This window comes from Pinus tabuliformis, chromosome 3_2, assembly GCF_031772625.1.
Source record: "Pinus tabuliformis cultivar Carrire ecotype Pingquan chromosome 3_2, CPIR1, whole genome shotgun sequence".
NCBI lineage: Eukaryota > Viridiplantae > Streptophyta > Pinopsida > Pinales > Pinaceae > Pinus > Pinus tabuliformis.
Genome location: NC_142302.1, coordinates 891,699,882 through 891,988,239, shown reverse-complemented (window position 1 = coordinate 891,988,239; position 288,358 = coordinate 891,699,882). Strand labels below are relative to the sequence as shown.

General features: G+C 39.4%; 1 protein-coding gene across 3 annotated transcripts; it reads right to left on the bottom strand.

Annotated features, from left to right (window-relative positions):
- Positions 1–55,295: 55,295 nt before the first annotated feature.
- On the bottom strand, positions 55,296–269,229 carry SOL1 (carboxypeptidase D). Of its 3 annotated transcripts, none has more exons than XM_089417153.1 (15): positions 268,924–269,229; positions 207,732–207,795; positions 207,463–207,558; positions 206,943–206,973; positions 206,701–206,757; positions 118,467–118,562; positions 73,743–73,865; positions 73,432–73,536; positions 60,041–60,087; positions 59,775–59,900; positions 59,434–59,536; positions 57,507–57,569; positions 56,286–56,369; positions 56,016–56,079; positions 55,301–55,901 (listed from the first exon to the last, which is right to left on the bottom strand). In XM_089417153.1, exons 1-15 carry the CDS (start codon positions 269,054–269,056, stop codon positions 55,522–55,524), a joined length of 1,572 nt encoding a protein of 523 aa, XP_089273279.1. In that variant the 5' UTR covers positions 269,057–269,229; the 3' UTR covers positions 55,301–55,521. The 3 variants fall into 3 exon arrangements, with proteins under 3 accessions (XP_089273280.1, XP_089273279.1, XP_089273278.1); XM_089417152.1 differs by having other exon boundaries at positions 55,307–55,901; positions 207,463–207,567; positions 268,924–269,228; XM_089417154.1 differs by lacking the exons at positions 73,432–73,536; positions 73,743–73,865 and having other exon boundaries at positions 55,296–55,901; positions 207,463–207,567.
- Positions 269,230–288,358: the final 19,129 nt, after the last annotated feature.

The following is a 288,358-nucleotide window of genomic DNA, read 5'->3' as shown; positions in this document are numbered from 1 at the left end:
TAAAGGAGGTTGCCCCCTCGAAGAGGCTGAATTCTAAGGCATTGATCTATCTTTTCTATCTTTTCTTGAGCTGGTTTCATAACATTTGGTATCAGAGCTTTGGATTCTAGGGTTTCGCTGATCTAAACAGGTCATCGTGGCACTTTCGCTAGATATATATATATATATATATATATATATATATATATATATATAGATATATATATATATATATATATATATATATATATATATATATAGATATATATATATATATATATATATATATTATATTATATTATATTTTTTTTAATTTTAATTTTTTAATTTTTAATTTTTTATTCATTTCATATATATATATATATATATATATATATATTTGCGACGTTTCAGAAGCTAAAAAAAAACCCATTTGAGAAGAAATCGTGTTGAATCTCGGGTCCAAATTTTAGAGCTATTCGTGCTATATTTGCGGAGATATGATCTGAGGAAGTTGGTCTTCTTGCAGACTCCTGAATTTCATTCCAAACAGGTGACCTGGGGAAAATCGTCATAACTTTCTCTCTGAGCATCTGATTGAAATTTAAGAAGGTATAGAAAGAGGACGGACTGTAGTTTCTTGTATATATTTTTCAGGGCCAAAGGTCAAAACAGTGCACGTCGTACAAGTTCGCTCTACTGAACTAGTCTATAATCAGGTCACTGTGGGAGATTTTGCATAACTCTTCCTTGGAGAATCCAATTTGGATCAGATTGGTGGCATTGGAAAGAGGACACAGAGGGCTACTGCAGGTCGCAATTTCAGAACTGGATGATCTGAAAGTACAGAGATACATTAGAGGCAATATCGAGCTCCTACAAAGTGAAAAAAGGTGTGTAGATTCTTTTAAATTTTTGCTTAAGATTGGTTTGAAAATTTATTTTGAAGGAATTCAAAGGGCATAGTAGAGAATTATTATCAGTAACGGATGCCTCGAGGAAAGAAAATGCAAACACCTAGTAAGCAACCTGAAAGCCCTAGCATGACTCATGAAGAAGAGGAAGAAATGCTACATGATATATCAAAATTACAAGAACAAGTGCAACAAATGTCACGCTCACAAAAGCTAACAGAAGCTAAGATAAATGGCATGGAATCTAAGATAAAGGGCATGGAAGCTAAGATGGATGATTTGAAGATAGATTTGAAGACAGATTTGAAGAGAGACATGGCATATTTGAAGACAGATTTGACAAATTTTCTACAAGAAATACTTACTAATGGTGAAAAGGTTGTAAAGGAAACTCATGATGCGAACAAAAGAAATGTTAATCATGATTTCATAGACTCCAATGTGGGATCGAAGACCCACCATATTCCAAAAATCGATATGAGGAAGTTTGATGACAAGGATCCCGCAACATGGATATTACAGATGGAGCAATTTTTCAATCTCAATAATGTGCAAAACACACAAAAGGTACGTATTGCAACTTTATATTTGGAACCAAATCAGTTTGTATGGTATCAATGGCTTTTCTCTCGTAAACAAATTATCACTTGGGCAATTTTTATGAAAGAATTCCAGCACATTATGAAGATACAAAAAGCAACACTTTTTTTAGCCAATTGATAAGTCTCAAACAAAAGGGTTCAATAATGGAGCACATTGAGGAGTTCCAAAAATTGAACATAAGGGTAAAATATATTCCAGAGGAGCATAGGATTGATGTGTTCATAGGGTCTTTAAAGGATAATATCCAACATGATGTTCGCCTTTGGGAACCTGATTCATTAGAGAAGGCATTCAGGTTAGCAAGAAAAATAGAAAGCAAAATTATGGCAACCAGGAAGCATACCACTCACAACTATAAAGATGGAAGTGTTGTTGCCCCTAGTCTTCCACAACCTATAAGGTTGACACCACAACAATTGGAAGGAGAAAGAGCAAAAGGGCTTTGTTACAGTTGTGATAGCAAATACACTAAAGGTCATAAGTGTGCTGAGAAGAAATTATTCTACATAGATTGCGAAGAGGAAGAAGAAAAGGAGCAAGAAAGGTCAAAAGAAGAGGGTATACTCCAGGAACAAAGCCTAGATAAAGAATAAATGAATCCGACCATATCTTGTAATGCATTGGCTGGAATTACCACTCCTCAAACCATCAAGATAGAAGGACAAATCAAGAAGAAAAAGGTAATAGTGTTGATTGATTCAGGAAGTACCCACAATTTTATTGATTGTAAGGTAGCAAAAGAATTGAATTGCTTCTTATATCCAGCACCAGAGTGTCAAGTGATGGTTGCAAATGGAGGAACAATAAATTGCTCTGGAAAGTGCCATAATATCAAGCTATCGATGGGAGAATATGTATTGACTAGCCCAATGCTTTCCATTCCAATGGGAGGTGCTGATGTTGTACTAGGAGTCCAATGGCTACAATCCTTGGGTACAATAGCTTTTAATTTTCAAGAACTTTTCATGAAATTTTCTGTGGAAGGAAAGGAAGTTGAATTAAGGGGTATTGCAGGGAAACCAGGAAAGATAATCAGCTCTAACGGTATGACAAAGCTTCTAAAAAAGGAACAAAGGGGTGTAATTGCACAATTATGTTCGCTAGATGTTTCCACATTGGAATCATCTATTTCTCCAGATCTCCAAAAAGTCTTGAACAATCATTCCAAGGTATTTGAGACTCCCAAAGGTCTCCCACCTATTCGTGATCAAGATCATGCTATTCATCTAATTCCAGGAAGTGTTCCTCCAAACATCAGGCCGTACAGATATCCCTATGCCCAAAAGAGTGAAATTGAACGTATGGTTGCAGAAATGCTAGAGGCTGGTATAATTCAACCGAGTCAAAGTTCTTTCCCTGCTCCAGTAATATTAGTGCACAAGAAGGATGGATCATGGCGCATGTGTCCAGATTATAGGGAGCTCAACAAGCTCACTATTAAAGATAAGTTTCTGATTCCTGTCATTGATGAATTACTGGATGAATTGCATGGATCAATTTACTTCACCAAGTTGGATCTTCGTTCAGGATATCATCAAATCAGAATGAAGACTAAAGACATTCCGAAAACATCATTTAGAACTCATGAGGGTCATTATGAATTTTTGGTCATGCCTTTTGGCCTTACCAATGCACCTTCAACATTTCAAGGTTTGATGAATTCCATTTTCAAACCATTCCTTAGAAAATTTGTGTTAGTATTTTTTGATGATATACTAATCTACAACAAGTCTTGGAAGGATCATGTTGAACATGTTGACAGGGTGTTACAACTATTGGAGGAGAAACAATTATATGCAAAAAGATCCAAATGTTTCTTTGGAGTACAAGAGGTGAAATATCTGGGTCATATTGTATCTCATGAAGGAGTTAAGGTAGACCCTAGAAAAATTAAAGCCATTAAGGAATGGAAAATCCCCACATCCATAAAGCATCTACGAGGATTTCTCAGGTTGACAGGGTATTATCGCAAGTTTGTTTAGAATTATGGGAGAATAGCAGCACCTCTAACAACATTATTGAAGAAAGATGCATTTTCATGGACTCCAGAAGCAACAAAGGCCTTCGAACATCTTAAAGAGGCAATGTGCCAAGCACCGGTCTTAGCTACACCAGACTTCACAAAAACCTTTATTGTGGAATGTGATGCTTCAGGAAATGGAATTGGTGATGTTTTAATGCAAGATGAAAGACCCATTGCCTTTGAAAGTCGTCCAATCAAGGGAAAGTTTTTACATAAAGCTATTTATGAGAAGGAAATGTTGGCAATACTCCATGCACTTAAGAAATGGCGACCCTACCTAATGGGAAGACACTTCAAGGTAAAAACAGATCATGATAGCCTTAAATAATTTTTAGAACAAAGATTATCCTCTAAAGAGCAACAAAAGTGGGTCACAAAGATGTTGGGTTATGACTTTGAAATCATCTACAAAAAAGGGAAGCAAAATGTGGTGGCAGATGCACTCTCAAGAAAGGATGAGGACGTGGAAGCATTGTTGTGTGCCATTTCTATTATCCAACCAGATTGGATAAACGAAGCAAGGGAGGAATGGAAGAATGACGAAGAAGTGTGGGCACTTATTCGAAAGTTACAACAAGATTCTAGTACGTCTGATACATTTAGCTGGCAAAATGATTCTTTATGGTACAAAGATCGCTTATACCTCTGTAAGAATTCCCAACTAAAACAAAAGATTCTTATGGAATTGCACACTTCTACCTTAGGAGGGCACTCAGGATTTTTAAAAACTTACCACAGGGTTAAGAAGGAATTTGTTTGGGATGGCCTTAAATCGGATATTCAAAAGTTTGTGGCAGAATGTTTGGTTTGCCAACAAAATAAAGTTGAAACAATTAAGACCCCAGGTCTATTACAACCTTTATCCATTCCAAGCCAACGTTGGGAGGAGGTTTCAATGGATTTTATCACAAGTTTACCCAAGTCTGAGGGAAAGAGTGTCATCATGGTGGTAGTTGACAGACTTACCAAGTATGCACACTTTTGTACATTATCACATCCATTTAAAGCCAGTACAGTATCTACTGCATTTATGGAAACAATTCAAAAGCTACATGGAAACCCAAAGATTATTGTAAGTGACAGAGATCCCATTTTCAATGGAAATTTTTGGACAGAATTATTTTCTTGTCTTGGTACTCAGTTAGCTCATAGCTCATCTTATCATCCTCAATCTTATGGGCAAACTGAGATAGTAAACAAATGTTTGGAAGGATATCTTCGTTGTTTTGTATCTGATAAACAGACACAATGGATCAAATGGTTGCCTTTGGCTGAATGGTGGTATAACACTTCCTTCCATACAGCAACAAAAATGACCCCATTTATGGCACTTTATGGATATCAACCACCATCCATCACATCATATTTAAGAGAAAATTCTAAGGTTCAAGCAGTGGAACATCACATCGAACATCAACAACAAGTCCTCCAACTCTTAAAGGATAACCTCATGTTGGCACAGAATAGAATGAAACAACAGGCAAATCAACATCGCAGCAAAAGAAGTTTTGATGTAGGTGATTGCGTATTCCTACGGCTACAACCATATAAGCAAATGTCCCTCAAGCAAGCTAAGAAGGATAATAAATTATCACCAAAGTATTATGGTCGTACAAGGTGTTGCAAAAGATTGGTACTATGGCATACAAATTGGAGCTTCCTGCAGCTTCTCGATTGCACCCAGTTTTCCATGTTTCATGTTTAAAGAAGGTTATAAGCGACAAGCTCCCAGTTCAAACAATATTGCCAAAACTTGACGAGGAAGGAAAAATTATATTGGAACCGGAAGCAGTCACAGAAACAAGAACTCGACAGCTATGAAATCGATCAATTTCAGAGTATCTTATCAAGTGGAAGAACTTATCCGCTAAAGATTCCACATGGGAGGATGAGAATTTTATACAAAAGCATCCAAAACTACTCAAGCGTTGAGGACAACACTTTTTTGAAGGAGAGGGGCATGTTGGGTCCCTATAATACTAGTGATTACCCCATTAATATTGTAGTTGCATCCCTTATTAATATTGTTGTGCCCCTATTATCCCCATATGGTTATTACTGGCCCCATAGAATCCCTCTATTGTTATTTTTGTGGCTTTATATTATTATTGTTAGGTCGGCTGGGTTATATTGTGACTCCTTAGACTCCTATATATAGAAAGGAGGTTTTGTCATTTGAATCATCCAAGAATTGTTCATTTATGTAATGTAAAGGAGGTTGCCCCCTCGAAGAGGCTGAATTCTAAGGTGTTGATATATCTTTTCTATCTTTTCTTGAGCTGGTTTCATAACAAAAAATATGCCCCAACAAAGCTAAATTATCATGGCAAGGTTGACTTGGTGTTTGGAGGACACAATGACTCAAAAACCAATATTTTTATTTTGTTACAATGAGTCCGAATGGGACTTTAATGAATGAAAAATATTCTTCTTGACTCAAAAATCCCTAAAAGAATGAAGAAAATGCTTAACCTAGACTTTAGCATGAAACTCATGCTTGAACAAATAAAATTCTTTTTCTTTATTTATAAAATACAAATCAATAGCAAGACCGAACCTAGTTACTTTTCCAACACTCCCTCTTAACTAGGGAGATATTCATAATGACTCAACATGTCCATCTCAAGTTGAAATATTCTCAAAAGAAGGGATATAGATTGAGTATTTTTTTTTTTTAATTTTCCTGTGTGATTTCTACCGATTTTTTTTCTTAAGCATCAAAGTGATCATATCCAACATTGTCACATTATCAAGGTCTTGAAAGGTACACTCTATCTCTCACAAGATTAGAGCACAATGTTGGGAGGCATTCCATGGGACACCACACCGCCTCATCGATGTGCATACTCCACCTAGGGTACTCATAATAAATATTTCATTAAACCATTTCACTCAAGGAAATGTCTATCCATCAAACCATTCTTATCCAAGTCCATGTACTTGACTTAGGATCTCCATCCTAATCCATCACAATACATGACTCAAGAATATTTGTCCAAGATGCTTATCCAATCCACCATTCTCCTTATCCGTGTCTATGTACTTGACTTAGGATATTAGTCCTAATCCATCACAGTACTTGAAACAAAGAGAACCTTGCTCATTCTAACCATCATTCTCCCTGTCTGTGATGCATGCACTAGAATTATGACAGTTAGTCATGGCCTAGTACATGACACAGGGAGAACCAATGTCCAACCTTACTCCCTCTCAACCTGAGAGGAGAAATCCATGCTCACTCCCTCTCAAACATGGAGAATTCATCAAAAAGCCTCAACTTGTGTCAGAAGTACTCATACTTCTCTTACATCAACTATATGTTATAATTGTATCTTATTTAAGAAACCCTCTTATCACTTAGGTTTCCCATCTTGCAACTTCTTGAACTAGGGCTCCAAATATTCCTCCTAACAATCCATGATCTTGTACTTGAGGTCTTCACAAACTACATCCAAAACTATGTCCAACACTATGTGAAAATCCATAGATCTAACAATCTTAAGAATCCTACTGCAACTAGTTGAATCTACTTCACCTAGATTGTAATTACATTACAAGATTATTTAAGATTTCTTCTTGAAACATTGAAGTAAATTACTGAAGCAGCCTACACCAAATTAAATATGATTTTGAAACATAGAAACTAAGCAAGGAAAATACAAACACATAGGACACCATTGTTTTTGGACAAAAGTCTCTAGAAAAACCCAAAGCAGGAAAACTAGTGCAACAGCTCTGAGGGTTTTATTATTATGCAGGAGAAAATCTGAGTACAATTCTAGGATGCTCAACTGGAAATCTGATACAGAGAGAAAATTGAACAAAACACTGGTGAAATGATCTCACCATGTCACTGGAGAATCAGTGACTGATCCGACTGAATTGGAGGCTCTGCGTCACCCTCTGCATGGCCTATGCACAGAACTGCATCACTCTCGACAGTTTCTGCGTCACCACTCCTGGGTATTATGCTACCCCTCTTTCGGATCCCCTGCTAGCTGAGAAAATCAAACTTCTACATTCCGGACTCACACCTAGGCTCCCAACAACTAAAACTTGACTTCCCTTAGCAGGAAACTTGACTTCCCCTCAAGGACTGTGTTGCCTCTGTGTTGGCACTGCATGGGCTAGCGTTAGCCTCCCTCTAGACATCTTTTTGTTCTCCCTCTACTTCGTACTCTCTGAAAATTCCTTCTTCTGGATTCTCACTACCCATCTACTGCAAGGAATCTCCTCAATCGATTTTGCTTCCTGAGAACTTGTCACTTCAGAAAATTCAATTTCCTTAATCTCTCAGCATGTTTTCTAAATGACCCTCAGGATCCCTTAAATAATCTTCTTGTTGACATTTAGTGACCTAGATTAAAAGCTAATCAATGACTATGATCATTTTAACTCGATCCTCATCTTCTTCTAGAAGTTACACCCACAATTAAATTAATTCCCATTAATATTTTTAATTTCCTAAGTTTAGACTTAGGGTCCAATTAAAAAATATTAATTATTTTAATAAAAAAAAATTGGGTGGAATTTCCCAAAAAAATTTCTGGGTTCTTTGGAATACATGTGCCCAAGCCTCCCTACAAAATTTGAGGCCTAGAGTACATCTGATGCTACCCCAAATCAACATTCCCTCTTAGCGAGGAATGTGCTCTAACAACATATGCCGTTGCATATTGCTATGACTTTGAAGCATCATCCTTTGCGTTGTTGATGTTTGACATGTTTTCCACCAACTACTACGTTGTTGTTGTAACTGTACTACTACTGACACTACCATTGCCAACACTGCATTCGTACTACAATTCCCTCTCAAGTGTTGCATCTATGTTACTGTTAGCACTGCCACTACCAACTGCTACTGCAATGAAAATTGTTGCTACTACTCCATCAACAACAGAAAAACATCCCAAATTATTGAACTAACTATGTTTAGTATGATACACGTGAATGTTGAAGCTTGATTGCTGTTAGTCTCTGCACTAACCCTCTAAATATACTGCGTTGTTGTTGACCTCTTCTTTGTGCCATCTGCATTGTTGCCAACTCTGCTCTACATTGTTAAGTCTCTGGCGCTCCTAGCCACTACAACTGTCTCCGCGACACTCCTCGGTAACATCCGACACTAGTCCATCCTGCTATTGCAAAACCAGGCTCTTGTAGCAAGGTATTGATCCAAGAGGTGGACTCCTCAAGGATCCCGCCCATCTGTAGCTCTTTCGAACGACTCAAAATAAACCCACCTCCCTCCTAGTGGTATCTCGGTTGTCATGGTGAACTCCTCCTCTTCAATCTTCGTGGGCACAACCTTCAAATTGTTCTTCTCATCCTTGTCCTTCTTCTTGATAAGACACTGAGTAGCGTAGTGACCCATCTCACCACACTTGAAACACTTGATCTTCGATATGTCCTTCTTACGTCTCTGCTGCTCTTGTTGTCCCTTCGATGCAAGGGTTGCATTATCCTCCTCCTCCTTGGGCTTCAACCTACTGTTGCTGCTTCCATCAAGTTTAACCTTGACTAAATCTCTCCTCAGCTCCTATTGTTTTATAGTTTCCCACATCTCATCCCAATTTGGCAATGCTGCTCTACCCAGGATACTCTAGAAAAAGACTTGCCACTCATCTAAGATAGAATTGAGGTCCAATCTAACCAACTCTGAATCTTGAGGTGTGTACCCCGCAATAGACAATTCATCACAGGTCTCCTTAAGCTTCATGAAGAATGGATCCACATGCTCTCCCTTCTGCATCTGATCAAATCTTAGCTTCTGCTCCAAGTACATCTTCCATTGCTCGAAAGATCCTTGATATAGCGTTGCCAAGGCATCCCACATCTCCTTAGCAGTCCCTCTAATAGCGACATGACACACTACATGATCCTTTACGCCATCAAGGATCATCCTCTTGGCCTTCGCCATTTTCTATCGTCACTTCTTCAATGGATCTGCATCTGCAAGGATAACCACCATGTTGTTGACATATGTCTTGATGGCATGATCATCTAGAAGGAATGACATTCTTGCCTTCCAGATGACATAGTTGGATGCCCCATCCAACTTGTCCAGATCCATGAAGCCATTGGTTGCCATTTTTTGCCACAAATGTCGAAAATATCCTCTCTTTTTTGCTATTGTTGGGCTAGCCTACGCACTCCCTACTAGGGCTAGTAAAATTATTGCCCCTTGCTGCTGCTCAACTCTAGAGAATTCGAATTCCTTGGATAGGAATTCTTTGAGGAATAAATTCCCTCAATCGTGCTTCTCCTCTTTCTTCTGATGATTTTCTGCCCAACAAACTGCCTACAGAAAAATCTGCATCCCACCATCTCTCCTCATGCTGAGGCTTCAGCGCTGCTTCCTTTGCACTGGCAAAAATTTGATTTTCAAGCCCTTCTCTCCATCAACTCTCTTGAAGAGAGACTACCTTGAAGTTTTAGCCCTCTGTCTAAGAACTGCGAAAACTCTCTGGGGTTTCGAACTGTTGCCTCCTGCAACTTTTCGATTTCCCTTTTCTGCTCAGAGTTGGATCTACCGGCTATGCTCTTCTTGCTTCACCTTCACCTCTGATACCATGTGAAAATTCCTAGATCTAACAATCTCAGGAATCCTACTACAACCAGCTAAATCTACTTCCCATAAATTGTAAATTATATTACAAGCTTATTTCAGATTTATTCTTCAAACATTGAAGTAAATTACTGAAGCAAACTACACCAAATTAAATATGATTCTGAAACATAGAAACTGAGCAAGGAAAATACAAACACATAGGAAACAATTATTTTTGGACCAAAGTCACTGGAAAAAATGGTGCAACAGCCTTGAGGGTTTTATTATCATGCAGGAGAAAATCTAAGTACAATTCTAGGATGCTCAACTAGAAATATGGCATAGAGAGAATATTGAACAAAAGACTGGTGAAATTATCTCATCCTTTCACTGGAGAATTAGTGACTGATCCGGATGAACTGGAGGCTCTTCGTCATCCTCTTCGTGACCTCTACACAAAATTGCATCACTCTCGACAATTTCTGCATCATCACTCCTGGGTATTACATTGCCCCTCTTCTGGATCCCTTGATGGGTGAGAAAATTGAACTTCTACCTTCCGGACTCACACACCCCAGCTCCCGGAAACTGAAACTCGACTTCCCCTCAAGGACTGTGCTACCCCTGCATCAGCACTGCGTGGGCCAGCGTCAACCTCCCTCTGGACATATTTTTGTTCTCCCTCTGCCTTGTACTCTTCAGAAATTCCTTCTTTCGTATTCTCACTACCCCTCTACTGCAAGGAATCTCCTCAATTGATTTTCTTCCTGAGAAATTCTCACTTTAGAAAAATCGATTTCCTTGATCTCACTGTGTGTTTTCCAAATCACCCTCAGGCTCCCTTAAATAATATTCTTGTTGACATTCAACGACCCAGATTAAAAGCTAATCAATGGCTAAGATCATTTTAGCTTGATCCTCGTCTTCTTCTAGAAGTTACACCCACAATTAGATTAATACCCATTAATATTTTTAATTTCCTAAGTTTAGACTTAGGGTCCCCTTAAAAATTATTAATTATTTTAATAAAATTGTTTTTGGGTGGAAGTTCCCAAAACTAGTTTTGGGTTCTTTGGAATACAGGTGCCGAAGCCTCCTTGCAAAATTTTAGGCCTAGAGTCCGATGCTACTCGAAATCAACACACTACTTCATACACTGCACTGCTTCTTGCCTTACAGATAATCCATCACACAGTTCTGATCATCACAATACTAGGTCAACCAATCCATTGTTTAGTCAACTGGCTAACCTTTCCAATCAATCTTTATCAAACAATGTAACTTGAAAGTCTCAAATAATTCTACCCTCTAGTTGTTATTCTCATATTTCCAAAATAAAAAACTCTTAGGGTCTTCAAATAAACCTTCTAGTCAGTCTTGCCTCCAGGATGATTGTCCTTGGGGTTTCTATACACAACCATCAAATTGACAGTCCTTAGGGCACCAATCATAAGGTCTTCTAAACACAACCCACTTGACAATGAATTTCCATTACTTCACTTGTCCTTATACTTTTCACAAATCTATCCACACGATAGCTAAATCTAGCAAACATCCTTCAAACTTTATTGAAAGATTGCTTCTTAGTGCTTCTTCAAAAGTTAAATAATGTATAGCCCACTTGTTGTAACAAGTCTACCATTTGTCCGCAACACTTAGGCCTTACCAATCAACCACTTACGGTCCTCCAACCATTGTACACAGGATGCTTGTCCAAAATTAGATATTTCTTCCTTCACTATGCAAGTCCTACCTTGTTGCCCATATGCTCTTTCTATAATACATTCTCTGAGGATGAATATGGCCCACTTTAATATCAAGATTCCTTGAAAATAGTGTGGTTATAGCTCTCTTCATTTAGGGTCTCGACCTCTCATTCAATGCACTTGTTCACAGAGATTAGGACAACCCTTTAAGGACAATGCATCATTTGAATGAACCCTAAGCTAGGGCACAACATAGAAACATTCATGCTTCCCTTCTAACAACCTTAAGATACTCCACATTTTTCCTACACTAGGACACATCAACCACCGAGTAAAACACCAACTTAGAAAAACGCATACCTATGATTTGAAGCCACTTTCTTTTGCTTCTACTCACTATCTTGTGCACACTTCAGGTCATAAATTTTTAGCTTGGTTAGGGCAACAAACCATCCCTCAACCAACCCTCAAATTATCTCACTCTCCCTTCTACAAGCACCATCCACCTTCATTGTCCTTCTAGGTGTACTTTGACACCCTTCCAGCTATCAAAACCAATGTTTAATAACCAAAACAGGGATCGACTCTACCTGCAACAAATCAGAAGGATTTCGGCCTTGATCTCCAAGGAAGATCAACCTCCAACATGCCCATATCTAACATTATCTCATGCGGCTAACCTTCTGCTCATGCTCAGACCTACAATAGACAAAAAAAATATCCAAAATTTCATCCGAAATTAAACAGGAATGCAACAACTTACAAATATAATCATAAACACAAAGATGTAGCATAAAAACATTTCATTTCATTAACATAAAAATATTGAACTATGGTTACAAACAGAATGGAAATGAGATAGCTCGGGTGATGGTATCTTATCTCTAAGAAGAGATGTGGAGGCTACATGCCTCTGAACTATGTTATAATGAGGCTCAAGGGCCTATTTATTATTGGAAAACATGAGAACCCCGAGATATGTAACACCAAGAGTTTGTGGGCCCCATTGGGGTTAGTTGGGCAACCAACTTCCTAGGGTCATAACTTGGTCATATTATCTCCGTTTCGCCCGTACAATACCTTGTTGGAAAGGTCTCTCTAATTACTATAGGTTTCAATGCAGGCCCCTACCTTTGGTGACATGCCTACCGTAGACCCCAAAAAATGTTGTTTAGGGGGTCAAAACTGCTCCAAAAGTTAAGGACTTGAAAAACTTCTAAAAATAGTAAATGATTAAATGAACAAGGAAATAGATGAAACTGATTGCGAGGTTTAAGTGAAATAGGTGGGTGGCCACCAATATCCACTTGAATCATTCCTCCTCCCTTAGGAAGAAATGGTCCCCATTGCATGCAGAGCCTCCATGAGGTGAGGAAATTTCTGTTGAACTTGGTCCCTAGTGAACCACTTGCCCTGGTGAAGGAGTTGGCCTGCTTTGAAAACTCGATATAGCTATATACTCTGTTGGTGAGTGTTCTTGATTTGTGTGTCCATGATCTGATCAGTTGTGGCCTATTCCATGTAGTCCAAGTTGAGCTCTGTTGGTGTGAGTTGTTCTGCAATGTCAGATGTGTCCAACAATGGTGGAAAGTATGGTCGAAGGTGATCTACATTGAACACTGGGTGCAAACCAAGGAACAGTGGGATGCTGAGCTCGAAGGCATTGTCACTGACGGCCTTGGTGATGGTGTATGGCCCATATTGGAGCAAGCGAAGCTTGAAGTGGGCTACAACAAGGCACTCCTTCTGCAAATGTAGTCAAACTTTGTTGCACACCTGGAACTTATGTGACACTCAATGCTAATCATGGCACTTCTTGTACTTAGCATTAGTTTTTTCCAATATATCATGGACCTGTTGGAGGATGTGTTGAATGCACTCAATGAAGTTGTTAGCCCTTTCAACTTCAGACTGAACATGAGTCGAATATACCTGAGTGGTTGCGAATGGTATGGTCATATCAATGGGGCATACTGGCTGAAATCCCAACCCTACCTGAAAGGGGTTGTGGCCTGTTGAGCTGTGGAGAGCTTTGTTGTAGCTATGTTGGACATAGGGGAGACTTTCATCCCACGTGTGTGGATGCTTTGAGTTGTACATGCATATAATGTGTACGATCATCATGTTGACAACCTCTATTTGGCCATCAATTTGGGGATGGAAAGTCGTGGAATTAGTAAGTTTTGTATCCAGCATCGACCAGAGACTTGACCAAAATGCAATCAAGAATATGTTCTTTCGATCTGAGACAATGGATTATGGGATCCCAAAGTGTACCCATACTCACTCAAAGAAGAGCTTAGTAGTGGCCTTTGCTGTGATACTCTTCTTGCAGACCGCCATGATGGCCATCTTAGAGAATTTGTTGACAACCACGAAAATGCAATTGTTGTCGAGCTTAGTAGAAGGAAGGCTCGACATGTAATCCATGGAGACAGATTCCCAAGGCCATCGAGGAGTAGGTAGAGGATTATGCAGACCTTGCTTCTTTATGGTTGGTTTGGCAATGGAGCAGGCGGTGTAGGATCTAATGTACTTCCCAACATCCTGACGAAGTTTCGGCCAATAAAAATACTTCTGCAATACAACCATTGTTTTCTCTACTCCAAAATGTCCAGTGACCCGACTATAGTGCACCTCCCAAATCATCTTGGCACACTCACTTGAAGGAACACATATGTGTTCCAAGTGGTATAACAATGCATCCTGAAGGTGAAAATTTGGAACTTGCTTCCCTTCCAAGAGTTTCTGGTATATGTTGCCGAATTCTAGATTGCTCTTATAAATATGCGGCCACCCCGATGTATTGTGCCCACAAGAGTCGAGCACAGTGATCAATGCCATGACTAGTGGTCGACTGAGGCAATCAACAACATTATTGGTGCTACCCTTCTTATACTTAATGTTCAAATGGAACTGTTGAAAATAGGTGGACCATTTTTGATGGCGATCTTTCTACAACTTCCCTTGTGTTTGTGTGAATTATAGAGGTCGGTGGTCTGTGTGGATGATTTGTGCCTTCCTCGGGATGTAATGCTTCCATTGATGGAAGGTCTACACAATGGAATACATTTCTTGATAGTAAGTGGGGTACTTTCGGACTGTGTCTGAAAGTGTCTCACTGTGGTAAGCCACTGGATGCCCATGCTGAGTAAGAACCACACCAATAACACAGTCGAAGGCATCTATCTCAATCTCAAATGGTTGTTGCAGGTCTAGTAATGTGAGCAGTGGTGCAAAACAGAGGTGATTCTTCAACTCAGAGAACGCTTGTTGTTGGGCTTTCGACCAAAAAAAAATTATTTTTCTCTGCCCTTGGTGACTTGAGTTAAAGGCCAAGTGATATGAGAGAGCCCCAACACGAACCTACAATAGAAATTAGCAAGACCCAAAAAGCTGCAGAGCTCTGTTAGAGTGGATGGAGCTGGCCAATCCTGAATGACTTGTATCTTGGATGGGTCCACATGTACACCCTGCTCATCAATGATGTACACCATATATTGAACTTGGGTCATGCCAAAGGTGCATTTCTCCAAGTTAGCACACAACTTGTGTTGGCACAGGGTTTGAAGGACCTGTCGAGGGCTTCCTCAAGAAACATCTTGAAAGGATCTCCTACCTCCTTGTCTTTCTTTTCTTCTACCATGGGAGGTCATCAAGTTTTGCAAGGTTGATATTGCAATGGTTCAACTAGATCAAGCACTAACTCCTTATACCCTAACCTCATTGGGGACATGCAAAGAAAAACAGAGAGAGAGCAGACCGCTTTGATACCACTGGTTTGAACTTAAACAAGAACGCAACAACTTACATATATAATCACAAACACAGAGATGCAACAGAAAAACACTTCATTTCATTAATAGAAAAATATTGAACTATGCTTACAAACAAAACGGAAATAAGATAGCTCGAGCGATGGTAGCTTATCTATAAGAAGAGATGTGGTGGCTACATGCCTCTGAATTGTGTTACAATGAGGCTCAAGGGCCTATTTATTATTAGAAAACATGAGAAAACCCTAAATAATCAAAACCCTAACCCTAGGAGTTGTAACACCAAGAGTTTGTGGGCCCCATTGGGGTTAGTTGGGCAACCAACTTCCCGAGGTCGTAACTTGGTCATATTATCTCCGTTTGGCACGTACAATACCTTGTTGGAAATGTCTCTCTGAGTACTACAAGTTTTGCTGCAAGCCCCTACCAATGGATATGGCTTTCCGCGGACCCCAAAAAAATGCCGTTTAGGGGGTCAAAACTGCTCCAGAATTTCAGGACCCGAAAAACTGCTAAATATAGTAAATGCTTAAATGAACAAGGAAACAGATGAAACTGACTAGGGGGTCTAGGTGGAATAGGCGGGTGGCCACCAATATTCACCTCGATCAAAACTAGTCCACAATTTTTTTTCCCTTGGCCTCCTTCAGCTCAACCACTTCAAATGTTCTTCTCTATGATGATTTGCATTTGGTTGAAGTATTATATTATATTCTCCTTAGTAGCCCATCTCTTCAATCTTAACCCACATATCATTGTTATGGTATGGCTCAGAGAAATTAATTTGAATATTCCAATTTGAAGTAGCATAGACATGCATTGACTTAGACGCAACACATATCATCGTTTTAACTTTGCATCAGATTCCATGAATTAGTTTATATCATTGAATCTTCAGATTGCAGTAGTATGGAAAAATACCTTTGGCTTTGTATTATAACTTGGATCATCATAGTGTCATAGCTCTAATCTTCAAGCATTCTCATCTTCTTGTAATTGTTGTTTGTATCTCCGTCCAGAAGTCAACTTGTATCACCAAGAAACTCACTTCCATCCTTAATCTAGTAGCTCAAGGGAATTCACTTCTTGTCAAGTTGCAATCATATTGTCATAGATCATTGTAGTGGTTCTTTGTAATTCAGATTATGTTTGAAGAAGAAGGCTCAAATGATAAAAGTGTCTTGATGCCTTCGGTCTAGTAGTCCAATGAAGAATAATTCTCCAATGAAGTCTAGTAGTCTAATTAAGATTAGTTCTCATTTTATCATACTACAAGAAGAGCAAGGTATGCCAAAAATCCTAGGATGTAAATCAGAACTTTGAAATTTGATCCAAAAGTTCGTATTTCAATTGTATACTGGAGGAGGTGACTTTCTATACAAAAATATATTTTGATTTTTCTATTACATCTCTCTAGGAGAAAAATTCACAGTTCTTTGTATGGATGCTTTTCTTTTAGAACATCAAGTACCTCTTTCATTCACAAAACTTCATTTAACAAGCCTTCTAATTAGTAGTCTTTAGACAAGCCAACAATGTGTATCAGATCTCCTTGATGAATGACTTCAAAATTCTAGGACTAAGCCTACAGTAAGTGATCTAAACTCAGAATCCACAGGGATTTCAAAGAAGACTTGAAACGTAGTTACCAATAGAAATTGATCTTCTATTATCCTTATATTGACCTTAGCTCTAATAAGATGTTGGAAAATCAAGATATTTTTAGATTAAAGTTGATTTTCCTCTCATGATAATTACTTGTGATATTTGTTGGCATTATATTATTTAGTTTTACTTCTTCATCAAGAAATTACCAAAACATGAAGATCACAAAGAAAAAGAACACAAGATATAGGTTCCAAGCCAGGGCAAAACCCCACAAATGGGAAAACCCCGAACAATCCTCTTCTTATAGAATCAAATCAAAATGAGACCTCCAATACCCAAAGACCTAGACCTCTTCCAAGCCCCAAGTCAACCTTTCTAAAACTTTCTTTAATGAAGTCAACATTCACCAACTCAACCTTTCTAAAAGTTTATTTAATCAAGTCAATGTTCACCCAGTCAAATATGGTCAATCTGATCCAAGTCAAGATTTTGGTCCTACAATTATAGATCTGCAACTCTTCCTTCAATCTTTGGCCCTGCAACAACTGTAGAAACCCTAGCCTTTTCCCACGTGTGAGAAAAACAAGTCAACAATTCAAGTCTCTTCCTTCTTCCTCAAGTTTCACTTCTCTTCTAGGCCTTCGCTCTACTTTTCTTCTTTTCATATGCACAGATTGAACTTGCTTGTTTTCCTCCAAATGAGGACAAAGTCTACCCTATATATAGTCATCTAGGAGAGTGAAAATGTGCCCCAACAGAGCCGACTTGGTGTTTGGAGGACATAATGACTCAAAAATCAATATTTTTATTTTGTTACAAAGAGTCCAAATGGGACTTTAATGAATGATAAATATTCTTCTTGACTCAACAATCCCTAAAATCATGAAGAACATGCTTAACCTAGACTTGATCATGAAACGCATGGCTGAACAAACATAATTCTTTTTGTTTATTTATAAAATACAAATTAGTATGAAGACTGAACCTAGTTAGTTTTCCAACACTCCCTCTTAATTAGGGAGGTATTCGTAATGACTCAACAAGTCTATCTTGAGTTTAAATATTCTCATAAGAAGGGATCTAGATTGATAAGCATCAAAGTACCATCATAGCCAACATTTTCACATTACCAAGGCCTTGATAGGTACACTCTATATCTCACAATATTAGAGCACAATGCTGGCGGGCATTCCATGGGGCACCACACCACATCATTGAGGTACATACTCCACCTAGGATACTCAGAGTATATCTTTCACCAGACCATTTCCCTCAAGGAAATGTCTTTTCCTCAGACTATTCTTATCCAAGTCCATGTACTTGACTTAGGATCTCCATCCTAATGCATCACAGTACATTAATCAATAATGTCTATCCAAGATGCTTATCCAATCCACCATTCTCCTTATCCATGTCTATGTACTTGACTTAGGATATTAGTCCTAATCTATCACAGCAGCTGACACAAGGAGAACCATACTAATTCAAACCATCATTCTTCCTATTCGTGATGCATGCACTAGAATTACAATAGTTAGTCCTAGCCTAGTACATGACATACAGAGAACTAGTGTCCAACATTACTCCCTCTTAACCCAAGAGGAGAAATCCATGCTCACTCCCTCTCAAACAAGGATAATTCATCAACAAGCCTCAACATGTATCGAAAGTACTGATACATCCATTAAATAAACTATCTGTCATAATTGTAGCTTCTTTAACCAACCCTCTTATCATTGAGGTTGTTCATCTTGAAACTTCTTGAACTAGGGCTCCAAATATGCTTCCTAATAGTCGATGATCCTAAACTTCAAGTCTTCAACAACTGCATCCAGAACTATGTCCAACACTACTTCATGCACTGCATTGTTTCTTGTCTTGAAGATAATCCATCACATAATTCTAATCATGACAATACTAGGTCAACCAATCCATTGTTCAGTCAACCTGGCTAACCTTTCTAATCAGTATTTATCAGATAACGTAACTCTATAGTCTCAAATAATTGTTCCCTCTAGCTGCTATTTGTTAGAAATTAATTAACAGAGCAATGAAATACACAAAATATTACAAAAACACAAATACAGAAATGCATAGAATAAGAGAGACACAGATATACGTGGTTCACCCAATTTGGGCTACGTCCATGGAGAAACAACCAATCCTTCCTTTTATATTATCCAACAAAATGAAGAGATACAACCTACAACAGATCTGATGTAATTTCCTCTTCACTCTCACACGGTCTCCTCTCTCTTTCTCGCTCAGAATAATAATACACATCCACAATACAATTCCCTCATATAAACCGAGGGGTTTCCTTCTAGGGAAAAAAACCCTAAATTAAACATAATTTCTATCGTCAAATCATCCACCTAATGAACGACTTGAATTGACTACGAAATTACAATATTTTACAAGGCAATTTTTCATCTATTTTTAGCTTCGGGGGTACTGCCCCCGAACCCCCGCCGGGGGGGTTCCAAACATGCAATCGCCCCCCCTGGAGCCCCCAAGCAGCAATAGTGGGGGGGAAGCCCCCTCACACTCCCCCTGTCAGGGATTGGGATCCAAACTCTAGCACTAAACATCCTTCAGACTTTATTGAAAGACTGCTTCTTAGTGATTCTCCAAAAACTAATTAATGTATAGCCCACTTTTTGTGACAAGTATGCCACTTTTCCACAACATTTAGGCCTTACCAATCAACCGCTTACAAACCTCCAACCATTTTACGTAGGTTTCTTGTTCAAAATGAAATATTTATTCCTTCATTTTGCAAGTCCTACCTTGTTTCCCATCTGCTCTTAATACAAGACATTCTCTAAGGCTGAATATGGAACACTTGAAGATCAAGAATCCCTTAAAATAGTGTGATCATACCTCTCTTCATTTAGGGTCTTGACCTATCATTCAATGCACTTGTTCATAGAATTTAGGACAACCCTTTAAGGAAAACATGTCATTTGCATGAGTCCTAAACTAGGGCCCAACATAGACACCTTCTTGCTACCCTTCTAATAGCGTTAATATGCTCCACAGTTTGTCCTACACCAGGACACTTCAACCACGTAGAAAAACACCAACTTAGAGCAATAAATATCTGTGATTTGAAGCCACTTTCTTCTTCTACTGCTCGCTATCATGTGCACACTTTAGGTCTAAAATTTTCGGCTTGGTTAGGGAAACAGACCAACCCTCAACCAACCTTCAAATTAGTCTGCTCTCCCTTCTACAAGCATCATCCAGCTTCACTATCCTTCTAGGTGTACTCAATCGCCCTCCAACTATCAAAACCATTGTTCAATAACCAAAATAGGGCTTGACCCTACCTGTGACAAACCATAAGGATTTCAGCCCTATCCTCCAAGGAAGATCAACCACCAATGTGCTTGGATTTGACCTTATCTCATGTGACTACTCTTCTACTCATGCTTGGACCTACAATAGACAAAAACCATACCCAAAACTAGTCAAAAACCTTCTTCGTCCTTGTCCTCCTTGAGCTCGACTACTTCAGATGTTCTTCTCTATCATGATTTGCACTTGGTTGAAGGATTAGATTATATTCTCCTCAGTAACCCATCTCTTAAATCTTAACCCGCAGTTCACCGTTATTGTCTAGCTCATAGAAAGTAATTTGAATATTCCAATTTGAAGTAGCATAGACATGTATTTCCTTAGAAACAACACATATCATTGTTTTAAATTTGCATCAGACTTCAAGAATTAGTTTGTATCACTCAATCTTCAGATTGCAGTAGTATGGAAAAATACCTTTAGCTTCGTATTGTAACTTGGATAATCGTAGTGTTATAGCTCAGATCTTCAAGCATTCTCATCTTCTTGTAAGTTTTGTTCATATCTTTATCCAAAATTCAATTTGTATCACCAAGAAACTCACTTCCATCCTTATTCTAGTAGCTCAATGGAATTCACTTCTTGTCACGTTGTAGTCATATTGTCATAGATCATTGTAGTGGTTCTTTGCAATTTGGATTATGTTTGAAGAAGGCTCAGATGATAAAAGTGTCTTGTGTTGATTTGGGATAGCATCATATGTGCTCTAGGCCTCAAATTTTGTAGGGAGGCTTGGGCACATGCATTCCAAAGAACCCATAAATTGTTTTGGGAAATTCCACCTAGAGACAATTATATTAAAATAATTAATATTTTTAATGGGGTTCCTAAGTCTAAACTTAGGAAAATTAAAATATTAATGGGTATTAATCTAATTGTGGGTGAATATTCTAGATAAAGACGAAGATCATGTCAAAACGATCTGAGCCTTTGCGTAGGAGTAAATCTAGGTCATTGGTTATCCAACAGGAAGATATAAGAAGGGGCTTGAGGGTCTTTTGGAAAACACACCAGGCAGATACTCAGTTTCTCGAGTAAAATCGATTTTCTCACTGGTTGAAGTTCGGCAAGAGAAAATCGATTCAGAGGGAGAGTTGCAGGTGAAGGAGAGATAGAGAGGGTTCAACATCAGTCAGGAAGACAGGGACAAAGACACAAAGTAGTAAGAGGATAGTGTTGGGCAGATTGACGTTGGGAGAGGCAGCGCTGGCTTGGGCGACGCTGGCACTGCACAGGACAGTCCAGGAGCTAGAGAAAGTGATGCTGAGCAAGCAAGAGAGATGCTGAGGGTGGAGGAAATTCTCTCTCGGGTCAGATACTTGTTCAGGAATGTCTATAATTTTTTCTCAAAAAGTCGTGTTCTATATTGTTAGGTGTAATTTGTACATGAAGATTTTACTGAAGAATAATAAAATCGTCATTTGTTGCTCCGATTTTTCCACATTGGGTTTTTCCAGGGACAATTGTCCAAAAATAACTGTGTCATTGTGATTTTATTTGTGTCTGTATTTTAATTTCTGCAATGTTTTAATTGTGAAGGTTGCAGTAGAATATATTTCAATATTTTACGTAAGAAAAATGTAGATAACTTATTTCTAAGGTAATAAGTAGAAGAAATGATATTAATCACTGTAGTAGGATTTCTATTTAGAAATTTTCACATGGTATCAGAGCTACAGGGAAGCATAAAGAGAAGCCAGAGGATCCAACGTTGAGAAGAGAAGGGAATTTGAAATTCTTGCAGGGGCATAAATTCGAATCTCCCAGAGGATTGCGTAGTTCAAGCCAAGGAGATTGGATTTCATGGGAAAACTCTCTCTAAGTGAGTCGAAAGAGAGGTAAGTCTTTCCAATCGAAATTTATTAGTGGTAGAAGGGACAGTGCAACAGAAGATTCAACAAGGAGGATTATCTTAGGTGGGACACAATTTTTTTTTCTACAATAGTTGCTAGAATAGGTTAGCATAAGAAATTGGCACAATATGGATACTCAAAGTGTCTCATATTTATCTACCAGATTAGACGAAGAATTCACATGCCTAGCAAATTCAACATTAGTGGATGTTTGGTACATTGATAGCGGGGCTTCATCTCATATGATTGGAGTACGAGAACATTTCTCAAGCTATCAAGAAGAACAAATGGACTTCCAAATAACTATGGGAAACAGAACAAAATGTACTCTAGTAGGGAGAGGCACCATAGCTTTTTCAGACGAAAGCAGGGACCAACATCCAAGCCACCAATGTTCTACATGTGCCAGGATTAGGAATGAACTTAATTTCAATGTCCCAATTACAGGATAAAGGATATGATTTATACTTCATAGGAGGAAATTATACGTTAAGCATCCAAGCTAGAAGAAGAAAAAACAAATTGGGGTTCGAAGCAACAAGTTGTATAGGTTGCAACTCGAATTGCCAATGACACTGATAGGTAGCAACTGTAATGGTGAGAAGGAGTGAAATTAATTATGGCACAAGCGAATGGGTCACTTACACCATGGAGAAATGAGGATGCTCAGAGAGACTGTTACAGGGGTACTAGTCCTTGGTATTGAACATGATGACTTGTGTAGAGGATGTGTGCTAGGAAAGTACGCTAAAGCAACTTTTTCTAGAAGTAACAATAAAGCAGAATGTGTATTAGGATTAATACACTTAGATATCTGTGGTCCTATGTCTACAAGGGATCTTAGTGGTGGTGAATACTTCGTCACTTTTATCGATGATCACTCCAAAAAAACCTAGATCTATTTCTTAAAGACCAAGGATGAGGTCTTTGATCATTTCTGAGAGTTTAAGGCTCTTGTTGAAAATATGATAGGGAAAAAGATAAAGGTATTGTAATCAGATAATGGTGGAGAATATATAGACAAAGACTTCATAGATTTCTACGCAGATGATGGCTTCAAAGAGAGTGGACAACTCCATATAATCTAAAGCAGAATGGGGTGGCAAAACGGAAGAGCATAACTATTGTTGGGTAGCCAAAGCCGTGTTGTATGATCAAGATCTCCCTAGGTATCTATGGGCAGAAGCTTGCAACATGACAGTACATATCCAGAATAGAACTCCTCATAGAGCATTAGGGAAGAGAATGTCCGAAGGAGTTTTCACAGGGAAGAAGTAGGAAGTCAGTCATCTCAGGATATTCGGAAGTGTGGCTTATTGTCACATTCTAGACAAGAAGCGCAACAAACTGGATTAGACTACGGAGAAGGGATATCTCATAGGATACATCAAGACCTCAAAGGCATATAGAATCTAGATTCCTGGAAACAAGAAGATTTTAGTAAGTCAGGATGGAAAGTTCATGGAAGATAGAGATTTCGGGAAATCTCGTGAAATGCCTATTAAAGATCAGCCATGAAATGTTTAGTTAGTCCAAGGGCAACAGGGACAACAAGGATAGGCGGGAGAGCATACACCTGGGTTGAGTACAGTGACCAACACCATCTCCTCAAAAGGAGGAAATGCAAATGCTTCTCAACAGACTGAGCAACAAGATCAGGAGGAAGGGTTGGTTGAGCCTCCCACCACCAGTGGTAGAATGAGAAGAGAAGTGCGGAAAACACTAAGGGATGCAAAGGAGTTGTCGGATCTCCTAGAGCCGAGAAGAGGCAGCGTAGACAACTAGATAGATACCAAGAAGTGGTAGCTTAGGTTGAAGAACCCTGTAGATTTCAGGAAGTTGTTCAACACCAAGTATGGGTGGATGCCATGGTGGAAGAATACAACTCCATCATGATGAATGATGTATGGGAAGTAGTATCTAGACCAAAGGATAGATTAGTTGTAGGGCCATGATGGATCTACAAGATCAAGTATGTTGTAGATGGCAGCATAGAGAAGTACAGGGCAAGGCTCATAGCAAAGGGGTATGCATAGAAAGAAGGAATAGACTATGAAGAGACCTTTACCCCAGTTGCTCGATACACCTCTATTAGATCTGTTATATCCCTAACAACTCAAATGGGATGGGAGATTCACTAGATGGATGTCAAGACAACATTCTTGAATGGAGTGATAGAAGAGGAGGTGTATATAGAACATCCTGAAGGCTTTGAAACTCATGAGTAGAAAAATCATGTTTGCCGGTTAAAGAAATCCCTATACAGGCTCAAGCAGGCACCCAGAGCATGGTATGGTCAGATTGATAGTTACTTGTAGCAGTTGGGATTTGTCAAGAGTGATGTTGATCCCAATCTCTACTATTTTTTGGTAGAGAATGAGCCACTTATTCTCGTACTATATGTAGATGACTTGTTCCTAACTGGGTCATCTAGGCTCATCCAGGACTGCAAGAAGAATCTTGAAACTGAATTCAACATGAAGGACTTGGGAATGATGCATTATTTTCTGGGGTTGGAAGTTTGGCAGAAGAATGGGGAGATCTTCCTTGGACAAGGAAGGTGCACTACAGAAATTCTGAAGAGATTCAGAATGCAAGATTTCTGACCCATGGCTACTCCCATGATCACCAATTGGAAGAAAATAGATGCATCGGAGAAAAAAGAAGTAGATCCAACCTTGCATAGGAAACTCATTGGGTTGCTTGTGTATTTGGCCAACACTAGGCCAGACATTTTTTGTTGTTGTCAACACTCTTAGTCAGTTCATTGTGGAACCAAAAAGGGTGCATTGGGCAGTGGCAAGACACATTCTTAGGTATGTACGTGGAACAAACGGATATGGGTTAAAGTACTCTAGAGGTGAGGACGTCAGTTTGAATGGGTTCATTGATGCAGATTGGGCAAGTAATTCAGTAGACCAAAAAAGTACCTCGGGGTACTGCTTCGGTGTTGGATCAGGGATGATATCTTGGTGCAACAGGAAGCAGAAATTAGTAGCACTAAGGTCAATAGAAGCAGAATATATGGCAACCAACACATCTACGTGTGAAGCCATATGGCTCAAAACTTGCTTGTGAGCTTATTTAGAAAAAGGATGGAAGCGACCAAGGTTTACTGAGATAATCAGAGTTGTATCAAACTCTCTAAGAATCCAGTATTTCATGATCGGTTGAAACATATAGATATTCATTGTCACTTTATTAGAGGTTGTGTTCAGCGTCGGGAAATATGGCTACAGTATGTTGCCACAAGAGAGCATGTGGCCAATATACTCACAAAGGCTCTCAGAAGAGCTAAGTTCACTTAGTTCAGAGAGTAGATGGGTATGGTTGAAAATTCATTTCAGTAGTAGTAGCAATTTGCAATGTAGGGACAGTTGGCAGTGGCAGTGCCAGCAGCAACACAAATGCATAAATTCAGAGGGAGTTGTAGTACAAATGTAGCCATGGTAGTGGCAGTCTCAAAGACAACAATACAGTTACAGCAGTAGCACAGTAGTTGGTGGACAACATGTCAAACGTCAGTAGTGCAGAGGACGATGCTTCAGAGTCAGAGCAATGTGCAACAACAGTATATTGCTAGAGCACATTCCTCACTAAGAGGGAGCTTTGATTTGGGATAGCACCGGATGTGCTCGAGGCCTCAAATTTTGCAGGGAGGCTTGGGCACATGCATTCCAAAGAACCTAGAAACCATTTTTGAGAAATTCCACCCAGAGACGATTATATTAACATAATTAATATTTTTAATGGGGTTCCTAAGTCTAAACTTAGAAAAATTAAAATATTAATGGGTATTAATCTAATTGTGGGTGAATCTTCTAGATAAAAATGGAGATCAGGTCAAAACTATCTAAGCCTTTGATTAGGAGTTAATCTAGGCCGTTGGTTATCCAACAAGAAGATATAAGAAGGGGCTTGAGGGTAATTTGGAAAACACAATAGGTAGATACTCAGTTGCCCAAGAATAATCGATTTTCTCACTGGTCGAAGTTCGGCAAGAGAAAATCGATTCAAAGGGAGAGTTGCAGGTGAAGGAGAGACAAAGAGGGTTCAACATCAGTTAGGAAGATAGGGACAAAAACGTAGAGCAATAAGAGGACAGCGCTAGGCAGATTGACGTTGGGAGAGGCAGTGCCGGCTTGGGTGGCGCTGGTATTGTGAAAGTGAGTCCAGGAGCTAGAGAAAGTGATGTTGGGCAATCCAGAGAGACACTGAGGGTGGAGGAACTGCTCTCTCGGGTCAGATACTTATTCAGGAATGTCTATAAATTTTTCTCAGAAAGCCTTGTTCTATACTGCTGGTTGTAATTTGTACATGAATATTTTGCTGAAGAATAATAAAACCCTCATCTGCTACACCATTTTTCCCACATTGGGTTTTTCCAGGGACAATTGTCCGAAAATAACTGTCATTGTGATTGTACTTGTGCTAGTATTTTAATTTCTGCAATGTTTTAATTGTGAAAGACGTAGTAGAATATATTTTGATATTTGTCGTCAGACAACTGTAGATAACTTATTTCTAAGGTAATAAGTAGAAGAAATAATATTAGTCACTGCATTAGGATTTCTATTTAGAAATGTTCACATCTTGATGCTTTCAGTCTAGTATTCCAATGAAGAATAATTCTCCAAGGAAGTCTAGTAGTCCAATTAAGAATAGTTCTCATTTGATCACACTACAAGAAAAGCAAGGTATGTCATAGATCTTAGGATGTAAATCAGAACTTTGAATAGTTGATGAAGAACTTCATATTTCAGTTGTATTTTAGAGGAGGTGACTTGAAATACTTTTGCATTTGTTGTCATGTGATGAAGAAAGTTTTCCATAGAAAAATATATTTTGATTTTTCTATTATAAATGTCCAAGAGTAAAACTTACAGTTCTTCGTATGGATGCTTTTCTTTTAAAACACCAGGTACCCTCTTGAATTCACAAAACTTCATGTAACAGACCTTCAAATTAGTAGTCTTTAGACAAGCCAACAATTTTTATCAGATCTCCTTAACGGATGACTTCAAACTTCCAAGACTAAGCCAATAGTAAGTGATCTGAACTCAGACTCCACATGGATTTCAACGAAGACTTAAAACATAGCTTCCAACAGAAAGTGATATTCAATTCTCCTTTTACTGATCTTAGCTCTGATATGATGTTAGAAAATCAAGATATTTGTAGATTGAATTTGCTTCTCCTCTCGGGATAATTACTTGTGATATTTGTTGGCATTATATTATTTAGTTTTACATCTTCATCAAGCAATTACCAAAACATGAGGATCTAAAAGACACAAAGAACACAAGATATAGGCTCCAAGCTAGGGAAAAACCCCACAACTGGGGAGAACCCGAATAATCCTCTTCTTATAGAATCAGATCAAAATGAGACTTCCAAGACCCAAACACCTAGACCTCCTCCAAGCACCAAGTTGGCCCTTCCAAAACTTTCTTCGATCAAGTCAACGTTCACCAAGTCAAAGGTGGTCAATCTGCTCCAAGTCAAGATTTCGGTCCTGGAACTATAGATATGCAATTTGTCCTACATTATTTGGCCCTGCAACGGATACAAAAACACTATCCTTTTCCCACGCGTGAACAAAACAAGTCAACAATTCAAGTCCCTTAGCTCTTCCTTAAGTTTCACTTCTCTTCCGGGCCTCTGTTCTACTTTTCTTCTTGTCATATGCACAAATCAAACTTGCTTGTTCTCCTCCAAATGAGGACAAGGTCAACCTTATATATAGTCATCTAGGAGAGCGAAAATGTGCCCAAATAGATCCAACTTATAATGGCGGGGTTGACTTGGTGTTTGGAGAACACAATGACTCAAAAATCAATATTTTTATTTTGTTAGAAAGAGTCCAAATGGGACTTTAATGAATGATAAATATTATTCTTGACTCAACAATCCCTAAAAGCATGAAGAACATGCTTAACCTAGACTTGAGCATGAAACCCATGCTTGAACAAATAAAATTCTTTTTCTTTATTTATAAAATACAAATTAAGATGAATACTAAACCTAGTTAGTTTTCCAACAATACCTTCATAGATTAATTTGAAATAACCCTTAACTACCAAGTTTCATTATGTGTTCTCCCGAGAGAGGTGCTAACATTTGAGATGGAACGGTGAATGGATTGATTCAAAAGTGAAAAATAGTACCTTTTCATGTGACAAAATGCTCTTTGTTCAATCATACATTGTAAGATATAATATAATTACTTTTTATAGCAGTGTCCTAGAGAACATTACAATAATACCATATTTTATATTTTTCAAAACTTCTTCAAGGGAATTCAATATGTATCATTCTATAAACAATTCATTTACTTTTAATTTCGCTCTAATCACGTTGCAAATTTCAACTCAGATTTATCCTCCCATCCATATCCAATATATGGTTAGGATTATTCACTCTAAACAATGCACATTGCTAGACAAATACCTATGTCATTGTTGGGCGATTGATGCACTTGATTGAATTAAATTATTCAGTTTCCTCGATATGTTCAACACCGTGATTTCTATGGTAAATTTCATGAAGAATTAGAGATCAATAATTGTATTTGACTTAATTGTTAACTACTAGTTCCAACATAAAACAACAATATATGCACAATCCTTCCCTTAGTATGTGATACTTGCAATTAAAAATAATATTGAAACCATTTTCATGCTAAACGTGTAATGTAAACTAATTAGTTCTCATCCTCCAAGATATGGAGAAAATTTCATTGGTTAAGAGAGTTTCTATCAAAAACAATTTTGGTTGTAAATAGTTGAATAAGCATATACATTCTAGGTGTCAATATATTGAGTTAAGAAAACACTTGTTAGTAGTAGGTACTATATTGTTGTGTATTATTCTTGATATGAAGGGCCTTTTGGCTGCAACACCACCATTGGTTAATAACTGTTGAAAGTGTAACTAGTTTCTGTCTTCATAATTTTTGTTGTACTCTTTCAATATGTATCTTATGTAACAAACAAGAAAAAAAAATAAAAAGTTATTATTATTAAAGCATGGGTTTCATGCTCTTTATTGATGCTCTTCTAGGTAAAAGCATGTTCTTCACGCTTATAGGCTTTGTTAGGTCTTAGGATTTATTTTCATGAGTCAAAGGAGTCAACATCATGTTTATAATACCATTTCGAGCAAAATGTATTTATAAAAAGAATTATTTTGAGTCTAGAAAGTCTTGGAATCTCCTAAAGTGCAAGTCAGCCCTAGAAACATCAAGTCGGCCTAAAGGAGGGAATTTGACCTCATTCAACCAAGAAAAAATTTGGTAATCACATTTGAAGTTTCTACGAAAGCTACAAAATTGGGTGCCGAATAGGCTGAAGGTACAAAACCAAGTGCAAAACAAGTCGAAGGTACAGAACCAGGTGCAGAATAGGCTGAAGGTACATAATCGGGTGCAGAATAGGCTATAGGTATAGAACCAGGTGCGGAGCAGGACAAAGATACATAACCAGGTGTAGAATAGGTCGAAGGTACAAAACCAAGTGCATAACAGGACGAAGGTACAAAACTAGGTGCATAATAGGTTGAAGGCACAAAACTAGATGTAGAACTGTAGGAATTTATAGCGTAAGTTCCTTATATAGAACAGCAAGGGACACTGCTCACAAAAAGATCAGAGATCAGTACACTAGTATTCTTGATGTGGTTAAAACCCTCAAAGAGGGAGACAGTCCACGACCTGAGCCAATGCAGCCACTTCAGACAATTTATTAATGTAAACGAAATAAAATTTACATAAGCTTCTCTCATGAATGGTCACCTTACAAATGACCCTCCATGCTCTTTAAATAGAGATCATGGACCAATCGGGTGTTAATCCACAGCTCAAGTGTCGGTAATAACGGGGAGAGAATGAATCGTTAGATCACTTCATGTCTAGAACATATCATGATCGTTGGATTGTAAGTTACAAAAATACATAGTAAAGAAACACACTTTACCTAACTCTACACTAGACCAAGTTATACTTAACTATTTCCTATGTGTTGGAATATCCTAGCATCCCCCCTTAAGAACAACTTGGGATAAGATTGAAGGATGTACAAATATGACACAATAGGAGAAGGAAGGAGGCATTAGAGCCTATCCCCCCCTAGTGACAACTTCTTGAAGTCCAACCATAAATTGAAGTTTAGTAAACTTTGCCTTTGTGAGAGCCTTTGTAAAGATGTCTACAACTTGATCATTAATTGAACAATATTACACTTCAAGAACATGGTCATGAATGAGCTTCCTGATGAATTGCATGTGTAGTTCAATGTGTTTGTTGCGCTGATGTTGGACTGGATCTTTGCATATTTGAATGGCACTTTGATTATCACATCAAAGTGTAGTCGGAAGCTGCTGTTGAAAGCCAAACTCTGACAGGATCTGACGAAGCCACAGGGCTTCCTTACTAGCTTCTACGGCTCCACGATACTTTGCTTCTGTTGAAGAAAGAGAAATGGAACTTTTTTTCTTGCAAGCCCATGTAATAGGTCCAGAACCAAGAGTGAACACATAACTTGTAGTATACTTTTGATCGTCAGGGTCACTAGCCTAATCGAAATCAGTGAAACCAACCAATAGAGGAGATGCTTCTGCACTGTAATGAATCCCAAACTGAACTGTACCTCGAACATAACGAATTACTATTTTAGCTACTTTCCAATTACTTTCATGTGAGTTTTGCATAAACCAAGCAATAAGGCCAATAACAAAGGAAAGGTAAGGACGGGTATGGGTTAGATACAAAAGTTTTCCTACAAGATGATGGTATAAGGTAGCATCAACTTCAGGGGAAGTACAAGTGACCGAAAGGGAGAAGGGAGCGGCTTACAGTCTTTCATGTGAAAGTGGCATAGAAGATCACAGACATACTTGGACTAGGAAAGGGAAATACCTTCCTTGGATTGCAAGACTTGAAGACCAAGAAAATAATGCAAGTGTTTGATGATTTCAAACTGCTTTTTAAGGTTGGACTTCACATGGTTTATAAGGTTGGGATCACTACCAGTAAGGATAATATCATCAACATAAGAACAAGAATGATAAGAGACTTACCCACTTTCTTGATGTAAATGGTATTGTTAGAATGACACCTAGAAAAGCCAGTATCTAAATGAAAGCTATCCAATTTGGCATACCAAGACTGAGGGGCTTGCTTGAGACCATAAAGGGATTTCTTAAGCCGACATACAAGGCCGAAGTCTATTTGTATAAAGCCAGGATGTTGTTCCATATAGATTTCTTCATGCAAGTCCCCATGCAAGAAGGCATATTTGACATCCATCTGATGGACTTCCCATTTGAAAGAGGCAGCAAGGGAAAGAACAATGCAGATAGAGTTCATTTTGGAAACATGGGAGAAGGTTTCAGTATAGTCAATGAATTCAACTTGTGAAAAACCCTTAGCAACAAGACGAGCTTTATGTTTATCAACTTTTCCATCTGGTCCAAACTTGGTTCTATAAACCCATTTGCATCTAGCAAGTTTTCATCCCTTTAGAAGAGGAACAAGATCCCACGTATCATTTGCCAATAATGAACGATATTCTTCATTCATAGCTACATCCCAATCTAGTTGGCCTGAATCTTCTCCAAAGGTGTCAGGATCATAATTCGCTGAAGCTTGAGCCAGTAAAGAAGAGGCTCTATCGAAATGAGAACGTGTATGTCGTTGATTTGTAGGATCACCTGCAAGAGTAGCTGCTGCATCTTGAGTAGCACGGACCCATTTTGGAAGTTGAGGAGCTGAAGGAGGATCTTGAGAAGGTGGGGGAGGATTTTCATCCTCGATGTCATCATCTAAAGAAGAAATATTTTCAGAAGTAGAAGGGATAGAGAGAGGTGGCACATTCGTCGAACTAGGCTCGTAGGTCGATATATTTTCAGCAAGCTTTACATCTCTTCTAATGATAACATTTTTGGATTTAGGTGGAAGAAGTCTATATCCTTTGACATCTTCAGAATATCCAACAAAAATACATTTTTCACTCTTAGGTTCTAAGGCTTTATGTTTCTCATCTTGAATATGGGCCCATGCTTCACTTCCAAAAACACGAAAGTGACTTACATCTGGTTTAAATTGAGATTCATGCTTCTTCTCGAGTGATATTCTTTAAAACCTTAGTAGGAGTGCGATTTACTATGTAATTTGCACAGTTAATTGCTTCTGCCCAAAAATTAAGACTAAGTCTTTAGATTGAAGCATACAATTAACCATTTCCTTTAAGGTGCGATTCTTTCGTTCAGCTACACCATTTTGTTGTGTGAAGTATATGGAACAATATGTTGCATTTGAATTCCATGCTCAGTGAAAAAGTTAATGAATTTGTTGTTAACATATTCTCTACCATTATTAGATCTTAGATTAAAAATTTGATGTCCAAATTGTTTCTCCACAAAGACCGTAAAGGCCAAGAACATGTTAAATACTTCACTCTTGAGTTTTAAGAAGTATACCCAAGTGCATCTGGAGAAATCATCAAATGAAATTTAAGAAATACTTGTAGTCAGAGAATGAAACAACTGGAAGTGGACCACATAAATCACTATGCACAAGCTGTAAAGGGGTTGAGGTGTGCCAAGAGGCACGTTTTTCAAAACTATCCCAATGATGTTTTCCAAGTACACATCTGGAACAAACACCATCTCTGCAAGATACCATAGGAAGACCTGTCACCATGTTTTCTTTACATAGACTTTGAAGGGAGCGATAGTTTAAGTGACCAAATCGCTCATGCCAAAGTTTGCTCACTTCATCATTATGAGCAACAAATACCGAGGGAAGAGTTGATGACCCAAATTTGTTAAACATATACGACCTTGTAGAATCATCAGCAATTCTAGTGGCTAGGATATGTCTAGGATCTCTTAGGTCCTTAATTACAACATCGTGAGGTGAAAATTAAACGGTTTTACCTTCACCTGAATGAGTTATCTGATATACAGATAGAAGGTTGCAGGATAAGGTTGGAACACATAATACATCATTAAATTGACCATTGTCTAGATGAATAGTTCCAGTCCCTACAACGCTAAGAGATCTTCATCACCAACATATATATTTTTGGTGTTACAATCATTTAAAGAAGAAAACATGGCTTTGTTTTTGGCCATGTGATAAGAAGCTCCAGAATCAATGAGAAACTCATGAGAATTAGAAGAAGAAGATACATTTAGTGCATAACTAGACTGAGGTGCTTGACAACCACATGCAGAAAGTGATATTCCTAGAGATGAAGTTGAAGTTGAAGAGTGCTCCAAATGGATGTTATGCTTCTTCATTGCTGCTTCTAAGGCTTCCATCTTCTTAAAGCATTTGGTTTTTAAGTGGCCATCTCGATTACAAAAGTTGCAATGTCTATCAGTCTTATTCCCTTTGTTTTTATTTGCGTTATCATTTTGTTGAATTGATTTTTCATTTTGTTGAGATTGAAAGTGCTTAGGACCCTTGTTTGGTTTAGGACCATTCTTTTTAGGATATTTCTTCTTAGGATTCTTTGAATTTGGTTGTTGTTGGGCTGTTAAGGCTTTCTTAGAAGAGTTTATAGTATTAACAAGACCAAGATGTAAGAGTTTTTCTTGTTCCCTTATTAAAGAAGGGGGACTTGTAGGCTTGTCCTTGAGAAATAAAGGCTTCTCTAGTAGAATGGAAGGTGGAAACAAACACAGAGTAGGTTGTTACTAACTTAGTGAGAATGGAATAGATAAGACTACCATCTTCTTTCTTAACCTTAACACCTTCCAAGAGAAGTCTAAGGGTCTTGAACTTGGACAAAAAATATTCAATGGAAGAAAAATTATTGGGTTCCAACGTAAGCAACTCATTTTCGAGTTGATGGGCTCTAATTTAATTTTTAATTCCAAAAACTTTATTGAGTTGTTTCATTGCTTCATCAAAGGCATCAAGTTCTGCGATATGGAATCTAAGGTCTGGAGAAATAGACATCCCTATCATCCCACATGCTTGATCTTGCTTATTTTCCCATTTGACTGCCTTATCTTCATCTTTAGGTTTAGATTCTTGGTTTGAGGCTATTCTATAAAGACTTTTACTTCTAAGTAAATCCTCCATGTAGGACACCCATTGGAAATAGTTGGTGTTGTTAAGAATAACTTGGCATGGACTTTCCATTTTAACAGAAACTGAAATTGTAGATGTTGAAACTAGGTGTTCAAATGGAAAGATCTCAAAAAATTAGACCGATTAAAAATAAAACGGCTTTGAAAATGACTTCCGAATGAAGAAGTTATGGCTTTTTGAAGAAAAGTTGTTGAAGATGCCGACGAAGTAAGTGAATGTGTGGAAGTGAATGATAATGTTGTATTTAAAAAAAAAATCCCCCTCTTTCCAAACTTAATCTAATTAGCTCAATTTAAAAAAAAAAAAATATGTGGCCCACTTTTATAAATAAGTGAAAGTCACTTTTACAATGGTACTTTATGAACTACTCACTAAATTGTAACTTAAATAAAAGATAACGAGACTTTAGAATTATAAGTGACTCACTTTTTATAATGGGTGAGAACACCTTTACATAAAGTAAATTTAAATCATAAGTTACATGTGTTTTATGAAAAAATAAATCAATAAAAGGAAAGACTTGAACCCAAGACCTCTATTCCCATAAAGTAACTTTGGACCAAGTGAGCTAGTTTAAAAGGTTAGTAATTTTTTGAAAAAAGAGGGTTTTTTTTTTGCACTAAAGCTTTGGAGTGCGTGCTTACTTGAGAAAGTCATTTTTGCCTACAAAACAAAAGACCACACAACTCAAAATGAACATACAAAAAAAACCAAACCTTCAGGCTTGAAGTTAGATTTCGTCGGAAACTAAATATTTTCCTCAATGTTTATGATTTTCCGAGATCACACTAAGGCACGACGGAAAAGAGCATACGCATGAGAAAAATCATTTCTTTATGTTTTTTATTTGCCCAGATCGCACAGAGTTGCAAGGAAAAGAGCATACGCAGAAATGAAAGGTATAGATCTGATAATAAAAAACAGAGAGATAAATAAACTGAAATTAACAGAGAGATAAATAACTAAAACTGCAAATAAAAATTGTACATCTCTAGATCTTAAAAATGACGTAGCTAGGGCTACTGGAAACCTTCTCAGGTGAAACGTAACGGGTTCCTCACTGAAACAGATGCTCCTAACACAATAGAGCAGTCATCTCGGCCCGAAAGCGGTCAGAAATAGTAGATCTAAGAAACGATAGTCGGATGCAATTGTATAGGCTTTGGATTTGGATCAGCGACAGATGCGACCCTCAAATAGCTTTGGTACCATGTAGGAATTTAGAGGGTAAGTTCCTTAGATAGAACACCAAGGGACACCGCTCACAAACAAATCACAGATCAGTACACCAATATTCTTAATGTGGTTAAAACCCTCAAAGAGGGAAACAGTCCACAACCTGAGCCAACGCGGCCACTTCAAGCAATTTATTAATGTAACAGAATGAAAATTTATATAAGGTTCTCTCATGAACGGTCACCTTACAAATGACCCTCCATGCTCTTTAAATAGAGATCATGGACCAATCGGGTGTTAAGCCACGGATCAAGTGTCGGTAATACTGAGGAGAGAATGAACTATCAGATCACTTCATGTCTAGAACATATCGTGACCATTGGATTGTAAGTTACAAAAGTACATAGTAAAGAAACACACTTTACCTAACTCTACACTAGACTAAGTTATACTTAACTATTTCTTATGTGTTGGAATATCCAAACAAGATCAAGCCGAAGGTGCAAAACAAAGCAAAGGTGCAAAACTGAGGTAATAGATCGAAGGGTCAAAGTGGTTGTGAAAATTGCAAGGTTGAGGCTGGCAAGTCAAAGTTGCAGCTAGTTGGTGTAGGTTCAAGGAAGGACTTGTTGAAGGGCTGACTTGGTACTTGGAGAAGGACTTGGTCTAGGGTTGGGTCTTTGTATCTCATTTGAAGCATATTCTAAGAAGAGAAGAGTTTTTATGAGTTTTCCCCTTAGAAGGGTTTTGCCCTAACTAAGAAACTAATTTTTGTGTCCTCTATTGCTACTGTTTCATTCTTGATATTTGTTTGATGAAGAGATATAACTAAATAACATAAATAAGACTAATAAAATTCATAAGCAAATATTAAGGTTAAGGAAAATAAGAACTAAAAGTTGCCACTTTACATTTTCCGACATGGTATCAAAGTTAAGGTGAACAAGGAAGGCATGTGGAAGGACACTACAAGGATTTGTTTGTTAAGGGGAAGGAAAAAGGAAAACTCTCGAGGAGTGTCTCTCGAAGGAATATAGTTAAAGACTCATTGGTAGAATATCTACTGATCTAGGGTTTCTACATTAAAGAAGACCAAGGACTACATCAATCTCGCAAGAAGAAGTTTATTTGGAAGGCATCAATTTTGGAAGTTGTTGGTGAAAGAATCATAGGGAACATCTTTCAAGGAAGTCTCTTCAAGGATCTTGAAGGCATCAAGAAGGTTGAAGACATCATCAAGAAGAATCTTGGTTATCAAAGTATCATATTATTACATCATGTCTGAATCTATAGGTCATATAGGTTCTTTCTGCAAGGAGAGCAATAAGCTCAAATTATCTAGCATGGAAGAAAAGGGTTGATCTTATACTCACAAAACAAGAAGTAATGGAAAATGTTACTAGGGAAATCACTGAACCAAGCAAAGACAAGACATAAGAACTAAAAAAGTACAAGAAAGGGGAAGTAAGGGCTCAAAGGATCATAGTCAAATCTATTAAAATTCTCTTGTTCCATTTGTTGCAAACTTGAAAACTTCCAACGCTATGTATGATAAGCTAGTGAATTTGTACTCTGCAAGTACATCAGGGCAAAAGATGTCTTTGCAGAATAAGTTATATAGAATGAAGAAGTCAAAGGATGAGGATATGGCATCCTTTCTCATGAAAGTCTCTCAGCTAAGAGACCATCTGCAAGGACTTGGGGAAAGAATATCTTATTCCAAAGTGACCATCTGTGTTTTGAATGCAATGCCACTAGAATGGAGCAGTTTTGCAACAAGCATCTACTCCAAGAAAGATTCAACTCCTTTTGATGAGTTGCAGGCTTAATGCATTCTATAAGAATCAAGGATCAAGGTAAAAGATGACATTGGATCAGATGAGTAGTCTCAATCCTTCCTAACCCGAGTCAAGAAGTTGAAGAAGGGAAAGTTTGGAAATTCCAAGAAGAATGACATGTCCAAGGACCAATACTTTAAGTGTAATGAATATGGACAATTTAAGAGGGATTGTCCAATCCAACATAACAACAAGAGAAATGAAGAAGAGAGGCTCACGTAACTGAGGAAACAGGGGAACCTAAGAAGAAGCCGAAGAAGGAAGAAGTGAAGGATCGTTACTAATACAAAAGGCATCTTGGTTGGTTCTTAGTAAAATTGGCCTTTCCTTTCGGATAACATGCATTGTTTAGAAAAGTTTTGATTTTGCATAACATCATAGAGAGAATCCTGTGATAGTTGCATAAGTAGAGTCTACTTGGTTAAGTTGTTTTGTAATAATAATCTAGGAGATAGATAGACCATTTTGCATGTTAATCATCTTGGCGTTATCTAACATTATGTTAGAGGTAGTCATCTTGCTTAAGTGGATCATCATGATCCTAGAAGAACCATCATTATGGAAGGTTCTTGAGAAAAGCACTATGACAAGGTTAGTATTTATTCCATGTAATGTGGAGTCAATACTGGTAAAGGGATGAAGAAATGCAATGGGTTAGAATATAGGAAAGATAGCTAGATGAAGGGAAAAGAGGCCTAAGGATGAATATTGGAAGTGACTCTTGGCTAAGATTCATATGTATAGAATCTCATAAAATACTTGGTATGATTGTATGAGGCTTAAAAGGAAGAATTTGACTACTTAAGGATGTATAAAAGTTTAATACTTTCTCTAGAATATGTAAGATGATAATTAACATTCAATCTTCAGAAAAGAAAAAATTGTAACTTGGTAATCAAGTTCAATCCTAGGCACTCTGATGCGAGAAGGAAATTTCAAGTGGAGATGGTCGATGAGGATGTTGATGGGTTGAGAAGGTCAACATGGTAAGGTAAGTCTATTTTATTTATGGTTTGGTTATCTTGTTAACATAATATTTTGTTGCTTGGAAAAGATGTTCCAAGAATTCATGATTTCAGTTGAGGCAAGTTCAAGTTACTCCATGGATTGAAAATATTGAGAAAATCTCAATACCTGGTACCTAGAAACTATGAAGTCAAGATGTGTTCATCTTCGAATTAGAAGGTAACAATGCAAGATAATAACCTAAAGGTCAAAGGAGATCACTTTCATGAGGAAGCTATGATCCACTTGAATATTGGAATGGCTCAATACAATGCCTTTACTTGTGATGTTGAAGATGAAAGTGATGAGCAAGAAATATGACCTGAATCCTAGCACAATATTAAAGAGAGAATATGGATTCATGATACCTCAAAAGGAAGCAAGTTCGATGTGAAGGAAAGAGGGAGCCATGTAGCTATGGAGATCAAGTATTTTATACTCTCATGAAGACAAACCATAAGGATTGTGATATTGGCTTCCACTATTGAAAAGAAGTATGGAATCTCCTCTGGTTTTTAAGAGGGAGCAAAGGAGTATCCTTGAATAAGGAGCAATGTCTAATTCTCAATATTAAGGGAGAATAGGGATGTTGTCTCAGTTTGAGAGGGAGTGATGTTAAACATCACATAGACATTTTCTTCTTCATGTGTCATGCACTTGATCGGGACTAACAATAGTAAGTCTAAGTGAAGGTCATGAAGAGAGAATGGTGGAGGATTGGATAAGCATCTATGGTTTCCTTCAGCATATAACATCCAAGAAAGGACAGGTACCGACACTCTTTGAGAATGGGACAGGAATTCAAGAGAAGAGTAGTCGAAGAGGACCAATATTTTTTGAGGACTCGGGATTGGGGATCCAAGATAAGAATAGTCCTAAAAGGACATACCTTGTGGACATCCAGATGGTGGATGTATCTTGTAGAGGTAGTGCGGTATCACACGTAAAGCGTCCCAGCATAATGCTCTTAATTAAAGAAGAGCTTGTCTAATTAGGCCTCAGAGATAACGTTGGTCATGATGATGATGCTTATAGTGTGGCTTATCAATCCAACTCTTCTTATGAGAACTCTTCAGTTTCAGATATGATGTTGTACTAGTTGTATAATTATGAATACCTCCCTGGTTAAGAGGGAGTGTTGAAAAAGTAACTAGTTTCGCTCTACATAATTGTTGTTGTACACATTTCAATATATATCCTATGTAACAAACAAGAAAACAAAAGAAAAGTTATTATTATTAAAGCATGGGTTTCATCCTCTTTATTGATGGTCTTTTAGGTAAAAGCATGTTCTTGATGCTTATAGGCTTTGTTAGCGCTTGAATTTGGCCTCAGGCTGAAAAAGACAAAATCCAAGGCAACATCAAACCACTTAGCCTCGTAGCTAGCCCTACGGGGCAGGAGAGGGGTCTCTACGGGTCTATCTCGACAAAAGATCTTGAAAGGGCGGAGATGACCAATAAGAACACTGATTTTAGGCTAGTAAACTGATTGAGAAGGTTTGATTTCAGATTTTTAGGGTTTTGGTGGAAAACAGGGGGAGAGCAATTTTGGGTGCGGGGATGGGACACAGCTTTTGCAGAGGTCTTTTTGGGGCAAGGTAGGAGATTGTCTTGATGCCTTTGATTTAAGTGAATGGATAGGAATGACCGGTGAGGAGCTAAAGAGAGCAAGAAACCATCGAGAGTTCTCTTTAGACAGAGGAAAACATAGATATTAAGCAAACTTAAAGGCAGAGCATATAAATTATGAATTCTACCTTAACACTTCATTTACTTAATGTGCAGAAAAGAGAAATAGGAAATTGATACACATAACAAATCTTACAAGTACATGAGAGAACACACCATCAACACAAATAACCACAGGAATCCCAAATAGTGCTGCAAAACCCTGGTCTTTCCTTTGCCAAAATTGCAGAGATACAAAGTGTAATACAATAGAAGCTAATCCCTCCAGAGTCCAACCATGAAAATGACTAAGAAAATACATAATATAGGCAAGCTAACACCTTTCCTTGCCTCTAGGGGTCGAGCTCATCATCCTAGGAGTTGTTTCAACCAATTTATTAACTGAGCACTACAATCTAGGCAATCAAAACAACTTGCCTCTATAAGCTAGGAAACCAATTCATTCATTAAATTTTTGAATTTTTATGAATGAATCTTCTAGAAGAGATAAATAAGTGCCATGACATCATAAAATTACATCAATTACATCAAGGAGGATGAAAAACCACTCCAAAAAGTCAAAACTAGTCAAATCTGCGTTTTGCTGAGCTGTAGGTGAAAATCTGGCAAACTTCCCTGATGTGTAGCGCCCCAATCCTCAACGCGTAGCGCGCCTTTGAGCCAACTTTTGAGGCACTTCCCGGCATCCAAATGAGGCAAAATTAGGCTTGTTGGAAAGGTCTGGATGTCTACTTTCCAGCCCAAGTGGAATTTCTCAATTTGGTGGTCATTTGCCCCTCCAAAATTTCAATCTCCCAAGACTGCTCCCTGTGTGTCCAAAAAGTGGCAGAAAGTCATTTTTTGCATGTTTTTTGACCTTCTGAGGGCTCAAAACCTGATGAAATGTCTTGGTAATTGTTGAGCAAGTGTAATTTGTCATGACAAATCCAAAAATGCTGATTTTTTGAGGAATGGACTTGCCCATCTTCAGGGTAGCGCGCGGCGCGCTACGCGTTGAGAGCAAAAACGTGTGTGTGGCACAAAAAAGTCAAAATTGACCAAAATTGCTCAAAATTTCCTGAAATTTGTGTTGGAAGTGCATCATTGAGCACCATGCTCCTTCAAGGTAGCCTCAGCCAAAATATGAAGGGGATCGGGCCTTTTCCTCCGTTTTAGTGCCTTGGCCAACCGTCCTTTGAGCACCTTCATTCTTGCTTTACACACATGCATTCGAGCCCAATAGTGATTCTTCATGTGTCAGAGCATGTCTTTGTCCCTGTTTGCCTTTACTATCAACCTCTCTATATGTGTGTTCACCTGAATGAGCATAGAGCTTTGCTCCTTAGGTGTCAAATCACCGGGTCTCTTGCGAGCCAATTTCCGGTCTTCTCGGATCCTCCGCAACTCATCAAGAGAGTGTTCATCCTCTCATTGCTTGTTGCGCTGCTCCAAATAAGTAATTGTCCAATTTGTCATCTCCAATTTTTGGTGCAACAAGTCATTTTCAGCTCTTAGCTGCTGGATGATCTCCTCTGACTCTAGGCTAGGAGAAATGATATCAAGATCACCAACATCTATGCCTGGAACACCTGATGGCCCCTCATCAATCTTGGGCTGCTTGCCTCTCTCTGGTACCTGTGCTGCTGTCGAAAGCGAGGCCCCTTCCACTTGATGTGGAGATAACACTCGTTGTGCTGATGAAGAAGGCGAGACCCCTTCCACCTGATGTGGAGATAATACTCGCCGTGCAGATGCAAAAAAGACCCTGTGGCCTCTCTGATATGTAACATAAGGAAGAGTGCTGACATGCTCGGGCTCTGGAATATCAAACTGATGTGAAGGCCCTCCCTCATCACGGACAACCTCAGGAGGTGGCTGTGGCACTGTGAACAAGTCACGAGAAATGAAATCCTCCCATGGAATACCCTGTTGTGCCAACTGATGCATGACCACAATCTTGATCAGTGCATAATGATAGATGCTCTTGTGTTGCTGTGCTGGGCTCTTTCTTTGCACTAAGGGCACCATCCTCTCTATATTTCGGCACATGAAGAATGGAATGTTCATCATTCGTACCCGTGTGAAATGCATCAAAAAACGGATATGGTACGAATACAAACGTGAAAATCTGCCCTCACAAGTGAAATAGCGAATGATGATCCTCATCAAAGGTGCATACTCGTCTCTTAAGAATCTGAAGGGAAAAACACCAGTTAGGTACCTCATATATGCAGGTTTGATATATGGATCATAATGAAATCTGTCCAACTGTTGGCGCTTGTTCCATTCTTCTCCAATATTGGGTATCCCTGTTGCTTGAGCAACAATCTCAGGTGACAATGTGAAGTCCACTCCTGCAAGATTCACATGCCCATTGTGCAAATGTAGGACAAACAAGCGGGCCAATTCCTTGTGGTGTTGAATTTGGGAGATTCTCTCACAATATTCATAGCATGATAGATATCGGAAACATGACACTGCAAGTGGACAAGCTTGTAGATAAGCCAAAGAGGTGGGTTCCTCCCTGACATGCTGACCACCCTTACCACCCCTGTGATGCCTCCTTGGCACCTCTACCTCTGGTGTTGATTCACGGTCATCACTTTGCTCATAATCTATTTCGGTTTCTGACATGGTTTTGGAGGCAAGTGACTGAAAAATAATGTTGACTGTGCACCCAATGAACTGTGTTTTGATTTGTTTAAATGTTGTTACCAAGGGGACAAACACACATGGGAAATGTTAGGGAAAAGGGAAAATTGAGGGGATTAGGTAAAACAAATGTGAAAGGAAATTTTAGGAAAGGAACATGGAACATATACAATCATAATTTGTAGGATTGTAATGGGAAGTGGAGTTTAGGAAATTTACATAGGATTTTAGGAAATAGTAGGGTTTGGGGATTTTAATGATTTTTAGTAGGGAAATTATATGATTTGCATGGAAAATGTCAAGGAAAATGGTGAGGAAAATATGGGGAAAGAGGAATGGGAAAATGGGTAACCTTGGGCAGAAAATTTCAATGAAACCTAGCACATTTGCAATTTTAATATTTGATACAACAAGGTAGGGTCTTACTCCATATTAGCATGGCATTTTTGCATTTTCATTGCTCATTCATCTTAGCCAAACCAAAACCACCATGGATTAGAGGCCTACCTGAAAAAATTTGGAGAGAGAAGCAGCTTTGATGGCTTGCTGGCGATTTCCTGAGCAAGAAACCCAACGCGTAGCGCACCCAACCTGATGCGTAGCGCGCCTTCAACGCGTAGCGCCTGAGTTAATTTGAACTGGAAAATGCGCGCTGATGCGTAGCGCGCCTCCTCTGACGCGTAGCGCACTGCTGCAACTGCTCAATTCGCCCAATGAACTTTGAAATCGACTTGACAACTATTCTCTTGGAGTGTTGAGAGGCAAATGAATTACCAATGAGGGATGGCATGCTTTTATAGGCTTCCTTTTAATTTTTTACTTGCCCAAAACCCACTTTGTAATGTTTGAATGTTGACACTTTTTGCTTTAATTGGCTCTGACCTTTAATTTCATTTCTTTGAAAAATTGGTTGAAATGATGATTTCTTCTGAAAATTTTTGCAGGGATAGCTTCTGGGATGCTTTGGCAAAGGAGACCAAGGCTGCACTTCGACATTTGAAGAATTTGAAATTTTGATAATTTTTACAAAAATGAGATAATGACCTTGTTTTCAAAAACAGAGTTTTTGAGAACAAGGTAAAAATTTAGTTGTACAATGATGAGAAATGTTTAATGAAGGACATCCCTCTAGCCTGCTGGTCCTTGATGACCTCTCAAGACAAAATTAGACTCAACCCTAGACCTAAAACCTAAAAACTTAAAGCAAAATGAATGACCCTTTGAGGACTTTATTTATTTGAACAAACCTGAACCGGCAGTGCCAAACAAGAGGGGAATAACGACATAAACTCCTTCCACCGAGATTATGGCATGCCTAACGGAATGCAACATGATCACACTAATGAGACACCTAACTATGAAATGCAAAGAGCTTTTGATCTCTGGTGGAGGGATACTAGACCGACTCTAACAGGCTTTATTAGGTCTTAGGATTTATTGTCATGAGTCAAAGTCAACATCATGTTTATAAGACACTTCCGGGAAAAATGTATTTATAAAAATAATTACTTTGAGTCTAAAAAGTCTTGGAATCTCCTAAAGTACAAGTCAACCCTGAAAACGTCAAGTTAGCCTAAAGGAGGGAATTCGACCCCTTGAGAAGGCTATATAAAGGAGCAGTTTGATCTCATTCAACCAAGAAAAGATTCGGTAATCGCATCTGAAGTTTCTACCGAAGGTAGAAAACCGGGTGACAAATAGGTCAAAGGTACAGAACCAAGTGCAAAATAGGCTGAAGGTACATAACCAAGTGCGGAACAGGCCAAAGATACAAAACCAGGTGTGGAAGAGGTCAATGGTATAGAACCGGGTGCGAAACATGCCAAAGGTACAAAACAGGTCGAAGGTGCAGAACTAAGGTAATAGACCAAAGGGTCAAAGTAGCTGTGCAAATTGTAGGGTTGACGCTGACAGGTCAAAGTTGCAGTTCGTTGGTGCAGGTTTAAGGAAATACTTGTTGGAAGGGTTGGCTTAGTACTTGGAGAAGGACTTGGTCTAGGGTTGGGTCTTTGTATCTAATTTGAAGCAAATTCTAAGAAGAGAAGACTTTTTCTGGGTTTTCCCCTTGGAGGGGTTTTTCCATGGCTAAGAGTCTAATTTATGTGTCCTCTATTGTCACTATTTCGTTCTTGATATTTGTTTGATAAAGAGATCTAACTAAAGAACATAAAAGAAAACTAATAAAATTCACAGGGAAATATCAAGGTTAAGGAAAATAAGAACTACAAGATGCCACTTTACATTTTCCAACAATAAAGGACCTTATCTTCTATTGCCAAGTTTCTACAATTGCACTTGGTGTGTTAGCCATATATTTGAAATGAATTCATTAATATATCAAAGAGTTAACTCTAGTAAGCTTTTTAAGAAAATGTTGGTAGCTATTAAACCGAATATATCAATCAACATGATGAAATTTTATTCAAATAAATGATGTAAATAATAATATAATCCATAGGAACCCGGATGCGGGTGACTCTACCAGCAATCAATGAAAGACTTCGCGGGAGGCGGAAGGATTGTATGGTACACGCCGTAGGTTGGTATATCAGGTTCAGGGCAGAGGAATTAACTACCGCGCTGCCTCGAATTTGGTTTGAATTCATTGCAAGCATGGTTGCTCTGCATATGGCTTGGTTCACTGATATGGATCCGCGTACCGCAGTTAATGACTGTGTTTATTATGAAGCAAAGCCGCTGCAGACTCGCGGCATAGTCATTCGGGTCTGGTTGTTAGAAAGGGTGTGGAATCGCTCTGAATTTCTCAGCACTTCTGGTTGGCTCTGTTTCAAACGCTCTCCCAGTTCTTTAGTCTCTGGAACCATGCCTCGAAGACGAGGAATCTCGCGCAGAGGCAGTCATTCAGGGAACAGAGGCGGCCTTCTTCGAAATGCCCCTCAGAATGTGGCTCCCATTGCTTTGGCTCCTCCTTCTTCTCTGCCTTCGGACCGAGATAGGCCACTCCCGAATACTTCTTATCAGACCTCCAGGTTTATCTTCCAAAGTCGGCTCAACAGGCCCATGGTGACCGTTAATTTTACCATCTTTGTCTCGGACGAGGAGGGCAACCAGTTCAGTTCATCTCCATCCGCTCCTTCTCTTTCTCAGGATGATAGTGTTCTGCTAGGGGATCTGACGGGGAGAGTGTTTCATGTGGACCACATGCAAGAGGATGCCCCTATTTCGGAAGCGCCTCAGCAGCCTGGTCCAATACAGGAAGATGATTTAGCTTGCAGGACATCTCAACGAGAAGCTGGGGTTCTACATTTGGTTATTAATCCTGATGATGGTGAGCCGGTTCTGGACGAAGACGGTCTAGTGACCTGGGTAGCTTCTACTAGCCAGGCAAAGGAGGATACGCCAGCTTCACCAAGTCATGCAGATTGATCACAGCTCCTTCTTGCCGGGTCGCTTTCTTGCTTATATGCTTTGCAATCTTGGTCTTATGTTTTTGAGTTTGAAGTCAGAGGTCTATGTATGGTTTATTCTCATGCTACAGGTAGTAACAACAACCAATACAGGCTTTAAATTTTGTCTTAAATATGCCTATGTTAGTTGCTACTCTGTTTTTTTGGTCAATATAGGCAATGAAGATGGTAGGTCTGGTCAGTTGGGTCAGTATGTCTGGAACCAAAGCAAAATTTTTGAAATCTGTATTGTAAATCTGTTTGAAGGGCTGAACTGTAATGTCCCTGATTTTTTGGCTGAGGAAAGGTTGCGGCATCCTCTGAGGTCTTGACCTCATTGTATATATTTTTTCACTTTTTTAATAGAATTAGTATTTACGGAGAAAAAAATTAATATAATCCATAGAAGCAATGTAGGTTAAAACTATGAAATCCACAACATAATTAATCATATATAATGGTAAAAATCAGCCAAGAGAATTGCACATATAATAAGAATTAATCATGTGTAATGATAAAATTTAACTAGGAAAATTGCATATATAATAAGAGTGTTTAGGACCTATGGTTGTAATTAATATTGAAACAATGTAGCTTAATAAACAAGGGTAAACTTTCCAAAATGTGTTAACGCAATATGGAAAAAAATTTAATGTTACGTTTATAAAATTACAACTGGAATTTAAATATGAAGTGTTCATTGGGATTTTTTTCTAGCTTCTCTTATTTTAGAAAATTATTGGTTCATTTCTTTTTTGTAAATTACATCAAAGACTTTCTATTAATAAAAAAGGAGGCATATCACACATACATATTGCCAATACCGACATCATTATAAATAGAAGAGTCAATTGGACCCTAAAGGACAACATTACACAACAAAATCCACCATTTATAGTCTTATCATGCCACAAGAAGCCCACCATTGGCTAAGGTGAATATAAACACAACAGGGAGTAACCACAAGTGTGTCCCAAAACCATAAACAACTCTGTGAACTACCTAGGGCTGCAAATACCAACCTTACATCTTGATCAAGCTCGCATTCATGTCATAAGAAAAATGAGCACAAGACAAGGTCAAAGATTAAAATACCAACCCATATCAAGTTGGCGCCTAAAGACAACACGACCAGAACTCCAAAGAGGGGCCAAGATGTATCATTGCTTTGTGCCATGCAAACCAAAATGTAAGTCCATCTGAAATGAAAACATCATCGAACACGACATAACTACAAAATGTTGCATCAGCTTCCATCACGACCAAAGAAAACATTGTGAAATCATTAAAAGCCAAACAAGAATCCAAGAGGTCCAACAACAACATTGTAATGACAATGGAAAAAGTGACCAAAAACATGAGTTCTCAGAGCTTAATCCTGATCAGATGAGATAATGGTGAGGTCCTAAACATTGTCCACCAGAGGGTCAATGTAATCACTAGGATCAACAGGAGGGTTAGTCGGATCACCAGAGCCAAAATCAGATACAAGAAAACCCTCCACATGAGCTAGTCTATAATCCACACTATTAAGACAAAAACATAGATTGCGCATCATGCACTTGACATCTTCCAATCCAAAGAAAAAATTATAGCTTTCAACCTACTTACCTTTGAAAATAAAATGAAGTCGAGTATCCATTTGCTGGTGCAAAGCAAGAAAATACAAGAAATGTAACTTTTTTTATGAAATCTGCTTGGGTCTAGGACCTTTTTTAGATCCAAGCTTGACAACTGAATCTCAAAATCATAATGATAGGATCTCTCCTCAACCTCCTTTGCCTCCAAGAGAAACATTTCTCTTCTGACTTCAAGAGGAACCACATCAAAGAACATTTTGATAGAATAAAAAGCAAAAGGGTGAGTGCATTTAAAGCCAACATAACTCATACCACCCCTCTGACTCAATGCTCTCTGATGAGGAGGCATGAAGCCAAAAATAGGATAACATACCAAACAAGTACAAAATCCATGACCAACAAAACAAGAGGACAAACAAATGACTGAACCTTTCTTTCCTGAACACTGAACTAGCAAACCATCCCCCCAATGCCACAATAAGGGGCCAAATTCAAGTAAATAACCCAATTCCAAACAACTAAAGGACATAAAACTCACAAACCCCTAAAGCCTAACCAGACTGAGAAGAAAAGCAATACCCAACTTCACATTCAGAGCAAGTACCTCCCTCGCAACAGAAAGTGACTTTCTCAGATCAAGGACAAAACAAAATAACAGGAGCAACCCTAAAATAAACACTAAGGGTTCCCAAAGGAAAGACTAGCAACCACCCGACAAAAACAACACTATGCCTAGCCAAACAATATCCCTACGAAAAACATAGACCCAAACAAAAAGTGATAGATTAAGACCCAAATGCACGAAAAGAATGCACCAATTACAACCATAATAACCATCACAAAGATAATAGCACATGTGAAATTCTACAAAAATCCAACCATCAATAATGTGACACTGAAGGAGATACAAGCGCAAAGCCAAATTCATAGTACAATGAAAACATTGATGAAGAAAGAACCACAATACCTCACCACACCAAAGCACCCAACCCAGCATAGACGTAATTGATATCATAAAGCCAAACACTTGAGAGAGACCAACCTCATCCACACTCCACAGAGGCACAAGGAACAACAATGACACCCAAGCCAAGGAAGAGGAGGGTGAGTATAAACCAGCCTCACCTCCTTTCTCACAAGTTACATACTCTTACCACCCCAGAGACACAAACCTGCATTTATGACGAGACTTGCAGTACAACTTCCAATGCCCTCCACCAATTCTCTTCCACGCCATAACGAATTTGTGTCATCTGTTGAGAGGCACACCTCACAAGGAGTCTACATTAACAAGAGTGGTATCATCCCCATCGAGGAGGAAATTATTGGTCCATTACTATATATATATATATATATATATATATATATATATATATATATATATATATATATATATATATATATATATATTATATTGATTTAATTGTTTTAAATTTATATTTATTATTAATATTATAATTATTATAAGGTAAGTATTAAACCTTAGTCAATTTGAGTGATAGAATGTAAATTTAATATAATTGTGTAAGTTATACATGATTGTACTTTAATACAATTATGATTATGTCAATTAATGAAATTATAAATAAAATAATTATCAATATCAATCATTGTTACGAATCAAATAGATATAAATCTTTTAAATTGGTATTTTTCATTCTTACTAATGGATAGGATTTAATATTGAATAGTTATTAAATGTTATCATTTTATTTTTGAATAAAAATGTGTAATAATTCTTATTTTTTTCGCCATAGTAAAAATCATAACTTTTTTTATTATTAGCAAAAATTTACATTGTGTAGATGCACCCTTGTGCATTCCAAAATTGTCCCCCATACATAGGGCGAAAAATAAAAAAAACTATGCATGTAAAGGCTACCCATTTAGTTGGAATATCATCAAAAATTACATCAGAATAAATATATTTGTCCATATCCATATAAACCTAAGAATATATATCCTGCAAATATACAAGTGTTGAGTAAAATCATATATAACTGTAGTTGTCCAAAACTAGGTAGTCATGGCTAATAAAGGAACTGATCAAAATATAGACTAAGGGTCCAAAAAGGACTAATGATGATACTCCTGAACAACACCATTTATATGTTTCAATCACTGCCAAAAGCCCAAATCCTTTCGAGTGCCTTCTTTAGACAATAAGTCTGCAACAACTTTCCTTTCCCTGTAAATGTGATAGCACGATATAGAGTTAAAAACATGTTTTAACTGTTGAATGTCCTCCAAACTAGGCAGTAGTGTGTGGTTGACATCTTTGTGTGGTGTTGAACCAATTTAAAACATTCAATGAATCTCCAAAGACCTGAGAGTGTAACATTCATGTTCCAGAGCCCAACATAATAGAAGTTTTAGTGTGAGAAGCTATAAATAGTTGTTGGAGCCTCTCCCCATACAAACTGTAGATTTTAAAAAGTGTAGCTCATTTATTTAAAGTATGAAACCACCTCCACAAGTCCCCTCCTTCGTTGAAGCTCCATCAAAATAAGACCAAGGTGTGCCTTCGTCTATCACTTCTTCTGAAATATTTCTCAGAACGTGGACAATATCCTTTGTGGGGAGAAGAGAGACAATAACTCCAACTTGAGTGGATATGATATCAAGAGCAAATGAATCTTCATTAAAAATTGCTTTGTTCCTAGCTAACCAAAGCCCCCAACAGATAAGAGGTGGGATACATCTAAAAGCCTGTAGAATCCCACCAAGACTTCCAAGCATTTGAAAATTTGTCTCCCTGCCAAACTAAGTTGCATCCCAATAGTTGTTTGACCATTGCCCATACGCCTTGAGAGAAGGGGTAGTGAATAAATAAATGTGACATAGTTTCCTTTGCATCTTTGCACAATACACACCAACTGGGACCCCCCTTATGTCTCATTTGCAAATTGTCCCATGTTGGAATTTTGTTCCAAATGAGACAACAAAAAAAGTCTAGCCTTCGCTGAACAATTAAGCTTCCAAATATTTTATATCGCTAGTCTGAATCATCTCTAATTCTGGATGCAAGTTGGAATGAGTGGCCTACTTTGGGGTGTATTAGCCTGAGGGTGCATGAACCCAACATAGGGTATCCTCCTTGTCCCTTATTCGAACATGGGATTTGTTGAGGGAATGTGTGTAAAGGGCCCATGTAGCTGCACTGTCCCCCTAAAGGTTCAATTGAGTAGCATCCCTCCAATCTTGAGCCCACATCGTAGTTCTGCCCTCATCCATAATCTGAGAGAGGAAAACAAACCCACGTTCATTCAAAACTATAACCAGATCCCTCAGGAGTCTAAATTTTCTTTACAACCTACCCAGGGGTCAACCCCAATTCTCATTTTTCCCCATTTCCAACATTCCAGGCCAGAGCTCTTCCCACCATCGGAAATGATGAGATGACTTCTTTCCAAATAATCGAGGGATTTATTGTCTTTTTATTAGGTTTCCTAATCCAATACACTATGGATAGGGGGGAAATGTATTTACAGCAGACTACCAAAGTCTAGAGACTGTTGGTGGAGATAGCCTCCGCCCCACCTTTGCAGCCAAGGATTTTGAGAAAAGTGGGAGGTCTTTTAGACCCCATCCACCACAAGCTTTTAGGGAGAGTGATCTTCTCCTAGCTAACCCATGGAAGTACCACTTCCTCTTTAAAGCTAGCCCATAGAAATATGTTGCATAACTTCCTAAGAGCTTCCAAAATGCCTTTGGGGACCCATGTTAGTGTCATCCAATAAATTAGGATGGCCTCTAAGACAGATTTTATTAGGACCAATCTCCCCACGCAAGATAGCCATTTGTAGCTCCAATGTTTTAGCATTTTCTCTACTTTGGAAAATAACCACATCCAGTCAACATTCCCGCATGTATTTGGCTTTAGCTGGAACCCCATATACTTTAGACAATCTTGGAGTGTTTTAATCTCAAAAGGAAAATGATCCTGGGCTCTTATGATTTCTCCTTGGGGCAAACCAAAATAAGTAAGAGTAGGATTTTGTGAACTGATTATCATACCTGTGACTTTTTAAAATAAAGTTAGAGCCTCCTTGATAGTGTCTAGAGTCATTGCTGAAAAGCATAATGTCGTTTACAAATAAGCTAAATATATAAGTTAATTTATAATTTATTAAATTGATAAGCTAATAATATTTGAAAGGCATTTTGTTAATTAAATCAACAACGTCATAGAGATTATCTAGGTGGATAGTAGAACACTGTGACTAGGCCAAACCTAGGCCTAGGCCAACCCATTTATTGGATGGAAGAATGATCTAGCTACTAATGGCATGCTTATTTGATGGAAGAAAGAATAATCTATCCACTAGTGTGATACTATCACCAGGAATGTGTGAAGCTTAGTCACCCCTTGTAATAGTTTAATTCACCTAAAAGTGGCTTCCATCCTCAACCCGTCCCCATGAGGTTTGAACTTGAAACTTGGTGGGCACTAAATCCCACTCAAACCAATTAGTATACACCTCATAGTTGTGTGTGTCTATATATATAAACATAATCTATACTCTTACTTGAACTTGACCGATTGTTATCGAATGAGAATTTAGATTATGATAAGAATTTGTTAGCATAATTTTAACACTAGATGAATAAGACTTGAATAATTACTTTAAACTTAGGTATCATAAAATCCCTTCTTCCAAAAGCAAAAGCAAAAAGTATAAAACGACAAAAAAAAGTATGTGATATTTAAGGTTATCATGTGAGTGTTACAAGTTGTTACAAAATTGCTAATGAATGTTTAACTTCCAGAGAAATCCCTTCTTCAAAAGCAAAAAGAATAAAACGAAAAAAAAAGTATGTGATATTTAAGGTTATCATGTGAGTGTTACAAGTTGTTACAAAATTGCTAATGAATGTTTAACTTCCAGCGAAAATTTCAAATGTTGATAATAAAGTTATATATTACTATTATATACTTGTGATTTACTTTAAAAAAAATGAACTTAGAAAAATTATAAGAATGAAATAACTAATATTCTTATCATGTATACATTTCACAAATAACATACATTTAACAAGATACAAAATTAAAAAAAAAAATGAACTTAGAAAAATTATAAGAATGAAATAACTAATATTCTTATTATGTATACATTTCACAAATAACATACATTTAACAAGATACAAAATAAGAAATAAAAAAGTACTGTAATCACGTGAATAATAATTAGATTTTACATTGTGGAATTTGTAAACCATTCTAATATATCATTTTCACGTAATGGTATATATTAATTGAAAAAAATATTTCAATAAATGCAATATATTATTAGATGGCATTATTTTACAAAAGATTGAAACTTAATAATTTAATAGAGATTATCTTAAGCAGCAAGATAATAAATACATGTATGTCTGTTAATATATCATGCGTACATATAATAACTATAGATCGAGTGTTGTAACATTATTGTTTGCACAATTCTAACTAAAAAGTTTCTTCACAAAACATAATTAATTTAAATTATTTAATAAATGTACCACCACAATATGTTGGGTGTGCATGTAGAAAGGGACTTGGGTATAGTGAGGTAAATATCAAAAGGATTGTCCATGTCATGATTGCATTCTTTATAAATAACATAGTGGGTCCCATAGATAAGATCTTATCGTTCAATTGTAAGTTTATGATCCACAAAGTCACAAAATATCCCTGCAACAAAGACGATCAGTAGAGGCTAACAGGCTGTAAACAAGCAACTCATGCGTAGCCTATGGACATCCACAGTGCTATGGATGTCCTATTTCTCCACATTATTTTCATTGTACAGACAATAAGTTTATCAACACATCAATGAATCCCTCAAGAAAGGATAGGCAGCTTATGCCATATATCTTCATTTCTATCTCTTGGTAGATGGTGTCATATTCCTTTCCTCCCACCCAAAAGGTCTTCAATAGGAAACTGAAGGCTGTAGACCATTTTGTGACAACAGACAAATGGTTGTGAACTACAAAGACAATGGCATTTGATCCATAATGATTTCGAGCACATGTTGTCTCAACTAGTATTGTTAATTTCTTTGATTGATGAGATATGAGGGGGATCATTTTTGTGAACTCAGGAGGAGATGTACTCTTGTAGAGAAATCTACAACCAAACGACTTTTAAAAACTTAGGATACCAACAATAGCTATAAACGGGTAGCTCAGTGGTCATCAAATTATGTGAAAATAAAAGAATTGAATATTGTTTTGGCTCTATATGAAGTTGCGCTAGTCATTCAACCTGTGTAACTAGCATATTCAGAAAAATGGTCTTTAAAACAAAGGGGGTGTGCATCGAATGTAGCCAACACTAAACATTAAGGGCTTTTCTGCTCATAGCTTAGACCCTGCACTTTCTGAATTTATGCCTATTTGATATTTGTCCAAAGATTTCAATACCTAATCCTCAAATCCAAATAGCACTACGGGTTCCACGATAACATCATAAAAATGGAATTAAAAGAATTCTCTCTCTACGAGGGACACAAAAACATTTTTCTACCCAACATTGGGACATATGTTTTATGTTTACATCGATAGTGCACGAAGGCAATAAATAAACAAGCTACCCCATTAAGGTGACCTAAAGAACTGAAGGTATCTCTTGCTGGATGGAAAGCTACGACATTAGATTATAGCTTGTCTTCATAAAAGGATGTAGGGAAGAAACTTAGAAAGTTGTCTTTGTAGTCTAGTTCGGGTGGAAGGTAAGAAGACATTATCAAGACCTATAATAGGGGGCAACTCTAAACCGCATAAGTGGCCTCTTACAAGGTGATGCTCTGTCCGATCTATATGCATACAAATCCAGAGCATGTAAATGCAACAGCACTTGCACTGAATCCCAGTGCTTTAAATGTCTCCAAAAACATCACTTATGCAACTTGTCAGTCTCACAAAGCTTGACAAGTGCTATAAGAATAATCCTCAGGACACTTAACTGTGCAAAGCCTCAAAAGATGACAATTGGGACCAAGTCAGTTTCTCAACATCTACAAAAATAATAGGCTTTTGATGATTGTTACCTAGCCTCATAACTGCCTGTCAGAGTGAAGAGGTAACCCACAATATAATCGTCTAGAAGAAATCCCACCTATCATTTAGGTTCACACTCTACATCATTTAACCACTAATAGATAACTTTCGAAGGACTGCAGCATAAAGATTTTCCAGAATGTGACCAGTCATAGTTGTCATATAGTCTCACGGAATTGATGCAGTACGCCTTTATACACGTGACCAATGATATACGATCCAAAGATGAAGGAAAGCCAGAGCATATTGCTTTATTTACTAGTTCAGCAATAGAATAGGCAAGAGAACCCATACAATACTTTCAAATTCAAAATGAAATACCTCAATGTCGGTGACTTCACTAGTATGGAATATATAGATGTTATTGAAGATGAGGCTAGAATTGGAGAATTCCCATGAAATGTGTTCGAACTTAGAACTAATACCTATATAAATGTATTACTTGATCTAATTAAGGATCTTGTACTTGTAGAGAGAGAAGAGATGAGTGGACCAAAAATCACGTTCATGGATAAGTTTTCCTCAGACATGGCAGGTTTGTAGAGTGATGGCTTGAGACTGGGACAAAATTTTATCCATGCTCTAAAATTTAGGAAATTTTAGCAATTTCTCAAGCTGGATTTAATTAAAATATTAAAAATGAAAACAGTACAAAAGAGTTGATGCACAGTTATGGAAGTTTATTTATGAATAAGGACTTAGTACCTTTGCCTTAGTCTCTGAGTCTTGGACCTTACCTTCCATCTAAAGAGAACATAGAAAATTACTAAAATGACTACAATGCTGAGGAAGAACATTGCTACTTTCAAATGAGAAAATACAATTGCACCATCACCATTGGATCTGAGATATTTCCTCTGTAAGAAATCACCCCATTTTGATTCTTTTTCCATATTGCAGCTGCAGTTACAATCATTGTCATGTAGAGAACCTTCTTTAAGAAATGCTTGTGATTGTCTCTCTTGTAATTTCATTGCTGGACCTGATGGGTCTAAGATGAAATCAGCGTATGTAGCTTTCTCTTCTACTAGCATGATATGGGTAGTCCTTGAAGAATACCCAGGTATACTGGCCGTGACTGTGTTCAACCCACCATAAGAGTCACGTCAACTGATGAAACCAGAACCAGAAAAAAAAATTGTAAATGATAATTGGAATCCTAAAGCATGCAAATAAATATGAAAGGCCCCACCTTCGTAAGCACGACCTGGAAAAAGTAGCCGGTGATAATCACCAAAGCGATCCCCTGCAATAACCTATGAATAATGGACACAATGAGAGAGAGAACATTATTTGGTTTCAAAGAATACCCTAGGACTTGCAACTTGTGAAGAGAAAGCACCAAATTGTGATATCCCAGACCAACTTAAACTTGGAAGCCACCAAAATACAAATCATCAAACAAGCCATCATAAATTTCCTTGTCATGTTTGATTACAAACTATTAGAAATGGAAACTCACAGTATGGTTAATGCCAGCAATCTGAACAGATGCAGGTAACGACTGGCCCAAATATGATGATATGACTCTTCCATGTACTCCTGTCTGCATAACAAACAGAGTCATGAATTGAATTTGAATAAAACATATTTGGTCAGTAATGCAGGTGGAATAATCATATGTTATTTCATTATGCCGATGAAAAATTGAAAGACAAACAAATCAATGCCGCAATTTAAAAGTGGTAGAAACAACTATGATACTGATTCAAATGGTATCACTGGCACATCAAGTTTTGATGGCTAAATCCAAACTATAACTTCGTAGCAATATAGCCTGATCAGACCATGCCTGATGATAATTGTGCATCCTAGTCACTGCTTACATGCAAGGCTTTTGTTCTTATGACTTTTGAAATTTTTCAAGGACTGAAAGTTCAGCTTTTGAATCTTCCTTTGAAGTGATTGCAATAATATTTTTTGGTTCTCGAAAATTTCAATGTTTCAGTTAGAGGAAATTATATGATGCTTTTCCTATATTAACCCTTGAACCTTGGCTATCAAAATAGCTTGGTCGTTTAAGTAACTTAGGAATGAAATCCAAACCAATTGCATGTTTAGTTATAGAGATTAAAGCAACTTTGGAATGAAGCCCAAACCAATTGCATGTTTAGACGTTAAGCTATTATATTACGGAACCACTGAAAACAGTACTAAGATTGCAATTAAGTTATTCATAGGAAATACCTATGATAGGTATCACAAATTTTCACTCCCTAGAAGATGGCTGACTCTTCCCAATTGACCTTATTTCTCAGACATGTAATGCAGTTGCAGTCTATAACCATGTCACATCTAGACATCTGTAATTTATCTACCTACTAGATTAAGATTGTTAAGGATTTGGCCTGTTTTTGGTAGATATGCCTTTTGCATTCCTTTTGAGATACAATAATTATATATTTCTTTTATCTTACAATTTTGGAAAATGTTAAAAAAAATCAATTTGTTATGTGTAGCAGATTTGTAACTGCTAATTTCATAAGTTTCTCTATATTCACCAGCAGAGGGCATTATAGATGTTTTTTTCCCTTTCTTACTTTCTCCTACCATATGAGTAAGTCAGACCAGCAGCAAACCACCTATATCTAAATATAAGGAAATAGGTTAATGCACCTTCATAGGCAAATATCATATTAAGAAGGAAATTAAACCGAAGCAAGGATGATAAGAAAAGACAGACCTTTACAAGGCTTGCTACCAGCTGCAACATGCTCATTCGATTATGTTCCCAAAGTAAAGGAATCTGCAAAAGTTTTAAGATCAACCAAAAAGTAATCTCATTAGAAGAAAGTAAAAATTGTAGCCCTAAATTATGTTGACATTGACTACTTAATTTACAACTTAAAACATTTTTCTTAGAAGCATTAACCCATTAGTTTGATCATTCGATGCAGTCACATATTTATACCTATTATTCTCCTATTCTTTCTGTTTGTAGTGGAGATATAGTATTTAGATCACCATTACGATATTCTTACTTTGTATTCTCCACATTTCAAATTCAATCCTATTTGGGCTACTCGGTACTTTTAAAATAACCTACCAGGGTTATTTCCACCTATTGTATTTCCAAACTTTTCCCCACATAAATTTTGTTGCAACTCAGCCTAGAATATTTCTACTATGAGCCTTTGCAATCAACAACGGTAATCTACTATTTTGTAAGAGATTCTGCCTGTTGAGGACAAACTAACCATCTAATTCTTGATCTGCTGTACTGAACAATGTAAATAAAACTCAAATTTTCTTCAGGATAGTATAATTTGCTGACACTTTGATAAAAATCATCTAGAACCATTATATAATAGTGTGTCTAAAATCTACTGTTCAATTTGTGGTACCCTGAGTTTGACACTCACCATATCATTCATATTTTGTCTTATTATTCATAGGAATTAATGATACTTAACAGAATTACATGGTTTCTATGTTTAGGTCTTGCATGCTATGGTTTCAGTAAAGATTGATTCCCAGGCCGTTTCTAAAAAGGTTGCATCGATTCCAGAATATAGGAGGCTGCAAAGTATGAGTATTTAACATATTGCAATCCCCATTGTTAGTTTTTGTAGCATCGGAGGTGTTCTAGTCTTGAAACTTTGTGGAGAGGTTAAAACACAGGAGTTCTCCATAACCCAGAAATCGTTTCTATAAATTCCACCTAAAAGTGTCTCAATTAAATTATTAACCTATTTTTAAATATTTCCTAAGTCTAAACTTAAGAAAAAAGGTTAATTAATCAGTATTAATTTATGAAAGGTGTGCATCATCTAGAAACTCAAACGGACTTGTAGTTGTTTGATGAAGAACACTAATAACTTAAGAAAAGAAGATCCTAATCTAAAGTTGTAAAAAGCACTCACAAGCAATTACTAATGGAAGAGAAAACACCTAACACTTGATGCCCTAGATTTCTCAACACCCATATCCTCAACAGAGTACATAGGGTACTGGGTATGTTAGTTCACCACAATAAAGAACCTTACTAAAAGGTACGTCACGTAGTGGACCCTTGTGAAATCAGATATATAACGACTCTATACAATGACTTTCAATTCACCACAATAAATAATCACACAAGATTTTAAGGTGTCACTTTGCAGAAAACCCTAGGACATTCACAAGCCAAGAGAAAATGTCATCAAGTCCATGGAAGGAATTCCAACGAATCAATGAATAAACAACCATTAGCAATGCTACTTGGCATTCATTAGAAATGGGCCTGAAACGAAATAGTACATCTAAGAGCACTAACTTTGATCATTCCAATGCTTGGACTTAAGGAACAACCCAGTGTACAAAGCTTAAAATCTTAACGAAGAAATCACTATTGCTCAAATTTCAATGCCAACTATCTTCCGTTATTCTTTCCCCTTATCACTTGTTCTTTGAGACAAACATATGAATCGATTGCAAAACAAGGAAGACAGCCAATAATCAACATAAAAAAGAAAATTATTTTGTGAAGAATATTGAATTTTAATCTCCTGGTATTTAAGGAAAAATTCATAACTAATGCCATAATAAAACTGCTTTCATGTGCAAAACTAGCAACAAATTAGAAAGTATAGCCAGGAAAGAGATTATATAATGCAAATATAGCCAGAAACCTCTTTTGCTGCAGGCCATTTCTCATCACTAATCTCCAGTGTCAGTTCAAGGCAGCCTCCATGTATATAGTTCCAATCTTGCATCCCTCCATATAGAGGATACCTAACAAGGCATAAGATTGAATGTCGAAGCAAAAATTGCATTCATGTCTGATGGTTCAAAAGCTATGAAAATATGTAACAAATTTCACCACAGCTGATGCCTATAAACCAAATCACATCATAACCATTTTATCTCTCTTTTGTTTAGCTAGATAAAAAATAGATCTTGCAGAAGATCTCTATTGAAAAACAGAAAATCATCATTTTTGAGATTAATACAATTGTTTGGTTGTAAATACCACAGTGCTCCATTTGTAATCCCTCCATGGAACTCTTTACTTTTAGACATATTATAATGGTGGTCACTATAAATAGTTGCCATGTAGCGAAATGCCTCATCATCTGGACATGGAGAATATCCCCCCCTGCAAATGTCATCGGTAATCACAAAAAAGACAGTGAATACAAGCTATATAAACTGAAAACTGTGAATGCCAATGCAATTTTACCTTTTATCATATATAAATGATCTAAATAAGAATGATCGTGCATTTATTTATATTACCTGCCATCGGTAGTGCCATCCCAAGGATAATTTGCAACTAGTGCACCCTGAGGATGAAACGAAAAACAAGAATGTCAATCAAAATCATTCAAATAGCCCATTATAGCCATATATGTTAGATGTGATATGTGATATGTGACATTGTGACCAAATGCAAAACATGATGTGAGAAAGTCATTGTACAATTAGTAATTCCGAATATCACTAAATTACTCAAGCCTCTCATTTTGATAGCCTTAATTGCTAATGTTTACGTTACCACAAGATGAAAAACTCGACCCCATTAACAACAGACTTTAAAAAAATTGTCACTCGATAAGAAAGACCTAAATGAGAAGTGAACTCTGAAATATGAACTTCACAAGAAATTTTAAGGAACCATGAAACACAGAATACTCAATTTACACTTGCAAAAACTTGTGATATTAAAGCTCCTCTTCTAGAAGCAACAAAATGAAAAAACCAGCATGAATGCAATCTTTTAACTTTTTACATACTGAATATTTCTATGTCGGAAAGGTAAAGGATAGAAATCACCTAAAGTCAATAAATTGTCGAATACTGATGATCTTTGATAGGTGAAGGATGTAACCAATGCATGATGCATGGAAAATATCGAAAAAACTGCAGGATACTTCAGATACGAGATGGATTTGTATCTCAAAAACTCGTTTTTCTTTATAAATTCTGTAAAGGTGGACTCAATCTCTGATCATCTCTTGAAATTTGAGGGTAACAAAGATCAGTTGGCTGTAAATAGTAAGGTCGATGAGAAGGAAAAAAGTAGTCACTATACTCGGTAGTTTGTTGTAGTTCTTAGTACTTTGCCAGAAGCAACGTTGGCTCTGAATCTACAACAACTACATTTGATCAACTGTGCATTTATCTGTTACAGGAGGGTTCTAGAAAGCACATTGGTGGCGGTGCTGAAACTTCCAAAGTGCCTTTGCAGACGAGTCTGAAGGCAGAGGCAAGCAACTGCAATAAGACGGAGGAACAAGCAGCTTGGGTAATACAAGCTCCACAGGTAATGTTAGCTCAGATTTCAAAAAGAGAGATGTTGAGGTGGAAAGCTGGGGCATTTATAGAGGTTTGCAGGAAGTTATTGTAGCATCTAAAATACAAGGAAAATCACCAAGTGAAAAACATACCAATGTCATAGAGCACCATGGAGAAGAGTTTATATTTGTTGCTTCTTAGAAGGGTGGAAAGTTGATTCGCACAATTTGAAGCATATGACTAAGAGGAGACACTAATTTATTTGCTCTGTTGTAAATAGATCCATATCAGAGTCTAGAGATAGTTGCAACTTGCTCCAAGCAATGTTGCGATAATCACGATCAGGTTAAATCGGTGAGGGTCCAAAATCAGAAAAAAAGAAGAAGTAAAAATCGGGATAAAATCAGTAAAAATCGGTAAAAAATCGGCAAAATTAAAAAAATACAAAAAAATCACATTTTTTCAATTTTTTTAGTATCTAAAGCATCCACAATATAAAATAAATGCATCGGCACATAAATATGAAAAGAGAACTAATATATATAAGATGTGTAATATCATAATATGTCTAGTGCTACCTCACACATAACAATGAATCATGTCTTGAATCTTGAGTCCTGACTCAGCCTCAAAATATCAGCAAAAAATATAATAATGTATCTTATATCATGAGTCAATTACCATATACAATGAAATGAACCAACTAACTAATGATTTCAATTGCCCCTTTGCGAGAAATTGTAACAACTTTCCCTCTAGATGAATAAGGCCCTGACGTTGGCATTGGACTCTGATATCCTCTAGAAGCTGAAGAACTAGGAGCCATAGAAGGTAGACCACGTCCTCTACTAGTGGCCATGGTAGGTGGTGTCACCTCCTCCTCCTCTGCAGCTGCTACCCCCTCCACTACCTCCTCCTCTAACCAATCAGGGGTTGTTTCCATGATAGGCCTCCTGGCATCAACCCTCCATGCAAAAGTGGTGTCAATCCCATCCAATGAGATGGCCTCCACGTCAGGTGTCCTCTCAAGTTGTCTCACCCACAATCAAAAATTGTAGTAGACATAGACCATGTCGTTAAGCCGTTGGGACTCCAACCTATACAAGGATCATAAATTAATAATTAATAATTATAGAAATAATAAATTATATTTTTTATTATTTAATGAATTCAAAAAATTAATTGGAAAATTTTTACCTTGTTGCACTTCTTGGTGTGTATATTTTCAAATATACTCCAGTTGCGCTCGCATTTGGAGGAGCTACATTTTTGGTTGAGCACTCAAATGGCAAGCTTTTGGAGATTGGGTACTCTACCACCATAGCTTCTCCACCATGCATCTACAACAAATAAGAGAAACATAAGAAAAAAATTGAAATTTGAAAGTTGAAGCAAAGTATGAAGAGAATGAAATTTGAAAATTGAAACAAACTAAAGCTTACCTGGCATTTTGGTTTTCCTATCATTAATAGCCATGTCAAAGCTAAATGTGCCACTTGCCATCCTATATATCTCCATTTCTTTAGAGATTTCAGCACATTCTGTTGGAAATGACACCATCTTCTGAACACAAGTGAAGAATCCATCCATGACCTCAACATCAAACATGGAACCACGGGAGTAAGAAAATGTGGGGTTCAGTTATATCCCTGAAGCATGAATGGGACGATGGAGTGTATTGTTCCATTGCTCATCAATCACTGCCCATATGAGTTGTTGTTTCTCAAACCCCTCATCCCCCTTATCATCATAATAGTTGTGAATGGATTCTTTGGCCCTATCCATGGCCTCATACAAGTAGCCCATTGTGGGCTTGTCTCCATCAACTAATCAAAAAACCTTTACCGAAAGTTCAATAATGCTACACACCTCTTGCACTCCTTCCCAGAAGCTTTCCTGGTATGAAACTAGCCTGCATATGGCCTCTCCATCTAGTTCGTGGTTATATGACAAAGCACACCACTCCTTTGAAAGAAACATTCTCTTCACAACCCACATAGAATTCAAGATGGATTGAAGAGATATGAAACTAGTGGCAAACCATGTAATGGCAAGGTGCACCAACTCCTTGTTGTTGGTGAATGTTCTCATCAAATGAAGCATAGATGCATTTTGTAATGCTTTTTGATGATTCCACAATATCCTTGACAAAAGGAATTTTTCCTATGTCCTCCAACATCAAGTCAATGCAGTGTGCAGCACAAGGTATCCAAAATAAGTTAGGAAGCCTCTCCATAAGCATCCTTCCAGCAACAACATAATTTGCAAGCTTGCAAAATTGTCCGTTATGACTTGGACAACATGTTGTGGACCCACCTCCTGAATGAACACGTCCAACAAATCACATAATAACCACGCATCTTTGATATGTGCAGATGCATCAACAGATTTCATAAATAGTGTCCCCTTGGGACAATTAACCAAGAAGTTAAAAAGGGTTCTATCCTTTTGATTAGTCCAACCATCTGACATCACAGTGCATCATGTCTATGCCCATGAGCTTGTTGAAGAATCTAGGGCAATTAGGTTAATAAGATTCTTCTCACGATGATAACTATTTGTGAGGTACTTTTTCACTTTTTCTTATTAGCACAATCTTCTCTTGTTATTATTAGAGTGTGTTTTCTTGCTTCATCAAATAGTTACCAAAACAAAAGAGACAAGAACACAAGATGTTGGCTCTCTGCCAGGGTCAAAACCTCTCACTCTTTGAGAGGAAAACCCGCACAAATTCTTCTTATAGAGATTCTAATTGATGAATACCAAGACCAAGACCCTTGACCTAGTAGCCACTCCAAGATCAAGACACACGTTCTCTTGACAGTCCTCTTCGAGATCTTCATCATTGTCTGGATACTGAGATCTGCCTTGACACTGAGATCCTTCATTCTTGATACCGAGATCTTCATTGTTGCCTTGACACTGAGATCTTCACCACAGAGATAATACAAATTGTAGTTACAACGAATCAATGAGACCTTACTGCACCGAGACAGAGGTATACTTCACAGTTCCATCACCAAGTCTCTTTTCTTTGATGACTGTAATAGAGATCGAACCACAGAATCTCCACAGCTATTGTTCTTACGAAATCACAGAGAGGCTTCCGAATTACTTACTGCAATGATACCAAAGCTAGAGATCTGAATTGCTTGATGACTGTGCTAAATGTTATGCTCTTAACCTGCAAAGTAATACCCAAACACAGAATATGCGAAGAAAAGATACCCAGAACACAGAATATGCGAAGAAAAGATACCCAGAACACAGAATAGCAATGATTTTATTATTCAGAGAGAAATGTTCACAGGCCTCTTCGAGGGGGCAACCTCCAATAGAGTAGAGCTCGATTACAAAAACAAGACACGATACTCCTCGCAGGGAGTCTCTATCCTTTATATATGACTCATACATGCAATACCACGGGCCAATACCGTGGGTTTTATTAATACCATCTATCTAATACTACCGCCCATTTGCAACTAACTGTGGTCCCGTCATTAATTGCGGGTTAACCACTTACAAATATTAATATGGGCTTTATTGACTCTTGACTATGACGTGATCCCATGACATAAATAAGGGGGTTAGGGTGGGACCCTAACATGCCCTCCCCCTTAAGACTAGCCTTGTCCTCAAGGCTGAAGCTGCGGAAACTGCTGAAGAATAGTGGCTGGTTCCCAAGTTGCATCTTCCGGAGAGGTGTCTTTCCATTTGACGAGGACCTCCTTAATCATGCGGCCGCACAGGTGCTTGTCTCGTGTGTCTAGAACCTGTTCAGGTTGAAGCCAGATTGACCCTTCTTCGTCCAATTCAGGTAGACTGGTTTGAACTCGGCAATTGTTCCCAATCACTTTCTTGAGGCACGATACATGGAAAACTGGGTGGATTTTTGCTGTAGGTGGCAAAGCCAACTTGTAAGCCACTTCTCCAATGCGCTGAAGTACTTGGTAAGGTCCGTAGAATTTTGGAGAGAGCTTTTGACAACCCTTGTCTTTGAGTGATGTTTGCTTATATGGTTGCAGCCTCAAAAAGACCTGATCCCCTTCTTGAAATTGGCGCTCTGAGCGATGTTGGTCGGCCTGTTGCTTCATACGGTTCTGAGCTTGATGAAGATTCTCGCGCAGATGGGCGAGCATGGTTGCGCGGTGTTGTAGGAGTTGATCCACGACTTGTACTTTGGAGCACCCCGTGAGATAAGAAGTAGGGGAAGGCGGAAGTTGACCATAGACTGCTTCATAGGGAGTCATTTTGGTGGTGGCATGATAGTTGGTGTTATACCACCATTCAGCCAGAGGTAACCACTGTACCCAAAGGTGTTGCTTTTCTGAAGTGAAACACCTAAGGTAGGTTTCCAGACATTTGTTGACGGCTTCGGTTTGACCATCTGTTTGCGGATGATATGAAGTATTGAGTTTGAGTTGAGTGCCTTGTATTCTGAAGAGTTCCTGCCAAAAATTACTGGTGAAGATCGGGTCGCGGTCGGACACAATAGAAGTGGGCATGCCATGCAATTTGAAGATCTGATCCATGAAAGTTTGAGCAACCAAAGTTGGTGTAAACGGTTGGGGTAGGGCGCAGAAATGAGCATACTTCGACAGTCGGTCCACAACCACCATGATGACTGACTTGTTCCCAGACTTTGGAAGACCTGTAATGAAATCCATGGAGACCTCCGTCCAAATTGACGCCGGAATGGGCAATGGTTGTAATGTGCCTGGTGTGTTGACGGTTTCCCCTTTGTGGCGTTGACAGACGTCACATTCTGCTACGAAAGTAAGGATGTCCTGTTTCATGCCGGTCCAAAAAAATGATCTTCTGGTGCGAGCATACGTCTTCTGAAAGCCCGAATGTCCTGCAATGGGAGATGAGTGCAATTCTGCCAAAATGCGACTTTTGAGGGTGGATGTTGGTGATATTACGACTTTGTCCTTGTAGCGAAGAATATCATTCTGCCACAAGTAGCCCTTGCTGGAATTAGGATCTACCTGCAATTGAGAAATGAGTTGGGAGAGCCCGGGATGTGAAAACCATTCTCTGCGAGCCTCTTCAATCCAGTCTGGAATGGGGAGGGAAATTGCGAGCAGAGTACTTTCCTCCTCAAATTGGCGCGACAATGCATCTGCTACACTGTTGTCTTTCCCTTTCTTGTAAATGATCTCATAATCATATCCCAGCATTTTGGCTAACCATTTATTTTGTTGTGGGGAAGATAGGCGTTGCTCCAAAAAATATTTAAGACTGTGATGATCTGTGCGGATTTGGAAACGTCGCCCCAACAAGTAAGGTCGCCAGGTCTCGACTGCATGTAAGATGGCCATCATTTCCTTCTCGTAGGTAGATTGGCCCAGATTCCTCCCACTTAGTTGTTGGCTGGTGAAGGCCAATGGTCGCCCTTCCTGCATTAAGACCGCTCCAATACCTGTACCCGAAGCATCACATTCAATGACAAAGGATTTGGTGAAGTCGGGTAGTGCTAAGACGGGAGTGGAACACATGGCAGTTTTGAGAGCGGTAAATGCCTGTTGTGCTTCCTCGTTCCAGAAGAAGGAATTTTTCTTTAGGAGTTGAGTTAGGGGCTTCGCTATGCGGCCATAGTTGCGGACAAATTTACGATAATAGCCTGTGAGACCCAAAAAATCCTCTCAAGCTTTTCAAGGTCTTAGGTTGAGGCCATTCTTGCATTGCCTGGATCTTTTTGGGGTCCACCTTGACACCTTCACGCCCCACAATGTGGCCCAAATACTCAACTTCTTCCATGCCAAACGAACACTTAGACATCTTGACAAATAATTTATGCGTGCGGAGCAGTTGCAATAGTAGATCTACATGCTGAAGATGTGCCGCCCAAGTGCCACTATAGATGAGGATGTCATCGAAGAAGACAAGGACAAATTTTCTGAGATATGGTTTGAGGAGGTGATTCATAAGGCTCTGAAAAGTAGAGGGGGCATTACAGAGACCAAATGGCATGACCAGGAACTCATAATGGCCTTCATGAGTTCTGAAAGCCGTCTTGGGAATGTCGACTTCCTTCATGCGAATTTGGTGGTAGCCTGAGCGAAGATCCAACTTAGTGAAGAATTGAGCCCCATTGAGTTCGTCCAGCAAATCGTCAACCACCGGGATGGGAAATTTATCTTTGACTGTCAACTTATTGAGGGCCCTGAAGTCGGGACACATCCGCCACTCCCAATCTTTCTTGAGGACCATGACCACTGGGGATGAATAAGGACTAATGCTGGGACGAATGACACCTGCTTCCAACAATTCCTTGATGATTTTTTCTATTTCATTCTTTTGGGTGAACGGATATCTGTATGGCCGCACATTTGGGGGTTGGGCCCCTGGAACCAATGTGATGCTATGATCATGTTCCCCTCGCGAGGGTGGAAGCTCATGAGGCTTGTCAAAGACCGTCCGATGTTTATTTAAAATCTGTTGCATCTCAGGATGAATTGGCAGAGACATGGTGTCGACTACCTGGATGGCATTAAATTGAGCTACCACTCCATGATGGCCCTTTTTTAACAATTTTTCCATCCTATGCGAGCTGATGATAGAGGGGGCTCCCGCCTGTAGTCCACGGAGGGTATGTGTGGAGTTGTTCTGCTTAAAACTCATATATAACTCCTGGAAATCCATTGTGATTGGCCCAAGAGTGCGGAGCCATTCCGCGCCTAGGACAATGTCGCAACCCCCCATGTGTATTGCAAACATGTGGGTTTTCAATTGATAATCCCCCATTTGAAGTTTGACATTTTCACAGCGACCTTCACATTTCATTGTGCCCCCATCTGCAATCTAGACTTGGAAGTTAGAAACTGCCCGGACAAAACAATGTGCTGCTTCAGCGATCTTTTGATGGATGAAATTATGGGTACTTCCACTATCAATCAAGACTACTACTGGGCGATGTTTAAGAAAACCCCTGATTTTGAGAGTTTGAGGGGAAGAAATTCCTGCCAATGCATTTAGCGAAATAATTGGTTCACCAGATACAATCTCCTTTTGGTTATCTTCTTCGATCGCCTCCGGTTCCTCAAGTGGTGGATCTTCCTCGGTGGAGCTGTAGTCAGTGGCATCTATTTGAAAAAACTTGGGCTCTTTGCATTTATGACCCGGGGAATATTTTTCATCACAGTAGTAACATAGTCCTTGCTTCCTTCTTTCGGCCATTTCCGCAGGTGACACCTTTTGAATCTTAAGTGTCTGAGTCGTGTTGGGAGCCTGTGAGGGACGACCTTTAGCGGGGAAGTTGGGGCGGCTGGATTGGGCTGTTAATGCACGTTCCACCTTACGAGCTACCTGGCAAGCCTCTGTCCATGTGGGAGGGTGGTGGAGTAGAACCTGAGCTTTGATGGCTTCTTTAAGACCGCTGATAAAGCATTCCATGTAGAACTCATCTGTGAGACCCTTAGTGCGGAAGGCTAAGGCTTCAAAAGCAGTAATATATTCCTCCACTGTACCCGTCTGTCGGAGCTTAGTGAGACGCCCCAAAAAAGAGTCTTCATGTTCAAAGCGATTTCGAAGAGCTTTGGCAAATTGGGCCCAATTCTGAAAATGTCCATTGCAAAGCTGATGCCATTCCTTCCATTGCCATCGTTCATTGTCCAAGTACATGGTACCCACCATAACCTTAGTCCCCTCATCTATGATATGATTCAATTGGAAATACTGCTCCATTTGTGCTAGCCATGCGGACGTGTGAGAACCGTCAAATTTATGCATATCCAACTTGGGAGGTCGCTGACTGGGTGGTGGGTGGGTGTGCCAGACGTGGGGAGAGTGGCTAGACTCACCCTCATGGTATTCATGACCATTATTCGCCTCCTCGTGGGCTGGCTCCTTGCCCTTCAGTGCGTTCTGTATCTGGATACTTATTCCTTTAATCTCATGTTGTATTTCGTTCACCGAAAATTGGATGGAGTTCACCTGGTCTTCAATTTTGTCCATCCTTTCATTGGCCATTGCTTGAGCGCGAGTTTCTACCATACACCAACCTGATGAAAAATTGGGACCGCCAAAAAATTTTTACTAAGAAATTGAATGGTACCACCTTGCTCAGCTCGTCGTCCTGATTCTGATGGGCTAGGTCACCAATAAGCGCCCCGAAAGATCTCAGACTCTATTTATTTTTAATTTTTTTTGGAAAACTCCTAACGGAGTTTTACTCCTTCCTGATCAATATTGCAGTCGCCAAATCCTCAAAATGTCAATGCCGCCAAAAGTCCTGCGAAAATTATATCCAGGTACAGGAACCCTTCACAACTACTCCGATCTGGTGGATCTGAGAGATCTGAATGGTGGAACAACTGCTGCTGCTGATCTGATGGAGCTGCGGGACTAATGTCTGCTGCTGCTGCACTTGCTGATCTGGAATAGATGATGTGTGATCCCCCGATAGAAAGGGAACTATGGTCTTGAGGAGTGTCAGGTGCTACAGATCGCAATATACATAAGAGTCTGACAGTAGTACTCGGCCCAATGTTTCAGGGCTCTAACTAAGGAGGATCGACCATACCCTTAGCCGTACAACCCGACTACCCTATCGTACGGGCGAGTAATCTCTCCGAGTGCTGTTCTCGGTGTACTGTAGCCACAAGACGGCCGAAGGTTTATCTATGGCGAGGTTTCAAGGGAGCTAGGGGGCTTCCTATATACCCAGAGGGTACGTGGAAGACAGTCCGTGCGCGGTTCTGTCTAATGCGCTACTACTCGAAGGGGTACCCACAGGGGTTACAAGGGAGTCCAACAGACGTGACCACCTCTTGTATTTCCTGTGTGCATGCCTCCCCAAATCCGCAGGTTTATGCGCTTAACGACAGATCCTGTGGTTTAAAGACGCCGGAACACGTCTCTAGCCAAAAAAAAAAAATTGCTAAAATTTGGAGATCCCACCGAGCCCTGGAAAGTGCTCTGATACCACTTGTTATGCTCTTAACCTGTAAAGTAATACCCAAACACAAAATATGCGAAGAAAAGATACCCAGAACACAGAATAGCAATGATTTTATTATTCAGAGAGAAATGTTCACAGGCCTCTTCGAGGGGGCAACCTCCAATAGAGCAGAGCTCGATTACAAAAACAAGACACGATACTCCTCGCAGGGAGTCTCTATCCTTTATATATGACTCATACATGCAATACCACGGGCCAATACCGTGGGTTTTATTAATACCATCTATCTAATACTACCGCCCATTTACCATCTATCTAATACTACCGCCCATTTGCAACTAACTGTGGTCCCGTCATTAATTGCGGGTTAACCACTTACAAATATTAATATGGGCTTTATTGACTCTTGACTATGACGTGATCCCATGACATAAATAAGGGGGTTAGGGTGGGACCCTAACACTAAAGGTCTGAGCCCATCACTATTCTTCATTCGAAAAGATATCTGAGTAGTTGACAGTGATCATCCTTCGAAAATCAATCCGAGCTATCTTATTGTGTCACAAATCCGACTTTTATCTCTGATATACCCATACAAAAACACAGAGATATCACCGAATTGTTCTCTATATCTCATCATCAAAACTTCAGAAGAAAATCTGAACCTGTCTTCTCCACCGAAAGACCCAGATCTGCGAAGTTTATTCACTGTAATTACCCATCCGAAATTTCAGAGATATCGAATCCTGAACCTGTCATTATGCGAAAATCTTAGTTGGGTATTTATAGTAGTTTGTCCTCCATAAATGATCCGACATGTCCAACCGAATAGTTGTGTCTATTTGAGGTGAGCCGACATGAATGTTTCATACAATTTGCAGGCCGACTTCAAGAGAGGATTGTGCTTGTCTTTTTGGAGGGATTTTCTAGACACTAGGTTGACTCATATACATTTTATATATGCTCAAGAAGAGCTCTTCATACATGACATTGACTCTTTGACTCAATAATAAATCCTAAGGCTCTCAATGGGAGCCACTAACAAATAAAATCACTTGCTCATGAAACCCATGAAGCAAGGCTTACAATAATAATTTTATTTTCTTCATTACATCATTTACAATAGTCACAATTACATGTCATTATGAAGACCGAACCTAGTTACATTTTACAACAAAGCCCCTAAACTCCTCCAATCTCTTAGTGCATTTGGCCTTTTTATTCTGAAGAATACACCCTCTAAAGTCATCATAGGAAGGGGTTTTGTACCCCAAGCCAATAATAGCAATAGCATCAATCACAGGCTAGAAAAATGGATTGTTCCTGGCAATGTTGAAGGGAACATCACTCTAAAGAAGACACCTTCCCAATAGCTTGTCAGCTTCTTCCTTCTCCCTTTTTTTAAGAGCTGACGTGATAGATGGTTATGCACCAGGTGTGGTTCTAGGAATAAAAAATGATGAGGCAACTGTGGGGTTGACTGTAGAAACTAATGTTGAAGAAGAACCAGTACCACTCTCACGATCACCTCCCAGTCCCACCACTCCACCCCCTGCCATTTGACTCTTCAGAGTTGCCTTGGTCAATTTGGTTGTCTCTATTTCTTCCAATGATTTGAGGGCTCTACGGATGATTTCTGGATTTGTATTTGTGCAAAGCCCTACTTCATGTCCAAGAATTTGTGCAAGGTGGAATTTCAATTAGTATACTCCCCCTGTCATATGCTGCCCACATAACTTGCAAGTCAAATTTGATCTGTCAAACCCCCCATCGGGTTCACCAAATTCCCACATAGGGTCCAATTTTCTTGGCATGTTTGTAACTTTGTTGAACTCTTGAGTCTTAATGTAAGATTGAAGTTTGAACCTAGGGCACAAGAAGAATTTCAAGTTAAACAAATGAAATTAACATACAACATTTTGAATTTTTTGACAAAAAAAAAAACCTCTCCACTCAATGCAACAATAATGGCAAAAAAAACACACTCAAACCCAAGCAAAAATCATGAAAAAAACTAGGGCACAAGAAGAATTTAAACAAATAAAACTAACAATCAAGATTTTGAATTTTTAACAACAAAAAAACTCTCCACTAAATGCAACAAAAATGGCAAATAAACACACTCAAACTCAAGCAAAAATCATGGGAAATATATGGGTCACTGAAACCCAAGGAAAAACAAGGAAAAAACAAAAAATAGGGCCAAATTTGATGCTCATACCTGAGATCTACGCCCTAGAAACTTGGTCCAATCCATTTTTTTTTTGTTGGGATCCTAAATTCCTTCAGTTTTCTCCTCCCTCGCCCTTGTAGATGAGTTATCCTCCGCCTTAGCTCTCACCCTTGCCCTCTAATTGCTAAATGAGACAGAAAATTAAAAAATTAAAAAAAAAAAAATGCTTTCAAAAACTCGCTGTTTCCGCCGTCCATGATTTTTTGGCATCGGATCGCGATTTTTTTCAAATCAAAAAATCGCCGATTTAATCGGGTGATTAAATTGTCTTGGCAAAAAAATCGCGATTTTCACAACACTAGTTTCAGGTGATGGCAGGGCCCACACTCTTAAAGGGCATGGTGATGTTCAGATCAAGATGGTGGTAAGAAGTCACAATTTGAATAAGTTTATATTTGTTGCTTCTTAGAAGGGCGGCAAGTCACCAGATGAATAGATTTTTTGATTCATGCAGTTTGAAGCATATGACTAAGAGGAGAGACTAATTTATTTCCTCTGTTGAAAACAAATCCATATCAGATACAGTTGTTTCAGGTGATGGCAGGACCCACATTCTTAAAGGGCATGGTGATGTTCAGATCAAGGTGGCTGATGGTGAGAAGTTCACAATTTTAATAAGTTTGAATACAGTTGTTTCAGGTGATGGCAGGACCCACATTCTTAAAGGGCATGGTGATGTTCAGATCAAGGTGGCTGATGGTGAGAAGTTCACAATTTTAATAAGTTTGAATAAATATTTGCATTTTGTTTCAGCTCACTTTGGCAGTAGAGGCATTGGCATCTTAGCTTCCAGTACATTTCTCTTCTAATTAAATCAAGGGTGGTTGTCGATTTTCCTTCAATTCAGGAAGAAGAGGTGTGTGCAGCATGTTTGACAGGGGGAAAACACGGGAAGTTGATGACATAGGGAAAGGTAAGAACAGATAAGACCCATAAAAGATGAGAACTATTCTATGGAAATTAGCTGAAAGGGAGATTGAAGTACTGAGGAAAACAGTGAATTGCACGAAGAAGATCTCACCCGACTAACATTCGTCGAGTACTACCTAGTCCTGATGAGAAAGATCATTTAACAACAAACTCTTCATAGGGCAATCTATGTAACTAGTTATTCCCAAAATTAATGCATTCCAGAATTTATATCAATTGAGCCATTCTGAATACTGGCTACCATAGGTTGAAAATGCTAACTATTACAGATCCATTTCTCTTGGACTGTCAGTAACTAAATGTTTAGAAGGAAATCAGTTGTGTTACCCCATGTAAACTGGCAGAAGCAGTAAATCGTTTGTCTTTTATCCACTTCATGATTGCTTTTGTTTCTGGTTGCCGCAAGTTCTCATCATTATTCTGAGGAAAAAACTGTACAGTGCTCCTTATGTTAGGCACCATTCACTGCCTCATACAAATGTCCTGAACTGAATTTGAAAAAGAACAGCACCAAAGAATGTCTCAGGACTGTAGATATGCTACCTTACATAATGTGCCTTTCCTACAATACTCCTAAATGATTATATACAATCACAGGAGCATTTAGAGAAAATATTTTACTTAATTCAGGTACTCACTTGATCTGGGAAGTCCCTATTCAAATCAACATTGTTTGCATTGCCACGTTGCCTAAGAGCAAAGCCATCAGGATTCATCGATGGAAGCAGATGAAGATGAACCTTTTCAACAATCAGGGATACCTGTAAATAATAGCAGTTAGCCATTTTTTTGCAAACTAAAGAAAAAAGAGGATCTGCATCAAGAAAAGGAAACGGAACAATACTGTATACTTTAATTATCCCTGTCACCTAAAATATTTTTAAAGTATACAACATGCTTCTTTCCTATTGAAATAACAAAAGAAATCTAAAATTATTTTGTTCCCGTGTCTTCAAATGTATGGCTTAAGTATACAACTGCCTTCAGCTACTGGCTTAAAGGGTTTTATTTTGTGTTTCTGAACTAGTTTCTTATGCACAATTATATTCCTTTTTCCAGTCTACATACCTAGAATCAGATTAACTTCAGAGAAGTTTATCTAACAATTCTACTGCTGGACTGGAATCTCAAACAAACATATAGAAGAAGGCAGGCTAAACCCCTTAACCATAAGACTCCCTCTCCAGCTATTGTACATGGGTCATTTTCATAATCTGTAATGTGGTTCTGCAGCCAGTATATTATTGTGAGACTATAGTTCCCATGAGCTTGCAACGTGGGTTCTATACCCTTGCAATGTTAAGTTACATGTCCTCTAATTCCTCCAACTTGATCTCCTTTCAAACGTGAGTGGAAGGCCTTCTTTCCTGCAACCTTCTATAGCTTCCCAGAGGATAAAACCCAGGAAGTAGATCACACAGAAAAGCATGTACAAGCTATGAAATAAAAATTGTATTATAGCTCCAGTTAAGACAGGTGGAGGGGCATTGCCAAGGAAAACCATGACTAAAGCCCTTAACCCTTGTTGCAACTCAAACTCTCACCTAAAGGTAAAATTCCTAATCCTAGCAGGAGAGCCAAAGGAGCAACTATCAGGCAAGCCACATGTTACCCTTCATTTCAGCAGTGGTACCTATATCCATTTTTTCATTTGGTAACACCATCATAAGCCCAAAGAATGAAAGTCAAAGCCTTATAGGCCATATGATGCTATGTGTCATGATATCCTAGGCTTATTATGGTGGGCCATGACCAGTCCTCTTTGTTGAAGTTTCTAAGTTTACTTAGTTTAGAAACCCTTCATGCACTTTTTCTGATTTATTCCTACCTACTTGTTATTTTTCTTTAACAAGTTATTTACAAAGTAAATACTGAAAATAAACACCAGTGCATGCTCAACATATTACAGATCAGTAACTAAAAGAAACAAGAACAAACACACCACATGACACCATTATTTTTGGACCAATGTCCCTGGAAAAACCCAATACGGGAAAACCGGTGCAGCGATCCGAGGGTTTTCTTATTAAGCAATATCAAAGTACAATCTGGGTGCCAAAACTGGCCTACCCAACATTAGCAGCTATACATCACAGTTTGAGAGAAATCTCTTGGCTGAAACCCCGGAAAATCCTTCCGGCAGCTCCTCAGCGCAAAACTGCTTTGCAACCCCAGCGTCTGCCCAATCTGGACTGCATCAGCCCCTCTCTGTCTCACGTTGGCCCTACGTCAGCCCTTCTTGGCCTACGTCAGCCCCAGGAGGCCCTGCGTCAGCTTTCTTGGCCTCTGCGTCAAACATGCTGACCTCTCTGGTGCTCTATGCAACACTTGGCTGCCTCTGCGTGGCCCTGCGTGAGCCCTTGCTGGCTCTGCGTCACTCTCCTTGCTGCTGCGTTGCTCTCCCGGCACAATCTCTGCCTTCTCTGTTTCTCTGTACTTAATGCCCCTCAGTTGCTCTCCCAATCGTTGATTCTATCTCTCTTAGCAAACCACGCTCTAGAGAATAGAATGATTGATCACTCTGAACTTTGAAGTGTTCTCCAAGTGACCCTCAAGCCTCCTCTTGTACTTTTCCTGTTGACATCTCAACGGCCGAAATCAAGTCCTTAATCAATGGCTAAGATTAGATCTGGCTTGATCCATGTTTTTTGGACCATTCTAACACAGATTCATATTAATACACATTAATATTTTATTTTCCCTACGTTTAGACTTAGGGACTCCATTAAAAATATTAATTATTTTAATATCTCCTGATCTGTTTAGAATCTGCCCAAACGCTTTCTGGGTATTGGAGATCTCATGTGCCCCAACCTCTCCACCAAATTTTGTGGCTAGAGCACATTCGATGCTACCTCAAATCAACACTCTCTCTTAGCGAGGATTGTGCTCTAGCAATACTCCTCACTAAGTATTACTCTGATCATCTGGCATCGGTACATGTGTTGATGTTAGGCCTTCCTGCCCAACATCCTCTACACTGTTGCATCCTGTACTGCTGCCCATGGTTCTGCCACTGCTGCATCTGTACAACAGCTCCCTCTGCATCCGTGCTAGTGTTGGTCCTTTCTCCCAGCACTGCATCTGCACTGCACCTCCTCTCATCATGCTGCATCGTGCTGCCCACTACTGCACTGCAACTCAGTTACTGAGAAGTAAGTAATTGATCTTCCAACTGACCTCCCTGTTGGGCTAGAAAAACCCACTGATGCTGAAGCTCCCTCTGCTGCTGACAAGTGCTCCCTCTCTCTGACCTCTGCCCTGCTACAACAACTCCCTGCACCTCGCACCGTTGCACACCTCGCTATGCCTTCCTGCACTAGTGCAACACTCCTGTGCCTCTCGCACTGCTACAGCCTGATAGCTCTGCGATGTCTTGGGACTCCTGCACTATAGCTCTTTCTGCCACTCCATCCGCATCCATCTCTACCCACATCAGCCAGTCCTACTACTCCTCGTCGGGGCTCCCGTAGCAAGGTCTAATCCAAGAGGTTTGGTACCTCAAGGATCCTGCCCCTCATCACCTGTAGTCCGCCTGACTATAGCTCGATGTCTCCCCACTTCCGCTCAAGTGGCGTGTGTGCACTCATGGCATAGTCATCATGTGTCAAAACTTCCTTCATTGTCCGTGCTGGTACTGCCTTAGTCTCGAAAGACTCTCCCTTACTCTTCTTCCTTGGGCAGTGGTCGCATAATGACCCATCTCCCCACAGTGGAAACACTTGATCTTGGAGAGATCTTTCTTCTTCTGCTTCTCCTGCTTTCCCTCGGATGCTAGAGCCACATCCTCCTCCTCCTGCTTGACCTTGATCCCTTTGCTGTTGCTACCTGTCTTCGACTGCCATCTGATCTCTTCCTGGTGAAGAGCTACCCGCATCTCGTCCCAAGGTGGGAGAGTCCCTCTGCCCAGGATACTCTGGACAAACATTTCCCAATCTTCTGAGACAACATTCAGGGTTGTCCTCACCATAAGCTCTTGATCTGGTATCACTCCTATAGCAGTCAACTGGTCTCGGATCTCATTCAGTCCTCCGAGGAAGGTGTCAATCGATTGACCCTTCTTCATCTGATACGACCTCATCTGGTTCTCGAGCAGCGTTCTTCTTTGCACATAAGTATGCTAGTACAGGTTCTTGAGAGCCTCCCACATCTCAACTGTCGTTTCCTTCTTAAAACTCGGCTATATGTGGTACCACATGATCCTTCACCCGCGTCAAGGATAATGCACTTGGCCCTCGCCATCGCCTCTTCGTACTTGTCGTTATCATTAGGGTCGACTAGAATAGCTATAAACTTCAAGGCGAAGTTTTTTATACAATTCCTGTCATGCACTGATAAGATTCTGGCCTTCCAGACTGCTAAGTTCGATGCTCCATTCAGTCTATCCTGGTCTCTTACCCCATGTAGTGCCATGACGATACTGTACTTCCCTCCTGGAAGTTCTCTGTTCAACTCCTCTAAGTCTCTACTTCCCGTCTGGAAGTTCTCTTCTGGACTCCCTCTGAGTCCTGATTTCCCTTCTGGAAATCCTTCTGCACTGCTGATCCAAGTTCCTTGGCTAGAAACCCTCGGTAATAACTCCTCTGCCCTTGCTCTATCAGGTATTGTTTTGACTACAGTACCTCACCAGCTCCACTCTGCAATATTTCTGCCGCCTTCTAGACTCCAGCAACTGCCTCTTTGTGAACTGCGTCAGCCCCTCTCTGCCTCACACTGGCTTTGCGTCACTCCAGATGTGTCTGCGTCAGCCCTGGGATGCCATGTGTCAGCCCTCTGGCCCTTTGCGTCATCAACGCTGGCCTCTTTGAGGCTCTGCGCAGCTCCCGACTTCTTCTGCGTGGCTCTAGCTGGCTCTGCATCACACTTATTGGCTTCTGCACTGCTAGAAACAACTTATGTCACCTCGAGACAGCTGTTTTCTGCTGCTATTGCTCCGCTCGGCTTATGTCTTTTAGTCCTCCTATGATCTGCAATCACGCTCTGATACCATGTTGAAGTTTCTAAGTTTACTTAGTTTAGAAACCCTTCACGCACTTTTTCTGATTTATTCCTACCTACTTGTTATTTTTCTTTAACAAGTTATTTACAAAGTAAATACTGAAAATAAACACCAGTGCATGCTCAACATATTACGGATCAACAACTAAAAGAAACAAGAACAAACACACCACATGACACCATTATTTTTGGACCAATGTCCTCGGAAAAACCCAATGCGGAAAAACCAGTGCAGCTATCTGAGGGTTTTCTTATTAAGCAATATCAAAGTACAATCTGAGTGTCGAAACTGGCCTACCCAACAGAGAATTTCCTTAGCAGCTATACCTCACAGTTGAGAAAAATCTCCTAGCTGAAACCCCGAAAATCCTTCCGGCAACTCCTCAGCACAAAATTGCTCTGCGACCCCAGCATCTGCCCAATCTGGACTACATCAACCCCTCTCTGTGTCACGTTGGCCCTACATCAACCCCAAGAGGCCCTGCGTCAGCTTTCTGGGCCTCTACGTCAGACACGCTGGCCTCTCTGGTGCTCTATGCAACACTTGGCTGCCTCTGCGTGGCCCTGCGTGAGCCCTTGCTGGCTCTGCGTCACTCTCCTTGCTACTATGCTACTCTCCCGGCACAATCTCTGCCTTCTCTGTTTCTCTGTACTCAATGCCCCTCAGTTGCTCTCCCAATCGCTGATTCTATTTCTCTTAGCAAACCCCGCTCTAGAGAATAGAATCACTGATCACTCTGGTGTGTTCTCCAAGTGACCATCAAGCCTCCTCTTATACTTTTCCTGTTGACATCTCAACGGCCGAGATTAAGTCCCTAATCAACGGCTAAGATTATATCTGGCTTGACCCATGTTTTTTGGACCATTCTAACACAGATCCATATTAATACACATTAATATTTTATTTTCCCTAAGTTAGACTTGGGGACTCCATTAAAAATATTAATTGTTTTAATATCTCCTTATCTGTTTAAAATCTGCCCAAACGCTTTCTGGGTATTGGAGATCTCATGTGCCCTAACCTCTCCACCAAATTTCGTGGCTAGAGCACATTCGATGCTACCCCAAATCAACACTCTTAGACTCCATTCTTAGGTCCTTTCATCTTGTATAGGATTGGAGAGACTAGGATGGACCTACTTGGACACATGGTTTAGAGAAGCCATTGGTTTCGTATGGTTGATCGCACTATGTAGGGCCATGTCTTGAGTGCACCTATCTTATCCATGTGGTCATGTGTCATAGAATCTGTATGCATTCTTTGGCCTTGGTACATTATTCATCTTCAGCTCTCAACATGGCAGTTTCAAAATTCACAGCATTTGACAATTCCCAAGGCAGTTCATGGATCCCAATGCATAGGATCCCAAGGGTCAACAGTCAACAAAGGCTCAGATTACTCAACATAATGTGTAGTTGCCATGCCATGTGGAAATTTTGTCAAAATGTGAAGGCATTAAAGAGATATTCCCAGTCAAAAGTGTGCTGGAAAATGTAACTAGGTTCAGTGTTCATAATTTGTATCATTATGTATTTTATGTAAAAAAAAAAAAAGAAAAAGAGAAAAAATAAAATGTTATTATTGTTTCATTAGTTAAGCATGTTCTTCATGCTTCTAGGATTTGTTGATTCAAAGTCCTATTTGGACTTCTTGTAAAGAAAAAGAGAAAATAAATTTTTGGGTTAATCTACCTCAAGAAGCCAAGTCAGCCCTCCTGGATGACAAGTCGGCTCATCCAACAGATGTGTTTTTCGCATGTTAGAACAACTATATATTGGCATATGTCCTTCATCCAAATGGAAAGCAAATTTGATGGTTTTTCAGTGATGTGTTCTGTGGCAGATATATGTGAAATTCTGAAGATCTGTTACTATGAAGATTTGCATATGCTTAAGGCTGTATATTTGAAAAAGGAGTGCAAACTTCCTGGGCTAGATATGCGACCTTCTCTATGGCAGAAGATCTGATATGCATATGCAAGTTTCTTGAGATAGAAGGTCTGAAACATATGCGAGTTTTCTGTAGTATACGAATTACTGTGGCTAAGATTGGTGTGATCTCCTACGAATGAAATTGATGCATTACATCATATTGAAGCAGAATTTGGAGGTCTTGACTTGGCTTCTTGGAGGTTGGATTTGGTTCTTGGATTTCTCACTTTGATCTGATTCTATAAGAAGAGGAGATTTTCTGGGCTTTCCCCCTTGTGGGATTTTAGCCTTGGCTTGGAGCCTATATCTTATGTCTCTTGTTCATGTTTTTGCATTTTGGTAATTGCTTGATGAATGGAAGAATACAAACATAATAAAAAATGCCAATAGTAAATTCACAAGTAATTATCAAGTAAGAGAAATCGTCAATTTTACTTGCCTTTTGATTTCTCAACATGGTATCAGAGCAAGTTTATGGAAAGGCACTCTTGTTGGCACATATCTAAAGCAATTTCGATGATCCACTGAGCTATTTATGCGAGCTATCTGAGGTAATTCCTGTGGCATATCTTCTCTGTTGATGCTAATCTGAAATACTTCTATTACCCCTTTGTTCAATAAATTGAGATGACTCTGCCCAAATGTTGTTCTATGATTCTTTTAATGAAGTCCGAAACCTACTTCTGTGGGTTCGAATTCTCCTTTGGTATGATGAAGCAGCCTGAGACACTCTTCTGAGGTATCGATGACTGCAATACGAGTTTCATTGGGCTATACTCCAACTATAATGCGAGATGGTGATCCAAGTTTTTCTACAATCTGAGTTCCTCTTTTTGTGGCTCTCATTTGTGTGAAAATTTCAAGTCTGAAATCCTATTGCAGCAATTGGAATTAATTTTTCTAATTGTTAATTAATTAACAATTTATTTGCTACAGCAAATATCGAATAAATCACACTACAACCTTCGTCCGCTTGGGGTAGCTCAATTGGCAATGGCCGTGGAAATGAAGTCTCACCAAACCGAAAGTCTTGGGTTCAAATCTACTGCTATCCCCCCCCGATCAGGGTGAGAAGTTGGACATGATGAAGATGTAGTCCTACCAAGCTGACAAAAAAAAAATCACACTGCAACCTTCACAAATTAAACTGCGGAAAATACTAGCACTGGAAACTGAGAAACATGCTAGCACACACACATAAAAATTGACACAGTTATTTTTGCACTAAAGTCCTCGGAAAAACCAAATGTGGGAAAACCAGTGAAGCAGCGAAGGATTTTATATTATTAAGTAGCAATGAAATAATATGAGTACAATATGGATGCCAAATATTGGCTATCCTACAGAGAAAATACTGGCAAAAATCTAGTGAGGAATTTTCCTCACCCCACAAGCAATCCGACACTGAAAACTGGCATCTGAAACCCATCCACGAATTACCCTACGTCACCTTATGCATAGGCTCTACATAGGCACAAATCCGTATAGCCTGGATCTCACACTGAGCTGCCTCTTCAGCTTGCCACTAACTGTGGAAACATTTCTCTTGGCCTAAGCGAAATTCTGTTGCCTCCGAAATTCTGAACGACTTCCCGAATCTGCAAATCGAACTGCCTCTTAGAGGCTTCTGCGTAGCCCATCTGTGGGTATCTCTACCTCTTTGCAATGTACTCTCTACATCTGGAAAATCTTCCTCTGGATCACCATCCATGTCCCTCTCTGTCTTTGTTTCCTTCTCTAAATCAAACTCTTCCGCAACTGATGTTGTTCTTGGAAAATCGAACTGCCCAAGGAAATTGATCTTTAGTGTATGTGTGTTCTCCATCTGCCCATGGTCGACTTCTTATAATCCTATGTTGGACCCCCAATGACAAAGATTAAAACTTAATCAAGGGCTAAGATCATATTGGAGTCGATCTGTGTGAGTTTCTAGATGATTCACACCTTATCTCAATTAATTATGATTAATTAACACCTTTTCCTAAGTTTAAACTTAGGAAATAATTAAAAATAGGCTAATAATCTAATTGAGACAATTCTAGGTGGAATTTCCATAAACGATTTTTCAATTATGGAGAACTCATGTGTTTCAGTCTCTCCACAAAGTTTCAATACTAGCACACCTTCGATGCTACAAAAACTAACACTCCCTCTTAGCAAAGAAGGTGTTCTAGTCTTGCACCACTGCTACAACACTTTGTCTCTGTATCACCCTCTATCACGCGGCTGATGTCTAGCCACTGTGACAACCTATCACTACCCACCAGCCACTGTGACAACCTGTCACTACCCACCAACCACTGCACAACTCTATGTTGATTTAGGATAGTATCGGATGTGTTCTAGCCATGAAAATTGGTGGAGAGGCTAAAGCACATGAGATCTCCAAGACCCAGATGGTTTGGGGAAATTCTACCCGGTGAGGGAGATATTAAAATAATTAATATTTTTAATGGGTTCCTAAGTTTAAACTAAGGAAAATAAAAATATTAATGGGTATTAATATAAAACTGGGTTAGAAGGTTCTAAATGACATGGATGAAGCCAAATCTAATCTTAATCGTTGATTAGAGATGTAATCTCGGCTGTTGAAGACTCAATAGAAAAATTATAAGAAGAGGCTTGAGGATCAGTTGGAGATACACCAAGATTGATCAGTCAGTTCGATTTTCTGGAGCGGGGTTTGCTGAGAGAAATCAAACAAGTGATCTGAATTGCAGCGAGGGGCAGTGAGTGCATAACAGAGAGGCAGAGATAGCGTCGAAGGACCAGCGCAGAGGCAGAGGAGGCTACGCAGAGCCAGCAGGAGCCACGCAAAGGGCCAGAGTGACTACGCAAAGGCTAGCAAGGCCTGCGTGGGTGACACATAAGGCGAAAGAACCAACACAGAGCAGCACAAGGCTGACGCGGGGGCTTCTGAGTGACGCAGAGGCCAGGAGGGCTGACGCAAAGCTTCAGAGAAGCGTCAGAGAGATTTTCGTGGAGCAGACTTGCTGAATATCTGCTTCCAAAGAAAGGTATTACTGTCAAATAGAAATCTTTGTTGGGTGAGCCAGTTTGGCACCCTAGTTGTACTCAAGAAAGCTACTTAATAATAAAACCTTCAGAACTGTTGCACTGGTTTTCCCAAGTTGGGTTTTTCCGAGGATGATTGTCCAAAAATAACGTTGTCCCTTGTGTGTTTGTCTATTATTTCAGTTGATGATCTGTAGATGAGTTGAGACTACATTTGTGTTTATTTTGAGTATTTATATGGTTAAATAACTTGTTAAGGAATAAACAAGTAGGTGAAATAAACCAGGTAATGCAGGAAGAATTTCTAGCATGTTAGACTTAGAAATTTCAACATGGTATCAAAGGATTGCAGATCACAGGAGAGTTGAAGTCACCAGCTGAATCAGAGAATTTGCAGCAAAAACAGTTGTCCCGAGTGACGGAGGTTGTTCCTAAGCAGAAAGCAGCAGAGAAGGGGTGACGTGGAGGGCCTGCGTCATTAGTTCGAACCAGAGAAGGGGCCAGCACAGAAGCAGTGAGAGGCAAAAGAGGCTAACGAAGAGCCACGTCATCCTGCTCAGCCAAGTAGGAGTGACGTAGTTGGCTAGTGGAGCGATTTAGCCATTGCTGGGATTGCGTAGAGCCTAAAGGCTCAGTTCTTCAGTTGCTATGGCATAGGAAGCTGTGCGCAGATTGTGGAGTGTGACATTGGTGGGGTGTTGTTGGTGTTGAGGCAAAACAATACCTAACGGGATAGAACCAAGGTAGAAGGGAATCACTACCTAGGCGGATTTCTAGCCAAGAAATCCAAATCAGTGTTGCAAGAGCAAAGGAGATCAGAAAGGTACGATTCGACTTTTGGTAGAAGGATTTCCAGGAGGGAAATCGAAACTCAGAGGAGTCGAAAAGAAGAGCAAAGATGGCAATGAACGGACTGAGGGATCAGGACAAGCTGGACGGGGCGTCCAACTTTGTCATCTGGAAGGCCAGGATCCTGTCTGTTCTGGATAGACATCGCATCAAGGCCTTCACCTTGAGAACCGTGGCTATCCCAGTCGACCTAGTTGATAACGAAAGGTATGAGGATGCGATGGCCAAGGCGAAATGCATAATCCTTGATGGGGTCAAGGATCATGTAGACCAGCATATTGTCAAGAAGAATACAGCAAAGGAAATGTGGGATACCTTGACGACATTGTATCAAGGCACTTTCGTGCAGAGGAAGATGCTACTAGAGAATCAGCTGCAGTCGTATCAGATGCAGAAAGGGGAGCAGATAGATTACTTCCTTAGCAGGTTGCAAGAGATCCGGAACCAACTGACTTCCATATGGGCCACGCCGGATCAAGAGTTAATGGTGAGGACCGCCCTGAACGCAGTCTCTAATGAGTGGGAGACGTTCGTCCAAAGCATTTTGGGCAAAGCGAATCTTCCAAGATGGGAAGAATTTCGGGCAGCTCTTCGCCAAGAAGAGATCATACCACTGACCAAGGTGGGAAGTAGCGGCAAAAGAGCCCGGGTCAAGAAAGAGGAGGAAGAGGATGTGGCTCTAGCATCTGCGAGGAAGCAAGGGAAGAGGAAGGAAAAGGACCTCTCCAAGATTAAGTGCTTCAACTATGGGGAGTTGGGCCATTATGCAAGCTAGTGTCCCAGAAAGAAGTATAAGGGAGAGGCGTTTGACTCCAAGGCAGCGCCAGTTAAGGCGGAAAAGGAGGTAGAGGATGATGACGATTGTGCCATGAGTGCTCATGTACCTATACAGAAGAGGTGGGTAGACATCGAGCTGTCGTTAGGAGGACTACAAGAGATGTCGGGCAGGATCCTTGAGGTACCCAAACTCTTGGATCATATCCGGCTACGAGAGCCCCGAGAGACAGTAGTAGGATGGCGGATGTTGGTAGAAGCGAATGCAGATGAAGCGACAGAGATTGCTAGAGAGCAGGGATCTAGACCAGCGCAGTGGGGGTTGCAGCAGTGCGAGAGGCACAGAGGAGGTTGTAGCAGTACAAGAAGGCACAAAGGAGTTTGTAGCGGTGCGAGAGGCACTGAGTTGTTGCAGCAACGCAGAGGCACCAGAGGGAGCACAAGATAGCAGCAGAGACAGCTTCAGCGTCAGGAGGGTTTCTAGGCTGACAAGGATGTCAATAGTTGGGTAGATCAGTTACCATCGTCTCAGTAATTGAGTTGCAGTAGCAATGGTAGTGCTATGGGCAGCACGATGCAGCACGAGGAGAGAGGGATGCAGTGCAGATGCAGTGTTGGGAGGAAGGACCAGCAGCAACACAAATGCAGAGGAGTTGTCGTATAGATGTAGCAGTGGCAGTGGTAGAGCCATGGGCAGCAATACAAGATGCAACAGTGTAGAGGATGTTGGGCAGCAAGGCCAAACATCAGCACAGGTACTGGTGTCGGATGATCAGGGTGATGCTCAGTGGTGGAGTATTACTAGAGCACATTCCTCGCTAAGAGGGAGTGTTGATTTGGGGTAGCATCGAATGTGCTCTAGCCATGAAAATTGGTGGAGAGGCTAAAGCACATGAGATCTCCAAGACCCAGAAATGGTTTGGGGAAATTCTACCCAGTGAAAGAGATATTAAAATAATTAATATTTTTAATGGGTTCCTAAGTTTAAACTTAGGAAAATAAAAATATTAATGGATATTAATATAACGTTGGGTTAGAAGGTTCTAAATGACATGGATCAGGACAAATCTAATCTTAGCCGTTGATTAGAGATGTAATCTCGACCGTTGAAGTCTCAACAGAAAAAGTATAAGAGGAGGCTTGAGGGTCAGTTGGAGATACACCAAGATTGATCAGTCAGTTCGATTTTCTGGAGTGCAGTTTCCTGAAAGAAATCGAACAAGTGATCTGAGTTACAGCGAGGGGCAGTGAGTGCATAGCAGAGAGGCAGAGATAGTGTCGAAGGACCAGCGCAAAGGCAAAGGAGGCTACGCAGAGCCAGCAGGAGCCACGCAGAGGGCCAGAGTGACTACGCAGAGGCTAGCAGGGCCTGCGTGGGTGACGCAGAAGGCCAGAGAGCCAGCACAGAGCAGCAGAAGGCTGACGCAGGGGGCTTCTAAGTGATGCAGAGGCCAAGAGGGCTGACGCAGAGCTTCAGAGAAGCGTCGGAGAGATTTTCGTGGAGCAGACTTGCTGAATATCTGCTTCCAAAGAGAGGTATTACTACCAGAAAGAAATATCTGTTGGGTGAGCCAGTTTGGCACCCTAGTTGTACTCAAGAAAGCTGCTTAATAATAAAATCCTCAAAACTGCTGCACCGATTTTCCAAAGTTGGGTTTTTCCATGGACGATTGTCCAAAAATAACGGTGTCCCCTGTGTGTTTGTCTATTATTTCAGTTGATGATCTGTAGATGAGTTGATACTGCATTTGCATTTATTTTCAGTATTTATATGGTTAAATAACTTGTTAAGGAATCAAGTACGTGAAATAAACCAGATAATGCAGGAAGAATTTCTGATGTGTTAAACTTAGAAATTTCAACACTCTAATGTTGCATCTGTGCTGCTACTGACACTGTTGTACAGCTGCCAACTCTTCATCTACACTACAAATCCCTCTCATTTGTTGTTGTTGCAACCGCAACAACTGCAACTAAGAAGCATCCTAAATACCGAATCAGCTGTGTTGGTTACATCTGTCTCCTGTGTCCTGATTGCTACTAGCTACTGCACTATCCACTGAAGAATCTGCATTGTTGCTGACTCTACACTATGCCACTTTGCACTGCTACCAACACTGCACTGCGCTCCTCAGCACCTGACTACTACTAATCTGCAACTGTCACTCTGGAATCTGACTGCATCTCTGACACTGATCCATCCTACTACTAAATATTCTGGGCCCCCGTAGCAAGGTAATGATCCATGAGGAGGACACCTCAAGGATCTTGCCCATGTCTGCGTTGCTCTAGGACTATAATTCTAGATCACCCCACCTCTCTCCTGGAGGTATAGCTGCAAACATAGCGAAGTCTTCCTCCAACCTGGAGGACAATTTGTCTATCTTTGTGAATGTTGTCACCTAGTCTTGTTACCCCTACGTGTCCTTCTTCCTGAGAGGACAATGCGTACTGTAGTGGTCGAGCTCACCACACCTGAAGCACTTGACCTTAGATAGGTCCTTTTTCTTCTTATTTTCCCCCTATCCTTGACTGGGACCCTTTGATGCTAGCGCCACATTCTCCTATTAACCCTTCGGTCCCTTGTTGCTATTGTCGTTGAAGTTACTCTTTAATAGAGCCTGCCTCAACTCCTACTGTAGGTCAGACCACATCCTGTCCCATTTAGGCAATGTGTCTCTGCCCAAGATACTTTGGACAAATATCTACCATTCCTCTGAGACACTATTTAGTGCCAACCGTACAAGCTCTGTGGGTTGGGGTGCTTCCCCAAGGACTGCAAGCTAATCTCGAGCTTCCTGTATCCTGGTGAGGAAGTCGTCTATGCTTTTTCCCTTCCGCATCTTGATGCTCTCAGCTTCTCCTGTAGGAACATCTTCCTCTGGCCAGAAGTACTCTAGTATAGCTTAGAGAGAACATCCCACATTTCCTTGGTCGTACCTTTGTCTTCCACATGTGAGACTAAATGATCTCGAACTCCATCCAAGATCATTCGCTATGCCTTTTCCATCTCCTTCTTGTACTCCTTAAGTTGATCGACATCCTAGGGTACTGCTACCACATTGTCCACGTAGGGTTCAGGCCATATTCATCTAAAAGGAATGACATCCTAGCCTTCCAGATGACATAGTTGGAGGCTCCCTCCAACCTATCCTGATCTCTAAGCCCAACTGTGGCCATCTCTAAATCTGGTCAAAAATATCCCTCTTTCCCTATGCCCAGCTGCTAAATCTGTATTCGCACTCCTTGTGGAGTGAGAAGATCTGCTCAGCTACTACCACTCTACAACTAGAAAAATTAGATCTTTGAAACTCAAGATCCCCTAAGAGAAATTTTCCCTTTATATGTGTTATTTCCCTTCCATCTGGCGTTGATTCTACTACTGCAAAACCCCCTGCACCCAAACAAGGAATCTGCGCAGTGAAAATCTGTGTTGTTGTTGCTCCCTCTACCTTCTAGAACCACTATTCCAGACAATTCAAATTTTTTGCCACCCAAAAACTGAAAATCGAACCCTTGCCCAGCAATTTGTACTGCCTGCCTAGCCATTGTGCAACACCAAAAATTTCAGCCTGTTGCTCCCCCTAAACAGCAAGATTCTCTTTTTCCGTCTCTGAGCTTCTCATCTATCAAACTCGTCTTGATACCATGTGAAAATTTCAAGTCTGAAATCCTATTGCAACAACTGGAATTTATTCTTCCAATTGTTAATTAATTAACAATTTATTTGCTCCAGTAAATATTGAATAAATCACACAGCTACCTTCACAAATAAAACTGCAGAAAATAATAATGCTGGAAACTGAGAGATATGCTAGCACACACACATCAAAATTGACACAATTATTTTTGGACTAAAGTCCTCGAAAAAACCCAATGTGGGAAAACAGATGCGGCAACTAAGGGTTTTATATTATTAAGCAGCATTGAAATAATGAGTACAATCTAGATGTCAAATATTGGCCATCCTACAGAGAAAATACTGGCAAAAATCTAGTGAGGAATTTTCCTCACCCCACAACCAATCCGACATTGAAAACTCACCACTGAAATGTTGATTTGGGGTAGCATCGGATGCGCTCTAGCCATGAAAATTGGTGGAGAGGCTAAAGCACATGAGATCTCCAAGACCCAGAAATGGTTTGGAAAGATTGTACATGGTTTGGGAGATATTAAAATAATTAATATTTTTAATGGAGTTCCTAAGTCTAAACTTAGGAAAAATAAAATATTAATGGGTATTAATATAAAATTGGGTTAGAAGGTTCCAAAAGTCATGGATCAAGCCAAATATAATCTTAGCCATTGATTAGAGATTTAATCTCGGTCGTTCAAGGACAACCGAGAAAAGTATAAGAGGATTGAAGGTCAGTTGGACAACACACCAGAGTGATCAGTCGTTCATTTTGCTAGAGCAGGGTTGCTAAGCAAAGTTGAATCAGTGATCAGCAGGGAGGGGCAGTGAGTACTAGACTGAAAAGTTTTGTAGATGTTCTATGCTAAGAGCAATTTCACTTTTCTCACAGCAATCATACAAGTAGATAAGCAAAATGCAGATAGAACATATAAGCAGATCTTACAGAAGACAAATCAGAAACAAGAAAAATGTATGTGATTGTTTCGGCGGTCAACAGGATGCTTCAACCAGCAAAGTCTCCTTTGGTCAGCCAGCCCAGCATGTGTCACAACAACCCTCCAACCAGTAGATGAGTCAACCCAAGTCAGTTCTACAAAAGTCAACGCTGTCCTGAAAAGTCAACGCAGGGGCAGCAAGCTAAAAGTCAACGCAGCAGCAAAACGGTCAACCCTTTGACCTCGATTTTTGTGCCAGGTAGTATGGCCTTCAAAAATCGAACCTCCCACAAGTTTTCAGCTTGTTTGGACCAAGCGTTGACCAAAGTCAACGCTGGTCAAACTTCTGCGAAACCCTAGCAGCAGAAACATCCTCTTCGTCCTTCCCACGTGTGGCTGAAATTCGTCCTCCAGGTAGCTCGTACTTTTTAGGATGAGAGAGGAAGATGTGAGTTGTGTTGTGTTTCAATTCTCTCCAACTTTTCCTGTATATATATATCCATCAATGAGGGTGTGTGACACATCTATTGGGCATGTGAGCCTACATTACAAAACTGGCTGACCTTTGCACATATAATTTATTAAGAATAATAAATTCAAAATATAAGTTCTGCTCATCGGATTAAGACTATTTTTATATGGATTTTACACCTCTCAGAAAGAGGAATCCAACAAAAATATTAGCCTCTTAATCTGAGCATCAGAACATGGAGTTTGGACCTAGTTGTCCAAATTTAACATAGACAGAGAGGCAGAGATAGTACTGAGAGACCAGCATAGAAGCAGAGAGAGCAAGAGCAATAGCCAGTTCAGGCCATGCAGAGCCCAGCGGAGACAGCGCAGTGGCCAGAGGGACTGCGTCATCCACACAGAGGCTACTGGAGTGACGTAGAGGGTCCCAGAGGCTGCGCAATGCCTCAAAGGGCTGACGCAGAGGGTCCTCGGGGCTGACGCAAGTCAGCAGGAGGCTGACGCAGAGGCCAGAAGGGCTAACGCTGAGCTTCAGAGTTGCTCGAGAGGGTTTCGTGGGACAGGTTTTCTGAATACCTGTTTTCTAATATAGAGGTATTATTGTCGTGTAATTTTTCTCTGTCGGGTGAGCCGGTTAGGCACCCAGTTGTACTCAAGGAAATACTACATAATAATAAACCCTCATAATAGCTGCATCGGTTTTCCCGCGTTGGGTTTTCCTGGAGACATTTGTCCAAAAATAACAATGTCACTTGTGTGTTTGTTTTCTTACATCTGATGATCTGTAGATGTTGTGACTATATTGTGTTTATTTCGGTATTTAAATATTTTAAATAACTTGTTCAGAATTTACAAGTAGAAGAAATAAACCAGCATAATACAGATTAATTTTCTAACGGATAGACTTAGAAAATTCAACATGGTATCAGAGTGTGGTTGCAAATCACAGGAGAGATGAAGGCATCCGCCGAGCAGAGCATTTGCAGCAAAATCAGTTGTCCTAAGTGACAGTAGCTGATCCTTGCAGAAGCAACAGAGGAAGGGTTTATGCAGAGGGACTGCATCATCAATCTGGGCCTAAGAGAGGCAAGCACAGAGGCTGAGGAGGGCAGAAACAGGCTCATGCAGAGCCACGCAGAGGCCAGGAGGGTTGACGCAATTGGATGAGGGAGTTGTTTTGCCAGTGCTAGGATTATGCAGAGCCAAGAGGCTTAATCCTTCAATTGTTGGGGCAAAGGAAGTTGTGGGCAGTTTGCGAGAGCGAAGCTGGTGGGGTACTGTGGTTAGAACAGTACCTAACAGGGCAAAACCAAGGTAGAGGGAGTTTTTGCTGAGGCGGATTTCTAGCTAAGGAATCTGGATCAGTGTTGCAGTTGCACAGACGATCGAAGAGGGGCAACTTGAAGGTTGGCAGAAGGATTTCCAAGAGGGAGGGAGTCCAAAAGAGAACTTCCAGACGGGAAGTAGAGAGACTCGGAGGAGTCAAACCGAGAACTTCCAAATGGGAAGTAGAGAGACTCAGCAGGAGTCGAACCAAGAACTTCCAAGCAGGAAGTAGAGAGACTCGGAGGAGTCGATAGAGAAGAGCAGAGAGATGGTCGTGAATGGGCTGAGAGATCAGGACAGGTTGGACGAAGCATCCAACTTTGTGGTCTGGAAGGCCAAGATCTTGTCCATTCTAAACAGACATCGTATCAAGGGCTTTGCTTTGAGAGTAATGGCTATCCCAGTTGACCCAGTAGCCAATGAAAGGTACGAGGAGGCAATGGCTAAGGCAAAGTGCATCATCCTTGATGGGGTCAAGGATCATGTGGTCCCACATATTGCCGAGAAGGAAATGGCAAAGGAGATGTGGGACACTTTGAAGACATTGTACCAGCATACTTCCGTGCAGAGGAAGATGTTCTTGGAGAATCAGCTAAGATCATACCAGATGCAGAAGGGAGAGCAGATAGATGTTTTCCTCGGTCGGTTGAAGGAGATTCATGACCAACTGACTTCCATAGGGGCCACGTCGGATCAGGAGTTGATGCTGAGGACCGCATTTAGCATAATCTCTGAGGAGTGGGAGACATTTGTCCAGAGCATATTGGGCAGGGCGAGTCTTCCAAATTGGGAAGAACTGTGGGCCGCTCTTCAAGATAGGGAGTAGCAACAAAGCGGTCGGGATCAAGAAGGAAGAGGAAGAGGATGCGGCTCTAGCATCTGCGGGAAAGTAGGAGAAGAGGAAGAAGGACCTCTCCAAGGTCAAGTGCTTCCATTGTGGGGAATTGGATCACTATGCGAACCAGTGTCCGAGGAAGAAGAGTAAGGGAGAGGCTTTTAACTCGAAGGCAACGCCAGCGAGGACGGAGAAAGAATTCGAGGAGGATGACGATTGTGCCATGAGTGCTCATGTGCCACTCGAGAAGAAGTGGGGAGGCATCGAGCTGTAGTCAAAAGGACTACAGGCGATGAGGGGCGTGATCCTTGAGGTACCCAACCTCTTAGATTATACCTTGCTACAGGAGCCTTGAAGAGGAGTAGCAGGATTGCGGATGTCGGTAGAGACGGATGCGGATGAAGCGGTAGAGAGTGCTACAGTGCAATAGTCCCCGGGCAGTGCGAGGCTAGCAGGCTACAATAGTGCGAGAGGCACGGGAGTGTTGCACCAATGCAAGATGGCACGGAAAGGTGTGCAATGGTGCGAGATGCAAGGAGTTGTTGCAGCAGCACAGAGGTCAGTAGAGGGAGCATTTGTTAGCAACAAAGAGAGCTTCAGCATCAGGAGTATTTTTAGCCTGACAGGGATGTCAGTAGTTGGGTGGATCAGTTACTTACTTCTCAGTAACTGAGTTGCAATGCAGTAGCACGATGCAGCATGATGAGAGGGGGCTGCAATGCAGATGCAGTGTTGGGAGAAAGAACCAGCAACAGCACGGATGCAGAGGGAATTGCTTTACGGATGCAACAGTGGCAGTGGTAGGTCCATGGGCAACAGTACAGGATGCAGCAGTGCAGAGGATGTTGGGCGAGGAGGCCTAGCATCAGCACAGGTACCGTGCTGAATAATCAGAGTGATGCTCAGTGTGGAGTATTGCTAGAGCACATTCCTCGCTAAGAGAGAGTGTTGATTTGGGGTAGCATCAGATGTGCTCTAGCCATGAAAATTGGTGGAGAGGCTAAAGCACATGAGATCTCCAAGACCCAAAATGGTTTGGACAGATTGTACCCGGTTTGGGAGATATTAAAATAATTAATATTTTTAATGGAATTCCTAAGTCTAAACTTAGGAAAAATAAAATATTAATGGGTATTAATGTAAAATTGGGTTAGAAGGTTCCAAAAGTCATGGATCAAGCCAAATCTAATATTAGTCATTGATTAGAGATTTAATCTCGATCGTTAAAGGACCAACGAGAAAAGTATAAGAAGAGGCTTGAGGGTCAATTGGAGAACACACCAGAGTGATCAGTGATTCATTTTGCTAGAGCGGAGTTGCTAAGCAAAGTTGAATCAGTGATCAGCAGCGAGGGGTAGTGAGTACTGGACAGAGAGGCAGAGACAGTACTGAGAGACCAGCGCAGAAGCAGAGAGAGCGAGAGCAGTAACCAGTTCAGGCCACGCAGAGCCCAGCAGAGATAGTGCAAAGGCCAGAGGGACTGCGTCATCCACGCAGAGGCTGCTGGAGTGACGCAGAGGGTCCCAGAGGCTGCGCAGTGCCTCAGAGGGCTGACGCAGAGGGTCCTGGGGCTGACGCAGAGGCCAAAAGGGCCAGCGCTGAGCTTCAGAGTTGCTGGAGAGAGTTTCTTGGGACAAATTTTTTGAATACTTGTTTCCGAATATAGAGGTATTATTGCCGTGTAATTTTTCTCTGTTGGGTGAGCCGATTAGGCACCCAGTTGTACTCAAGGAAATACTGCATAATAATAAACCTTCATAATAGCTGCATTGGTTTTCCTGCATTGATCTTTTCCAGGGACATTTGCCCAAAAATAACGGTGTCACTTGTGTGTTTGTTTTCTTTCAACTGATGATCTGTAGATGTTGACTGTATTGTGTTTATTTCGGTATTTAAATATTTTAAATAACTTGTTCAGAATTTACAAGTAGAAAAAATAAACCAGCAAAATATAGATTAATTTTCTAACGGATAGACTTAGAAAATTCAACATGAAACCCCTCCACAAATTGCCCTGTGTTACCCACTACAAAGCCTCTGTGCAGGCACAAATCTGTATGGCCTAGATCTCACACTAAGCTGCCTCTTCAACTTGCCACTAACTTTGGAAACGTTTCTCCCAATCTCTACAAAATTCTTTTGCCTCTGAAACTCTGAAACGACTTCCTGAATCTACAAATCAAACTGCTTCTTAGAGGCTTCTGCGCAACCCCTCTATGGCTATCTCTGCCTCTCTGCAATGTACTCTCCAGATCTAGAAAATTGTCCTCCGGATCACTGTCCTTGCCCCTCTCTGTCTCTATTTCCTTCTCGGGATCAAACTCTTCCAGCAACTATTGTTGTTCTATGGAAAATCGAACTGCCCAAGGAAATTGATCTCTAGTGTATGTGTTTTTTCCATTTACCCATCGACGAATACTTATAATCCTCTGTTTGACATCCAACAACCAAGATTAGAACTTAATCAAGGGCTAAGATCATATCGAAGTCCATCCGTGTGATTTTCTAGATGATTCACACCTTCTCTCAATTAATTCTAATTAATTAACCCCTTTAGTTTAGACTTAGGAAATAATTAAAAATAGGCTAATAATCTAATTGAGACACTTGTAAGTGGAATTTCCAGAAACGATTTTCGGGTTATGGAGAACTCTTGTGTTTTAGCCTCTCCACAAAGTTTTGAGACTAACACGCCTCCGATGCTACAAAAACTAACACTCCTTAGCGAGGAAGGTGTTCTAGTGATGCACCACTGCTACAACACCCTGTCTCAACTCTCTATATCACCCTCTGTCATGCTGCCGATATCTGGCCACTGTGACAAACTGTCACTGCCCACCAACCGTTGCACAACTCTGATGTTGCATCGGTGTTGTTGCTGACACTGTTGTAATGCTGCCAACTATGCATCTGCACTGCAACTCCCTCTCATTTGTTGTTGCTACAACTGCAATTGAGAAGCATCCTAAATATTGAATCAATTGTTTGTTGCATCTATCTCCTGTGTCCTGACTATTACTAGCTATTGCCTTATCCACTGAAGAATCTGCGCTACTGTTGACTCTACACTATGCCACTTTGCACTACTGCCAACACTGCACTGCGCTCCACAACACCTGACTGCTACTAGTCTGCAACTATCACTCTGGAATCTGACTGCAGCTCTGAAACTGATGCATCCTACTACTAAATACTATGGGCCCCCGTAACAAGGTAATGATCCATGAGGAGGACACCTCAAGGATCTTGCCCATGTTTGCGCTACTCTAGGACTATAGCTCTAGATCACCCCACCTCTCTCCCGAAGGTATAACCACAAACATAGTGACGTCTTCCTCCAACCTGGAGGACAATTTGTCTATCTTTGCAAACACTACCGCCTAGTCCTGCTTGTCCTTCTTCCTGAGAGGACACTACGTACTGTAGTGACCAAGCTCACCACACTTGAAGTACATGACCATAGATAGGTCCTTTTTCTTCTTCTTTTCCACCTGTCCCTAAGTGGGACCCTCTGAGGCTAGCGCCACATTCTCCTCTTCACCCTTAGGTCCCTTACTGTCATTTTCGCTAATGGTACTCTTTACTAGATCGTTCCTCAACTCCTACTGCTGTAGGTCGGACCATATCCTGTCCCATTTAGGTAATGTGTCTCTACTCAAGATAATTTGGGAAAACACCTACCATTCCTCTAAGACACTATTTAGTGCCAACCATACAAGCTTTGTGGTTTGGGGTGCTTCCCCAACGGCTGCAAGTTGATCTCAGACTTCCTGAATCCTAATGAGGAAGTCGTTTATGCTTTCACCCTTCTGCATCCCGATGCTCCTCAGCTTCTCCTGTAGGAACATCTTCCTCTGGTCGGAAGTACTCTAGTATAGCTCGAAGAGAGCATCCCACATTTCCTTGGTCGTGCCTTTGTTTGCCACGTGAGAATAAATGATCTCGAACTCCATCCAAGATCATCCGATTCTCCTTTGCCATCTCCTTCCTGTACTCCTTGAGTTGATCGACATCCTGGGGTACCGCTACCACATTGTCCACGTAGGCTTTCGGGCCATATTCATCTAGAAGGAATGACATCCTAGCCTTCCAGATGACATAGTTGGAGGCTCCCTCCAACCTATCATGATCTCTAAGCCCAGTTGTGGCCATCTCTAAATTTGGTCAAAAATATCCTTCTTTCCCTCTGCTCAACTATTGGATCTGCTATTCACACCCCCTCTAGAGTGAGAAGATTTTCTCACAACTCCTACCAATTTGCAGCTGGAAAAATTATCTCTAAAACTCGAAATCCCCCGAGGTAAATTTTCCCTCTGTGTGTGCTATTTCTCTTCCACCCAACGTTGATTCTGCTACTGCAAACTTCTGCAAAACCCCATGCGCCCAAACAAGGAATCTACACAACGAAAATCTGAGTTGCTACTGCTCCCTCTACCTACTGGAATTACTATTCCGAACAATTCAGATTTTCTACCACCCAGCAACAGAAAATCGAACCCTTGCCCAGCAATTCGTACTGCCTGGCTAGGCATTGCGCAGCCCCATAAAATTCTAGCCTACTGCTCCCCATGAACAGCGAAATTCTCTTCTTCCACCTCTGAGCTTCCTGTTTGTCAAACTCGTTTTGATACCATGTGAAAATTCCAAGTCTGAAATCCTATTGCAACGACTAGAACTAATTCTTCCAATTGTTAATTAATTAACAATTTATTTGTTATGGAAAATATCGAATAAATCACACTGCAACCTTCACAAATAAAACTACGGAAAAATAATAACGCTAAAAACTGAGAAAAATGCTAGAACACACATAAAAATTGACACAGTTATTTTTGGACTAAAGTCCATAGAAAAACTAAATGTCGGAAAATCGGTCCAGTAACTGAGGGTTTTATAATATTAAGCAGCAGTGGAATAATTTTAGTACAATCTGGATACCAAACACTGGCTATCCTACAGAGAAAATGCTAGCAAAAATCTAGTGAGGAATTTGTTGAGAAATCTAGGGCATTCAAAGTTAACAATTTCTCTGCTTGATAATTGCTTGTGATGTACTTTTACTTCTTAGCTTATGATCTTTTCTTTGTTAGCTTATTAATGTGTTCTCTTCGTCAAGGCAATTACCAACATGCACAATAAAAAACAAGTGACACAGTATGTAGGCTTCTCAGCGAGGGCCAAAACCTCTCACCTCTTGAGAAGAAAACCCGATCAAAATTCTTCTTCTAGATCTTCAATTGATAAGTACCAAGGCCATGACACAAACCCTTGACTCTAGTATCATCTCAAGAACCTTGTCACTAACCTTGATGCTCTGCCTCTTCCTTTCCTTGCCTTCCTTCTTGATCTTGAACTGCTCTCCTCAGTTTCTACTTAGAGAAACTTGGTCTCTAGCTCTGCTCTAGAGAAACTCGGTCTCTAGCTTTCTTGGCCTCCCCTTAGAGAATCTCACTCTCTAGGTCTTCTACTTCAACCTTCCCAGAAGAATCCTTTCTGATCCAGAAGAAACCCCCTTTTGCTTGCCCAGAAGAAAACTTTGTTGCCCCAGAAGAAACTTCGATCTCCTAACTTCGCACTGCCTAGAAGAGACTTCGTTGCCCCAGAAGAAAGTCCATTTCGCTAGCCCAAAAGGAAGTCTCCCAAAAGATACTTTCGCACTTCTTTTTGCTTCTCCTCCTTCGCACTTCTTGTTACAGTTTCTTCACACTTCTTTCTAGACCGAATTCAAGTCGAGTTACTTGTCTAGAATGGAGGTCGAGTTCTTTTATTTATACCCTTCTTCACATGACCTTTAGGCCGACTTGACAGCTAGAGTTAGGCCGACTTTATCTAGAAGCTTCTTCATTGTTTGTAGGCCGACTTGAAGAGGTTAGGTGACAAGTTCTTTGTAGGATACTTTACATAGACAAGATGACATTTTACAAATTGTGACATGACTTCATTTACATGACAATGACTCTTACATTTTATGACTAGATGACAAATAAATCCTAAAGAGTCTAATGGGAGTCTTGACTTAAAAACAAAATCCCTTGCTCATGCAACCCATGAAGCAAGTCAATAATAATTTTATTTTTCTTATTTACATGCTATTACATAAAATCATAATTACATGTCATTATGAAGACTGAACCTAGTTACACTTTTCTTCATTGTTTGTAGGCCGACTAGGGAGGTATTCATAATGGTAACTTGGACTTTCTCAATCTGAAGAATCTCTCATAAGAAGAATTCGGATTTGTAACTGATTTGTATAGCATCATATCAACCAGTGTTGTTATATATAGCAAGGCTATGTTGCAGGAAACGTGGGGTAGGAGGGCGTTTCCGTATGGAAACGAGTACGAAATGCTGAAACGTGTTTGGTACGGCCCTGAAACGTGTTTCAGGCCGTACTGCCACGTCTCACGAAACTAAAACGTGGCCAGTACGGCCTGAAACGCGTTCAGGGCCGTATGACCCACGTTTTAGCTTTTACTTGTGTTTTTTTAATTTTTTTTTTTTATTTATTTGTTTTCTAATCTATTCTTACGTTAGCCTAGTGACTTCTAGTTGCTTCCAGATGCCTGTCTAAAGTTATAAAAGTGAACTTTTGCCCTAGTGTTGATATGCAGTTCATGGTAATGTTAAATTCTTAAAGTAAAAGTGATATTCTCCTTTATTTTTCATTTTCATCCTTTTACTTAAATTTTTAACATTACCATGAAATGACTCAGAATGTTTGAGTGGTTTCGCCCTCATTGGATTTCATATGGAGAAAGTAGAATTTTAGATCTCACTCAAAATCCAGCAGACTTATCTGTTTTTCAGGATTTCAGGATTGGGGGGATTGCAATGTTTCCATTGGATTTTATCATGTACTAGGGTATGGAACTTGTATTTAATCGAGAGAACAAAGCCCTCTATGCAGGGGAGACTCCCAATAATCAAAAGAATGTAGGGTACTAGGGTATGAAACTTGTATTTAATCAAGAGCACTTAGGTCATTCGACTATGTAGGAGGAGACTCCCAATCAAGCACGAGACAAAAAATTAGAAATTTCTCGTGGCTGATTTTGGATATTTCTATTTTCATTATGTGATTATTCATGAGTAAATGTGATGTAAATTTAGATACTTATAGTTTATGCATTGACAATTGACAATTTTATCATAATGTAATAAATTAGAATGTATCATATATGCTTTATGATTGCACATATTTCTTAAATGTTAAATGTCCTAATATATATATATATATATATATATATATATATATATATATTCACGTTTCCCCGTTTCCAAAATTTGGGGAGGTCGCATTTCGTATCGCTTCCCGTTTCGGAAACTCGTACCCGTTTCCCCGTTTCGTGCAACCTTGTAGCAAGGCCTTGACTAACAGCTCTATCTCTCCACAAGATCATAGCACAATGCTAGTGAGACCAATGATTTATAGACATTCTCATCATTGTCTCTCTAGGAACATACCCCACCCGGGTTCACTCAAGATATGCTCCATAAGGTCTATTCTTTTCTTGGACTCCTCAGTCCCAAAAGAATATCAGTCCTCCACGACTACTCTTTCATGGGATTCCCTATCCCATCCCCTAAGAGCATCGGATGCAAAATGATTACACAATCCTTCATTCTATCTTCCCAAGTGAAGATCAGAACAACATGTCTACCACTCCTTTTTATACCAAGAGGTTTTATTCCATCAAAGGAATGTACCTAAGCTTCCAGCTTAGGAATTTCCAAGTTTCTTCCAAGTAAGAAACTTCTTCTCAAGCTCCCTCTTTACCAGGGACCTATTGCAACTTTTCATGTGGAGATCCTAAAACAACCAGCTGCATGAAGAGCTCCTTCCTTTGATGTCATGAATTTCTTCTTCGCTAAGGAGTCTTCATCCTTTGGGAACTTCTATATATAGAGGGCACAGATCATACATCACTTTTATTCATGAGTCAGTCATGTCCTCAACTCATCAGAAAGTGATCCATCAAATTCCATCTAGATTTACTTCATGTCATTCTACTTTCATGCCATATTTCGGAAGGACATTACATCCTTCTATATGATCTGCTTGGAAGTCATTTACAGATCTTCCCTTTGACAGTCCTACATAAGCCCAACCAGATGTTAGTTCAAACATAATCAATCATTTCAAATCAGAATTACCTTCGTGATGATCTTTCACCATGACATCTTCCTGTAAGTATCAACATCCTACATGTAGATTGACACATCTCCCACATATATTCAGTGTCAAGGGTCTTCTATCTTTCTCCGACTTCCATCAGAATCTACACATCCTTTCGGGAGATCTTCTAGTCAAATCTTCTTGGACTTCGGGTGTTGAATGCCTTCTTCCTTCATTGCATATTATTCCAATCTCTTCCCTTCTTTTTATCACACATTTTATTCCTAGGAGCTTCCAATCATAGTTCCTTCATTGTAGTCAGCTTCCTCATGATTCATATGAGAATATGTATTATGTTGATTTCATCTAGTGCGACTTGTGCTTTCGCGGCAATCTTTCGGAGGAGGAAATCCTTTCTTTTCTTGATCATATTTCCCATGATGGAAATAGTGATACATATTATCTGCAACCATATGACATGACTTTCATAATAATCTATGCAAGCATACATACCTCATCTTTCTTTCAGTCATCCAAACTTCCTATAGCAGCTTCATTCGAAAGGACTTTATCTTGCTTTCCTGTTATGTCATTATACCATCATCTCTTGAATCCTGAATAAAACCTTGCTTCCTTTCTAGATCGGTAAATCCTTTGATAAGGATTCCATTAGAGAGACTCAAGGATGTTTCATATCCTCACTCAGCAGATGTTTTCTTTATTGACTATGATGGTCCCAGTCGATGATGACCTCTACTTTTATAAGTATTAATGAGGTTTCCTAAGAGCTTCCTATTCGTTGTAATTTGTACCAGACATACTTTATGCTTTCTATGTCATGTGCTCTTCTAATGCTTCTATCACGGTGCTTCTTTCTAACTTTGATGCATCCTATCTTATTTACATTGCTTCCTATCTAGAACTTTACAAGTGAAAAGAACCTTCTAATGAAGAAGATCAACCCAGTCATCTTCTTTCTTCTTCCTTCTTATGCTTCTTTGTCTTTGGTTCTTTCATTTCATCAGTAGAATAGTCTTCTTTCCTGTCCCTCTTGCGATTAGGACAGTCCTTTCTGTAGTGCCCAAAATTATTATGACCATAGCATCTTTCTTTAGTCGTGTTCTTCTTTTTCTTCTTTGGATTACTAAACTTTCCAAATTTTTCCTTTCGTCTTGACACTGTTTGTTCCCTTCCATCTGATCTTTCGTTACTTTCATTCTTCATCTTGTCTTCCTCTGCCTTGCAGAGAAACCATAACCTGATGAATGGGATAGCTTCCTCTTCCTTAGTGGCAATAAGGTTACCTTGTTCATCAGTTAATGCATGTAGAATAAAGGAGGTTATTTCGTTATCAGATAATATCTCTCCTAGGTCCTTTAATTGACCTTTTATTTGAAATGCCTTAGAGAAACGTGACAATATCCCTTCATCCTTTGACACCTTCAATTTATGAAGGTCAGATCTAAGTGATAAGATCTTTTCTATCGTGCTTCTAAAGAAAAGTTCTCCCAACTTATCATATATTTCTTTAGATGTCTCCAACTTGGCTACATAGGAAATGAGTGAATCTTTGATGGACTCCTTGAGAATCTTTTGAGCCTTGAGATCCCTTTCCATGTATTCAGACAATGCTTGTTCTTCGAATGGCTTGGAGACCTTCCCATGGACATGATCAATGACTTCATTTACTTCGAGGACAATGCCTATCCTTCTTTTCCAAACAAGGAAGTTTGATATCCCAACCAGCTTTTGGTCTTCCTTAAAACATGAAGTCATTTTTACTAGATTGTATTATAATAAGAGGTACTTACTTGAGAAGATCAAATCTTCAACTTGATGATGAACTTGTTGCTTCTTACTTCAAATCTTTTGGTGAGGGAGGACTGCCTTCTATAAGATCTTTGCTTCAATAGAGAGAGGATTGACTTTTGATTCAATCTTTCTTTAGATTTGAAGAGCTTCCACTTTCTTTGAAGTGCTTCTAGGGTTTCGGTCTTAATTCATGCTTCCTTCTTCGATCTATGGTTGCTTTGATGTAGATCTTGATCGTGTTGATAACCTTTCGACTTGATTTGATGCCTTCTATGAAGATCGATTCTTGTGTGTCAACTTGCTTTGACGGCCCCTTCTTGTCTTTTAGCACCTAAGCTCCGATACCATGTTGAGAAATCTAGGGCATTCAAAGTTAACAATTTCTCTGCTTGATAATTGCTTGTGATGTACTTTTACTTCTTAGCTTATGATCTTTACTTTGTTAGCTTATTAATGTGTTCTCTTCATCAAGAAAATTACCAACATGCACAATAAAAGACAAGTGACACAATATGTAGGCTTCTCAGCCAGAGCCAAAACCTCTCACCACTTGAGAGGAAAACCCGATCAAAATTCTTCTACTAGATCTTCAATTGATAAGTACCAAGACCATGACACAAATCATTGTTTATAATATTATGCTTTGTAGGGGCCACAAGGTCGTGATGAGAGGGGAACGAAGGGCAAGGGAAGGAACGGGTGCAACAAATAGGTTGTTCAAGATGATGGACACATTGGAGAGGGGAGGTCATGGAGTGATCAAAACCCTAAGGGTGTGTCCAAGGAGATAAAGTATAGTCAATGAGGGGCTCTTCCTTGACACTATACTCGGAAAGGGAAAAAGGCTCACTGTCACTTGAAGTCATATGACAATGGGTGAGGGAATCACTTGATGAAGACTCAAGATGATGAATAATGGGAAAAAGCAAAAGGGATGGTGAAGTATTGTATTCAACGGGTTTCTCTTCCCCAAAATCATAATCTAAAGGCTCAAGTGATTTGAATATAGAATCATACTGAGGATAGGTGGGAGCCTTATCGATTTCCTTAGTATCAAAGATTGGGTCTCTCATAAAAGGAGAATCGATCACTTCCAACTGCCCCTCTTCATGCAAGGGAAAATAATAATTCTCCTTCCCAAGGGTATCAATGGATATGTCATCATAAATAATGCCTGAGAGAAAGGGAATACCAATCTCAGCCTCATCCTCTTTGTCGGTGTCATAAATGGGAGCACAATCAAATTGAGGACCAACAATTTCCCATTTCTCCTTTTTTATGTGGAAATAATCTCCAATGTCATCTTCCAAGGGGCTAATGGGATCACCTTCCTCAAGGTTCTCAAAAGGAGCGTCATCAGGAGTAGTATCCTTGAGAAAGGTAAGGTTAGCCTCAACTTCACCTTCCATAGCCTCATCCTTCCCAACACATGTTCTCAAAATCATCCTTTTCATCATGTGGACCGAAGGAAGACTCATCTTCCTACTCATTACTTAGATTCTCAATGTCTTGATGATGCTCGATGAAGGCTTCCTCTTGGATGCTTAATGCAAGGTATTCTTGAAAATGTCCAAGAAAGCCATCAATGAACTCCTCAATGGATGAGATGCTCTTAGGTTCGTGATTATGCAACCATGAGTTATGACAACAGAGAGATCCCATGAACAACAACATAAGGACATCCTAGTGAACCACTTTCTATTTTGAAGCATGTGCATTAAATCTTTCTACATGGTCAATTGCGGAGATTGGATCACCATCAAACACAGGCACCCCACGTACCATCCTTCATGTGACACAATTAGGGTGGCCAAGGACACTAGCGATGTCCAAAGTGGGAAAATCATCAAAGAAAGACAAAATATTTGAGATATACATGTAAATTATTTAGGAGTCGCCAAGGTGAATTTAAAGATGCCCAAAAAATGCTTGCTTCACCCTACAAGCATTGACCTTAAAGTTCAATGAAGAACTAGGGCTTCGTTTTTCCAATGGAGTCGCCAATAATGATATGTCAATATGTTGTATGGGGAACGAAACACACGTCTCGTGTCCCCGACAATAGTGCAAAAATGTTACCACTCAAACTAGCAAGGGTCTTAGGAGGGGACCCTAGAAGAGCAACTACTAGGTCAACGGCAACAATGGAGCGATAGCCCACTGTCACCTCAACTATGGCTACCTGCTCCTTACAAACTTTCACCGATGGGAGGAGACCCGATATGAAGGGAATCACCTAGATGAATTGGTCAATAGAGGGAAAAGAGTTATTCCTAAAGAGGCCTATTCATAAGAGAGGCTCAATATATGGCTTGTTTGCCCAAGAGGCAAGATGAAAGGCTCTCTAAGAAGGGCCAAGAGGGTCCTAGGGGCTAGGTTTTGAAGATGAGACTCCTTAAAAAGGAACTTAGTCCTAAAAACCCTTGTGAAGACTTGGTTTCCAAATGGTCTTTGAAGAATTACCTTCTAGAAGTTCTAGGACCACACAAGACCAAGTGGACCATGAATTAGGTCAAAGGGATGGAATTGATCAACCAAGGGTGTGTTGGACCTAATTGAGGGGGAGAAAGGGATTAAAGGAGAAATTTTCTTTGAATTTGATGCAATAATCCCAATGAGGTCACCTGCCAAGGGAAACCTAGGGCAAGAAATGGTCCTCAAGCTAGGGCTTGCAATATCTTGAGATCCCACCGTCGAATTTGCTTCAAATTTGGAGGGCCTCTAGAGCAAACTCTAGTGTAGTTGTGGACCAAAATCGAAGTATTTGGATGGCTAGATTGTGAGATAAGTGATGCCCTAGGTGACCTATGTATACTAGGCCTCGAAAGAAAGGAAGAAGGTGAGAAAAATATTCTTTAAGGTGATCACCTATGGAAGACCAATGCATATTCCTTTGGGAGAAATGGAGTCAAGGAGATTCCAATGATTAGGATGGTTTCATTCAATCAAGGAGGCCTCTAGAACAATTTCGCATGATAATTAGGGCATGAAGAAAATTGCTTCAAAGTCTCTATACTTCAATGTGCAATATGTGATGACTTATCAAGATAAATTTCAATGAAATATCTCTAGGAACATTCACTTATTCAAACTTGGCCTATAACATGATGCAATGCTAATAAAAGACAAATTTATACCCTTTCGCCAAAGACAAAATTTCAGCCTAGTATAGTGAAAATACCAGCATCATTTATGTGACATAGAAAAGAATGACAAAATAGCATTAAAAGAGCACTTACATGTGAGAACAAGTATATCCAATCATCATCATATGCCAATATAGAAGCTCCAAGACAAAAATGAAGATATCCAAACATCAAAATTCATCCATCCATCCAATTTCGTCCTCCAAAAAGAATAGCGAAAATCTCTTAAGAGAGAATGATCAATCCAAGTGATGATGAGAGAATGAATCAACTCATCATCTATTTATACAATGTCTAATAAATTTGATTTAGCTTATTTTTGCCTAATTTAGCCCCTAGAATAAAATAATGTGCAAAATAACAAGTACTTTTGGTGGCAAGCCCACCAAACTAGCTCAATAACAAAGGAGTAAGCCTCTCAAGAGGGTCGAATGATCAATAACATGTGTCGTTGGGCCTTAGAGGAGGCCTAATGAAGTCCATAGGTGCGATAATGTGAAATAGGACTCCAAAAACAGTGGACAAGGGGTTGGCCCCTTGTTTTCCAAGTAATAAACCTGTGGTGCTCCCAAATGGATGTGGGGGCACACAAACGTCCTCATGGGTCTCCAAATAGATCAAAGATGCATGTAGATCATCTGCAAGGGCTAGGATGATGATATAAGTGATGCCACATCATCGTATAGATGTTGGACCATCTGCCAAGTTTATGGTGCAATTGTGGAGCCCACTGGGCATGGTGAACCAGGTGCATCTTCTTTGCAGAATAAGTGAACCACGAGCAATATATGAATGACTCTGGAGATCCATGGAATGTTTTCTATTGTTGTGGAGGCCCATAGCTCTCTACACACGCCCTACATGTGCCAATGTAGCCCTCTAGAGGGTTAGGACCCCGTCTAGGGAGACCAAACCCAAAATGGAGACCATTTGTACTCCTACCTAAGATCCAATGCATCCTCTTCCCCTCTAGTCCACCAATTGTTGAAGTTTCTAAGTCTACCAGTTAGAAACCCTTCATGCACTTTACTGATTTATTCCTACCTACTTGTTTCGTTACTTCACAAGTTATTTACAATGTAAATACTGGAAATAAACAATAGTGCATGCTCAACATATTACAGATCATCAACTGAAGGAAACAGAAACAAGCACACAAAATGACACCATTATTTTTGGACCAATGTCCTCGGAAAAACCCAATGTGGGAAAATCGGTGCAGCTATCTGAGGGTTTTCTTATTAAGCAATTTCAGAGTACAATATGGGTGCCTAATCTGGCTTACCCAACAGAGAATGCCCTTGGCAGTAGTACCTCTCAGTCTGAGACAAATGTCCCTGCTGAAACCCCTGATAAACCCTCCGACAGCTCCTCAGCTCCAATCTACCCCAAAAACCCCAAAGTTTGCCCTTCTGGACTGCGTCAGCCTCTCTCTGCCCAGCGCTAGCCCTGCGTCACCCTGAATGGGTCTGCGTCAGCCTCAGGAGGCCCTGCGTCAGCCTTCTGGCCCTCTATGTCAGCAACATTGGCCTCTCTGAAGCACTGCGCAGCTCCTGGCTGCCTCTGCATGGCCCTACGTGAGCCTTGGCTGCTATGTGTCTCTCTCTGGCTCCTGCGCTGATCTCCCGGCACTATCTCTACCTCTCTGTCTCTCTGTACTCACTGCCCCTCAGCTGCAACTCCGATCACTGATTCTATCTCTCTTAGCAAACCCCGCTCTAGAGAATAGAATGACTGATCATCTGGTGTACTCTCCAAGTGACCCTCAAGCCTCCTCTTATATTTTTCTTGTTGACATATCAACGATCGAGATTAAGTCCCTAATCGACGGCTAAGATTAGATTTGGCTTGATCCATGTCTTTTGGACCATTCTAACACAGTTTTATATTAATCCACATTAATATTTTAATTTCCCTAAGTTTAGACTTAGGGACTCCATTAAAAATATTAATTATTTTAATATTTCTCAAATTGTTTAAAATCTGCCCAAACCCTTTTTGGGTATTGGAGATCTCATGTGCCCCAACCTCTCCACCAAATTTCGTGGCTAGAGCACATCCGATGCTACCACAAATCCACACCAATTCATTAAAGAAATCAAGTAACAAAGTTTACAAACCATGGAAAATAGGTGGGTACTTCATAATGGCATGCCCTTCCATAGTGGGCTTTGGCATGTGCAAATGTCTCCAAGCTCAAAGGGGGGTTAACTAAGCACCCTATTAGGTGGTTTCTGCTTCTAAAGGGGGTGGTATGTCCATGGTACATCCTTCAAATGGTGGTGGCATGTGATAAAGTGATGGAACAGAGTAGAGGATTGAAGGGGAAAACCTGGGTCACATGCCATGATACAATGGTAGCTAATGAAAGGGAAGCTCATACTTGGGTGAATGATGTGTAGGAGGAAGCAATCGTGGTACATGAGTTACCCCAACCTTGATTTTTCCAACCTTCTTCATATGCCTTTTTCCTTTTATGATTTTTCTTCGGTTAACTGCTCGCAGCTCAAGGGAATGAGAACATGATGTGTAAAGTATAGTAGTGGATACCCCCTTTAAGGTGGGGCAGTTCATCGCCCACCAGGGGTTGGGACAATCATGGGTTCCTGAATGATAAAGGAGGCTCATCTATGTCCTATAGGAACTAGGGTGATGGCCATGGAAGGGGGTACAGCTCATGTATTGGCTTTTGCCGACTTTCTAAATGTGTTTGTCTCGGGCATCTTTTGCATTTTGTGGTACAATTTCCTGTTGAATGTGGTTAATTATGCTTTTTCTTTTCTTTTCTTTTCTTTTGCATCAACCTTCAGGCATCATTCCAGGCCCGACCCAAGGTGTGGTTAAAGGGAAGGGGGTGGCTGACCCTTTGTGGACCCAGTGGAAGAATATGGACCCAAGTGGGAGGAGTGATGAATGGGATTATAATGAGTGGAAGGAGAGTGATATATGTGGTGTTGATTTGGGGTAGCATCGGATGTGCTCTAGCCTTGAAAATCGTTGGAGAGGCTAAAGCACATGAGATCTCCAAGACCCAGAAATGGTTTGGGCAGATTCTAATCGGTTTAGGAGATATTAAAATAATTAATATTTTTAATGGAGTTTCTAAGTCTAAACTTAGGAAAAATAAAATATTAATGGGTATTAATATAAAACTAGGTTAGAAGGTTCCAAAAGTCATAGATCAAGCCAAATCTAATCTTAGCCGTTGATTAGAGATTTAATCTCGGTCGTTGAAGGACCAATAGGAAAAGTATAAGAAGAGGCTTGAGGGTCAATTGGAGAACACACTGAGGGAGACCAGTCAGTTCGATTTCTGGAGCGGGGTTAGCTGAGAAATTCGAACTAGTGGTCTGGAGAGCAGCAGGAGGCAGCAAGTACAAAACAGAGAGTCGGGAACAACACCAAGGGAACAGCGCAGAGGTTGGAGAGGCAGACACAGAGCCTCTCATGTAGACGCAGAAGCAGCAGACTGCGCAGTCACTAGAGGGCCTGCGTGGGTGACGCAAAGAGGCCCAGTGATGACGCAAAGAGGCAGGGGCTGACGCAGAGGGTCTCGCAGCTACACAGAGGTCAGCCAGGCTGACACTGAGACTGGGATAAGTGCTGAAGAATTTTCTCTGTTGGGTACGCTAGTTTGGCACCCAGTTGTACTAAAGAATTGTTGAATAATAAAATCCTCCCTTGCTGCACCGGTTTTCCCACATTGGGTTTTTCTGGGGACTGATTGTCCAAAATATTTGTGTCAATGTGTTAATTCTTGTGCATGTGTTTGTTTCTGTATTATGATGTGATATCTGCAGCAGAATTTATTTTAATGTTTACTGAAGGATTTTCATAAATAACTTATTGGGAAATAAGTAGGTAAAATAAATCAGTTGTTGCAGTGATAAAATTTTCACATGTGGATCGGGGAGTTGGACCACGCAACCAAAATCAGGGTTTCCCATGTAGTACCATTCCTAAATCCCAAAGGTCAGTAAAAAAGATCCCACGAGACTATGGTCCAAGGTTAAAACCCAAAAGAGACCTAGGGCACAAGAGCACAGACCTAGTCCACTCTTTCTGCCAAATCCCCCCATTAATCCATGCCCAAGAGTTTCCATGATAAGTAAACTAAAATACTCAATCACCAAATGACAAGGCATACCTTTAGGTTTGGGAGGCCCACCTTCAAACATACGATCATGATAGATGGGTGAGGGACCACATGGTTGGCTCAAGTGACGGAGAAATGGCACAATGAACTTAGTCGATGGCTGCAAGGGGCTACTGGCGGCAGGCTGAGGACCATCATGGAGAAAAAAAATCTCCTAGGGATATCACCCACAAAATGGTGGGTAACAGAGACCATAGGACATTTCAAGATCAACGCATGTTTTTAGTTTAAATGGGTAAAAACAGTTTGAGATTTCATCAAGATAGCATAGTTTACAAGAGGTGCCTTATTCTATTGACCTATTTTCTTCACTCACAAACATTAATATAACTTCATTTCATTTCTAGCTTTAAAAGTTTCCATGCAATCCTTGTCATTATATTTGGTAGTGTGATGGATGCATTTCCTTACATTGACTGGGATAGAAGATCTACCCACTCCTAAGTTATTCCTCTGGAAAAAAAAACTCACCTTCTATCCACAGCGATTACCATATCTTTGTGCCTCTAAATTTTATGATCGTGTGTTCCATGATTCGTACTTTCATTATGTCATTTTGAAAGTATTAATTAAGATAAATTAAATCAATGTAGCAATGTCAACTTGTAAAGAACAAGGTTCGTATACTTAGAGGAATGCTCTGACACAAATGTTACGGACAAGGTACGTATAATTAGAGGAATGCTTTAATACCAATGTTACGAACAAAGTTTGTATACGCAGTAGAATACTCAGAAGATCTGGTATATAAAAATATCCATTATAGGACAAATACATTATATTATAGGAAAAATACATTATATAAGAAAATGTACAAAAGATATGATATATTTGTCCTATAATAGATATTTTTATATACCAGATCTTCTAAGTATTCTACTGTGTATATGAACTTTGTTCGTAATATTGGTATCAGAGCATTCCTCAGAGTATACGAACCTTGTTCATAACATTGGTATCAGAGCATTCCTCTAAGTATATGAACCTTGTTTGTTACATTGGTATCAGAGGGTTTACAAACTTTGTTCGTCACATTGGCATCAGAGCATTTATGAACTTTGTTCATAACATTGGTATTAGAGCATTCCTCTGAGTATATGAACCTTGTTCGTTATATTGGTGTCAGAGAGTTTACGAACTTTGTTCATTACACAAATATAAATAAATCTTGCTAACAAAAAAATCTACTATCACACAAGAAACAATGAAAATATACATCAGCTTTGTATGTGAAGCCCAACCATAAGAATACCACCATCCATTAGGTTGCTAGTTGATTGGTTCCTAATCATCAAATTTCCAGACACATAAAAGTATCACCAGCGTCCAGAAGGATTGCAAAAAGCTATTCCTATATCCAAAAGTACTTAAAAGTTATCAAGATGCTCATGTACAAAAGATATGATATATTTGTCCTATAATGGATATTTTTATATACTAGATCTGAGTATTCTACTACGTATACGAACTTTGTTCGTAACATTGGTATCAGAGCATTTGATCCAGGTGGATATTGGTGGCCACCTGCCAAGTCCACCTGGACCCCCACCATTGTTTCTCTCAGCATTTTCAGTTCCTTAATTGTAGCACAACTTACTATTTTTAGCAGTTTTTCGGGTCCTGTACTTCCGGAGCCGTTTTGAGGACCTAAACGACGTTTTTTGGGAAATCTGGGGGCAACATGGGTCCATGGATTGATGTTGCCCCTCCCAAAGTGATAGTGCTCGGATAGATCTTTCTAACGAGCTATTGTACACGTCAAACGGAGATCGTATGCCAAAGTTACGACCACGGGAAGTTGATGTACCAATTTACCCAAACGAGGCCCACAGTTTGGCGTTTCATCTTCTAGGGTTAGGTTTTGGAATGTTAAGGGTTTTCCATTGTTTCTCAACAATAAATAGGCCTTCGAGCCTCATTGTAACACAGTTCAGAGGCATTTAGCCACCACATCTCTTCTCAGAGATAAGCTACCATCGCCCTAGCTAATTTATTTCCATTACTGTCTGTAAGCATATTTCAGTATTTTACATTAATGAAATGAAGTATTATTTCCGTTGCATATCTATGTTTATGGTTGTCTCTGTAGTTTGTTGCGTTCCTGTTTAAGTCCGGATCAGTGGTATCAAAGCGGTCTGTTTTTTCTCTGTTTTTCTTTGCATGTCCCCAACGAGGTCGGGATATAAGGAGTTAGGGCTTGAACTGGTCGAACCTTTGCGAGACCAGCCTCGCAAATCCCGACGGCCTCCCATGGCGGATGAGAAGAAAGACGAGGGGGCAGGAGATCCTATTAAAATCTTGCTCGAAGAAGCCCTCGAGCAACAACGGAACTCGATGATGGACAGCGTTGCCCAGATCCTTCAGTGGCTACCCAGAAGCGACGCATCAGCTTCCAGCAGCTACTCTGGAAAAGCCACGCCCTTTAAGGTACAAATTAATTTTGAAATCCCCATATTCGAGGGTCAGATAGACGCAGATGTCGTAGATAAATGGTTAAATCTACTAGAGGGTTATTTTTCTGTTCATGAATTTTCGAGTCGGGAAAAGATTGTTTTCGCCCTTCTCAAAGTAGCCCCCCACGTCAAGGACTGGTAGGAAACCTACTGCAAGCAGAAGGATGAAAATACTGGCTCACTATTTTCAGCCGCACCCACCTGGAATTCATTCCGGGATGCCATCAAGGAGCAGTACTACCCTGTTAGAAGCTATGAGGATGAATACATAAAGTGGACCACGCTGCGGCAGGGAAGGGACCAAGACATGCCGGAGTTCACCAATCTTTTCCATACCCTTCGCACAAAGTTGGGTATCAAGGATACGAAGCAACATTTGATACTCAAATACCGCGGTTGCCTGCACAAGTACATCCAAGAAGAAATAGAATTCCTGAACAGCTCCTCGCTCGGCACAGCATACCGATATGCCGTCAAGGTCGAGCAGAATTTTAAACAAAAGAAGCAAGACTTTGGATCTGTGAATCTGAAGCAAGGGAAAGGTGCCCCTAAACCACAGAACAAAGGACAAAGCCAAGGCGGGGCAGCCCAAGACAACTCGCCAAAGCTGCAAGCAAAGAACAGCGCCGCGAAGCCGAAAAAGGACACGGGAAAATGGTGTGAATTCCATAAGAGCTCCACTCACAACACAAGTGAGTGTCGGGCCAAGCAGTCACTGGTGGTTGAGCTAAAGGTTTCAGAATCAGATGCATGTTCCGACTTTGAGTCAGAACCCGACAAGGGGAATGACAAAGGGAAGCAGATCATTGATGCGGATCCCAACGCCACTGTTGCTACTGCCAAGATCCAGAAAAATGAACCCGAAGATCCAGAGGAGGAGGAGCGTCTCTTCCACTCCCAGATGTGGGTAAAGGGCTCCCCGCTACAGTTCATTGTCGATAGCGGGAGCCAAAAGAACCTCATTTCGGCAAAGGTCGTGAAGCGGTTGGGCCTACCGACCACAACACATCCACAACCGTACACCATCGGGTGGCTTCACCAAGGACGGGATCTTCGCGTGAGCCAGCAGTGTTGCCTTCCATACAACATCAAGCCCTTCACGGATGAGGTATTGTGTGACATTGCTCCCCTTGAAGTTTGTGATGTATTATTAGGACAACCATACTTGTGGAAGCGACATGCTGTGTATGAATCAAGGCCCCGTGCTGTTATTATTACATTGGGAAATAAGTTGTACAGGATACCAGAGGTAGCACCACCTACCGCCATCTCTTTGATTACTGCAAAACAATGCAGTAAGCTCATTTCCAAAACCGGGAAATTTGTTTTTCTGATGATACGCCCTCAAGGAAAGAAGAAGACAGTGGCCACGGCCTCCAGACAGGGCCCTTCTGCACGACAACTACAGATGGACAAGGTTGTGGAGGAGTACGAGGACATCTTCACCTCCCCCGCAGGGGTTCCTCTGCACTGTCAGGTCAAGCACTCCATTGATCTGACCCCAGGTGTGCCGCTACCCAACGGACCAATTTATCGGCGCTCCATTCTGGAGAACGATGAAATCAAGAGGCAAATTCAGGAGCTACTGCACAAAGGTCACATCCGTCCAAGTTCATCACCTTATGGGAGCCCGATTGTGTTGGTACAGAAGAAGGATGGGACTTGGAGACTTTGTATTGACTATCGGGCGCTGAACAAGATCACTGTCCGTAATAGGTACCCGATCCCGCGGATTGATGACCTCCTGGACCAACTAAAGGGGGCAAAATATTTCAGCAAGATCGATCTGAAGTCAGGATATCACCAGGTACCAATCGAACCCTCTGATGTGTGAAAAACTGCCTTCAAAGCCAAGGAGGGCCTTTTCGAATGGTTGGTTATGCCTTTCGGATTGACGAATGCCCCTACAACCTTCATGAGGCTAATGGATGACATCTTGCGGCCATTCACCAACTCATTTGTAGTGGTATACTTGGATGACATTTTGATCTTCAGCCAGAGTTGGGAAGAGCACCTCCACCACATCCGACAGGTTCTCCAAACACTGCGGCAACACAAGCTATGTGCCAATTTGGAGAAATGCACTTTTGGCATGACCCAGGTTCAGTATCTAGGATACATTATTGATGAACAGGGGGTGCATGTGGATCCAGCCAAGATCCAAGTCATTCAGGATTGGCCATCTCCAACCACTCTGATAGAGCTCCGCAGCTTTCTAGGTCTTGCCAACTTCTACCGCAGGTTCGTGTTGGGGTTTTCTCATATCACTTGGCCCTTGAGTCAAGTCACCAAGGGAGAAGCAAAAGCAAAATTCTTTTGGTCTGAATCTCAACAGAAGGCATTCATAGAGTTGAAAGATCACCTCTGCACAGCACCAGTGCTCGCGTTACCAGATTTACAACAACCATTTGAGGTCGAGACAGATGCCTCTGACTATGCTATTGGGGCAGTCCTTACTCAACACGGGCATCCAGTGGCATATCATAGTGAAACACTTTCAGACACAGTCCAGAAGTATCCCACTTATGATAAAGAGATGTATTCCATTGTGTAGGCCTGCCGACAATGGAAGCATTACATTTTGGGGAAGGAAACGATCATCCACACTGACCACCGACCCTTGCAGTTCATACAGACCCAAGGGAAATTGCAAAATGATCGCCATCAGAAGTGGTCTACATACCTGCAACAGTTCCATTTGAATATCAAATATAAGAAGGGCAACACCAATAATGTTGCAGATTGCCTCAGTCAACCACCGATCATGGCGTTAACCACCGTGCTCAACTCTTGTGGGCACAAGACTTCTGATTGGCCACTTCTCTACAAAAGCGACCCAGAATTCGACCACACATACCAAACACTCTTGGAGGGTCGACATGTTCCAGATTTTCACCTCCAGGATGCCCTGTTATGCCACCTAGGTCACCTTTGTGTTCCTTCAAGCGAGCGTGCCAAGATGATTTGGGAAGCACACTACAGTCGGGCTGTTGGGCATTTCGGGGTTGAGAAAACGGTGGCAGTACTGCAAAAGTATTTCTATTGGTCGAATCTTCGACAGGATGTCGGGAAGTACATCAAATCATGTACTACTTGTGCCATTGCCAAACCGACCATCAAGAAGCAAGGCCTCTATACCCCGCTGCCTACCCCTAATCGACCTTGGGAATCCATCTCCATGGATTACATGTCAGGCCTTCCTTCCACTAAGCATAGAAATGACTGTGTTTTTGTGGTCGTCGACAGGTTCTCGAAGATGGCCATTATGGTGGCCTGCAAGAAGAATATCACAGCAGAAGCCACTGCTAAACTCTTCTTTGAACGAGTGTGGGTGCACTTTGGGATCCCACAGTCTATCATCTCAGATCGGGACAGTCGGTTCCTCATTACATTTTGGTCCAGTCTCTGGTCAATGCTGGACACAAAACTCACTAAGTCCACAGCCTTCCATCCTCAAACTGATGGCCAAACAGAGGTCGTCAATAGGATGATTGTATACATTCTGCGCATGTACAACTCAAAGCATCCACGCACATGAGACGAGAGCCTCCCCTATGTTCAGCACAGCTACAACCGAGCTCTTCATAGCTCGACTGGCCACAGCCCTTTTCAGGTGGGCTTGGGATTCCAGCCACTATGCCCCATTGATGTGGCCATGCCACTTGCAGCGACTCACACAGATTCGGCTCATGTCCAGTCCGAAACAGACAAGGCAACCAGCTTCATTGAGCACATCCAACATATTCACCAGCAGGTCCATGACATTCTGGAGAAATCGAATGCCAAGTACAAGCAGCAACATGATCGACATCGAGTGCCACACAAGTTTCAGGTGGGCGACAAAGTCTGGTTGCATTTGCAAAAGGAACGCCTTTCTGGAGCCTATCGGAAACTAAGACCACTCCGATATGGTCCTTACACCATTACTAAGGTTGTGGGAGACAATGCATTTGAGCTCAGCATTCCCCCATTCCTTGACCTGCACCCAGTGTTCAATGTGGACCGCCTTTGGCCATACTTTCCACCATTGCTAGACACATCCGCCATTGCAGAACAGCTCACACCCACAGAATTAAATCCAGATTGCATGGAACAAGCTGCAACTGATCGGATCATGGACACACAGATCAAGAACACTCGCCAACAGAATATTCAACTATATCGAGTTGTCAAAGCAGGCCAACTCCTTCACCAGGGCAAGTGGCTCACCAGGGACCAAGTTCAGCAAAAGTTTCCTCATCTCATGGAGGAACTCAACGCAATGGGGACCATTGCTTCCTAAGGGGGGAGGAATGATCTAGGTGGATATTGGTGGCCACCTGCCAAGTCCACTTGGACCCCCACATTGTTTCTCTTAGCATTTTCAGTTCCTTAATTGTAGCACAGCTTACTATTTTTAGCAGTTTTTCGGGTCCTAAACTTCCGGAGCCGTTTTGAAGCCCTAAACGACGTTTTTTGGGAAATCTGGGGGCAACATGGGTCCATGGACTGATATTGCCCCTCCTAAAGTGATAGTGCTCGGATAGATCTTTCTAACGAGCTATTGTACGCGTCAAACGGAGATCGTATGCCAAAGTTACGACCCCGGGAAGTTGATGTACCAATTTACCCAAACGAGGCCCACAGTTTGGCGTTTCATCTTCTAGGGTTAGTTTTTGGAATGTTAAGGGTTTTCCATTGTTTCTCAACAATAAATAGACCTTCGAGCCTCATTGTAACACAATTGAGAAGCATGTAGCCACCACATCTCTTCTCAGAGATAAGCTACCATCGCCCTAGCTGGTTTATTTCCATTACTATCTGTAAGCATATTTCAGTATTTTACATTAATGAAATGAAGTATTATTTTCGCTGCATATCTGTGTTTATGGTTATCTCTGTAATTTGTTGCGTTCCTGTTTAAGTCCGGATCAGCATTCCTCCGAGTATACAAACCTTGTTCGTAACGTTGGTATCAGAGCATTCCTCTGAGTATATGAATCTTGTTCATTATATTGGTATCAAAGTGTTTACGAACTTTGTTCTTTACATTAATATTAGAACACTTACGAACTTTGTTTGTAACATTGGTATCAGAGCATTCCTCTAAGTATACGAACCTTGTTCGTTACATTGGTGTCAAAGCTTTTACAAACTTTGTTCGTTACACAAATATAAATAAAACTTGCTAATAGAAAAACCTACTATCACACTGGAAACCAAGAAAATATACATCAGCTTTGTATATGAAGCCCTATCATGAGAATACCAACATCCGTTAGGTTACTAGTTGATTGGTTCCTGATTATCAAATTTACAGACACATAAAAGTATCACCAGCATCTAGAAGGATTGCAAATAGCTATTCCTAAATCCAAATGTGCATAAAAGTTATCAAGGTTCATTTTCAGAAAATATGATATATTTGTCCTATAATGGATATTTTTATATACCAAATCTTCTGAGTATTCTACTGCGTATACAATTTTTGTTCATAACATTGGTATCAAAGCATTCCTCTGAGTATACGAACCTTGTTCGTTACATTGGTATCAGAGCATTTACGAACTTTGTTCGTTACACAAATATAAATAAATCTTGCTAACAGAAAATTCGACTATCGCACTGGAAATAGAGAAAATATACATAAGCTTTGTATGTGAAGCCCTGTCATGAGAATACCACCTTCCATTAGGTTACTAGTTGCTTGGTTCTTGATCATCAAATTGCCAGACTCAGACAAGTATCACCAGCATCCAGAAGGATTGCAAATAGTTATTCCTAAACCCAGAAGTACTTAAAAGTTATCAAGGTTCAATTTGTAGGTTCAGTATCCACTCACTTTATGCATAGCTTTTATGCATGATGAACAGATATAAATCATTGACTGTGTGTGAAGTTTATCTCGGTTTCCTTTATCCGCTCAGATTGTTGGCATTTATGTTCCACCTTGGATTTTGAGTCTCCAGGTTTTTGTCTTTCCCAATTATGTCGACATTTTATTCTTTGAATCTTCAACTGTAATTGTTTCTCTTTACTTTCACAAGGAATTTTCTGATTGGCATAAATGATAAAGACCCAGCAAACTTGTTTCCCACATGCTACTTCAAAGTTCTGCAAGACAGTTCCTAACACAATAAAACTTATGTAATCTGTTGTAATATGTTGAAGGTATAAAGCAAGTGGCCTTGATGATGTTTGTTCCTTGGGTATTGAATATATCAATAATCTGTGTTTACCTACTTCAATTTCTGCTTCTCATTAGATCCTTTTTCCAGATTAGTTTACTCCTTTCTCTTTTGTTCTTGTTTGCGTACTGTCATTATGATAGAATTTGTTTATAGCTTTTCTTTCTTCTAATACCAGAATAAGGCTGGCAATGTTTTGCATAGAAATAATTCCTGCTGATAAACTTAGTTTTCTCAAGCCCTCTCTTTGTTAAATTTATTCTACAGAGTATATCCTTTCATACCCTCACCTCTTATGGTGACCTTTATCAGTACTTTTAAGCCCACACCATGAACATTGATACAACATTTCACAAGATGAATCTGAGAAAATAGAAGTATCGTTTAAACTTTAAAATGACATGTAAATATATAACTTCAATCGAGTACACATGTTACAGAGCTACAGCAATTCGACAAAAACTATTCCCAAATTCTCTTAAGATTACCATCATTGGTCCGTTTAATAAAATACTGATTCATTTATATTTAGATGGGAAAAAATTTACACTTTCAAATTTCAAGCTCGTCCTGACTCCTTATAACCAGAATTGAAGCCTTATCCATTACTATTATTTAGCAATGTCTTGATCAATGCAAAAGAAAAGAAAAAAGAAAAAGAAAAAAAAAAAAAAAAAAAATATATATATATATATATATATCTGTGTGTGTGTGTTAATAACTTTGGTTATACATACCAAAGGATCCTTCAAGTACTTTGCGCATAACCAATCTGCAAGATATAAAAGTAATTCGCGTCCCACAGGTTCATCTCCATGCATATTTCCTATAAACTGCACCATATCTCAAGAAATTAAAATTCTTATTAATGTAAAAGATGGGAATTACAATATGATACGGTTGTGCATAAATAAGCCCAATACATTCGCTGAATGCTATCTACAAAATCAAATACCATACGAGTCCTTGTTAGATGCAATGTTATCAGAACCAAACTGATGATCGAAACGAAAAACCTTGTGGACCTTGTGGACCAAAAACACATAAAATATTCATATTTTAAAGAAAAACATATATATCCATGTGCAGCCATATGAATCCAAACCATTTATACACAAATATGCAAAAGTTCTCATTTACATAGCATGTAAGGGTGCACATAACCAAAAGAGCATCGAGTGCAATCCATCTCTGAACTGAAAATACACGAACAAATAAGCTCTAGATGGCCTCTAACATCCAAAAAAAATCGTGCTACAACAAACGCCTACATATCATCAAAATCATTGCCTATATTGGGGTCTTCGTCATCAATATAACAATTTAGGCATTAAAATAAGATTAAAAAAGCATGGCATGTCATGTCAAGATTTTGTTTGAGTGATGGGTACATTTTTAGTAGAGTCATGATAGAGGAGTTCGACAACCAATGTCACTAACATCAAAGTACATAAAGGGCTTGGTGCTCTTTATTATATACTAGTTCCATACCCTCGTACATGACAAATCCAATGGAAACATTGCAATCCCCCAAATCCTGAAATCCTAAAAAAACTACTAAGTCTGTTGGATTTTGAGTGAAATCTAAAATTCTACTTTCTCCGTATGAAATCCAATGAGGTTGGAACCACTCTCAAACATCTTGAGTCATTTTCATCATTTTACTTTAAGAACTTAACATTACCATAAATTGCATAGCAATACTAGGGCCATAAGCTTGATTATTAGGTTGAGGGTCGTAGGCTTGAATATTAGGCTAGCCTAGGGGAGAATTAGAAGTGGGCCAACCAACTGAAAAAAAAACAAAAAATAAAAAAAGAAGGCAATTTTTTACGCTGGCCTGCATAGGTACAACATGCACGCAATCGGTCCTAAGCCGGCTTATTCCAGTTTGGACTGGTTTTGCGCCAAAAACGGTCGGACCGGCCGGTGCCACCAATTCATGTCTGGTTCTGATAACACTGGTTAAATGCCCTTGGACTTGCAAAAAGGTCTCCATGGTAAGTAGATATTGTATTAGGGCTAAGTACTATATAACATGGTCTAAATGACCGTTAGAGTGCCTAATATGGTCAATATAGGGCTAAATATGCCTAAGGCCCAAATACAACTTGATCAGAGTTCTAGGTTCCAATTATGGAGCACCTTGCTAATTATGGCTTAAACACCAACATGATTAAATAATAAATGGCCATAATGACTTATAAGGCTGTAATTGGAAGCTACTACTAGTTTAAGACTAAATAGGTACAAGTAGGTAAAAGAAGTGCACTACATAAGTGAGATGTCAATAGAACTAGTGCAGCCCCTTTATGGCTAAAATCGTGTCATTTTTACCACTTTTGATGCATTGTTAAAGTTGTCAACGAGATGATCAAGATGACAAAGGCCCACTTTGTAATGCTCCAAATATCACAATAACAAAAAGAAAAACAGAATTTAATCTAAACAATTGTAAAATCACAAATTATATTAGAAAGCAGTAAAAAACATTAAGAAAATTGTAAAACATAATGAATTATATGTGAGACATGGAAACATCAGGGAAAGGACATTACTTCCAAGTGATGGGCAGCACATTTCTTTCCCTAACAAGATCAACGGAAGCACCCTACCACCAAAATACGGGGGGGGCACCTCATATGCAAAATTAAACAGATATAAAGACATAATTGTCCAATGATGATCTAATTTCAAAGAAATGCTGACCTGTGTGGTGCTTAGCAAATGGCCAACCGCATAAAATGACTTTAACTAATCACTAATAAGAATTATATAATTTAAGTAACCCTAACGAGTCGGCACATACAGATCCCCATAGGTAGGTAAAAGAAGTGTCTTGCATAAGTGAATGTCAACAGAACTAGCATAGGGGTTATTGCTAAAATCATGTCCATTTTACCACTTTTGATGCATTGTTCAAGTTTTCAACAAGATGATCAAGATGACAAAGGCCCACTTTATAGTGCTCCAAATATCACAAAAAGAAAAAGTAAAACAGAATTTAATCTAAACAATAGTAAAATCACAAATTATATAGAAAGCAGACAAAAACATCAAGAAAAATGTAAAACATAATGAATTATATGAGAGACACGGAAACTATTGAGTAATGTTGTCATTGATGTCAAAGCCCTAATCTTAGGGTTGATCCCCTAGTTTTGGGGTGATCAAAGAATGTGATAGTAGTCAAGAAGCCATAAAGAGTAAAAGGGTTTAAGCCCTCAAATGCAAAACTAACAGTGAAAATAAAATCAAGGAAAAGGTGGTCAAAGCCAAAGCAAATTCTAACTACTCACGGTTGAAGAGAAATGATTTTTGGAGTTTTGATGCCCCATTTGGATTCCCTATATTTGAATGCATTTCTACTCCATTTACCTAGCACAAATGGAAGTATAACATATATGGTTGGAAAGCTTATTCCAAGACCTTTCCAATGGTATATGGAACTGTCTCTAACTCCTCACAGTTGAGAAGAAATGATTTTTTGAATATCCACTATACATTCTACGAGTTGCACAAGTCAGTCTAGCCAATGGAAAAGTTGGCTCAGCCGATGGACAAGTCAACCCAGTCTAGAGCCCGAATGCACTATATATAGGCGTGAGGAGGAGACATTTTAGAATTTTCTCAAGAAAAATTCGGATTATTGAAACAGGCAAAGAAAAGAAGGGTTTTTGGGATTCATATCTCATGAACCAAAAGTGAAGAGAGGCTAGATTGGGGATGCTATCTATGGAAGGACTTTTGGCACATTTTTAAAGGGTTTTGGCACAGTTTTTGAAGTTATTTTTGGCACATTTTTAAAATGGGTTTTAGCACACTTTTTGAAGGTTTATACTTTTGGTTAAAAGGCTATTACAAGCCTACACCTTGGACAGCAAGTACTACTGTAGCTTTTTCTTTTGTGCAGTGTATGTGAGAGGGCCAATATCCCTAGTACAGGAGTCCTTATTTCTCTTTATTAAAGCAAGGGTGGTAGGGTGGACAAGGTAAGGCAAGGCAAGGGAGCATGTAAATTAGGGGGTTGGTGCCTCCTTCCGTAGGTGTTGGTAAACTAGGGGGTTGTTGCTGTAATATCCCAATTTATTTATTTTCTAAAATTTCGATAAATTTTCCCTTTTTAGCATTGTTCAAAAAATTTCATAAATAATTTGCCACAAAATTTATATCATGGCACTTTGCAACAACTCAACAAGAACTACACAGGCAATAGTGATGACAAAACCCGCCTTATTTTATTTATTGGGATAAGATATTACATGCCAAATCTGGATCAAAACCTGAGAAACAACAACAAATATATGAGATGGTTGATAATGGCTAAAGATCTGCTCCAAAATAGACAATACGACGCCCAAGAGTTGATGCTGCAATGTTGATCTTGGCCTCCAAAACTACTACTGGAAAGAACACCCAAATTGGAGATTTGTGTGATCCCCACTCCAACCAGTTGATAACTCTGAAGCTCCGTGAGATTTATGGATGAAATCTCCTCAACGGTGTTGAGAAATGTAACTAGTAACAGTGTTCATAATTGTATTTGTGTCATGATGTAATGTATTTGTCAAAAAAAAAATATATATATATATATATATATATTGTAAAAGAAAATTATTTATAAGCATGGGTTTCATGCTCACTTTATTTTTGTTCTAGGCCAAGCCTCCACTAAATGCCTCTAGGGTTGTGTCAAAAGTCATAGTCATAGTCAAAAGACCCTTCTTGGGCTCCTTATGTCAAAGAAGAAAATATGTTTTTTCTGTCAATATGTATAATAAGCCTCCATCCATTAAGTCGGCTCCATCTTCTATTAGTCAACCTCATTGAAGGGACTCATCCTTACACAAAAAGCAATATATATACAAGTGCATTCGGCCTATTGAGAGGAGCATGCATGCAATATATTCGATTTACAATTCTAAAGCAAAAAGAAGAGCGACAAAGGAATAGAAGTAGGGACGTTTGATTTGTAGATGAAGGAGAGTCCATTCGAAGATGAAGGAAGACCAAAACTCCTCCTGCAGCGGTCTACACATGCAAAGATTCCTGAAGCATACAAATGAAGTTACAGGGTCAAAGGTACAGACTAAAGGAAAGAGTCAAGACCTTCTTGAAGTATGTGATTTGGGTTGATCATGAAGAATCTTGTCTAGAAAGTTGACTTGCTGGATGGAGGAAGGTTTGTGTGAAAATTCCTAATCCTCAAGGAACCCCTACTGCAGCAAATCTGAATCTACTTCACCTACTTGATTTTAATTACATTCATCAAGTTATTCTTCTGAATATTGAAGCAAATTACTTCTGCAACCTACACTACTTAAATTTGATTTGCATGAAACAAGGAAACTGAGCAAAGAACAAGATACATAGGACACAGTTATTTTTGGACAAAATAGTCCCTGGAAAAACCCAATGCGGGAAAACCGGTGCAGCAGCTCTGAGGGTTTATTATTATGCAGGAGAAAATTCTGAATACAAATCTAGGATGTTCAACTAGCAATCCTTTACAAAGAAAATACTAGAAAAAAGACTGGTGAAATGATCTCACCCTGTCACTAGAGAATCAGTGACTGATCCTCAGCTCTGGGAGGCTCTACGTCACCTTCTGATGGCCTCTGCGTCAAACTGCGTCACCCTAGGCAGCTTCTACGTCACCCCTCCTGGGTATTATGTTGCCTCTCTGCTCTGGATCTTCTGATGGCTGAGAATTCGACTTTCTTGCATCCAATCTCACACCCTAGCTTCCGACACCTAAACTTCGAATTCCCTCTACAGAAACTCGACTTCTCCTCACTAACCGCACTGCCTCTGCGTCAGCACTGCGTAGGCCAGCATCAGCCCTCCTCTGGACGTCTTCTATCCTTTCTCTGCCTTGTATTCTCTGGAAAGTCCTTCTCCCGGAATCTCACTGCCCCTCAGCTGCAAGATCTCCCCAATCGATTTTCCTCCTGAGAACTTCTCACCTCAGAAAATCGATTTCCTCAATCTCTCTGTGTATTTCTAAATGAAACCCAAGCCTCTTTCTTATATTTTTCTTGTTGAGACTTCAACGGCCGAGATTAAGTCTCTAATCAACGGCTAAGATTAAAACATGACTTGATCCGCCTTCTAAATCATTCTCACCCATATTTTGATTAATACCCATTAATATTTTAATTTCCCTAAGTTTAGATTAGGAACCCCATTAAAAATATTAATTATTTTAATAAAATACAATCCTAGTGGAATTTCACCAAACGGTTTCCGGATTCTTTAGAACTCGTGTGCGTTAGCCTCTCCACCAATTTTCAAGGCTAGAGCACTTCCGATGCTACCAAAAACTAACAGTTTGGTGTTGGTCTAGATGTCTTGGTTGTCTCATTTGATTTGATTCTTGAAGAAGAGAAGAAGTTTTTGGGTTTTCCCCTAAGAGAGTGATTTTTCCATAGTTGAGTGCCTACATCTAGTGTCCATTTGTCTTTGATGATCTTCATGTTTTTGGTAGTTGTTTGATGATAAAGTACCAAAAACTAACAGTTTGGTTTTGGTCTAGAAGTCTTGGTCGTCTCATTTGATTTGATTCTTGAAGAAGAGAAGATGTTTTTGGGTTTTCCCCTAGGAGAGTGGTTTTTCCATGGTTGAGTGCCTACATCTGGTGTCCATTTGTCTTTGATGATCTTCATGTTTTTGGTAGTTGTTTGATGATAAAGTACATAATAATAATAAGCAGAAGAAGAATCTAATTAAAGAAGTAAAAGAACATCACAAGCACCTATCAAGTTAAGAGAAATCATTTTAATTAGCTGCCCTAAGGATTTCTCAACATGGTATTAGAGCTATGGTGAAGAGGGAAAAGGAAACTTCAAGATCTTTTGGATCTCGTCATCCTTTCTTTTTAAAGGTAAATAAGTCTTGGTTTCAAGAAGATCGAGACCTCATCCATGGTGGCATCAAAAGAAATCAAGGTCTACCATTTTGAAGGAGGATCAGAAGTATAACAAAAAGGGTTTGCTCCTTAAGTTTTCTTCATACCACAGTCATCTAACCTCAAGTAGAGACACCCGAAGTTGCAGTCAACTAAGAGACACCCAAAAGTTGCAGACCTAGGCTTGTAGGTCTAATTAATTAAAGGAGCAAGATTTTGGGCATAAAATTCTAAGGTCTAAAATCATCTAAGATAATCTAAATTTACCAATAGAGATTTGAATTCGTAATGTTTTGTGCATAAGTTACAAAGGTGACCAAATCACGAGATTGAAGTATCTCTTGTGGAATAGAATTAGTCTTATCAATCGTCAAAGAAAAGATCGAGCTATATAAAGGTTGTCTAGACCTAATTTAAAGCTACAGTCATCACAATCTTTGAAAAGAAACAGAGATACTTGTGGAAGAGGATTGATTCCAGTACATACATACATATATATATATATATAGAGGATCGAGTCTATACAGAGGAAAATAAGTCGACCTAAAGCATAAAGTGAAATTATTGTTGTATAAGGCATACTAGGCCTGTTTTAAGCAGTTTACTATAGTGGTTATTGAAGCCCTAGTCAAAGGATCATACTCAGAATAAGGAGTTGTCTACACTCTTTTGAAGGAGGGACCAGCCCTATTGTTGAAGATAGTCATCAAACATCTTAGGACCGGCTTTGTTGTCAAAAGCCAACATAAGCAGATCATGGCATCTTGAAGGAACTCTTGAAGCAGATCTTGGAAAACCAAGTAGTGCTTGAGATATGTATAATTACTTTATTCATTCAAGATCTAACTTAAATTAGGTTAGGATTTTAGAATTTCTTTTAGGGTTTGTAATCTTCATATTATTGAAGGTTGTTGGCATATAAAGCTTTTGTAAACCCTTGTTAGTATTTGAAAACCCTAAAGAGAAACCCTAACCCTATTTTATTCCCTCATAGAAACCCTAGTTTTGGTCTCTAGGGTTTGCAGATAGTCTAGGGTGAAATGAAGGTAGAATTTGAAATTCAAACTCTAGAGTTGATGTTTCGAAAGGTAACATCCTAAGACTTAAGGTTTGGAATTCTCCCTCTATAGACTCCATATCATAATTATGCTCTTGTACTTGTGTATTTTGGTAGTACTTGTCAATAAATGTTGCAGGTACATAATGAAGAAAGCAAAAGTTTAGAAATATATGTTGATCTTATGAAGAGCATGATGTATAGAAGGAATGGTAACTTGGTAATCAAGTTGGATCCTTGTGCACTATGATGGATCTTAAAAATGTTGAGAGGGAGACTCTACAAAAGATAAGTATTTTGTTCTTTGTTTCTTTCATTACATTGTTAATGGTTTCCTCTATAGATCTAGCTCCATTTCTATATTTGACTATAACCCTTTCTTTTATGCTTCCATTGAAAAAGGAAGGTTTGCAAGAATATTCTAAAAGAAAGGTTTGTGGCTAGATTAAGAGGGAGCCTTCAAAGGAAGTTTTGAGTCTCGAAAGAAGCATTGTTGGAGAAGGAGCCTTTCAAGGTTTGTAGAAAGAAGCAACTCAAGGTATGTTTAAGATCATAAGACTTGTAACAAGTCTTCATCATAAAAGGTCCGACCATTTTGCTTACTACTAACTTTCATGTCTATGGTTGTGCTATAAAGATTATTATGTTGTTGAGGATGATTGATCTTCAGATAAAATCAGTCCTTGTTGTACTATCTATCCTTTGTTAACTTTGGTAAAACCCTAATCTTTAGGGTTCACTATAAAACCCTATCCTGCTTAGGGTTTGTTGATAAAGTCTAGAACATAATCTCTTGATGAAATGAAACCTTAGCTTTTTATGGTTTGTTGTTGATGTGTAGGTTATATGATGAAACCCTAGATTTTTAGCATTTGATGAATTAGGGTTTATAACAAAAACTCTTGTAACAATTAATGAAAAGATCCTAGGAAAGAAACCCTAGGTGTATGTGCTTATGTATGATTGAAACCCTAGCTTGGTCAAAATTGTTGAATATATAACATTGAGTTTTGATGTTTGTATCTAGGGTTTACAACAAAAACCCTAGTAGAGATTGATATGAGATTCTACGACATGATAATGAAATCTTAGATTTAAAATGCTTTCGCTATGACTAAAGTCCTAACTTGATTTAGTTGTTTAGTCTTGATGATGGAATCTAGGGTATGTGACAAAAGCCTCGCAAAGTTTGTTATAAGAAGTCTAGGGCATAAAAGGTATAACCCTTGTTGATTGTAAATCTTACTAGGTTTAGGTTTTGAATGTCTAAAGTTTGATTTCCTTTTCCAAGATGCTCCCATTGTGATGACACGCTAACCATATATTGATAAAGTTAATTTCATGCTCTTGTACATATATATTTGTGCTTGGTTGTCCCTGTTACCACTCAAACTAGCATGCCGTATGGGTGTCCTAGAGGGGCACATGTTAGGTCAAAAGCAACAATGAAGACAAAGCCCATTGTCACCACAGCTAAAGCTTCCTACTTTTTACGGACTTTCACCGATGGGAGGAGACCCGATATATAGAGAATCACTTATGAAGGATAGATCAACTAAGACGGATGTGAAGTGATCTCGAGGGACATTTCCTAGGGGAGGCTCAAGAATGGGACTTGCTTGCCTTTTAAGCAAGGTACAATGCTTTCTAGGAGAAGGGGATGAGGATTCAAGGGCTAGGTTTGAGGAGTGTGAATTGTAAAGGAGCTTCCAAAACCCTAAAATCCTTGTTGAACTTGGTTTCCCAAGTGGTTTTTGAAGAGTTGACTTTTCAAAGGTATGGGACCACACGGGACCAAGTGGACCCAGGTTAGGTCAAGAGGAAGGAGTTTAGCAACCAATGATAGACTTGACCTAAACAAGGAGGAGAAGGGGATCAAAGAATTGATTTTCAATTGAAGGTGCAAAATGATCCCTATGAGGAACTAGCCTAGGGAAACTTAGGGCAAAAACCAATCTCGAGGCTAGGGCTTGGGATATCTCACAACCCCACCATCAGAATTTCCTCAAATTTGGAGGAGGCCTAGGAGAGACACTAGCACAATTGAGGCCAAGAGATTGAAGTTTTTCTATGGGTGGTTTGTCGGGAAAATGATGCCTTAGGAGCCCTAATGTGGCTAGACCTAGGATAAAGAAGGAGAGGTGAACATAAATGTTTCTTTAAGTGATCACCTTATGGTAGACCAGTGCCTAATGCTTTTGGAAGATTGGATTCAAGAAGAATATGAACATAGACTTCGTTTCTAGGTCAAGGAGGCCTTAAGATCAACTTCACTTATCACTAGGGAAAAAGAGAGTGACCTTACAAGCTTTCATACTTCGTTTTGCAAGGTGAAGTGGCTTATCAAGATAAATTCAACCATAGAATTATCCCTAGGAGAATTCGTTCAACATACATGGCCCATACATAGAGATATGTTATATAGAAACATAATTCCACAATTTCGCAGTAAATGCATGCAGCAACTAGCCCTAGTATAGCAAAAATCTCATTATCAATGCATGTGACAAAGTAAAAGAATAATAGCATTAAATTTGCACTTACATGTAAGAGAATATATCCAACCACCAATAGACTTGCCAATCATGAAGCTCCAAGATAAGAAAAGACAATCCATACATCAAAATTCATCCATGCTCCAAAATTTCATCCACCAAGAAGGAATAGCGAAATTCTCAAGAGATATACAAGTCCAAACCAAGTGATGATGAGAACTGAACTCTCATCATTTGTATTTATACACCTCTAAGGAGTTCAATTTAACTATTTGAGCCTACATTAGCCCCTAAAATAGAAATAATGTGCAAATAACTAACTTTTGGTGACAAGCCACCTAACAAGCCTCTCAAGAGGTCAAGTGATCAATAATACATATCGTTCAGCTCTCTAACAAGCTTGATGAAGTCCATAAGTGCCATAATGATGAATAGGACTTCCAAAAGTAATGGACAAGGGGTTGGCCACTTGTTCTCCACATAATAAACCTGTGGTGCTCCCAATGGGTGTGAGGGCACATAAGTGACCTCATGGATCTCCATGTAAGTCGAAGATGCTTGTAGATTATCTATAAGGGCTCAGATGATTGTGTAAGTGATGCCACATCAGCATACAAGTCCTAGGTCATCCGTCAAGTGCACAGTACAACTGTGGGGTTGTCTGGGCAAAGGTGAACCAAGTGCATCTTCCTTGTCCAACAGGTGAATCTCGAGCAATCTGAAAATCTTTGGGGATCCATCGAGTGTTGTCTACTGTTGTGGCGGCCTATGGCTCTCAACACACACCCTACATATGCCAATGTAGCCCTCTAGAGGGTTAGGACCCCGTATAGGGAGACCAAACCCAAGATGGAGACCACCTGCAATCCTGTAATGCATCCCCTAGCCTTCGAGTACAACAGGTCATCAAGGAAATTGAGTAAAGGAGCTTACAAACCATGGACAACAGGTGGGGACTTCATAATGGCATGCCCTTCCATAATGGGCTTTAGCATGTGCTAATGTCTCCAAGCTCCAAGTGGGGTTAACCAAGTATCATATTAGGTGGTTTCTACTTCTAAAGGGGATAGTATGTCCAAGGTACATCCTTTAAAAGGGTGGTGGCATGTGATGGAGAGATTAATCGAGTAGGGAATGAAAGGCGCAGCCCTAGGTCACATGCTGAGATACAAGGATAGCTAATACAAGGGAAGCCCACACTTGGGTATATAATGTATAGGAGGGAGCAATCGTGGTACATGAGGTGCCTCGACCTTGATTTTTCCACTCTTCTTTATGTGCCTTTTTCCTTTTATGATTTTTCTTTCATTAACTGCTCGGGGCTCAAGGGATAAGAGCATGATCTGTGAGATATAGCATTGGATACCCCCTTTAAGGTAGGGCGGTTCATTGCCCACCAAGGGTTGGGACAACCATGAGTTCCTAAATGATAAAAGAGGCTCATCTAAGGCCTGTAGGAACCAGGGTGATGGCCATGATGATGGGGTAGAGCTCATGTATTGGCTTTTTCCCACGTGCTAAATGTGTGTCCCGACCATCTTTTGCATTTTGTGGTACATTTTTTGTTGGATGTGGCCAATTATGCTTTTACATTTCTTTTCAGCTGCATCAACCTCTGAGACATCATTCTAGGCCCGACCCAAGGTGTGAGCAAGGGGAAGGGGAAGGTTAACCGTATGTGGACCTAGTGGAGGAATGTGGACCCACGTGGGAGAAATGATGAATAGGGTTATAATGAGTGAAAGGGGAGTAATATATATGTATGAGGGAGCGGGACCACGCAACCAAAATCAGGGCTTCCCATGTAGTACAATCCCTAAAGCCCAAGGGTCAATAAAAGAGATCCCACAGGATTAGGGTCCAAGGTTAACATCCAAAAGAGGTCTAGGGGACAAGAGCACAGACCTAACCCACTCTTTCCGCTGAACCCCCCATTAATCCATGCCCAGAAGTATCCATGATAAGCAAACTACAATACTCAATTACCAAATGACAAGGCATACCTTTAGGTTCCGGAGGCCCACCTTCAAACATACGATCATGGCAAACGGGTGAGGGACCACATGGCTGGCCCAGGTGTCGAAGAAATGGCATGACGAGCTAGTTGGTCGCTGCAAGGGGCTGATGACTGCCGATTGAGGACCATCTTGGAGAAAAAAATTCTCTTAAGGATATCACCCACAAAATGGTGGGTAAGAGTACCTGCTGTTGAAGATTTGCAAGTACATAGGCTTCAAGATGTTAAAGATGCTTACCTACCTCATATTTGATGATAACTTGATAATGATGTTGAGCATGAAGGAAAGAGGGAGTTGATGTGTTAATTTTAGGCAACAATGGTATGTTCTATGCTTTATATAAGATAAGATAAGATAATTTTATTAATGTCCAACAAATGACCATAATAGATCAATGGCACTGTTGGTTACAATGATTACATCATGCCAAGCCGGTGGACCAAACGTTCCCCTTTAACATTTCTTTTAAAAAGCAAAAAATACATCTATAATCTAAGTAAATGTAAATGTAGAAGCTAGAAGCTCTCAGCTTTGAAACAAAGCACTGCGATGAAGCAGAGAAGGAGAAGATGAAGGAGCGATGAAGAAGGGAAGGAGTCCCCTGCCCAGTCCCTACTCATAACATCTGAGGTCGAGAGAAGAAAATTGAGAGAAGCTGAAGTGTGTCTCTGTCTCTATCTCCTGTAAGTGACAAAGCTGGCAAATCCAATCTGCCCTATCGATCTGGTGATCTGTCTCCACCCGGAGCCTGTGAGACCAAACTCTGAGCTGCCCGAGGGGGATTCTAAGGGCATGCATCCAATGCTAGAACGTGTACTGCAGTCTGATGATGAGCCCATCCCTAATCTTTACTTCAATTTCTTTATTAGCCCAGTATCAATATTTAGATTAGCAATCACGTCAACATGATAGTAAAACGCAGATAGAAAATAAACATAAACAGTAAAAGACAAGCCAAGACAAGAGGACACAAGATATGGCACCAGCGAGGGACAAACCCCAATGTGGGGAAACCCTTGATCAAATCTTCTTTTAGTATTCAATAGTTCAGCAGAGAGAGATAGTACAATTTACAAATCTAATCATTTATAACAAGAGCAAAAGAGCCCTAACCAGAAAAGTCAACGATGGTCAACATGGCAGATTTGACCCTCAGCAAATCAATTAACTTCAGTCAACTTCAGCCTCTAAACAACAAGATAAAACAGCCCTCAAAACAGTCAAAGTCAGTCCAGTCAAATTCTAGTCAAACAGCGCACCTGGGGTCAGCGTTAGCTGCAGTCAACGCTCGTCAACAATCAATGTTTAGCCTCGATTTTCGTCCCCATAAATGAGGCATGCCCCGACAGAGATTTCCCTAACAAAAACACAGTCAAAGGAGGTCAACGCATGCTGGTCAACGCGTGGTCAAACGGTACAGAAATTCGGTCTCTAGAAATTTCGGCCTCCTGAAATCTCACTCTCTTGAAATTTCGGCCTCTTGAAATTTCGGACATGTGGAGAGAGAGAGGCCTAGAAATCCGTACCCAATCAATGAGGAGAGAGAGAAAGAAGTGTGAAGATGAGTGTGTCCAAATGAGGCTAAGTCACCTTCAATTTATATGCAACGTTGAGGATGAATAGACGTGACTGTTGAGCTTTTGAGCCTACATAAGTTTGTTGGCCGACCTTGACAATTTGACCATAATCAAAATAAATTCATAACTTTATTTGTACATGTCAGAATCGAATGATCTTTAAATCAATCCTACACGTCTCGGAGAGAGGAATCCAAGAAAAATATCAATTGTCATAAATGTTAGGCCAAGAGGTAACTCCTCAAATGAGATTATGTTTATTCATTTGGGCTATCCATGGTTATATACATGAGGGAGCGACTATTGAGTTTCATCTCCCGATGACTCTTCATTTTCTCTTATTAATTATTTACATTATTTACAATTTGTTCACCCAATCCCTATGATTAGGTGTCAACATTCCCCCCATAATCTAAAGGGATGTTGGTGAGTCCAAGCATCATTCTGAATCTTTCATGCTTTTCTCTTCCAAGCGCTTTGGTGAAGATGTCTGCAATTTGCTCATTAGTGGAACAATGGCGAAGATGGATTGTTTTGGCCTTAACATGATGTCGAATTAGATGATATTTTGTATTCATGTGTTTTGTTCGATCATGGAACTTTGGGTTCTTGGCCAACTTTATTGCAGAGGTATTGTCAATCATGAGTGGAGTCGAATGTACTTGTTTTACTTGCAAATCTTCCAAAATTTTCCTAAGCCACACAATTTCTTTTGTTGCCTCAGTTGTTGCCACATATTCTGCCTCTGTTATGGAATCTGCTAGAATTGATTGTTTGCGTGATCTCCAGGAAACAGCTCCTGATCCAAGACTCATAACATAACTAGAAGTAGATACCCTAGTTTCTTTCTCTCCATCGAAGTCTAAATCAAAGTATCCAATCAAGCCGAAGTTGCCCACCTGTGTATACTTGAGTCCAAAGTCTTGAGTTCCCTTCAAGTACTTTAGAACTCTTTTTGCAGCAAACCAATGTCCCTCAAAAGGCTTTTGCATAAACCTGGAGAGGATTCCAACAGTGAACAAAATGTCTGGTCTAGTAGTAGTCAGTAGTTGAGACTTCCTACAAGTTGTCTATACTTTGTTGCATCCTCAAATTATTTTCCTTCAATGGATGTGAGCTTTAAGTTTTGTTCCATTGGAGTAGTTAGAGGATTGCATTCAGCCATGCCAAACCTGTTCAACAGATCTCCAATGTACTTCTTTTGAGAAAGGAATATGGACTTCGGATGTTGAGTTACATCAATAACAAGACAGTAATGAACATAGCCCAAATCAGTCATTTCAAAACCTTTCCTCAATTCCTTCTCTATGGATGCAATGTAGCTCTCATTGTTCCCTGTCATCAAAAGATCATCTACATATACCACAAGATATACAACCGTTTTGCCAACTTTCTTGACAAACAAAGTTGCATCATCAAGATCATAATGTTTGAAATTGAGTTTCAGAAGATGCTCAGTTAGTTTTTCATACTAGGCTCGCGGTGCTTGTTTGAGGCCATACAAGGATTTCACAAGTTTGCATACTTTATGTTCATGTCCTTTCATAGCAAATCCTTCAGGCTAGGACATAAAAACATTCTCTTTTAGATCTCCATTCAAGAAAACAGTTTTTACATCCATTTGATGGACTTTCCAACCGTTTTGAGCTGCTAGGGCAAAGAGTATCCGGATGGTAGCCCATTTTGTTGTGGGGGCAAACGTCTCTTCATAATCGACCCCTTCCTTCTGTGCAAAAACTTTTGCCACAAGCCTAGCTTTGTGCTTGTCAAGTGAGCCATCAGCTTTATACTTGTTCTTGTAGACCCACTTGCAGCCAATTGGTTTGGTTCCCAATGGAGGATCAACCAGCGTCCAACTATCATTCTTTACCAAGGCATCATACTACTTTTGCATCGCTTCTTTCCATTCATCATGAGAAGCGGCTTCTTTGAAGGAAGTTAGTTCAAAATCTGTAGACAAATTCAATTCACAATCATAAGACATCCATATCAACAGGTGAATCAGAGTCATCTACATCACCTCCATCTTGTCGAGTTGAATTTCTAGTTCTTGTCTTTCCAACCTCATCAGGATGAACACTTTCAAGTGTCTTTGTCAGCCACTTTGGGGGACCTTTTTGAGATGGTCCAGGCTGCTCAGTTGATTGAGTTGGGACTGAATCAAGATTGAGTCTCCCAATTCTATCAATCACATCACTCAAAGTATCATCAGTGGTTGGAGTTTCATGCGGGGGAGAGAGTGCTTCAGAAGAAGATTCCACAGGTTGATCCAGTATAGGAATCCCCCCTTCAAGATGTGGAATCTAATTATCAAATTCTTGAAATGATTTTGCATTTTCGAATCTATCCAAGCGATCAAGTTGCCACTCAACAACATTGTCAGTTTTGGAGGATTCAAGAAAGATTACATCTCTAGATACAACAACGTTTTATTGACTTCATCATAGAGACAGTATGCTTTGGAGGTGTTTGAATACCCCAGGAAGATACACTTATGACTCCTTGCACCAAGTTTGTTTCTATGTACCTTTGGTATCAAGGCATAACAAGTGGAACCAAAGACCCTGAGATGCTTTACCGAAGGAATGTACCCATACCACATTTCATTAGGAGTCTTGTTTCTAATAGCATTAGATGGACGTCTATTCTTTACATATACAGCACATAGAACTACATTAGCCCAAAACATCAATTTTACATTCTTGAAAAGCATCATGGAGCATACCATATTTAAGATTGTCCTATTCATTCTTTCAGCCACTCCGTTCTGTTGGAGATTATAAGGAACAGTTGTTTGATGTTTTTTCCCATGTTGACGAAGATAGTTTTCAAATTCATTTGAAGTGTATTCTTTTCCATTATCAGTGCGAATAGAGCCAATATGAGATTGTGCATCATTTTCAATCCATGTATGAAAGTTCTTGAATGTTTGAAAAGTATCAGATTTGTTCTTCAATAAATAAACCCAACGCATTCTGGTGTAGTCATCAATAAATGTCATCATATATTTATTTCCATTTGCAGAAGGAACAGGCATTGGACCACATAAATCTGAATGAATGAGTTTTTTTCTATGTGCTCTGAAATGTGAATCATGAAAAGACTGTTTGCTATGCTTTCCTAGAATGCAAGCATCACATTGCTTAAGTTTCCGAGGAATTGTAGGCAAACCAGTAACACCATTTTTCTTCAACAAGCGGAGGCTGTCATAGTTCAAGTGTCCAATCTAGCATGCCATAATAAACTTGATGGAAATGTACCTTCATCATAATGAGAATTGTATGAGAAATTTGGTGCACGAGCAAAGGTACCCTACAGCTTGAGAAGCCTTTCTTCTTCAATCCCCATCATGACAAGTGAGTGGTATGATACTTTTCTCACCTCAATCTTGCCATCAAACATGTGAATGGAGTGTCCTTGTTGGCGGGATGTGGACCAAGGACAGCAAGTTTCTCCTCCGTTGTGGGAGATATAAAACATGATGCAGAAGAAAGTCTGGAAGACCAGGCAATTTAAGCCTGATTGTGCCAAGCCCTGATGGCTTGAGTTTTCATTTGTTTGCAAAGTATACTACTCCATCAACATTGTCAATAAATTCTTCAAAAAATCTCTTCTAAAAGTCATGTGGCAAGTTTCTCCTAAATCAAGCAACCAATCATTTTCCCAAGAAGCAAGTGAAGCATTAAATAAGTCTTCATTTACTCCAATATTACAGTGTGCCACAACAAAGTGAGCGGATTCGGGTGCTTTACCTTTCTCTTTGTCATTAGTTTTACCTTTGGGTTGGTTTCTTTCCTGCTCAATTCTATCCCAAGGCAACTTGCATGTGGATGCATCATGTGATCCATCTCTATTGCAACGTATGCAATGCAAATCTGACTTTTCTCCTTGAGAGTGTCTGCCCCCCCTGCCTCTGAAATTTCTTCTTCCTCTTCCTCTTTGACCACCTCTTCCTCTAGAAGAATCTTGAGCAAGATTCTTCTCTCTATGTGCAAGACACACAGTCTCTTCAGAAGACTAAGGAGTTGTCTTCTTCCCAAAAGCTCTCTCTTTCAGCAATGTTTTTCACAAGGTAGTCAAAGGTAATTTCTTTGAGGTTTCCATTTTCTTGTGATGACTCAAGATAATTTGAGTAAGTGGGATAAAGTGCCTTGACAAAAGCTATCAGAGGAATGTCCAATTCAAAATTAATGACTTTGATATCATGCATAATAGATTTTACTTTTGATGCAAGAGCAAGAGGATCATCATTTTGTAATTCAAGGCTGAACAATTTAATCATGAGTTGAACAACTTCAAGTGTAGAGTGTGAGTCATAGAGTTCCTTCAGTTTTTGTAAGACTTCGAAAGCATTTGAAAATGGCGAAATATGACGACTCACCTCTTCATTTACTGATGCTACAATCAAGGCATAATCTTTGTTGTTCTTATTTTCCCAAATGGCGAATTCCTTGTCTGAGGTAGGTTGTTCTAGTTCTTTGTCTCTGTCTCCAACACACAACCCTTTCCACAGCTCATTAAAAATGAGTGTGTTTGATTTTCCACGACTATTCTGGATAGTTCTCCTTTTCGGTGAGAACCACTCCCACAATAGATATCAATGAATGCATTTTAAAAATCTTTGTACTGTAAAAAAAATACTTCTACTGCCAAGAAATAGGACTTCCAGTGGTAGTTTTGTAAAAAATTACAATTCAGATATAAATATATATCAGAGGTTTTATATGAGGGAGGTTTTTGATACAATGCATTATGAAGAGCGTTTATGCAGCGTGCCACTATTATATAGTGTGGGATTGATATATATATATAGCAACATTGTATTAAATTGCAAAACACATAGTATAACATGCCCAGATAACGCACAATAAAACGATGTATGAGAGGTGTATGAGCAGAAATAGCAGCGATATTTGAGGTGTTGGGAGGTGTTGTCGGCATGGGAGGTGCATTAGAGAAGAGATGGTTCGTTTCGTGCCCCACAGTGGGTGCCTATGGTATGGAGTTAACGCAGAGCGATGGGACCTGTGGACAACATATAAGCGGAGAGCGGATTTGTATAAGCAAATTGTCTATGAGGAGAGTGGATTTGTATGAGCTGAGACAGCAAGGAGCGGATTTGTATGAGCCCAGACAACAGAGAACGAATTTGTATGAGCCGAGACAGCATTTGTATTGGCCAACTGTGTAGCGAAGAGTGGATTTAAAACTAGTATAGGGAGAGCAAATTTAAAACTAAGAGCGGATTGAGATTTAATACACAAGACCGGGAGGATAGAGACAACGTTTGTTGCGTTTGGGCGTTGGAGAGGTATTAACTATGCCTAACGCATACACCAGGTAAGAATCTATAATAACGCAATACAATAACATTCACGATGTTTTAAAAAACATTCCAGATATACCAGACCGCATACTAACACTTGAAACTGTTGTGTCGAGGTAAGGTGCTGAAACTCGCCACACCAACCACATCATCTCTCAGAAAATCCCACATTGTTTCATTCCTTTCAGACCAAAGGTAGCAAACTCAATCTCCACACTGATCTTCAAATACGCCATCGTAGAACTAGTGGTCATATGCATCAAGGAGCTGGGGAGCAAGAATCACTCCAAGGTTGAAGATGACAGGAATTTGGCCATTTGGGAAAAGATGACCCATGTGGAGTATGGCCCTAGTTGCCATTTTTAACACTCCCTCTCAACTAGGGAGAACTGCATCTGCCAATCTGTACTATCTCTGCCATCAATGCACTGCTCTGCTCTATTGAACTATGAAGAAGAAGAAGTGATCGAGAATGTATCATACCATTCTCTACTGACCCGAAGTCAGTCCCAATCAAAGGAGAGTGTGTCATACCACTCTTACTGACCCGAAGTCAATTCCAATCAAAAGAGAGTGTCTCATACCACTCTTACTGACCCAAAGTCAGTTCCAATTGATCCCAGATCAATATCGGTCATCCTAGCATAGGGAGTACGGTAGTACACGATGCGTCCATCAGTAGTACTATGGTCCCTATCCTCATTTCCCTACTCATTGGCCAGATGAGAGGTACTTCCCATGAGTCCTAGATTCCATGGGTAGGATGTCTCAACAAGAGAAGGATGAACCACTCATCCTGCCTACATGTCGCCAAGGGGTATCGCAAGGGAAGGTTGAACCACTCACCCTATACAAAGCAAACCACTAGGGGAAGGTTGAACCACACACCTTGTACACAGCAAACCACCAGGGGAAGGTTGAACCATTCACCCTATGGTTGCTCATCGATCCAAGAAGTACCCCAAGCCCCCCGAAGCTCCTAGAGCTCAATGTCCATCTCATACAGGACCCTCATAAGAGGGTCTCTCCATGACTCCAAGTCGTTCTCGAAAGGCCAAGAACTTGACCTTCTCCAAGGGCTTTGTCAGAATATCGGCGACCTGCTCATCAGTCCCAATGTGATGGAGCCTTATTGCTCCTCGTTGTACCATATCCCGAATAAAGTGGTACCTGATATCTATATGCTTGGAACGATCATGAAACACGGGATTCTCTGATAATCGGATCCCACTCTGGTTGTCGCAGAGGATCATGGTGGTATCCAACACATGTCCAAACAACTCACTGAAGAGCTTCCTCAACCAGACAGCTTCACAGGAGGCCATACTAGCAGCTATGTATTCGGCCTCCAGGATATCGAAGCAAAACCCAAAAAAAACAACATCCATAAGTGCTCTTGCGATCCACCACACTGCCAGCCCAATCAACATCAGAATAACCATGCAGCCTCACATCTCCGGCAGTGTATCTCATTCCATGAGTGATTGTGCCCCGAAGATATCTCAAAAGATTCTTGGCACCAATCCAATGCATATGATGAGGCTCAACCATATATTGGTTCAATCTATTAACTGCAAAATGTTGATTTGGTAGCATCAGATGTGCTCTAGCCATGAAAATTGGTGGAGAGGCTAAGGCACATGAGATCTCCAAGTCCCAGAAATCATTTGGGGAAATTCCAACTGGATGGAGAGATATTAAAATAATTAATATTTTTAATGAGACCCTAAGTCTAAACTTACGAAAATTAAAATATTAATGTGTATTAATATAAAATGGGTGAGAAAGTTCTAAATAACGAGGATCAAGCCAAATCTAATCTTAGCCGTTGATTAGGGACTTAATCTCGGTCGTTGAATAGTCAACAAGAAAAGTATAAAAGGAGGCTTGAGGGTCAGTTGGAGATACACCAAGCTGATCAATCAATTCGATTTTCTGGGGCAAAGTTTGCTAAGAAATCGAGTTAGTGATCTGTTGCAGCGAGGGGAAGTTCGGCAGAAGGCCGAGAATACATAGCAGAGAGGCAGAGATAGTGCCGGATAGACAGCACAAAGGCAGCCTGCGCTGACGCAGAGACAGCCAGAGCTGACGCAGATTCTTGGAGGGCCAGCGCTGAGGACGCAGGAGGCCGAGAAGCTGACATAGGTAGACGCAGAGACTAACAGAGCTGACGATGGGCAAAAAGAGCTGCGTTGTGGTGTTTTCATGGGCCAAACTGAGAACTGAGAGGCAGACGCAGAGCCGTAGAGGATGACGCAGTTCCAAAGAGAAGCTTGGAGCAGCTTTCGCTATCCAACTAAGGAACAATCGAAGTCACTGTGGGAATCATCATCCGGTCGCTGATCAGTGGGAATATCTGTCTCCGGAGCAAGGTACTTCTGCCAAGGAAAATCTCTGAAGGGTGAGCCATTTCTAGCACCCTAGTTGTATTCAGAAAACTGCATAATAATAAAACCCTCATATTTGTTGCACCGGTTTTCCCGCATTGGGTTTTTCCAGGGACAATTTTCTAAAAATTACGGTGTCACTTGTGTTGTCTCAGTTCATTTCAGTTGCTGATCTGTATATGTGTGAATGTTGCATTTGTGTTTATTTCGGTATTTATATTAATAAATAACTTGTTAATGGAATGAACAAGTAGGAGATAATAAACCAGATAATGTAGTAGGGATTTCTGATGTGTCAGACTTAGAAGTTTCCACACGGTAGTACCGTGACAGTACTAGAGCATTGCAGATCACAGGAGGACTGAAGACACCAGCAGAAATCTGAAAATTTGCAGCAGAAGCAGCTGTCCTGAGGAACAGCGTTGTTCTAGAGCATAAGAAGCAAGAGAAGAAGTGACACAGAGCCTGCATCATCATTTCGAGCCAAGGGAAAGGCCAGCACAGAGGCAGAGTGAGGCAGAAGAGGCTCACGAAGAGGCACGTCATCTTGCTCAGCCAGGTAGGATTGACACAGTTGGTTGGAGGAGCAAATTCAGCCTTTCTCGGGATTGCGCAGAGCTTGAAAGGCTCAGTTTCTTCAGTTGCCAGGGCTTGGGGCATTGTGGGCAGACTGTGATTTGAGGAGTTGGTGGGACGTTGTTTCTGTCAATACAGAACAGTGTCTAAGGAGACGGACTCAAGGTAGAGGGAATCACTACCTCAACGGATTTCTAGCCAAGGAATCCAGATCCGAGTTGCAGTTGCAAGGAGAATTGTAGAGGAGCGGTTCGACAACTGGCCAGAGGATTTCCAGAAGGGAAATCAAGACTCAGAGGGAGTCCAGAAGAGGAGTTGAAATGGAAGTGAACGAACAGAGGGATCATGACAGGTTGGACGGAGCTTTCAACTTTGTCATCTGGAAGGCCAGGATCCTGGCAGTCCTGGATCGACATCGCATCAAAGACTTTGCCTTGAAAGTAGTGGCTATACCAATTGACCCAGCTGAGAATGAGAAGTATGAGGAAGCGATGGCGAGGGCGAAGTGCATGATCCTAAACGGGGTCAAAGATCATGTCATACCACATATTGCTGAGAAGAACACAGCAAAGGAGATGTGGGACGCCCTGACCACCTTATACTAGGGCTTTCGTGCAGCGGAAGATGCTATTGGAGAATCAGTTGAGGTCACATCAGATGCATAAGGGAGAGCAGATAGATCCATTCCTTCTCCAGTTGCAGGAGATTCGCGACCAGCTTACTTTCGTGGGGTCTACACTAGATCCAGAGTTTATGGTCAGGATTGCCCTGAATGCAGTCTCCGAGGAGTGGGAGATATATGTCCAAAGTATTTTGGGTAGGGCTACTCTTCCTGGTTGGGAGGAGATGTGGGCAGCTCTTCGACAAGAAGAGATCAGGAGGATGACCAAGGCGGGGAGTACTGGTAAGGGAGCTCGAATGAAGAAAGAAGAGGAGGATGTGGCACTTGTTGAAGATAGCAACAAGAAATGCTAAAAATAGCACTGCTATAAATAGCAGTTTGGGTACTAGTGCTGGATTGAGCAACAGGGAATGAAAAATGGAAGTGTTAAAAATAGAATTGCTATTTTTAGCAGTTCAGGATGGATTCCTATTTTAGTCAGTCCTTAGACTAAAAATAGGAAGTAAAATTCGAATTTGATTTTAACAGCAATTTGTAAATTAATTAATTAATTCATCTTGAGTTAATTTGTTAAGGAAAATCAAACTTGAAGCCTATATGGGGACATGCAACAGTTTCTCCATTAATTGAGGAATTTATCCATCAGTTAAAGAGATAAGGATGAGTTCTAGTTTGAGTTGTAATTAGTTGGCTCAGTTAACTGAGTCAAGTCTAGTTAGATTGATTTAAACAGTTTGTTTAAATTAATGTGAGTTCAGTTAGTTAATGCATGCTTGCATATAACTGTTGCACTTCAGATAACTAAAGATTCTCTCATGAATAACTCATGCATGTCAGTTCAGACAGAGACCCAGTTGAGATCAAAGAAGAGACAGTGTACTATCAGTTGGATGAATATTTTTCCTATAAAGGAAGCTCATCCATGATGAGGATTTATCTCCTTCAGGACTACGTAGTTGGATCAGAGGTTAGTGTGTGAAGTGGCCAATTCACAAAAGTGGTTGCACTGGACCCCAATCAGAATTGTGCAAAGAAATAGGAGGCTTGGAGGGAAGACTAGAGGTTAGATAGAGGCCTTTGACTGTCTATGAGCAGCAGAGGTATAGCAAAGAGAGCAAGATAGCTTTTGAGCTGATTCTTTTTGTAATATTGCCTATATTTCCACTTGTATGATAATACAGAGTTGGGGTTTTAGGCTGAGGCTTTCCCCTGGTTATATCTTCTGTGTTATGTGTGATTGATTCCATCTTATCAGTTATATGTGTTCTTATTGATGTTGCTCAATTCCATTAAGCTTCCGCATAATTGTTTGTAGAAGTAGATCAAGTATTTTGCTTTAGTATATTGCATTATCAGGTGATCTATAGGTGGGAATTTCTACATGGTATCAGAGCAAAGGTGATCAAGGAAGAATAGTATACAAGAAGGGAGAAGTTTGAAGTTTGTGATTCCTGAATATAGAAATCGAGTTCTTATCACATCTCTATTTCACCTATGGCGTTCAATGGTTTAAGACTCGAATATGCCCTTGATGGCAGTTCGAATTATATAGCCTGGAAGGATCGCATGGAAGCAGTACTAGAGGATAACGGTCTAAAGGACTTCATTGATCAAGAAGTCCCCAAGTCGACTGGTGCTGCTGAATTCGCTGAATGGAAGAAATGTGTGGCTAGAGCAAGGAGAATCCTTTTGGAGGGAGTTCGAGATCACATAGTCTCGAGTCTCCATGGGAAGGAGACACCGTTTTCAATGTGGAAAACATTGAAAGATCTATATCAGAATAGCAGTGATCAGAGGAAGCTGGCACTGAAAGACAAGCTTCGGAAGATCAAGTGTGAAAAGGGCGACACAATCTCTACGTATCTGAACAAGCTCACCACATGTAGTGATGAGCTTGGAAGTGTAGGGATTGCAACAGCGGATGATGACATGGTGAGTCTTGCACTCCTCAGTCTTCCTAAGAGCTGGCATAGCTACCAAGACTCGGTTAATGGAAGAGAGAAACTGCCAGATTGGGAACGACTTTGGTCGAATTTGATGCAGGAGGAGATAAGAAGAAGCACCAAAGATGGTTCTTCATCCATGGAGGATGAAGAAAATTGTGCCTTAGCGAGTAAGGCGAAGAAGGGGAACAAGAAGGTTTCTCATTCCGAATCCAATTCTTCCCATGGTGGGAAGAAGTTTGACAAATCGAAAGTGTGATGCTTTCGTTGTCATGAGGTGGGCCATTTTGCTACAAATTGTCCACTGAGAAAATCCAAGAAGGGATCTGTGGAAGGATCAGAAGCTGAGGCACTGGCCTCACAGTTTGAATTGGATTTCACACTATTTGCATGCATGGTTTCATCCATGGTGGGAAGTGGTTGGTTTCTTGACAGTGGAGCTTCTTTCCACATGACCGGCGACAAGAGTTTGTTCAGTACTTTGGAGGAGAAAGATCTCCAGATACTCATAGCGATGGGTAATGATGAAAAGTATAGTGTCTCAGGTGTAGGCACAATTATTTTTCAGAGGGAGCATGGAGCTTGCCTTACCTTGACCGATGTCAAGTATGTACCAGGACTGAAGAGAAACTTGGTGTCGATTGGGATGCTGGCTGACAGAGGCTATGATGTAGTCTTCAGTAAGGGAAAGGTTTTCCTTAAACACATCATCACTAGACAAGTGAAGCAGATCGGTTCACGGGTCAAGAACTTGTATGCTCTTGAGGTTCAAGATGCATGCAAAGCCTTGAGCAGCAAGGCAAATGATGGAGACTTGGTGGTTGAGAGGGAGAGTATATTACCTCTCAACATGCAACGCCAGAAGAAGTCTCAAACAGTTGTGGAGCAGCCACAACAGGGGAAGCTGAGAGGAGATCGAGTAGAGACATCTACTCATGCAGAGACCTCCAGTAGGGGGAAACTTCGAGCCAAGTGGGCAGAGGGATCACATGCAGCCATACCTCCAGGTAGGAGGTGGGGCGATGTGGAGTGATCGTCCCAAGGAGGAGGGGCGGGATCCTTGAGGTACCCAACCTCTTTGATTCGACTTTGCTACAGGAGCCCCGATGAGGAGTAGCAAGACTGACTAATTGGGTAGGGACAAATGCGGATGGAGCAGCAAAGAGAGCTACAGTGCAGGAGTCCAAAGACTGTGTACAGCTAGCAGGCTGCAACAATGCGAGAGGCACAGGAGTGTTGCACCAGTGCAGGATGGCACAGAGAGGTGTGCAACGGTGCGAGATGCATGGAGTGTTGCAGCAGCTCAGAGGTCAGAGAGGGAGCACTTGTTAGCAGCAGGTAGAGCTTCAGCATCAGAGTATGTTTCTAGCCCAACAAAGAGGTCAGTGGGGAGTTTTTTTGTTCCGAGAGTTGCTGGAGCAACCACACTTGGTAGAAGTGTTGCATGCAGAACATTCTAGAGGTACAGGATCAGTTTCGAGTTGAAGCCTTTCTTGTTGAGAGGGAGTGTTGAAAATAGCAACAAGAAATGCTAAAAATAGCACTGCTATAAATAGCAGTTTGGGTATCAGTGCTGGATTGAGCAACAGGGAATGAAAAATGGAAGTGCTAAAAATAGAATTGCTATTTTTAGCAATTCATGATGGATTCCTATTTGAGTCAGTCCCTGGACTAAAAATAGGAAGTAAAATTCGAATTTGATATTAACAGCAGTTTGTAAATTAATTAATTAATTACTCTTGAGTTAATTAGTTAAGAAAAATCAAACTTGAAGTCTATGTGGGGACATGCAACAATTTCTCCATTAATTGAGGAATTTATCCATCAGTTAAAGAGATAAGGATGAGTTCTGGTTTGAGTTGTAATTAGTTGACTCAGTTGACTGAGTCAAGTCCAGTTAGATTGATTTAAACAGTTTGTTTAAATTAATGTGAGTTCAGTTAGTTAATGCATGCTTGCATATCACTGTTGCACTTCAGATGACTAAAGATTCTCTCATGAATAACTCATGCATGTCAGTTCAGACAGAGACCCAGGTGAGATCAAAGAAGGGGTAGTGTACTATCAGTTGGATGAATATTTTTCCTATAAAGGAAGCTCATCCATGATGAGGATTTATCTCCTTCAGGACTGCGTAGTTGGATCAGAGGTTAGTGAGTGTGTGAAATGGCCAATTCACACAAGTGGCTACACTGGACCCCAATCAGAATTGCGCAAAGAAATAGGAGACTTGGAGGGCAGACTAGAGGTTAGATAGAGGCCTTTGACTGTCTATGAGCAGCAGAGGTATAGCAGAGAGAGCAGGATAGCTTTTGAGTTGATTCTTTTTGTAATACTGGCTATATTCCACTTGTATGTTAATACAGAGTTTGGGTTTTAGGCTGAGGCTTTCCTCTGGTTATATCTTCTGTGTTATGTGTGATTGATTTCTCCATATTAGTTATATGTGTTCTTATTGATGTTGCCCATGTTCGATTAAGCTTCCACTAAATTGGTTGTAGAAGTAGATCAAGTATTTTGCTTTAGTCTATTGCATTATCAGGTGATCTACAGGTGGGAATTTCTACAGCTCTAGCATCTGCGTGACAACAAGGAAAAAGGAAGAAGGATAGCTCCAAGGTCAAGTGCTCAATTGTGGGGAGTTGGGTCATTATGCATCCCAGTGTCTCAGGAAGAAAGGCAAGGGAGAAGCTTTTGATTCAAAGTCAGCGCCAGCTAAGGCGAAGAAAGAGGTCGAGACCGATGACGATTGTGCCATGAGTGCTCATGCACCTCTAAAGAAGAGGTGGGGAGACATCGAGTTGTAGTCAGGAGGACTACATACTAGGGGCAGGATCCTTGAGGTGCCCAAACTCTTGGATCACATACGGCTACGGGAGCCCTTAAAGACAATAGCATGATGACAAGTGTCGAGTGGAGCAAAGTGTGGTGGAGCGGCAAGGCAGGGCTAGAGTGCAGAAGTTTGTAGCAGCGCAGCAGAGGTTGCAGTAGTGCAAGACGCACAGAGGTGTTTGCAACAGTGCAATGGCCATAGAGGGAGTACAGGATGACAGCTGAGGTAGCTTTAGCATCATGAGGCTTCCAGACTGACTAGATGTCAATGTTTGGGTGAAGTCAGTTATTTGCTTCTCGGTAACTGAGTTGCAGTGTAGCAGTTAGCAGTGGCAGTGCTATGAGCAGCATGATGCAGCATTTTGAGAGGGAGCTACAATACAGAAGTAGCAGTGTCATGGGCAGCAGTACAAGAAGCAGCAGTGTAGGGGATGTGAGGCAGCAGGCCAAGCATTAGCACAGGTACCGATGCAGAGGATCAGTGTGATGTTTCCATGGTGAAGCATTACTAGAGCACATTCCTCGCTATGAGGGACTGTTCACTTTTAGTAGCATCAGATGTGCTCTAGCCATGAAAATTGGTGGAGATGCTAAGGCACATGAGATCTCCAAGGCCCGGAAATCGTTTGAGGAAATTCCACCTAGATGGAGAGATAATAAAATAATTAATATATTTAATGAGACTCTAAGTCTAAACTTACGAAAATTAAAATATTAATCTGTATTAATATAAAATTGGAGAGAAAGTTATAAATAACGAGGATCAAAACAAATCTAATCTTAGTCGTTGATTAGGGACTTAATCTCAGTCGTTGAATCGTCAACGGGAAAAGTATAAGAGGAGGCTTGAGGGTCAGCTGGAGATACACCAAGTTGATCAGTAAATTCGATTTTCTGGGGCAGGGTTTGTTGAGAAATCAAGTTAGTGATTTGTTGCAGTGAGGGGCAGTTCGATAGAACACCGAGAATACATAGCAGAGAGGCAGAGATAGTGCCGGAAAGACAGCGCAGAGGGAGCCTGGGCTGACGCAAAGACAGCCAAATCTGACGCAGAGGCTTGGAGGGCCAGTGCTAAGGACGCAGGAGGCCAAGAAGCTGACGCAGGCAGACACAAAGGCTAGCAGAGCTGACACTGAGCAGAAAGAGCTGTGTTGTGGTGTTTTCGTGGGGCAGACTAAGAGCTGAGAGGCAAACGCAGAGCCGTAGTGGGTGACGCAGTCCCTAGAGGGTGACACAGTTCCAGAGAGAAGCTTGGAGTAGCTTTCGTTGTCCAGCTGAGGAACAATCGAAGTCACTGTGGGAATCATCATCCGGTCGCTGATCAGCCGGAATATCTGTCTCCGGAGCAAGGTACTTTTGCCAAGGAAAATCTTTGAAGGGTGAGCCATTTCTAACACCCTAGTTGTATTTAGAAAACTGCATAATAATAAAACCCTCATATCTATTGCATCGATTTTCCCGCATTGGGCTTTTCTGAGGACGATTGTCCAAAAATAACGGTGTCCCTTGTGTTGTCTCAGTTCATTTCAGTGGTTGATTTGTATATGTGTGAAGGCTGCATTTTTGTTTATTTTGGTATTTATATTAATAAATAACTTGTTAATGGAAAGAACAAGTAGGAGATAATAAACCAAATAATGCAGTAGGGATTTCTGATGTGTCAGACTTAGAAATTTCCACACAAAACATATGTCCAGACAGGAGTTCACCAAGAACATCAGTGCTCCTATGACTTGACGATACTCAGAAGCATTTCCCAATTCAGGACCAGAAGCACTACCACGTAACTTCTTAAAGTTAAGTTCCATCAAAGTAGTCACAGGCTTGCAGTCCACCATCCCAAATCTTTCCAATATCTTCACAACATATTTTCCTTGAGAGAGGAAAATTTCACCTGGCTTTTGCCAGACCTCCAACCCTAGGAAATAGTGCATCGGTCCTAGGTCCTTATCTCAAATTCAGAAGCCAATTCTCTCTTACATTTGTGAATGAGAGGGTCTGCACCTATCAAAAAGAGGTCGTCCACATAAAGTACCACAATGAGAGGTTTATCATTTTCAACCTTAAAGTAAAGGTTCGCATCGCTTCACTTCTAGTGAATCCCAGCTTTCATCAGATAGCTATCGATCCTCTCATACCAAGCCCGAGGTGCTTGCTTCAATCCATAGAGAGCTTTCTTCAACCTGCATACATGAAATTCCCAATCATGAACCTCAAACCCCTCGGGTTGTTCCACATAGACTTCCTCTTTGATTGAACCATGCAAGAAACTGGTCTTGACATCCATCTGATGTAGGTTCCATCCTTGCGAGGCAGCAAGGGCTATGATCGAGTGGATGGTGGTGTATCAGGAAACAGGTGCAAATATCTCATCGTAATCTACACCTTCCTTTTGAGAGAAGCCTCGAGCAACAAAGCAAGCCTTGAACTTTTCTGCACTTCCATCAGCTCCATGCTTGATTTTGTAAAGCCACTTAGAGGTGACAACCGATTTTTCCTGGGGTCTAGGGACCACATCCCGGACATCATTCTTCATAATTGACTCATATTCTTCATTCATAGCATCCTTCCATACATGATGCTTCACGGCTTCTTCGAATGATGAAGGCTCATTTTGAATGATAGTGCTCATGGCGATAAATATCCTTGATACCTGTTCGGTTTCTTGCTTTCACGGAAAGTCCCCCTTGGTGCAATGTGTCTCTCGGGATATACGAGAGTCTCCCTAAGCCATGAGTGTCTCCTTTTGGAGGAGGGCTCATAAGGAGGAGGATCAATAGGATCGATAGGTTCATCAACATCAAGCATCGTTTCGCCTTCTTTTGCACCCTGATTTCCAATGTCAGCTTCTTTGTCCTTCCTTGGGATAGGAAGGTTATTGATCTTCCTAAGAGCCATATCTTCATCGAAGGTGACATCATGACTTATCCCAACTTCCTTTTGATTAGCCACATGAATTCTATATCCCTTAGAATTTTCACTATAGCCCACAAAGATTCCTTTCTTCCCAGATGCACCCAATTTGCTTCTTTTCTCTTTCGGCACATGAAAATATACGGGACTTCCAAAAATTCTAAAATGAGAGACATCGGGTTTCTTAACAGTGAACATTTGTATGGGAAACTTGGAGTCCAATGCTTGATGAGGGCATGGGTTTTGAACATACACGGCGGTATTTGCAGCTTCAGTCCACAGAAACTTCGAAAGGCCTTGATCATGAGCATGGCACGAACTGCTTCTACAATAGAGCGATTCTTCCTTTCAGTCACACCATTCTGCTCAGGAGTGTATGGCGTTGTAGTCTCCCTCTTAATGCCAGCTTCTCTACAATAATTTTGGAATTCATTGGATTCGTACTTGGTCCCATTATCAGTCCTCAATATCTTGATTTTCTTCTTGGATTGGTTTTCGATCAAGGCTTTGAAGTGTCAGAACCAAGTGAACACTTCATCCTTCTTCTTCAAGAAGTAGATCGAGGTCTTGTGAGAATAATCATCCGTACAAGTGAGATAATATAAGTATCCTCCCAAAGAGTTTACGGGTATCATACCAGATATGTCGGAGTGGATCAATTGCAAGATATCTGTGGTCTTACTATTACTTGAGGGGAATGGTCCCCTTGTAAGTTTTCCTTTGGCACATCCCGAACATACACCTTCATGCTCTACTTTGAACTCGAGCATACCTGTCGCCATTTGTCTCACATCGGGTAGGGCCTTATAATGAAGATGGGCAAACCTCCAGTGCCATAGTTCAGATTGTAGAGATGTGTCGCAAGACATGGCTCCCAATGGACTTCTTCCAACTTGATACAAAGTGTCAACCCTGAACCCAAGAGTAAAAGTATTTCCTTGATTTCTTGGAGGGTCAGCCATTTCCTTGATGTACCGCATTCCTTTTTCCTTTGCATTGTTCCTGCCATTCCTTTGATCGTTGTTGTTGAAGTTGCCCCTGGAGTTGTTATGATAGTCATCATCTCGAGGTGTATCCCTTCTATTAGGACACTCCCTTGCATAGTTTCCAAACTTATTGCAAACAAAGCATCTTCCCTTCCTTCCATTTTTGAATCTCCTCTTCCTTGACTTTGCTTCTTTGAACCTGCATTGTTCTTCCTCTTGGCATGAGCGGAGAATGCAGTGGGGTTGCTTCTATTAGAAGGCATTTCTTGCTCCACCATTCTTGTTTCTTCTTGAATGCATCTCGGCATCAATTCTTCAAAACCTGGAATTCGATCATTGTTGAGTATAGTGGTTCTAAATACATACCACTCAAGTGGGAGTCCTCCAAGGGTGGTGAGAGTAAGTTCCCTGTCAGGAATGACTTCTCCAATCGAGAGTAGATCATTCTTGATCTCTGTAATCCTCAAGAAATAGGATTGAATGTCATCGTCCTTAACTTTCTTAATATCTTTCAACTTATTTTTAAGAAAGAGAATTTGATTAGCATTACTAACCTTGAACATGCTCACCAACCTGTCATAGATCTCCTTGGAGGTCTTCAATTCGGAGATATAGGCCACCAGATGCTTGTCAATGGAATCCTTGATAATCTTCTTCGCTTTGACTTCAACCCTATTGTACTTGGTCTTCACAGCCGTCGGTGCATTTGAAGGAGGTTCAGGGATTTTACCCTGCACGTAGTCCATCACTTCTTTTTCTTCCAAGGTCAAATCAAGAGACATCTTCCATCCATGATAGTCAGATTTATCATGGATCTTGTCTTCAGCCCAGAAGTAGGATGAGGAACCCATTGAGTCTTTTGTCCTTGTCCCACTCTTTGGTGATTGCTCTTTCACTCTTGCTTGGGCTTTGTCTTCATCTCAGCTCTAATACCATGTTAATTTTAGGCAACAATGGTATGTTCTATGCTTTATAGCAATGTTACTTCAATTTCTTTATTAGCCCAGTATCAATATTCAGATTAGCAATCACATCAACATGATAGTAAAATGCAGATAGAAAATAAACATAAACAATAGAAGACAAGCCAAGACAAGAGGACACAAGATGTGGCACCAACCAAGGACAAACCCTAATGTCGAGAAACGCTTGATCAAATCTTCTTTTAGTCTTCAATAGTTCAATAGAGAGAGATAGTACAATTTACAAATCTGATAATTTATAACAACAGCAAAAGAGACCTAACCAGAAAAGTCAACGCTGGTCAACAGGGCAGATTTGACCCCCAGCAAATCGGTTAACTTTAATCAACTTTGGCCTCCAAACAGCGAGATAAAACAGCACTCAAAACAGTCAAATTTAGTCGAGTCAAAGTCTAGTCAAACAGCCCACCTGTGGTCAAACCTAGTTGTAGTCAACGCTGGTCAACAATCAATGTTTAGCCTCGATTTCTGTGCCCAGAAATGTGGCCTGCCCCAATAGAGATAGCCCTCGCAAAACACAGTCAAAGGAGGTCAACACATGCTAGTCAACGTGTGGTCAAACAATCCAGAAATTCGGTCCCCTGAAATTTTGACCTGAAATTTCGCTCTCCTGAAATTTCAACCTCCTGAAATTTCGCTCTCCTAAAATTTCGAGCATGTGGAGAGAGAGAGGCCCAAAAACCTGTACCCAATCAATGAGGAGAGAGAGAGAAGTGTGAAGATGAGTGTGTCCAAATGAGGCTAAGTCCCCTTCTATTTATATGCAACGTTGACGATGAATAGACGTGACCGTTGGGCTTCTGAGCCTACATAAGTTTGTTGGCCAACCTTGACAATCTAACCATAATCAAAATAAATTCATAACTTCATTTTTACATGTCAAAATCGAATGATCTATAGATCAATCCTACACCTCTCAGAGAGAGGAATCCAAGAAAAATATGAGTTCTCATAAATAAGATGACCCATGTGGAGTTTGGCCCTGGTTGCCAATTTTAACATGATGACATCGACGACCTTGTAAACATAAAAGGAATGAAGTTTTAGAAGGTCAAGGTTTCTCCAATGATATCAACAATGATCGAATTCCAGGGTTTGAAGAATTAATGTCAAGATCCTCTGATACCATGTTAATTTTAGGCAACATTGGTATGTTCTATGCTTTAGAGCAATTTTACTTCAATTTCTTTATTAGCCCAGTATCAATATTCAGATTAGCAATCACATCAACATGATAGTAAAATACAGATAGAACATAAACATAAACAGTAGAAGACAAGACAAGACAAGAGGACACAAGATGTGGCACTAGCCAGGGACAAACCCCAATGTGGGGAAACCCTTGATCAAATCTTCTTTTAGTCTTCAACAGTTCAGGAGAGAGAGAGAGTACAATTTACAAATCTAATAATTTATAACAGCAGTAAAAGAGCCCTAACCATAGAAGTCAATGCTGGTCAACAAGGCATATTTGACCCTCAACAATTTGGTCAACTATAGTCAACTTCGGCCTCCAAACAGCTAGATGAATCAGCTCTCAAAATAGTATGAAATCATCCCAGTGAAAATCTGATCAAACAGTCAACCTGCATCAGCTCTAGCTACAGCCAACGCTAATCAAAGTCAATGGATTGCATCAATTTTGTGCCCAGAAATGCGGCCTACCTAAACAAAAATAACCCTCACAAAAACGCAGTCAAACAGGGCAACGCTGGTCAATGCCCAAAGCGGAAAATGATTGTCCTTTCCTTCGCACATGTGGAGAGAGAAGTTGCCCAGAAATTTGTACCCAATCAGTTGAGGAGAGAGATGTGTGAAGATGAATGATGTCCAAATGAGGATGAGGCATCATGTATTTATAGGCAAACATTGAGGATGAATAGATGTGACTGTTGGGCTTCTAAGCCTACATAAGTTTGCTAGCCGACCTTGAAAATTTGTCCATAATCAAAATAAATTCATAACTTCATTTGTACATGTCAGAATCGGATGATCTTTAGATCAATCCTACACCTCTTGAAGAGAGGAATCCAAGAAAAATCAGCTGCCATAAATAAGATGACCCATGTGGAGTTTGGCCCTAGTTTCCAATTTTAACACTCCCTCTCAACTAGGGAGAACTCCATCTACTAATCCATCTGCCAATTTGTACCATTTCTGCCATCAATGCACTGCTCTGCTCTGTTGAACTATGAAGAAGAAGAAGTGATCGAGAATGTATCATACCATTCTCTACTGACCCGAAGTCGGTCCCAATCAAAGGAGAGTTTGTCATACCACTCTTACTGACCCGAAGTCGATTCCAATCAAAAGAGAGTGTCTCATACCACTCTTACTGACCCAAAGTCAGTTCCAATTGATCCCAGATCAATATCGGTCATCCTAGCATAGGGAGTACGGTAGTACACGATGCGTCCATTAGTAGTGCTATGGTCCCTATCCTCATTTCCCTACTCATTGGCCAGATGAGAGGTACTTCCCATGAGTCCTAGATTCCATGGGTAGGATGTCTCAGCAAGAGAAGGATGAACCACTCATCCTGCCTACATGTCGCCAAAGGCTATCAGAGGAGAAGTCTAAACCACTCACCCTGTACACAGCAAACCACTAGTGGAAGGCTAAACCACTCACCCTATGGTTGCTCATCGCTCCAAGAAGTACCCCAAGCCCCTCTAAGCTCCCAGAGCTCAATGTCCATCTCATACAGGACCCTCATAAGAGGGCCTCTCCACGACTCCAAGACGTTCTCGGAAGGCCAAGAATTTGACCTTCCCTAGGGGCTTTGTCAGAATATCAGCAACCTGCTCATCAGTCCCAATGTGATTGAGCCTTATTGCTCCTCGTTGTACCATGTCCCGTATAAAGTGGTACTTGATATCTATATGCTTGGAGCAATCACGAAACATGGGATCCTTGTTAAATTGGCAACTAGGGCCAAACTTAATGTGGGTCATCTTATTCATGGCTAATAATATTTTTATTAGATTCCTCTCGTCGAGAGGTGCAGGATTGACCTAAAGATCATCTGATTCCGATAAGTATTTATGGAGATATGAATTTATTTTGATTATGGAATTATTATCAAGCTGACCTACAACTCATGTAGGCTCAGAAGCCCAACAGTGGCATCTATTCAAACATCATCAGTGGTGTACAAATACAAGAGGACTTTTCCTCATTTGCACTCACTCATCTCATCACATCTCTCTCTCTCTCCTGCGTAGAAAAGAGGGTCTTCTCTACTGCGCAGAAAAGGGTCTCTCTCTCACACATGTGAAGCCAGAAGCTGCTGAAACTAAAGCTGCAACTGTAGATCCAAACTTTGACCAGCGTGGACCATCAAACCTCCTCTTCTGATCTGCGTTGTAGGTTCATCTGAACCTCCTCTGAAGGCTGCAACTTTTGGTGGTGGAATCAAGTCGATCTGACGGACAGTTTGCGAAATATCAACTGCCCTATTTTGAAGGAAGCTGCTGAAACTGACGCTGCAACTGCAGAAGTGAAGTTTGACCTGCGTGGACCAGAAGATCTCCTCATATGAACTACGTTGTAGGTTCATCTGAACCTCCTCTGAAGGCTGCAACTTTTGGTGGTGGAATCAAGTCGATCCGACGGACGGTTTGCGAGATATCGACTGCCCTAGTTTGAAGGAAGCTGTTGAAACTGAAGCTGCAACTGCAGAAGTAAAGTTTGACCTGTGTGGACCAGAATATCTCCTCATCTGAACTGCGCTGTAGGTTCATCTGAACCTCCTTTGAAGGCCGCAACTTTTGGTGGTCGAATCAAGCCGATCCAACTGTCAGTTTGTGAGATATCGACTGCCCTAGTTTTGATGATGACGCCACTAATGCTGATGCTGCTGATCTAGGGTTTGCTACTGCCGATATAAATCAGATTTATTGTACTATTTCTCTCTGCTGAATTATTGAAGATAAAAGAAGATTTGATCAAAGAGTTTCCCCACACATTGTGGGGTTTGTCCCTGGCTAGCCGCCACATCTTGTGTCTCTTGTCTTGGCTTGTTTTCTGTCGATCGTTTAATGTTCTATCTGCACTTTACTTTATGTACATGTGATTGCTAATCTATGGAATATAATAAGAAAAAGAAGTACGTTGTTATAAGCATAAAACATACCATATTTTAACAATCCTCTAATAATCGGATCCCACTCTGGTTGTCGCAGAGAATCACGGTGGTATCCAACACATGTCCAAACAACTCACTAAAGAGCCCTAACCAGAAAAGCCAACGCTGGTCAACAAGGAAAATTTGACCCTCAACAAATCGGTCAACTTTAGTCAACTTCAGCCTCCAAACAGCAAGATAAAACAGTCAAATTCAGCCTAGTCAAAGACTAGTCAAACAGCACACCTACGATAGCCCTAGCTACAGTCAACAGTCAACGTTTAGCCTCGATTTCTGTGCCCAAAAATGCGGCCTGCCCAATCAGAGATAACTCTCACAAAACGTAGTCAAACAGGTCAATGCTTGGTCAATGCAACCCAAAACAACAATCTGGAAAGTTGGTCAAACCTGGTCAACGTCCAAAACAGAGATTTAGTTGTCCTTTCCTTCACACGTGTGGAGAGATAAGTTGCCCAGTAATCCGTACCCAATCAGATGAGAGAGAGATGTGTGAATATGAGTGTGTCCAAATGAGGCTAAGTCACCTTCTATTTATATGCAACGTTGAGGATGAATAGACGTGATTGTTGGGCTTTTGAGCCTACATAAGTTTGTTGGCCGACCTTGACAATTTGACCATAATCAAAATAAATTCATAACTTCATTTGTACATGTCAAAATCAGATGATCTTTATATCAATCCTAACCCTCTCGGAGATAGGAATCCAAGAAAAATATCAGTTGTCATAAATAAGATGACCCATGTGGAGTTTGGCCCTAGTTGCCAATTTTAACACTCCCTCTCAACTAGGGAGAACTCCATTTGTTGATCCAACTGCCAATCTGTACTATCTTTGCCATGAATGCACTGCTCTATTGAACTATGAAGAAGAAGAAGTGATCAAGAATGTATCATACCATTCTCTACTGACCCAAAGTCAATCCTAATCAAAGGAGAGTGTGTCATACCACTCTTACTGACCCGAAGTCAGTTCCAATCAAAAGAGAGTGTCTCATACCACTCTTACTGACTCGAAATCAATTTCAATTGATCCCAGATCAATATCGGTCATCCTAGCATAGGGAGTACGGTAGTACACAATGCATCCATCAGTAGTACTATGGTCCCTATCCTCATTTCCCTACTCATTGGCCAGATGAGAGGTACTTCCCATGAGTCCCAAACTGCATAGGTAGGATGTCTCAGCAGGAGAAGGATGAACCACTTGTCCTGCCTACATGTCGCCAAGGGGTATCACAGGAGAAGGCTGAAGCACTCACCCTGTACACAACAAACCATTAGGAGAAGGCTAAACCACTCACCCTATGGTTGCTCATAGCTCCAAAAAGTACCCCAAGCCCCCCAGAGCTCCCAAAGCTCAATGTCCATCTCATACAGGACCCTCATAAGAGGGCCTCTCCACGACTCCAAGTCATTCTCGGAAGGCCAAAAATTTGACCTTCCCCAGGGGCTTTGTCAGAATATCGGCAACCTACTCATCAGTCTCAATGTGATGGAGCCTTATTGCTCCTCGTTGTACCATGTCCCGGATAAAGTGGTACCTGATATCTATATGCTTGGAGCAATCATGAAACATGGGATTCTCTGATAATCGGATCCCACTCTGGTTGTCGCAAAGGATCACGGTGGTATCCAACACATGTCCAAACAACTCACTAAAGAGCCCTAACCAAAAAAGTCAACGTTGGTCAACAGGGCACATTTGACCCTCAACAAATTGGTCAACTTCACCCTCCAAACAACAAGATAAAATAGCCCTCAAAACAATCAAAGACTGGTCAAATAGCCCACCTGCGGTAGCCCTAGCTGCAGTCAACGTCTTTGGACATTGGATAAGCAACGCTCCCCGTGTGTTTCACGACATGGCTAATCGCCTCTCATGGATCTTTATCTTTGGCGATGCGATCGTTGACTAACACCTGCAGGGTTTGGTCTAACGGCAATCGTGATTCCCAACAAGTGGTATCAAAGCTTGGTTCCTTCAGTAACAGCTTAACCGCTGGAAGTCAATTTTCAAAGCATAGAGATGGGAAAGTCAAAGAAGTAGGTTACAAAGATTTTAAAGGAAGGTACATGTACAACAAAATCTTAAGAAAGTGAGTATTATGTACCAACCCCTGATTTTGATGTTGATAATTACTGGATATGGGAATCCAAGATGGAAGTACATTTGCAGGCACATGGAGTATGGGAATCAATTGTTTCTGGAGACACATCTACCGACGAAGCTAAAAGGTACAATTCAAAGGCCATGAATGTAATTTTGAATGTTTTTCCAAATTCTGTGAAAACAAAAGTTGGTCAATGTTCAACAGCTAAAGCTCTTTGGGAAAAGCTTCATAATCTCTATTCAACAAAGCAATCAAGTCAAGATGTTATTGAAAATTTGGATCCTTCTGATTATGATGAAGAAATGGGAGAAATGAGTAAAACAGAGTTTCAAAATCAAGTGATCAAGGTGATAAAGGAACTCAAAAGTCAAAAGGAAAAGACAAGACTTTTGGAAGCAAAATTGAAGACAGCAAAAGAACTCATCAAAGAAAATGAAGAGTCTGAGAAGATGATTAGTAGTCTTAGAACTCAATTGGAAGAAATCAAGAATACAGCGACACGAGACCTCAAGAGAGAAGTCCAACAGAAGCAACAAGAACTTGACACAGTGTTTGCAGAGATTAGCAGGATCACACAACAGATGTAGGAAGCAGAAATTGAAAGGAAGGAATCTAATCAAAGATACATATCCGTTGTTGACCAAAAGCAAAAGGAATTAGAAACATCTTCAGTAGAAATAAGCAGGGTCAGGATTGAAAATGAGAAGTAGAAGGAACAAATACAGGTTCTCAACAGAGAAGTAGAGAAGACCACTCTTCTCAAGCTAAGGTTGAGTAGGCAGAAAAAAGAAGGAAGACCTTGAAAAGATGGTTTCAAGAATATCTTGCTCAAAAGCAAGAACTTGATGCAACCCGTGATGAGACAAACAAACTCAAGGGATCACAAAAAGAAAACATACAAGATAAGACAGATGAAGAAGCAAAAATGAAGGCAATTAAAGATGGTAAAGCTCCAGTTGATGAAGGTACAAGCTCCACATCTTCGCAGGATGATTCTAAGAAGGAAGTTGATCAAAGTGAAAAGCCAAAGAAGAATGTTGCAACTCCAAAGAACAAGACCAAAGCAATCAAGAACAAAGGACCACAACAAACTACAACACCGCCTCCAAAGAAGAATGAAAAATCTTCCAGGTATGTTTGTTTATTTAATGGTTATTGTTTTTCATGCACTAACTATGGACATATGGCCAAGGATTGTAAAGTTATTGACAGGTACAACTATCAAGGACCATCGCATCTGAATGAACCATTCAGGTACGCACATTTATTTAATGGTTATTGCTTTTTATGTGCTAACTATGGACATATGGCTAGGGATTGTGAAGTTTTTGACAGGTACAATCATTATCTGCAAAACCCTAGAAGCAAGTTTGTAGGATCACGAGACAGGTTCCACGATGATTTTGTCAGAAGAGAATACGTGCTAGATGGGCCAAACATTGAATGTTTCAAATGCCATAACTATGGCCATAGCGCTCGCGGTTGTAGATATCAAATGGAATCACCTATGGACAACATTGAATGCTTCAAGTGTCATAACTATGGGCACATGGCTCGAGATTGCAGGAATAAGAAGGTCTAGAAAAGGAAACAGGTACAGGAAGACAAAGCAGATAACAAGGTTTCAACAGTTATGCTTTCAAGATTTGTAAAAGCAAAAGGTCACAATGAATTAGCAGTTGCTTCAGATAATGACTCAAGTCAAGATGGCCCGTTAGGTGACTCACTATTTTGAACAATCTGGCTTGTTGACTCCTTAATGTTTGTAGAGGAGGAGTCTATGCAGCAGTATATGGCACAAGTCTACGATTGACAGGAAGGTAGTTTGAACAAGATGGCAGTTTCATTATAGGTTCAGGGGGAGAAAAACAGTTGAAGGATTACAGGTTACCAAGAACAAGGCAAGATTAGTCTGCAAAAGATATGCACAGATTGAAGGAATCGATTTTGAAGAAACATTTGCTCCTATTGCCAGAGTGGACGCTATCAGGATGTTTCTCGCATATGCTTGCGCGAGAAAAATCAAGGTCTACCAAATGGATGTTAAGTTAGCTTTTCTAAATGGTGAATTGGAGGAAGAAGTTTACATTGAACAACCCGAAGGTTTTCTACTCTATGACAAAGAAGACTACGTCTGCAAATTAACGAAGGCTCTATATGGTCTCAAGCAATGTTGTTAAAAGCGCGATCGGGATTTAATCGGCGCCGGGAAAAAATCGGAAAAATCGTTAAAATCGGGAAAAAATCGGAAAAAATCGTTTGGCACAAAAATATTCATTTTTTTTCATTTTTTTTCAATTTTTTTAATATCTAAACCATCTACAACATAAAATAAATACATTGACACATAAATATGATAAAAAAACTAATATATAAGATGTTTAATATCATTTCTAGCGCTAAAATCACACATAACATTGAATCATGTCCTGAATAGTAAGTCCTGAGTCCCAACTCAGCCTCAAAATATCAACAAAAAATATGATAATGTATCTCATCATGTCATAATGTCATATACAATAAAATGAAAGTCTAAGACTCTAATCCTATTGATTTCCTCTGCCCCTCTTGCGAGAAAATGTCACTGCTTTCCCTTTCCCCCTAGATGAAGATGCTGGTGCCTGTGGTGGTGGAAATGGCAGTGGAGTCTGACGTGCTCTAGAAGCTGAAGAAGTAGTTGTAGAAGTAGCAGCTACTGTAGGTAGACAGAGACCACGTCCTCTAGTGGTAGCCCGGGTAGGCGGTGTCACCTCCTCCTCCTGCTCCTCCAACTCCTCCTCCTCCTGCTCCTGCTCCTGCTCCTCCTCCTCCTCCTCCTCCCCCTCCTCCTCCTCCCCCTCATCCTGCACTAACCAATCCTCAGTGGGATCCATGAGAGGCCTCTCGGTCTCAACCCTCCATTCAGCAGTGGTGTCAATCTCATCCAATGAGATGGCTTCCATATCAGGTGTCTTGTCTAGTTGCCTCACCCACAATCGAAGATTGTAGTAGACATAGACCATGTCATTAAGTCTACGGGACTCCAACCTGTACAAAGTTCATGAAATAATAATTAATAATTAATATTATAAAAAAAAATATTGTTTAATGAATTCAAAAATTTATTTGGAAATTTGCAATATTTTAAATGTTTAAGTGTTAAGTTGTTAACCTATTGCGCTTCTTGTTGTGTATTTTTTCAAATACACTCCAATTGCGCTCACATCCCGAGGAGCTACATGTTTGGCTGAGGATGCGTATGGCAAGCTTTTGCAAAAGGGGTACTCTGCCACCATACATCTTCCACCATGCGGCTACAACAAAATTACAAATAAACATAAGAAAAAAATGGAATTTGAAGAGACAATGAAATTTGAAACAAAGTTACAAACTAAAAAATACCTGGCATTTTGGCCGTCCTATCAAAGATAGCCATATCAAAGCCAAATGTGCCACCTGACATCTGATACGTCTCAATTTGTTTAGAGATCTCCATACGTTGTTCTGGAGTTCTCACCATCTTCTGGACACAGGTTAATAATCCATCCATGATCTCAGCATCAAAATCAAACCCACATGCATAAGAAAATGTAGGGTTCAGGAAAAGCCCAGCAGCATGAATGGGACGATGGAGTGTGTTGTTCCATCGCTCATCAATGACCTTCCATAGAAGGAGTTGTCTCTGGAACCCATCATCTCCCTTGTCATCATAGTAGGACCGAATGGCTTCTTTGGCCCTGTCCATGGCTTCATACAAATAGCCCATTGTGGGCTTCTCACCATCTACCAACCGAAGAACCTTTACCAAAGGTTCAGTGACAGCGCACACCTCCTGCACTCTCGCCCAGAAGTCTTCTTGGTATGAAACAAGTCTGCAGACGGCCTCTCCTTCTGGTTTGCGGCTCATTGGCGAAGAACGCCACTCCTCTGAAAGAAACATTCTCTTCAAATCCCACATAGATTTCAAGAGGGATTGAAGAGATATGAAACTCGTCGCAAACCGTGTAATGGCGGGGCGCACCAACTCTTTGTTGTTGGTGCATTTTCTCATCAAGCTAAGCACAGATGTGTGATTGTAAATAAATTTTGTGATGCTTTTTGATGAGTCAACAGTCTCTTTGACAAAGGGAATTTTCCCTATGTCCTCTAACATCAAATCAATACAATGGGCAGCACAAGGTGTCCAAAATAAAGTAGGATGCCTGTCCATAAGCATTCTACCAGCAGCAACATAATTTGCAGCGTTGTCCGTTATGACTTGGACAACATTTTCTGCACCCACCTCCAAAATAAACACATCCAGCAAATCACATAAATTTTTTGCATCTTTGATTTGATGAGTTGCATCAATAGATTTGATAAACATAGTCCCCCTGGGACAACTAACCAAGAAGTTTATAAGGGTTCTCCCCTTTTGGTCAGTCCAACCATCTGACATAACAGTGCATCCTGTTTGTGCCCAGGATTCCCTAAAATCCTCCAATCTTTGGGTGCAGTCACGCTTTTCATCTTGAAGAAGCCGGCCTCTGAAATCATGAAGAGAAGGGATTTTGTACCCCGAGCCAACACTGGCAATAGCATCAACAGTAGGTTGGAAAAATGGATTATTCCTTACAATGCTGAAAGGAATATCACTCCAGAGGAGAAATTTTGTCATCAACTTGTCAGCTTGTTCTTTTTCAGTTCTTTTCATCATTGAACCGATAGTTGGTTGTGCACCAGGTGTGGTTCGAGGAACAAAAAATGATGATGCAGCTACCGGATTGACTGACGCTGCAGTAGAACCAGTGCCACTTGGCCCACTTCCTTCAACTGACCTTTTTAGTTGCCTTTTGAGTTCTTCTTTGGCCTCTTTAGAGTGCTCTAATTCTCCCAATGCTCTCATGGCTTTTCGGATAATTTCAGCATTTGTATTAGGACAGGGCACCACATCACGTCCAGGGATTTGTGCAAGGTGGAACTTCAACCTGTACACCCCCCCGAATATCTCCTTTCCACACAACTTGCAATACAAGTTTTGTCTATCATTCGGAGTTTTAGGGTCACCATATTCCCAGAAATGATCCAATTTCCTTGGCATGTTTGTTTTTGAATTTTGAATTTGCAAACCTATGGAAAAAATTAAAAATAAGGATTAGGAAATAGGAATTTAGGATTACATAATACAAATTACAATTTAGCATTTGCAAAATTACAAGTTAATTATTTCCAAAATCCCAATTTCTAAACCCAAGTTACCCAACCAAATGCCAATGGCAAATGCAAAAAAACAATGAAAATTCAAAAAAAATAAACAATGTTTAAAGAAAATGAGAAAATAAAAATAAAAAATTGGTTCTCATAGTCATAACAAATAACCCATCCCAAATCAATGAAAATTTTCCAAAAATTCTTTAAAAACAATGAAAAACAAAGTTTTTATAGAAGCAAAACAAAAAAAAATTAATCTACATACCTGGTTTATGGACAAATTGGTGATCTTGGCTTGGATTCCTCCTAAAATCGCTTGGATTCGCTCCCAAATCCGACGGCAACCCTCTCCCTCACTTCTTCTCCTCCTCCTCCGCGCGCACTGCTCAATGAAATAAAATAAAAATCGATTTTCCATATAAAACGCCCGCTGCCCGCGCCTCTGGCGATTTTTTCGGTAAAAATCGCGATTTTTTCGAAAAAATCGCGATTTTTTTAAAAACTCCTATAAAAAAAAGTGCCGATTTTTATCGATAAAAATCGCGATAAAATCGGATTTGCGAAAAAATCGCGATTTTAACAACACTGGTCTCAAGCAAGCTCCTAGGGCTTGGTATGCTCAAATTGACGGATATCTATATCGACAGGGATTCAAGAAAAGGAAGCACTGACAGCAATCTTTATGTGAAAGTGGATCGAGATAACCTAACAATTATCAAAGTATGTATGGATGATATAATCTTTGGAAGCAGTGATGACAAATTAAGTAAAGACTTTGCCACAAAAATGCAAAGTAAGTTTGAAATGTCTATGATTGGCGAACTGAAATACTTTTTAGGCCTCAAATTTCTCAGTAGGATAAAGGAATATTCATATATCAAACCAAGTACATCAAAGAAATGCTCAAGAAATTCCAAATGGAAGATTGCAAGCCAATCTTTATCCCCATGGTAACATGTTGCAAGTTAAGCTTAGAAAATTCAAAGGATGTGGACCAAAGGTTGTATAGATTCATGATTGGTAATCTCTTATATGTGACAGCCTCCCGGCTTGATGTGATGTAGGCAGTTGGACAAATAACAAGATTCCAAGCAGCACCAAAAGAATCTCATATTATTGTCATCAAAAGAATTCTTCGGTATCTTAAAGACACAGCGGAATATGGTCTATGTTATCCCAAAGGAAATGATTTGGTCATCCAAGCTTATATAGATGCAGATTGGGCAGGAAGTGTTGATGATCGTAAGAGTACCAGTGGAGCAATATTCTATCTAGGTGGTTGTCTTGTTTCATGGTTAAGTTAAAAGCAGTCTTGAATCTTGTTATCCACAACAGAAGTAGAATATGTCGCGGCAGCAGCTTGTTGTACTCAAGTTCTTAGGATGAAGCAAACTATGGAAGATCTTCAAGTCAAGTTCAATGAGCCTATTCCCATCTTTTGCGATAACACCAGCGCCATCAGTATCTCCAAGAATCCTATGATGCATTCCAAAACGAAGCACATTCTGATTAAATATCATTTCTTTAGAGAGCAGGTCATTGAAAAGACTATCAAGCTTGAATCTGTTGGCACAAAGGACCAAATTGCTAACATCTTTACCAAACCATTACCTCGTGAAGCATTTGAGTATCTTCGCCAAAAGCTTGGGATTCTCCCAAGTTTTCATTAGATTCTTTCTCTTATCTACTCGAGTAGAAAGGGGGAGTGGAGGTGTGTACAGGTCCGCGAGATGGATGTTTGTCAAGGGGAGTTACCCTTTGCCATTGATGACAAAGGGGGAGAGAAGGCAGTGGGAAGAGGTGTCATGATCGCAGGGGGAGTACTTGTGTTGCCATCAATGCCAAAGGGAGAGATTGTTGATCAGTGGTTGTCATTGATGTCAACCCAAGCAACACCAGGGGAAACCCCGATCTTGCATGGGCATTTTGATTTGACAACTTACTCTATTTTGAGTCAAGCGTCTTCTAGATGGATTCTACTCGTCGAGATGTTTCCGTTCATATATGGCATGCCACGTAATTCTTCACAAATTGAAAAATATTCATGTTTGAAGTTAGTAACCCCAGTTAGTGGGCTAAAACCCTATGGGGTTGTGGCATGGCACTCATACTTGGTTGTGGTCATTGAATAGTCAATAATTAATAAAAAACAAATTGCTCCTAAAACCCCTCCAACGTTCACTTGTTGAGGACCCTCTCAACTCAAGACATTCATATAAATAATGACCCTCATATCCTCTTCTCGTAGGGATTTTGTGGCTTCAAACAGGTCATTGTAGCATTTTCTCTCTAACTTTTTTTCTGTGAAGCTTCAGAAGCTGAAATTAAAGCCCATTTGAGCCGAAATCTTGATGAACCTCATGACTGAATTTCAGATCTCGGTTCGCTATATTTTCAGAGATATGATCCGAGGAAGTTAGGGTTTTTGCAAGCTCCCGAATTCCATGTTAAACAGGTGACATTGGGAAATCGTCATAACTTTCTCTCTGAGCATTGGATTCGAATTCCGTAAATAGTCAAAGAAAGAGGACAGACTGCAGTTTGTTGAGTAGTGTTTTCAGGGCCGAAGGTCGCCATAGTGACACGTGGCACTCCGTACAAGTTCGCTCTACTGAACCGGTCTATAATCAGGTCATCGTGGGAGATTGGGCATAACTCTTTCTTGAATAATCCAATCTTGATCAGACCTGTGGAGTTGGAAAGAGGACTCAGATGACTACCACAGGACAAAATTTCAAACCCTGGAGATCTGAAATTACATAGATACAACAGATTCAATATCGAGCTCCTAGAAGGCAAGAAAAAGCATGCATTCAAGGATCACTGCAGTAAGGACCACACATCAACAGTCAAGGGTAAGTCTCCTACAGCAAGGTATGTATGATTAGTGTTTACATTTGAAATATGAGTATCATCTCTGACATATGTTTTTGCAGGACAACGTAAGTACATACAGGGTCTCAGTTATATCTTTATGTCTCTATATGTCACAGTTAGTTTTGATACCACATTTCGGATGTCTTATTCTTGATACTACACATTTGATGCTACATATTCTTGATGCTACACCAAGTCTTCTAAATCTATATGATGTTGTAAGTTCATGTTACTTGTCTTGTCATAGTTGATAGAATGGTCTTTGTTGTTGTACTTAGAACTTGGTCCATCACAATTCTAGGGTCTGTCATCAGTTTTTATTGTATATATCTTTAGGTCAGTTTTGGATATAGTCTTGCATAGAGTCCAGGCCTATATCAAGAGTGGGAGTCTTTGTCTACTGCTGCAACAAGTCAACAACAAAAGTGACAAGCACACTTCAGGTACGCATTGTAATTTTAATTTGTATTTATTCATTATTATGCACTTACATGTGTTTTGCAGGCAGAGGTAAGTTGAAGGGTATTTTGTTTTGTTTTGGGATTGGTTTTGCTGGGCAAATTTTTCATGTAGGTAGAAGAAGATTCAAGTACAACTTCAAGCAAGAATTCAAGAGCAGAAGTATCAAATCAAAGAAAGCATTGCAGCGAGACATCCTTTGAAGACATGACAACCATATGTTTATTGTGAAGAAGTGTCAAGGCATTAAGAGTCATCATTGTAAAGTTGTGAGTCATTTGTAAAAGTGTCATCATTGGAAGAGTCATTATTGTAAAAGAGTCAATCTTCCTAGAGTCGAAAAGGCATTATTGGGAGGTATAGGAGTCTCTATTGGGATGATGTCATGGTTGGGTTGCAGGTCATAGTGTGATTGGGTGTTCGGTCAAAATCATTGTAAATCATATTGTATCATGGATCGTTGTCCTTGGTACGGGAATCCACACTCTTGTCTCATTTCAGTCATTATAGGGTGGCAGGGAGGTGCTAGGCTGGTGCATGAAGTCGCCTACAGGTTGGAGCTTGTGAACACTTCAGGGTGGTAGGTTGGTCTAGGATGTTGGGGCATCCATTCAATTGACTACTGAAGAAACCAGGGCGTTGGGGCGTCCTTCCAGTGGGAGCTAGAGAAGAATGCTTTTCTAGAATTCTAGGAAGTTGTTGCTTTCATTTCAGTTGGGGCTGAAGATTAAAGAATTTATTATAAAAATGTTCGGTGGTTTTTGACCCGGAGGGGGTTTTCCACCTAAAATTCTTGTGTCTACTGTGTTCTTTTATTTACTATTATTACTGCATAAACATTAATAATAAATGAAGATTAACTAATGCTCTAAAAAGATTTAAAAGTGCTAATTACTAAGGAATATTGATTCACCCCCCCTCTCAGTATCTCCAACAAGTGGTATCAGAGCCTAGGTCACGAGTTCGATACACAGCCGACTCACATTGGGGGGAAGATTGTTGGACATTAGATAAGCCAATGCTCCCCGTGTGTTTCGCGACATGGACTACTCGCCTCTCGTGGATCCTTATCTCTGGCGATCCAATCGTTAACTAACAAAAGCGGGTTTTGGTCTAACGGCAATCGTGATTCCCAACAAACATTGGTCAACAGTCAACGTTTAGCCTCGATTTCTGTGCCCAAAAATGCGGCCTGCCCAAACAGAGATAGCCTCACAAAAACGCAGTCAAAGGAGGTCAACACATGCTGGTCAACGCGTGGGCAAACTGTCCAAAAATTTGCTCTCCTGAAATTTCGGACGTGTGGAGAGAGAGAGGCCCAAAAATCCATACCCAATCAATGAGGAGAGAGAGAAAAGTGTGAAGATGAGTGTGTCCAAATGAGGCTAAGTCACCTTCTAATTATATGCAACGTTGAGGATGAATAGACGTGACTGTTGGGCTTTTGAGCCTACATAAGTTTGTTGACCGACCTTGACAATTTGACCATAATCAAAATAAAGTCATAAATTCATTTGTACATGTCAGAATCAGATGATCTTTAGATCAATCCTACACCTCTCGGAGAGAGGAATCCAAGAAAAATATCAATTGTCATAAATAGGATGACCCATGTGGAGTTTGGCCCTAGTTGCCAATTTTAACATGATGACATTGAAATTTACATTGATCGATGACCTTGTAAAGATAAAAGGAATGAAGTTTTAGAAGGTCAAGGTTTCTCCAATGACATGATGATATGAATAAAAGAACTTGTGTGGCTAGAAGAAAGAGGTTTATGTTGGACTTGTCCCCTAGTTAAGAAGAAGCTTAGATAAAGAAAGGGTATATCTCCCCAGTTGAGAGGGAGGGCATATTGTGACAGCTATAGTGAAGACCTTAAAGAAAGAATGAGATTGGAGAATGGCTAAAGCACTACAGATGATTATTCGTGACTGATGAAGTTGTAAACAAGACTTGGATGTGCTGGAAAGTGTTGAGGCTGAGTTTAGTGTTGCTGGAGAAATTGATGAAGGAAGCTTCCGCCGATATGTGTTGACCTAAACAGCATCAAAATAGTTGAAGACCCCAGAGTTTTGTGCTAGCATATAAGAACATATATATTGAAAGTTTATTGATTGGGGTTGTGATTGTACAAGTAGTTGTTGTGCGAATCTCTCAATAAAAAGTTTGAATATTTTAGAAGCATGCTCGGATTGGTGGATATTTCTGATTTGGTTGAGAGGGAGAGATGAAGTACCATAAAATTCCCTGTATGATGGTACTTGGGAGGACATCATGGCCTAGTTAATATTGAGATCTCTATTGATTTCTAGATCCGAGAGGGAGGGTATCAATTGGAGCTCCAGTTTAGTGTTGATACTTGGATCCCTGTAAGGGTTGGTGTCAGGGCATGGAGGCCTAGCTAGTATGTATATCTTGTTGGATTGATACCAAGGTTGTAGCCTAATGGTACCTATAGTGGCAAATGCTTAAATGGCACTTTAGTCCTTGTTGGGAGGATACCGGCAGTGAGGGTATCCCAAGCATTGCGTATGTTATTCTACTCTTCTTAAGAACATTTAAAATTGTGGTCAACCTTGTACTAGTTGAACAATTATGAAATCCTCCCTAGTTAAGAGGGAGTGTTGAGAAATGTAACTAGTATCAGCCTTCATAATTGTATTTGAGTCATGATGTAATCTATTTGTCAAAAAGAAAGAAAAGAAAATTTATTGTAAAAGAAAATTATTTATAAGCATGGGTTTCATGCTCATTTTATTTTCGTTCTAGGTCAAGTCTCCATTAAAGGCCTCTAAGGTTGTGTCAAAATTCAGAGTCATAGTCAAAAGATCCTTCTTGGACTCCTTATGTCAAAGAAGAAAATATGCTTTTGTGTCAAAATGTATAATAAACCTCCATCCATCAAGTCGGCTCCATCTTCTACTAGTCAGTTTCATTGAAAGGACTCCTCCTCTCACAAAAAGGTTATATATATACAACTGCATTTGGCCTATTGAGAGGAGCATGCATGCAATATATTCGATTTGCAATTCTAAGGCAAAAAGAAGAGCGAAAAAGGAATAGAAGTAGGGACAATTGATTTGTAGATGAAGGAGAGTCCAATCAAAGATGAAGGAAGACCAAAATTCCTCCTGCAGTAGTCCACACATGTGAAGATTCCCGAAGCATACAAATGAAGTTGCAAGGTCGAAGGTACAGACTGAAGGGTCGAAGGTACAGACTGAAGGAAAGAGCTGAGACCTTTTTAAAGTATGTGATTTGGGTTTATCATGAAGAATCTTGTCTAGAAAGATGACTTGATGGATGGAGGAAGGTTTGGTGTTGATCTAGAAGTCTTGGTTGTCTCATTTGTTTGATTCTTGAAGAAGAGAAGTTTTTAGGTTTTACCCTAGGAGAGGGGTTTTGCCCTAGCAGAGTGCCTACATCTAATGTCAATTTCTCTTTGATGATCTTCATGTTTTTGGTAGTTGTTTGATGATAAAGTACATAATAATAATAAGCAGAAGAAGAATCTAATTAAAGAAGTAAAAGAACATCACAAGCTCCTAACAAGCTAAGAGAAATAATGTTAATTAGTTGCCCTAAGGATTCTCAACAAAATGTGAGTTGGGGTTTCGCCCAACACACAAAAGGAAAACTAAGGGTTTTCGTCCTAGGGCTTATTGAAGCTGAGAACCTTGCTCCCAAACCTCGTCAACAAGAAAATATCACCGAACCAAGATGTCCCAAATGATCTCATACCCCTCCTTTTAAAGGCTCGATAGATAGCTCTCCAATCTTCTAGAAGTATTTCATTTTGATTATTTTAGTATTACTCTAGAAGCTCCCCCCTTGACTTCATCTAGGTGACTTTTAATTTTATTTTATTTTACTCAAGTCACTTCTGGCCTATCTTCCTTCAATTAATCATTTTCCCCTTCTTTTACTTAATTGACTAATTAAAGTCACTTTTAATCCGGTAAAATGGTAAATCCCCCCCCCCATACTTTCTGTGTCCGCTGGAAGTCACTTCTCATCGTCCCCTCCTATAAATCTTCCTGCTCCAATTTCTACAAGTTATTACACTAAGGTGTTACATCAAATATTCCTCTCGAAATGCCACCTTAGTGTAATTAATTAAGTTAGGCTCAACAATAATCTCGTTTTACAGAAATTATTAGAATGCAATAGAACCAAAAGCAAGTTGTGCAGAACTGACCCTAATGATGGAATATGCCAAGCAACCATTGTCGGACCCCATAAAACTCCTCAAAACCCCTCCAGGACCTCTAATGATGTAATCCTACTCCTATGACCTGGCCATCACATACCTTGGAAATCCATCTTGGTTGTACTATAGAGGAAACTGAAAATGGGGACATTACAAGTCCTCCCGCCCCAAGATTGCTTGCCCTCAAGCAATCTACATCTATCCACTGTAGAGGCATTTGTACACTGATACCAGGATCCCATACAAACCATTGTGCTACACCATGCCTTTGTGCCATCAAAGTATAAACAAATCCCTCAATACCTGGATCCCAATGTAACGACCTATTTATAGAAATAATATCAAATAAATTTTAATAAATAAATTATATTAATCAAATTAATAAAATTAATAAAATAATAAAAATAAAGTAATAATAAAGTAATTTAATATTAGTCTAATCATTATATTAAAATAAAAATCAGAAAAAGGAAAGTTAATTAAAATCAATATATTTTGACACGACATGGGAAGGGTGTCGTGAGGAAAGGAAGCGGTGGGTGCTGGAGGAAGGACGGCCACCACTAAGAATTAGTTTATAAACCAAGAATGAGAGGAAGAAAAAAAGGAGGAGGGGAGAACTGAAGGAGGAAGAGGAGCAGAATCTGAAATTATCCACAGGAAGGAAGAGTGCGGATTGTTCTGAGGTTTTGGACACGGGGGAACAGTCTGCTTTGATTCAGAAGCTTACTGGACTGAGCAGTGAAGTTCTGCTCAGTTTGGCTGGGTGGTTTCGGTCTTTTGGTAACCATAAGAGAGCTCCAAAAGACATCAGCAACTGCAAGTACACAAAGAGCTGCAGAAGACATCAACAACTACAAGTACACAGGTAAGTACCTTCATTAAATTTTGCTAGTTAATTCTGTAAATAGAAGAAATTAGTTACAGGTTCATGAATCTACTTTAATGGCCCTTACAATCTGAAACTTTACATTTCTGGTTAAATATTTAAGAGCCTTACATTTGGTATCAGAGCCCAGTTTTCAAACCCTTGGAATCCTAAAGGCCCATTAAACAATACTCCCTGTCGTTGCCCTACTAATGAGAAAAGATATATATATTATAATTATATACAGTATTGATGACAGATGCACATGCATACTGTTTTATTTCGGGAAATAAAGCATACTGTTTTAAAGCTCAAGTCCCTAGCACAGTAATATGTTCAAGTAAGTAGGCATGCAAGAATAACACTGTCAATAATAGTCAAATTAAGGGTTGTGTATTGTAAATTAGATTATGATATTTTTCAGAATTCAAACTTCTGTCCTTATATTGTCCAGATAAGAAGCCTATCTCTCCTTTCTCTAGGAGTACCACGAACTTAATTCATGTAATGCTTTCTATACTCACTGAAATGAAATGAAATACTCAATGTGCAAAATGAAAAGGTTTGAAAGTGATATATAGAAAACATTAAATGGTAGCACATTCCTGTAATATGTAATGTCATATAGCTTCGTCTTGCAAAAGACAACCTGCATCCTATTGTAAAAGCAGAAGAATGATGCTTAGGTAGATACGGTATCAATATTTAATTGTCCAACTAGAAGCATGCTCAAGCTGGGAACAGACAAGAAAATCAAAGTCCAAGTAGTGTGTATGAAGAGAAACTTTAGAAGGTTGATTCAAAAAAAAAAAAAAAAATTCATATTATGTTAGTTTAAATTGATTTTATATTACCTATATAGCCTTCTTCAAGAGCAGTTCCACCATCCAAACTTAAGTTCCAGTCCTCTGACCTGCTGCTACCCCTTGGAATGTGTTCCAATTTGTTATGTCCAACAGCCTTGACATTGAAGTGGCCCGTCCTGGTAACAGATGACCACCCGAACCGGAGCGTCGCAAATTGGTTCCAAGTGAGGGAGCCTAAGCTCCACCGCTTCCTGGGAGCGGTTATTAGGTGGACGTGGCCATAGGTGTAGCAGCAGGGGGTAGAAACTCGTGCTTTAGGTGCAAACGCCGTGGATTTCATGATCCCATGATGAAATGGACTCCATACCTCTAAAGCCACAGCCAGATATACCGCCCTTTTTGCAGTAGAAAATCGACCTCTCATCTCTGCGCTTTTTGCAGTAGAAAATCGACCTCTCATCTCTGCGCATAAATTCAAAGGATCTATACTGGACACCCGCTCAGTTAATCAGCTGCGTGTTAAGATATGGGTTGAGAATTGTAGTTTATCCACGCGTCATGCATACTCCGTGGGCAAGTATCATAAGGATAAAAATCCGTATTGATATGTGAAGGGTTAGCAATCTGATGTGCGTAACTTCTATGTGATAAAAGTGGTTTGCAAACGGATTGTGGTTTGAACCCACGACTTCATATCCACCAGCGCTATGTCTTAGCAATACTCCACGGTGGCCATCGGACTTGTGGTAACCTATGAAAATGCCGCAGGTTATGTCGTGAGTTCGAGTTGGAACAACTGCAGGCTGGTCCTCATCACCGTTGTGGCAGTTCATGTGAATACCCACAGATATGTGTGAGTTCGAGTAGTGGCCAGGTAAAGAATAAAAAAAAAGAAGTATTTGGGTGCTATGAAGCACCGCATATAAAATGGTTAATGTATTATGTGATTAAAAAGAAAAAAATTGATACATGTTATATGTCGAAGTTTCCATTCAACGCTAGCCATATATGTTATCAAAGGTCACAAACCAAGGCAACGTTTAATACAAAATCACGAAGCCGCAGGGAGGAGCCCATAAGGAGCTTTACAAATTATGTTATATAGTAACGATACAAATATTAAATAAATGAAAAAAAAAAAACTTTAATAAAAGTAATTCCAGAATTTAAAGGATACACTTTTCTAAATGAAACCAAATGAAAGATAAGGGTGGTTCAGAGGTATTTTATGATTAGCTTTATATATCAATATAGTTGCTACTATAGATAACCCTTGATTTATTATACCATATTTCTTTCCATATTAAAACTAAAAATTATATATATATAATAATAAATTGCATTAAAATAAGTAAGTATTGTTACGCATTAGGATAGAATACCTTGCATTAGGACAAGGAGGTCGCGAGACCACCCTCCTTGACCTCGGTACCAGTAAGATCTGCCTAGCAAATAAAAATAGCAAAACTATACCCGTTTAGAAATGTTAAATCTGAATAAATACTTTAAATTTTTACAAATTTCCTTTATATACACAGGAATCATTACGATGGTAAGGACATATGAACGACGACGACGTGACCGGGCAGCATCACCATCATTAATGCCACCACCATCGTCATCACCATCTCCATCACCACCACCACCATCAACACCAACCGCTCCAGCACCAGAGTTGACCGTAATAATGAACTCATTGGAAGCTTTATTGGAAACATTAAAAGGGTCAACCATGGCTAAGACCAAAGAAGAACTGCAACCCTTAACAACCAATTCAGCGGAACCAAAGAATTTTGGATATAAAAGATCAAAGGAAGATATTTCTAGGGAGCTTCAGAAAATTAAACTCCCAGAATTTTCAGGAGGTCGAGCTAGAGAACGTGCTGAGGCATGGTTAGAAGAAATGAACAGATGCTTTAAATTAAGAGAATATTCTTCTTTTGCAAAAACAAAAATTGTTGTATTTCAATTAAAAGAAAGTGCCTTGATTTGGTGGGGAAAAATTCCGCGCAAAGTATTTACCTCCATATTTTCAACAACAACAAACCAGAGCCTTTCATACATTAGTTCAAGGTAATAAAACACTCGAGGAATACGAGATAAGGTTTATGGAACTTGTGAAATAAATTCACTAAGATTCTAATGAACGTCAGGCTGAACGCTTCATATTTGGATTAAATCCTCGCGTCAAGGCCTTGGTGAACATGTGGAAACCATCATCAGTAGCTGAGGTGGTAGAATGTGGCCGTTACGCAAAAGAACATCTAGGAATCCAAAAGGATGTCGGGCCAGCAGAACCTGTACAATCAGGGTTTTCTGGAAAGGCTCCCCGAAATTCATTCAGAGGAGGCAGCTCAAGGCCACCTTATGGTAATAGATTTACCCCAAGAAATGTAGGAACAAGAGCTCCCATGGCAATTAATACTATAGCCGCTGAATCATCCAACACCAGTCCATGGACATCTCGTGGAACTACTAATAGAGGAAGAAATTCGAGAGGAAACAGCATGAGAGGACGAAGCTCTTCATCTAGAAATTCACGTCCTGATTCAAGAGGACCAACGCAAGTTAACTGTTGGGGATGTGGAGGACCGCATTTTCAACGTGATTGTCCAGAAGCTTCATCAAGTGTATTGCATAGGACTAGAAAGGAACCAATGTCAAATAATCAAGGTAATCATAGAATTCATGCCGTAGTCAACGACGACCAAGCAGCACATCAATCCACCGTAGTAGAATCTTCAGGTATTATTAATGGTATAAAACTCAAAATCTTATTTGATACTGGTGCCACAGATAGTTTCATTTCATCATATGCATTAAACAAATGTGGGTTGGCAGCTCGCAGACAAAATGATTTCAGACAGGTAGAAATGGCCTCAGGAGAACTCCAATCCGTAGACTTAAGTGTGGATCAATGTAAAATTGACCTAGGGGTCTGTACGACTAAATTGAAAGTTTATGTCACGGCCTTAGGAACTTATGATCTTGTCATAGGTATGGACTGGCTAGAAGCTCATCAAGCTTGGGTAGACTGTTATGGGAAAAGAATTCTAGGTATAAATGATGAAGGAGAAGCGATCCAAATTCAAGGAATCAAGAGAAAAGTATCTTTACGCTACATATCAGCAATGAAAATGAAGCGTTGCTTAAGAAAAGGTTGTCAGGCATATGTAATTCAAGAAGTAAAGAAAAAAGACCATCCTTAGAACAATATCCGGTGTTAGCCGAATTTCCAGATGTATTTCCAAAGGAACTACCAGGATTACCCCCTGTAAGAGAGCTAGATCTCACTATTGAATTGAAACCTGGTACTCAACCAATCTCTAAAACACCTTATAGAATGACAGCTCCAGAACTTCAAGAATTGCAAATTCAATTGAAGGAACTATTGGATATAGGACATATTCAACCCAATATATCACCTTGGGGTGCTCCTGTAATTTTTGTCAAGAAGAAAGATGGATCCTTAAGATTATGCATAGATTATCGAGACTTGAATCGAGCTACAGTAAAGAATCGATATCCTATGCCTCGAATCGATGATCTTTTCGATCAAATGAAAGGAGCTGCTGTCTTTTCAAAAATTGATCTTCGATCAGGCTATCATCAGTTAAGGATTTCTGAAAGCGATATTTCTAACACTGCATTCCGGACACGTTTTGGACATTATGAATTCATTGTGGTACCATTTGGATTAACAAATGCTCCAGCAGTATTCATGAATCTTATGAACAGTGTTTTCCGCGAATATCTTGATCAATTTGTACAAGTCTTTTTAGATGATATTCTCATCTATTCCAAGAATAAGAAAGAGCATGAAGATCATTTACGAATAGTATTGTCCTGCCTTAGAAAACATCAGTTGTATGGAAAATTATCCAAGTGTTCATTCTTTCAGGAAAAGATTCATTACTTAGGTCATATCATATCAGGTGAAGGGATTTCAGTAGACCCTGAGAAGGTAAAAGCAATCATGGAATGGCCAATACCGAAAAATGCACATGAAGTACGAAGCTTTATGGGTTTAGCCGGTTACTACCGAAGATTTGTGGAGGGATTCTCCAAAATTGCAAAGTCGATTACAACCCTTCAGCGTAAAGGTGTTAAGTATGAATGGACTGAGGAATGTAATAAAGCATTCTCTGAACTCAAAAGACCACTGACCAATGCACCAATCTTAAGAGTCCTTGATATGGACAAATATTTTACGGTATGTATTGATGCATCCAAACAAGGGTTGGGTGCAGTATTGATGCAGGATAGAGGTGTAATAGCATATGCCTCCAGGAAGTTAAAACCTCATGAAGAACTCTATGCTACTCACGATTTAGAGTTAGTCGTTGTAGTACTAGCTCTAAAGATCTGGAGACATTATCTGGTGGGACGAAGTTTTACACTTAAAAGCGACCATCAAAGTCTACAATATTTGTTCACCCAAAGAGACTTAAATGCTAGACAAAGACGATGGAGTGAATTCCTAAGTGAATATGACTTTGAAATATCATATATTAAGGGAAAAGAAAATGTAGTAGCAGATGCTTTAAGCAGAGGACCACGATATTCTCTCTCATACCTATCAAAGTAGATTTAAGGCAGCGAGTACTAGAATATCTTATAAAAGATAGTTGGTATTTAAGGGTGAGATCTAGTCTTGAAGGTAAGAAGCCGAAAGAATCTAAGTTTGAAGGATATGAACTAGAAGATGATGGAATCTTACGATTCCATGGAAGGATGTATATTCCAGATAATAAGGATCTTCGAGACACTATCCTTAAGGAATCCCACAGAGCAGTGTATTGTGCACATCCTGGAGTAAGGAAAATGTATGCAAATACCAAGAAACTCTTTTTCCGGTCATGCATGAAACGTGATATCGTTCAATTTGTTGCAAAATGTTTGGAATGTCAACAAGTAAAAGCAGATCATTGTCATCCTGCGGGACTCTTACAACCTCACGACATTCCTATGACCAAATGGGAAATCATTTCTATGGATTTCATCACTAGACTACCTCTTACTTCTCAAAGACACAATGCCATTCTGGTAGTAGTAAATAAATTAACGAAAAGCGCACATTTCATTCCCATAAGAGATACTTACGAAGTTGCTGACGTAGCTCTAGTATTCATAAATGAAATTATCAGATTTCATGGAGTACCTAAAAAGATTATATCCGATAGAGACTCACGATTCACTTCAAGATTCTGGACTTGCATGCAGTCAGCCTTAGGAACTCAACTAAATTTAAGCACAGCTTATCACCCCGAAACCGATGGGCAAACAAAAAGGGTAAATCAAGTACTTGAAGATATGTTGAGAATGTATGTTATGGATCAGCAATCACACTGGGAAAAGTATTTATACTTAGTCGAATTCGCATACAATAACAGTTACCACAGTTCGATTGGAATGCCTCCATTTGAAGCATTATACGGCAGACCTTGCAGAACACTGTTAAGTTGGGACAGGTTAGAAGATCAAGTGATAATAGGACCAGAATTAATCCAAGAAATGGAAGAGCAGGTAAGATGGATTAGACAACGGTTAAAGGAAGCACAGGATAGACAAAAGAGTTATGCTGATGCTCACAGGACTGATAGGAAGTATGAAGTAGGGGATCAGCTTTTCATTCGCATCAGACCAAATAAGAGTTCTATTCGATTCGAAAAAGGGACAAAGTTGTCACCCGATTTATTGGACCATTTAAAGTCATAGAAAGAGTTGGACCTGTCGCCTATCGTCTTGCACTGCCACCTCACTTGCATAAAATTCATAATGTATTTCATGTATCTGTATTAAGACACTATATAGCTAATCAATCTCATAACCTTCAATGGAAGGAACTGCAGGTTTCAGACGAAGGAATAATATCGGTCGAACCATTACATATACTGGAATGTAGAGTTCGACAACTCAGAAATCGTTTAATAGACCAAGTTAAGGTCCAGTGGGACAAGTATAGCCCTGGATCAGCTACTTGGGAAGATACAGAGAACATATGTCAAAGATACCCTAATCTGTGTCAATTTTGAAGAACTTTAAACTATGTTTTGTATATATTTACTTTACTGTAAATCAGAGGTTCAGAACCATTTTGAATGATCATATATAAACGTAAATTTTTATGACATGATATCTGTTTAAATTCTGCTGGTATAGGGATACCAAGACGAAATATGATATTGATCTTACTAAATTATAGTTGTCATAGTAAAGTTTAAAATATTTAAGTGATTTTGCTTCTGATGGGAATTAAGATATGATAATTATGTTTTATTATGCGTATCAATATGATTGATGAGATAGAAATCAAAGAATAATTACATTTTAATATGAAAGTCAATGACATGAATAGAATATGACAAGGTATGTTCTACTGTATTTGACATGTGTAAATTATACATAAGCTAATTGTTTTTGAATATGTTAATGCACATTTTATAAATGTATGGACAAGTGTTTATGATTGCAGATAATATCCGTTACCAAAATAACCACATGATGACAGAACCTCATAACAATTAAGGCTCAAAAAGATTCTATGACAGGGTATCAACCCTAATTCTATTGAGAGGGGTGGAGGTGTTGCCCACCGTTTATCCTCCGAACCTTGGAGTCATGGGAGGACTGTGCGAGTCACGCTCCCCTAGACGTGTGATGATGACTGTCGGATGCCTACAGGGAATCAGGTCGGTATAACTGACGTTGTCATCCTTAGAGTTTATGAATGGTTAGGTCAGTATAACTGACGCCATGGCATACTTCAATAGAGGACGGATAGGATGGGAGTGGAAGAGATTAGGAAGGATAGGATGATTCTGTAATAGCTGAGAGACCTAATGAAATAAAACATGATCATTAAAGTCATAAACCTAAAGTATTCAAACCACCAAAATTTATAGTGCTCTTACATTAAGTGAGAATTTAACCTCAATACATAATCCTAAGCACTATCATGAATATTCATATAAGATAAAATTCTAACTTTGGGACGAAGTTTTCTGAAGAGGGGTGTATGTAACAACTTATTTATAGAAATAATATCAAATAAATTCTAATAAATAAATTATATAATCAAATTGTATATCAAGTAATAAATGAATAAATTAATATAAATAACGGACATTAATAAAATAAATTAAAAAAAAAAAAAATCAAATTAATAAAATAATAAAAATAAACTAATAATAAAGTAATTTAACATAAGTCTAATCTTTATATTAAAATAAAAATCAGAAAAAGGAAAGTTAATTAAAATCAATATATTTTGACACGACATGGGAAGGGTGTCGTGAGGAAAGGAAGCAGTGGGTGCTGGAGGAAGGACGGCCACCGCTAAGAATTAGTTTATAAACCAAGAATGAGAGGAAGAAAAAAGGAGGGGAGAACTGAAGGAGGAAGAGGAGCAGAATCTGAAATTATCCACAGGAAGGAAGAGCGCGGATTGTTCTGAGGTTCTGGGCATGGGGGAATAGTCTGCTTCGACTCAGAAGCTTACTGGACTGAGCAGCGAGGTTCTGCTCAGTTTGGCTGGGTGGTTTCGGTCTTTTGGTAACCATAAGAGAGCTGCAGAAGACATCAGCAACTGCAAGTACACAGAGAGCTGCAGAAGACATCAGCAACTGCAAGTACACAGGTAAGTACCTTCATTAAATTCTGCTAGTTAATTTTGTAAATAAAAGACATTAGTTACAGGTTCATGAATCTACTTTAATGGCCCTTACAATCTGAAGCTTTACATTTCTAGTTAAATATTTAAGAGCCTTACACCCAAACAAACATCCAACCAATCCTTCCATCAATAGATCCACCTGGATCCCAAACAAACCTCCAACCAATCCTGCCATCAATAGATCCACCTGGATCCCAACGCCACCTAGGCCCTAGGACCTATGGGTTTTGATACCACCTTGGCCCTCCATCATTATCCGTGCCCAAGGGCTCATGCTATGTTATGACCCTAACTAAGAATATCCTCCTAAGAATCATCCCATCAATAGAGTACCAACTCATAATCTCCCGCCAATCCATCCTGTGAGAAGGATCGAATGCATGAATACCTGCACATGGAGGAAGTCCACTATGCCAATGTTGATATTGCTCTGCCTAAACAACCAATAAAATCCATCTTGAAGTCTTTTCCCTTCTCCCTCCAATGGATAGAGTGTGTTGGTAGTGTTGTAAGCCCTATCGATGTACTCCTAAAGAGGACTGCTTTGAAACTCCCAACTATACTCCTCTTGCTACCTCGCTAAGAACCTCACTCGTCCCTCAATGCTAGACAGTTTATCTGTTGACTTGACACACTTGATTCTAAGCTCCTCAATTTTACTATTCTGCTGCAAGATGTTGTCTCACACTGTTTGGATCTTTTGCTTCAACATTGTAAGATCTGTCTTACAATGCTCAATCTTATCCTAGCAACTATTGTCTGAAAGCATTGCAACCCTGTCAATTGCCTCTGCATATATTTGCACCTCATCAACGGGTGGACCCAAACATCGATGCTCAACCACCTCCACCACGTCTTGAACTTGAGCCTCCAATTGGCTCTCCAAGGATGTCCCATCATGCACATTGTGTGTATCACCCTACTCATGCCCATGCACCTCTCTGTGATCTTCATGTTGGTTCATCAAGGGCATCTCGTCCCATATGTCTCCCTGAATGTCTTCTTCTTGACACCCTTATTCAATTTGTTGCTCACCATCATCAATCATCACACCTGGAAGTGTAATTGGGTTTCCATCAACATCTTCACACGAAGCCTCATACTCAACACCAATAGTAAAACCCATCTCACTCTCATCAGGAGTCTCCCCTTGTTCTATCTCCATTATCTCCTCTGTATCACTCAAGCATGAGTGGTTAGGCCCCCAAGGTCCCTTGCAGATAAAGCAAAGACCTTTCCTCCTTAGCTCATTGTTGTTGTCGGTTTGAATCTTCTCATCCTTGTCTTCACTACATACTCACATCCTCCTTAGCTCCTCCTTGGTCAACTACCCTTTGAATCGTCTCATATTTCGCTCAGTCAACCTTTTTGTTAATTCAAGAGCAGCAAGTGTGACAATTTACTCCTTCCTGCAAATGACCAATAACATAGACTGCAGCGAGTTGTAGATGGCCCCATGATCACCCATAACTCTAACCATAATTTCTAAAATCTTGAGCCTCTTTCCAAAGGTGGGACTCACAATGTAATGCAATCCTTGGAGACTTTCTTCTATCAGCTGGAAAACATCCCTCATAATGTTAACATTGTAAGGGAGAATAGTTGAAGTTATTCTCATAATCTCACTATGACAAGAGGTGACTGTAAGTCCGACGCCTTCACAAGCGTGCTCTAAGAATCTCTGTGGGATCAAGGCAAGCATTGTTTATTTGAGTGCCCAATTTAGGACACTCAACTCTAATTGCCTCACTTTAGAAAATTGTCAATCCAATTTCTCCAAATGAGGGAGGGCTTTTTCAGTCACCCTCATATTCTTCAAGTCTGATCCAAGTGCATAAAGCCAATTTCTTACTTCTAGTTCTTTCTGCAAATCCCTTATTTGCTCCAACAGTAGGATAGTGTGTAACCCTTTTGAAAAGGGTTTGTTTTTCTGCGTTTTCCTCAGGTCCATATTGCAATCCACTAAGGTATTGTTGTGTTGAATTAGGACGTGTCTTACAAACTCCATTACTAGCATAACCTCATCAAAATGTCATCACTTGTGGCACATACAAACATTAGCTTCAGCAATACATAATGATGTTAATTTTAGACTTTGGATATATGACAATCTCTCATAATAGACTCTAACCCAAATCATTGTGCTTCACCATTAAGCCCTCACTCAATGACAGTATGCTCCCACTACAAATTGTCCTCTGCCTTTCTGAAAATACATTAGCTCACACAACTGACACACTCACATGACAAGACTCCAAAAGCATCTCTGACACACAAAATTTCATTTTCAAACTCATATACAAAAGACAACTCTGTCAAACCCTCTTATTGTCAGCTTCACTAGCAATACACTAATGATTTGACTCAATACAAAACGCGACAATAGGCTTTGCTTACATGGCCATCTAACCTCTCACATCAAGACACACTCATCTTTTCATGACAAGATACATACAACCTCTCTACAACTCCAACTTTTCAAGACAAGACACATGCAACCTCTCTGCAACTCAACTTTGTCACAATAGTTCTGCTCAACAATAATATTATTAAACCCTAGCAACAACTCTCACATACGCTGCTCAAACATTAATAAAATGCTTGTGACAATATGTGCACTCAACAGTTGTGACTCAATACAAGGCTCATGTTAGGGTATACATAACATGAAGACTCATCATCATATACTTTGTATGACATGCCCAAATACAATGAATGTGACAAAACCAGGTTTCTCTACAACATACAAGACTTATTCATTAAATACAACATAAACATGACAACGATGGACATCAACATGTGCCCTCTCAACATATGCTCAGTTACTCCCTACAAGTACCCTGTTAGCAATAAAAATATAACACTTACTGAAAGCAAAAACTACAACAATTAAAGCATACCAAAACATGTCTCTGTCATCAGTAATATAAGCAGCACATAACCAACTCCAGGGAACTCTGTCACTCGTCACATCCACTTGATCTTTGATCCAACACGGGCAACTATGTATACCTTATTGGTCTGATGCAGTTAACCATAATCAGAACATCCCATCACTCCATGTTGATGCATAGATCTCTTACATTGATCTAAACATTCAAATCACAATATAACGAGCGCATTAACCCACAGGTACACAAAAAAAAAGATTTAGCTCTTAATCACACAGCTCATAAACTCAATTCCAGAACAGATATTTCCCATTACATCTATACTGTCAAAGGCAATATGACTCAAACATGATTACACTAGCACACACTATTTCAGGACTCCAGATTGATCACCGAATCATTATTATTTTCACCAGAATGCGACTGCAGATTTGTAGTAGAATGATGCTCTGCCCACAAACTTAACTCATGAGGATAAAATTTGGCCCTTGCAATTGTGCAACTCAGCCCAGGAATAAGTGAACTCGTCCGTTAGACTGATCTTGAGTGTTGTATGCCGCCCAAAAAAAATATCGCTCAGTCACTTCCCTCAGGCAATTAATATCAGCTCCCTGAATCAATTGTATTTGGAATATGAATTTTGCTGGCTATAAGACTACAACTCCCGATCTGCAATCTTACGCTCATCCCCAATGTGACTCCGCCCAATCAACAACAATAAACTCAACCCCAAGTGGTCTTGGAGTGGCACTAAGAGCTCAATGGAAATCTGGACTGGCTCAATTTAATTAGTAGAACTTAATCTCAGTTCTCCACCTTAGGTGACAATACAAATTACACAATTTCAGACTTGGCCTTTTGGTGATTAGAGAATTTGACCCTTGGTTTGGCCCCACCAAATGGATCACAATAAAAATAATGCGTCCACCAGCACAGTCAACGTTCTGCTAGTGATATACACCCTGTCAAACACACATGTAAACAACATTTATCACTCCCAGCCTCTACGCATAGTATCTCCATACGACATGCCTTCATCGCACCCTTACACTATAGGGTTTGTATTTTGGTTTGTTCATGAGTGTTCAGTTCGCTATACAAATTGTTGTGTGTCTATTAAAGACAAATCCATGGCATACACCACTTCATATATGAATGTGTATCGCTTCTAATATGTTGTTCGCTCCATAAAATAGCTACAACCAAAGCGCACCACACTCACACTATTGAACTAGAGATTGATACATAAATATTTAAGAGTCGACAAATGCACCAGATCAGTGCACACTTGATGGATCATGTTTACGTAGGCACTAATTCAACTTGCACTCAGCGCAGTGCTCAGGTAACACACACTGCCATACTCGACCCATCATCCTCAGTTCTTGAAGCGTTTTCACCATTCGTAGGCCTTGGTCATTTGTTTGCGGATTTATGCATTCGGATCTTCGTCAAGTTACAATTTCTTCGCAACAATCTGGCCTACGCCTATAACTCTTGATAGCACTATCACTATATTATGTGGAATGCCCCACAACTATGTTTCTCAGATTGCCCTTAGCCTTCCTAAGGAATTAATTTGGTCCTCCTTGCAAAATTCATGAGTAGGTCCACTGATTTGAGGGTTGTAATTGCAAAAGGAAATTTGAACTTGAGGAGAACTTCGGCCCTCACAATAAATATTTTGTCTTCTCAAGACAATCAACTCCATGAGTTTTATACAATAACATTGACCCAATAGTTACGCTATAGTTTCAACCTTGAAAATAACTTGTTTACTTCAAGCAATTTCGCCCCTCACATAAACTCGACAACATTTGATTTTAACCCACAGCTAACCAAAACCATGCTTTGATATCACTGTAATATATCGACTTATTTATTTTCTAAAATTTCGATAAATTCTCCTTTAGCATTCTTTAAAAAAATTCATAAATAATTTGCCACAAAATTTATATCATGGCACTTTGCAACAACTCAGCAAGAACTCCACAGACAATATTGAGCAAAAAATCAGCCTTATTTTATTTATTGGTATAAGATATTACCTGCGAAATATGGATCAAAACCTAAGAAAAAATAGCAAATATCAAAGATGGTTGATAATGGCTGGAGATTTGGTCCAAAATTGAAAATATGGCCTCCAAGAGACGATGCTACAATGTTGATCATGGCCTCCAAAACTGCTGCTAGAAATAACGCCCAAATTGGAGATTTGTGTGATCCCCACTCCAACCTGTTGATAACATTGAAGCTCTGTGAGATATTTGGATGAAATCTCCTCCAAGGTGAGCTGGGGTTTCCTCCAACACACAAAAGGAAACTTGTGGTCTTCGTCTCGGGCTTATTGAAGCTGAGAACCTTGCTCCCAAACCTCGTCAACAAGAAAATATCACCAAACCAAGATGTTTGAAATGATATCATCCTCTTTGCAAAGGCTTAATAGATAGACATCCAATCTTCTAGAAGTATTTTATTTTGATTATTTTAGTATTATTCTAAAAGCTCCCCCCTTGACTTCATCTAAGTGACTTTTGATTTTATTTTATTTTACTTAAGTATAGAAGAGGCATGTCTCTAAGGACATGACCAATCATGAAAGGGTACCTGCCTAGGTATATATTCAGGATCCTCAATTGTAATCACATAATTTCACTTGTATTAAAACATTCTTAAATATATAATTATTTGTCCTACAATGGATGTCTTTGTCTTCGAAGTATTTTGAAGATTATTGCAGCAGTAAGAACTTTGTTCTATTGAAAATTGGCAGCTCGGGATGAATTTATAAAAATAGAATTTCTACAAATAGAAAGTCTCAAGTATGACTTTCCAAAAATAGTAAATCACCTTGCATCAATTGATAATGAAGCATTGTTGATGGAAAATCCCTTTTGATCATAAATCAATCCTAATAGTTCAATTTCAACTTAATCATCAATATTTTTATTATTATTATTATTAAAAAGAAATTCTAGTCTCTCAATCACGAGACTCAATCACGTCATATGTAACTCCCTCAATTAATGCATATGTTACTCTCTCTCTCACTTATAATGGATTCATTGCTCTCTCTCTTTAATTCTCTTATGCATCTCTTACACACTTTAATGACCTGTCATAAAAAGATTCCTCTTACACCTCTTTAATGCATAAGTTACACTTCTCTCCTAAATGCATAAGTTACACTCCTCTCCTTTATGGCATAAGTTACAATCCTATTTTGGCATACATAACTCCTCCTCAAGGCATGTGTATTGCTCCTCCTTTATGTCAATAATTCATTGCCCCTCCTATATATAAGTGTCTCATATCACTTCACCTCACTTGTGCATTGTGAATTCTAACTTGAGAGAGAGTTGGAGAGACTTGAATGAGATTGTGAGAGAGAGAGAGACTTGGAGAGTAAGAGCAGATCTTGGAGAGCCAAAGTGATTCAATGTTTGCATCAACTACTGCTATCAGAGATATTCTTCAGATTTGGGTGAACTTCTTCATTCTCTCATTGTACTTTGTATCTCTGTTGAACAATTGATTTCTAATAGAAGAAGAATCTGGTTGGGTTTTCCCCTTGTGGGTTTTGCCCTAGTCATTGACCTAACTTCTCTGTGTCTCATTGAGTTCTTGGTTGTCTTTCATTGTGCATATGGTTTATATGGTTTATGTTCTATCTACAATTACTTAACTTATTTTGCAGCATAAAGAAGTTTTGGATTTAAGTGATTGTAACAACATAGAACATTAAAATTTCAACATGGTATCAAAGCTTTGGTGAAGACAAACTCAAGAAAACAAGCTCCATTTGTAGCTCTCTTTCTGCTAGAATATCTCTTCTGTCCGCTCCATTTGCAACTCTCTTTCTGTTGAAATATCTCTTGTTGTTAGCGTTTTTTCTGCTGAAATACCTCTTGTTGTCTGCTCCATTTGCAGCTCTTTTTTTTGCTGAAATATCTCTTGTTGTTCCTTCTACTTGTTGTTCCTTCTACTTGTTGTTCATTTTCTACTGAAATATTTCCTATTTTATTGCTGAATTTTATTGCTGAATTTTATAGCTGAAATCTACTGCTGAAATTTATTGTTGAAATTTTACTGCTACTGTTCTTCCAAGATTTCAAGGAACTCAAGATATGATAGTAATTTTGGAGATAGTAATTAAGGTGTTGCATGTGTTTAATAGTTGTCATTGTGGTACTTGTTAATGCATGCAAAACTAAAGAGTAATTTTATTTTTGTTTATGCATATGCCAGAAATTGTTGTCTTGAAAGAAGTATAATGCTTAAAAGATTATGAAAGAATAACTGATAGAAATTAAATGTTGAAGATAGGGGGATTTTCACTCTCTCACATTATATGAGAATGGTCATAATCTTATGTGTTTTGGTAATTTTGATATTAAAGTTTACTAACAATAGTGGTTGTAGATAAGAATCGTGACTTCTGCAAAAGATGGAATGATAGTTTTCTAAATTAACCTATTTTGCAATAATCAAAGATAGATTATAACTAATATCATTGAAAACAATGAAGTCAATATGTATAATTATTATTACATGTCTTCACTCTGGGATCAAGATTTGAAGATCTATATAAAATCAATGGAAGACCTATCCATGCATTGATTCATGATAAGTAATTATCAATATAAATTGTGGCACCAAAAATTCACTCATCTTCATTATAAAGCATTACCTCATGTGAGAAAGATGGTTTCTGAAATACCTGAGATTAGAGTGGATCATGATGGAGTTTTCCAAGTGGTGATCAAGAAGATGCATTTCTTCTGCCAATGACATATGACTTATGGACAGTGGTAACCTATAGAGGCCGGATCAAGAGGGAGGTAAGAACTTCCTTCAATCCCAAAGTATTTTCAAGTCTTGCGTTGTTTCTTTGTATCACCGTTCTTGTTTAGATTTATCTTTATAGATCATTAGTTATTTTTCTTTCATGAGTATTTGAATGATTCTTTCACTTACTTCTTGATGAAAATGCGATTAAGAAAAACAGATCCTAAAGATCATCAAGGTGCAGAATAGTGCAGGAAGAGTAAACTCCAAGAAGAAGTTGGTGCAAGGATAATGAAAGAGCCACTCTCACTTCTAGAAAAGAAAGAAATACATGCCTCATCACCAGGTAGAATTTCATTATGTTTGTTTACTTTGTTACTATTGCTCTTACTCTTGTTATGGGATCAACAGGTACATTTGATGAATGTGAGAACCAAGTCCTTTGTATCAAGATTGAGGAAGGTGTCGAGCCATCCCATGAATTGAGTGGACATGAAGTGGACAAGAGCTCAAGACTTCCGCAAATAAGTTGGAATTAGGAAACAGACCACCGTACTGCACAACCCAAAACAAAATGGGCACTTAAGGATCTTTGATTGCCCTGTCTACTTTCATGTGCCAAAGGAAAAGAGTACCAAGCTGGAAGCTTCAGGTAAGAAAGGTATGATTGTTGGTTATTGTAAAAATTCTAAAGCTTATAAAATATATGTACTTGGACAAAGAAATATAGAGTTTAGCAAAGATATAACATTTCATGAAGATACAACTCTTTGAGAAGCCATAGACACTCATCCTCCTATTAATGTTGAAAAACAGGATGATGTCTTGGATCTACAAGAAGATCCCAAGCCTGAGTTTGATCTTGTTGATGAACCCATGGATCCCATGGACTCCTTGGATCCTTCTCCATGTGCTAGAAAAATATGATTATGGTTTCGTGACACTTTACAGGATGTTGATAGACATGTTTCTCCCAGAGGAACCTTCAGAGAAAGTAAGAAACCATGCTGATTCTAGGGATATGTTGTAGCCATGAGCAACATTATTCAAGTTGAACCATGCACTTTTGAAGAAGTTGTGAAGGCTCAAGTGTGGAAAGATGCAATGGCTGAAGAATATGAGTCCATCATTCATAATGATGTATGGAAAGTGGTTCCAAGACCCAAGGTAAATCTGTTGTGTTTTCTAAATGGTTGTATAAAATTAAACATGCTGTTGATGGCAGTATTGAAAAATTTAAAGCTAGATCTATGGCTAGAGTGTTCTCTCAAAAATAAGGAATAGACTATGACGAAATCTTTGCACCCGTTGTCCATTATACAACCATCTGATCTATTGTAGCTCTAGTTGCTAGCCAAGGATGGTCCCTATTGACCACTACGTGTCAACGACCCATAGCAATACACCCCCTTTTCGCAAAAGGGATAGCGCCTGATCGATATGTTCGTGTCGTCCAGCTATCATCATCAGCCTGATTGTCATGTTATAATGTAAACCCATTCTACATATATGTGATGTAAATAATCTCAGCAGATCTGTGTCATGTATGTAATCGCCTAGGTAAACCTATTTTTCTGGTAACGATCTACATTCCGGGAGGTTTTTTGTCTCACCGATCCATTCTCGGATGGTCGACAGAGTTTTCCTTCAGCCTTACCCCAAAGCCGGGATGAATTTTGTCACCAGGATCTTAGGCGAGTCCTAATGTTATAAATCGAGTCTGTGTAAAAGGGATTTGGGGATAATCCTGACTATTTGGTTAGGTTATTTTATTACAAATTACTTAGTCTGTTGGATTATATTTGTGTCGCAAAAATGGGTAGTCTGTGAGAGTCTATTTCAGATGGGTTTTCCTCCTTGAGATGTAAAAAATGTAAAAATCATGATGTAAAGTGTCTTGAGGGTTAGAAAAATAGTTTATCCCCTCATAGGTTAATTAATTAAATTTTCTGGACAAAATTAATTAAGATCCTAAGCCAAAAATTTAATTAATTGGAGGTCCTAGGTAGATTTAAATTTTCCAAAGGCAAAATTCGTAGGTCCTTTAAAAAATTAAATTTTAAGAGGTCCAGAGACTAAGGTTAATTGATTATTTTGCTAAATTTTATGCCTTTGGTCCCTGGGGTTAAGTTAAAGTCAAAATCTTGGGGAAATTAATTCAAAAATTTTAATTTTTGAATTAATTAAAATGCATTTAATTGGAAATTTTGAAATTTCCTCAATATTTAAAATTTCGACGGATGAGATTAAAAGAAATTTTGATCCTCATCAACGGTCAAGATCACTTTGACAAGGATCACTCGAACTAGCCGTTGGAAGATTTATCTTTAAATAGAAGGTCAGTTGTCAGTTGAGATCATTCGATCTTTGAGTCGTGTGCTAAGTGAAAGCTCTCTTGTAATCTTTTTATGAGCAATAAAGAAAGACTTTGGGGTTAATTTCTGCTGGTGCAATGTTACTTGGGAGCGGGAGCGGGAGCGGGGAGCGGGAGCGGAAGCGGGAGCGGGAGCGGGAGCGACCATTTTCAGAAGCTCCCGGTTTGGGAGCGAATCGGGGAGCGATTTTTTAAAAATATATATATTTTTATATTTTTTAATTTTTGATACATATATGTCAACAAAAACATGTAGAATGATGAAATAGACATAAAAAACATAAAAAAACATAGATTGAACCATATAACAACAATCATCTAGAAGTTATAATCTTCATCAACCACGTCCGCAAGTTAGTAACATAGTAACATACAACATATTGAGTCTCATGATTCATCAATCTTAAAGTTTCAAGCTTTTAAAATTCAATATATAACATTTATCATCATTGATCACCAAAGTTGTACTTGTAAGCTAAGTGTAACCATTACAACAAATAATATCTAACATGAAATGAAATGTTATAAAATGAAATGAAATGAAACAACTTTCAACTTTCATGAAGCATCATATTCATAATTCATTACTAATGAGTTATAATTGCCAACTTCAAACTTAAATTGTCATATATTGTTAAAAAAATATCATAATAAATATGAAAGAGTCAATAGTTATAAAAGCTACTAGAAACTAGAAAAGAGAAGTAAATCTATTATCTATTTCTTATGCTTGGGCCTCTTGCCACCACGAAAAATGTCTAATTTTTTAGTCTTGTTGCAAAATCAGGATCTTTGTCATTAATATCACCCTCCAAGCATTAATATCCAGAGGTATCTTTGTCATTACCTTTGTATCTGTATAGGGATCTTTGTCATTAATATCACCCTCTAAGCATTAACATAAGATAGAAAAAGCATAGCATGTCAAGTCAAGATTTTGTTTGAGTGATGCGTACATTTTTAGAAGGGTCATGATAGAGGAGTTCGACAACCAATGTCACTAACATCAAGGTACATAGAGGGATTGGTACTCTTGATTAAATATGAGTTCCATACCCTAATACATGACAAAATTCAATGGAAACATTGCAATCCCCCAATCCTGAAATCCTGAAAAACTGATAAGTCTGCTGGATTTTGAATGAAATCTAAAATTCTACTTTCTCCATATGAAATCCAATGAGGACGAAACCACTCTCAAACATCCTGAGTCATTTCATGGTAATGTTAAAAATTTAAGTAAAAGGATGAAAATGAAAATTAAAGAAAATGTCACTTTTACTTTAAGAATTTAACATTACCATGAATAGCATATCAATACTAGGGCCTAGACTTGATCATTAAGTTGCCCCACTCAAAAACTATTTGTTTCTTTCAAAAAAAATTGCATTTCGAACATTACTACAAAAAAAAAAATGCAAAAAAGGCAAAACGCTCCCGAAAACGCTCCCGAAAAGGCAGGGAGCGAAATTTTTTTTAGGGAGCGCGCTCCCGAAATCGCTCCCTTTTCGGGAGCGATTTCGGGAGCGCGCTCCCGACCCGCTCCCGAGTCGCTCCGCCCGGAGCGCGGATCGGGAGCGGGAGCGAGGGGGGGGGGCGCTCCCCCGCAACACTGTGCTGGTGTTACTCTTCGTGGAAATGCTATAAGATGTGTTATTTTCATGTATAGATTTCCTTTTAGCCATTGATGGTAGCTTTTTGAAAAGTGATTCGAGCACAGATATCTTGCTCAATCACTGGGGTTTGAATGGTAATTTAAGTTTTGAATATAATAGCAGGTATCTCTATTAGATCTGAATTTTATTATCGTTTTCTCGCTCTAGGTTAATGGTTGAATTGAGTTGTGCAGGGAATTCTTATTTTTTAGATCATCGGGCGTTCGGGGAAGTTTTCAGTTGAACCAGCGAACTCCCGATTAGTATTTTCTGAAGAGCCCAGCTTGATTGGATCCCGAGCTTATCATAAGAAATTTTATTGTTGATGCATGAAGGGTTTTGGGCAAAGCACCTCCATTTAAATTAAAATTTTCAAAAATTTTCTATGCTAAATTGATAAATCTAACTTTAAAGAGTCTTAGAATATCAGATCTGGGAGCGGAGTTGGTCTCACACTCGCCAGATCTAATAGATCTATTGTTCCTGTGCATAGATTTGTAAAAAAAAAAAATTGACTTGGGTTTCTGGGGTTTCATTTATTTTTGCATATCCGGGTTCTGGGTGTTTGTGTTTTCAAGCACAGGTTGCAGATCTGAAGGTGAAGTTTGATTTCGAAGCCAGATCTAGGCCCTGGAGGGTAAAATTTGGCCTCAAAACCAACTTTTGCATGGGCATTACTGTGCGACAAGAGTTTCTTAAATTTAAATTTAGATCTGGAAATTTAGAGAGGACCTCAGGGTTAAATCTGAAGCAAGTTGATTCAAAGTTTTAAATTAAGAGTTCTAGAAAATTTCTAAAGAGGTCCTGGTAAATTTTAAGGGGTTTCTGGGCCACCAGTTTGATGATTAGTTTCTTTGGTTCGCGGCCTGATTTGTGGAGTTCATTGTGCAATTTCGAAAAGAAAAAAAATTAGGCCCCAGCCTTGCTACCTTCTCTCATTTTGCAAACAATGTCTGTTGTCTAATCTTCCTACAGCCTTCTCCAAATCCTCAAAACCTCGCTGGCAGCATTTCGAAATCTCTTCCATCTTGACGCAGTCCTTCAACTCGTTGTTCGTCCACCTACAAACACTGCGCATCAATTTCTATTTCCTAGCATGCTTCCCTTTTGCGTTTTGCTCTCATCAACCCCCTCACGCATTCATTCTTCACCCCATCAGGCCTCACTCTCCACGCTGCTACCGCAAACCCGCAGCTCCATTTCCTGTACGTGGCATTCACCTCCTTCGCAAACCCTTCTTCCCTCCTCGCTGCTCCATTCTCCCTTGTCATCCTCATGCAGCTCCTTCCTTCCTCCAGAGTTGCGCTATAAAATCCATCCACGCTGCCCCATTCGACCTGTCCGCTGCTCCACCTCTCCACGTTGCCTTAACCTTTCCGCCGTCGAATTTGCTCTGCCTCCTCGACTGCTGCCAAACCTGCACGCAGTCCTCATCCACCTCTCCAGAGTCCACGCAACCTCTCACTCTGTCCATGTTGAGATCCCCTCTTCATTCTGCCGTCGAAAAACTGTCGAACCTGCACTCATAAAAGAATCGTGACTTCATTTTTCGCTTTTGCTTATGTGTTAGTAGGGTTAGATAGCGTAGATTAGTTCTTCTTTTTTTTACTTTTCGTTTTCATTTTTAGATTCATTAAATTTTGAAAAGCATCAGATTTGTGTTTTTTTTATATTCTTTCATTCTACTTTATTTTTATTTTTAATTTTTATGATTTTAAATATTGGTTAAAAAGTTAATAAAAAATCATAAAATAAAAAATTCTAAAACTAAAAAAAAAAATTATAATAATAATATCCATTTTTAAGGTCACAGCCAAGCCAGACACCAAATTGGTGTATGAGACCCCCTTGTTTGTGGGACAAGGGACCCACCTTCGCGTAGCGATTTGACTGCTAAGTCTACGAAGGCATACATACTCTACCCCCCTCTGGTTTTGAACCTGTGACCTCTTAGGAGGAAACACACCCACTCAAGCTGTATAAAAGACTCCAAAACCCTAAAAAAATAAAAATAAAAAATAAAGGAAGGGGTTTCATATTCATTTTTAATGTGACTTTGAGATATCCTAAAGTTTTAAATCGAAATAAATTTCACATTTAAAGGTTTTAAATTTTTTTATGTGGCCTCTGGCCCATTAAAAAATTTTAAAAAATTATTAAACCTTTTTCGATTTATTTTAGTCACATTAAGTCTTGCTTAGCATATTGAGAAAAAAAGATTTCCTAAAGGACTAACTAAATTTGTCAAATTTTTAATTCGTTCTTGGTGTCTTTTGTGCTAAGGATAAAATCTAAAGGTGAACTTGTGTGGTATCGAAATTTTTCCTTAAGTTAAATGTGCTTAAAATTTTTATCCTAAGTTTAACTAAAGGAAGGTGGTTAATTTCCTAGATTTGGGTCATTAAGTATAAATCTTTCAATTCTGGGATCTAAATTGGTTAGCATTTAAATTTTGTGGTTGTTTAAAATATTTGGATCTCTTGAAATTTAATCGCTAGAACATTGCACATGTATTGAAATTGATCGTCATTGCTTGGATTATTTAATGCTCATTTTGCAAATGTTTTCAAGCAATTGTTAAAGAATTTTGGCGTGGAACTATAATAGATCGCATACCTCTATTTCCTAAGCTGAATATTTGTGAAAATTTTTGGACATTGATATCAAATTGCAAAGTTGTTTTTTGTTCTCTTTGAGCTAAATTATATCAAGAAGACTTGAAATAAGCTGGTGTTTTAATTATAATATCTTCAGGAGTTTATCTTTTAAATCTTCATCTAACAAAGTGAACATTTCATTTGGATAGTTGAGGGCTTTGAGACATAAGTATTTTCCCATTCTCGAGTCTAAAATCATCCCATCATCTAGTGCATTTCATATAAGATAGTCATTCATCTAAGCAGCAGTTGCTAATCGATTACTTGGTCTTAATTTCCCTAGCAAGATCATTGACTCCATAAGGCACTGGTATCAATCGTTTAAAATCTAATCAAATCCTATAAATCTTGCTAAATCTTAATCAAGTACTTGATCGCTTCACTGTGTCTCCCGAACGGGTTGGTTCCCAACTAGTTCTTCTTCATTCCACTTTTCCATAGGGTCTACCCCCCTTACCCTGTTGTAGGGAGACAGCTTCAACAGAGAGATTGGGGATCAGGGCGACAGCGTCCGATTTGAGTCGTTGTCGCGATGCCTAGACATTATGTGCGACAACAGTCCCTTCACCAAAAGAATGAGAAGATTGTTTTTCTGCATGGCTTCCTCAAGGAAGAAGTATTTGTGAAGCAACCACAATGCTTTAAAGTACATGACCAGAAAACTCGTGTTCAGACTAAAAAAAAATTAAAAATTACAAATTAAAAAAATTAAAAAAAAACAAAACCCTCTATGGTTTGAAGAAAGATACAAGAGCTTGGTATGTCCGCATTGGTAGCTTCGTGATGAAGCTTGGTTTTACTAGAAGTAATGTTGATCCAAATCTTTACTTTAAGACAGTCCAAGGTATGCCTTTTGATTTTGGTATTATATGTTTAAGATTTATTTCTGACTGGTGGTGAACCACTTATCCTCCGGTGTAAGATGGAGTTAGCTTCTGAATATGAAATGAACGATATTCATTTGATGCACTACTTTCTGGGCCTTGAAGTATGGCAGAGACCTGGTGAGATTTTCCTTATTCAAGGAAAACATGTTGTCAAGATACTCAAATGATTTGGTATGACATAATGCAAGTCCATGAATTCTCCAATGGAAATGAATTTCAAGAAGCTATGTGGTGAAGTTGCAGGTCTTGATTTGACAAATCTTTCTAAGTATCGTCAACTGATTGGGGAACTGATGTTCTTACCGAACACTAACTAGACATACATTATGCAGTCAATAATTTGAGCCAATATACGATTAAGCGATCACGTGCACACTGGATTGTTGCAAAGCATGTGTTGATATACTTGCATGGGACCATCAATCTTGGATTGAGATATACTACTAAAAATGTAAGACTTCATGGATATACTGATGTTGATTGGGTTGGTAACTCTGCTGATAGAAAAAGCACTTCTAGGTGCTTCTTTAGCTTGGGATTTGCCAAGATCTCTTGGATGAGTAGAAAGTAAGTCTATTGCATTGAGTATAGCTGAAGCTGAGTACATTGTTGCTAGCATGGCTAGCTGTGAGGCAGTATGGATGAGGAAGCTCTTTGGAGAGCTATTTGAGCAAGTTCCAAACACAACAGTTATATATTGTGACAATAAGAGTGGGATTCGTCTTATGTTCCATGACAAGTCCAAGCACATTGAGATCAAATATCACTATATCCAGGGTATGGTGCAGAGAGGAGCAGTGAGGCTCCATCATATTGTGACTGATGATCAAATAGTTGACATTCTTACCAAGCCTTTACCGAAAGGAAAGTTCTTGGTTTTTAGAGAGCAACTTGGACTTATGGACGTGACCCTTCTGGGAAGCTATCACAACTAATCAAGAACATTGAGTTGCCTTTCCCCCTTGTCAGAGCTCACAGGATTAGGGAATGATGTCAGAAACCTCCTAAGGCTGAGGGCCTCTTGTGTAGTGTGTGCCACAAGAGTAGGCCTTAGTATGCATCCGACCCACAGTCTGGGACGTGGGAAGAGCCACCTATCTAGCCAATAGGTGTAGTGAGACTTGTCTGTGTGAAGTGTCCCACCACTTGACATTTAATGAGACTTGGATGTGCGAGATCCTTGTCATGTGTTGACAAGTGGATCCCCCCAAGTAGTGATGAGCCTTGGATGTGTGAGATCCTTGTCATGTGTTGACAAGTGGATCCCCCCAAGCAAAGATGAGACTTGGTTGTGCGAGATCCTTGTCATATGTTGGCAAGTGGCATAGCCCCCAAGTGAATATAGGGTGATGGATGAATCTCCCCTATGATGATTCTTCTTCATTAGAGTGGGACATCATTGTTCTAGATGATACAAAGAAAAGATGAACGGAGATGAGCAAAGAAAGCAAAGATCATTTTTTGCAAAAAGAAATTCCTCTCTAGCTAAGAGGGAGTGTTGAAAATTGGCACCTCAGGGATGAATTTATAAAAATAGAAAGTCTCAAGTATGACATTCCAAAAATAGTAATCTACCTTGCATCAATTGGTAATGAAGAATTGTTGATGGAAAATCCCTTTTGATCATCAATCAATCCTCATAGTTCAATTTCGACTTAATCATCAATATTATTATTATTATTAAAAATAAATTCTATTCTCTCAATCATGAGACTCAATCATGTTATATGTAACTCCCCTCAATTAATGCAGATGTTACTCTCTCTCTCTCTCTTAATGGATTCATTTATCTCTCTCTTTAATGCTCTTACACACCTCTTACACTCTCTTACACACTTTAATGACTTGTCATAAAAAGATTCCTCTTACACCTCTTAAATGCATAAGTTACACTTCTCTCTTAAGTGCATAAGTTACACTCCTCTCCTTTATGGTATAAGTTACAATCCTATTTTGGCATATGTAACTCCTCCTCAAGGCATGTGTATTGCTCCTCCTTTATGTCAATAATTCATTGCCCCTCCCATATATATGTGTCTCATATCACCTCACCTCACTTACTTGTGCATTGTGAATTCGAACTCGAGAGAGAGTTGGAGAGACTTGAAGGAGATTGTGAGAGAGACTTGGAGAGTAAGAGCAGATCTGTTACGAACAAAAAATTGTATAAAATAAACATAAACAGAAAAAAATGAATAATCAAAATGATGATTATTTAAATAGTCATTAGTTAACTGAAAAGGCATGTCTTTTCATGAAGGGACACCTTCCTAGTATATAATCATGAAGGGATATATGCGTGTCCTCATTGTAACATTCAACATCAGTTGTACAATTTTATATATAATAATTTTGTATTACAATACTTCTGTGTATTTTAACATTTAAGTCAACAAGCTTTAAGTTTTGTTGCTTCAGTGGTATCGGAGCCATGCCGCACAAGATAACCATGCGAGTCCTTGAACGTTGTTTGTCGCACAATATGTCGTTAAGTTTTCGCCCTGAATACATTGAGTAGTTTACTAAAATTCAAGAAGTATTGCAGCGATTACAAAAATCATGTGCAGAAGTTAAAGCATGTCTAAAGGAAATCAATAATAAGAACATGATAGCGACAGTGAAGAAAAGGAACAAGGTGAAGCAGGAGAAGCAAATTTTAATCAGAGTAATGATGAAAGTGAAGATGTAATAGATAAGGATGAATATGAAAATGATATCAATCAAGATGGTGAAGAAGATGAAGCAGTAGATGATTATAATGTTGAAGATGAAGATGTTGCAGAAAATGGTAATGAAATTGATATTGATCATGATAATCAGAATGAAGAAAATAATGATAAAAATGAAGACAATGATATATTTGATGAAGATAAAGATGATAATCATTTGCAGAGTTGTTTGCTCCTTCCAAATGTTGATGCGGACCTTACACAAATAGACAAGTATTTCAGTAGCAATGATAATCATGCGATGGGTTGTAGATGTAAATTTTGGGGCTTGCAGTTTGTAAGAATCTACAGTAGTACAAGCAGTCTTAGGGGCAGTAAAACAAAAGTAAGAATCAAGGAAAGTGAATTTTTTGTAATTCCTTGGATTCAGAATGCTCAGGAAGCATCTTATGTATGGCAAACTGCCTTCTTTTTTCAGTTTAATACATAGCAACCGAACTTTGTCTAAAAAAAATGATAATCATGCGATGGTTGGAGCTTTGCTTGCAGTTGGTATTATAAATTGTGGCATCCAAAATGAATGTGATCCTGCATATGCACTTCTTGCAAAGTACGTCAGTAAGGATGAGTCAAACATTCGAATTGGGGCAATTATGGGCCTTGGGTTAGCATATGCTAGTTCTCAAAAGGAGGATGTGCTTAAACTTCTTTCTCCTATTTTAGTAGACTTGAAGGTTCCTATAGATGTAATTGCCTTCACTGCTATACCTCTTGGATTGATCTATGTTGGATCTTGCAACGATGAAGTGGCTCAGTCAATTATTATTGCCTTGATGGAGAGAAGTGATTCTGATACTGCTGTGAAAACAACAGAAAACATACAAAGGCATCTAGTCAAGGACCTCATGGTTAAATATGACGAGACTGTAAGGAATTCATTAGGGGATATCATTCAATTTCTCTATGGCAAAGATGGGGTAGATGTTGTCTAGATTGAGTCATAGAAGGTCGATCCTTTGAAGATGAAGAAGAAAGAGTTTGATAATACTTATAAATATGAAATGGGTGAAGAGGGTTGGAATCCTCCTTATATGTTAACAGAGTATGTACAAGAATTGAAAACCGTCAGGGAATTCCAGCATGTCCTTGACAAAGAATACTAGGAACCGGAAAAAGATTGGAAGTTGCTAGTCACAAAGATTATTCCCGGTATTGAAAACTCCTGGCCTCTCCTTGTAAAGCTGAAGAGAATTATCTGGAATGCCCAGAAATTATTCAAAATTGGCATGAGAAAACCTCCAAAACAAAACAGACTCATTCACTGTCATATCTGCGACCATATTTTCTTGGACCTCTCAGAGGGCTGCACCTTCCAAGACAATTCAAATCGACAACGACCTTGCATGCAGTTTCCAAAAAATTTTGCAATCGTTCAATGGCAACCGCATTATTGTAAGTTCAACATGGAGGCCACTTGCAAGGAATATGTACATAAAAACAAAACAATACACACAAATCTTCCACGTACACTTTCATCTAGTCACTGTGCCAACGATGGTTTTCTGGTTGTTTCAAATATCATTCACTTTTGTGTCCTCTCGGCTCTCAATGACCCGCTATCCTCCATGCAGAGAGCGCACAATTTAGTTCTGAAAGGGGGAACGGATTCAAAGTCGTTGATTTTCCTTTGTATGAAAAAGTTGCAGAGAAGCCGAAGCTATATCGACTTTATGCTTCCCCTCATTACAGAGCAACCATGTAAGTAGCAATCCCGTCCATCCGCACTAATACAGTCTAACTTTTTTATCGTGCCACCGATGTGGTCGGCTTGTCGACCCTTCCCCGATGTTGTCCATTGACATTTGCGCTATCAAGCGTGGCTCGAAATTAACGTGTCTCTAGTCAAACGTTGTGTGCGGTCAATTGTTGTGGTCACCGTTCGATTCTCAATACACAGGTTCGATTAAAATGTCAAAACTATATAATATATATATATTATATAGTTTCAATTAAATTATATAATTTAATTATTAAAATATATATATATATATATATATTATTTAAAATATATATATATATATATATAGATATATATTATTTAAAATATATATATATATATTAAAAAAATTATTAAAAAAACCAAAATAAAATAAAATAAATAAATTATTAAAAAAAAAGTATCAAAAAAAATCCAAGGGAATATTACTGATGAGCTACATGATGAGACGATTGCCAGATTATATACATCAAGATGGCAGACACTAAGTGCAGAAAATCGACAACATTAAAGCTTTGAGGACAAAGCTTTTTGAAGGAAGAGGCAATGTTACGAACATAAAATTGTATAAAATTAAATAAGCATAAATAAATGAATAATCAAAATGATAATTATTTAAATAGTCATTAGTTAACTGAAAAGGCATGTCTAAAAGACATGCCCAATCGTGAAGGAATACCTGCCTGGTATATATGTGTGTCCTCATTGTAACATTCAACATCACTTGTACAATTTTATATATAATAAATGTTTATTACAATACTTCTGTGTATTTTAACATTTAAGTCAACAAGCTTTAAGTTTTGTTGCTTCAAGATCTTGGAGAGCCAAAGTGATTCAGTGTTTGCATCGACTACTTCTATGAGAGATATTCTTCAAATTTGGGTGAACTTCTTCATTCTCTCATTGTACTTTGTATCTCTGTTGAACAATTGATTTCAAATAGAAGAATAATCTAGTTGGGTTTTTCCCTCGTCATTGACCTAACTTCTCTGTGTCTCATTGAGTTCTTGGTTGTCTTTCATTGTGCATATGGTTTATATAGTTTATGTTCTATCTACAATTACTTAACTTATTTTGCAGCATAAAGAAGTTCTGGATTTAAGTGATTGTAACAACATAGAACATTAAAATTTCAACATGTTCATTACATTGGTATATGTTGGACACCTAATCCTCTATGGGTTGGTGTAGAATGTGAACAGCCATGAGAGTCCAAGAGACCTTGGGATGTGGAACCCAAGGGTCACACAAATGTACTATAAATGCATATCATGTCAATAATAATGTATGCAATGTTTATCATCCACCTTTGTTGTTTACATTCCATGTGACTTTAACATGGTATCAAAGCAGACAATATCCTGCTCTGCTCATATTTGAGCCACTATTTTCTTGTGGCCTTTCTCTGTGTGTCTGTTAGACCTGAGCATTGTCTAAAATATTCCAAAATCTATCTGCACAGGTCATAGCGTCAGAGCACAGGTCTCAAATTAGTTTTGTGTAGTGTAATTCCTGTCAGATTTCTCTGCCATATTCTCTGTCCTCTGCGTTAGTTTTATTGAATGGTGTCTTTAATAATCAGTCGCATTGGTTGAATGGTGGCTCCCTACACACAGTTGGCTTGTTGGCCCCAATACGTTGCTCTCTAAAATCTGCGGCTTAACACCCATAAACCATGCTCCCAGTTCACCATAGTCATACCACCATTGGTATCGAAAAATCCGCTGCAAACGTTGTGTTCTTCACTCAAATCACTCCCATTTGAAAGTTGTAATCTCACACGAAGTGGTGCATTCCTCTGCGTTGATGATGGTCGTGGAGTCTGTGGAATACCAAATGTCGGATTACATATGCGATAATGTTGTTATGTTGAAACAATGAATGAAGAATTGGTCTCTATGTATAATTCAATGTGGGATGCAACATTGTGAGCAACCTTAAATACTGGGCATTCATTTCCAGTGCATTGAACAGTTCATTGTCTTGGCTAATATATATGCATGTTGGTCATTGTCCTATTTAAATACACAGTGAAGTCTGTGCGTTGGTTCATATATGAACTCTCATACCTCATTCATTATAAGGACGTGATTGCATCTAAAATATTGGCCTTTTGCTACTATTAATGAAAGTTGTGTTTTATGTGGTATAAAGAAATTGGGTTCCAAAATCACAAAAAAACACTGCCAAATAGTCCATGAATATCTGCTTTAATAAAAGCAATTGGAGGTTTATGATCATGGCAGAAGTCATTGTATTGAATTGCTTTTTCAAGAGTTATGTTTGTGAAGACAACTACTTGAAAAGAAGAGAGATCTTATTCAATTATCTCCGAAGTCAAAGTAGACACTGTAACAACAGCATTTAATTCTTGTAGCTTATTACAACAAGCAACGGCTCAATTTTTGCCATTATCATCTTTGGTCAAATAGAAATTGCCAGATAAACCCCACATTTCAACATTTGACTGGTCATGCAAAGTGACTGATTTTACTCCCGCTAGTATAACATTCTTTGCAACTTCAACCCCAAGGCCTTGAAGGCTAGAGATAAGAACATTTGCCCCAAATAGACGACGCATAGCCTCCCTCCCATAAACTTCCAGTTGTAACTTGTCTGCTATGTAAATCTTCATCTATATCTACATCAGGCCGGTTACCATCACCAGCCATGTTCACGTCTTGATTTACCACCTCAATAGTGCTCTCAGGACGTGGCCTCTTCACTGAATTCCCTATGGTTTCACTCCTAGCAGCTCTCTATTCGGGTAGCATATAGTGCAACTAATTGGTCAAAAGTGGGCCAAATTGCACCAATAAGGCATCGATTAGAAGAACCTGATCTGCAAATCTTGAAATTTAGACAAATTCGGGCTTCGAATCGGCCAATTCAGAGAGCCTTTACGTGTATATACCCAGCTGAGGATTCGATCATCTACTGCCATTGGAGACCACTGGAGACCAAACTTCCTCATACCTAGCTGCCAGAAACAATACTGCACTGCTCGACCCGACCTCGCTTTCAGAAATTTATGTGTGTTGATAACGAAGCCACGCGAGGGCATTCAAAGATTCGATCAGGGGCCGAGGCTAATTTAGCTCGAGCTTTATCTTCTTCTTCCTTATCGTCCATTCCCCTGGAGTCCAGCATTGAAAACCCACATGATAGCGAAGGAGTTAGTAATGCTTCTCCAGATCTCCGTCTGCATGCATATGATGAATATTTATCCGACCCCTGCCTTTCTCCTTCACTAAGATCGCAGGTATTGAGGGCTAAGTCCGTCGTTCAGAGATTGCACAAAAACTACGCCAGGATAGTAGCAGTTGGAGGAATTGCAGCAAACCCCTCTTCAACATACTTACCCTAGGTGTATGCAGGTTTTATGGTGAGAGTCAGATTTTCTGCTTTCTTAATTGTGTTGACTACAATGGCACGGCGAAAGTGAAATGCTCGTTGCAAAATTTCCAATGCTGTCATTTAATTATCAAGTTCTATTTTCCAATCTGCTCATTGTACAGTTAAGTTTTTGAATGAGAAATGTCCATTCTGTAGGAGGGGTCACTTAATGGCTATTGAATTTAATTTCTGAAGTTGCTATTGAAAACTACAAGTTTATTTGGAGACTGTGAGTGCATGTGGAAGCCTTAAAAGCATTGTACAGTGAATAAACTTTTGAAAATCACCCATAGTGGAGAACATTGTAAAAAAAAAAAAAATCATTTGCATCGCAGGGTTTATCTATTGAGACAATGGCCAAACTTGAAGATGCATTAAATTTATTGAATATCCTAATACATTCCATCGTAGATGAGATGGTAAACATCAGCAAGGGAAATATTTCCGACATTAAAATATGTCTGCAAAATGTAAAGGAAAAAAATTATTTTTTGCAACTAGAGTCTCAATTCCAACGAGATGAGTTACAGTAGAAAATGCATCATTCTGAACTTGTTTTTGTTCAGAAAAATCTCCTATCTGACTTTGAAACAGGATCCTATCAGCAGCCAGCATGTCATCAAGTCAATAATGTTAATTCAGATCAAGTGCTCATTTCATAAGCACATTTGTAGGTAGATATAGAAGTTCAGTCTGCACTTCCCAAGACAATCATCAGACCTTGGGAAGAACTTGTCCATAACAAGCACAGAACAAGTCTTGGATATGAAAAGGATGTGTCCTTTCATATTCCAGATTACTCAAAACCCATCAAATTTCAGAGTGTTGGGTTTCTTCATGACAGTTCACCTTCAACTGTTCCAAATTCTACTCCTCTTCCACAACAACAACAACAGATTGTGAAATGCCAACACTGTGACTGAGTTGGCCATCTGAAAGGTCACTGTTTTGATCTTCATCCATGTAAGCATTGTCATAAAACCAGTCATTCTTCAAACAAATGCTTCAGAAACAAACCTCATGCAAGAACAAAGATTCATCTTGGATGGATCGCTTCTTGGCAATGGGATTCAACAGCCAAGAAGATACTTTGCTCATACAACAGGATTTGTTCTCGAATATTGAAAAGTCTTACAGTTGAGATCTCTTCGTCTTCTCACCTTGCATCTGAGAGGGGGGAAAGTGATGGTCATCTACAAGCTTTAAAGCCACATCAAGAGAGCCTGAGCCACAACCTGCCAATACCAAATTCAGAGTTGTAGCCAAAAACAAAGATGCCTTTGAGCATGGCTTCAGTCGATGATACCTATTTAAAGAATTAGGGACACTTCCTCTATCATAAGACTTCAGCTTCTTGCCAGTTTTGGAAGAGTTCCAGGAATTGCATTAAGCATTCCAGAGTTGTTAGTCATCCTTAAACCATCACAGGTTGAGACCTCCCTTTTCAGGTTGAGGTTCGCCCTTTTATGCGGGATGAGACCTCCCTTTCATGGTTGAAGGCTTCCCTCTTCAAAACATCAGGAGCACTTCCTCTAGCAGAAGCCCTGAGCTTCATGTCAGACTTGGAAGAAATCTGGGAACTGCACAAAGCGTTCCAGTGTTGGTGGTCATCCTTAAACCACCCCCCTTATACCAACATTTTAGAGAGCACATTCAGCCTAGTGCTGCCATGCATTTTTGCACATTTTGTATTACATCTATCTTCTTGGACTCATACATACCCCTTCGGATTAAGGGGGGAATGTTGGACACCTAATCCTCTATGGGTTGGTGTAGAATGTGAACAACCATGAGAGTCCAAGACACCTTGGGATGTGGAACCCAAGGGTCACACAAATGTACTATAAATGCATATCATGTCAATAATAATGTATTCAATGTTTATCATCCACCTTGTTGTTTACATTCCATGTGACTTTAACAGTATCAAAGTTGTTCGAAACTTTGATCCTCTGGTCGTTGCACAGAGCCAGTCTGATTCGGCCCATGGCCATCAGAAATTTTGTCAACTTTGTTGCCCTCATGATTGTTTCCTTTGGCCATCAGAGTTGCATTAAGCTCTATGAAAATCCAGTGTTTCATGATAGGTCCAAGCATATAGAGATTAGATACCATTTCATCAGAGATAGGGTCTAGAGAGGTGTTGCGAGATTGCAATACATCTCCACAGAGGAGAAGGTAGTAGATATTCTCACCAAGTATCTAGTGAAAAGGAAGTTTGTGTTTTACAAAGACAAGTTGGGGGTGGTGGACAATTCCTTCCTTGCTAGGAGGGAGTGTTGATTTTTTTAGTCTCAGAAGGTCTTCTACATTGGCTTGGTGTCTTAGCGCGTAGAAAATAATTGATTGTCTCTTTAGGTGTTTGCTTGGTTGACTAAGGTGATTTTATGATTTTTTTCCCTAACGTTAACTTAGAAAAGTACAATAATTAATTTAATTAATTATTGTGGACTATTAGACAAATTTCTAAGGATAAATAATAAAATTATTTAAATGACTTAGATATAATCTCAACCATTGATTTCAAGTGAGGCTTGGGATTTAATCCTAGCCATTGATCACTTAGTATATTAGGGTTAGGGATTTTGGCATAATGAAATTACAAAATAATCCTAAGGGAGAGGTGCATACATTATGTTGGCGAAGTGATTTTCTCAAGAGCAAGAGGCTCAATTAAAGAGAAGTGAGAAAAATTGCAGCAGGGAATTTTGGAAGAAATTCCAAGGAAGTCAAAGCAAGGAGAGAGAGAAATGTCAAGTCAGCTAAAGAGGGGCAAATTACTGGAGGAGGGCTGAAATATGCAGAGGCTGAATTTCTCAAGTGCGCACAAGTCGTAGGAAGAGGAAAAGAGGGGTTGAATTTCTAGTCAGGGAGGCTAAATTTTCCAAAGGTCGAGTTTCTTCAGTAGTGTCGATTTCTTTGAGGCTGATTTCTCCCAGTGGGGCTAATTTTCAGGTTCCCACTAGTTGTATTTTTCTGTGTATTCTAAGTGGGTCTAGGCAAAAATTTTCCTGAGAAATTTTATATGAAGGAAGATTGTGTTGGGCATAAATTTGTTGCTGTAGTATGATTGATTTCCCATCTTTACTTCTGCTGCATTTTATTCTCCAAGTTAGTATACCAGTGTGAATATTTTATCGGCAATTTCGGAAATATTTGAGATAACTATTTTCTGGGTTGTTAATAAATTTTTGAAGTAAATCAGATCTGATATAAAATATTTTAACACAACATTATCATAATTGGACCAGTCATCGTACCCATCAACCTAAAAACCGAGAACCAAAAGGAAAAAAAACAAACAAACCAAAAAACCAATCGACCAAAATATACATAAATATTCAAATTTAAGAAAAGAACAAAACATTAATATTCATGTGCATCCATATGAATCCAAACCGTTGTACACAACTACTCAAAGTTTCTCATATATATAGCAAGGGTGCATATAACAAAAATAGCACCGAGTGCAATCCATCAACAAAGAGGCTCTAGATGGCTTCTATAGTGCAAAAGAAAATCATGCTACAATAAATGCCTACATATCATCAAAAATCATGGCCTATATTGGGATCCTCATCATCAATGTCACCCTTTGAGCATTAAAATAAGATGGAAAAAGCTTAACATGTCAAATCAAGATTTTGTTTGAGTGATGGGTACATTTTTATTAGAGTCGTGACAAAGGAGTTCAACAATCAATGCCACCAACATCGAGGTACATAGAGGGCTTGGTGCTCTTGGTTAAATGCTAGTTCCATACCCTCATACATGATAGAATCCAATGGAAATGATGCAATCCCCCCAATCTTGAAATCCCGAAAACTAGTAAGTCTGCTGCATTTTGACTGGAATCTAAAATTCTACATTTTCCATATGAAATCCAATAAGGTTGGAACCGCTCCCAAACATCCTAAAACAAGAAATGTTAATGCTAAAATTTTAAGTAAAAGTGACATTTTCCTTTATCTTTCATTTTCATCCTAGTGCTGGACCTCCTAGTACCTACTAAGTACTATTTTAGAATTTGCTTGCTTAAATTGATTGCTGTCACAGCTGAATCATGCTGTTATTGCTAACTTTGTTGCTGTTACTGCTGAATCTGCACCTGTTATTACTAAACTGCTGTTTTTCTTATACTAAATATTTTGTCACAATGATATCAGTTCATTGTTGGCACAGCCTTGGATCTATAACAGTTTTAGGTTAATAACATTATAGCATGGCAACGTAAAACAATGTATAGCCAGTATGGAATCCAGCACAGATCTTTTTTGTCCAAGAAGGATCCCTGATTCATCGGAATTATTACCAGACCCTGATAACTATGGGATAGCAGCACCATCCTGTATCTATGTACAGCTCTGCATATTTATATAAGTCTCATTTTTTTAACCAAAAAAACAAATGAAATCATAAGCCATATACCATAAAATTGATCTTCGTTACCATGACTCCTTACTCTCCACTTAAAGCAGTATTGCATTATGATGTACAGCACATACACCACCTGATAAGATCATGGTAAAATGGCATTGGACAATAACTCCCAAAGAGAGTTTTGAAACACTCTAAAGACGTTATTTAATGGTAACCTCATTCAACCAATGACTTGACATTAATATGATGTAACCACTACTCAATTTTTTGTCTAACAGGCGTGCCGCGTAACAAAACACGTCTGAAAGAAAATATATGTTATATTTATGCAAGAGGGCTTTTGATTATAACACAAAAAGAGAATATGAAACAGCAGCTCTTCTTTCCACAATCAAACAGTCATATTTTAAGCCACCAGGAAGAAGTATCACCATTCAAGTTTTACATTGTAAATTATAAACGAGAACCAAGAATTTACAAGTTAGGAATGAACAAAAAAAATTGCCCACTGTAGCAAGTAGAAACACTAGTTTAAAAGACATTCACCTTAAATGCGGGTTCTGGTTCCTCTTGATCAGGTTTATCAGAAAACTCCAGCACCCACTGGAGACAAGACACAGATGAAGCTAATGAAATATCTACAGGCAACCATTCATATACTTTTCATATAAAATTCAAAAAAAATATCACTTAAATATTTTAAAATATGAATTTGCTGTAATTGACAGAAATCATTTTACTTCTTATACTACATTGAAGTTCATGCTCATGAAAGGAATTAAATTTACCAGTGGAGTGCCGTTCACGCTCTTCCCAATGCTGAGTCATTCAGCAATGTCAACATCAAGACATGGTAACAAATGAAACATATCTTATTCTGACTAGTTATTTTGTATTGCTAGTACACAATGAGAGCAACTAAAAGAAGATTAAGAATATCTATTATCAATACTTGATCCCCCAAATTTACAAAGCAGCAACCTTAAGAGATGAATAATTTATACTAGTGAACTATATGTAATCATAGTTGACATTGTGACATATATTATAAATATGGTAGAGAAAGATAAAGTTTGTTTAGCTAATTGATAGGAATCAGTTATAGACTTCAAAGACTAGTCCCACAACGAATTGTGGGTGTCAGGCTGGAAAAATTCATTATCAGTTGATTCAGTTCGAATATCTAACAAAGTTCGCTGCTACAGATTTCAGTGGAAGATGATGCCAAGTGAAATATTTTCAGTTCAAGCTTCAATTTATGCATCTAGTAACCACTATGTGTGAAATAGCCAATTAAATGACAGATACCTGTAAAGCCTGGAAATGTTGCTGCATTTCCTTGCCAACTTCTTCATTGCTCTTTCAAGTTCCAAATTAGTTCTATAATGATATCCCAGTTCTAATCTGGAAATACTGGAAATACTGTTAATGAATAAAAAGATATTCTAGGGTTTGTTTCACACAAGCTGCTAATAAGCCATTATGAGAGCATCAATAAAGGTGGGAAACCAAAGTGCTAGACTGTATTTTCCCAGTTCCTCATTCAACATTTTATTTTTCAAAAGAAAAAAGGATACGTATTTAGATGCTGGCTTATCATGTTACTCAACAAAAAGCGCCCATGGTAAGCTTCTATACTGTCTGCAATAATTACATCAAAATTGTCATTTCAAATGATACATCAGAATTACTACAATACCTACAAAATAGCTGCAATTAGAATTATTTACAAGCATGCAATAGATTCAGGGATTTATACCACCAAAGTCCTCATTAAATTAATTCAAGTCCATCTCAAAAGGTTTCATCCATAACCACATATCATGCAAATTGGTTTAAGTCCAAAGTCATATATTATAGATCTTAATCAATTGTGCAGTTTCTTTAGTAACCAGCAATTTTGAATAGTTTAATTTTTTTACCACAGGCTGTTTCAAACAGCAATCTGCTTAGGTCATTCCAAATAATGTTTAACATATGCCAGACTCAGTTTAGTTTTATTAGAAAGCATAAAGTATATCAAAAAGTTTAAAAGCATACAGCACATGACAAAGTACTTTTAAGAAATACAGAAAAGCCAGTTAGCACTTTGTTTCTGGACAACCAAAAATAAAGACGTGCAGTCTTGTGACAACTTTTGTTTTTGATCATTTGGTAGCCATGTGTGCCTAAGATGGAAGAATGTGTGAAGCATATATTCCTGAATCTTCTAGGTGAGCATAAAGCCACCAAGTTTGCTCAAAAAAGCACACTCTGATACCAACCAATAGGGACCACAGATGGAGCAAAGTGAGAAAGGTCAACTGAATTTCCTGGTGAGCAGAAGGATTTCAAACATACTCAAAGAAGCAGAGTCTGATACCAACTGATGTCTGCACAAGGTGAAGGCAGCAAAAGAAGAAAACTGTTAATTTTTAGATAACAATGGTATGTTCTATGCTTAAGAGCAATTTACTTCAATTTTTCTTATTAGCCCAATATCAATTTCCAGATTAGCAATCACATTAACATCAATAGTAAATGTAGATAGAACATAAACAATAACCAGAAGATAAGCCAAGATAAGAGAACACAGTATTTGGTAGATGCCAAGGAAAAACCCCAATGTGGGGAAAACCCTTTGATCAAATATTCTTATTATTCTTCAAAAGTTCAGCAGAGAGAGAGTACAATATACAAAATTTACTTGCCCAAACACAGTCAAATCTGTTCAGTCAAACTACAGTCAACAGGATGCCCTAACCAGAAAGTCAACGCTGGTCAAATCAGCAGAATTACTCCTCCAAATCAGCTTGGTCAAACCCAGTCAATTCGGCCTCCAAAAACAGTCCAAATCAGCCCAAAACAGTCCTGAAGAAATCAGTCAAACTTGGTCAATGCACAGTCATCTCTGTGGTCAGCGCTGGTCAACCTGCCCAGAAATCCTTGAAATCTGTGTCAGAGAATGCAGCCTACCCAAACAGAAATTCTCCCAAGAAAAATGCAGTCAAATAAGGTCAAATACTACACGGTCAACGCTGGTCAAACTTGTTCCATCTTGGTCAACGCTGGAAAACAAAAAACGCAGTCAACTCTTCGCACGTGTGGAGGAGAAGAAGGCTGCCTGAAATTCGTACGACCCAATCAGATGAGAAGAGAGAGAGATATGTGTGAGATGATAAATGTCCAAATGAGGTAGATGCTCCTATTTAGCTGCAACGTTTGGGCTTCTTGAGTCTACATTAGATTGTTGGCCAACCTTGACAATTTGTCCATAGAAGAAATAAATTAATAATTCCATCTATACATGTCCGAATGAGATGATCTTTAGATCAATCCTACACCTCTCGGAAAGAGGAATCCAACAAAAATATCATCTCCATCATATGAGTTGTCCAAGGTGGAGTTTGGCCCTAGTTGCCAAATTTAACACTCGCTCTCAACTAGGGATAAATCCACCTACCAAACCATCTGTCAATCTATACCATCTCTAACATCCCTGCTCTGCTAAACCATGAAGAAATAATGAAGAAGAAATGATCGAGAGTGTATCATAGCACTCTCCACTGACCCGAAGTCAGTCTCCATTGATCCCAGATCAATATCAAACATCCTAGCATAGGGAGTACGATAGTACACAATGCGTCCATTGGTAGTACTATGGTCTCTGTCCTCATTTCCCTACTCATTGGGCAGATGAGAGGTACTTCCCATGAGTCCCGGACTACATGGGTAGGATGTATCGGCAGGAGAAGGTGAACCACTCATCCTACTCATATGCCATAGGAGAAGGTGAACCACTCATCTTATGCATATTTCAACCATCATGTGGTATCACATGGGAAGGTGAACCACTCACCCTGTACACAACGCACCATTAGGGAAAGGTGAACCACTCACCCTGTACACAACGCACCATTAGGGGAAGGTGAACCACTCACCCTAAGGTCACTCATCGCTCCAAGAAGTACCCCAAGCCCCCCGGAGCTCCTAGAGCTCAATATCCAACTCAAACGTGACCCTCATAAGAGGGTCTCTCCACGACTCCAAGTCATTCACAGAAGGTTAAGAATTTGACCTTCCCCAGGGGCTTCGTAAGAATATTTGCGACTTGATCATCAGTCCCAATGTGATGGAGCCTTATTGCTCCCCGTTGTACCATATCCCGGATAAAGTGGTACCTGATATCAATATGCTTGTAGCAGTCATGAAACACGAGATTCTCAGAAAAGGAATCCCACTTTGATTGTCGCAGTAGATCACGGTGGTATCCAACACATGTCCAAACAACTCACTAAAGAACTTCCTCAACCAAATAGCTTCACAGGAGGCCATACTAGCAGCAATATATTCAACCTCAGCGGTGCTCAAAGCAACTGATTTCTGCTTTCTGCTCATCCAGGATATCAAAGCAGAACCTAATGAGAAGCAACATCCAAATGTGCTCTTACGATCCACCACACTGCCAGCCCAGTCAGCATCAGAATAACCATGGAGCCTCACATTCTCGGCAGTGTATCTCAGTCCATAGGTGATTGTGCCCCGAAGATATCTCAGAAAATTCTTGGCAGCGATCCAATGTATGTGATGAGGCTCGACCATAAATTGACTCAACGTATTCATTGCAAAGCATATGTTCGAACAGGGGTTCACCAAAAACATCAGGGCCCCCACGAGTTGACAATACTCAAAAGGATTTCCCAAATCGGGCCCAGCAGCACTTCCACGTAGCTTCTTGAAGTTGAGTTCCATTGGAGTAGTTAGGGACCTACAATCCACCATCCCAAATCTTTCAAGTAGCTTCACAATGTATTTTCCTTGAGAAAGGAAAATCTCACCTGGGTTTTGCCAAACCTCCAACCCTAGGAAATAATGCATCAATCCTAGGTCCTTCATCTCGAACTCAGAAGCCAACTCCCTCTTGCATTGATGAATGAGAGGGATTGCACCTGTCAAAAAGAGATCGTCCACATAAAGTACCAAGATGGGAGGTCTATCATTCTCAATCTTAAAGTAAAGGTTCGGATCAGCTTCACTTCTTGTAAAACTCAACTTCATAAGATAGTTGTCGATCCTCTCATACCAAGCCCGGGGTGCTTGCTTCAACCCACAGAGGGCTTTCTTTAACCTGCATACATGAGTCTTTCAATCTTGGACTTCAAACCCCTCAAGTTGTTCTACATAGACTTCCTCCTTAAGTGAACCATGCAAGAAGGCGGTTTTGACATCCATTTGGTGCAAGTTCCATCCTTGCGAGGCAGCAAGGGCTATAATCGAATGGATGGTGGTATATCGGGCAACTGGTGCAAATATCTCATCATAGTCCACACCTTCCTTTTCAGAAAAGCCTCGAGCAACAAACTTGGCCTTGAACTTTTCAGCACTTCCATTAGCTCCATGCTTCATCTTGTAGAGCCATTTAGAGATGACCACAGATTTGTCCTTGGGTGTAGGGACCACATCCCAGACATCATTCTTCATAATTAACTCATACTCTTCGTTCATAGCATCCTTCCATACTTGGTGCTTCACATCTTCTTCGAATGTGCACGGCTCAGTTTGACTTTGAATGATGGTGCTCATGGTAGTTGAGTACCCTTGGTACCTACTCGGCTTCTTACTTTCACGAAATGTCCCCCTTGGTGCAATATGTCTCTAGGCATCTTCGAGAGTTTCCATAAGCCATGAGGGTCTCCTTTTTGAGGAGGAGGGCTCATGAGGAGGTGGATCAATAGGATCCATTGGTCCTTCAACATTGGGCATTGGCTCATCCTGTGGTTCTCCCTAGTATCTTGTATCTGCTTCTTTGTCCTTCCTTGAAATAGGAAGGTTCCTAATCTTCCCAAGGGCAGCATCTTCATCGAAGGTGACATCATGACTTATCTCCACTTCTCTTTAACCAGTCACATAGATTCTATATGCCTTAGAAGTTTCCATTGTAGCCCACAAATGTTCCTTTCTTCCCAGATGCATCGAATTTGCTTATCATTTCTTTCGGCACATGAAAATACACGGGGCTACCAAAAATTCTAAAATGAGGAACATCAGGTTTCTTACCAGCGAAAACTTCTTCGGGAGTTTTGGAGCCCAATGCTTGATGAGGGCATTGATTTTGTACAAACACGGTAGTGTTGGCAGCTTCTCCCCATAGGAATTTCAGAAGGCCTTGATCATGAAGCATGGCACGAGTGGCTTCTATAATAGAACAATTCTTCCTTTCAGCAACACCATTTTGCTCAAGAGTATATGCGGTAGTAGTCTCCCTCTTAATGCCAGCTTCTCTACAATAGTCATTGAATTCATTTGATTCATACTCTGTTCCATTATCAGTCCTCAATATTTTGATCTTCTTCCCCGTTTGATATTCAACCAAGGCTTTGAAAGAATGGAACCATGTGAACACTTCGTCCTTCTTCTTCAACAAACAAATCCAAGTTTTGCGAGAGAAGTCATCCACAAAGATAGCATAATATAAGTATCATCCCAAAGAGGTCACGGGCAACATACCAGATAGATCAAAATGAACCAGTTGCAAAATATCAGTAGTTTTTCTATCACTTGAGGGGAATGGTCCCCTTGTATGTTTTCCTTTAGCACATCCCTAACACACACCTTCATGTTCTACTTTAAATTCGGGCACACCTATCACCATCTTCCTTGCATCGAGTAGAGCCTTATAATGCAAATGAGCAAACCTTAGGTGCCATAATTCAAATTGAAGAGATGTGTCGCAAGACATAGTTCCTAATGGATTCCCTCCAACTTGATATAGGCTATCAGCCCTGAATCCAAGAGTAAATGCTTCCTTGAAATTTCTTTTCCTAACATGTACCTTTCTATCATTGAATGCTACCTTGAATCCTTAATCTTCCATCGCTGAGATAGATACCAGGTTCTTCTTTAGAACGGGCACATATAGTACTTGTAGATGAATGGTGTTACCTTGATTCAATTGAAGAGTAACATTCCCAACTCCTTTCACGGGATAGGTGACATTGTCTCCAAGAATGATTTCCAAATTTGTATCCTTTTCTATCAGATTTGAAAGAGCTTCCTTATACCCAGTGAAGTGCCTTGAGGCACCACTATCAATCAACCAATTTCCCAAGGTATCCAGAGGGGAGGCAGTAGAGAGGATAGATATAAGATAAAATTATTTTTGCTTGTTATCTACAACATTAGATTCATCATACCTAGAGTTTCTTGATCTTTTGGGAGGTTGACTATTTCCATGTTGAGTAGCAGGAGCATTCATTTTTTCTTTGTTGTTGAACCTACCATTCCTTTGATTGTTGTTGCCCCAGAAATTGTTGTGGTAGTTGTTGTCATCGTCCCAAGGTGTATCCCTTCAATTAGGACACTCCCTAGCATAGTGGCCAAACCTATTACAAACGAAGCATCTTCCCTTCCTTCCATCTTTGAATCACGGTCTACCTTGACATTGCTTCTTTGAACCTGCATTGTTCTTTCTTTTAGCATGAGTGGAGAATGCAGTAGGATCATTCCTATTCGAAGGCATGTCTCTCTCCATCATCCTCGTCTCTTCTTGAGTACATCTAGTCAGCAATTCATCAAAACCTGGAATCTTGTCATTGTTGAGGATACTAGTGTTAAACACATGCCATTCACGAGGGAGACCTCCAAGGGCAATGAGAGTGAGCTCCATGTCAGCGATAACTTCTTCAATTGAAAGAAGATCATTTTTTATCTCGGTAATCCTCATGAAGTAGGATTGGATATCTTCACCTCTTCCCTTCTTTATGTCCTTTAACTTGTTTTTTAGAAAGAGGACTTGGTTTGCATTGCTAACTCTGAACATGCTAACCAACCTGTCATACATCTCCTTAGATGTGTTCAAATAGTGTGAAAATTCTATCACTGCAGTAACTGATTTACTTTTCCTACTTATTTCATCATAAGTTATTCATGAAATTACTTCAACAAACATTAAAAATAAATATTGCTGCAGATATCACACCGTAATGCAAAAACAAACATATGCACACATTGACATAGTTATTTTGGACTAATGTCCCCAGAAAAACTGAATGTGGGAAAACCGGTGCAGCAAGGGAGGATTTTATTATTCAGCAATTTTCTTGTACAACAGGGTGCCAAACTGGCTTACCCACAGATAAACAAACTTCCAGCGCTTTTCTAAACCCAGCGTAGGCCCTTTTGACCTCTGCTACAGCCTGAAACCCTCTGCGTCAACCTGAAACCCTCTGCGTCAGCCTACTAAAGCTCTACGCAGCCTCTCTAGGCTTCTGCGTCACTCCTCCAACCTCTGCGTGGATGACGCAGGCCCTTCTAGCTCTGGGCAGTCTCTGTGCCTCTGCATGGCTTCCTCTGGCTCTACGCCTGCCTCTTCTACATTGATCTCCCGTCTCTCTGTTCCTTACTTGCTACCTCTTAACTGCTCTCCAGACCGCCGGTTCAATTTCTCAGCAAAACCCGCTCCAGAAATTGAACTGACTGGTCTCCCTCAGTGTGTTCTCCAAGTGCCCCTCAAGCCTCCTCTTATACTTTTTATGTTGACATCTCAACGACCAAGATTAAGTCCCTAATCAACAGCTAAGATTAGATCTGGCTTGATCCATGTCTTTTGGACCATTCTAACACAGATTCATATTAATACACATTAATATTTTATTTTTCCTAAGTTTAGACTTAGGGACTCCATTAAAAATATTAATTATTTTAATATCTCCTAATCTGTTTAGAATCTGCCCAAACCCTTTCTGGGTATTGGAGATCTTATGTGCCCCAACCTCTCCCCCAAATTTCGTGGCTAGAGCACATCCGATGCTACCCCAAATCAACATGATCTAGATTCCTTGGCTAGAAATCTGCCTCGGCAGCAACTCCCTCCACCTTGGTCTTGCCCTGTTAGGTACTGTTCTGACCACAGTACCCCACCAGCTTCGCTCCGCAAATTACCCACAGCCTCTTATACCACAGTGATTGAAGGATTGAACCACTCGCAATCCCGACACCGGCAAATCAGCTCCCCTAGCCAACTGTGTCAACGCTCCTGGCCTCTGCATGAGCCTGATTCTACCTCCCTTAGCCTCTGCGTTGTCTTTCTCTGGTCTAGAATGATGACGCAATCCCTCTACATCACTCCTTCCTCTGTCACCTTCTGCAAGGATCATCTCTGTCACTCGGGACAGCTGAATCTGCTGCAAATGCTCTGCTCAGCTGATGCCTTCAGTTTTCTTGTGATCTACAATCACGCTCTGATACCATGTTGGAATTTCTAAGTTTAACCTGTTAGAAATTCTTCCCGTACTATCTGGTTTATTTCTTCCTACTTGTTTAATTACTTAACAAGTTATTTACCATGTAAATACTAAAAATAAACACAAGTACAGTATCAACATTTACAGATCATCAACAAAAAGAAAACAAGCACACAAGTGACACCATTATTTTATGACCAATGTCCCCAGAAAAACCCAATGCGGGAAAACCTGTGCAGCTATTCAGATGGTTATATTATTATGCAGTTTATCAGAGTCCAACTAGGTGCCTAAACCGGCTCACCTGACAGAGAAAAATATACAACAGCAATACCTCTATATCTGGAAACAGATATTCAGAAAACCTGTCCCACAAAACCCTCTCCGACACAACTGAAGCTCAACGCTGGCCCTTCTGGCCTCTGCATCAACCTCCTGTTGACCTGTGTCAACCCTCTGAGGCACTGCGTAGCCTCTGGGACCCTCTGTGTCACTCCCTCTGCCCTCTGCATGGATGACGCAGTCTATCTGGGCTCTGCACTACCTCTGTTGGGCTCTACGTAGCCTGGACTGACTATTGCTCTAGCTCTCTATGCTTTTGTGTTGGTCTCCCAGTATTGTCCCTGCCTCTCTGCCTTGTACTCACTGCCCCTCGCTGCTGATCACTAATTCACCTTTGCTTAGCAACCCCGCTATAGCAAAATGAATGGTTGATCACTCTAGTGTGTTCTCCAACTGACCCTCAAGCCTCCTCTCATACTTTTCTCGTTGGTCCATCAATGACCGAGATTAAATCTCTAATCAACAGCTAAGATTAGATTTGGCTTGATCCATGACTTTTGGAACCTTCTAACCCAGTTTTATATTAATACCCATTAATATTTTATTTTTCCTAAGTTTAGACTTAGGAACTCCATTAAAAATATTAATTATTTTAATATCTCCCAAACCAGTTAGAATCTGCCCAAACCATTTCTGGGCCTTGGAGATCTCATGTGCTTCAGCCTCTCCACCAATTTTCATGGCTGGAGCACATCCGATGCTACCTCAAATCAACAAGAGGGAGTGTTGAAATTGGGTAGCATCAGAAGGTACTCTCACATGCCCTTGGTGCTAGGCTTGTGAGAGTGGAACGCTCATAAAGTGTGATTTTATGAGTGTATGGTGCTTTGCACCCAAGTTGTGGGCTTTGTACCTAAGGAAAGCATTTAATATTCTAATATGATGCTGAGTTTACTAATGGGGGTTTCTTGAAGGACAAAGGGGCTTCCAAGGAAACTTACACAAGTATAAATAAGAAGCCAATGGAGAGGCTGAAGGGAAAGGCGTACGAAGGATTATACTTCTTGGCGTTGAAGAATGTAACTAAGTTCAGTTTTCATAATTGTATTTGAGTCATAATGAAATGTATTTATCAAAAGAAAGAAAAAGGAATTTTTATTATTATTCTTATGACTTATTAAAGCATGGGTTTCGTGCTTGGGTCATCATGTCTTAGGTCAAATTCCCCATTGAGGACTTCTAGGTTTTATATTGAGTCATTAGAGTCATCGTCCATTTAATGAGACCCTTCTTAGGCTTTTGAATCATGTAAAAAGAATTATTATTGAGTAAAATATGTAATTTGTCACCTCCACACCAAGTTGGCCCTTACCTGATCAAGTCGACCTACATGAGGGTAATTCAAACTCCAAAAAAGGGTATATATACAACGCAGTTCAATTCATTTGCAACACGCTCTCACACAAGTTTGATATAGGAGGAGCGAAAAAAATGTAAAATTCTAAGAGAAGAAGGAGAATTGTTGGAGACGGATAAAAGTCGAAGTTTTTGGGTTGTAGAGTGTGAAATTCTACACCCGGATGCAGGTGAATTTCCAGAAAATTAATGGTGAGGCGATGGATTGACGGCACTCGCCCAACCAGATGGTGGCCAGCGCACCATCCTAGGCTCAGTTATGGCACCTGCAGACTCACTTCAGGCGAGAGCAGGCCAGCTTGAAGGAAATCTTTAATGCTCGCTCCGACCGAGAAATGAAGGATGTCCGATTTAACATGGCGCCCATCAACCATCTATTTGCCCTCCATCCTTCAGCATTTGCCCGCTCCAAGAAGGAATCCCTTGCAGTAGAGCTGTGACTGGAAAACGCTATTGGCTTCTCTGCTATCTTACCTTTGGCAATGGGTTCCATTACTCCCATTCCAAGCACTGCCCTTTGAACCCTATCCAGGAGCCCTCTGCGCATTCTCTGTTTTCCTTCCAGACCCCCAATTCTCCTGAGCTTCTCTCCAGCCGCAGCGCGATGGTTCGTCACCGCTTGCGAAGTCACAGAGGAGGTGACCGAGGTGGTAGCGCTCGCTCTCAGGCTGCGCATAGTGATGCTCCGCCACCACCACCTGTTTCTCTGCCCTCTTCTCAGGCCAGCTCTCCCCCTCCTAGTCCGCCCCGCAGACAATATCCTCACTCTGCCTTCCATTCAAATCATTTCAGGTTCCAGAGCAACCTGAACCGGCCCATTATTTCGGCTAATGTCACTATCATCTTCACTGAAGAAGAAGAACAGCACAGTGCTCCTCAGGACATTCGCAGAATGGAAGTTCATCTGGGCTCTGAGCAGCTCCCGTCAGATGAAGGCAGGGCAGCCAGGCGTGGCGGTCAGAATGTTGAAGGTGATATCGCAGGCGACACTCGGCACCCAGGTGGCAGCGCTCATGGAGCCACAGTTTCGATGGCTTTTGTTGGCAGCTCGAGCGGCATTCCTCAGGCGATGGAAACTCCAGGTGGCAGCGCTCATGGTGCCACAACTCCGATGGCCATTGCTGGCAGCTCGAGCGGTATTCCTCAGGCGATGGATCTTCCAGGTGGCAGGGCGGATAGCGACGTGGCGAAGGAAGGCGAGATTTGGTATGGGAACGCGTGTCTAGTTGTCGAGGAGGCTCCTGACCAGGACATCCCACTGTAATGCCATGTGGCCTCCCAAGTGCCACCTCAAAGTTTTGCTGCTGACTGGTCAGGTCCTGTTGTCTGTGGTTTTGTTTCTCATTCTCTGGTTAGGCAATTCTGTCTTGTTTCTCAACTATTTCAGATGGTGACTTCTCAAGACTTCATTCCGGTTTTGTTGTCGTTCTCCCGGTCTTTTGCATGGTTTTTTGTAAGTTTAAACTGGTTTCCCCAAATATGGGGCAGTGTTGATTCCCGGAAGGAACTTAGTTGTTCTCGGCTGAGACTGCAGCCTCATTGTAATTTTATTTTTCCTTCCTTTTAATAGAATTAGCTTTTACAGAGAAAAAAAAAGTGTGAAATTCTAAGAGAAGAAGGAGAATTGTTGGAGATAGATAAAAGTCGAAGTTTTTGGGTTCTCTCTCTCTCTCTCACGTGTGAATTTGATGGACTATTGTTAGAAGATCGAAGTTCTTTTGTTGCTGGGTCAAAGTTTTGCTATTGGGGAGGTCGAAATTTTGTTGTTGCTTCTAGGTTGAAGTGTCGCTTCAAGATCAAAGTGTTGCATCTAGGTCGAAGTTCAGTTGTTGTTGCAAGGCCGAAGTTGTTACTAGAAGGTCATCATCTGCAGAAGAAGGGAAGGGCTGACTTGGTGATTGGAGGAAGTCTGTGTCTAGGTCAAAGAGTCTTGGTCCTTGGATCATCTCATGAAACTGATAAAGGAAGATTTGTTGACTAGGTTTTCCCCTAGATAGGGGTTTTTCCCTGGTTATCCGCCTACATCTGATGTCTTTGATCTTCATGTTATGGTTATTGATAGTTGCTTGATGAACTAAGTTAAAAGAAGAACATAAGAAAGTTAATAAGAACATAAGAATATCACAAATAATTATCAACATAAAGAAAATCTTTTTGCTTTTCTGATTTTCTAACATGGTGTCAGAGCTAAGGTGAAGAAGAAGGAAAAAGGCAGCGTGAAGATCTATTGAAAGGAGAATAAGGAGTTTTAAGAAGTTTGAATAAAGGATCATCAAGGAAAAAGATCATATAAGAAGTCAAGCCTACCATCTTCAAAAACAATGTCTAACTCAATGAAGAGAGAAAACAAATTAGAAGGAGCATCCAATTGTAAGGCATGGAAAAAGAGGATAGATCTCATCCTTGAGAAGAATAAAATCTTGGAACTAGTCAAAAGAAAAGTAAAGAAGCCTACAAATGAGTCAAGTGATGCAGAAAAGGCAAAGTTTAAAGAAATAGAGATATTGGCCATGACCCTAATGGTGGATAGAATAAAGGATAACTTCATCCCATATATATCCAACATAGATTCTGCTCAAGAGTTGTACGAGGCATTATCCAAATTATTCACAATCAAGAATCTTGGTCAAATAGCAAGTCTTAAGAATGAGCTGAGAACTATAAAGATAACAAAAGAAGACACTCTGGCATACTTCTTTGTAAGAATAGCTAGAATCAGAGATGAACTCCAGCCAATCGATGAGATATTACCTGAAAAGGAGCTTGTAATCACTGCACTTCTAGGATTACCAACATCTTGAAGTGCCTTTGTTATGAATATAATTCATAACTAGTAAATAAATAAAATAAATGTAAATATTAAATAATCAAATATTGATTATGTTAAATAGTCATTAAGTTAAGTGAAAAGGCATAATATTTAAAAGACATGCCCAGTCACGAAAGGACACCTACTTAGGTATATGCAGGTCCTCATTGTAACATTCATCACTTGTACAATTTTATATGTAATAAACTATTATTTACAATACTTCTTGTGTATTTTTACATTTAAGTCAACAAGCTATCAGTTTTGATGCTTCAGTGGTATCAGAGCCATGGCGCACAATATAATCATGCAAGTCTTTGAACGTAGTTCGCCGCACAATATGCCATTACATTCACATCTTGAATGCGTTGAGCAATTTAGTAAAATTCAAGAAGCATTTCAGCAATTAGAAAAATCATGTGCAGAAGTTACAACATGTCTAAAGAAAAGCTATGCAGAAGACGGTAGCGATGGTGAAGAAAAGAAACAAAGTGAAGCAGGAGAAGAAGATTTTGATCAGAATGATGGGGTGGATGCCGACTATCTTCAGAAAGAAGAAGATGAAAAATATCATAACAATGTGGAAGAAGAAAAAGAAGAAGAAAATACTTTTGATGAAGAAACGGATATGAATATGGATTATGATAGTGAAGTTGAATATGTGGCTTTGCATGCTTCTCAGCGTCTTAATACCCAGATGCAAAGAGCATTTTTTTATCCTAGCCTGGAGCATTTTCCTAAGTATGAGGAACAACCTCCAACAATGCTTGAATGTTTTACATCAAATTTTACAGAACATCTTCATAGGACATTTAAAACCCCGCAGATTGCAGTTTTTCGGTGGGCTGCTATTGCATGTAAGAAATCTACTGAACAAATTTTGGTGCAGCCAGGACTTGCTTGGCATGATCTTTTTTCCGATCCAGTGAATGCCCAGGGCCTTGCACATTTTTTAGAGCATATGTTGTTTCTGGGGAATGTTGAAATCCTTAATTCTACGACTATTACAAATGAGCAATTCCAGACTGCGTTGGGCACCAGTAACCCATCTGCCTTGGGTGAAACTGTTGTTGAAGTGCCCAATGTTTCTTGGGAGGATATTGGGGGTTTGGAAAATGTCAAGAGGGAGCTTCAAGACACTGTTCAATATCCAGTGGAGCACCCTGAGAAATTTGAAAGGTTTGGCATGTCTCCTTCGAAGGGAGTGCTCTTTTACGGGCCACCAGGTTGTGGTAAGATGTTGCTTGCAAAAGCTATTGCAAATGAGTGCCAGGCCAATTTTATCAGTGTAAAAGGCCCAGAATTATTAACTATGTGGTTTGGAGAAAGTGAGGCTAATGTTCGAGAGATTTTCAACAAAGCCCAACAATCAGCGCCTTGTGTCTTGTTTTTTTATGAGCTTGATTCTATTGCTACACAGCGAGGGAGCAGTGTTGGCGATGCAGGTGGTGCTGCGGACAGAGTCCTAAATCAGTTGTTAACAAAGATGGATGGGATGACAGCCAAGAAATTTGTTTTCATTATTGGGGCTACAAATAGGCCAGATATCATTGATCCTGCATTGCTAAGGCCTGGTAGGCTTGACCAGTTAATTTACATACCATTACCCGATGAGAGTTCACGCCTGCAAATTTTTAAAGCATGCTTGAGAAAGTCACCGGTTGCCAAGGATGTTGATCTGACTGCTTTAGCCCGTTATACCCCAGGATTTAGTGGAGTTGATATTACAGAAATTTGTCAGCGGGCTTGCAAATATGCCATTCGAGAAAACATCGAGAAGGATATTGAACGTGAAAGGAAGAGAAAAGAAAATCTTGAAGCTATGGATGAGAATGATAGTGAGGAGGTAGCTGAAATAAAAGCATTTCATTTTGAGGAGTCCATGAAATATTCTGGAAGGAGTGTCAGCGATGCTGATATCCGAAAATGTCAAGCATTTGCACAGACGCTGCAACAGCCTCAAGGTTTTGGTACGGAATTCCGATTTGCAGAGAGGCCAGGTGGTACAGCGGCAACTAGTTCTTCAAAACCATTTACTGGAGAAGAAAATAAAGATGACGAGGATCTTCCAGAATTTGATTATGGAGTGTCTGTACCTTATCAATGCCACATAATCTGTGTTTTTCGGGGATGAAAGTGGGGTGATAAGCCGCATCGCATGCGTGTTTGCGAGAAGAGGATACAACATTGAGTAATTGGCAATTGGGATTAAAAAAGACAAAGCACTCTTCACCACTATTGTCTTTGGTACTAACTCTATCTCGGCGTGCCGTCCCCATCCGTCCTCGCTATTACAATCTAACGTTGTCATCATGTCGTTGTCCGCACACAGAACGTCTTGCAGTGGGAACGTTGTCCAACAGACTGAGACACAGTTTAACAGCGTTGTCATCCCCGCCATCAAGCATCACATCCCGGTCGAAGAGTCAACAGGTGTGAGGTGGCTACCTTGCATCATTTCATCTGTGGGTATTAGTATCGAATCAGTATATATATATATATATATATATATATATTGGTGTGATACACCTGGTTGCCATCGCTGGTACATCGTAGTTGTGACACATCGTGGTCATGACACCAGAGTCAGATTGCACAGTCAAAAGGCCACTTTGCAATTTTTTATCACGTTTGACGAAACTGCTCACTTCGGCGGAGGCAAGCCTGATAAAATGGTGATATTATAGATATGGTTATGGTTACGCGTATTAATCCCATCTGCAATTCAAAACCCACCGCGAACAATTTACATATTTGACCACATAGATCTGAGAATGAAAGGCATGGTCGGTCTATACTCTGAGACATTTTCAGGCACAAAATTTCATTCGGTGGCTCAACAACTCCTATATATATATATATATATATATATATATTACGCATGTCAAACGGGTACATTACGCAAGTCCAACGGGCAGTCGGATACATTTGGGTCAAACATTATAACTAAATAAAATTTAATTAATTTTATTTAATTAAAAAAATAGAGTTACTAAAAAAAATTAAAAAAATAGAGTGATTTAAAAAAAAAAATAGAGTTGTGACAAAACAAAAAACAAAAAAATTTAAAGTTCCTAAAAGATAAAAAATAAAAATCGATAACCCTGGATTCAAGACAGTGTTACCAAGCAAATTATACAGGCAGAGGTAACAATGGCGTCGAGTTACATATGTCGAGATGACAAATGAAAACTGAAGAAAACTGCCGACAATAAGCTTTGAGGACAAAGCTTCTGAAGGAAGGGGCTATGTTATGAATAATTCATAATAAGTAAATAAATAAAATAAATGTAAATGTTAAATAATCAAATATTGATTATGTTAAATAGTCATTAAGTTAAGATAAAAGGCATGTCTAAAAGATATGCCCAGTCATGAAAGGACAGCTGCTTAGGTATATATATGTGGGTCCTCATTGTCACATTCATCACTTGTACAATTTTATATATAATAAATTATTATTTACGATACCTCTTGTGTATTTTTACTTTTAAGTCAACAAGCTATCAGTTTTGATGCTTCAGCCTTTTCATCAGGTCTCAACAGTTGAAAGGAAACTCCTGCATTGGAACAATTATGGAATGCATGTAGTCAAGAAGAAATCAAAATTTCATTAGTAAGCAACAAAGAGAATGAAGAGGAGAAAGTTTCAAATGCCTATTCCACTCATTACAAGAACAAAGGAACCTTCAAGAAGTCTAAAGGGCCCAGAAGGAAAATAGACCTATCAAAGATTAAATGCTACAATTATCACAAGATGAGTCACTATAGAAGCGATTGTCCTAAGAATGCGAGAAATAGCAATCAAGCAAATGTTACTGAAGAAGAATCTCCAAAGAAGAACAAGACCGAAGAATCGGAAATAAAGGACTTATACTACTAAGTCCCTCTACTCTAAGTTTTTGAATTGTTTTGTATTTTGATTTTTAGTACTTATAGGTTTAACATGCTTTGGAAAAACATTGTTGAATTGTTTTGTTAAAGTTATAGGTATCCCTCAAGATTGGATTAAGAGGGAGCCCTCACCATTTTTCCAAAGATAAGTATCTTACTCCTTATATTATCTTTTATATTTAGTTTTCCTTTTCTTATCTAGATGTGTTTATACTAGATGCTAATAACATTTCTTTTTATATTTGTCTTGTTTAGGAAAAGCTTGTTGATATGCTCAAGGGCTATGGAGAAGATCTCTTAAGATAAAGCATCAAAATTAACGTCCTATAAGGTTTGTCTAGAAAACAACTCAAAGGTATGTTTTAGATCATAAGTTTTGTTCTCCTTGTGATAAATGTATATTAATTTAAATCTGCTTGACATTACTAACAAGTGTTATGTCTAGGACCTTTGAATTATAGAGATTCTTGTTTGGGTGATTAATCATTAGACTAAATCTACCCTCATTAAAAACATCATGTTTGTGGAACCCTAAAAGGTTCTCTATAAAACCTTAACCTACGGGTATGCTAATGTGAAAAACCCTAGTCTACTTAGGGTTACTGATAAAATCTAGCAAATACTATTCTTTTGATATTTGGGGTTTTGATGATAATGTCATGTTGGGAGTCTTATATTGTTATAAAAACCCTAGTCCTTTAGGGTCGTGTATTCGTAGACCTTGAGGTTTTGGTAAATTAGGGTTTATAATCAAAACCCTTATGTATTGAGAGTAAGCTCCTAGGAATAAAACCCTAGGACTATGTTTGTTTATCTAATCAAAACCCTAGCCTAATCAAGATCATTATATATCTGACTTTAAATTTGTGTCTTAGGCTTATCCAATATATATGTTATCATATGCTTTGTGCATGATTATTCTAGATATGTATATGTGCTAACCTAATCGTTGATGTTCATGAGTTCTAGGGTCTGTAACTAAGTCCTACTTGAAGTTTGATATTCTAGGATGTGGCGATATTGTTTCCATTATGATAAAATCTAGGGTTTACAACAAATCCTAGTAGAAGTTGGTCATATTGTTGAAACCTTAGATTATGTTGTGCTTGGTTTTATTTGTTGACATCTAAGGCTTAGTGTCTCAAAGATGGAATCTAGGGTTTGCATTAAATCCTAGTAGAAGTCTATCATATGAATTCTAAAGTTGTTAGATGCATTGTAAGTGAAATGTTTGAATTGCTTCTAGGGTTTGCAATATATTATAGTAGAGCATGTCATATCTCTGAAAGAAATATTGAGGCCCTAGATATAATGAGACTAATATCTTGATTGAGTTACTAATGTGATCTAGGGTTTATAACCTAACCCGAGCAAAAAGTTGAAGTTTAAAAGTATGTGTCTCTTGTTGATTATGAAACTAACTAAGTTTAGGTATTTGATGTCTAAAGTCTAATGCTTCCATTATTGTATGACTTTGATATAGTTAAGTTCATGCTTCTATATATGTATTTGGTTGTACTTGCTATCTAAGTTGTGCAGGAACATAATCTTCAAGATGCTGAAGGTATTTGTTGATTTGATTGATAATCATGAGGAAGGAAGTTATATGAAATGGTGAACAAGATGACTCTAATAAGAAGGATGGAAGCCATGAAAGATTCTTCGATGTCATCAAAAGAAGTTGATCTCCCTAAGTTAAGAGGGACACTGGATAAAAGAAAGGGCATATCTCCCAAGTTGAGAGGGAGGGCATATTATAGTCATGATGAATACCTTGAAGAACAAATTGGAGAATATATCCGATTGTAGAATATGTTGTTGCATGAGAAGTAGGAAAGGAAGCTATATGATTGAGGAAACTTTTGTCAATATTTGTTAGGAAGCCTCTAAGTCCTACTGTGATAAATTGTGAAGCAGCATCAAGATGATTGAAAAACCCCGAAGGTCTGTGTTTACTTATGTATATTTGAAAGTTTGTTACTGATTGGGGTTGTGATTGTTCAGGCAAATCTCTCAAAGTTTTGGAAGCATGCTCGATGTTACCAATCTGTTTGATTAGGAGAGATTTGATGTGTTGAGGCATTGTGTATGCCTGGGAGGACATCTGGTCAGCCTATGTGTTGATGTCTAGTTCCCAAAGTAGGGAGGGTGGCGTTGGTCATAAAGATCTGACCTTGCATTACGCACCTAGTTCCCTGGGTTGATGGTTAGTAAGTAAGCCTAATGGTACCTAGAGAGGTTGAAAGCTTTAGTCCATCTTAGTCCCACCCAGATAGATTGCCCTGGTCAGGAATCTAGTCTGTGGCACCGTAAGTGCCTAAACTCTTCATGGTTCATGTGTTTTGAGATCTTCCATGTACTATGTATGTATGAATACCTCCCTAGTTAAGAGGGAGTGTTGAAGAATGTAACTAGGTTCAGTCTTCATAATTGTATTTGAGTCATAATGAAATGTATTTATCAAAAGAAAGAAAAAGGAATTATTATTATTATTATTATTATTGTGACTTATTAAAGCATGGGTTTCATGCTTAGGTCATCATGTCTTAGGTCAAAGTCCCCATTAAGGACTTCTAGGTTTTATATTGAGTCATTAGAGTCATTGTCCATTTAATGAGACCCTTCTTGGGCTTTTGAATCATGTAAAAAGAATTATTATTGAGTAAAATATGTAATTTGTCACCTCCACACCAAGTCAGCCCTTACCTGATCAAGTCGGCCTACATGAGGGTAATTCGAACTCCAGAAAAGGGTATATATACAGAGCAGTTCGATTCATTTGGAACATAGTCTCGCGCAAGTTCGATGTAGAAGGAGGAGCAGAAAAAGGGTGCAATTCTAAGAGAAGAAGGAATATTGTTGGAGAAGGATAAAAGTATAAGTTTCTGGGTTGTCTCTCTCTCTCTCACACGTGTGAATTTGCTGGAATATTGTTGGAAGATCGAAGTATTGCATCAAGATCGAAGTTCTTCTGCTGTGAATGTGGTCAAAATTTTGTTGTTGCTTCTAGGTCGAAGTGCTGCTTCAAGATCGAAGTGTTGCATCTAGGTCAAAGTTCAGTTGTTGCTGCCAGTTGTTGTTGCAAGGTCGAAGTTCTAAGTCGAAGTTGTTACTGGAAGGTCATCATCTGCAGAAGAAGGGAAGCGCTGACTTGGTGATTGGAGGAAGTTTGTGTCTAGGTCAAGGAGTCTTGGATCATCTCGTGAAACTAACAAAGGAAGAGTTGTTGGCTGGGTTTTCCCCTAGATAGGGGTTTTGCCCTGGTTGTCCGCCTACAAGTGCCTTTGATCTTCATGTTATGGTTATTGATAATTGCTTGATGAACTAAGTTAAAAGAAGAACACAAGAAAGTTAATAAGAACATAAGAATATCACAAGTAATTATCAACATAAAGAAAATCTTTCTGCCTTTCTAATTTTCTAACACTTGGAAGGTGAGTTCACCTCATGAGGAAATTGCAGACCTACAACTAGGGCAGTAGGGTATTTTTGGAGCATATTTTCTATGGTGGGAAGGGCTTTTGGTTTTGTTGTTTATAGGTGGGAGGGCTAAAAGGGACCTAGCCGCAGGTTGTAATGGTTGTCTTAAAGTAAGAAGGACGTTGTTGGGAGTAAGTATTAAGGCAACCAAGGGCTAAAGAAGGTTGTTGTGATAGACCGCAAAACAGAAAGAAGGCTACAGGGTGTTGTGTGGAAGTCGCAGGATCTAGAGTGCAGGTTGCAATTGAGAAAGGGTTGGGTCAAGCCCTATTTCTATTACAGAAGGAAAAACTCAGCAATGAGGGAAGAAAGGCACGAGTTGAGGCTTGTGTTAGGGCATGTTATCCTACCTGCAGCAAGGAGAAGTGAGGTCATAGGCCTATGCCGGCTAATGGAGGGTTGTCGCAGTAAGAAAGGGTTTACACAGGACTATTGTAGGGTTCCTAGAGGCCTAAGGGAGCTGGCCATAGCGTTGAGTGAAGTCTATGTGCTTGGAAGACCACGACAAGGACCTTTTATGGTGAAGATTGCCACAGCGGTTGATATTTGGGCAGAAAGGGCTTAGAGGACAAAGCCTCAACCATAGGTGATTTGGTCAAAGGGTTTGACCCTGGATTTGCGCATTTTCCAGGTGATCATAAAGGACAACTTTCCCTAGTACGAGAGATCTAGTGTTTTTTTGTTAATGGACTTATAAGAAATCAATTTTGGGCATAAATATTGTGTACTGTGCATGATCTAATTGTTGGTATATTTTGTTGTTCAAAAGTTTTTGATGTTAGGCATTTTCAATGTGTTTATGTTTTTTGTTGCGTGAAACTACCAAAACATAGACCAAACTTGGGGTGCATCATATTTTAACAACATCATCCTCTAAAAGTGCATGTCTCCATCATCATATGCGATGGGGTCAAAAAAGTGCTCCTCACTCAATAGCCCATCTCCTCATCAACAAGGTGTGCAATCATCAAGCACAACCCTCCTCATCGATACGTCATCATCAAGCAAAACCCTCCTCATCAATACGTCATCATCAACCAATCCCACGTCATCACTCCAAGCCACATGAAAGGCATGTCACTAGGATAGGGCATGACATCATCATCTAGAAAAGTGTACCATCCCCTCCAAAATGGTCTCAAATCATCATCATTGTCAAATGAGCTTAGAAACATAGCAAAGTCCATCAACAAGGTACAATGCTAGTATGGAGGCGTCCAATCATCTCTTGGGTACATTAGCTCTCTAGGTAATGTCGTGGCTCAAATGTACAATGTTTTAGGCTCTCAAGGGAGAAGAGAAAGCCATCATCAGTGTCGGTACATCCTATTACCACTCAAACCAGCAGGGGAGCTAAAGGGGTTCCTAAAAGGGCAACTGCTAGATCAAGGGAAACTGTGGAGGCTTAGCCCACTGTCACCACAGCTAAGTCTCCCTGCTCTTTACGAACTTTCACCAATGGAAGAAGTCCTGGTAGTGTAGGGATTCAGTTGTAAAGTATATTTCAATGGATAGGTGAGAAGTGACCCTGAAACCCTTTCCCAAGGATGGAGTGAAGAATGAAGCTTGCTTGCTCTTTAAGCAAGGGACTTGGTCCACTAGGGATAAGGGGTGAGGATTGGAGGGTTGAGGGAGCAAAGATAGGCTTATGAACAAGTTTCTCAATCCCTATAATCCTTGGGAATCTTGGATTCCCAAATGGTCCACGACAACTAGTCTTTATTGAGAAGTAGGACCACACGGGGCCAAGTGGACCCAACCCAGGTTCGGGGATGAAATGTAGCGACCAATGATGTTCATATCCTGGACAAGGTGAGGGGAAAGGACCAAACAAGAATATTTCTTCAAAAGGTTGAATTGATCCTATTGAGGTCTAACCTTGGGATGCCTAGGCACAATTCGATCCTAGAGTTAGGGCTCGAGATTCCCAGAGATTCCACTATTAGAATTGCCTCAAATTTGGAGGAGAGAGACGAGACCCACCAACGCAGTAGCCTATAGTAGATCGAATTTTTTCCTTGGTTAAATTTTCGGGAAATTGATGCCCTGGGTGACCTAATGGGGCTAGACTTGGGGAAAAAAGGGGAAAATGGTTAAAAGAGGGTTGAAATGGTCACCCTTTTTGAGGGATCAGTGCCTAGTTCACTTGGGGATATGGAGTCAAGGATAATGATGAGTAAGAACTTGGTTTCTTGATCAAGGAGGCGCAGAAAGTCAACTTCGTCCAATGTTGAGAGAAAGAAAAGTGACCTTCAAGCATTTATACTTAAAAGCAAATGATGCAAGATTCTCGAGATAAATAAATCTCTAGGACATTTCATTCATATAACATTGGCCCATACATTAAATTAGCTAAAACATGTTCAATTCCACATTTCGATAATGCAACAACTAGCCCTAATTTTAGCAGTATGCAGCAACAAGAATAATAGCATCAAAATTTACTTACAACGTTATAGAGTATATCCAACCAGCATTTCGTTTGCTTAATAAAGCTCCAAGACGAGAAATAACCCAAATCCATACATCAAAATTCATCCATCTCCAAAAATATCCCCCAAGGGAAAAGTGTGAAAATTCTCTATGATTAGAGAGATCTCAAGTCAAGTGATGATACAAATGAATGTATTTAACATCAATATATATTATATAGCCTCCTAAGGAATTCGAACTAGCCTATGGACCTACATTAGCCCCTAATGATAAAATAATGTGCAAATAAAACCCCTATTGGTGACAAGCCCACCAAAGTAGCTCATAAGTTTAAAAACATGCCTCACAAGGGGCCAAAGAATGATATGTGCATGTTGTAGGGCCCTGTAAAGGCTCAATAATGTTTGGAAGTGCCATATTGAGGGATAAATTCCTCGAAATATGATGGACAAGGGGGTGGCCCATTGTTCTCCAAGTAGTAGACCTGTGGTGCTCCATTTGGTATGAGGGCACATAGATGACCCCATGGATCTCCATATGAATCGGAGATCCTCTGCAAGGGTCCAAGTGGTGGAATGAATGCTGCCATGACATCGTACAAGTCCTGGGACACCTGTCAAAAGTGTGGGGCTCTTGTGGGGGCCTGCTAGGCATAATGTACCAAGCATATTATCATCACCCCAAAAGTGGATCACTAGTAATTTTTGAGAATCCATGAAGATTCGTGGAGTGCTGCCTGCTGTTGTGGAGGCCCATGGCTCTCTATGCACACCCTACATGTGCTGTAGGAATTTACAGGGTAAGTTCCTCAGAAAGAATACCAAGAGGACACCGCTCACAACCAGATCTCAAATCAATACACCAGTATTTTTGACGTGGTTAAAACCCTCAGAGTGCAAGGAGGGAAACAGTCCACGGCCTGTCCCAAAGTGGGTACAGACAATTTATTAATCAAAGAATGAAAATTTACATAAGCTTCTCTCATGCACGGATTGCCCGAACAATGACCCTCCATGCGCTTTAAATAGAACTCATGGACCAATCGGGTGTCAAGCCACGGATCAAGTGTCGGTAATACCGAGGTGAGAGTGAACCGTCGGATCACTACATATCGTGACCGTCGGATTGTAAGTTACAAAATGTACAACGGTAAAGAAACACACTTTACCTAACTCTAACCTAACTCTATACTAGACCAAGTTGAACTTAACTATATCCTATGTGTCGGAATATCCTAACATGTGCCACTGTAGACCTTTGGGGGTTAGGATCAATGTGGAAAAAGTCGAAGTCGGGATTAATTCGGCAAGGGTCCAAAGGTTGAAAAACTCGTCAAAGTCGGGAGTTTTTTGAAAAAGTCGGCAAAAAATCGGCAAAATTAAAAAAACACAAAATTATTCATTTTTATTTTATTTTTTTTAACATCTAGAGTATCCACAACATCAAATAAATGCATTTCCACATAAACATGTAAAGAAAGCTAATATATAATATGTATATGAAGTCTAATGCTACATCACATATCAAAATAGTGAATCAACTCCTGAATTTTGGGTCCTGTCTGAGTCTCAACTCGCAAGAGTCAAAATCTCAACAAAAAATATAATAAATGTATATCATGAGTCATCTAAAAGTCATCAAGTAATCAGCCACTGAGATCCTCTTCCCCTTTTAATTTTTGTTTCCGCTAATTGTATTAAGAAATAAGTCATGCATTTATTCAGTAGATTGTAATCTGCTTGGGTAATAAGGTGTCAGGTGGTAGGTCCAATGAAAATTAACAGTGAGTATCATAGTAGATGTGAAAATTAACGCTTGGTGACTCCAAGCTGCTTATTTTCTAAGAAAACAGTAGATGTCAGATTACTAACCTAGCCTTGGCATCTATTATTCAAAAACTCTTGGAGGTAAAATCCACTTCTGATACATAACCTTTGCCCACATTTACAGGGAGTTCACCACTAAAGAAGATTCCCTTTCAAAACGTGCTCTCATTGCAGGAAGGATCTTTGTTGTCACAAGATTTCACAGGTACTTTGTTCCTGTCTGAAAAATGGGTTCTTTTTTGAGGCCCTGGTTTTGTTTTTTTTGGACAGGTTGTTGCTATTTGATCTTCATGACCTCCTCTTTGTTGTTTCTTCTGGAAGCATTCAACAACTGTAACAATGTTTTTGATGGTGTGGGGTTCTTTCTACGGAAGACTGCGGTATGCCTGTCCTTTTGGTACTTTTGTAATCTTTTGAAGGGGCAGTGGCTGTTAGAGTCTGGATCATTGAAAGCCTGGAGGCTTAGCCAATGTATACTTTGCTTTCTAACTAGAAATATGAAGTATAAAGATTTGTTTTTCCTTGGAAAACAAAAACATATCTTAACCTCAAAACTAACAGATTACAAATGAGACTGCTATGCTCGCAAGAAGTATGACAAACAATACAATGCAATAACTTAAAAATGCATGGATGGAAGCTTCAATTTACAGTTTTTTCACCTTTGCAGCTTCTTTATCCGCGGCCTGGGAAGGGAGGCAGACTTTTTGGGTCGACTCCCGATTAAATCGGGAGTATAAGCAAAAAATCGGGATTTTTTCCTTTGTGAAAAAGTCGCCAAAAAGTCGGGGGATTAAATCGTTTAGTTCAAAAAATCGCGTTTTTAGGATTAAATCGGGACTTTTTCCAGACTTTTTCCACACTGGTTAGGATCCCATATAGGGAAACCACTTGAAATCCTGCATAAGATCCAATGTGTCCCCTAGGCTTCCAGTACAACCAATCATTAAAATAATCGGGTAAAAAGCTTACAAATCATGGATAACAATGTGGGCACTTCATAATGGCATGTCCTTCCATAGTGGGCTTTGGCATGTGCTACTGTCTCTAAGCTCAAAAGGGGGTTAGCCATGTACTTTATTAGGTGGTTTCAACCCTTAAAAGGGATAGTATGTCCAAGGTACATCCCTCTAATGGGGGGTGGCAAGTGACAAATAAGTGGAATGGGATAGGGAATGAGAGGGGCAATCTTGGGCCACATAGTGGGGCATAGTGGTAGCTAAGTAAGGGGAAGCCCACACCTGGGTATGTAATGTATAGGAGAGAGAAATCGTGGTACATGAGGTGCCCCGACCTTGATTTTTCCACCCTTCTTCATATACCTTTTGCCTTTTGTGAATTTTCTTTAATTAACTGCTCGGGGCTCAAAGGACAAGAGCATGATGTGTAAGATAAAGCAGTGATTACCCCCTTTTAGGTAGCGCGATTCATTGCCCTCTAGGGTTTGGGACAATCATGGGTTCCTGAATGATAAAGGAGGCTCATCTAGGGCCTATGGAACAAGGGTGATGGCCAATGATTGAGGTAGAGCTCATGTAATGGCTTTTGCCCAGGTGCAAATCATTTTTGTCCCAACCATCTTTTGCATTTTGTGGTACAATTTCCTGTTAAATGTGGCAATTTATGCACCACTATTTTCTTTCAATTGATTCAACCGTCGGGGCATCATTCTAGGCCTCACCCAAGGTGAGGGCAAGAGGATAAGGAGGTTAGCCCTATGTGGACCCAAAATGGGAATGTGGACCCAGGTGGGAGAAAAGATGAATGTGGGTATAGTGAGTGGATAGGGAGTAATATGTGCGGATAAAGGAGCGAGATCACGCACCCAAAGTCGGGATTTCCCAAGTAGTACCACCCTAGAAGCAAATGGTCAATAAAAGAGATCCCACGGGACTAAGATCCAAGGGTAACAACCAAAAGAGATCAAGGGGACAGGAACACAAACTAAGCCCACTCTTTCCGCCAAATTCCCCCATCAATCCATACCCAGAAGTATCCATGATAAGTAAACCTAACACTCAATTACCAAATGACAAGACATACTTTAGATTAGGGAGGCTCACCTTCAAACATACGATCAATATAGGTGGGTGAGGGACCACATGGCTAGCTTACGTAGCAGAGAAATGACACAACCAGCTAGTAGGAGGCATTAAGGGCTGTTGGCTGTCGGCTGAGGCTTATCATGGAAAAAAAATTCTCTTGGGGATATCACCCACAAAGTGGTGGGTAACACATTCCAAGGTCAATGTTCCCCAATAGGTGGTCAACATCCTAGCTGTGGTGCCTAGAATGGTCATCAAATGGCGTTGGACATCCTCTCTAAAGGGTTGGAGGGCCCCATACAATCCCTAAAGGAATGGCAATTGTACTTGGGAGTAAGCATCTAAAACATACCTCAAAATCAATTGATATCATTATCATAGGTAAAATAACCATAATAGTATCATAGGTAAAATAACCATAATAATATCTAATGCAAAAGGCACCAAAGTAATTCACACAAGCATCATCTTCAAATGTCTTCCTAGCTCATGTTACCATGCTCAGATATGGGAGGGTTATCAAAAGGCCATATTAGGTGCTTCCCACCCTAAGGAGAGGAACAATTCCTTGGTCGACCCATCAATCAACAAGTGCAAATGGTTGGTGATATGGTAGGGTTTTATTTCAAGGAGGATGCCACAATCTTTCTACAAGCTATGAAATTCCATCATCCTTGAGCATTATAATGTGAAGAGAGAGCAATCGCGGGACCTGAGTTAACCCCTTTCTCACCCTATTTTTACCACCCCTCTTGTGCGCCTTTTTCTTCATTGATTTTCTTTTTCTTGCATAGCATGGACTACAAGCTTTCATTTATGCATTATCGCCCCTTTAAGGATGAAGAAATTTATTGTTCATTGGGGTTGGGATATCCATATTTTCTTTGACTTTGATAGCTCATGCATTAGCTAAGAATTGGGTGATGGATAATGAGGGGGTAGAGCTTAGGCTAGGCTTTTATCCATATACTTTATTATATCTCAACCAATCTTTTGCATTTTATCATTATGGCTCATGCTATTTCTTTTCCTTCTATTGCAACAACCTCTTGGGGCAAAGTTTCCAAGCCCCTCCTCAAGGACGAGGAATATAGGGAACCAATAATGGTGACAATTAGCAATCAGCCCAAAGATGGGGAATGGATATATAAGGGAATGATGGAAAGTGTTAAGTATGGATTGCCATGGACACGCAACAACAATCAATGTCGCCTATTTGTGACCCTCCTAGCCAGTGGAAAGAAAGACCTCAAGGTTACACGGACTACGGCAAAGGATAACCACCAAGGTGAAACATGGGAACAAGGATACAATCACAAGCGGTCTAACATCCAACTCAACCTATGACCCATACTAGAATGCCCTTAAACATTAAATGAAAGCACTTGATTACAAAAATGGTTAATGTGCCTTATAATAGATGACCTACATTCATCATCTACCTACATCTAATGAGTATCCTAGATGAACTAAAGCACTAACTAGAGCATTGATGGAAGGCCTTTAAGGCTAGCTAATTGTAGATTGTCGTAGGGTTGCTAGCTAGCAAGATGAAAAACACAAGACAAAATTTCCACTTGGGTGGGTAACAAGGCCCTCCAAGATTTATTTACATGTAAATTTCCAGCAAGTACACCAAGGATCATTGTCACAAACTAGTCCATTTTCCTTGAATACACAGAATGATAAAGAAGAATGTCGTGAACAACGTTTTATCCATTGTTGGTTTGAAGTGAAAAAACAACCCTTTCATCCACTTAACACCTTCATTGTAGTAGTTGTAGTGTGACAAACTTAGTCCCTCCATTTAACAACATCTCATGACTCCATCAGTCGATGATTGATAGGCACTAGCTTCCTTCCATCTCTTTTCATCCCTTACTTTTTGTCTTTCATTTTCCTATCTTATCCTTATCCCATTCTCATTTCCATCTCATTTCTTATACTACAACAACCTTGTTTTGCTAGCACTTACTCTTCAAAAATCACCTTTTGCTTCCACTCCATAGACTTAGCAATCCTACTTTTGGAAGCCTTGCGTGATTTGGAGAAGAGCCAACCAAAAGTGAGAGGAAGAGCTACTTGGTGGTAGTGGGTAGCCTTTTTGAGTTGCACAAGACTAGCTCCTTGATGCTTCTAACTTTACATGATATGGAATGCCAGATCTTGTTGTAACTGTGAAAATTTTAAGCCTAGATGATCGACGTCCTTAGGATCTCAATTTAAACAAGTAAATTGATGAATCTAATTAATTTTAAAATTAAATTTCAAACCATAGCATCAATCACAAAAGAGCTAGAAATCAAAGAGCGAAAGCATAGACACGCATAGGTAGTTACTCCTTCATAATTAGTTTTTCATTCCTTCGAAAAAAACTGCAAGGAAACCTCCACAAGTTACTAAAAAATTAGCACTACACGGTTACTAAAATCACCTCGATCTGAGCTTGTATATCCTACTTAACCTATTGAAAAAAACCAAAACATGGCATAAAAATAATTACACGATCTATTGGACAACACGTAGAACATGTTCATATGACCATAAGGAATTCTTGTCTGCAGCCTAGATTCACCTCTCTCTCTCCCTCTCTCTCCCTCTCTCAACCTACTCAATTGATCAACTATGTGTATTTGAAAACCATTATCTTAACTTATCTTAATACTTTTAGATGAGACCAAAACCCTAATATATTTTTGGGTTTGCTCCTAGTCTAAGTCATGAATGCATAAGATACACCTTTTAAGACTTAGCAACTAAATATAAGACTTTCAAGTTTCACCATTTTACAAAAGCGAATTACAAAATAGAATTACTTTTCGAAAATAAAAATATCTCAAACTATGTCTCACATGTTTGCATTGAACCTGTGCAGAAGATCTTATTCAATCTATATTTCTCAACACTCTCCCTTAGCAAAGAATGAATTCTACACCAATCCAAGTTTCTCTGAATGCCTCAAACTTCCCCATTGCCAAACGCTTGGCTAGAATATGAACTACATGTTGATCCATGAGAATATTCTAGACGTTCACTGCTATCATTTGAATCTTGTCTCGCATGAAATGATCTCTAATCTCTACATATCTAAGTTCCATAGAAGTCTGCTTCCTACTAAACTAGGATACCATTGTTGATCCCAAGCTAAAGCAACACCATGCAGTGCTCTTCCTCTCTATTGCATTGCCTGCTCAAATTGAGTTTGAATACCCCTACAAATTCACTTCACCGTCTCCAAGATATCTTAGACCATACTCCACTATGCCCCTCAAATACCTAAGGACGTGTTGCTACCCAATGCTACCTTATCTCTATCACCGCGAAATCTAGCAGGCCTAGTGCAAAGCCTCACTAAGAAATCTATGTCTTATGGCAACAATGAGATCAGCCACCACTATCACCTCAGTAGATTCTCTATTGGTTTGTGGTTAGATGTTATCCCGACAAGGGAGGCTTCCCCGGCAAGGCTTAGAGAGTTTTGACGTAGAGTTACTAAAGCAAATGGCTCTCTAAGGATCTTGCTAACAATATCACTTAGAAAGACCTTCAATAAAGGATGGCTCGAGGGTGATAGGAGCTCAATGGTTATGGAAGAAGGTATCGGCAAAGCCTTGGAGGTCAAGATAAGAATTACAAATGTTCAAGTACACTCTACCAACCTCAATAAATTAAGGAAAAGGTTGTTATAAGCTAAGGCTTCAAATATGGACAGATATTCAACATGCAAAACCATATAACAGCCAAGAAATAGCCTAGAAATAATAAGATCAACAAAGGATTTAAAGGTTATCAAAGATGTAAGCAAGGGATAGGTCAACTTTAAGTTTTCAATGGCTTAAAATGCAGAAAACAACAACATAAACCCTAGACGTCAGTGCTAGATTTCATGGCAAAACATGCAATAAATGATAGATTTTTCTTTTTAAACATCAATATATGTAATTCCTACCTAAAGGGCAATAACATATATGTACAAGAATGTTATTAAATGCAAATTTAGACCAAACCTTAAACCTAGCTACCACGAAATATGGAAAAGAGGGAAACTTAAAGTGATCAATGCACTAAACTAGTGCCTCTATTTGTTAAATCTCCTAATACCAGCCCTGATTTATTTTCTTGCAACAATTATTTATTCCCAACAATTTATTTCATTAACCAAATAAATTTTGAATTGTTGAAAAGTAAAATCACTAGTATTTTAACTTCCATAAATTTATATTCAGTGGAAATAAAATCAAAGAGAGATCAATCACACATTACAACAGATAAACATCCACAACAATTCTCCTTCTATAATTAATCTCTGGAAAATCAGGGTTTTGCCCCATAGAGAAATTACAAGGAAATATACATTGACTAGAACCTATAACTTGGCCCCATTGGATTAATTCGGCGGAATTTGGCACACCAGAAATCAAACTCTGAAGAAATTTGGCTTGGAGAATTCGGCCCACATCTTCACCAGCAACTCGACCTTTGCGCCTTCCCCTCGCACAACCTCTATTGTTACAGACAATGTTGCATGAAGCAGGGACGTTTTTTGGAAGTGAAGCGTCGGAAGCGTCATTTTCCAAAAATCTAAGAAGTGAAGAGTCTCAGAAGCGTCTACTATATATATACACACACACATGAAAACATGCATATTTGTACATAAATCAAGGTAGATATGGCATCCATTGTACATCAATGATTAATTATTCGAGCATCAACCATCTAGAATCTAGATTCTTCTCCTCTTGTCTAGCCTTTGCCTCTACCTCAATTGTCAAGGGATATTAGTCAACATTGCCCAATTTTGATCAAACTACTTAATCCAAACCTTAAAATATGGTAGAAAAAGCTTAACATGCTTGATCAATGATTTTGACTTGATTGAAAGGTAATTTTTTGCTAAGGCCATGACAAAGGAGTTCAACAATTAACACCACCAACACTAGGGTACATATAGGGCTTGGTGCTCTTGATTAAATGCCAATCACATACCCTCATACATGATATAATCTAATGGAATGCCACAATCCCATTGATCCTGAATTCCTGAAAGTTGTCAAGTCCGCTGAATTTTGAATATGATATGAAATTATATTTTCTCCATATGAAGTCCAATGAGATTGGAACCACTCTCAAACATCCTAAGTCATTTCATGGTAATGTTAAAAATTTAAGTAAAAGTGATATTATAAAGGAGAATGTCACTTTTACTTTAAAAATTTAGCATTACCATGAGGAAGCATCTAGGAAAAATCTAAGGAGCATCAATGGAGCACCTTGGGATGTCCGGGAACCCCAACCCACCTTAAGTCAAAGAAAAAATTTTAAAAAAAATTAGAAATCGGGCCCCTACTTAGCCACTTGTCCCCTTCCAGATCCGTGCAAATCTGTGCCCGAACCTCCACGGATCCGCGGATGGGCATGCATGGTTCCTTATTTTGATGAATCGCATCAAAACGGCGGAACCGTGATTCCACTGAGGGATCGCCCAAACGATCCATACGGGACATGGTTTCGGCCTTGGATCCTTGGGGTGGGAAGGATCGTGCAACATTGATTACAGAAAATTTTGCCCTAGCAAATCAGTCCTTCCAGTAAATTGACCTCCTTCTTGCTTCAACAATTCAACCATGCAATCCCTAGCAATTCGACCTCCTAGAAATCTCTTGAATCAACCTACACTCTTCCTCCTCTACACTACAATCTAGTTGAGACATCACTCTAGAGAAAACCGCTTTCTCTCCATGTTGTGTCTTCACCTCTTCCTTTAGGCTTATTTTATAATCTACATTAAGCCCAAATCCCTAACTCTAATGTGTCTTCTAGAAAATCTAGGAGATCAATTGAGATCATTTCTAAGTCACTTAAATAATTTCATTATTTATCCTTAGAAATTGACTTAAAAGTCCACAATAATTAATTGACTTCAATTATTGTATTTTTCCCAAGTTAGACTTAGGAAAGAAGGCATAAATCACTTACTCCACCATGCAAGCACCTAAAGAGGTAATAAATCATCTTCTACATGCTAAGACACCAAGCCTATGCAAAAGACCTTCCAAAGCTACCATAAGCTTCAACACTATTCAATTGGGCAATGGAGTCAAATAGGTCGAGAAGAAAATAGGAGGACCTTGGATGAAGAAGTGTGGAAGACAATTCACATTCTACTTAGCCATTGCATCCAAGAGAGAGAAGAAAAACCCTAGTGCACACTCTCTTGAGAGAAGAGAAGTTAGTGAGTGTGATGATCATCCAAAAAAGTTTGCTTAAAACACTCAACAAGTCTGAAAGGTCATAATCTGACCCAAAGATAGCTTTACAAATAGATAAATCACAATAAAATGTCATAAATCCTCCACGTGTGTGGTAGGAAAAGCTCTCCAACATGACATCATCCTCCATAAATGGGCATCTCCATCAAGCAAGTGAAGTGCGTCCAAGAGTGTTCTTCACTCCAAGGAACATCATCAAAATAAATGGGTGCATCTCTAAGTAACAACTCCTCAACCAAGACGTCATCATCAAGAAGGCTTGTGTCATCCTCCTAATGCATGTATCGGTGATGTGATAGCCCTAAGGCATAATGTTAGCCTCAAAAGGGAGTGTGTCCTCACCCCAAATCATCTCAAGTGATCTCCATCCTCATCTCAGCATTGGAACAAGGAAATGAACATAAAGTAGGTATAAGGTCAGCTTGAAGGGATCATAGGTCCTATGGGCACATCATCAATCAAGTTAATGTCCTGGATTCTTGGAGCCAAACATTTTAGTAACTAGAGGTGAAGAAGGGGGCCATACATCTGTGTGGGGTTCCACAAGGCCCAAAATCGATCTCTGGAAGGGCAATGCTAGCTCTACAATGTCACAAGTGTTCTCACATCTTGGATTAGACATCCTATTTAATATGCTATAGACGTGACATGCCATCCCTCAAGGGATGTCCAATGTACCTATGAGAAACCACCTGAAACACACTCTTAAGATCAAGTGAGATCAACATCATTAGAGACAGAAACCATTAAAGTATCATAATGGACCATACTCAATGCTAGGGGCGCAAAAATACTTCACACAAATCTTGCCTTCAAATGTCTTACTAGCTAATGATTTGTAAGTTACCACATTTATGTTAAGGATTATTATGCAATTAGCTCTATTAGGTGCTTCCAGTCCCTAAGGGGAGGGACATTTCCTAGGCAAGCCCATCAATCCATAGATGCATATGGTAAATGTGGTCATAGAATGGTAAAGACTTCAAGGAAGATGGCCATAGCCATGGTACCATCTGAAGTAGGTCCAATATCTTGAGTATGACGATGAGAAGAAGTAATCGTGGAGCGTGACTTACCCCTTTCCTCAGCCTACTTTTTCCACCCCCCCGGTATGCCTTTTACTGTAATGATTTGTATTTCTTTCTTGCATAATGTGAGTAACCCAACTTGCTTTATGCTTTTTCAATATCCCTTAAAGATGTAACAATTTATCACTCATTAAGGTTGGGATGTTCATAAATTCCTTTATTTAGCTAGAGCATGAAACACTTAGGAACTGGGTGATGGCTAATGAGGGGGATGGAGCTCATGCTAGTCATTTGCCCATGTACTTATTATATGTCATGGTGATCTTTTACATTTTTCATTTTCTTTTATTTGTGGCTTTATATGCGTTATCTTTCTTTCAAATACATCAAACTTTGAGGGCAAGGTTTCCAAGCCTTGACTCAGAGATGTGGATATAAGGGCCAGTCCCAATGACCAATGACAATCAACCCAAAGAAACGAGGTGAATATGAGCAAGAGATGGAAAATGGTAAGTATGGTTTACCTTGGGCACACTAGATCAATTAGTACCTCCTATTAGTGCCCATCCTAAACGATAGAAGAACGGGGCTTAGGGGAGGTCACATTGGACTCTGAGCAACAAATAATCTCCCAGGTGAAGTATGGGAACAAGGGTACAATCAAGAGCAGTCAATCATCCAACATGACATGTGCTCAACATTAGTATGCCCCAAACATTAAATAAAAGCACATGATTACAAAAATGGTTAGTGTGCCTTTTGGTAGATGACCCACATTCCTTCAAGAAGTATGTTAGATGGGAGAGATCACTAACAAGAGCATAGGTGGAGAGCTCTGTAAGCTATTTGTGGATCATCATAGGGTTGTTTGTTGGCTAGCTGGCCAATGCGGAGAAAAAAATTCTCCTAGTGGTTACCAACTAACAGGCTCCACCATGAACTTTCTTAAGGTGTTCATTGCAAAATAAACATTAGACTACTTCCCACTTACTTCGAAGCTTTGAAGTTGCTCTATGTACACTTCTTCCTCAACGATCCCTCTAAGGAAAGTCGTCTTCATATCCATTTGATGTATCCTCCACCCCATAAATGAAACCAAAGACATAATTGCTCTAATGGAAGTGCATCTAGCAATTGGGGCAAATGTCTCCTTTTAGTCCACTCCCTCTCTCTAGGAGAATCCTCTCCCCACAAACCTCGCTTTGAACTTCTTAAAGTTGCCATTTGCAGCATGTTTAACCTTATAGAGCCACCTAAAACTCATAACTAACTTCCCCTCCAGTCTTGGCACTATGTCCCAAAAATCATTCTTCATGATGGAGGTGTATTACTCCACCATGGCATCTCGCCAAAGAAAGCCAAAACGGTTCATAGTCAAGAATGTTGCTCATTAATGCCATATAACCTAGAAACTTTTTCATAGGTCTACTCTCTCTTAATGTGCTCCTAAGAACCTCAACATGCTCTTGCGCATCCTTCAGTGTTTGAGCAAATCATCAAGGTCTCCAAATAGAACTAGAAGAAGCTACTATCTCCCCCTCTTCACTTGAAGATTGTTGTACAACATCAGAAATCATCAATGACCCTAGCTCAACCTTTGGAGTTTCTAGCTACTCATCCTTTATCACTGGAATAGGTTCATCGAGCTTCCTGGATGTAAAATCTTCCTCAAAATTCACATCCCTACTCACTATTGTCTTCCTTTGCTCTAGAATATAGACCCTATAAGCCTTTGAAGTCTCATTGTAACCCAAAAATAAACCCTTCCTGCTAGAGGGCTCCAACATAGTCCTCTTCTCTATCGGTACATGGATATACATTAGACAACCAAAGATGTAAAAATGACTCACCTTTATTTTCACGCCAATGAACATTTCCTTTGGTATCTTATCCTCCAATATCCTGTGAGGGCATCGATTATGAATGTAGATTGCTTTGTTGCATGCCTCTGCCCAAAGAAACATCAACAAGTCTTGGTCATGTATTGTGGTCTTAGCAACCCCTATGATGGATCTATTCTTCCACTCTACAACCTTATTCTTCTATGGGTTATATGGAAGTGTCATTCCCTCTTCATTCTTGCTTCCTTGTAGAAACTCTCAAAATCCTTTAAGGTATACACTCCCCCATTATCTGATCCCAAGACTTTGATCTTCTTCCTTGTCTAGTTTCTAATAAGAGCTTTGAACTCTTGAAACCTGCTAAAGACCTCATCCTTGGTCTTCAAGTAATAGATCCAAGTCTTGAGAGGGACATTACTAATAAAAAGAAACATAACACATGCTTCATGTTATTGACACTACCGATACTGATCCACAAACATCTGAATGTACCTAGTCTAGAATCCCCTTAGACCTATGCTCACTACTTGGGAAAGTAGCCTTGACATGCTTACCAAGCATGCACCCTCTGTATATGTTGATTTCTAGTAGCATCGGATGTGCTCTAAGTCTCAAAATTTGCAGGGAGGCTAGGACACATGTATTCCAGAATACCCAGAAATCGCTCTAGGAAATTCCACCAAGATACATACTACAGTTTTATTATAATTATTTATTATTTTTAATGGGTGCCTAAGTCTAAACTTAGGAAATTAAAATAATTAAAGGGTATTAATCAAACTAAGAGTGAAACTTCTAGAAGAAGACGGAGATCCAATCCAGATGATCTAAGCCATTGATTAGGATCTAATCTGGGTCGTTGATTACTCAACTAGAGAATTATAAGAAGGACTTCGATGGGAATTTGGAAAACAAATCGAAGAGAGATCAAGAGATCGAATTTCTCAAAGAGGGCAATGCAGCGATTGCTAGAGAAGAGATCAAAGTGATTTCTTGCAGTGAGGGGCAGGGATAGTTTCTGGAAGAAGATTTCCTGATCCGGGAATACATCACAGAGGAGGCAAAAAGAGATTCGGAAGAGGCAGTGCAGAGGCCACGTTGGGCAGTGTAGGGCCATGCTAAGGTAGAGCAAAGCCTGAGAGGAGATCTGAATTTGCTGGAGAAGTCGAGTTTCAGAGCCAGAAGTCAGGGTGTGAGATCAGGAGGGCAGAAAATCGAAGCTCCAGAAGCAAATCGATCAGTGAAAGGAAAGATGCAGTTCCCAGAAGCTGTGACGCAAAACAACGTAGTGATTGGGCAGAAACTGTGCAGAGGCAGCTAGGGGCTAGTCATTCAATGGTTGGATCAGTACTGGATCGCCAGTGATAGTGTGAGGTATATCTCACTCATCTCTTCCTCAGTCAGATTCTTTGTATTGGATAGCCAGTAAGGCATCCAAAGATTGTATTCAGAAAACTACTGCTTAATAATACAAACCCTCAACTGTTGCACCAGTTTTCCCGCATTGGGTTTTTCTGGGGACATTTGTCCAAAAATAACAGTGTCATGTGTTGTGTATTTCTTTCTTGCTCAGTTTCTTGTTTCCACATTTAATTTAATTGGTGAAGGCTGCAGTGTATTGGTTTTGATATTTACCGTAGAACACAGTAAATAATTTGTTCAGTGATTTGACAAATAGAAGAAACTTATTTAGTTGTTGCAGTAGAAATTTGGGTCTTCTAAATTTTCACAGTATACACCATGTTGCTCAACAATTGAACTCTAGAAGACCCGTAACTATCTCCCTCCAAATAGGTAATGCCTTGTAATGCAAGGGCCCCATCCTCTTGTGCCACAACTTGCACAAGTTGTCATTGATATGCACCACGGCTCAAACAAGTTCACCCTGCAATCTATATGAATTACCTTCTCTAACCCTTATTACTTGACCTATATCTAGGCCAATGTTTTTAAAACCGGAACCGGTGACCGGACCGGTCCACCTAATGAACCGGTTTACCGACCGGAACCGGTCTAACCGGGACTGGTTTGGTCTAAACGAACCGGTTTTAAAAAAATACATTAAATAATTAATTTTTAATGAAACAAAACTATTTTTAAGATGTAAAACCATGATTCCAAGCCAATAGAGACAAAATATGCAAAGTTTGCTCATTTATATACCATGTAAAGGTGAATATATCAAAATGGCACCGAGTGCAATACATATCATCAACAAAATAGCAAAATACATAAGAAATGAGGCTCTAAATGGCCTATAAAGTCCAAAAACAATGCTGCAAGCTATGAGGCCATTGGCCTACTAGGTATTCTGTGTAAGTGTATATGTTTCCATTGTGTTAGCCCTTGAAAATGCACTCTTCTCTTTTAGGCTTTAACTACTATAGAGGCCTCTATTAGAAGGCCCACTGCCCAAGGGCAGCGTGTGAAGATGAAGGCTTGCCCATTGGCCTTGTTACGCACTCTTTTTTCTGGACTAAAAAGGGGGCCTGAAGGTGCCTTTATGAAGAAAAGGGTGGTGTGAAGCAAAGTAAGCTTGATGGAACTCATTAGTTGGATCCATGGACTTCCCAAATTGCAAATGTCAACCACGTTAAACAAGTTTGTACATGGGCGAGACCTGAAGGCTGACGCAGAGGATGAACTTGCAGCCTTGAGGAGTCGTGCAATGTCTTGGATGTTATTAGAAGACACATATGATTGCAGTGAAGTTACGAGCCACATATCTACTGTAGAATTCGTCCAAGAAATCCAAAAAGAAGTTGCTCATTTTAAATTTGTAAAAATTCTTCCTTGGTATTCTGTGTATTTGAATGTGAGGAGTTGGACTGAGATAATAATGATGAGTTGAATACTAAAATGGGGTGTAAAGTTCTTGCTGTGGCCAGTTATTTATGATAACCAAGCCAACTGACTTAACTCATAAAGTTGTAATGCCGTAATGCAAAGTTCCTTTCAGAAAAGGACTGAGCAGAGAAAAGGCAGTTATCATCAAAGTTGAAGGCATTTGGATATAATGCACCCTGTGGAGATATTCTACTTAATCTAACATATGTAATGGAAGTTGGTACATTGGCTCAAATTACTAGTATACAGGGAGATCAGGGGTTTCTGGTAGGTCCTTGACACTTGTGGATTACGGAGTTGGTGAATGAGGATCCTCTCATAGTTAAAGATGGATATGTGGACAGTCCAAATGGTGACAGTTGAAATGTAGACATGGCCCTGCCTAAAACCGGCCGGTTCCGGTTTGTTACAAACGGCCGGTTCCGTCCTAAACCGGCCGGTTTTCACCGGTTAGGGCAAAAAAATGGAGAAATCAGCATTTAAACCGGGATTTTGGCCGGTTTAGACCGGCGGGCTTGCTAACCGGCCGGTTAGACGGTAACCGGTTTTCAAAAACGGTTTTTAAAACACTGATCTAGGCTAGATTCCTTCAGCCTAATGAGTACCTGCTAGTTCTTGAACTCAATTGTAGATCCTTTATGCTCCATAACCAAACTGAAAGAAAATTCTTCCTTAGACCTAGAATGAGCAAAATGTCATCAAAATCTAAAGAATTACATGACTTGAGAGGGAAGGGAATTCTACCAACTACTACTACTAGGTTACTTGGCATCATCACCAAGCTCAACCTATACTACTAAATCCTGCTTTTTCAAACTAGAAAACAACTATCAAGCTAATGTCATATGTCAACATGCCCCATTGTCCACATACCACACATCCCTCGAAATCATGCTAATACTAATAGAAATATAAGATATCATCAACAAATCCTTCTTGAACTTGGCAGCAAACATGTTCATCCAACTTTTTGCAGAGACTACTAATTGTTTTTGCTACTATTTCCCTTGACCCTTTTTCTATGGGCACAGTGATGCATTATGACCATGCTTATGACCAATGAAGCACTTAATTTTACTCAAGTCCTTTCCTCACTATGAAGTTGACTCCTCACTCTTTTCCTTACGCTTGTTAGGTCCTTTCCTCTAGTCTTTTGACTATCCAAATAGAGCTAGTTCTCATCACTACCTTTCTTGCTAGCCTTTGACTCTATCGAAGACTACTCCTAGATATAGCCATACCAAAGCCGCTCAAAGTTAGGAAGGTTCTCCCAATCACAAATGCCTTTGACAAATAAGCTAAGAATCCATTTAGTGCCATGTTCACTAGCTCCACATCTATAACCTTCTCCCCAACTACTAGAAGTTGATCACAAATTTGTGTGACCTTCATAAGGTAACTAGTGACTATGTCTGATTTTGTCATCTATATGGATCTAAGTTTGTTTTGCAATATCATTTTCATGCTTAAGTTCTCACTCTTGTAGAGACTAACCAGGGCATCGAACAACTCCTTCGTTGCCGCCTTCTCGGATATATGAGGGATCAGATGATCCATTATAGTATTGAATACCATGCACTTGGCCTTCACTTCCCTCTTGTTGTGCGCTTCCAACTGTTGTGCACCCTTCATGATATCTCAAAGATTATTCTCTTCTAGTAAGAGTGTAACCCTCACCTTCCATGATAAGAAAATCGAGGCACCATCCAATCTGTCCTCATACTTGAGGCTAGCTAATGACATCTCTAAAAGCTACTGCAATAATTCCCAAATCTGAAAATTAGTTTAAAATCTTCTAATCGTTGACCCCTCTTCCCTACAAATCCCTGAGAATCTCAATCAAAGAAATAGTCTAATACCACGTGCAAATTCCAAGCCTAGATAATTGACATTAGTAGATGATCTCAATTTAAACAGGTAAATAATTGAATTTAATTAATGCTAAAATTAAATTTCAAACTGCAGCATCAATCACACAATAGCTTAAACAAGTAAATTGTTGAATTTAACTAATACTTAAATTAAATTTCAAACCATAGCATCAATTAAACAATAGCTGGAAAGCAAATAGCAGACGCATATACATACACAGGTAATCGCTCCTTCAAAATCAGTTATTCGTTCCTTCAAAAAACTTACAAGGAAACCTCCACAAGCTACCAAAGAAAACAACATTGCACGGTTACCAAAAACACCCTGAATTGAGCTTGTGCAACCTACATGAGTGGTGCAACTTGCTGAAAAAACCAAAAATAGCATAAAACTATCATATGGCCTGTCGGACAGTGTGTAAAACATGTTCATACAAACTATGCTTGTGCCTATACCATTTGTTCGCACAACTATATGACACCTACATAGAATTGCTTCTTACTTCCTGGATTCGCCTCTTGCCCAAATCCTCTCTCTCTCTCTCAACTAACTCAATTGTTCAACTACGTGTGAAAACCTCCACCTTGACCTGTCTTTATACTATTAGATGAGACCAAAAGGCTAATAAGTTTACTCCTAGTGTAAGTCATGCATGCATGAAATGCACCTTTTTAGACTTGACAACTAAATATAAGAATTTCATTTTTTTCACTAAAGTGAATTACAAAATAGAAAAAATTTCAAAAATAGAAACATCTTGAACTATTTCTCGCACATTCACATTGAACCTACGCAGAAGTTCTTGCCCAAGCTATATTTCTCAATAATAACCCATAGAATTGCATCATTCATCTCTTTGTACTAATAACTTTCGATTTAAAGAGTTATTTCTGTTGTTGTTATTGTCATTGTTGTATTTCCACAGTCCACCTAATTTCTTGCCACTACTTTATTGAAAAAATCAAATTGCTTATTCTTTCTATTCCATCAGTTATATATACAATTAGAGGTATGAGGATCATCTACTATACATGTGATAACATACTACTTCGATGCATTTGGATTCCATATGTTGTTCTCTTCTAGATCTTGTGCACCATATGTATTTTCTCTCCTTTATCTTCAGCTATGATATTTCTTTCATCATTTTCACCATTCCATTCTTAAACACATCAACCATTGTAGGCAAAGCTTCAATTGTTGCTATCTCTTTGCCACATTCTATTAGTGATCTTACTTGCTCTTCTCTCTCAACAACAAATGCCTGCCCATGGTCTTCATTTCCAAACTCAATGCTCTTCTCAAGGCTTCTTCATATGTAGCAAGGGGTGCAACTCTTATTTCGATTTTTTGCTATGGCAATAACCCTTCCATAAACCCTCTCTTCAATAGCATTGTGTAATCTCCTTGTCCATCTTTCATCGAACAAGAATAAATCCATTTATCTTGTTAATATAGAAGAAAGAGTTACAAATAAAACACCCTGGCTATATCTGTGGGTGATATAGATATACAACAAGATGAAACTAAGAGAATTTGGTATGTCTTGCTCAATCACGATTCACAACTCCCTTTCGAGTTCCAAAAGTTGTACGATTATTAAAAGAGATCCTGAAAGGAACATTGATTCCATTTTGTGATCCTTTGAACAAGGATGGTCTCTTTCTTCAATAACATCTTAAGGTTGGTGCATTTTTTTCTTCCTTTATTTTCTTAACTTAAATCCATTCCCCCTGGTGATCCCACTCGAAAAGAATTTTATGTGGGGGAGCTAACATAGTCTACTACATGTTATTAGCAATTTCCCTAAAAAAGTTTTTCTTGCTGGGAGACTCTTTTACGTCTTAGGAATTCAATACCCTAGTGGAATCCGCCACTTCTATAATATGGTGGTACCCCATAGTGTTGGCATCACCTGGTTGCTCTCAAGGAAGTTATCCACAGCATGAGGTACTCACAATCCCATCTGCAATAGATTTACCTCAAGCGTTGTGCATAGTAGTGAGGGAAGTGTACGATGGCACAACAACAGAAGCTTGTTGGAGGAGCACAACAAATCAATCGCCTTGGTTCCTGTGTAGACGTATATTGATGGTGCAATGACAGTTCATGAGGGTGCAATAAAGACATATTACTTTAGTGGTTCAAGCTAATTACTAGTTCTCTAAACACCTTATTCCATGGATTTGGATGCTAACAAAAACAAGGAATCATTCTTTGTTTATTGCAACCAATGTAGATCCACCTTAACTCAGGATCTATCCAATATCGAGAGGGATCAAATTCTTCGCAGTGCAAATCTTTCCTCAAGTTTCTGAAATAGAAAAAATGTTCACACCTCAAGGGAATTGATCCCTCTTGATACAAGATAGATCTAGAGTTAAGATGGATCTAAGTTGGTATTTTGTTTAAAGCAATGTCATTAGAAACTGTTAAAATTGGCAACTAGGGCCAAACTCCATGTGGGTCTTCTTACTTATGGCAGCTGATATTTTTCTTGGATTCCTCTCATCGAGAGATGTAGGATTGATCTAACGATCATCCGATTCCGACATGTATTCATGGAGATATGAATTTATTTGTGTTACTTGATAAATTGTCAAGGTCGACCAACAACCAAATGACCCCATCTTATCCTCAACATTTCATTATAAATAGAGGAGGTCTTCAAGTAATTTTGAGACACTCATCTCTTGCGATCTTTCTCTCCACTCGTTTGGGTTTTGGTGGAAGGAGAGGTCTAGTAGAGAAAGCCCTATACGTTGTCCTAGAGGAGGCTCTTCTACGCAGCAAGGAGAGGCTTCAATACGCTGTCTAAGGGAGCTTCTATACACTGTCAAAGGAAGCTCTAAAAGAGCCCTAGCCGCAGACAAGAGGAAGGGTTCTATACATAGCTAGCCGCAGTCCTAATGGGAGGGAGATCTTGCCTTCCCCTAGCCGCAGTAAGGAAGAGACTTAGCCACAGCTTAGTCGCAGTCATGAAGCCTAGCCGCAGTTGAAGGGATAAACCCTTGCAGTTGTCTAATGAGGAGGACCTATTCGTTGTCCAAAGGAGCTTCATACGCAACCCTTATCCACAGTCATAATCTGCCCTAGCCACAGTCAAAGAAGGAGGTTTCAACCACAGCAAATGGAGGTCTCAAGCCGCTATCAAGTAGTGCCCCAAGCCGTAGTAGGGGAAGCCCTTATACGCAGCTCAAAGAGACCCAGTTACAGTCACCTAAGCAGCTGTCATAATGCCACATTGTTGTAGGTAACAACGTGGCCTATTTCAAGACTGTTTGGGCATGATCAAGTTGTTCTTGATCTCGGTATGCTAAGCAAAAGAATCCGCAAAAAGGAGGAGCCAGGGACTATTGTTTGGATCACTGTTTGAAGGGACTAAAGCTACAATCCACTGTTGGGCTAGGCCGCAGGCCATAGCCAACAGTTGGAGGCCTTTTTAGTAGCTCCATTCAAAAGGTAAGCAACCCTATAAGGTAGTGTATCATTGGAAGATTGTATGAAGGCTAGCCGCAGTAAATAGGTGAACTGTGGGGTATGTTTAAGGTGTTGTGGCACTCAAAGTTTGTGCCCTAACCAGTGACCAGGTCTGCCATGAAATGCACCAGTGCTTGCTGCATAGAAAGGTACCAGATTAACAACCTTGACATGATCAGTGAAGCAGCAAAGGAAGGAGAGTCTTATGGAAGGAAAGCTTCAGTAATCTGGGTAATTGGTTGAGTTGTTCATCTGTTGCATATCTTCAGTCCTTGGTATCAGATCTGCAACCTCATTGTGTCATCTTCATGGTGAAGATCTCTAAAGTTTGATCTCCTATTTGGCAAGTCAAGTATTGACTTCAAATCATTGTACTCTATCTCTCTCTCTCTGCTAAACTATTGAAGAATATAAGAAGAATTGATCAAGGGTTTCCTCACATTGGGGTTTGTCCCTGGCTGGTGCCACATCTTGTGTCCTCTTGTCTTGGCTTGTCTTCTGTTGTTTATGTTTATGTTCTATCTGCACTTTACTATCATGCTGATGTGATTAGTAATCTGAATATTGTCATTGGGCTAATATGAAAAATTGAAGTAAATTGCTCTAAACATAGAACATGCCTAAATTTAACATGGAATCAGAGTTGAGGTGAAGACAAAGCCCAAGCAAGAGTGAAAGAGCAATCACCGAAGACAGTTGGAAAGGACAAAAGGCTCAATGGGTTCCTCATCCCACTTCCCAGCTGAAGACAAGCTCCGTGAAAAGTCTGACTATCACGGATGGAAGATGTCTCTTGATCTGACATTGGAAGAACAAGAAGTGTTGGATTATGTGAAGGGTAAAATACCTGAGCCTCCATCAAATGCACACACTGCTACAAAGAACAAATACACCAAGGGAGAAGTCAATGCGAAGAAGATTATCAGAGATTCCATTGACAAGCGTCTGGTGGCTTACCTCTCTGATCTAAACACCTCCAAGGAGATCTATGACAGATTGTTAAGCATGTTCAAGGTTAGTGATGCAAATCAAATTTTGTTCCTCAAAAAAAAATTGAAGGATATTAAGAAGGACAAGGACGAGGATATTCAATCCTACTTCTTAAGGATCACCGGGATCAAGAATGATCTTCTATCGATTTGAGAAATCATATCTGACAGGGAACTTACTATCACTACTCTTGGAGGACTCCCACCTAAGTGGTATATATTTAGAACCACTATTCTCAATAATCATCAAATTCGAAGGTTTGAAGAATTGATGTTGAGATGCATTCAAGAAGAAACTAGGATGTTGGAGCAAGAAATGCCTTCTAATAGAGCCAACCCTACTACTTTCTCTGCTCATGCCAAAAGGAGAAATAATGCAGGGTCCAAAGGACATTTCAATGGAAAGCCCGGATCTAAGGGTGGAAGGAAAGGCAGATGCTTTGCTTGCAATAAGTTTGGCCACTATGCAAGGGAGTGTCCAAATATAAGGGACACATCACATGATGATGATCACAATCATTCCAGGGGCAACTTCAATCGAAGGAATGACAGGTACAATGGCAAAGGAAAAAGGAATGCATGACATCAAGGAAATGGTCGACCCTCCAAGAAAGCAAGGAACTCCAGGTATGAAGAATCAAATGTTGTTTCTGATAAGCAAAAGGAGTATTATCTTATATCGGCCCTCTTCACTACCTCTCCTCTGGACTCCTTGGGAAATTGGCTCATTGATAGTGGTGCTTCAAGGCACTTCACCGGATACAAGGAAGCTCTCTCTAATTTGTTAAAGAAGGAAACAAACTTCGAGATTATTCTTGGAGACGACGCCACCTATCCCATAAAGGGTGTAGGGAATGTTACTCTTCAATTGGATCAGGGTAACACGATTCATTTACAAGAAGTTCTTAATGTACCTGATCTCAAAAGGAACCTGGTGTCCATTTCGGCAATGGACAAAGGTTACAAGGTGGCATTCATCGATGGAAAGATACGTGCTTGGAAAAGGAATTTTAAAGATGCTTTTACTCTTGGGTTCAGGGTTGGCACTTTGTATCAAGTTGCAGGAAGTCCATTGGGGACCATGTCATGTAACACATCTCTTCAGTGGCACCGGAGGTCTGCCCATCTTCATTGTAAGGCCCCACCCGATGTAAGACAGATGGTGACAGGAATGCCTGAATTCAAAGAAGAGCATGAAGGTACATGTCTGAGATGTACCGAAGGAAAAATTACAAGGGGGCCATTCCCCTCATGTAATAGCAAGACCACAGATGTGGAACAACCCGAGGGGTTTGAGATTCATGATCAGGAATCTCATGTATGCCAGTTAAAGAAAGCTCTCTATGGTTTGAAGCAAGCACCACGGGCTTGGTATGAGAGGATTGATAGCTATCTGATGAAGTTGAGGTTCACTAGGAATGAAGCCGATCCAAATCATTGCTTTAAGGTTGTGGATGATAGACCTCTCACACTAGTACCTTATGAGGACGACCTCTTTCTGACAGGTACAGACCCTCTCATTTACAAAAGTAAGAGGGAGTTGGATTTCAAATTTGGAATGGTGGACTGCAAGCCCACAACTACCCAGATGGAGCTTAACTTTAAGGAGTTATGTGGTAGTGTTGCGGACCTGATTTGGGAAATGCTTCTGAGTTTCGTCAACTCATAATAGCATCGATGTTCTTGGTGAACTCCCGTCTGGATATATATTTTGCAGTTAGCATGTTGAGCCAACATATGGTTGAGCCTCATCACTCTCATTGGATTGGTGCCAAGAATCTTCCGAGATATCTTTGGGGCACAATCACTCGTGGGCTGAGATACACTGCCGGAGTTGTGAGGTTGCGTGATTATTCTAATGTTGATTGGGTAGGCAGTGTGGAGGATCGCAAGAGCACTTCTGGGTGTTGGTTCTCCTTGGATTCTGCTTCAATATCCTGGATGAGCAGGAAGCAGAAGTCAGTTGCTTTAAGCATCGCTGAGGCTGGATTCATAGCTACGAGTATGGTCTCGTGCGAAGCTGTTTGGTTGAGGAAGCTCTTCAGTGAGCTGTTTGGACACATGATCCTCTGTGACAACCAGAGTGAGATTCGATTGCCGAAGAATCCCGTATTTCATGATCGCTCCAAGCACATAGACATCAAGTACCACTTTATTTGGGATAATGTACATCGAGGAGCAATAAGGCTCCTTCGCATTGGGACTGATGTGTTGGTTGCCGATATTCAGATGAAGCCCCTGGGAAAGGTCAAATTCTTGACTTTCAAAGAACGACTAGGAGTCATCGAGAGACCCTCTCCTGAGGGTCCTGTATGATATGGATATTGAGCTCTGGGAGCTCCGGGGGGCATGGGGTACTTCTTGGAGCGATGAGCAACCATAGGGTGAGTGGTTCAACCTTCCCCTAGTGGTCTGTTATGTAGGCAGGATGAGTGGTTCATCGTTCTCCTGCTAAGGCACAATCATAGGGTGAGTGGTTCAGCGTTCCCCTAGTGATTTATTGTGTACAGGGTGAGTGGTTCAGCCTTCCCCTAGGATACCCCATGGCGACATGTAGGCAGGATGAGTGGTTCATCCTTTTCCTGCTAAGACATCCTACCCATGAAGTCTAGGACTCATGGGAAGTACCTCTCATCTGGCCCATGAGTAGGGAAATGAGGATAGGGACCATAGTACTACTGATGTATGCATCGTGTACTACCATACTCCCTATGCTAGGATAATATTGATTTGGGATCAATTGGAATTGACTTAGGGTCAATAAGAGTGGTATGAGACACTCTCTTTATTTGGAACTGATTTTGGATCAGTAAGAGTGGTATAAGACACTCTTTATTTGGAATTGATTTCGGATCAGTAAGAGTGGTATGAGATACTCTCTTTATATGGGACTGACTTCAGGTCAATAGAAAATGGTATGATACATTCTCGATCACTTCTTCTTCATAACTGAGCAGAGCAGAGTAGTGCAGAGCAGTGCACTGATGGCAGAGATAGTATAAACTAGCAGATGGATTAGCAGATGGAGTTCTCCCTAATTGAGAGGGAGTGTTAAAATTGGCAACTAGGGCCAAACTCCATGTGGGTCTTCTTACTTATGGCGGCTAATATTTTTCTTGGATTCCTCTATCGAGAGGTGTAGGATTGATCTAAAGAGCATCCGATCTGACATGTATTCATGGAGATATGAATTTATTTGTGTTACTTGACAAATTGTCAAGGTCGGCCAGCAACCAAATTACTCTATCTTATCCTCAATGTTTCATTATAAATAGATGAGGTCTTCAAGTCATTTCGAGACACTCATCTCTTGTGATCTCTCTCTCCACTCGTTTGGGTTTTGGTGGAAGGAGAGGTCTAGCAGAGAAAGCCCTATACGTTTTCCTAGAGGAGGCTCTTCTACGCAGCAAGGAGAGGCTTCAATACGCTGTCTAAGGGAGCTTCTATACACTGTCAAAGGAAGCTCCAAAAGAGCCCTAGCCGCAGACAAGAGAAAGGGTTCTATACACAGCTAGTCGTAGTCCTAAAGGGAGGGAGATCTTGCCTTACCCTAGCTGCAATAAGGAAGAGACTTAGCCGCAGTCATGAAGCCTAGCCGCAGTTGAAGGGAGAAGCCCTTGCAGCTGTCTTATGAGGAGGACCTATTCGTTGTCCAAAGGAGCTTCATACGCAACCCTTATCCATAGTCATAATCTGCCCTAGCTGCAGTCAAAGAAGGAGGTTCCAGCCATAGCAAATGGAGGTCTCAAGCAGTTGTCAAGTAGTGCCCTACGCCGCAATAGGGGAAGCCCTTATACACAGCTCAAAGGGACCCAGTTGCAGTCACCTAAGTCGTTGTCATAATGCCACATTGTTGTAGGTGACAACGTGGCCTATTTCAGGATTGTTTGGGCATGATCAAGCTGTTCTTGATCTTGGTATGCTGGGCAGAAGAATCCGCAAAAAGGAGGAGCTAGGGACTGTTGTTTAAGGGCTGTTTGGATCACTGTTTTAAGGGACTAAAGCTACAGTCCACTGCTGGGCTAGGCCGCAAGCCATAGCCAGCAATTGGAGGCCTTTTTAGTAGCTGCGTTCAGAAGGTAAGCAACCCTATAAGGCAGCAGCGTATCATTAGAGGATTGTATGAAGGCTAGCCGCAGTAAACAGGTGAACTGTGGGATATGTTTAAGGTGTTGTGGCACTCAAAGTTTGTGCCCTAACCAATGACCAGGTCTGCCATGAAATGCACCAGTCCTTGCTGCATATGAAAGGTACCAGATTAGCAGCGTTGACATGATCAGTGAAGCAGCAAAGGAAGGAGAGTCTTATGGAAGGAAAGCTTCAGTAATCTGGGTAATTGGTTGAGCTGTTCGTCCACTGCATATCTTCATTCCTTGGTATCAGATCTGCAACCTCATTGTGTCATCTTCATGGTGAAGATCTCTGATGTTTGATCTCCTATTTGGCAAGTCAAGTATTGACTTCAAATCATTGTACTCTATCTCTCTCTCTCTCTCTGCTGAACTATTGAAGAATATAAGAAGAATTGATCAAGGGTTTCCCCACATTGGGGTTTGTCCCTGGCTGGTGCCACATCTTGTGTCCTCTTGTCTTGGCTTGTCTTCTGTTGTTTATGTTTATGTTCTATCTGCACTTTACTATCATGCTGATGTGATTGCTAATTTGAATATTGTCATTGGGCTAATATGAAAAATTGAAGTAAATTGCTCTAAGCATAGAACATACCTAAATTTAACCAAAACCTTTTCTAAGCCGAAGCAATGCTTTTGACTCTTTCCCTAGAGAAAAAACACTCCAAAAGAATTGATTCTCAATGTTACTTTATTTAAAACCTTATTTATCATTTATAAATTAAATGACAACCATTTAATATTTGCATTTTTTCATGTCCAAGTTTTTTCATGAATATGAATATTATATACCCAGTGTTACTTGGGAGCGGGAGCGAAAGCAGGGAGCGGGAGCGAAAATGGGTGCGGGAGCAACACTTTCAAAAGCTCCCGGTTTGGGAGCAAATCCCGAAGCGTTTTTTATATAATATATATATATATTTTTTATTTTTTATATTTTGATACATATATGTCAACAAAAACATGTAGAATGATGAATTGGATATAAAAAACATAGAAGAAGAATTAAATTAAAAGAGAAATTAAAAAATTAAAAATTTAAAAAAAAAAAAAAAAAAAAAAAAAAAACAACAACAACAACAACATAGATTGATCATTGAACCATATAACAACAATCATCTAGAAGTTATAATCTTCATCAACCACGTCCACAAGTTAGTAACATACAACATATTGAGTCTCATGAATCATGATTCATCAATCTTAAAGTTTCAACTTCAAGCTTTCAAAATTGAAAATTCAATATATAACATTTATCATCATTGATCACCAAAGTTGTACTTGTAAGCTAAGTTTAACCATTACAAGAAATAATATCTAACATGAAATTAAATGTTATGAAATGAAATGAAACAACTTTCACAAAGCATCATATTCATAATTCAGAATCATTACCAATGAGTTATAATTGCCAACTTCAAACTTAAATTGTCATATATTGTTTACAAAAAATATCATAATAAATATGAAAGAGTCAACAGTTATGAAAACTACTAGAAACTAGAAAAGACAAGTAAACTTTAAATCTATTATCTACTACTTCATGTGGCCCTTGCCACGAGAAGTGTCTGATGTATGAGCAGGTCGTGGTGGTCTTCTAGGAGTCTCCTCCCGCACAGACCGACAACCAAAACTAGAAGGCACATGCCCTCCACGTGAGGGTGTAGATGGAGGCGGTGACAACAAAGGAACAAGACTCGAAACATGGTTGTTGCTTCATCTTCCTCTCTCATAAGTTCTGCTTCCAGTTCTTCAAGATGTATAGTGCCATCCTCCAAATTATCATCCTCTGGGTGGTTGTCCCAAATTTTATATGTTGGATCCTCATAAGCCCAATCACAGTAATGACTCAACAACCTCAAGTTGTAGTGCACATAAACCAAGCTTTCTGCCCGGTTTTCACTGAGTCTATTTCTTTTCACATTATGTATGAAGTTGTAGGTGCTCCAACACCTCTCTGCAGAAAAAGTATTTACAACCTGTGAGAGAACTTTTTTTGCCAATTTTGGCAAAAGTCCCTAGCCGCCATATGCTTCCCACCATGTGAGAGCATCAAATCTGTCTCTATCTTCCATTGCATGGAAGGTACCAAACAAACTAGTGCAACTGAAGTATCTGCCTAATTCAAGACGCAGATTAGCACATTCCTCCCTGTCAGGTATCAACTTGTCTAATGCTTGCAAATATCCTGTAGATACCTCTTCATATGGGGTTTGACCCTAACCACACCCCCTGGTGCAGGTTGGCCCAACCAAGATGCAGAGTAGTATTTTGGCGTAAGGATATACGCCAAGGCACGTAGTGGAACATTAAGTTTATCCCACCGTATACACACACAATCATGAATCAGTGTATACAAGTTGGTATCATTTTTATGAACAATATCTTTTATTTGCCCCAACATGGTATCCATCTGCTCATACACCTTGCCAATCACTGGTTTATCTATATCTACAAACCAAATCATGTGATAAACGGCCTTGGTGAAATCCATACTTGCCTCACACGTGCCCAAAACATACCATCAAGAGCGGTCTCCTCCACCTGTTCAAAACCTTGCCTGTCAGCTGCATTTGTAGCCCTTTCCTTTAATACCTGTCAGTGTAGACTTGATACCATGCTAGCCAATGACTCTCTTACCTTCAAAAGGCGCCTGAAGGAGAGGTAACAGCTACCAAATCTAGTCCTCGCAATCTTCAACAACTCCAATCTTGAGTGATTGTGGAAAAGGCCATGTGTGTTGCTATGATTTGTAATAAATTTTATCATTTCTTTGCCTCTCTTGTACAAATCACTAATCCATTTGTATTATTCGTTTTTGTTCTTAACAATATCATGCATCAAAAGCTTCATTGTGTGAACCAAACACCTAGACCAAAATACGTTGGGGTATTTATCCTCAATAATGGCTCCCGCTGCCTTACAATTAGGAGCATTATCAATGATGACTTGGATGATATTGTATGGCCCAATACAGTCAATTGTTTCAAGTAATGGTTCTGCGATGTTGATGTTGGTCTTGAACTTGTCTAAGTAATCATATGCTGAAAGAAAGATGGCACCACTAACAAACATAGCAAGAACACTTATCAATGGCTTGCCTTTTACATTTGTCCATCCATCAAATACAATGGACACCCCATGATCAGTCCAAAAATTTGTCATTCCACTCAAAGAATGTGATATTTTTGCTTTTTCATGATCAAGTCCAACGGTTCTAGCCTTGTCATACCCAGGGCTCTTGTATCCTTTAGGGGCATCATTTATGGCAAAAACCCTTCGTGCCAATAAGGTGAGAGAAGAACATTGAATGGTATCCCACATGCATAGAGAAACCTGTAAACTTTTGAATCCACCTCATTCCTACACCCTTCATCAAGGAAATCTGATATGCTTCTATGCCTTAAACTTGGTGACCTGTGCCTCAATATCCACTGCCTTGGGAGGATGCTGAAGGATTTCTTTGTGCATGTGATTGTGAGCTTGGTTCAAAGAAACCCTTTGATTTTTTAGATTTGTATTGGGCTTCCTCCTCTTCCCTTATGTATTTGGCTCTATCTGTTGTTGACACACCTGTACAAGTTTTGATTCCTATTTGTTTATCTCCATCCCATGGCCTTTTCCCGCAAAAGTTCTTTCTGGCAAGGGTGTATGAACCTGTGTAATTATTGTTGCAATGGGGGCAATGAAACTTAGTGGTTCCATGAACACTGAAACTGGAGTGAGAGAAACGCGGCGACTAGGGTTCCTCAGCAAGCGGAGTTCAATTCGTATGGAGAGTGGCAGGGGAGGGAGCTCGGCTCCCTCCTACAAAGATGCAGTAGCCAGCGGAAGTAAGGGACCAACTGGAAACAGTAAAAGCGATATGAACTACAGAATCAGGGACAATGAAAAGGAAATAGATGGGACCAGAAAAAAAGAAAACAGCAGCACAAAGGACAAAGAGGAAGAAGACAAAAGTCTAGGTTCAAGAGACAAAAAACTAAAAGGACCTTGCAAACCAAAAGCAGAAATCACTCCCCGAGTAATATTAAATGATCTTGCTTTGCAGGAGCACAGGGAACATATGGGAACCTACGCCATCATCTGTAAATTCATGGGACTATGGCCCACTGAAAAGGCTTTATAGACGTGGATCAAGTATCATTGGAAGCCCAAAGGAAGCATTGACCTACATCTTGGGTCAAAAGGATTTTTCACAGTAGTGTTCTCCAACATCGAAGATAAAGGCAGAATATTCGAAGGAGGACCCTATTTTTTTGCTGCGGCAGGTCTCTATATGAGACCTTGGAAAATGAACTTTGTCCCAGAGAGGGAGACTTTCTCTTCGATTCCTATGTGGGTAAGGCTCTACTCTCTACCTCTTGATTATTGGCAAACTGAATCGTTGGCTGCCATTGGTAATAAACTAGGACGCTATGTCAAAGCTTCTGAAGCCACAAGAAGGGGAAAATATACCTCCTTTGCAAGAATCTGTGTGGAAATGGATCTATCAGGAGCACTTCCAAACGAAGTTATCCTGGAATTTTTAAATGAGGAGTGGGTGCAAGCGATAGACTACGAGCATATACCCTTCAGATGCCGAAAATGCCACGAACATGGGCATTTGCTAAGAGACTGCCCTCTCAGCAAAGAAGATAACAAAGAAAAACTCAATACAACGAAGGACACCGAAAGCTTTCAGAAAGTGGCCAGTAAAGGAAGGGGAGGAAAAAAGGGATCAAAACAACAACATACTGAGGGGCAAAAAGGCAGTCAGAATAAGTTTAAAGTGCTAGAAGAGCCTGAAGAAATCACAAGAGAAAATCAAGATCCGGAGGAAGATGCTAAAGAAAAAGAAAAGAAAGAGGACATAAATCACTCTCCGGCCATTGACTCTCTAAAAGAAGCAATGAGAAGTGAAACAGAAATGGAAATGGACCAGGAAATGACTCAAAGTGAAATAGATCTGGAAGAGCACGAACTACAAGAAATCCTCGACAAGGAAAACTTGGATCTGGAAGGATTCCTGATGCAAGGAACCAAAGGAGGAATAGATTCTCTGCCCCAAGAAGAATGCAACAGAATACAGTAGTTGTTTTTATGGAAAACTCAGGAACAAGGACAGGAGAACGGTAAGAACATCCACAAACAGGAGCACAAAGGGGTGAAAACAATGAAATTAAATCTAGGATTAGCCACCAGAAATCCAGGAAAGAAGAGAGGCAGAAAAAAGCAAAATGAGCTCCTGATGGAGTGTGGAAAGCTAATGATAGATTCAGGTAAGATGAAAGATCTAACCAGTTACTCCTTTACAAATCTTTAACTATGAAGTTCATATCATGGAATATCAGAGGTCTAGGTAGTAAAAGAAAACAGAGAATGCTAAGTAACAAAATGAAACTAGCAATGCCGGACATAATCTTCATTCAAGAAACAAAATGCTCCATTCAGAAAATAAAACAAATCCATAACAAATGGCTCAGTAAATTTGAGTTTCTAGAAGTTAAAGCAGAAAACACAGCGGGGGGCATTCTTACTCTTTGGAACCCCCAAAAAGTCATCATTGTAGATGCAGAGGCAACGAGAAATTACTTATCAGCTATCATTCAGCCAATGGGGATGTCTGATACCTTCCTGGTTACGAATGTCTATGGTCCTCAGAGAATAGATGAGAAGCTTAGATTTCTGAACTCCCTGGTAGATCTCAGAAGCAGACATAAAGAAATCCCTTGGGTCCTTGGAGGAGACTTTAATATGATTAAATCTCTTTCGGAAAAAAAAGGAGGCACCAGAATCCTCAGTAGAGATTCAGTAGGATTCAATTCTTTCACAGAAGACATGAAGATGGTTGACTCTAAAATGCATAACGGTCTTTTTACTTGGAATAACAAAAGAGGAGGTAATGCTCAGGTTGCCTCTAAGTTAGATAGATTTTTGATCTCCGAGAAGTTGATGCTCACAAATTCAGAAATATCTGCAAGTGTTCTCCCATTTGGAGGCTCTGATCACTGGCCGATTCAATTAGAAATCAAGGGAATTGATGCTCCCAAGAACAGACCCTTCAGATTTGAAAATATCTGGCTCTCCCACCCAGATTTTATCAGCAACATTGAGGAATGGTGGTCTGAAGATCTACAGATTCAGGGCTCCAAAATGTTCCTCCATAAAAGGCTAAAGCACATAAAAATCAAACTCAAAGAATGGAACAAGAAGGATTTTGGTAACATTTTTGCAAACAAAAAATCAGTAGAGATCAAAATGCAGGAACTAAACCAACCAATGATCGTAGAAGGGTTTGATAAATCCAAAAGTGAGCAAGCTGAAAAACTCAACCTTGATTGGGAGAATTTATGCAAACAGGAGGAAATTTTTTGAAGTCCAGAGTTCATTGGCTCAACGAAGGTGAACGGAACACTAGGTTTTTCCACCATTCCACCATAGCCAATAGAACGCACAATAGAATCTCCTCAATATTGAATGAAGATGGGGAGCTTCAGACCACTCACAAGAATATCGAAGCTGTGATGGTTCAACATTTCAGAGGTATCACAAATGAAAATAATCTAGACAGAGACCAACACATCAAGGAAATTATAAAGAATATTCCCAGGATGGTGTCTAGAGAAGATAACTTTAACCTGAACAAACCAGTAACCGAAGCAGAGGTTAGTACGGTGATCAAAGAGATGCAAAATGGCAAAGCTCCAAGTCCAGATGGTTTCAATGTGGACTTTTTCAAAGCCTGCTAGAATGTTGTCAAACAGGATATTTTGGATGTGGTTGAGAAATCCAAAAGAAGTAGATCCATTCTGAAAGCCCTCAACACCTCTTTCATCTCCCTGATCCCCAAACAGGACTCAACCCTGACTCCTGATAAGTTCAGACCCATTGCTTTATGCAATGTTGTTTACAAAATCATTTCTAAGATCCTGGCCAACAGACTCAAACCTCTTCTGCCTTCTTTGATTTCTGGGGAACAGTCTGGTTATGTGGAAGGAAGGCAAATCCTGGATAATATTATTCAGGCCCACGAGGTTGTTCACTCTCTCACCAGCAAAAAGCAAGTCGGTATGATCATGCAATTAGACATTGCAAAAGCGTATGACAAGGTGAACTAGATTTACATCAAAAAGGTCCTTTCCGCGTTTGGGTTTGATCATGACTGGATCAAATGGGTTATGGCTATGGTTACTTCACCCAGCTTTTCTATTCTGGTGAATGGCGCGCCCTCGGAGATCTTCACTCCTTCCAGAGGCCTCAGGCAGGGAGACCCACTCTCTCCCTTTCTTTTCATCCTCATGATGGAAGGATTGGGCAGAACCATTAAAACTGCTAAAGTTTTAGGAAAGATCAAGGGCCTTCAATTAACGGAGAACAGCCAAGCCTTGACTCATCAACAATTTGTGGATGACACCATGCTGCAGGGTATCCCCACAGTCAAGGAAGCTACAGCGTACAAAAAAATCTTAAATGACTTTGCCTTGGCTTCAGGTATGGAAGTCAATCTCTCCAAATCAAAAAAAAAATTCTTTAACACTAACATTGTTATTCAAAGGAACATCTCCAAAATTCTGGGCTTCCAAAGGAAGGTCCTCCCTTCAAAGTATTTGGGAATCCCCCTTACGGATAAACCAATGCGCAAGAGTATCTGGGAACCGGTGCTCAACAAGATGCAAGACAAGATCAAAAGATGGACTTTTAGAGCATTGAACCTGGCTGGCAGATTGATTTTGACGAAGGCAGTTCTTCAATCCATCCCTATTTTCTTTCTATCAACCCTGCCAGCTCCCAAAGGGGTTTTACAGCAACTCAGGAACATTTAGAGAGACTTTCTCTGGGGCAAGGAGGAGACAAAAAAGAAATGGGCCCTCGTTTCTTGGGATAAAATCTGTAAACCCAAAAGTCATGGAGGCCTAGGCTTAGACGATCAGGAGATTCTAAGTAATGTTTTAGGAGCCAAACTCTGGTGGAGATGGGTTAAAGAACCAGGGGCGCAATGGGCTAAAACCTGGAAAGAAAAATATGCCAGCTCCTGGCAAACGAGTGATCTCATTAGAATGTCAGGGAACATAAAAGGCTCTCACATCTGGAATAAAGCCTGGGATAACAGAAGCCTAGTTCAGAACAACAGCTTCTGGGAAATCAGAGCAGGAGAACAAGCTCTCTTCTGGGAAGATAAATGGCAACAAGAACCAATGTTGTTAAGGGAGGACTTTATGAGCATCAAGCAGGAAACTGATTCCCAAGGACTAATAAAAGTCAGGGATTTCTGGAATCTTCCTCATGACACTAAGAAATGGAGAAGCTGGAGGAAAATAGAATGTAGAGGGGACAGCCCCACAAAGGCAAAAACAGAAGAACTCATGAAAATTTTAGAACAGAGGAAGATCTTGGTCACAGATGGGCAGGATCAATTAAGATGGGGACAAAACAAAGAAGGCATCTTTAATATCCATGAAGCAAAAAGAATTACCCTTAACCTAGATCCCTGCGCTTCGGCTAAGTCCTGGCAAAAACTTTGGAGCCACCAAGGATGGATGAAGATCAAACTGTTTATGTGGTTAGTTCATCACAAGAAAATATTAACTTGGGAAAACATTCAGAAGAGGGAGGTTATGGGGCCCTCTAGATGCCCATTATGTGAAGCTCAAGAGGAAACAATTGAGCATATTCTCAACAACTGTACCTATATCAACTGGTTATGGGATTCTTTCAACATCATTTTTCAACAGACAGACAGAGATAAAGGTAGCATCATTAATACCCTGAACAAGTGGAGAAAAAACTTTTCAGAGAATGAGATCCTTAATTTGGCCTGGACCTTGACACCAAGCTTCATTATCTGGAATGTTTAGAAGGAAAGGAATAAAAGAATTTTCAAGGATGAAAAAACTACTGCCCTTTGCCTGATGGAATTAATCTTAAAGCAGATTAAGGAGACCGTCTCCACCACCGTGCACAGTTACCCCTCGAATCCTCCCACTGCGCTCGAATTGAGAACTCTCAAGCAGCTGGGAATTCATGAGATCATCCTCCAGGGTCTTAGCAAAAAAGTAAGAGTGTTGGAAAGGGAAAAGGAATTCTGGCATCCTCCACCAAAAGGTTATCTGAAATGCAACATTGATGGGGCTTCAAAAAGCAACCCGGGAACAGCAGGTTATGGAGGTGTGTTAAGAGATGAAGAAGGAAAAATAATTTTCACTTTCCACTGCCATTTAGGCAAAGCCACCAACAACATGGCTGAATTAATGGCATTGGAACAATGTCTGGAGCTGCTTAAACTCAATCACAGCTCCAATGTTCTCATAGAAGCAGACTCCGAGATTTCTATAAATGCAGTAAAGAAAATCAGCTATGGAACAGCGCCTGAAAGGGTCTCAAAACAATGGAGAACAAGTGTACCAGAGAATCCATAAACATCTCCAATGCCTTCAAATGGTTAGCTTCAATCATGTTCGGAGGAAGGCCAATAAACTTGCAGATCTACTGGCCAACCAAGGAGTGATTAATTCCGAGTGCAGAATAGACATGAAATGGCAGGAGATGCCTCCTAGCAGGCTTAAAGCTATCTGCGAGGCTCAAGCCACAGAGGACAAGGAAATTTATGATTATTGGGCTCGCGGGGTAGGAAATGATTAATTGAAGATAGTGAGACGGATATCACAGCTCTTCAGGGTGAGCGTAATGGTAATCACAATTCCTTCTTTAAGGGAGTGTTCCTTTTCCTTTCTGGATTCCAGGTTCAGGCGAGGAGAAACAGTAAGCGCGGGAGGAATCCCGGTTCTCCCGGCAGCAGGGATATTCCGTTTTTTGGGGTTTGGAGGGATAAACCGCTTCACTGGCGGTTTTCATCTGATCGCACCGCTTTCACACGGAAAGCGGTATTTGCTTTTTCGGAGCGATCACAATCAAATTCCTACACGTGGCAGGGAGGTGGTTTGGGAAACCGCCCTTCCCCGCTCACTATCGCGGGATTCAGCAAATGTTAATCAACGATCTAGTTTTTGCGTGCAACTTGGAGGTTTGGTTCCGCTGTACTTCGGATGTCTTGTCGGAGCATTGTCAACCTCGGCCGTCGGTTTGTTTGTGGAATGAACGGCCCAGATCGATGGGCTCTTCCACCGGGTTAAATGTTTTTCCATGTTCAGCTAAATGGCTTGCCCTAAGGGCTCTTTTCTAAGTTTTTTTGTCTCCTTGGCGTCGAGGAGATATTTGTTTATATTGTAAACTATTTTTCCAATTAATGCAATAGAAGGATCGACATTTGCTGCAACAAAAAACAAAAAAAGAAACTTAGTGGTTCCACCCCCTTTCCCTGCTTCAGGCCTATTAACATATTTCCACAATGGAGTTTGGTCTTGTTTATTTTTTTGAGACTCATGTTCACTCTCCTCCAGCTCCTCTTCTCTAGGGTTTTCATCAAATCCACTATGACCCACTTCTTCATCCCCTTCTTCATTTTCAACCCTCCTTTTTCTACTCTCCAACACCATAATAACCAAAAAAGGAACCAAGAAAAAGAAAATGCCAAGAAATATAACCATGATGTTTGAAATTTGAAGTTTTGAATCTGCAAAAAAATGGAATGGGAATGGGAGAAAAAAAATTATTTATTTATTTAGTAATGAACATTAAAAAAAATTGCTAGAATAGAGCCTACCTCTTTGGCCTCCAATCTCCCCTTGCTCCTTGCTTTCTCTTGCTCCTTGCTCCTTGGCACTTGCTCTCTCCTTGCTCCTTGCTCCTTGCTCTCACTCTCACTTGCTCTCTCTTGCCCCTCACTCTCTCTTGCTCCTCACTCTCTCTTACTCTCTCTTGCTCTCACTCTCACTCTCACTCACAATTTCTAAAATAATGAAATTCATTGGAGGGAGGGTTTATTTATATTCCCTTCCTCCCTCGCTTCCTCCCTTTCCTCCCTTCCCTCCCTTTTTTTCCCAACCAGCGCCTTTTTTTCCTGGCGTAATTTATTTTTTTCCGTGCGATTTTTTTTGGGCGTCGCTCACACCGTTGGGAGCGTTTTTTATAGCCCAGGAGCGATCGAGAGTGATCGCTCCCCGACCACTCCCGGGCTATAAAAATCACTCCCGGAGCAATGGGATCGATGCTCCCCAAATCGATCCGGCAATAAGTAAGTAGGGAGCACGCTCCCCAGTCGCTCCCACTCGGAGCGTGGATTGGGAGCAGGATTGGGGGGGGCGCTCCCCCGCAACACTGTATATACCAAATATTCAAATCCACTAGTGAGAGATATTATCCAAAACCCACATATAATCTGAGATTGATATTAGATTTCTTTGATAATCTACAAATAATACGCAAGATGTATTAACATTTCATATTTCTTTATTAAAATAGAAGAGGATATATATATATATATATATATCAATTTCAATTTCAACTTGTTCGGTGAACAACTTCAAAAAGATTGATACTCCACATTACTTTGAATTTCAACTTGCTAGGTTAACAACTTCAAAAGATTGGTGTGTATATAGAGAGATTAGGGCCGACATTGTATATTTTATTTATTTTATATTTTATATATTTTTGAAATATTACATGTCAACATTATATTGAATATGGAAAGAATTATACATCTCCCTCATACTGAACTGGAAAAAACACCTCTCAACACAAATATTCACAAATATTCTAGTAATAAGTTCTGCCAATCCTGAAAAGATAGGTCCTCGAATTGAGTCCATAACAATGCACATGCTTATGTAGGTCATGTGAGCCAATGGTAGACAACCCTCTTGGAATCACCAATTGCCATCTCCACATTTGCGAATTTCATCCCATCTAGAACAACATAAAGTAACTGTACTATTACCCAATTTGGCAATATACATGCAATGTGGCATTTGAGGAATCCCATGCAAACGGTGATGATATCTCTGACAGTATGCAACAAGTGTGTTTAGAGAAGCCACAATCAAAAGAGGATAAGAAATTTAAGGGGCACATAAGGATGTGTAAAGGCCTTGGCCCTTAAGGCATCAGTTCTTGATGATGTCTTTTCTTCACTGGAGGGCCACAAAATTGATTTGGCCATATTTTATTGTTGCATTGATAAGGATTCATGACAAATGCATCCATCCCACAAGAACTACAAACGGTTTTGGCATTGCTTAACATCGGCAGATCCAGTATCGAACTTGAAAGAGAAGCGCAGTCACAGAAGCCATATACATCCAATGCACTAATCTGCTACCCTCTTGGGTGACTGATTTTATTTTGTTTTTAAACTAGCCAAGCTCAGGGCTCACACATAACTCCAGGATTATTAGGCTCCCATATTCTCAGCATGGCTGGGGAGGTCAGCACTGGGTGCTACAGATGCCACAAAGAAAGCATTTCTAGGCAGGGATACCCGTTGGGAAAAGAAAATATAGATACCAAAACTACGTTTGAGTCGCTGAAATTACATAAAAACTGTGGTGACCTCAAATGACACAAGGAACTAAATTTTACTGTAGAAAAATTCTCCCCAAAAAAGTTCTATGGACAAAAAAGGGTTTAATCTAATGAAAAAATCAACCCATGTGCAGCGTTCATCAGGAACCTGAACCTAAACCAGTAAGGATCATGATAGGATCCAACCCAAGTGGATTACAACGTTGCAATAACCATTTGGAGAGCCAGGCGGTGCATTGTCTAGATAACAAAACCCAATTTGACTGTCTAAAAAATGGTTTGTTGCAGAACCACGTATTCACTGTAGTTTACTAAATTTTGCAGACGATGCCAGAACTAAATATATGAATGGCGCTAATATCCCAGTTTAGCCATGAACTTATTTCTAATTTCCCATATACTAGATAGCAATGGATTGAAATTCCAGAACTCAAATTTAGCACGTCCACGCAAAATAAATGCCTCCGTCTGCTCTTTAGAGATCCAAAAGATCATAAATACTTACCTGATGAGAGGGATCCATATCCACGCTCTCCTCCTCTAGCTCCTGCGAGCATGGGACCGAAGGCTAAGCCCAGGAGAATTGACAGAGCCAGAGCTATCACTGCGTTCATCATTCGTGCTGGTTGGAATCCCATCCGGAGTGTCCTTGCTATATCAGTTTCGTTGACAATGGAAATAATTTTCAATTTTACAAGTGCCGTAGCGTGGACGGAATATTTGAATATTTGGCAAATAATAGATTATTCATGGCCTGCCACTAAAAGCCTTATAGTTTCACCAGGTCGGAATGATACCCTGGTATTTGTGATGGACATGATTTGTTATTATAGTTATGGTAGCTTGTGACACGTTATTAATATTCATGCATTAATTTATAATTTGCTTCGACAGCGGTAATATTTACAAAAAAAATTGTAGCATTTTATCAAAATCTGGCTAGAGTTTCTATGATTTTCCTAGCAAATTTGAAGCTTGGTTAGACTAGGGCAGTATAAAATCTTAAAGTTTATTGTAGTAGTAGTGTATTTAATGTTTTATATTGTGAAATAATGTTTTCAGCAAATTTGAAGCTTGGTTAGACTAGGGAAGGTATAAAATCTTAAAGTTTGTTGAGTGTTTTTTTTAAGAATTGGTAATGTAATTTAAGTTTTTTTTAAGAATGGTAATACAATTTTAAATTAGATCTTAATTTCTTATTGTTTAAATGTGCTTTTGAATGGATAAATATATTCAACACCTTAAAAGTTTGCAGATTAAATATATTAAATTTATAATTCTTCAAAATCTATATTAGATTTTGAGCAAAATTAGTCCAAAAAAATATTGGTAAAATGATCATTTCATCTATTACTTAAACTATAAAATAGAAACATATATCATCTAATTTAGAGTTGTTTTCCATTAGACTATGTATCCCCAACATACAAAACTTTAAATGCATTGTTGCATGTATATTGTTAATTGTCAAACACAAAAATTAGAGGAAGGTTAATCATATTTATTATTATAAATAATCAATTATAAAATATTATTGAAATTATTATATAGAATTGCAATTTTATGTTCTTCATGTTTATTTATAATTATTGTAAAGTTATTTAGAGTATAATTAAGTGGATTGAATTTATAAACTCATTTGGGTGTGATGAAGGTTTTTTTCCTTATTGCTATGACTTGCATTCTTTTTTGTCTTCTCTTTGTATGAATCTATATGTGCTTCATTATGATTCATCATAATGTTGTGTTGGATATTAAGTTGGAGATAGTTGTTCTTGATTTGGATTTATGAAGAGAGTGATATGAAATATAGGTTTATAACAAAAACATAGAGATACAGTTAAACATGGCTTCTCTTAATAAATGGAATGTGTTGAAACTGTTAAAAAATGTGGAATGAAACAAACTTGCTCGAATGAGGCAGCTTATCTCTGAGAAGAGATGTGACAACTATGAGCATTTGCCAAAGCACATTACAATGAGGCTAAAAGGCTCTCTTTAACATAAAGCAACAATGAGGAAACCTTAAACATCCAAAAACCTAACCCTAGGAGATAAAGCGCCAAAAGGTTTGTGGCGCCAATGGGGTTACTTGGTACATCAACTTTTGGGGATTGTAACTTTTACATACGATTTCTATTTGGCACACTTGGTAACTCGTTGGAAAGGCCTAATCAAAAAATACACACTTTGACTAAGCTAAGAGAATAGTTGTAGGCACCTGCAATTGAGCCACTTAAAAAAAAAAAATCATGCCATTGTCATGATTCCTTCTCCTAAAAAAACTCAAAATAATACACCTTAAACAACTAAGACTCTAAATCTTAAGTAAGTGAGATCCCTTAAAAAAAATAAAAAACATTGACATGACACCATTTCATAACTTCATGTTTTGTTTTTTCTTACCTCGGCCTATGACGTTATAAGAAATTCTACATAATTATGATACACAATGCAACCCTACTCTTTGAGTTTACCATACACCACATAATATATGGTACAATACATTAAACATAGCTTTGGAAATCACATAGAAAATATGGTAATGATGGTTGTGATGTTTGGCACAGTTATGAAACAAGGTTTGAATATATGATAAGCCTTTGTTAGATACACAACGAGTGTGGAATCAATCAAACATTATGACATATAGTTATTTGCAAATGGCGGTGAGTTGGCCAATTAATGGATTCAATGTGCATTGTAATTCAAGCCCCTCTTAAGCTTCCAACTACGTGAGGGTAGTTGGCAAGACCCATTTAATTTTTGTAACAAAATTTTGAGCTCTCACTACATATTATAAGCTTGGAAAATTGGGGTAAAGCCTAGCTCAATGCATTGAAAGACTATGAAAAGTGTTTGTTATTGTTCCCTCACCACCATATAAGCATTTTGGTACAAGTGTGATTTGGTTCCAGCTTAAGCATTTTGGTACAAGTGTGATTTGGTTCCAGCTCAAAGAATGTCTCAGCAAGTGTCGTCTCTTTCTTTGTCTATTGATTGCCTTTGTGACAAATTAACACCATTTCATAATCTATTTCCTTGTTACCGCCTCCCCATGTTCATATGTTGCTCTGCATGCATAAAAGAATGAGAGGGCATTAGAAATTAGCTCATTTCTTGCTTGTATGGTCGATATGGGTGAATATAAAGAATCATGGGCCTGTAGTCTTCTTTTTTCCTTCTTTTTTCCCTCATGATTTCAATTGCATTTTGCATGCAAATTATGGCTCGTGTGGTTCTCTTCGTCCCTCAATTTCTTGGCAAGTGCATTTGTCTCATTTATTAATAATAGTTACAGAGAAAAACTTTGTTAAGCTATACCTCACCCTACGCCCATGCAACAAAAATAATAACCTCGAGATTCAGATAAAAACCCAATTCTATATTTAAACAATGAAGAAATGTTTACTCATTATTTTGTCTCCTCATTCATTGGTAAATACATTACTCCTATTTCAAGATTATATTGCATTTCCTCTATTTCACGACTTACTCTTACCGTGTTGGCACTTGTAAGTATATGTTCCCTATCATTGAAAATGTTTTTGAAGCCCTACATTTCTTCATTTATAGACCGATTTTCGTTAGACATTTGCTTATCTCTTTGACTTGCATTGGTTTCCATTATTTAAGACAAAAACCAAAAAAAAAACCCTCTCCAATCTCATAGGAAAGCCCAGTCTCTATAGTATGCATGGCTTAAAAGAAATATGTGGAATTGTCAATGAGTACCTGGTTTCTTCTCATAACCCTCTAACGAGTGATGGATACTTTCCACTTGTCTTAAACTCCTATCATGCCTTAGTCTGCTATATGGTCTACCTTGAACACGTCGTGCACTCTTGAGATTATATTGTGGTAAAGTATTTTACTGTGACACATTTTGACTTCTTATAATATCCAAGTTTTCTTCCCATGTTAGTAGTGTTTTAAAAACAAAATTTACATACTTTTTGGACCAATTATTGCAAGGCATTTGTCTGGTCACGAGTCGAAGAAAATACATGTATATTCCAAGTTGTCATTCCTCCCTCGGCATTGAAAGCAAACCAAACATACGAGGAAGGTCTTTGTTACTTCCCCATTTCATACATATCTCATGATGCAATCCGAGGTTGATCAAGTTTCCATTCATTCACCTTTTTGTCACTTTCCATTTCCCAGAGCCACTATGGCATCCCCTAACCCGCAATATTTTTCATATTGCCTATTTATAGCTCATAGCAAGAATATACAAGGTATCCATGCCCTTTGAATCATACTTGGGCGTATTTATTTTTCAAGTATTCACTACCAAGGTGTATGATACTCATTTTTATACATACATTGTCTCATAGATGTTATCGATTGTAGCATGCAATTCCTCATACCATTGGTTTCTTAATTTTCATTTAGACATGTTTATGAGGGCACTCAGTTTTGATTTTGCTATAATATAATGAGCAAACTTTACTCATCACACGTGAATGCCCTATTTGGGCATTTATGGTGATTGTCTTGTTTTAAATGTTCACTTATGGTGATTGTCTTGTTTTAAACTACTACATTTAAAGAGGAATCATTTTGCTCATCTATACTTCTCCTATGTAAACAAAATCTTAGTTCTATGGCAATCGTTTAGTCTCATTATAGCCACATTTTAAGTGAAGTCATGATACGCTTTATGCCTCATGTTTCTCTTGTAAAATTATGAAATAAAGATGCTTCAACCATTCACATGGATATTTGCATTTCAGCAAGGAGTTCTCTTTCAACCATGATACATTTTATTTTTTGTTTGGCAACATGGTTCCTTTTGCATGCATGAGCAATTTTCTTCCCTATATATGTTATCGTCCTCATGGATGCTTTGTCAAGCACCCCAACAATTGCATAAAACACGATATTAGAAAAGATATACTTTGTTGATCACTCACTCATGTTTTGAGATTCACATTGCACAACAGATTTATTTAGTTGCCGTATACAATGAGTTTCTCTAGTGGAGGCTCTCAAGACAACCAGAGAGGTCGTGGTAGAAGAGCAAATTTGTCTTGGAGAGAGAATAGAATAAGAGGATCATATTTTTTATTCATTTTGATGTGAACTCATAGGAGTTCAACCAACTTACCCAGACTAATCACCTTTACCATAGAGTCCCTCCACCTCATCCACCTACTCCATAGGCCTCGCAAAATGTACCACTACCTCATCCCAACATTGTAGAAATCCCTCAACCACAACCACCCCAAAAGTTAGCACAAAACAATGGTTGGGAGGCCAACCATGTCAAGCCTGCTTCCAAATTTTCTCATTAGCCCACCATTTCACATCATTTTGTGCACCTTGTTATCATCCCTCCTCAAATACCCTTTGCTTTATATTAGGCTACTCCATTTCATGCTTAGCAACTCTTTGATTCCCCTGCACAGGTAGCATTGGGAAATTTTCACATGTTTGTTATACCTATACGCTCTCCCTCTGAGGCCACCTCCTCTCGTACTCATTCTAACATCCCTACAATTGAAGGAGAAGGAAGGAGAGAAATCTCCTTCATTGACATGCACCCGAAGATACAAGGAGAGAAGAGGAAGTAGGAGGAGAATACACCTTCTTACATGGTTGGTCCAAGCAGAGATCTAGAGGTAACTTGAGCTTTTTGTGATATCATGGGTTCTTACTCCATCTTACTTGCAATTATTTCAGACTTTGGAATTGGCATTTTTTGGGACAACGCATTAATTTTGACCACAGTACATATTTTTGCCAATATCATGTTATGCGAGAGACACAAGGATAGTTTCACATACTTGATTATATATGTCTATGGTTGTTAGCTTGCTTTATACATGTTATGCGAGAGACACAAGGATAGTTTCACATACTTGATTATATATGTCTATGGTTGTTAGCTTGCTTTATACATGTTATGCGAGAGACATATTTTTGCCAATATCATGTTATGCGAGAGACACAAGGATAGTTTCACATACTTGATTATATATGTCTATGGTTGTTAGCTTGCTTTATACATGTGATTTTCATTTATGGTGCTATTTTTGACCATGTCATATTTTATATGCTTTAACATGGAGTTACAATGTTAATATAAATACTTCATGGACATAATTGGGGACTCCAACTAATTTATTGAGTCGAGAGACTCATTTTACAATCCAGTACGAGGGACATGTGTAAGTATGTCACATCCTCCAAAAATAATAAAAATAATTTTCGCTAATGTCAACAAAAAAAAAAAAAAAATAGATAGCCATATAAATAAATAATTACAAATGGTGGAGAGGCTCATTCTACAATCCACTATGAGGGACATGTGTAAGTATGTCACGTTCTCAAAAAATAATAATTTTTTTTAGCTAATGTCAACCAAAACAAAAATATAAAAATTAGATAGCCATATAAATAAATAATTAAAAATGGTGGACAGGCTCATTCGACAATCTAGTATGAGGGACATGTGTAAGTATGTCACGTCCTCAAAAAATAATAAAAATAATTTCCACTGATGTCAACCAAAACAAAAACAAAAAAACAAAAATTAGATAATCATATAAATAAATAATTAAAAAAGGTGGAGAGGCTCATTCTACGATCCAGTATGAGGGACATGTGTAAGTATGTCACGTCCTCAAAAAATAATAAAAATAATTTTGGCTAATGTCAACAAACAAACAAAAATTAGATAACCATATTAATAAATAATAAAAAATGGTGGAGAGGTTCATTCTACAATAAGTGACATCTGTAAGTATGTCACGTCCTCAAAAAATAATAAAAACAATTTTCACTAATGTCAACCAAAAAAAAAAATAAATTAAATAACCATATATATAAACAATTGAAAATCGACTAAAGGCTCTTCTTCTATCCAGCATTCAAGTTGTCCTGATGATGGATACCGGTTGGGATTTGAAACGTTGGCAGAAAATGGTTCTTACTGTGGATTCTCCGGTAATTAAATCGACTAAAGGCTCATTTTACAATCGAGTATTTCACTTTTATTCTACTTGGTTCTTTGATATTTCACTTTCAATCTTCAAGTAATAAATAAAATATTTCCATGTCTATCTTAAATAATATAATTTTATATAACTTTATAGAGATAAAGTAATTAAAAATATATGTATATTTCTCTTATAAATATCTCAATATAGAACTTAAATAAATTGTTTGAATATCCATATTAACTAATATATTTCAGTATGAACTCTCTCTCTTTATCTTGTGTGTATTAATGTTTATCTTAGTAAAATATTTCAACGCTCCAAAAGAAAAAGTAATTAAAGATAAAATAATGTAGTTATTTGTTAATAAGAGGAAAATGTGTAACTCATTCAATTTTTAATATAAAATATTGATAATGATAAAATATTCAAAAATACAATATAAACAATGAAAAATTACCACTATAGATCTATCTTAATCACATATTTACCAAGCACTAGAAGGATTAAATCTCTTGACGTGTAATTTTTTTTTCAAGTTTGAAATATAATTCATCTCGGCTCTTGGTAAATCCATGGTTAAAATGGATCTATACTGGTAAAATTAATAAATAATTTTCTCAAAAGATCCCTCCTAAATGTCTTCTGCCGACTTAAAAATAATAATAATAATAATAATAAACACAATCGATATTTATGGGGCAATTTTGAACTCCAACTACCTAAGGCATGTATAAATCTAAATAGAAGGCACATGAGGGAGGATGGAAAATGCTAGTGAGGAGAGACATGCATAAGTTTTGAAACTTGTTATTTTTCCATTGATTCATTTATTTTAGAGTACAAGAGCCTACCTGTTTTGGTGATAGTAGAAATCCTTTCACGTGTGACAAGGAGAAAGTGAGCTCATCAAATTTTTGGTTCTTTCTTAAAGGATATTGGCCATTTCTTGCATTATTTAGTGCTATTAAAAGGTCTAATATTTTTACATATTATTGCTAACTGGTACGTGTTTTACATAATACATCGTTGTTCCAATCTTATCGAAAGAGTACATGCTCCCCAACATTTCACCTTGCTCGATTATTTGCCATTTTAGGTGTCTACATTTGAATTTTCTTACATCTTAGACATTTTTTAAATGATTCTTGGTCCTGATTTTCACATAAATCGATTATAATAGTATGTTGTACTCACATTTTTGTCAACAAAATCAATATTTTGACAACTAATATATGTTGGCATATTTTTCTCCAATGATTTTGCTTTATATTTTTATTTTTTAGGGTAGACTTACTGGTAATAGCAATTGAAATTATTATTTAATTTATATCAGATTGTATAAACATACTTGTGTAGTCTTGTGGCTAACAAGGTATGAATATTTTAAAAATCTGCGTGAAAATTAATCCATTACTTTGTTGTTAGATTGTTTAATTTTAGTTTATTGATTTTCAGCAATGTACATAACTATTTATATGATTGTGTTTCTGTTTATTCCATCACTGTAAGCAGTCTTACCTTATTTTCTTGTACAAATTTGCTATAAATAGTTTCCTCTATTTTGTTGTAAATAGTTATATCTTAATTATGGGAATTAAACCTCGGGCCTAGTCCCACTATCTCACCAGGCCAGTGAGATTCAAGGGTGTTGGCAATGAAGCATAAAAACTTCCCTCGTCAACATACTTTTGGCAACCATACTAGGGATTAAATTAATAGATCCCTAGTTTCATTAATATTTCTCCCTACATGACCAAATAATCTACAAATCAACTTGATATTCCTTATCAATTAAATGATTAGAGTTGTATGTCTCAATCATCAATTATTTTTATTCTTGACAACTCTCTCTCTTATTGAATTACAACAAGCTTGGGCTATTATAGCTTGAGATATCGAATTGTAAGAAAGAAGAGAAACCCTTGAGAGGCGTCTTAGAGATCATGTTAATCGAAGGTAAATAGTTTATAACCAATGAACCCTGTGCTTCTAGAAGAATTTGTGTATTGAGCCCTAAATTTAAACCTCTCAACGAGGTCCAAAGGTGAAAGGCAACCCTTGCTGCCTAAGTGTGTCTTTAATATTATCAAGATTTTGTCTGATCTTATAGAACTACTTCTCTATCTCAAAGAGTCATGTTAGTAACATGGGATTCCTCTCAGTATACTCCCCCTTCCCTGTAGTCCTCTTCAATTGTGCCATCTTCTACTCAAATTGGAAATTTTTATTCGTCCTTTAATATGGTCCAATATACCACGAATCTTGCTAAAGTAATCAAGAAGTATGGGTTGTTTCAATTCCAGGAAGACGTGAATGCCACCCCTTAGCATGTGGCTTCCCCCATAAATCTAACACCAAAAAATACCCCTTAACCCAATTTTAAACATCACCTACCCAAGTTCTTAGTCGATGGCACTATCATGCCTAATGAACACTTAATTGCATTTTCTAACATATGCCACAACATTGGTGGCAATGAGAATGACACTTGTATGTAGTTGTTTGTGAACTCCTTGGAAGGAAAAATAACAGTTGATTTATTCAAACTCCTGCCCAACTCCATCTCTACCTAAATGGAGCTCTACAATTGGTTTAAGTCCACTTATGGGCAACCTCAAAGCCTTTTCGATGTCCTTCATGAATACAACGATGTTGCCTACACCAAAGGTGAAACCGTTAAAACATTTAATCTTTGTTTCACTAAATTATATAATCAAATTTCGAAGATCATTAAGCCATCAAAATCAAGCACCCATGATGCACTATTACAATGCTTTTTCTCTCATCGATCGTCAAATGTTAGAGGATAAAAATGCAAATAAATGGAGGTCTCCCTTAAAGATATTTTTGGAATACGAAGAGCAATTACATCACACCATTATTCCGCTCAAAGACTCAATAAATCAATCTGATATATCTTCTATTCTACAATTCATGCAAGACCTAAGTAATCGATTGATATCCTTTGAGAAGAAAATCATAGCGCAACCGCATGTTGAAGCTTCTACTTCAACCCCCATTAGAAACCCTTTCAAGGCATATCATCTGTTGAGCCTCATAGTTGTTTCCTTTTTGACACCTTTTTCACTCATTTCACTTGATTTTGACCACCATAATCACTCGATGGACATCAGATGACAAGAATAATGGCATGGCATGTATATATTTGTCTTGTCTTTCATAAATTCATAATGTTCTTTATTGTTAATCTAATATTTGTTTCAGTTATCGAAACAGTGTGATTCTGCAGCCAACATCTAATTTTGCAGCTAAGCTCATGGTTTGCTAGGTTCCGGAGTGCCACTGGAGTGAGAAATATATGGGAAGGTGGATAAAGATGTGTACAAGGATTTCCTCCTATCTACATGAACCAGATCAATGAAGGAAGCTTCCAGTCACGCAGTCAAAGGAAAAGTCAACTCTGTTAGCTAAATTAGGCGAGCGAGAAACGATATGCACGCCTCACGATTTGCTTTGTCAAATAGCAAATCATGAGCAGATCTCGTGATATTATCTTTTATGTTTAATTGTAGTATTTTGTTATCGAATTTTAAGCTCTGAACATTTATGATACGGGCTTATAAAATACCTCGTAGCAGATAATTTACAGTGACTTATGTTATGCAATAGTGATAATTAAAAAATATGTTTTCAATTCAATTAAAATAGATCCTTCTTGTTTCAATGCGTGACTGAGTGTTGATTTCAATTCACAACCATCTGCTTATGGAGGCCCCCCTCAAGTAGTCAGGTTTTTCAATTTATTTGTTATTTTCTTCATTAGAATTTTGACTTAACTCAGTGCATTAATTTTTTTTGATTAAGTAGATGCATCTGTTAAAACGTTTTCTTTGAACTGATCTTAGATTTCGTAACAGGATTTGAATGATAACTTCGGCATATGGATTGAATCTAGCAGTAGTGAAATTGATAAGATTATGTACTTAGAATAAGATTCAGTTTTATAAAACAGAGGATTTATTTTTAGTTTGTATTCATAGTTGATTTATAAATTCAAGAGAGTGTGATTCTTTTCAAGCAAGGTTTTGATTTGTTTTGATTTGTTCATGCAAAGAGTGTGTTGTATTAATTAAATTTTCTTACAAAACAAAGCGATAGATATGCAATAGAATTTGAATAATTTCATGAATTGAGTCTTATTATTATTTTTTTGCAAGTGTGAGATTGATTGTCTAGATTAAGAGTTTGATTGTTTTCTTTTTTATTTTTATTGCTTAGACATCATTTTCATAAGAATGTGCTCATCTTTCATAGGATTAATCTCAATAATTAATTCAATCAAATGCATTTCAATTTGAATAATTAAAGGCTTCTAGCACATATAATTCACATATGCTTCGTTAGTTTACTGCTCCTGGTCGATAATTCATGTAACAATTTATGACAACTAAATTGACAAACATTTTGACATCGTTACTGGGGAGGTGTAAATAGGAGCCTTTTGTTTTTTATTTAAAAAAACAACAATGATATGCATAGGGAAAGAGATTCTAGAGGTGGATTTGTAGGTAGAGGTAAAAGTTTAATCCCAACAACATCACTCACCCCACCACGACCTCGTAGTGCCACATCACCCACTTAAACTCATATTCCATCATTTGCAAGCAAACGTAAACTTCTTGAGGTACTTAGATCCAAAATCCAACCTAGAGGTTCACCAACCTCATCAACCGAAGCAGTGATAGAAGAAGAAGATCCTACATCCCTGACACAAGGATTAGTTTTCCTATCTTCAACTGGAGAAAGACTTCTAGGACAAGAGCTAAAGATCCCTAGTGAAGAAGAGGAGGAAGAAACTTATTTTAACTTACCATTCATAGAAGAACCAAAACTAGAAGAGCTAGAAGAAGAACCAGAAAACCCAATTTTGGAACCTTATATTAGTTTTGAAGAATCTACAATGGCTGGAGAAGGGGAAGGAGAGGTACATAATGTTAATGGTGAAAAACCTAGGATTGGAGGAGGAAGAGAGACAGGTGGAGGAAGAGGGAGAGGAGGAGGTAGGGGAGATCTAACACCCTTTGGATTTCTTATCCTCGATGAAGATACAACAGCTACAATGAAAAACATCTCACCCTCTATCCTTCCAAAATTTCATGGACTAAGAAGTGAGGATCCTAAAACATTTCTCTTTGAGTTTGAATTCTTGTGTAGATCTTATGATCATCTGCTTGACCCTCAAATTTGAAATTGTTTCCAGAAACTCTTAAGGATGCAACATTAAAATGGTTCATGGGCTTAGGAGCACACTCTATAAGAACATGGGAAGAAATGAAAACTACATTCTTAGAGAAATATAAGGATTATTGTATGCCCCATAATCTTAAGGATGAAGTCTTTAAAATGATGCAGAAAGAAGATGAAAATCTTGAAGATTTCATTGAAAGATTTGCTTATAATGTTAAAAGGGCTAAAATGCATGAACTAGATGAAGAAACTTTGAAATCTCTCTTATTAAAATCCATCAAAGATGAGTGGATTGATCTCCTCAATTTGATGGGTAAGGGAGATATTTCTTAGTTATCATTTGGAGACATTTGTGAGTTGTGCATACACATTTCAAGAGGTAAGGCAAGAACTGGGAAAAATCCAAGAGATCCTCTCATGTCTAGGATTAATAAATCTGCAATTGGGACTGTAAGTAGGGTTGAATTAGGTAATTTGCTTGACAACTTTAAAACAGACATTTTGGGAAGTCTTAGTGAACAAATAGATACCCTTAAAGTGAAAAACAAGCAAAATGTTGAAAATGTTGCATTGTCAATTTTTTGTCCCAAATGTAGAAAGAAACATGCTCTGAGAGAATGCCCTCTTGATTTAAAAAGTGTAGAAACCTGTGTTATATGTGTAGAAAATCATGATACAAAAGAATGTACTTCAATACCAGGCCTTAAAGCATTTTATCAAGAGGAAATAACACCAAATCAGATAGATCTCCTATGTTTTATTATTGAGAGACCATGGCAAAATTCACAACCAAATATGACTCAGGGATTTAACACTCAAGCATTTGCACAACCATCACAAAAAAATTGAATGGCACCCATTCCTTGGCAATCTTGGCCTCAACCTTGGGCAAGGATGGAAAAATCCTTATGGAAAATATCCTCAATATCAACAACATTATCCTGTTTTTTCACCACAATATTTTCCTCAACATGTTCAACAACTTAATCTCAAAATCCAAATCCACAACTTTCATTACCATTTCCACAAAGACCAAATCAATTGCATGCTCAACCACTTCCAAATCTGAATAATAATAAAAATTCACAACCTGTTTACAATATGGAAGGACAAAATTTCCAAACTTACATGATAACTCCACTAGATCTAAACAATGTCCAACTTAGATCTAGTAGAGTATTGGAAAAGAAGTCCTTGACAGTTGTTATTCAGGAATCTGAAAAAGAAAATACCTCTGGAAAAGAGGAGCCTCACAATGAAAAAGAAAAATTTCAAAAACAAGTCACCCCCACACATTTTGATAACATTCCAAATCTTGTTATGGAACAAAATTCAGTATCTGTTTCAAAACCACCTTTTCCTGAAAGATTAAAAATTGATGAGGGGGTAGAAAAACAAATTTTATTCCCTGATTATGATATGTTAGATGAGTTGAAGAATGTTTGTATAAAAATTCATTTGCTACAAGCCATTAAGGAAATATTGATTTTGCAAATACAATTAGGGAGTTGAGTACTAAAAGAACAAGGAGAAAGTGAAAAGAAATCAAAAGAATTCAGTTAGTTGGAAAATTTGCAGATATCATGATGGGAAAAACAACAATTCAAAAATACCTTGATCCAGGAAGTCCCATTGTGAAAACACGTATCAGTGGTATTGAAATTCCAAATGCATTGATTGATTTAGGAGCAACTATAAACATCGTGAGTAAACAAACTATGAATCAATTGAAACTTCCTAATCTTCAATATACACCTACATTGTTGCAATTATCATATAGACCTATTATTGAACCGGATGGTGTATTAGAAGACATATTTGTATCCTTAGATTCTTGGGAGTATCCTGTTGATTTTATGATTCTAACACCCAAGAGTCATTTAGGAGGACATACATTGATTCTAGGAATACCATGGTTAGCTATAGCTTATGCATTTATAAGTTGTAGATCTGGTGATATGTTTATTTCTAATGGAATTTCAACAAAGAAATTCACATTATATCTTCATGCAAAAACAACAATAGAAGTAGAAAGTGAAGAATGGATAGATGATGATATTGATATACGACCAATCTTTGTTACTTCACAAATAGATGAAGAAGATCAGATTTAGAATTTAATAGAATATAATGAGTCTTCCTCATATTGTGAATCTAATCAAAGTTTTCAAGAACAATGCAATATTGAATATCTATCATCGCGTCAATTATCTTTACATTCTATGGAAAAATTTGGCAACTTTTCAATATAATTTTTTCCAGAAAAAAAAAAAAAAATAATATATATATATATATATCAATAATAATCTTTAAGAATTTCAAAAGAAAGATTTAATAAAGATGTTACAAGAACATTCCTCTCTTTATGCATGGGAATATACTTACATGAAAGGAATTGATCCTAATACTTGTATACATCATATTTACATTGAAGAAAATGTTAAACCAATCTAACGGCCTCAGAGAAGAATGAATCCAAATTTGAGAGAAATCGTTAAAGAGGAATTACAAAAATTGTTAAATGTAAATTTTATTTATCCAATATCAGGTAGCGAGTGGATTTTACCATTGGTAATTGTTCCTAAAAAGAATGGAAAATGGAGAGTATGCATTGACTATAGGGAATTGAATAAAGCTACTTTAAAAGATCACTTTCCACTTCCTTTCATAAATCAAGTTTCAGACACATTGGCAGGAAAGAAATATTTCTCATTTCTAGATAGTTTTAGTGGATATAACCAAATCCAAGTAGCTCTAGAAGATCAAGATAAAACCACTTTTACCTGTCCATGGGGAACCTATGCTTACCGAGTACTTCCTTTTGGGTTGTGTAATGCACCTGCAACATTCCAAAGGTCAGTTTTAGGAATTTTTTATGATCTAATTCATGATTGTGTGGAAATTTACATGGATAATTTTACCATTTATGGAAATTCTTTTGAAGAAGCTCTTAAAAATTTGGAAAAAATTTCTCATTAGATGTAAGGAAGCAAATCTCTCATTAAGCCATGAAAAATGTTTTATGATGTTTACTAAGGGGATTGTTTTAGGACACCATATTTCAGGAAATAGAATTAGAGTGGACACATTTAAAATAGAAGTTATTTCTAAATTGTCAATTCCAACTTGTCAACGAGATGTTAGAAGTTTTCTTGGTTTTACTGGTTACTATAGAAGATTCATAGAAAATTTTACAAAAATTGCATCTTCACATTTTAAATTTCTCACAAAAGATTGTGATTTCAATTGGAGTTATGATTGCCAAAAAGACTTTGAAACATCGAATGAAAAGATTTATGAAGCACCTATTCAAAGAGGACCAAATTGGAAATTGCCTTTTCACATTTCAACAGATGCTTCAGATACAACATTAGAAGATTTACTAGGACATAAAGATTCCACTCCTTATGCCATTTATTATACTGGTAAAAATTTGACTCCTGCAGAGTTAAACTATACTATAACAGAAAAGGAGTTTTTAGTTATTGTCCATGTCATCAACAAATTCAGACATTAAATCACTGGCTATGAAACCTTTGTACATATTGATCATTATGCAATTAGGTACTTACTGAATAAACCAATTACTAATGGCAGAGTTACCAGATGGTTATTTTTGTTACAATAATTCAATATTACTATTTTGGATCGACCTAGAAAACAAAATACAGTTGTTGACTTTCTATCTAGGATGCAAAATGATAATAATGATGTGCCTATAGAAGACAATTTTCCTAATGAGTATTTATTTGCAATATCTACTAAATCTCCTTGGTTTGCAGATATTGCTAATTATTTGGCTACAGGGAAGTTACCGTCATATTTTTCTCCTTGAGAAAAAAGGGAAGGTAATTCAAATTAGTGCATCTTATTCATGGATAAATGAAGAGTCGTACAAAACAGGGCCAGATTTGATTATTCGAAGATGTGTCAGAGAAGATGAAGTACCAGGAATACTAAAAGCTTATCATGATGAGCCATGTGGAGGACACTTCGTTGACAAAAGAACTGCTTACAAAGTCCTTCTCTTAGGATACTATTGGCCTTCCATTTTCAAGGATGCCAAAGAATACGTAAAGAGATGTGATAGTTCTCATAGAATGTGGAAACCTGTTCCTTTAGATGAAATACCTCTGCAACCTCAGGTACTCATTGAACCTTTGGAGAAATGGGCTCTAGATTTTGTTGGTCCAATTAATCCACCATCCAAACAACAAAGGTACATTCTTATTTGCACTGATTATGTTACAAAATGGGTAGAAGCTCAAGCACTTTCTTTTGCAACTGAAATGTTGTAGTTTCATTTCTTTTCGAGGATATCTTTACTTGTTTTGGTGTCCCAAGGGAAATTGTGACAGATCAAGTTACTTAATGACATCCAAATTGGTACAGAAGATAATGGTGGAATATAAAATCAAACATCAAAAGTCCACTCCATATCATCCACAAGCAAATGGACAAGTGGAGTCCACTAATAAAGTTATTGAAGCAATTCTCACCAAAATTGTGCATCTGCATAGAAGAGACTGGGCATAAAAGCTTCTAGAAGCTTTATGGGCATACCGTACCACATGGAGAAACACTACAGGACATACTCCCTATGAACTTGTTTATGGGAAGAAAGTCTTATTTCCTATTGAGTTCCAAATAAAGACCTTCAAGACAATAGTTAAATTAGGTCTTGATCTATCTGAAGCACAAAAACAAAGAATGGAGCAGTTGAATGAACTAGATGAGATAAGATATGATGTTATTCAAAGAACCAACATAGTTCAACAACAAAGATCCAGGTGGCATGACAAGTACATAAATGAAAGAAAATTTCAACCGAGAGATTGGGCATTACTTTTTGACTCAACGTTTAAAGATTTTCAAAGAAATTTTCAAACTCATTGGCTTGGGCCTTATGAGATTGAAATTGTCTTTGATAATGATGCAGTCAGGATCAAAACCATTAATGAAGAAAGAGTGACCTTCCTTGTAAATGGTCATCGATTGAGAATTTATCACAAGCCCTTGACAAAGGAGGAATTTGTTAAAAACGTGCAAGACAATATTGATTTGAAGATGATTAGGAAGGATTCTCCTTCCTCTTTATTGACGGTGTTGGACTTGCCAACATGTTAGGGGATCTCGGTAAGAAGTCCCAACTAGACCTCAGTGTAGGAGTCCCAGCAGTGGGTCGTATGGTATCGCCTTGACCGCAGTTGTGCGCAGAGGTAAGTAAGATGTCATTGTTGGTAGCAAGGGTGTGGCATTCACAACAAGCCAAGGAAGGTGCATGAATGGTTCTAACACATGGAAAGTGAGGTGAGTGCGCCCCTTGGAAACCTGTGGAAGCATGTGGCTTGTAAGGAAACACATGAGCGAAGATGCATCACACTGGAAAGCAAGTATGCTAACAATCCAAAGTGATGGTTAAACCAACAACACATCTCAGTAAGATTCATACATACTTATACAGAATGAGTCCATACATGCATGCGTACACAAACATATACACATATCATTAGAGTAACCAAGATAGTTGAAATGCAATAACAACATATGCATGAAACGTGTTGGCTCTATTATATTAAAAGTGAAAGTTCCAATCATACAGTACAACCATGACCAACCACTAGGCCCAGTAGCGAAACGTTACACTCACTACTGCCTGCTCCTCCAAAGAGATGTACTAGCTCTACACTATGGAGAAGCCAAGGCTCATTACAATACTCTCAAATATTTCTCTATGATACTCTTATCGGAAGCTTGGCTGACCAAAATCCTCTACAATGAGTTATGAGGTACTATAAATAGAAAAGGGTGGGGTGACCCTTGACATTCCCCTTTGTGACTATTCACCTACCCTCATGACCCTTCAACTACTCTATGACTATTACATTCCTCTATCGACACTTGGACTTCCACTTTGCAAGATATGTTACATACAATCTGCATATGTACCCATGTGAGACAAAATGGCTCGAGCAAGCCATGCAAGACATCACTAAGACTCGGACAACTGTGGGAAGACCAACTCTTCGACATCCTCATGATGGTTGACGATGGCGAACTGATGCCAAGCTTGGTTGTTCGTGATGGTGTTCACGCGCTCAAAGGTGACATCCCACTAAAAGCAAACTCTTGCCTTCGTTGCATTCGGGTACACTGATATGCCTCCTCTGTCCAACTCGTCTGATAACATGCGCATCATCGTCTTGAGTGCAGCTGGACCAACAACATACTAATGCATAGTGTCTGTTCTAATCTCCAAGTGTGTGATGGTGACCATGCGCATCAACTTGTCAAAATACATGTTTAGGTACAGTTGGACTTGCTTCTTGTCTTCGTCTCGGTGAGTGTGCCAATGGGTGGGATCGCATGCATGCACACAATGACATCCATGCTCTTGAATACCCTTGCATGTGATCAACAACACTGCTCACCCTGTCTGCTCCATGCCAGCTTCTAGATGGGTCCATAACCTGTATGAGCACAATTTTATCAGTTTGTGCATGTTGTGCCTCCTGTTGTGCTTGTTCCCAATGCAACTCCTTCTCTTTTCTATGTAGCTCCTATTCTTCCTTGAGTTGTTGCTTCAACACCTGTAACTCCTTCTCTGTTTCTCTCTCTGCCTTCACGTGATCCTCTTATCGTGTCATCGCCTCATAACCTCAATCTCCAAAGCTACTTTCATCACAAGTGGATCTGCTTGAGCTTGCAACTTTGTTCTGCCTCTGCGCTATCAACAACCTTCCTCTTGCATTTGTCGCATGCAGGTGTACTACCTTCTACTGCTACTAATGGTGTTGCTCGTTGTGATGTCGCTCCCATTTCATTATGATATCCTTGTCCATGAACAACTTGATGTCTTCATAGATAAGAAAGTTCCTAGACACTTGATTGACTGCATCCCCAGTGGTGCTCTGAACGGTGTCTTCTACTCTGCTCTCCTGGAAGCCATTGCACTTGTGTTGCTGAGAGGCAGATGAATATCTATGATACCTAGAGACATATCAACACTCATGACAAGAAATTTTTCAGTCGAAAATCCAAAACAAACTAGAGGACTGACATGCAACATACCTATGTGACTGTTTATGAAGATTGCGCAATTTTCACTGGGAGACTGGTAGACTGACTGCCAAAACTGCGTAAGGCACAATCCAGGCTATCGAGAGGCTGACTAACTACCGAAACTACATAATGCACAGTCCAGCCTGGCCTGTTGAGGACTAAAATTGCGTAATGCACAATTTCAGTCAGTAGTGACATGCAAACCAGCAAACTGCATTGCACAGTTTCTGGGGCCAGCAAGGCACTGCCTCTTGGAATTGCACAATGCAAGCCTGGAGGTTAGTGTTGGGCCAGAATTGCGCAATTTCTGGAGGGAAGGCAGAGCCTTCACTTCTAGAAATGCGCAATGATAGACGGGCAAGGTAAGGTCCGGGCCAAGGCAGCCCAGACCCGCTAACGGGAAACTCAAACCATGAGAAGTCTGAATGCATGGTGATATTGAGTCTAAACAAGAGTGAATGATCATGCATGCAAATAGTAAGCACAGGATTCAGAAAACGAGAAAACATGCATGTGTGTGAAGTGGGTCACCATAACGACTACCATTGGTGCAAAAACAGTGTCATGCATGCGACAACAATGAGATGAAAACGAAAACTGAAACGATGCTTCTAAAAGCTAACATACATCAAAATGAAAACAAGCGCTCATTGAAATCAAGCAGACAACACTTACACAAAGCGAAATACAAAAAGTGACAGAAACGCAGTGCAAGACATG

What these genes read in the sequence shown, in the direction of transcription:
- SOL1 (XM_089417152.1), bottom strand. Translation starts at nt 269,056, where the DNA reads ATGGGATTCCAACCAGCACGAATGATGAACGCAGTGATAGCTCTGGCT. An exon ending in AGTACTTGAAGGATCCTTTG is followed by an intron (nt 73,866 to 118,466) that starts GTATGTATAACC and finishes TATTATTTACAG; the next exon opens with GTATCCCTGATTGTTGAAAA. An exon ending in CTTCTGCCAGTTTACATGGG is followed by an intron (nt 60,088 to 73,431) that starts GTAACACAACTG and finishes TTTCATCCTCAG; the next exon opens with GGTGCACTAGTTGCAAATTA.